Below are 288,358 nucleotides of genomic sequence, written 5' to 3'. Positions count from 1 at the left end.
ACATCCTTTGACATGCGTTATCGCAAATTATCATACATCCGTGACGTCCTTGATTACTGAAAAATACCGTGCAGAATTTAAGAGTTGGTTATGAATATACGTTTTGATAAGTAGTTCCCCACATGAATTTCATTTTGCTTTTAAATGTTGACACTAAATTTACAAAGTACACTCAATGTATCGTATATCTACCATCCAAGAGTTAGTCACCGCCTCCGTGGTGTAGTGGTTAGAGCGTCCGCCCGGAGTGCGGAAGGTCGCGGGTTCGATCCCCGACTGCGTCATACCAAAAGACGTTAAAATATGGTACTTGTTGGTCCCTGCCTGGCGCTCGGCATTAATGGGTACATCAAGGACTGGTCGGCTCGCAGTCAGTATAATGTGTCCGAGTGGGGTATTCATGCTTCACTGCGGCATGGTATCTCAGTGGGCTAGCACTATAAAACCAACTTATGTCTGGGCTAGTACCAGCAGCCGCACATACACATACACACGCATGCACGTCGTCATATGAGCGAAATATTCACAAGCACGACGTTAAACCCAATTCCACCCCAACCACCACCAAGAGTTAGTCGAACGCAGCAGAGATACCAGTCATCGCAGATTGAAATAAAAGATTTGCGTGCCGTGGTACGATAAATATTCAAATGGCAAGGATAGAATATATTTAATGTGCCCTGGCGGCATGACTGAATTATAAAAATAATAATAATACAATGTCTTTCAGTGGCATTTAGAAGTTGTACATTGATGTCCAAGATATTTTTTATGGATTAAACTTCTTTTTAAATTTCTCTCACAACGTTTCGAGACCATTCCAGGTCCCTTCATCAGGTGAACTGTCAGTTAGGACTATGACGTCGTCACTATGACGTCATTACTGAGTTATGACGTCACAATGCAAGTGACATCACAGTACACTAGGGAGAGTACTGTATAAGTGAGTTAGTTACATAATGATGAAATTCATGCTAAATAATAGAGTTGAAAGTTGAATTGTCAATACACAACAACTGCTAATTACACAAAGGTTACTTGATAGCAGGCTTTCCAAAAAGAATAGTAGACTCGTTATTTCTTGTATCTAAAGTTCATCAAAAAGTTCATCAAAAGTTAATCAAGAGGTCCCACGCACTTGGCAGGTATACACCTTGATCATGATTAATTGCTGGTTTATGTCTCCTTATCTCGACAGCTTCCTGTAGTTTTCTCCGACGCCAGTCATTGTTATTTCTCGAAATCACCCTAATATCATTCCACATGATTACATGACTTGGGTTATTTGCCTTGTGCTCCGATATAGCTGACTTATCATTTTGTTTGCATACTGATGACTTGTGTTCAGCAACCCGGGTGTTAATGGGCCTGAGAGTCTCGCCAATATATTGATCGCCACAGCTGCATGGTATTTGGTATACACATCCTCTAGGGTTGGGGCTTCCATTGCAAGATCCTCTACCATTTGCCCGGAGGAGTGTCTTAATTGCTGTACCGCTAGAGAAAGTTATATCAAAGCCCGCTTTGCTCTTGATTAGTCGGGCTATTTGATGGCTGACTGGTCCCACGTAGGGTATTGTGATCCTGATCCTGATCCAAGCTTCAACAACCAGTCCATAAGCACGCTAAAGAAACGATTGCTAAGACTGGCATAAAGACTGTAGTCAATTTGAGCAGTAAGAATCTTACAGAAGCCCAGACCTCGCTCCTTGCCAAAGGATTAAAGTATGTACCTGTGAGTGCTAAGATAAACACTGATGCTTTCATCACAAGCATAGAGAGTGGTCTCCAACAACTTGCACCGAATGGCAACGTTGAAATTTGTAAACACACACACATACACACACCCTTTTCTCTCTCTCTCAAATCGCTATTATTGGTTTGTATTACAAGGGGGTAAGCGCAGTAGTTGATGCAGTGAATCAAATGCACGTGCGGTACGTGATGAGCGTTAACTTAGACAAACCCAACTTGTTCTCGGTGTTTCATGTAATGTGCATACCCCTTTGTAATACAAACCAATAATAGCAATTTAAATCTATGATCGTTTGTTAAACAACTTTTATCCTAAGTTGAATATAAATCTGAGATTTAGATGTTCTATTGACATGGTAAAAATATGAGGATTCGCAATCTTAATTTCACTTTATTCGAGTTACTGTTTTGTTTAAAGTGCAATTCATCGGTACGTTTTCACTGCACAGACTATAGCTTTAGCTTGATATCTTGATTTCATGCAACAGAACTCAAAGACAGCTGCATTATATATGTTTGTTAGGAATCAATATATGGCAAAGAAAATGTGTTTATGATGACATAAATTCGAATTTAACCCCATAATTATTCCAAGTAGAGTGAGTGAGTGAGTATGGTTTTACGCCGCTTTTAGCAATATTCCAGCAATATTGTGCCCATGTGGGGAATCGAACCCGGGTGTTCGGCGTGACGAGCCAACGCTTTAACCATTAGGCTACCCCACCGCCCATCATTCCAAGTAGATATGGTTATGCATTTATAACATATTAACAGTTCATACATGTGTACAATGACTGGTAAAAGTCATGCTTGTGTAAGGTTATAATAAAGTATACATGCACCATCATTAAAAATATCAGGGAAATTTACGACATTTAACAATGCAGATATCTATTGATCTAAAGAGAAAAAAAAGATTAAATTAGTTTATTTTATTTTTTGTGAGAAACAAAATGATTGACATTATTTATTTTGTGTGAGAAACATATATTTACAGCAATGAAATATGAAAAGCTGGGCCTAAAAAATGAATTATGAGCTTTGCTATGACTATTATAGTAATTTGATCATTGTGAAGGGAAACTGCATAGACACTGTAAGTCAGTAAGATATAAACCATTTGATGTTTGAAGCACCTGATAGTGTCATAATGGAGATTGAAATTTAGTATGAATATATTGGTTTTGATTTATATGATAAAAAATGGGAGTTGGAAAGAACCTTGAATATGCAGTTAAACTAGGCTCTTCTGTGTCTAAAGGTATCATTTTCTTCTTAACCGACGTACAAAAGAAATTACGCACCTGATGCTTTAGTAAAATGTTTTCCTAAAAGCAGCGTAATATTTAGAAAAGTGTTTTGATTGTGTGTCACAATAACACCATAGATATCGTACCCAATTGGAACATTGCTAGCAAAATATTTACGTTTTTTAATAGTCTCAAAACACCAGGTGTGTACTTTCATTTGTACATCAGTATACTCGAAGTTTTTTTTAAATGCCACTTCAATAAATATTTTTAATTAAAATGCAGATATTGAAGAAATTTGCAATATATAATCACCATTCATCAATACAACCATTCAATACACCCTTACAGACACCAAAAAAGATTTCAGCGATTTCCACTCTAAAGTATGAGAGCTGATTATTGCATTATGATCTGTAGGTGATGACTGACGTACTTCCCCCGTGACTGTTTGTTTTTCAATTACTTGAACATTGTTTCTCACTTCTCTCAGTTATATAGTTATATACATGTTGTACTTGCTTAATATTTGTGTTGTCAAAAATCCTAATATGTACTCATAGGCGGATCCAGAACCCACTGAATCCCACCTTGGCTCCGCCATTGCATAACATTAACTTCAATGTGGTCTTTAGTCATTTTCAAGGGGGGGTGGATGTGTTCGAACCCCGCCTCTGGATCCGCCACTGCTGTACGGGGCGACAATATTGGATAATTTCATAAAGACCTTTACATTTCGTTTACCGCATTCTGCATGCATATAGCCTTATCAGCCATAATACGAAAGGGATTTGAGTATGTATACAATGAAAACACACTCCAAGTTTCAAAGTGCGATATTTAGACATATTTTGCATGACTTAAATTACCGATTGCAAAGCGTCAACAAAACGACAAAACATAACCTGAAATGAGCAACCAGCTGATTCCACCGCCTCGCTAATTCGAACGGCCATCTCGTGATTCATTATTGCAACATAAGCAACCATGGCCATTCATGACGTAACTGCCGTAGGAATCATGGAACGGATATTTTAGGGCATAACACTTTGATATATCATCGTTTCTGACTTTCAGGGGGAAAGATATACTGTCCATACACCAGGGTGAACGTTACCAGCGAAGGCTATACTGGTTAATTGTCTCTGAGCGTAATGGCAACATTACGTAACGGCATGCGCTGTCAGTTACAGGTTGGACCATCCGGATCAGCGCACCTAGTACATTTACTCAGCAATATTCCACCTTCATGACGGTGGTCTGTAACTAATCGAGTCTGGACCAGACAATCCAGTGATCAACAGCATGAGCATAGATCTACGTAACTGGGATACGATGACATGCGTCAACCAAATCAGCAAGCCTGACCACCCGATCCCGTCAGTCGTCTCTAACGACAAGCATGGGTTGCTGAAGACCAATTCCAACCCGGATTTTCACGAGTAAATGGAAAGCAATTTACTGAGTTGACTCGAAATGAAAACGTATCAAACCATATTTTAATGCATAAAATTACAAACACATAAACTAGCCTGTTATTGTAAACAGCAATATTAAAGGTTTATCATAGGGCTCTGTAAGTAATCGGGTCATTAGAGACCCCAAACGTCAACATGACACAATCAGCTTGAGCCAATCCCCCTTTTGTCTCTCTGGTTGAATCGGTTGTCTTGGTTCTAAATCATCATGGAGGTGGATGTAAAGGCAATGATCCTCCACAGCTAAATGATGAGTTCGCACCTGAGCTGTTTTAAAGACTCGAGATTTGTGGTCCTCTGTATTATTGAACTCTATATCGTGCGCCTGTGAGAACCAACAACTCCTTAACATCTGGCATGACAGCATGTGTTAAACGCTACACGTGGTTGATACTAGAGGTGTGACGATACAGAAATATCACGATACGATACGTATTGCGATATCTTGGAACGATACGATTCGATTCGATATCACGATATGCTATCTTTAGTTATTTTCTTTTTAAAATGTATACTTTGATAGCAAGTAACAGTGTAAATTTTGACATAACCGCCAATTTATGGTGAAAATTAATAATCTTAAGGTCAACGATACATATCACGATAAGAAAAAGAGTATCGATATATATCTCGTCAGATAAAGTATCACGACTATCGGTACTACGATATATCGTCACAGCTCCAGTTGATACCGCGAGTAATGACTCGCGACGTCGGGAGAGTATGCCACGGAAATAACCGAATCACCCAGGCTGACAATCCGACCCATTTATTCTCTTCCAACGAAATGCATAGAATGCTGGGAACCCATTGCATCTGGAATCCCACTGGTTCAAACAGTTGATAAACATAGTGCCAATAATCAGTCCATTCCGATCCATTTCGGGTAGAAAAAATTGGAATAGTCTCCACCAAACATTTTTCGGAGCTTTGATCCTTCCCTGGCTGGGTATTTGTAATACACAACACTGCCCCTGTTAAGAAATCCAGACCACCAGCCATACGTCCCAACAGTTTGAATCAAATGATCACATCTAGCCATAATGGCCATATCTACTATCGCACTTTCCCCAGCCACATGTATGACATCGTTCTCCTTTAAAACATCCTTTATAAACTCAGCGGATGTGGTGGCGAGGACGAACGTCACGTTACTATACTTCAAGCGGAAGTACTTCATTGCACGGTGAATATATTCCACGGGAGCAAGCGCATATCCAAAATCTTTGAAATGTTTCTCCACAAAGTCCCCTCTTCGGTAATGAATGCCCACTAAGGTGGCGCTCGCGTTGGCGGACAAAGACCTTTCCTTACGAATCTTGTTAAGAATACCATCAGCCGATGCTTTTGTAGAATCTGTGAAATCAAACTGACTCCGGATTTGGTCCTCAACGTGAGAGAAGTAGCGCCAGGACTGCAAGTAACGCTCTATCATGACATTTCTGTTTGGGTCGAAATTCATCAATGCTTGGTCGAAGTCACAAGAACTTTTTTCGACCAATTTCAAATAACCACTCAGTGACTGTATCTTCATGCTTTTAGCGTCCAGTTTGAAATGTTTCACCAGCGGATTTCCTTCATCGATGACAACACTCATATTCTTTTTGGAAGCAATTCCGTAAATTGATGCATAAGTAAACATCGCGTTTCCAAGGCGACCAGATTCCATACATATAATGAAATGTTTATTTCGGTTTTCCGATATATTGTTTGGGGGTTTTCTATTTCCAATTTGGGTTGCAGTTTCTGTAAATGTCTGCTGTCTCTGCTCGCTGCCATCTTTGACGTCATATTTTGAACGTTCCACGGCTGCTGGTAGACGGCTAGGCATGTGTAACACGTACACAACAATGGTGGCAATACCAAGCAGAACCATATACTTCAGTCTCCGATCTGAAACAAATGCAGGATTCGGTGAGTGTTTCCGTCATTTCATCATCATTGTCAACAACATAACCTCGAGGGACGCCATGGATAGACGCCATATACTCGTCAAATGAACAGAAAATTGGGTCTTCTGAGTTAGAACTAAAAAATCTGCTAAACATGGCCTAAGGAGGAACTAACGACAATTATCTGTCAACTGAATTCGTTTATTTTTTGTTCTGAAGGCATTGCAGAGGAATGGGCCAGAATTCCATAAGGTCGAATTCAAAGATTTATTCCGTCCATGCCGAGAGGGTGCAGAGCAGTTTGGGGCTCATGGTGGCCACAACAGATATTGATGACAACACCCAACTGAGAACGGACTCCTTCACTCATTGAATCTTTTATAAGCTATACATGTTAACGGACATTTGATCTTTTATACTGTGAACTCTGACTGCAACTGATTAAAAATTACATGTGTTAACGCACTTTAAAGTTAGCAGATCAAATTCGTGAAAATACACCTATGCGTTTCTTTTTGGAGACAGTATATAAATGCCCAGTCAGACAAAGGCAATTCCCTTACCTCCCAGTACTGGCAGAAACGTATAGTACCGGTACACTTATCCGAAAACACATCAAAAATACTTTTCTACAGAAGACTGATATTTACCTCTTTTAAAAACCTGTTTCCAAAAGACATCTTGAAAGGCCATCCTGTAAGCAGCGTTCACTGTAATCACGAATCTTCCTTAGATGTACCTGAGGATCATCATAAATTACATTTTAAAAGTCGGTATCGAAAAGAAAGGTTGCAAAAGATGCCATTGATTTCTATGGAGAAGCACCACCCCCAACTTATGTACAAAATAAGTGACCCCTGCATGTCATATCCAAATCAATCATCCCCCTTCAATGATTTTTAAGCATAATCTTTAAAAGACTGTATGTACAAACTTGCTGATCCCCACCCCCACCCAAGTACACGTGTAGAAAGTTGTTCCCCCAACAAAATGGGCCACCCCTTAAAATCAACATCACCCCCTAGCCATCAATTATGAACTGTTCCAAGGAGCTTTAATCATCACTTGCTTGATAAGGGTGCATTTACATCGTAACGTCGCATCCATTGCAATAAAGAAGTTGTCTATTCATAAAAAATCGTTCCTGTTGGTCATGCCAGCTTCCAAATGCCAGGGGCGGTGGGGTAGCCTAGTGGTTGAAGCGATCGCTCGTCACGTCGAACACCCGGGTTCGATTCCCCACATGGGTACAATGTGTGAAGCCCATTTCTGATGTTCCCCGCCGTGATATTACTGGAATATTGCTAAACAAAACGGCGTAAAACTAACTTCAATCACTCACTCCAAATGCCAATCAAAAATGTAACGCCATTCCAGTCTGTGAGTAATGGTGTCCGGCCCAGACAAACCAGTGGTTGGTGTAACGATGTTACTTCAGCCCGATACCTCGAGGTTTCAAGATCAGAAAGATTATGTTAACGCCAAGGCCAGAGAATAACCAGTCTCACTCTCGATTATCAGAGATAGACATGGGAAGAAAAATACAAAAGAAAACGGTGAAAAGTATATGAATGGCTCACAGAAAAACGTGCTTTAAGCCCGATATACGCAGACACAATGTTTTTCTCACTTGACCTGCACCATGTAACGCTAATGATCACACATCCGATTAACATTAAATCCCTTTAAGACGCTTGGCTAATTCCACGATCGGGGCTGTATAGATTGACCATAAGGCCCCGATCGATGATATGTCAAAACAATCGTCCGCATACTGTCTATGAACAGGGAATATCCCAAGAACACACGAGAACTTAGTATGTCCCCGAGGAGGGATAAAGCATACGGTCGTTGTTTGTTATGTAACCGATACACATCATGGAGGATGTTTCAGTAATCTTCTAGCTGAGGGATTATATAATCTGAACGTGGTCAAGTGATTTTGTTGTTTATGTGTAGTCATGGCAACTACACAACATGTTCCATGACTGACAGTGGAAATGAAGCGATGGTTAAACATTCTTATGTATTTATATAGGATCGATTGGCTGAAAATCATTATTAGTTTCTGTAATAAAACAAGATACTGCATATACCCGGCGAACAAGTTCAAACATGCACAAATATATAACGGGATGAATTCTGACGCAGTCGTCAGTAAAATATAATACAGAATACTATTATTTAACCCAAAGAATTTTATTTACAGTTTTTATGTAAAATATATATAATCAACACTAAGGTTATACGGACCCTCATGAACGTGGTACGCACATGGAATGGGGTAAAATACGGAAGCCATTTAAATTCACACATTTTTACCTATGTTATTGTAAACTAGCAGTCAATGGAAAACGAGGCGGTAATCAGTTCGTGATTGTTGAATGGGGTAAAATAAGCAAGCCAGTTTGTTGCTACAATAAATATGATATTTAGAGAAGCTATATTATGCATTTTCTGTCAACTACACTTCGATTCGATCCGTGAGTAGACACAATAATATATATGACACCACGTCTCGTGTCAAAACACGTGGGACTCTCGCACTTCCCTTCACACGGTTAGCGGTAGATCAAAGCTTCGTGCGGATAGGTGAGTCAACTTTGTGTTGATTTAGCGGGTTTGTTTGTAAAATGTACCGTCCGGAAACGGAAACCGAATATCCGTTATAGACAGTCACTTTTATAACGTAAGAGAATGTTTTTTCTAAAAATTGACCGGAAGGCGAGGTTTCCGGATATCTGGTGTCCGGGTATCCGAGGTCTCACTGTAGTTAATACAATGAACTGACCCTCACCCACACCCTAACAGTAAACCAAGAACAACATGCATATTTTAGACATCTTGTCAGGGTTTGCGAGGCGAGGGCTACAGCCGAAGGCTTTATCTCGAAAAACGTAAATCCTGATGAAAACGTCATCAACTTGTTGTCAACTGCAATATTGGACTACATATATTTTAAGTAATACATACATAATACTACCCCCCCCCACCCCTTAACATCCCCACCTTCGACTGACAGTTATATTTAGTCTCTGAATATATAATTGACAAAAACAAATAAATCATATTAAATTGAAAAAGGCCCCAATTACAAGGGAGATTCCGAACCTTAGGAAATCTAGTCTTGCTTCATTTAGAGCTTTAGCCTAACAGAGAGGGCTGGGCGGATGGGAGAATAATGAGGTTCAGGGGCTGTCAGATTGTCTAATCCCCACCCCCCACAAAGGTATCTTTAGGGCATCCGATATGGAATTAAATTTGGAACCAATGGGTATCTTGCTTTATCGATGTTCTATTTTCACCACTGTTAGCGACAGTGTCCACTACTTGTGAACTAAACCAACATATTCGCATCATAAATCAATTCTCTTCAACCTGCAGACAGTAACTTTACCTTATGTACAACCATATGAAGCTTGACACACAGCCCATGAATAAAACTGTTCCTCAATTAAAAATGAGAGCACCAACTTGACTTACCTTTCACGCCCTCTCTTGTTTTCAACTGATGTCAATTGCAAAATGTCAATCAGTGATATTAAGACCGCAGGTTGACTCCTGTCCGTGTCTGCGCATGTCCGGTTTATAACAATCAGTGGTCGACATGGCGATGTATTGTTATCGATACAAGGGTAAGCTTATTACACAGACAATTGTTCCCAGACGGGCGCGACATGATCCACGCCTGTCAAAAGCCAAATACCACTAATTAGACGATACTGACAGCGCGACAGAGAATCCGATAATTGACGAGACTGGAATCAATTCGAACACTGTATGAGATAGAATGTACGTTACTTGTTACTACCGATGTTTGGCTTTTTGGGTTGCTGATAAATACTCCTCTCTTCATCATCCCTCTGTTACGGATACATGGAAATGGGTCAGTTTCCAAACATTACTTAACATTCCACCCATGTAAGTTACGTGTTTTCCGAACTGAAATTCCATATTGTGAACTTTAGAATGTTTTGGAAAGGCAACTATTTAAACGTGTATATTTTACGACATCTGTGGAAAGTTAAAGAGTGAGTGAGTGAGTATGGTTTTACGCCGCTTTTAGTAATATCACGACGGGGGACACCAGAAATTGGCTTCACACATTGTACCCATGTGGAGAATCGAACCCGGGTCTTCGGCGTGACGAGCGAACGCTTTAACCACTAAGCTACGCCACCGCCCCTGGAATGTTAAAGAGTACTTACAAAACATAAGTGCGCAGAGATAAAAGGGAGCGTGTTTCCATCTATCTCCCATGGAACTTCATGTTCAGATTCACTATTTTGTTCAGGTAATGCGGTGTTTGTGCAAGCTGACACTAGAACGATTTATTTTAATACCAAAACAAGGAGATTGAAAGCGCCTTTTATCATTTTATCATTTAAGATCCTAAAATGGTGCGTAACCTCAGAAGATTTGAAATAGATTCCCAACCAGTCTACCGGGATCAATGCCACAGGCCCTCGTGTCTTTGCGACGATTAAAGATTTTAAAAAAATATATAAAAATTTGAGATGACCCCCGACTCGAAATGCTTTACCGTACAATACAGCATGAATTGTACTGTGAAGCATTTTGAGTCGGGGCCATCTCAAACACAATATTTTTAAATCTTTAATCCTCGCAAAGACACGAGGGCACGTGATTAATGCTGGCGCTACCGTATAAATCTGGGAAATAGTTTAAGCATAAACTAGAATAAGTGTAAATAGAAGAAATCGACACAGAGTGAGTATCATTTATACCCGAATTTCATAATAACAAGTTCTCCAAGCCAGTCAATCTACGGTCCACCAATTAGTCGGTGATGTTTGGGTATCACAGTGATGTTTGGGTATCACACACTTACGGAGATAAAAACGTTTTTGTTAAAATGTTTTTTCAACGACTGAAAGATAATTTTCGGCAAGTTTGCCATAGTGATTTATCTGAGAGCCCCAAAATGTTTACGTATTGTAATTTTAAATTAACGATTTCTTGTGAAACATACTTAACTCATATTACTGTATCCAAATATAGATCTTGTTTATCACGATTTAGGTTAAGTTCCCATAGTTTAGAAACTGAAAGAGGACGTTACTATAACATTCCCCGGGAACAAAGAACATGCAAAATGTGTAACTTAAACGTAATTGAAAATGAATATCACTTCTTACTTATCTGTCCAGCCTACATTGAACTAAGACGTAAATATCTTTTGTCGCAATTCTATGTTTTCCCCAATATACTAAAATTCAATTCGTTGTTATCATCCAAAAATGAAGACATTTCCTTGAATACTGCTAAATATCTGTTTTATGCATTCGAAAAAAGGAAATCAATTTTGTCATATTAAGATTGTATATATTATACATGCTTTCATTGTTAACATTTTATTTCAAGTCTGCACCGATGAGGTGTTTTTGTACTCATAGGCCCGTGGCCTCATAGTATCAGAAATAAAGATTTGAATAGTCGATACGTTGAATGGTGTCCTCTCACTTAGCCAGATTCTGTCAAAACAGCTCTCTCACATAGTCAGAGTGGGATCTGGCTGACCAGGGTTAGTGTTTTGATAACGCATGTCCAGATGAGCCATATAGTCTGTATCAACAAAATGCTCAATTAGTGAGATTCGTGAATTTTGTATTAAAGTGAGACACATTGGTATGGTATTATTTGAATTTCTTTACATTTTTCATATTTCGTGTGTTGAGTCATTCAATATCTGTATCAACAAAATGGTCATGATTAGGAAATGCTGTTTGTAAGGTTAGTTATATATTAAAGTGAGATACATTGATATGGTATTATTACAGAATTACAGAAAATGTAATACCAACATTTAGGCACTCGTGTCGTAAACATAGTATGACATGGGTACTCATATAATATCCTCTATAACTGTTACACTTACAAATTCCACTCACATATGTATTGCTGTATGGACCAATCCTCTAGTGACACTTGGCGGTGGGACAGCCTATAAGTCACAAGTGGACACGAAATTGTGCAGAACTATGGATTGAGAAATAACCAAATTTTACATTGTCGTATTAGACTGGGATGCAACTTGGACACTGCGTTATCTAATCTTTGAAGGACTGTTGTAATATGTATTAGTTTGGGGAGAGACATTAATATAGGGGAAACACTGTTTGTCAATCCCACTGTACACTACTAGTGGTACAAGAATAAATATTGTTTAAACTACACTCGCACTTGCATACATCGTCAATCGTGTTGCAGTGTAGATATAGACTATAGCCCTTGAACAAAGGCTCACGCTTCAGTGGCTAATGCTAATTACCTGGCTCGCATCTCTCATCTAGCCATAGTGCAATGTTGTCCTAAGTTTGAAATGCTATTTACTATGACCAACCAGAGAACATGTTCAAATTCCATAAACTGTAGGTTTTAAAGGCTATATACCATTTCTGGTCAAGGGCATGTGACGAATAATAATAGTTAAAAATCTCTGAAAATTAGAAATATTAACCCAGTACATTCAGAAGTTGTTCACAAGTTTGAAATGCTATTTACTATCACCAATTCAAAGTAATTCATGAAATTCCATAAACTGTAGGACCTTTTTAGGAAGACTCAGGCTAAGTGAGAGTGAACCCATCAAATAACGCACGGTCAACGAGGGCTTGTTTGACTACGTAACAAACCGCAAAGCCATTGACTATGCTGGCGTGTTAAAAGCTGTTGTGCCACAGGGGTGGGTACTTGGTCCTTTCCTTTTTCTTGTGTGGTTCAATGATGAATCTATTCATTTAGCTATTTGGCATCTGTGGAAATAGTATCACATGTAGAAGCTGTCATCAACAACAATATCAAACAGACCCAAAACTGGTCAACTGTTTAGAATTAATGTCTATATTTGCAAAAGAGTGGAAGCGAACTATTTTCGGACAATGGAAACATTTAGAATTTGAAAAAAACGAACGCCAGTGTGAAAATATCAACATGTTTGATTTATACTGTCAACCATTATGCTTTAAGTGTTGTTTTTATCCACAGACATGTATTTGAATAACGAAACTTTGAGGATGTGTCCTGTTTTGGGCGTGTAATTAGCTGGTCATCGTATCCAGCATTCTCTTCCCACTGGAGTTACTTGTCATATCTTCCTACGAACCTCTGTTCAAATACGGCCCTTTCATGGTGCTAGTGTTCAGGATTCGTGATTGGTTGCAATCAGATTTAGTTGTGCAATCAGCCACGTAGTTCAAAAGGGATAATTCGCAAGGCTTAATTTCCGTATGCTTCGGGAAAACTAGAACCTCTTCCCCTGCGTGATGCGCAAACATTTCTTCTAGACAGAACTCAGTCATATAATTAGGAGATATACATACTGTGTGGGGAAAATCAGAGGTTATAACGAAATTACACTAGACGCCAAAAGAAACGTTACCCTCCTACCTTTATGAATTACTGAAAAACTATCAAGATATTTTAGAAGGTTTTAGTTTACAAGAGAGCTTAACAAAACAGCTTTATGCAAATCAGGAAAAAACATATTCTCAAATGCATTCATATTTGGGTGAAATGCATCTTTTTCAGAAGAGTTAAATTCATTGTCCTATATTTGTCCATGCCAAAATAAACCAATAGTAGTGATTTTGATGTCCAAAAGAAAGGTTGAAATAAAATTCTGCTTTGGGACAATGATAAACCATTTAAACTCACCATTTCTCAACTATTAAAAGATGAAACAACCGTTGTAGAGTGTGTAAAATTGTAAAATAATCATTGCTGTGATTTCAGTCTTTTAAAACATTTTCTGCTGATTTGCATTAATGAAATCAAGTAAAACGTGTCTTTGATATTGTGAAAAAATGTTTAGGAACATCTACAATTATCTTTGTTAACATTTTTGCTTCCAATGTAACATTTTTCCATTTCCATTTTACACATGTCAATATCAATCGCCAAAACGCAGCACTATTCAAACAGTATTTACATCCATTTCATATGCAGAATGATTCTATAGGGTATAAAGAGATACACAAGTACGAGAAATATGCCACGATTAACAGCTGAAGGGGGAGAAAGAGCCATTGGGATGGTGCAGATGGGGTCGACATACAATGCTGTTGCCAACGCCCACGGATGTCACCGTATCACGGTCATAAGACTTATTCAGGGCTTCAGACAGACTGGGATCACCGTAGACAGACCAAGAAGTGGACGTCCACGCATCACAACGCCAGCTGAAGATAGGTACCTCCGTCATTAAGGAAGGGGGGTAACGTTCCTTTTGGCGTTTAGTGTATTAGAGCTATTATAATTTCGTTATATACCTCTGATTTTCCAACACAGTAGGTTTATCTCCATTCTACCATGACAATTTTATGAACAATTTCAGTTGGAACTCTTTCTTTGGTTACGAGTCAATACGTGAAGCGGCCTCGCATTCCAATCTCAAGTGGTATCGCCCGAAACGGGGTGATTGGTGGTAAACTGTCAATAACTAACAAACACCAGATTCAGTAATAACAAATAACGTTTTGATTTTTAGTGCAATAATCACCAATCATTAACTGATCAATTGGAAAACATATATCAAATAAGTTTAAAAAGCTTGGTTCACATTTTAAAATTCCACCGTAGACCCTTTCCCCACCCGAATAATGGCAGCAACCTCATGGCCTTGACCTTTTCTCGGAAGTCGTTGTTTACCTGTACATTGCATATTGGAAATTTGGAAATATGCGACATGAGAGCAGTTTGCGCAAGGTTAACATGATTGTACGACTGAGATAGAGTCTTTGATATCTAATTATTTGTACATTGCAAACTGTAAGAGTAGAGGTGCTTTTGCTGTGATGAGAAGTCCATGTTGCACCGAATTTAGATACTGTTGAATTTTGCGCCCTGTCAACTTGATGGTCTAGAAGCCCGACCCCCAAAATGGTGAAAATGTGGTGCAGTTCTGGCGACCAAACGGGATGTGATTTTTTCAAAATCAGGAATGATTTAGCTTTGACTTAAAGCCGGTTGTCATCAGCTACCGTGCGTGACTAGCGTGCAGGGGCCCTTTTAAGGTGCAACATGTCATGTCAGTTATGGCAATATTTTAACCGATAACTGGATGGCTTAATTTAATAACTCTGGTTTGGATTGACCGATTTCACCAAAATAGTAGTTTCGGAATGCTTAGATCATGATTTAAATTGTGGACAATAAAATTACATATATGCTCATCACAAAAATGTTTTGGTAAGGTCAAAGGTCAATTTTAATAGAAAGGGCATTTGATGAGAAAAGATGAGTTGAACTTTACAAATTAAAGGTATTTTTTTCCAAAATTATGTTTTTCTGATTCAGCTATAATATCATTTGAGGATCCCATATACCTTAGGTTGCCATTGTATTCATGAAAAACCATTACAAGGAAACAAAGGTTGGTACTTTGTATTTAGATCAGCAACATATAAGAGAATTTCATCTCAATGCTCAACAAAGTATCAACAATACTAATTATGTCGAAGATACTGTTGAACTATCATCTAAATTAGCGTTTATTGACATTCTGGGAGAAACAACAATTCAGCTATCAGAAGGAGATATGTTTTGATAAGTGTCAGTATTGCACTGACATGCCGTGAAAACCTTAAAGCTGATGGATAATAATATGACATCCTAATGGAAGGTTTACAATTGACATTATGGTGTGCCATTTTTCTGTTTACAATGTGAAATATCACGACTTTGGTTTTCTTGATTTATTTTACACCGGCAATCATTAATACATTGTAAAATATATGACACACTGATCAGAAAGGTGTTAGGGTATCTTACCACCAAATATACACACAGTCATGTCATCATAACGCAAACAACATTGCCTTCATATCAATTCGTATTCATTGTTCTTAATAGTCATAGTGTATTCCCAGTTGACATGTTAGTCAATGTCAACATTGTAAAAAAAAACGGGAACATGTTTCAAGTCCACATCCACATACCGAAGTACACAACAGGTTCAACCTCTTGCAGCAACACCTTCCTGTACATTGGCGTTTACATGCACAGATATGTTGAAGAAGGTCCACGGAAACGATTTAGTCTTAACTTATTTGCAACTTTATCACAGAGGAACAGAGGAATATTTGATGAAGATCTATTACGACAGTAACATACTTCTTTAAATACCAAACATTAAGTGCCTACTTTTATGGACAACTCAAAGACATTCTAGACAATATTCATATAAACATCTTGCTTCTACTATAACGTTCATAAAACAAGTGTAGAAGTGAGCACAGCTTACATACCCCCGCTTCCCACTTTGGGACATGGATATGACTGATATTGATATATATAATTTGACAAGGATCAGTAGCTCACAAGACTTTCCCCTTGACTCTACTAAACTTTATATACATGTTAGATAATTGTTTTGCCATGTACTGATTACAGTAATAATTTATGGAAACATTACTTTTTTGTGTTTTCCGTGGAAACCTGACATACAATTGAACTTGTTGCACACAATAAAGTGGACGTAGATGAAGACTGTTATTTTTTAGCACATGGCATATCTGTGGGTCATGATTAACTTGTGTATTAAGTTTGGTGAACCTAGCATGTATAGTTTCGATGATATGCTGTGGGCAGGTAACCATCAAACACATTTTGCACCAAGTCATGTTTCCATGGAAACAACAACAAAACAAATTCTGAAAAACTTTAAAATAGCAAAAGGCACATCAATGGGTAATGATTAACTTGTGTGTGAAGTTTGGTGAACCTAGCATGTAAACTTTAAGAGATATGCTCCGGACAAAGTTTCGGGACGGACGGACGGACCGAATGAACGCTATATATATGTATGCCTCGGTTTTAGTAATATGTATTGATATACACAAAAGAGAGCATGGTAATGACACCATGAGCATCGATCTTCACAAGTGGGATACGATGGCATGCATCAAACAAGTAAGTGAGAACGACCACCCGATCACATTAGTTCGCTCTTACGATATGGGTTGCTGAAGATCAAATTTGACCCAACATATTTGTGAACCTGTGATAATGGTTAATGAATAAATGCATAGTCAGTCTCATGATATCTATTGCAGATCATTCCAAATGCTATTATTGACAACAGAATGTATGTCACCAATATCGTTTCTAGTATCTGCATAAGTCGCACCTCACAGAGCCAATTGTCAAGTTGCATTTGATTACTATCAGCTATTTCCATACACGCACAGAAGTTGGTATATACGTTGACAGACGCTTTAGAATTATATTTTGTGCGGAAAACCTTGAATCATCTATACATATTGACAGTAGTGAGTGACCTCGTCTAGATGGATACTGAAAGACCACCTGTCGTTCCTTTCCCGATTTCAGTATGTCGCATGACTGCGATGTCCTTCAAACAGAGCGTGAATGAATTGACAATAGTTATCGCATCTCTAACATATTGACAGACCTCACCTAGATGAACATTACCAAGTCAGCTGTTGTCAACTGCATTGTTCAAACAGATATTATGAAGCCACCAGCTGTGATCAGCAGAGTGTGTTTCAAATGAAGGACATCTTCTGCTTGCCCAGATCTTTATACTAGTACTTATTTTCCGAAATACGAACGCAGTCTAAGTAAACTTAGGCTCAGTATTATTCGTTACACTGCTATACTGAGTCTAACAAACCCTAGTAGAAGGTCGCGTCAGCTAACCTTTGAGCGACCTATGACCGTCCAATCAAACGCGAGACGGCCGAACGGATTTAACCAATCAGACAACGACTACTTGCTAGGGTTCGGTGGGACTTACAAAACGGTTTTTGGATTTTCTCTTCCCTGGTCGCTTGCACTGATCTCAACAAACGAAAATCCGCATAAAACACAGATATTTGACCTGCAGTATATACGCTTATGGGTTTCTAATGACATGGTTACTATTTGCTTATACTTTCGCAAGATGACATCCTTGAATACTGACAAAAACGCTATTTTCAGCGACTGTTTACTCATTGCGTGTATCACTCCGAAGCGATCGTGCGGAAAATAGCATTCGGAATCGTTCGAGTTTTTGAGGTAAAGGTTCAAACGGTATGCATGTGCGAATGTTAACTTTCACGATTTGGAAAGCTGTGTTCTGATTGGTCAGTCCAAAAGGTTAGCTGACGGGACCTGCTACAAGGTTTTGTTAGACTCAGTATAGCAGTGTAACGAATAATACTGAGCCTAAGTTTACTTAGACTGCAGTAACAGTAGGGTCTTCGCATTCAAGCTAACCGTAGAGGTATTATTTTGAACATGTTGAATTTTTTTTTATCAAACCACGGCCAAATTATGTGTTTGCTGAAGTTCAAAGTACGGTCATAACTACGGTGACCTACGTTGAACTACGCTTAAATACGTCTTACGTACGTTTAACTAAGGTCAAATGCGGGTCTAGTACGGTCTACGTTCATCACCCACTCTGGTCAACTACGTGCGTGTCTGTCAGATGTGACCGCCGCTTTTTTTTTTGTGTGTGTGTGTTTGGGGGGAGATTGGGGTTCCCCCCCCCACCCAACTTGACTACGCTAGTGGCCTTAATACCACTCGTAGCCGAGTTGACCAAACCGAAACATGAGTCTCATTAACCTATTCAGACAATGGTTACACTGAAATCTAATTCCTTGTTTCATAAGAAAATGGTATTTACAAATGAATTTTAATTGTAAACTTTAATAACATCGTATTTTTATATTCTATGGCGAGGTGTAGGCAACATGACCTTAACTAAGACGTCACAGACTGACCGAGTTTGATGAGGTCGTAAAATGATTCACAACGCATCTGGCTTACTGGTTACACCTGTTATGTGTTTTTTGCGCTTATTCAGTGTACTCCTGTAACGCAAAATGCGATTGCTATAATATCGAGTTCGTACCAGACCGCCAAACTTTTCTAGCGGCAGAGCCTCGTTTTGAGATGTCCACGATTTCCAGTTTCTGTTTGTCAGAGCTCGCTGTACGACAGAGCACGCTGCACGACGTGTTTGCAAGGATTAGATGGAGCGTCGTGTTGCAATATACAAGTGCTTAGATGTATCAAATAATACTGATTAATATTTATATATCCAATTAAATGAATTAGTCTCAAAATTCTCGACTGGTTAGTGTACTAAGTTGCCCAATAGGACGGAACCCACTCAACAGGCAACGAAACTGTTTATGTAATCAATGTTTTGACTTGTTTCACATATCCTTTTGTGCTACTAACTTGTTAATATGTCATCTATGATCTATTTGCAGAAGTGTTTCCGGGTGTTAGCTACATAGCAGGAAATAATGACAGCAAACGGGAAACATTCCAAAGGTTGTGCAATTGTTGTCTTCTGTTAGCTAGAATCTCATAAATTAGATCTTGTTTTTGCTTCGACAAACGGAGACCACTTGTCAATTGATCAGATTCAAACTAATTAGACCTGACTGAATGAATTATTTTTAACACCGCTTTAAACAGTATTCCCGTTGTATCGCTGTGTGTCATCTTCATGTGGGGAAACACACGAGCAATGGTTACCTTAAACATATCGGGTCACACCGGGATTCGAACCTGCTTATCATAGGTTTCCGCATGTCAAAGAACTCTGCTCGGCGAATTGTCACCTGTGGCCTTGACAGGCATATAACAAAATACATGAACAAGATGTATAAGAGTTTATTCATTCGTTGTTTATTTTTACGATATAGTCAACTTTAGTTATAAGATTTAATGAAATCGCTATTCACTAAGATATTTATATGTAATATTATAGCATTGAAATTGAATATGGACACATGACAGGAACTACATACATGTTTCAGTTATGCCTGCGTTTCATCGTCTGTAAAGGCTTTAATACGGGGTTCTACGTGAAATGTGTCAATTTCACATCTACTGTACTGGCTTACTGTACTGGCTTACTGTACATAATGTTCAAACAAACAGTAACTTTCACAGGATAGACATACATTAACTTACAGCCATCATCTACGTATATTATATTGTACATGGGGAAATGTAGATAATGAAGTTAGTTTTCTAATAAAAACTACCCAAAGATACGCAAAATATTAATCATAATACTGAAATTGTTAGCGTCTGGATCGGATTATTGTTTACTCTCATTCAACTGACCTCCACCTCAAAGTAATTTCCAAATATGTGCAACAATGTTGACGTCTGATAGTTTATAAAATTACAAAATGGCGGGTTCGCTGACATCGGTAGGCTGAGGGCCCTTCCCTTGATTCAAGGATCGTTTGTCTATAAAATAATTAAATATGTGATGTAAGTAATCAGAAAGATTCTGACTATGTTCCTATTTTTTTTGTTTTTATCGTTTAGATTGTAAGTAAGAGAAGAAGACAGAAATGCTGAAAATTACCGTTGTTCTGCAGGAATTTGCGTCAGTGATGGCGTCACGCTGCACAGAAACTTTGACAATTTCGTATGTATTCTTGCTTTTTAATTTTTTGCTGCTGTACTCTTTCCATGCATATTCTAAAAGTATTGAACCTATGCATGCTAGGAATGGACGTCTGAAAATTTGAGAAAATGCTACACAGTACAAAATCTGAATTTTTCTTTGCGTTGTTTTACAAGCACAGCGTTCGTTTTCACACCAATATAGATTATGTTTCGTTTGATTTCACCCGGACGCTTGGTATTGGTGACTAAGACCACCTGTTGCTTGATTCTATATTGTATAAGGAATTCAGTGATATATTAGTCGCAGCTGAATATGAAACTTACGTCATGTAAGAGGACGTCTAATAACCGGCCTTCACGAAACGTGATTTTGTAAACACTAACCAATATGGCGGAAAGATTTGAAATTGTGTTTCGAAAACATACCAACAAAATGAACAGATTTGATGAAAAACTGATATCAGTGAACATTAATATGCTATTTTTGAAACTCAGTACTCAGAGTAATTTTCCGATTTTTACATTTCAAAACATACAGCAAATAACGCTGTGAATCGCGATTTCTTAATCACGGTAATGTGTCAAAAATGGCGACATTTACGTTGTAGCCAATTTTGAAAGGTTATTTCAATCACTTTAGTTTTGTCTAAGATATAGTGGATGGTATCTGGTTAGGGTTAGGGCTATTTATGTGAAGTGTATTTATGTGCGTATGTATTTGGAATTTTACTGGGCTTCAAAGTGAGGGTTGCAGAGGAAGGACAGGGGGTCAATATGCATTGGTAAGCAAATCAGCACACACATTTCTACTTACGGTTTTCGCTGCCCCTTGTTTTATTGCCTCTCGCCGTGAATGAATAAATCAAAGACTGGTAGTCGTGTACGTGAGTATACACGTTACTTAAAGTCTTTATAAGTGAAATTGTCTGAGACGCAACGTACGCTCAACCCGACCTCACTCGTGTATGCGATTTATCCACTGAGTGCGGTCGGGCTAAAGGGACGTAACCCCGCGCAGCAAACCCAGGCGGCTCAATGGCTACATGTTTGGTTTCCAGCAGACTCTTGTGCTATAACGGGGTTACGTGCACGTTTGGGTTTGTAAAGTTTATCTTACTGCGTTGCCTCACTATAAACTATGAGTTGGTGGAGATTGTATTACTCGACTACGACTGTTTGTAGTGACAAATGTGTGTTTAAAATAGCTGATAGCACATGACAACCTTTTCAAAAGAAAAAAAACCCGTCCTGGTTATAAAACATTCCTGTTTATATAAAAACACTCTTCCTGGTACACACAATGAAATGAAATCACAGATAACAGTTTGAATGTTTGTTCTTTTGCCATGTTTAATCTTTTGCCATTCCTCATAGTCACTAAACTGTCTATTTTACACTGTAACATACAAATTGATGTAAATATTGTTGAATAATTGTAAAACCTTTCGTTTCACTATAATTTGAATCATATTGACGAAGCAAAAATAAGCTGTTTGTTTACATTAATGGAGTATTCATACATAAACAATACATACAGCTTCCCCTCTTATGTAGTTTTAGCTCTATTATATGGTCTCTGCTTACACCAAAATCAGTTTCTTTACCTCGAAGTAAGTGCGAAAGCTGGATTGGCAGAAACAGTTGCCCAGTGATCGAGAAAGTGGTATAAGGACAGTGAGTGAATGTGTTTAGTTTTACGCCGCACATTCTAGCTATATGGCCTCGGTCTGTAAATAATCGAGTCTGGACCAGACAAGCCAGTGATCAACAGCATCGATCTACGCAATGATAGATTAATCGATCCCGTTAGTCGCCTATTAAGACAAGCATGGGTTACTGAAGATCAATTCTAACCCGGATCTTCATGGGTGGAGACAAGCATGGGTTACTGAAGATCAATTCTAACCCTGATCTTCATGGGTGGTACTGGGACACGTGTGTTAGGGAGGCTAAATAATCTTTCATCGATTCACCTCGGACCTTACACCTGTATCGGTAGATGAAATCGATGTTAACTTTAAGGTTATGTGCTTCAATTAGCGAAGCAAGTAAAACAAGAAGACAAAGTCATCAATATCCCCAGCAATGGCAAAATACTCTCCATGAATATGTCTAATAGTTATGGTTATGTCAAATGTTTTGGTATGTTTATGGCAAAGTGGAAGGAGAGTATTGTAACGCAAAAAAATCTTTTTATACACAAATCCAAAACTACCAAAAGGCACCAGTACACCACCAGATCTATGTAAGAACCAAGTGTGGCGAAGAAATAGTGAACGGTTTTGAAGTTCGGCTCCGGAAAAGCCGAATGTGCACGGACGGACGCACGGACGGAGCGCATTTTAATACCCCCTACAAAACGCATTGCGGGGTATAACAACTGGTGCATGTTGCTTGATAATGAAGAGACGCACCACATATCTACGCAATCCCATATGAGTGAGTGAGTGAGTTTGGTTTTACGCCGCTTTTAGCAATATTCCAGCAATATCACAGCGGGGGACACCTGAAATAGGCTTCACACATTGTACCCATGTGGGGACTCGAACCCGGGTCTTCGACGTGACGAGCAAACGCTTTAACCACTAGGCTACCCCCACCGCCCCAATCCCCATATGAACACATGGTATAGCGGTATTTAGTGGTATGGTATGAACGTGGCCATTCGTGACAAGCCAATAGCCGACAAAAGAACAAAGGCAGGAGCTGTTGGAATATTGCTCGACATGAAAGTTCACTATTGGAAAACAGAAATCATCTCCTTTGTCACACAGCCCCATGGTGAACACAAACACACGAGGGTACAGCCAGGCAACTTGGAAGTGTCCATGCAGTTCATAGACAAGACACATCAAGACAAATGTGATTGCATGACCTCTGCACCTCATGAATTACTGGTTTGGAAGACAAGAAAACAACTGATCACGTATTGGGGTACAATCCATGGCCTCCTTTCACAAAGCACTATGGTGATCGTAAGTCACTAAGGTAACCTTAGTGCAATGTTAAAGAATGGGAGTTAAGGTTAACCTTAGTTAAGGTTGCCTCGTGAAAGGAGCCCCAGGTCCCGATCCACAAAACGTTCGTAGCGCTACGACAGGTCGTAACTTTACGAACGCTTTGTGGATCGGAACCCTGAACGGGTACGGGAGCTGTAGTTGGTTGGTTGGTTTGTTGTTTTTATGCCGCACTCAGCAATATTCACAGCTATATGGCAGCGGTCTGTAAATAATCGAGTCTGGTCCAGACAAGCCAGTGTTCAATAGCATGAGCATCGATCTACGCAAGAAGCTATGTCTAACCTTAGGTTGAAATATCTGACAGGAAAGACCCATTGATGTGCCATCATTACATGTTTCAACCTTTTCTGAATGCATGTAGTCAATGTATTAGTGATCTACAATTTCATATTGTGGATTGCGGAGTTTTTGTGTGATAAGGAGTCTAGGATTTTATCGAAAAACTATGTTGCCACAGTAATGGGCTGGAAAATAAACATTGTTCACACTGTGTAAATAAATTTAAACACATTGTCTGCTGCAAAACATGTTGGAAGATGGGATTTTAAAAATATTTAGACTTGCAGGTCTGTATCTCGGTCTTAAAATATCGTGTAAAAAAATTGTTGTGTGACGATTGGTATTTTTATTTGGTTCACACCCATAACCCCTACATGCCACTACCCCTACACTCCAGTACCCCTACAGCTAGTTAAAACAACACCTAGCATTTACCTGTCTGATATAATAGACTAATCCTAAAGAGGGATTAGTGCATGGAGCATAGATGAGATCAAGGGATGCATAAATGTGATTAGTCTTTTGTGGCAAGGAAATTAGTGGTCTCATGATGAAAACAAACCTCAACCCTGAGTAGAAGAAACATACAATTGGAAAAGTGTTGTGATTGCTAAATGTTGTTAAGAAAAGTTGTTATAGTGCACTTTAATGTTACATATATTACAATGTTGAGAAGTTGAGAGAAATAAAACGTGGAGATGATACAGGAAATTGAGATTGTTCCATACAGTATATAAGTGCTGACATGAAACAAACATGGCATCAACATGGCTGGTCTTCGCAATGTTGAGTTTGTTATGTCACGGAGAGGTAGCCGTCAAGTTCTGTTGGATGGATATCTTCACACTAAGAATGTTGAGCGACAGACCTGTGTACACTGGAAGTGTGTGCAGTCAACATGCAAAGGAAGAGTCACAACTGTTGGCGATGTGGTAAGAAATACGACTGAACACAATCACCCACCAGAGGATAGCCAGAAGGTCCGGTTTGTCAGCAACCTGAGGAAGAGAGCCAGGGAGGAGTCAATACCGATGCGCACCATCTACAACAACGAGCTTACCAACCTGACTGATGACGAGACACGTACCATGCCCTCCTTTCCATCTGTTAGCAGTGCCCTGTACCGCCACCGCCAGAAGACGATTCCTGTCTTACCACAGACGAGATCAGAAGTCGACCTCCAAGATCCCTGGACGCAGACAGCAGATGGTAGACCATTCCTCCTGTTTGCGGACGGCCATGACGACAAGATCTTGGCCTTCGGAACACAAGAGAGTCTTGAAGCCTTGCAGTCAGCTGACAACCTCTACATGGATGGAACTTTCACAGCCTGTCCTGCACTGTGGAATCAAGTATACATCATCCATGCAAGACGTGGCAGCTCAACATATCCCCTCATCTTCGCCCTTCTTCCGGACCGCCAGACAACAACCTACTCCAGACTCTTCCGATTGCTCAAGGATGAAGTTCAGCAGAGACTCAACAGACCGCTTGATCCTGCCTGCATCCAGACCGATTTTGAGCTAGCAGCAATCCACGCCATAGAAACAGAATTTCCCACTGCTGACGTGAAGGGCTGTTTCTTCCATTTCTTCGACTTCAACGACTACATCGTGACTACATCGTCTGAATCGAGAAATTCCACACAGGCACCCGAACATCTACAGATTTGTAGAAGTCATCAGGAGAGTCGAACACACCGAGAGAGTGAGGATTGCTCAGATTGACTTTGGTGCTGCGCCAACAAACAGAAAACGAGTGTACAGAGAGATCGACAACCGTCTGTGCAGACTCAAGGAACAGCTTCAGCGTGGACAGAAATCCCCTCTTCAGTTTCTTGACGCCGTCGGCTACCCGCTCAAGCTTGGATAGACTGTAACACTGACACTTGAACACTTGTGATAATGTAATAATGTGGTCTTTCTCTCATCCTGATATGTTGATATGAAACACTTGTGATAATGTGATCTTTTGTTCATCCTTATATGATGATATGAAAACACTGAATGTAAATAGACTGAAAAACTTGACAATTGATCTCAATGATGTGGTACTTTGTGATAACACATGTATTAAAGTCACTTTTAAAATCTGTCTTGTGTCATGTTGTGCATCTTAAGTGGACCAGTCCACTGTATGGAATAGGTAACAGGCAGGAGATTAGTTATGCAACAGACCATAAACTATGTTGTTATAAGCTGTAGGGGTAGTGGCATGTAGGGGTAATGGGAGGGTACCTTTTATTTCATAGGCAACGGACACTCGTAAGGAAATTGTAACCCAGATGAAAAGGAAAAGCTACTTAAAATGTATAGAACCATACAATGAAATTCAAAAGTTGATTAAGTGTGTGTGTTCGCGAGTGTGTGTTCGTGCGCGCCTGTGTGTGTTGAGGGGCGTGGGGACTGGGAGAGAGGATACGGATTCATTTCACATTTCAACACTAGCATGGTCTAGCATGTCTAGGCCCTGACGCGTTGTACACGCTGGCGTATTTGGGCTTATAAAAGCGTCCAGGTAGTTGAACCATCGACCTCCGTCTCAAGGCAGACGTTCTTCCCACCACAGCAATGGCTACAACAATGAGGATGTACGAGGGAATGGCATGTGTGTTATTAAGAATAAGATGAAATGATGTAGATCAAATATGTATAATTTCCTCTGGGTCAGATAAATATGTTCGTGGCATCCTTAAATTCGGCTTAACCGACTTTGTGATGAGGATCGATTGTAGGTAACACAACTTCTCAAGCACACGCACACGCACACGCCATGAAAAGCCAGTCACTGACATCACTAACAATTGCTCATAATTTACTATATATTGATGGGAATGTATAATGATATATATGTGACATAAAATATCTTGATTAGTTAGTTACATACTTCCCATCAAAAGTTTAGTCTCACTAGTGCAAATATAGCCACTTACTTCTGGCAACTGTTCTAAACTAAATTTTGCAAAATATTCCATGAACTGATGTACTGTAAAACAAATTCGTGATGTTGAAAAGATTATTGTCATGAGTTCAATGAATGGTAAAAATCAGTAAACATTGGCGAACTCTTAACAAAACTGTACACCAAAACGCAGTTGTTCACATGCATGATATTTGCACATGCTTTTCAGCAATTTGATGCATGACCCTCGTGCAATTCATCTGCATAAGGTTTGCAGTTGGTTCCCCCAAGTTAGTGGAAAAATCAATCTTCAATGAGTCTAAACTGTTGATGAGAAGTATATAATAAATGCAATTTAATAAATGAATTTGTGGTATCAATTATTCGAGCTCTTGAAATAAGAATGTATTGATGTAATATGTAAACTTCGAATTTTTGATATCACTGAATGAAATTCTGACAATAATGGCAGTGAACGGTAAATTAAAACGGCTCCCCATACCTACAGTCTGCCACAAATGATATGTCTGCCAGTTAACGAAAAATATTAATGATACCCTCGGTAGGTAGGAAAATGTTTCAAAAGATAATTTCCCCTGAGATATATGTATTACATACAAAACGGAATAATTGTTGTGAAAAGAACTTCACACTAACCTATCTGGAACCGTTTACCAGGAGCTCTGCGTACAGAGTTATCTGATCTTTGTGACCTTGATCGTGTAACGAAATAAATTATTTCGTTGATTGTTTTCTGTACTTCTATCTAGCCAGGAACAAAAGTTGTATCGATGTGACACGAACAGTGCCTCATTATCACAAGAAAGCCGATTATCATCTGTCAGTCTCGATAACGTTTCAATTTATTCCGGCGACGCCGATCGGCGTATCTGCTACCGTGGCCTCGCGATGTGGCAGACGATCTCATTTGTGTTTACATTTGATAAAAGTCAGTTAATATTTTCTGTGGATGTGTTTGGTCGTCCACGTTCTTGCTTGCATAATCCTAGAATGGTCAATATCCATATTTCACTCCTGCTATCATTTAATTTATCGCATCAATACGAAATCAATGCCGTTTTGTAAGGTTAAACTTCCAACGTTGATAATTATGGCAGATTTTAGCTTAAAAAGCTAATATGATCAATAAATTAGAAACAGAAATCGGAATTTAAAAACCACAAATAAAAATGTATCGAGGGAAATCATTTTACTGCTGCATGATTCATAATATTTGCAAACAAAAATTAAACTATATTTTTTAATTATCAATATTAATAATTTTTGTACATATTTATGACATGTAAAAAATGTTACTTTTGTCTTGAGGTTTTGACTGGTCTGCGTTAAAGCATTGTATGAAAGTTTTCTTTTAACTTTATCGAGAAGAAGGTGACTAACCTTCTGAGAAACAAAAATGATAGAGCTTGTCATTAGAACTGTCAGGATAAGCTATGTAAAGCGTTAAAGCGTCGTAATGCTGTGTACTTAGGTTCTTCGTGCTCAGAGATTGTGTTTTATTCACGTCTTTAGGCCGTTGGCCCGTATACATGTTCATTGCAATACATAATTCATACATAATATTTAGAATAGTTACACATTCAGTGATGTTTGCCTTCTTTTAAGGCTATGAAACATATATTTACATACTTTGAGCATTAGTGTATCATTGTCTGTCAGCATGAGGAGCTTAAACTTGAAGATGTTCGGATTATTACAAAAATACAATGGAAAATATAATTTTCTCAGTCATTATAATGTTCACACGCAAGTAGAAAATGATGCTCATTTTCCACGTCTAAATCACAAAGTGGACATATTCTTAAACAATAATCAACATTCGACCATCTGCCTTCATTTACTTTTAACCTTAATAAACCAGATCTTAATCTTGTATACAAATTACGATATTTCTTTACAGTGATGACAGTTAAATATTTTTCTGAAATAAAATACTTTTGTACTCCTTATATAATCTATATCTTGTGCTATTTTGTAAAACACTATTCCAAAATTGATAAAACATATTTATAGCAACATCTTTAAAGCGTCGAAGAAATATCAAGTTATTGCCAACTGATTGGCTAATCCATACAAAACCAAATCCATGGTTAAACAACAACATACGTATTGATGAAGCATAGTTTGAGTATGAATAATTAGCTAGATTACCCAACGTGTCATATGCCTTCTTAGGTATTCTGTTATTGGGCATTTCAATTAACTTCAGCCAATATTTAACAGCCCGACATAAGGCATTGATATATATAATGGATATCGGCCACATTCGCTGTAAGCTATAGCATTTTGCGTTTGTCGACCAACATTTAGAAATCTTTTACATGCAATAATAGGTACATTTTCAATTTTCTCAAATCTATTAAGTCCCCACACTTCAGAGCCGTATAATAAGATAAGTTGAACCTGTGAAACTGGGTTCTGAAACTTCGAAACCATCTCCGAGGCAGGTTTCGCAGTTTCGGTTTCGCGTTCCCTCACAACAAACATGGCGGAAACGAAGTTCAGCTGATCTTGGTGGCAAAATAGAGCAGCAGTTTCTGTAACCAAAACAATGATAAAAATCAACTGAGAACTAGGAAAATATTATTTAAAACACCAGTCTATTGAACATGACTATTTTATGTAACTTGTATAGATATAATTACTTGTAACAGTATAATTACATATACGCAAATATTTACCTCCAAAAGCATCTCATCTCTTTGTTATTTGTTCATTCCCTGATAAAATGACAAAAAATATTACCTTCGGCAATGCTGTCATCCAATTCCTTCCACATATATTGTAGCTGAGCCATTTTTATGTGTCCATTTTGAAACCGGATGGTGAAACCATCCACTCGTTTATAAAACTAGAAACTAGTTTCACTTTGAAACCATGTCTCCGAAACTATACACACGTTTATAACAGGAGAAACCAGTTTCAGAAACCAAAACCAGTTTCGCAATAATCGAACAGGCCCTAAATGTATTAGCAATCTGAATCTTCATCTTAAAAGTTCATACCCTTTATGTGATTTGAACAATTTCGTTTTTGAATAATATACTAGCATTCTATCTATCCTCCTCCCCCAAAAAAAAAAAAAAAATTACCGGGCGATAATGTTTTTCATAATTTGATTTTAAAAAGCTTCAAAACATGCAAAACAAAACATGCAATTTTGATAGCACTATAATGTAAAGGACACCTTTACTAGGAAGATGTCCGATCTTACTAAGACGGCAGGACGGTTATGCTTGAGATTGTGAAATGTGCTGTACATGTGTTGGATAGTCATAAGACTTTTCTACTTCTACAGGCTCCTACGAATTTGGGAAAGTTATGTGAGAAGATCAAGAGACAAAAGGGATACTGCTCATATATGGCGGACATATATGGAGAAATTTCGAAGACAGTTACTGTACAAATACAGTAATAGAAATACCGGTTATCTTATTCTCAATCCTAGAACCGGATGCGATGATCAGCGAGATTGTTGTGAAGGATCACCATAAACGGGACAAGATAAAAGTACGTGTCCTACATCCCCTAGTCTGGCTCCCTGAATCACATTGTTTTCCCTAATGCCTAGCCCTCCCTGCAGTGCTAATTAAAGACCTAAATGAAGCAAGTCTAGATTTCCACAGGTTAGGGCTCACTGGTGCTCCTTTTCAATTTAAATGGGTTTATTTGTTGCTATCAAATTTATTCAGGGACTAAGCGTTTGTCTATACATACCCATGATAGTTCATTGTCATAGACACGGGATATCATTGTTAGAGGTAGTTCAAACACTTCCTTCTTTCTTCCAGATATCTGGGGGTTCTCTCTTATACATATATTCAGATCATTGAGAAAAGCAGCGACGCAAGCTCTCCTCCATCACACATACTAGTATTACTGTATATACACCTCCTGATTAGTGATAGCGAATAAGCAACCCGTTCAGTCATAGCTTTACGGCCGACAGTATCATCTTTAGTAGTAGTGCCATGCCTGGTATCGTATATTTATTACTCGCTTTAACTCTCGTAAGAAAATATGAAACAGCATAGGGTTGTCATGGTAACGATAATTTGAGATACGATTCATTGTCTTATTCTTTAAAATACAATTAGAATTTAACTTAGTTTTCACTTTAGCATGTTTAGTGATAAGAAGTTGTAGTATTGTGATAGAACGTATGTACCTTTGTTAAAAAAAGGGTTTCAGGCCTCCGACATAAAAACCCGTTTTCACGAGAAATCTCTGCCGAATCCGAACAGAACAGAACAGAATTGTTTATTCTCGAAAATCATACAGAATGATATAGAGAACATACAGTCGTTTAAATACAATATCATATGGGTAGGTATTTTGATTTAGAAGTGGCTAAGCACAGTTTTAGCAAAAAGTGAAAGTTTCAATAGGAGTGGGGTATAGTTTGATTTCATAAGTGAGATAAATTTGTCCATATGTGGATTATTACAGAAATAAGAGGGAAGAATCCTCTTACGTTCGACATTAAGCTGTGTACATGATAAAATAGCATGATACTCGTCACAAATAATATTATTTTTACAAATTGTACATGTTCTGTTTTCTAGATTAATATTAAACCATCGTCCCGTTTCAATGGGTAATCTATGATTAGAAGTTCTTAATTTTGTTAACCAGATACGAAATTTTGATGGTAGATCTAGAAGATAAGGTTCTAAAGTAAGTGAGGTTTTATATAGATGATAATATTTTCCTTTAGATGAATTTTGGGCATCAGCATACCATGATTGTTTGAACTGGTCAATTAATGAATTTTTGACATGATGTTTCAACCAGTCGATGCTAGGGAACTTTTGAGATTGCCAAATATAGGAGAGCCCGACGTTTTGAAGAATATTTTGGACTGCTTTTAGTTGGTCGAAATCAGCATTCTGGAGAGATGATCTAAATTTCATAATGTTATAAAGAATGTGGGGAAATTTACTAGTTTCAGTTGTAACTTTACACCAGTAGCTGATGATTTTTACTTTTATATGAACATCAATAGGATATCTGCCTAATTCACCATAAACCATAAAATTTGGGGTAGATTGTTTTACTTTAAGAATATATTTACAAAACTTTAAGTGCGTTCTTTCCAAGATGATTGAATTTTCATAGCCCCACACTTCCGAACTGTAAAGTAGGATTGGCAAGATGCATTGATCAAAAAGTTTTAGTTGACAATCGATTGGTATTTGTAGTTTTCGGATAATTTTAAAGATGGAAAACATGGCTCTTGATGCTTGTTCCGAAAGTCTCTTAATTGCCTTTGTGAATTTACCATTAGCATTAAACAATATTCCCAAATATAGATATTCTCGAACAACCTCAATTTCATCATTAAAAATTAGAAACTTATGTTTATTCCTAACATAGCCTTTTGAAAATATCATAATCTTAGTTTTGTTAATGTTAACTTTAAGTTTCCATAAAACACAGTATTCTGAGAATCTATCCAAAGCTAACTGCAAATCTTCTGCGTTTTCTGCTAGTAGAACAGTATCATCTGCATATAATAAAACCAGTAGCTTAATATACATACCAAGTTGTTCATTAATTAAGCTATTTACAATAGTAAGGCCTTGTACATTGTTTTCACACAGGAAGGATTCAAGATCATTTATGTACAAAGCAAATAAAAACGGTGATAAATTCTCCCCCTGTCTAACACCAGTGTTACATGAGAATAGGGGTGACATGACATTGTTAAGTTTAACACATGATTTGATTTGCTGATACATATTATGAATAACTATAAAACATTTATTACTTACATTAGCTTTGATCAATTTCATCCATAACCCATTTCTCCAAACACTGTCAAAAGCTTTGCTAAAATCAATGAAGGCGCAGTATAATTTCTTGTTAAGATTTTTTGTATATGTCGATGAGTGATTTAAGTACGTAAACGTGATCTATAGTTGAAAAGGATTTACGGAAGCCTGCCTGTGATTTATTTATCAATTCAATGTAGTAATTTTGAAGCCTGTCCGAAATAATTGAGGTGAATAGTTTGCCCAAGCAGCTTACAATGGTAATACCCCTGTAGTTATCAGGATTTGATGGGTCCCCCTTGCCTTTGAAAATTGGTGTTATATAACCTGTTACCCAAGCTTCAGGTACTACACCATTGTTTAAAACACAATTAAAAAGATTTACGTATGCAGGCATCATTACACCAAGCGAAGATTTTATGTATTCGTTGTAAACACAATCAAGCCCACAAGCCTTGTCGTTCTTAAGGGCTTTCACAGCACACGCAATTTCATTCTCAGTAATAGGTTTGTCTAACATTTCACAATCACCAAGCTCGCTCGTGTCAAGAGTTACATCATCAACTACATCCACTTCATTCATGCACTTAAATGATTGAAAAGTTTATCCAACTCAATATTGTTATTTTTACGTTTTGTTGAGAAAGATTTTAGGATACCCCAGAACGACTTGGGGTCTGTTTTTTTGGCCAAACGAAGTTTGTCGGCACACTGCTTTTTGTAAGCCGCGCTAGAGATTTTGAGGGTTTTGTTGTATTTTTTACAAGCCGATATAAAAAGGTCGTGGTTTGCCTTGGAAGGTGTCCTCCCATTACGCAGACAGCCAGTTCGCAGACACCTTAAAACAACAACATTTACGGTTCAGTGAACAGATTATCTACTACCTGTTACCTACACATTATAATGGAATAGTCCAAATAAAAACACAGGAACAAACTGAAGCTATGTTATTTATTTGAAAGATGGATGAAAAGACATAAACATTTCTAGTCTAACGGGAGTTGGCATCACCATATTGAAAACATTAGCTTAGCTATTAGAAATTGCGACACTGTTGTATCATATAAATCAAATAAAGACAAATGTGAACCTAAATATTATTCATATGGAATAGAGAAGTTATATGTTTTGCACACAATATTAAGATATATGACGAGTGCACTTAATTACGATTTATTTAGAATACATATTTAAAAATATGACGCATCATGTCAATGTGGCCATGGATGTGAGAATGTTTTTCATTACTTCCTTGAATGTCCATTGTATACTACTCAAAGACATAAACTGTTACAATCTTTAGAAAGTATTGTTAAAATTAGAACACTGATTGTTATTAATCGTATCTTACATGGCAATGCAGGTGTCTCATTTACTGCAAATCAGAATGTTTTCAAATATGTACATATCTATATCTCTCTAACAAAACGTTTTCTCAATTAACTTCTGTTGTACATATGCTATTATTGGGAGGGGGGCTTTTCTATCAATAAACGCAATCAAACCTCTAAGTGACAAACCTGTTTTTATATTAGATAGTAATTGAAAGTAAAATCAATTTTGAGAAGAGATATCATTTATCATTTAATCACAACAAAGTTCTATTTACCCACAATCAAACTTCTCAGTAACAAGCCTCCTTCAGGCTCACCCTGCTCTACTCACTGGACAGTGGACTGTTCCATTATACCCGTAGGTGTTACCCTCATTAACCTTCTAGTTCAGTGTCTGCCAATTGGGTGTCTGTCAAATGGGTGTCTGTCAAATGGGAGATAACCCCTTGGAAGGCTGTTTTCCAAATGCCCTTTTACTTTTGTGGTATTGTTTTCTTGCCGATTTACATTTATAATCGAACCATGGTTTTGAATTTTTTGTTTGATAAAAAGTGCGTTTACAACTGAAGGTGGATTTAGCGGCAGATGTTAATTTGTCGCAAATAGAGTTGGTAAATTTATCAATAGATTCTTGTAAATCATCCTTCGTCACATTGTTGATTTCATCACACAGGTTTTCAACATATGTAGAGTCTATACAATGTATATATTGAGAACTTTTTTCATTGTCCCATTTGTTAACCTTCACTGTGCGGGTGTTCAGTAAATCGCCGCTTGTGGTTGGATTGGTCGTAGTAGGGGTCACATTTAGCGTCAGATTTAGGGCACAGTGAATTTTTTTATCATACTCTGATACTTCAAAGTTGCCTATAATGGGAAATAATTCAGCTGTCGCCAGACAGTAGTCGACAACACTAGCGTTCTTACAGGTGAGGCTACCTGTCTCCCGGTCTGAACCAACTCGACCGTTAACTATACAGACGCCCGTGTTCTTACAAACTTCTAACAGTTTGTACCCGTGTGCGTTTACTGTACTGTCCAATGAAACTCGCTGTATAGGAATATCCATGGCTCGGAAAGTGTCTATTCTTGAGTGGATTAAATCAACATCCATCGTGTGCTCGGCAATGAAGTCATCAATTTCTATATAGTCCTTTAGTGTTTTAGTACGCGAGTTAAAGTCACCAGTAACACATACAAGTTTACTTTTACTACACCTGTCAATGATATCCGACTCTAATGCAGTAAACATGTCGTTGTTATAGAACTTGCTTCCTTCTGGTGGTATATACACACAGCCTAGAATGAAATCTTCCTCAAGTTTGAGAAATTTGCGTTCAATTGTGCACCATGATACATATTCATTTGTTCAAATGACACATGTTGTTGCATACTGTCTTTCACGGCAATGAGAATACCTCCAGACGCACGTTTAACTCCGGCATTTCCTCTGTTGTTAGAGAATATTTTAAAATTCTCGATTTCAACATCATCAAAGTCACAGAGCCTTGTTTCAGTGAGGCACAGGACATCATATTGGTTTATGTGGTGAACAAAATCAGGGTTTAAGAGTCTAGTGCGTAAACCACATACATTAAGAGACAGGATCCGGAACATACCAGGATTCGAAGTATGCTCTCCGTTGTACGATCATATCATGAGCTTGTGTTTGCGGATCGTTATCAAAAGGTGATGTTACAAGGCGTCCCTATCGTGTCACCAACACACGCATACGCACGAGACTTACAATAATGGCCCCTAAACCAGGGCAGAACTGATACTCCGCGACCTGGAGAGCCTTGTCAGTGAGGGGGGCGGTGGGGTAGCCTAGTGGTTAAAGCGTCCGCTCATCACGCTGATGACCCGGGTTCGATTCTCCACATGGGTATAATGTGTGAAGCCCATTTCTGGTGTCCCCCCGCCGTGATATTGCTGGAATATCGCTAAAGCGGTATAAAACATAACTGACTCACTCACACTGTCATTGAGGGGGTATGTGGAGATGGGTAGAAGACGAAAGACAAAACGGAACGATAATAATTTCACGTCCTTACTGTAATGGTAACGCCCTAAATGAAGCATGTCTAGATTTTCACAGGTTCAAGGTCTGTTATCATTTGCATGAAAACTCACTGCAGTGTTCGGGTTACAGAGTAAACATACCAAACTCCCATGGCTGGCGGGACCAACATCTTCATTAACATTTGATAACTCTTAATTCGTAAGTGGTGAGGCAATAACCTAATGAGGCTAGGCGTCCTGTAATATATGCATTATGCCTTGTATACAGTCTATTATCTGAGCAAGTTTAGCCATACATGTATATAGTTTCAAGCCACTGCTTTGAGAAAAGCTCTTCTTTAGTAGATTTTTTGGTAAATATTAGATTTTCACTGCCTCAATCATAATCTGAATGGGGCCTAATTCATTCGAAAACACACGAAAGACACACACACACACACACACACACACACACACACACACACACACACACATTGCTCTGGGTCGATCTTTGTTGTATGAAAGCAAGCTAGATCATGTTGAAATTGTCAGTATTGCGTTTTGTTGTCAAAACCAGGGTTTTGTTGTCAAAAGCAGGATAGTACATCAGTGAAATAAATGTACATACAGTTTGAAATACATGCTATGACCGGATTTGCGCACGTTTCCCGATATTTCCCAACTTTGAGCGCTTATTTGATTTGAAGCTTCATATTTCATATGTTCATCGCATATTGACGAAGACAAAAGCACCTTTTTCATGTATGCTATGACCGGATTTGCAGACATTCCAAAGCATGAATTCAAAAGTTGTAATTTCCGATTTCTTTATGAATTTATTAGGGTGGGAAATTTGAATATTTCCTTAGATGGGGAAACATTTTTAAATTTTCAAATATTTTCATGCCTTAGAAACTTTTGCATCATTCAGGATATCAAGGGTATGTATTAGAACACTTTATATGCTCTTATTACCCTTAAGATAAATTTGTCGAATTCTGATTGGTTAATAGCCAAAGCATACGCAACCATGAAGGCGGATTTGCCTGGGTGTACGAACCGTACACCCCTTCAAATCTGCCACGTGACACACTATGCGGGTTGTACGAATGACCTTGACCTAAGATGGAATGTGGCTGTCAAACGGCTGATCGCCGTTGGCGTATACAATTATGATTATAAACAGAGTAATAAAATTGTTGCCATAATTTCTTATTTGTTTGTGTCGATAAATGTATCCCAAAAATAAAATGTTTCTTTTTTTCACTTGTTTAACAAAACCTCAAATTCGATCATTTTTATCATAAACTAAGCCATCCCGAGTTATCTCCCTTTATGACCGTTCTGGAAAAATCATGGCGAAACGTTTTGCGTCTCATTCTGCCCAAGGTTGAACGTTGTTGTTTAAAGAAAAGCTAAATTAAAAGATCTTAAATTAAAAGATGTAAGACTTAAAAGTCAGGAACTACATTTACAATCTTACAGTCACACGGTGTATTATGATCAGCAGTGGTGCAGCCAGCTTCTCAGAACTATCTACAGAGTAGGCACATGGCGTCCTTACACTCCCAACGTTTATATTGCGATACTGTTTTAAATGTCACATGGTTATATTACCATACATTAGATCGTTGTTCATATCACGCTTTTCGCTCGTCACGAAGAAGATGCGGGTTCGATTCCCCACGTGGGTACTAAGTGTGAAGCACATTTTTGGTGTCCACCGCCGTGATATTGCTGGAATATTGCTAAAAGCGGCGTAACACCTGACCCACTCATATTACGCTCACGTCGGTGCTATTGATGTGAAGAATATTTTACGCCCGCTTTTGCGAATGAGCGGTCGCACCAGACTCGATATCACAGGGCTGGCTCACTTGCGCGATATTAACAGTACGATGATACTCTAACTTTGACTTAAGAAAGACGAAGGGTTAAGATGGACAAGTTGGCCATGGGCAGTTATTTAGTTGGGTGTTGGTGTTTTGGTTGTTGTTGTTGTTGTTGTTCTAAAAGGCGTTTCAATATTATATGTATACGTGTATCCATAAGCATGTATAACTTGTTGTGGTAAGCAAGCCGAATGTGAAGGTCATCGTTACGTACAGTTTGGCCTCTCTTCCCTGGTTACTTGTTATTTGAAAAATGACCGTCAAAAACATAATAAACATAATAAAAAATGTACGCCTGGCGTTTAGAGACTCACTGAGTTGTCTCCCTTTCACCACACATCCACATATTAATAATTCTACATACACTGAACAGAAAACGCTTGACCGGACAAGTGGCACTGATGTTACTTTATAGGTCTCACGGGATCGGGCCGGGTGGTCAGGCTCGCCGACGTGGCTAAGACATGTCATTGTATCCCGATTGCGTAGATTGATGCTCATGCTGTTGATCACTGGATTGTCTGGTCCTGACTGGATTATTTACACATCGCCGCCATATAGCTGGAATATTGCTGAGTGCAGCGTTAAACATTAAACAAACATTTACAGGTAACAGCAAGAGGGAAGATATACGCAGTTGAAAGTATGTTGCTGTCTTTTGCAGGGTGCGTAGATCGATGCTCATGCTGATGATCACTTGATTGTCTGGTGCAAACTCGATAATTTACAGAACACTGTCATGTAGCTGGAATATTGCTGTGTGCGGCGTAAAACTAAACTCACTCACTCACTTTGTAGAATTCTGAATCCTCGTGAAACAAACATGCTAATATATAACCCCTCGTCATTTTTGCCTGATTATTTCAAGTAATGTGTGCCAATAGCAAAATAATGTTATTGCACATGTTGTCCGGATATTTGCCTTTGCACTGAAAAGCATGTCTTGTATGTCTGGTTCCGTCATAAAATGACGTCACAAGTAGGGCATTCCCCTGGGGAGTTGGGGCAGCATCCAACAAAAGTCGCTTTTACTCTGATTACAAATGTTACCAGGGTGCTGCATCAGTGTGGGTTATGTGATAACTGAGGCGATTTGGTTGCTGCAGGCAAGCTTTAGCGTGATCAGACCGTTAGGTATGTGTGACAAAATATATTACTTATATTGCTCTGGGGGGTAAGGCAGCACAGTTGTATTGTGCGTATCTCTGTGAAGTGGAGTAGTTCAGCGGTGGTGTGTGTGTCAGTGTGTGATAGGGGTGGCTCCAATGGTGTGTACTAAAGTGTAAAGGTTGGGGAACCTCAATGGTAATGTGTACTTAAGTATAAGGTCAGGCTACCATAATGGTAGTATGTACTTCAATGTAAGGTAAAGGCACCTCAGTGGTTGCATGTGTGCATAAGTGTAAGGTCAGGCTACCTTAATGGTGATGTGTGTACTTACGGTAGTGTAAGGTCAGGCTACCTTAATGGTGATGTGTGTACTTAAGTGTAAGGTTGGGGGACCTCAATGGTTATGTGTACTTAAGTGTAAGGTAAGGCTACCATAATGGTGATGTGTGTACTTAAGTGTAAGGTTGGGGGACTTCAATGGTAATGTGTACTTAAGTGTAAGGTAAGGCTACCATAATGGTAGTATGTACTTCAATGTAAGGTTAGGGGACCTCAATGGTTGCATGTGTGCATAAGTGTAAGGTAAGGCTACCGTAATGGTGATGTGTGTACTTAAGTGTAAGGTCAGGCTACCTTAATGGTGATGTGTGTACTTAAGTGTAAGGTTGGGGGACCTCAATGGTTATGTGTACTTAAGTGTAAGGTAAGGCTACCATAATGGTGATGTGTGTACTTAAGTGTAAGGTTGGGGGACTTCAATGGTAATGTGTACTTAAGTGTAAGGTAAGGCTACCATAATGGTAGTATGTACTTCAATGTAAGGTTAGGGGACCTCAATGGTTATGTGTACTTAAGTGTAAGGTCAGGCTACCGTAATGGTGATGTGTGTACTTAAATGTAAGGTTGGGAGACTTCAATGGTTATGTGTACTTAAGTGTAAGGTCAGGCTACCTTAATGGTGATGTGTGTACTTAAGTGTAAGGTTGGGGGACCTCAATGGTTATGTGTATTTAAGTGTAAGGTCAGGCTACCTTAATGGTGATGTGTGTACTTAAGTGTAAGGTTGGGGGACCTCAAAGGTTATGTGTACTTAAGTGTAAGGTCAGGATACCTTAATGGGGATGTGTGTACTTAAGTGTAAGGTTGGGGGACCTCAATGGTAATGTGTACTTAAATGTGTAAGGTAAGGCCACCATAATGGTAGTATGTACTTCAATGTAAGGTTAGGGCATCTCAGTGGTTGCATGTGTGCATAAGTATAAGGTCAGGCTACCTTAATGGTGATGTGTGTACTTAAGTGTAAGGTTGGGGGACCTCAATGGTTATGCGTACTTAAGTGTAAGGTAATGGCAGTGTGTACTTCAGTGTAAGGTTGGGAGCTCCTCCATCGTCGTTTTTTTGTATTAAGTGTAAGGTTTGGGAAGCTCAGTGCTTGTGTGTGTACTTCAGTGTAAAGTTTATGTAGTGTATGTATCTGAGAGTAAGGGCCTGGTAGTTTATTGGTAGTGTGTGTATCTCATTATAAGGTTGGATTGGGCAGGGTAGCTCAGTGGAGAGGGCCAGCTCGGTAAGAGTGCGGGGTAGATCAATAGTCTGGAAGGTAGCTCAAATCAGTTGAATATCAGTACGGGTAGCTTAGTGGTAGGGTGGGTTAATCTTTATTAGTGCAGGGTAGGTGAGTTGTTTCTGAAGTAGCTCAATATCAGTACGGGTAGCTTAGTGGTAGGGTGGGTTAGTCTTTATTAGTATGGGGTGGATGAGTGGTTTGTGAAGTAGCTCAATATCAGTACGGGTAGCTTAGTGGTAGGGTGGGTTAATCTTTATTAGTGCGGGGTAGGTGAGTGGTTTGTGAAGTAGCTCAATATACGGTACGGGTAACTTGGTGGTAGGTCGGGTTAGCTCTTTATGAGTGCGGAGTAGGTGAGTGGTTTGTGAAGTAGCTTAATATCAATGTCGTGATAGGTCGGGTTAGCTCTGTATTAGTGCGGGGTAGGTGAGTGGTTTGTGAAGTAGCTCAATATCAGTACGGGTAACTTAGTGGTAGGTCGGGTTAGCTCTTTATTAGTGCGGGGTAGGTGAGTGGTTTGTGAAGTAGCTCAATATCAGTACGGGTAGCTTAGTGGTAGGGTCAGGTTAATCTCTGTATTAGTGCGGGTAGGTGAGTGGTTTGTGAAGTAGCTCAATATCAGTACGGGTAGCTTAGTGGTAGGTCGGGTTAGCTCTTTATTAGTGCAGGGTAGGTGAGTGGTTTGTGAAGTAGCTCAATATCAGTACGGGTAGCTTAGTGGTAGGTTGGGTGAGCTCTTTATTAGTGCGGGGTAGGTGAGTGGTTTGTGAAGTAGCTCAATATCAGTACGGGTAGCTTAGTGGTAGGTCGGGTTAGCTCTTTATTAGTGCGGGGTAGGTGAGTGGGTTGTGAAGTAGCTCAATATCAGTACGGGTAGCTTAGTGGTAGGTTGGGTTAGCTCTTTATTAGTGCGGAGTAGCTGAGTGGGTTGTGAAGTAGCTCAATATCAGTACGGGTAGCTTAGTGGTAGGTCGGGTTAGCTCTTTATTAGTGCGGGGTAGGTGAGTGGTTTGTGAAGTAGCTCAATATCAGTACGGGTAGCTTAGTGGTAGGTGGGGTTAGCTCTTTATTAGTGCGGGGTAGCTGAGTGGGTTGTGAAGTAGCTCAATATCAGTACGGGTAGCTTAGTGGTAGGTCGGGTTAGCTCTTTATTAGTGCGGAGTAGGTGAGTGGTTTGTGAAGTAGCTCAATATCAGTACGGGTAGCTTAGTGGTAGGTCGGGTTAGCTCTTTATTAGTGCGGGGTAGGTGAGTGGTTTGTGAAGTAGCTCAATATCAGTACGGGTAACTTAGTGGTAGGTCGGGTTAGCTCTTTATTAGTGCGGAGTAGGTGAGTGGTTTGTGAAGTAGCTCAATATCAGTACGGGTAGCTTAGTGGTAGGTCGGGTTAGCTCTTTATTAGTGCGGGGTAGCTGAGTGGTTTGTGAAGTAGCTCAATATCAGTACGGGTAACTTAGTGGTAGGTCGGGTTAGCTGTTTATTAGTGGGGGTAGGTGAGTGGCTTTGTGAAGTAGCTCAATATCAGTACGGGTAACTTAGTGGTAGGTCGGGTTAGCTCTTAATCAGTGCGGGGTAGGTGAGTGGTTTGTGAAGTAGCTCAATATCAGTACGGGTAACTTAGTGGTAGGTCGGGTTAGCTCTTTATCAGTGCGGGGTAGGTGAGTGGTTTGTGAAGTAGCTGAATATCAGAGTGGGTAGCTTAGTGGTAGGTCAGGTTAGCTCTGTATTAGTGCGGGGTAGGTGAGTGGTTTGTGAAGTAGCACAATATCAGTACGGGTACCTTGGTGGTAGGTTGGGTGAGCTCTTTATTAGTGCGGGGGTAGGTGAGTGGTTTGTGAAGTAGCTCAATGTCAATATCAGTGGCAGATCGGTTAGCTGTTTATTAGTGGGGGTAGGTGAGTGGTTTTGTGAAGTAGCTGAATATCATTAGTGGGGTAGGGTGGTAGGTCGGTTAGTGGTGCGGGGGTAGCTGAAGTGTGAAGAGCTGGGTAGCTTAGTGGTAGGTCGGGTTAGCTCTTCATTAGTTCGGGGTAGGTGAGTGGTTTGTGAAGTAGCTGAATATCAGAGCGGGTAGCTTAGTGGTAGGTCGGGTTAGCCTTTTATTAGTGCGGGGTAGGTGAGTTGTTTGTGAAGTAGCTGAATATCAGTAGGGGTAGCTTAGTGGTAGGTCGGGTTAGCTCTCTATCAGTGCGGGGTAGGTGAGTGGTTTGTAAAGTAGCTGAATATCAGAGTGGGTAGCTTAGTGGTAGGTCGGGTTAGCTCTCTATCAGTGCGGGGTAGGTGAGTGGATTGTGAAGTAGCTCAATATCAGTACGGGTAGCTTAGTAGTAGGTCAGGTTAGCTTTTATATTAGTGCGGGGTAGGTGAGTGGTTTGTGAAGTAGCTCAGTATCAGAGCGGGTAGTTTAGTGGTAGGTCGGGTTAGCTCTTTATTAGTGCGGGGTAGCTGAGTGGGTTGTGAAGTAGCTCAATATCAGAGCGGGTAGCTTAGTGGTAGGTCGGGTTAGCTGTTTATTAGTGCGGGGTAGGTGAGTGGCTTGTGAAGTAGCTGAATATCAGTACTGCTAGCTTAGTGGTAGGTCGGCTAGCTCTTTATCAGTGCGGGGTAGGTGAGTGGTTTTGTGAAGTAGCTCAATATCAGAGCGGGTAGCCTAGTGGTAGGTCGGGTTAGCTGTATATTAGTACGGGGTAGCTGAGTAGGGGTAGCTGTTTTCTGACTCTTCCGGTCAGCAAAAAAGGGTTTTGAAATACTGACTGAAAATATATGTCTAATACAATAACAGATCAATCCTTCTAATGCTTGATGGCAACACATAATATATAATCTCTCTCAGTGGCCAGGACTTCAGGGGATATCTTGGGTTTTTTTTACATTTAACGCGGCAATACCTGCACTATTGTCTAAAGTATGTTTATGACGTACTTGGACTCAGACAGAAGACAAAAAGTCGGCCATTCCATAATCAACTCTCGTTATCTATTACGGTGAAAATAAGATGTATTGTACTTTTATCCGTCAGGCATAATTCCTGGCGGGAGACGATCCAAATATACCAGAACAAAGTCCTTGATAGGCTGCCCATTCTATAAATAATGTAAAATAGCATTAAAACGTAGTGTCAGTTTGTATTTAGGAATAACACTATGTTAATATTCAGCAACACCGAAAGAAAAACGTTTGCAATCTGGTGTACCCTTATGCTGCGAGCGAGACATAGAGTGAGTGATTGAGTGAGTGAGTATAGTTTTACACCGCTTTTAGCAATATTCTAGCAATATCACGGCGGGGGACACCATAAATGGGCTTCACACATTGTACCCATGTGAGGAATCGAACCCGGGTCTTCGACGTGACGAGCCAGCGCTTCAACCACAAGGCCACCCAACCGCGCCGCGAGACAGAGAGGTTTGCCTGATATGTGTCACGTCCCGTGAAGATCCGGATTAGAATTGGTCTTCAGCAACCCATGCTTGTCGTAAGAGGCGACTAACGGGATCGGGTGGTCAGGCTCGCTGACTTGGTAGACACATGTCATCACATCCCAGTTGCATAGATCGATGCTCATGCTGTTGTTCACTGGATTGTCTGGCCTCGATTGTTTATAGACCGCTGCCATATAGCTGAAACATTGCTGATTGCGGCGTTAAACAACAAACCAACCAACCTTTAACTTTAGTGTCTACTCTTATTACGAAGTACCTGATAGATATATTTGAGCTAGCGGATACGAGTCCAGGGTCAAAGAAATATCCATGGATACTAGTCTGGTTAATGAAACAAAACAGGTCGCGGGACTAATTAGACTAGTGTAACATCGTCGGCGGTTGCTTTGGTTACTACAATATTAAAAGCAAACATTTTCACGTGTGTCGTCATTCTCAGTAAAAATATCACGAACACTCCAGAAATTGTATGGGTTTATATTTCCACTACAAACATAAAATGTGTGTGTGTGTGTGTGTGCGCGTGTGTGTGTGTGTGTGTGTGTGTGTGTGTGTGTGTGTGTGTGTGTGTGTGTGTGTGTGTGTGTGTGTGTGCGTGATTGTGTGCGTGCCTGCATGCCTGTGCTTGCGTGCGTGCCTGCGGGTTCGTCTGTGTTAGTCAAATATTGCTAAGTTCGGCGTTAAACCTCAAACGTATATAATGTCCTCCTGTTATCAAAGGAGGTCTGCCTACTAACAACAATAGCCTGTGTTTTGGGGTTACCGATGTTGTTACCGATGTTGTGTTGCTTCATTTCAGTCCAAAATGACAGTAATCATTTCGGGTCCTTCCGGCTTTGCTCGGCTTTCATCTCTGACGTCACTGCCGCGTGCAGCTGTATGGTTTCCGCTCCATGTTTGCCGAGGACTTAACCAGGTAATACCAGTAATTGTTTTGTTTGGAAACACAGTGCCCCATTTCGGTTGTGTTGCCTTACATGGTTACGGTTGGTCTTTGATGTGGTGTATTTTCTGGCAAGAAACAAACAGCACATGTCTGGAAACAACATGTCTGAATAGAACGTGTATGGAGTTGTAATCGTACAAATTCGGTGTTCTCACAGTAAACACAAGTTGTTATGCATAATTATCCAAAAGTGTGTTAAGACGAAAATCTCTCGCCCTTTTCACACTGACAGGTCTTTCGATACTTTGTTATATGTTCACTCTGAAAAGCTGGGAAATGGGCTACAGAAATGACATATATGTAATGAAAAGAGACTAGTCATAAAACGTGACAATTAATGGTGTTACATGATTATCAGTAGCTTTCTGAACATCACACTATTTACTTGTTACTGATGGAAACCTAATGTAAGTAAATGTGAGTTCAACTCTCTCGTAATATTCATGTGGTAGGCATACAGGCCATTTACCGTACCTTACCCTTCCCATGCTGATGCTAAAATCACAAAGACTCTGTGACATATCGCAAAGCTTCCGTCGCAAAAAATCACAAAGACTCAACTCTCACCGTGTGACCAAGTTCCCTACCAGTGACTCTCAGCTTTCCGCGAGTCAAGCAAGGTCTTATACTATAGACCGATCCAGTCTCGGCCGATAAGCCCCGCCCACTTCGTTTTTGACGTTAGGGGGGACAACCACTGGCAAATCACAATGGCGTCACCGCCGGCGAAACGTTACGTGATTGCGAACGTTGTTGATGAATTCTGCTTGTGATACTTTGGTATCCGTCGTTTGTGAATGTTATTTAAAGAGGCAAGTTATACGTATGTGATCTTTAATATATTTTAGCTGGCAGATTACAACTGGCGAGTGAAAATGAGTTACATGTCCGCTGAAAAAGCGTCTCGACTAGCTGCTGGAAGCGTAATTTCTTTCGACTCAATTAATCTATCTGGCAATTCACCTCCGTCACAGATATTAGCAGGGAAAGGATAACTGAATTTTGTTGTTTGGGTTTATAATTTTTTTAAAACTCGTGAACACAACCACATGGTCATGTTGCACATCGTTTCGGTATCTATAAATAGATTATCAACACTGCGCGTGGCGCCTTTACTTATCCGTTTGCGTTGTTCAAATTTAGTTCAATAATCTGAAAACATGGGTTTCTATCTTTTAATGAATTAAGAGAATGGTAAATAAAAAGCAGAAAATATTTCCCGTCTACTACTTCATGCACCTTATTTGTCTGTACAATTAATGTTAACAAATCAATCACAGCATAACCTATTTGATCTTATTTGGAAATCTGGAAAAGGTAATTGGGCTTGTAAACAATATGTTTCCATGGACGTATCTGGACATACCCAGAAGCAACTATTCAACAGCTGATCTGCAGCAACTCTCAGTAGAGTTTCTCCATGTACACCATGATAAAATGACACTGAATATAAGGAAATCATTTTTTTAATCATCATTTCCATTTAATTTTTCTATATGTACTTTGTTGTGGAATTCTAATTTACATACAAACTTCCACAATACTGGACTTCATGAACTGCCAGCGTTTATGTACAGGTATGTCACAGCACCAGAACACAAAGAAGATCCAAGATACAGTCTGCACCTGTACACTAGCTGACCCATCTTCCAGAAATAGGAAACATGTGATGCAAAATTTTGGAACAGAGAATCCACAGTTATTCGAACAATTAACTAGCATTGAAATAGAATGTTACACAAATACAAATGTAGATCTATTGTTTTTTCATCAGAGATGTTTAACTGCTAACTACTAGTGTAAATAAGGTGCAAAGAATATATCCTATGTTCAAAGCCTTCTGTCAATACAATTATTGCTTCTTAATTAAACAATGATAATCTTTGTTTTATTAGATCTGAGACCATATCCCTAGAGGACATACCACTGATTTTGATCTATTTCCTTTTCTGAGATACTTACTGGTGTTATAAAAATTATAGTAAAGTTGATTCAAAATTTGGTAAAAGTCATAACAAAGGTTTAGGAAAACAGACATGAAAATGTCCTGAAGCGTTCACCTCCTACAAACCTGTGTGCAATTTAATATGAAGCTCATTTTGCAAATAACCATCAACAAACCTTGAACAATTTGTCCAAATCCACCATCTTAATAAACACTAGCTTTGGCTCAGTCTTCAAATAGTAGTAACCTCCTAAAAAACTTATGATTAATCAGAAGAATTACATCAAATGTGGGTTTAATATATGTTTCAATCTTTATTCCATTACATGAAAAGTCACCTGAGATTTTTGAAAGTTATTCTGTTCCAGGACTAGATAATGCCTGTCCAGGGTTTGACCAAATGTGTAGCCTTTGCTTTTTCAAATATTCTGATGTTGAAATAACTTTAATGAGTTATGATACTAGCAATCACTTTCAGAATTATCTTATTAGTAAATGTAGTATTTAAAAAAACCATCTAAAAGCAGGAGCCAAGAAACTAAGTTAATACCAAGTGATTGTCCTGCCTTGATATGTATGGTGTTTGTTTGCCTAGTTCTGCCTTTAAAATCTAAAAATCTGATATGTCAATCAATTAAATAATTATTTATTATTGATTAGATTATTATTAATTTTATTTCCTTCCACGTTTACTAAAAAGCAAGATTCTGAAAACATGTACCTTGATATCATTTCCAGTGAATTAATCAAAATTACAGTTGTAATATTACTCCTAAAATGTACCATTATATGTGAATAATTTATGTGGTAACAAAACTTCAAATAATGTTCTCATAATTAAGATATACACTTTATTTCACTCTGTCCAATACCCAGAAAGTCACTATTCTTCTCACATAGTTTTCGTATTCGATCAACCTGGAGGATGGTAATTCAGGTCAAAGTCCCATGCAATTCTTTATAAAAATCTGGAAATATTTAAAAGCATGGTTTTATAGGCACTCATATGAACTAATTTTGATACTTGATATTGCATGATAGGCAACTGCTGACACTGACAATATTTCCGTTTGAATAAAAAAATATTACTCATCGAATATTTTGCTCTGTTAACAAGATACTGTAGGCCTTCAGATTGTGCTTATGAAACTTAAAACATCCTAAAATGTGTGACAAATTGAAGAATATCTAAGAGCGAAGGGACAATATCCGCCACATTGTTCTTACATGTAACATGTTTTGCTATTTCGGTTGAACCTAACCGAAATGAAAATTTGTTTACATTGTGTCACGGCTTTCTCGCCTGTCTCTTTTGAGCTTTGTGGCGTACCAACTCAATGCCTAGTAGTGACTAAAAACGTGAAGCAAAACAATTTTGTAGTTACAAGAATTGTCCGTGTTTATAACACTTGCAAAGTCTTAAACTGCTATTTGTTGTCATCAATTGGTAATGATTTTGCACATGTGCAAAGTGTGCAAATTCGTGCAAATTCTCATCAGCAGGCAGACGTAGGTTTCCTGAACGATGGTGCAGACATTTAACTGATCGTCAGGCCTATCGCGTTTCTTGATCCGCCTCCATTTTTGTTGTCTTGACCGTAATGGTTTTGTTAAGGTACACATCAAATCGCAGCAATATGTAATAAATATAGCGAGTGTAAATGGCATAATTTGAAGCACATCGCTTCGGATGCATCGTTTGACCCCGGAAATAAGTCTGACAAATCCACACAACGCGCCCGGCCTGCTGATTGGCCAAAATTGACGCATGCGCCAGTTTTGATTGACAGACTGGATCGGTCTATTGTGACAAAGGTATTAGCATTGTGACGTCCTAACTGTAAATCACTTTGACGTCACACGTACGTCATCTGGCGATGTTATTACATTTCGCAAGGAATGTAAAATTATTAAACTGATATTTTCAACGGGTGAGTAATAATTTCTAATAAATATGCTTATGCTGTAAATTTGGTTTTTACTGAGCGTGTTGGTAATAAACGTCTATATACCTCATGTTACTCTATGTGGGGCGATGGGGTAGCCCAGTGGTTAAAGCGTTGGCTCGTCACGCCGAAGACCCGGGTTCGAATCCCCACATTGGTACAATTTGTGAAGCCCATTTCTGGTGTCCCCCGCCATGATGTTGCTGGAATATTGCTAAAAGCGGCGTAAAACCAAATTCAGTCAGTCAGTGTTACTCTATGTTATATATTTCCCACCGCGGTCCCTTCCATGTATTCCTTATTCCTATTGGCCATCGGCTACTACCTATTCCCGCGAAAAACTAAATAACATAACAAAGGTAAAAAAAAGACAAGGGAAGCCAACAGCTAATTAGCATTTCAATCAAAGATTACCGTAATCATTTCGGGTCCTTCCGGCTTTGCTCGGCTTTCATCTCTGACGTCACTGCCGCGTGCAGCTGTAGTGTTTCCGCTCCAGGTAATACCAGTAATTGTTTTGTTTGGAAACACAGTGCCCCATTTCGGCTGTGTTGCCTTACATTGATACAGTGGTCTTTGATGTGGTGTATCTTTTAGCAAGCAATACATACTTTCAGGTAATATAATCGGTGTACACACATCAAGCGCACTGGTTTTGCGCTCATGCCTCCGTAACTTACTATGTCCTTAATCCGAACGCTGGTTTTCTTATTGATTATTGGTTGGTTTGTTGTTTTACGCCGCACTCAGCAATATTCCAGCTATATGGCGGCGGTCTGTAAATAATCGAGTCTAGACCAGACAATCCAGTAATCAGCATCATGAGCATCGACCAAGTCAGCGAGCCTGACCACCCGATTCCGTTAGTCGCTCTTACGACAGGCATGGGTTACTGAAGACCAATTCCAACCCGGATATTCACGGGTGTATTGACTTGGCTACCAGGTGCCCTTTGCACGAAATCGCACGACTGAACCTCTTCACTACTCGCTCGTTTATTTCCAAGAGAAGCAAACGTGAAGAGTTCTGATTGCTCGATGTTTCGATGACATCGTTAACTGGGCAATATAGAACGTGGATTTTCATTCAAGTGAGTCCGGGAGGCTCACTGCTCGCGTACACCAGTTATACTAATGGGAAAAAGTATCGCAACACCTATGATTTAGAAAACCCATAAAGCCATTCAATGTCATGTCATGACTATGTTTGTTTGTACATGTATGCATATTTTGACCGTTTATACATTAAGTTCATACTTTGCGCATACATGCACGTATATTGATTTCAGATAACCACGTGCTACTGTCAAAGGCGAACTTCACGTGTAATACGTGTACACGTCAAGCAAATACTAAGTTTCAGTGAACTGTTCTAGATAAATCAATGGATTTCTTTGTTAATAAGAAAATACAGGGCCTCTTTAGCTGATAACTGCTCAAAGATAACATGTTATTGGTATGGGGGATGCTGGCATGTCACGTAGGGCAATTGCAAGATATGTTGGTTGTCATCCATCGACTATCAGCCGATTGGCGTGTTAAAAACAGTGTGACTTCCACATCGTTGTTTGTCCAGCAGAACGGCCCGAACTCGCCCCAAATCGGCCGGGTATAGATCCCGAAGGCCTATCAGACGTCCGTTGTTTTCCCCAGACTAGCCAGCGGCCCGATCCACAAAACGTTCGTAGCACTATGCCATTCGTAAGCCTATGATAAAGTACAGAGTTACGATAGGTCGTAACGTTACGAACGCTTAGTGGATCGGCACCCTGGTGTCAAACCCGACGTCACTTGAATTTGACGTCATCTGGAAGGATCCACCAGTCGGACGAAAACCTTTGTCTTGTACCGACAAATTGGAATGTTGTGGAACCTCCTTACACTGTCAGGAGGACATTGATTTTACAATACTTTAACCCCCTTTGAGGCTTCAACCACTAACCATTCCAGTTGATAATTTAATCTACCAATTCTGAAACAACATTGATCTATTTACAAAACATAGCAATCGAATCAGTAATCAAATGAAAAGTAGCATTTAATTACTCGATCCATGATGGAAGAAACTTTGAAATAGTTATCCCTTTTGAAGGAAACATAGACACAATCAAGCAGGACATGCTAAACCACTATAAAACACTGCCCACAGATGCATTGCGAAAGAGCAGCATATATCTGGCTGATCGTAAATAGTATTTACAAGTCATAAGTCTTTATTTAATTCCAGCGTCTTGCAACGAGCCGGAGAGATGTTATTAATCATATTAAGAAAGAAATTATCGTCGCTATTACCCAACTGTGTCACTTGTGGACAGAGTTCCATGCCACGTGATACACCGCCACATGCTGATACGAAACTACCACTCACAATGCTAAATATGTTTGTCAAGGTTATACAACCTTGGTCGCTTTATGCAGAAAATAATACCCGATCAGGGCACGATGTTGTGAAAAAGAAGCCCCGAATATGCACTCAATAACCACGCTTTGAAAATAGTTTTCATTCACTTGACATTTCTTGAAATAGTGTCGACTCCGAGGCTGCTGTTCTCCTTATAAGGAAGTAAGAAGTATGAAGATGTCGCACAAGATAGTAGTAACCTTGAACTTGAACTTGGTGAAAACAGATCGAGATATGGCCTCTCGGAGATACACCCACGTAATCATCGTCCAGTGGGATGTGGTGTAAGGGCACAATTTATGTCATGGCTTCAAGGAGAGAGATACAAAACAAGATATGCATCATCTCGTGAAAAATAGATGGTGCCATTGGTCCTTAAGCAACAGATCCATCAAAATAGCTATCAGTGTGGGAAGGTCAAGGTCAGTCGTGATGGATGAAGACTTGAGTCTTCTTTTGTTTCAACAAGAGCTTGGTATTCACTCTTATGAATGTAAAATCACATATTTTTACCAATTGTGAAGCCAAATCCTGTTTGTTTCACTGGTATTCACATCCTTAATTCGCCAGAATTGTGTAGCACCAAACCATTGACGCTTATATCACCAAATCCAGATAACTTCACCATCTCAGTGTCTGTGAACATTAACTTAAAATTCTGAAGCTGCTGAGCTTGAAATCACAAACCTTTGAAAATAACTCTTCGGAAAGAGATTCAATACGTTCACCCGTGAAGATCCAGGTCATAATTTTGTCTTCAGCAACCCATACTTGTCGTAAGAGGCGACTAAAGGGATCGGGTGGTCAGGCTCGCTGACTTGGTTGAAACATGTCATCCATCCCAATTTCGTTTATTGATGCTCATGATGTTGATCACTGGATGATCTGGTCCAGTCTCGACTATTTACAGACCTCCGTCATGTAGCTGGAATATTGCCGAGCGGGTCGTTAAAAAAGAAACGAACAAATCGATACATTTTAATCATATCATTTGACCGTCATTGACCATTGGTGGACGATATCAGATCATCGATGTACTTGAAGCTAAGTTATACCTCTTGGCCACATTCGCATATTTTGATTTGCCTTTCCAAGAAGGAACTCCGTTTCATATGCTTAAAGGAACAGATGGGCGAGGAGAGGAGCTCAGATGATGATGATGTCATCTTTCCTTAATACTCAATCACCATATTTCAGATGCTATACGACTGCTTCCGTGGTGTAGTGGTTAGAGTGTCCGCCCGGAGAGCGGATGGTCGCGGGTTCGATCCCCGACCGCGTCATACCAAAAGACGTTAAAATATGGTACTTGTTGGTCCCTGCCTGGCGCTCGGCATTAATGGGTACAACAAGGACTGGTCGGCTCGGAGTCAGTATAATGTGTTTGAGTGGGGTATTCATGCTTCACTGCGGCATGGCATCTCAGTGGGCTAGCACTATAAAACCAGCTTAAGTCTGGGCTAGTACAAGCAGCCGCACATACCCATACACACGCATGCACGTCGTCATATGAGCGAAATATGCTCAAACACGACGTTAAACCCAATTACACCTCACCTCACCTCACCTCACCTCACCTCACCTCAGATGCTATACATAGTTGTTGTACCGGTAAACTTAAGATGACGTGTTTTGACGAAATGACCTTAAGGGCTGCATTTTTATTTTGTGTTTCTCATCGCCCGACCGACCGTTCTAATTTTATTGCCGACTCTCCCCCCCCCCCCATTTTTCTCTCACTCCAACACCGAATACCGAATCTAAAACGTACTGCCTCGTCATATAAAATGTTTATCTATCTAAAATGTTTTAATCAGTCGCTGTCACAAGTCCAAAGAACGCGAGTAATTAATATTATAATAAGGATTACAATAAATGAGGATCGAGGACATTATTCGGATCAATTTGTCTTTATTAAGTTTTCTATTAGTTCTTTCCCAGACCCACAGGCCCATGTTCAGAATTTGGTGGCTACGTGAAACACATAACAAATGACTGACTGACTGCCCCAGCAATATCACGGCGGGGACACCAGAAATGGGCTTCACACATTGTGCCCATGTGGGGATTCGAACCCGGGTCTTCGGCGTGATGAGCCAACGCTTTAACCATTAGGCTACCCCACCGCCCCCATAACAAATGATGCCCTAAAGTATGTATATGGCGATATGAGTGCAGTTGTACGCCTATGGCCACCACGTTTTGCAACACTGTCCATACACTGTGTGGGTAATCGCGGTCGTAGTCGGTGATCGTATTCCCACGGGAACGCTGGTATAGCTTTAACATCCTGACACAGTTGGCAAAAAAAGGACAAAATGGTAAAAGATAATGTATCCCCATATTCTTAATTAATTTTTATTTCGACGGTTGACCAAGGACTTTGAAGGAAAACTATTACTAGTGAAATGAAGAATCAATAGTCATTAAGCGTGGAACTCACGTAACGAGGTTGATGACAACAACATTTTATTTATTAGATACCATAGGTCATTGTCTTGATTGTTTAAAATGTGTTTATTAATTTGTAACGCAAATTCAGAAGGAATTGCATGCAATGACAGAATTTGATTCCTGATATAATTGTGTTTGATGCTTCACGTCGAAGCGTTCCACGTCAGTGACGGCGGTCTGTACATGATCGAGTTGTTGACATCGTTAACGTCGACATACGCAACTAAGACACTTCATTCACTAAACCCAGTATATGATTCTGTCCACTAGGTCCCGTTAGTCCCCTTAGACAAGGGTGGGAAGCTGAAGAGCACTTCTAACTCGGATCTTTACGTACTCATTATCTTTATAAAATTTGAACAGATAAATTGTTGAGAGTTTAACACAGACTGTGTTTAAACTCCTTAATTGGGTTAATGTTTTTTAATTATAACTGAGGTAATCACCTGTGTACAGTAGATTGGTTGGTTGGTAATGTATTTCCATTATAACTGAGTATTCCCTAAATAGAGTTAATGTTTTGAATTATAACTGCGGTAATCACCTGTGTACAGTGGATTGGTTGTGTATTCCCTAAATAGAGTTAATATTCTGAGATAATCACTGTTACAGTGGATTGGTTGTGTGTATTATAACTAGAGGTGTGTACAGTGTACAGTGGATTGGTTGTGTGTATTCCCTAAATAGAGTTAATGTTTTTGAATTATAACTGCGGTAATCACCTGTGTACAGTGGATTGGTTGTGTGTATTCCCTAAATAGAGTTAATGTTTTTGAATTATAACTGCGGTAATCACCTGTGTACAGTGGATTGGTTGTGTGTATTCCCTAAATAGAGTTAATGTTTTTCAATTATAACTGAGGTAATCACCTGTGTACAGTGGATTGGTTGTGTGTATTCCCTAAATAGAGTTAATGTTTTTAATTATAACTGAGGTAATCACCTAATGTTTTCATTATAACTGAGATAATCACCTGTGTACAGTGGATTGGTTGTGTGTATTCCTAAATAGAGTTAATGTATTTCCATTATAACTGAGTGTGTACAGTGGATTGGTTGTGTGTATTCCCTAAATAGAGTTAATGTTTTCAATTATAACTGAGGTAATCACCTGTGTACAGTGGATTGGTTGTGTGTATTCCCTAAATAGAGTTAATGTTTTTTAATTATAACTGAGGTAATCACCTGCGTACAGTGGATTGGTTGTGTGTATTCCCTAAATAGAGTTAATGTTTTGTATTCCCTAATTATAACTGCGGTAATCACCTGTGTACAGTGGATTGGTTGTGTGTATTCCCTAAATAGAGTTAATGTTTTTCAGTTATAACTGAGGTAATCACCTGTGTACAGTGGATTGGTTGTGTGTATTCCCTAAATAGAGTTAATGTTTTTCTTAATTATAACTGAGGTAATCACCTGTGTACAGTGGATTGGTACAGTGGATTGGTTGTGTGTATTCCCTAAATAGAGTTAATGTTTTTGAATTATAACTGAGGTAATCACCTGTGTACAGTGGATTGGTTGTGTGTATTCCCTAAATAGAGTTAATGTTTTTGAATTATAACTGAGGTAATCACCTGTGTACAGTGGATTGGATTGTGTGTATTCCTAAATAGAGTTAATGTTTTGAATTATAACTGTAATCACCTGTGTACAGTGGATTGGTTGTGTGTATTCCCTAAATAGAGTTAATGTTTTATAACCAGTTAAATAGAGTTAATGTTTTGGATTGGTTGTATTCCCTAAATAGAGTTAATGTTTTTGAATTATAACTGCGGTAATCTGAGGTAATCACCTGTGTACAGTGGATTGGTTGTGTGTATTCCCTAAATAGAGTTAATGTTTTTCAGTTATAACTGCGGTAATCACCTGTGTACAGTGGATTGGTTGTGTGTATTCCCTAAATAGAGTTAATGTTTTTGAATTATAACTGAGGTAATCACCTGCGTACAGTGGATTGGTTGTGTGTATTCCCTAAATAGAGTTAATGTTTTTTAATTATAACTGAGGTAATCACCTGTGTACAGTGGATTGGTTGTGTGTATTCCCTTAATAGAGTTAATGTTTTTCAGTTATAACTGAGGTAATCACCTGTGTACAGTGGATTGGTTGTGTGTATTCCCTAAATAGAGTTAATGTTTTTCAATTATATCTGAGGTAATCACCTGTGTACAGTGGATTGGTTGTGTGTATTCCCTAAATAGAGTTAATGTTTTTTAATTATAGCTGAGGTAATCACCTGCATACAGTGGATTGGTTGTGTGTATTCCCTAAAAAAAGTTAATGTTTTATAATTGTAACTGAGGTAATCACCTGTATACAGTTGATTGGTTGTGTGTATTCCCTTTAATAGAGTTAATGTTTTTCAGTTATAACTGAGGTAATCACCTGTGTACAGTGGATTGGTTGTGTGTATTCCCTAAATAGAGTTAATGTTTTTGAATTATAACTGCGGTAATCACCTGTGTACAGTGGATTGGTTGTGTGTATTCCCTAAATAGAGTTAATGTTTTTGTAATTATAACTGAGGTAATCACCTGTGTACAGTGGATTGGTTGTGTGTATTCCCTAAATAGAGTTAATGTTTTTCAATTATAACTGAGGTAATCACCTGTGTACAGTGGATTGGTTGTGTGTATTCCCTAAATAGAGTTAATGTTTTTCAATTATATCTGAGGTAATCACCTGTGTACAGTGGATTGGTTGTGTGTATTCCCTTTAATAGAGTTAATGTATTTCAATTATAACTGAGGTAATCACCTGTGTACAGTGGATTGGTTGTGTGTATTCCCTTTAATAGAGTTAATGTATTATAACTGAGGTAATCACCTGTGTGCAGTGGATTTGGTTGTGTGTATTCCCTAAATAGAGTTAATGTTTTCAATTATAACTGAGGTAATCACCTGTGTACAGTGGATTGGTTGTGTGTATTCCCTAAATAGAGTTAATGTTTTTCAATTATAGCTGAGGTAATCACCTGTGTACAGTGGATTGGTTGTGTGTATTCCCTCAATAGAGTTAATGTTTTTCAGTTATATCTGAGGTAATCACCTGTGTACAGTGGATTGGTTGTGTGTATTCCCTAAATAGAGTTAATGTTTTTTAATTATAACTGAGGTAATCACCTGTGTACAGTGGATTGGTTTTGTGTATTCAATAAATAGAGTTAATGTTTTTCAATTATAACCGAGGTAATCACCTGTGTACAGTGGATTGGTTGTGTGTATTCCCTAAATAGAGTTAATGTTTTTCAATTATAACTGAGATAATCACCTGTGTACAGTGGATTGGTTGTGTGCATTCCCTAAAAAAAGTTAATGTTTTTTAATCATATCTGAGGTAATCACATGTGTACAGTGGATTGATTGTGTATTTTCACTGGAGTGGATTGCCGTATGTATTCACAGAGTGGATTGGTTGCGTGTATTTACACAGTGGATTGGTTGTGTGTATTCACAGGAATCATTTGAAAGGGATCACAATCATATGCTACAAAGAAACAGGAATGAATTGATAGGGATCACACTCATATGCTACAAAGAAACATGATTCATTTAAAAGGGATCATAGTCATATGCTACAAAGAAATAGGAATTATTTGATAGGGATCACAATCATATGCTACAAAGAAACAGGAATTATTTGATAGGGATCACAATCATATGCTACAAAGAAACAGGAATCATTTGAAATGGATCACAATCATATCCTACAAAGAAACAGGAATTATTTGATAGGGATCACAATCATATGCTACAACGAAACTGGAATCATTTGAAAGGGAATACAGTCATAAGCTACGAGAAATAGGAATCATTTGAAAGGGAATACAGTCATAAGCTACAAAGAAACAGGAATCATTTGAAATGGATCACAATCATATGCTACAAAGAAACAGGAATCATTTGAAAGGGATCACAATCATATGCTACAAAGAAATAGGAATCATTTGAAAGGGATCACAATCATATCCTACAAAGAAACAGGAATCATTTGAATCACAATCATTGAAAAGGGATCATTTGAAAGGGATCACAATCATATGCTACAAAGAAACAGGAATCATTTGATAAGGGATCACAATCATATGCTACAAAGAAACAGGAATCATTGAAACAGGAATCATTGAAAAGAAACAGGAATCATTTGAAATCACAATCATATGCTACAAAGAAACAGGAATCATTTGAAAGGGATCACAATCATATGCTACAAAGAAAGGAATCATTTGAGGAATCATTTGAAAGGGATCACAATCATATGCTACAAAGAAACAGGAATCATTTGAAAGGGATCACAATCATATGCTACAAAGAAACAGGAATCATTTGAAAGGGATCACAATCATATGCTACAAAGAAACAGGAATCATTTGAAAGGGATCACAATCATATGCTACAAAGAAACAGGAATCATTTGAAAGGGATCACGATCATATGCTGGAAAGAAACATATGCTTTGAAAGGATCAAAAGAAATGCAGGAAACAGGAATCATTTGAAAGGGATCACAATCATATGCTACAAAGAAACAGGAATCATTTGAAAGGGATCACAATCATATGCTACAAAGAAACAGGAATCATTTGAAAGGGATCACAATCATATGCTACAAAGAAACAGGAATCATTTGAAAGGGATCACAATCATATGCTACAAAGAAACAGGAATCATTTGAAAGGGAAACAGAGGAACATTTAAACAGTTCCTAGTATGTTTTCACGTTGTAGATATCTAACAACAACATGTCTGGCATGTGTTCCCCTATGACTGATATTGCCTTTGCGTTAATAATGAGTAGGTGAGTATGGTATTAGAAATATTCCAGCACTATCACGGTGGCTTAACATATGGTACCCATGAAGGGAATCGTTCCTGGATCTTCGGGGTGACGAGTATCATTTTTCATTGACTATTTTAAATATGTTAGTGCTAGCGAAGTGAGGCATCATGCCAAACTGTAAGACAGATCCCTAAGTGTTGGGGTCATACACACTGTAACTGTAGTCCTTCTATCGTCCCAAAGGCTTGTACTCTTCCCAGGGAGCTGCGAATTAAAGTCACGTTCATTCTGATCCTGTGACCAAGGTCAAAATACAATCTATCATGGCCTGAGCGCCAGACGATGTAACGGCTACGAAACCAAAACGTGTGTCTTTATCGTTGATGGATCCTATGTCAACCTTGTTCTTGAACTATCAATACTGCATTTGCGATATAAAATTTAAAGAATTGAATTATGTGTCCTACAGGCAGAAGGATTCATGGTCTACTTGACATCAATTGAAATCTGTGTTCCCTTTCAGACAAACAACATAATGAGTATCTCTGCTTTGTGAATGTCTGGAGTATTTCAAATAACGTGTATGTGACAAGGGAAGCAGTAAAATGGCCTTGCCTTCAATTGGACGTGTAAGGAGGAAGTCGTGTCGTCAAGGAAGCCCTTGAATTCAGCATTGACAGCTTTGCAGTAAAACGTGTATGTAGCCAGAAGTTAATGTACTTCGCAGGTGTCAATGAAGACCATTAAGAGATGCTTCCGATCCTTGTTGAAAGCAGTGTGAAAATGTGTCAACGGTTGAATCTCTAGCTTGTGTAACAGGTACATTGTGTCAAGTGTTGAAACATCACCTTGTGTTACACCGTGTCAGGTAATGACTGATACGTTTGTGTTACGTTTTCTCAATACAGCCTGTTTGACATTGTGTCAAGTGATGAATCACATCCTGTTTGATATTGTGTCAGGTGATGAATCCCAGCCTGTTTGACATTGTGCCAGGTGATGAATCCCAGCCTGTTTGACATTGTGTCAGTTTGATGAATCACAGCTTGTTTGACATTGTGTTAAGTGATGAATTCAAGCCTGTTTGGCATTGTGCCAGGTGATGAATCACATCCTGTCTGACATTGTGTCAGTTTGATGAATCACATCCTGTCTGACATTGTGTCAGGTGATGAATCCCAGCCTGTCTGACATTGTGTCAAGTGATGAATCACAGCTTGTTTGACATTGTGTTAAGTGATGAATCCCAGCCTGTTTGGCATTGTGCCAGGTGATGAATCACATCCTGTCTGACATTGTGTCAGGTGATGAATCCCAGCCTGTCTGACATTGTGTCAGGTGATGAATCAGCCTGTTTGACATTGTGTCAAGTGATGAATCACAGCTGTTTGACATTGTGTTAAGTGATGAATCCCAGCCTGTTTGACATTGTGTCAGGTGATGAATCACATCCTGTTTGACATTGTGTCAGGTGATGAATCCCAGCCTGTTTGACATTGTGTCAGGTGATGAATCCCAGCCTGTTTGACATTGTGTCAGGTGATGAATCACAGCTTGTTTGACATTGTGTTAAGTGATGAATCCCAGCCTGTTTGACATTGTGCCAGGTGATGAATCACATCCTGTCTGACATTGTGTCAGGTGATGAATCCCAGCCTGTCTGACATTGTGTCAGGTGATGAATCCCAGCCTGTCTGACATTGTGTCAAGTGATGAATCAGGTGATGAATCCCATCCCAGCCTGTTTGACATTGTGCCAGGTGATGAATCACAGCCTGTTTGACATTGTGTCAGGTGATGAATCACATCCTGTCTGACATTGTGTCAGGTGATGAATCACATCCTGTCTGACATTGTGTCAGGTGATGAATCCCAGCCTGTTTGACATTGTGTCAAGTGATGAATCCCAGCCTGTTTGGCATGTTTGACATTGTGTCAGGTGATGAATCCCAGCCTGTTTGACATTGTGTCAGGTGATGAATCCCAGCCTGTTTGACATTGTGTCCAGGTGATGAATCCCAGCCTGTTTGACATTGTGCCAGGTGATGAATCACATCCTGTTTGATATTGTGTCAGGTGATGAATCCCAGCCTGTTTGACATTGTGTCAGGTGATGAATCCCAGCCTGTTTGACATTGTGTCAAGTGATGAATCACATCCTGTTTGGCATTGTGCCAGGTGATGAATCCCATCCTGTCTGACATTGTGTCAAGGTGATGAATCCCAGCCTGTCTGACATTGTGTCAAGTGATGAATCCCAGCCTGTCTGACATTGTGTCAAGTGATGAATCCCAGCCTGTCTGACATTGTGTCAAGTGATGAATCCCAGCCGATGTTATATTCAATCACTCATAATCGTTGTTATTATCGCCAGGGTTATATAACACCAAGGAACAACATCCTCAACATGACTGATGTTAAACCATGACAGATTTTAACAACTTATCCCCCAACCTTATCTGACAAACAGAACAGTCTGCCTTTAAATAAGAATGGTCGAGTCGCCTCAACCTTGTCCGATATTCATCGAATTACAGGTGATGACTGATTGCTTCTGAGCCACAGCCGGGAGACCTGTTTCATGTATGATCTCCAATCGATCACCCTCAATATACCTGGGAAATTGATTGTGGCACGAATACTTCACGGGGACGGTTTGTCGAGGCATCTCAAGTAACGATAGAGATGAAGCAACCCCTAATGGAAGATAACGCCTGGAGGGTTTTATTACGAAAGAGACAGAATCTGTACGTAGACAGGAACACAATTATCATGCCATTTTTGCACTGTAGAAGTAAATTAAATTGACAAATTATATTCAGCACAGTATTTACGACATTCAGTCAAGATGCTTCAGCCTTATGTCAAGATGGTCTATGGTACATGTACAGCCTTGCAAGGGGGTGTTAACACGCGATGCACAATGTAGAGATTCTGGGCTTTCATAAATGTTCATTTCAAATTATTGTCTGAAACAGAAGGAGAAGGTAATTTCCTTCTTCGGTCTAGCCATTTTGTCATTAGTATCAAGCTGCATTATGGGTTAAAGTAATGTGTAAGCACTTTATGACTGGTTATGATTATGAAGCAACACATATTATTTGAAGAACCGTTTAGGAGCATGAAGCTTGATGGGATCATGCAAGAAATGGGCTGTTTTCAAATGTCGGAACCACTAATTGATTGCAACAGTCGAATACTACTGTGTTGCAGGCGAAGGAACAGTTTGAATACCTTGAGGTATCTGAGACTCGACAGAACCGAAGAGAGTGACTAAAGAAGGAAAATTAGGGACCAAACTTTTACTTTAGCCATGTAAATACATCACCGTCCTTCGACTGGAACTATAGCCTTTTTGTTTTGTTGGAGGTCGAAGTCTTGTGGAAAGCTGACAATCTTACAAGTATACTCATTTTTTTGATAAACAAAACACCTCTGACAGACAAATGAAGTAGCTTATTTTCGAATGGCAAATTATGAGAATAATAACCACCGAAATAGTTATCTGATGACACCAGTTTAACTGTAACGTTGTCAATCCTTCTTTGATTGGCATTTTAGAAGTTGTCAAGTACATTTTTGAATAAACTGTATGGATACCAACTTCTTTTATTTCGTCAGTGCGACGCTTCGATACAGATTCTTGTACCGTTGTCAAGCAGAACGCCTGTTATCCATAACGTTTGTTCAGTATTGTCAACCCTATAGGGGAATATTACAATCCAGGAAAGCCCGGAGTAACGACGATCTCAAACGATTACCCCTTTGGTGAAACCTACAAGAACGGTTGGTGCAGATAAACCGTGAAATAATGGATTCGAACCCACAATTTAAGGTTCCTGGCGCACTAAAGGGGGACAACTCGACAATCGGTGTGCTTGGGAGTTAAATGACCGGCTTTGGTCATGTATCCCTCGGTGCCGAGGATGGCATAAAATGGACACAACATTTATTGGAAAACATCACGGTATATAGGATGCTGATCTTGCCAATTCAATTCAAGATTCTTGATGAAAAGCCATTTGACATGTGAAAAACACGTGTAAATACTCTTTTAACATTTCAAATTGATCATCATCGAATTTATAAACAGTATTGGTAGGAATTTATGACACAACGTCAAAGCATTGTCATACTTATTGTCATTCAAATTCATTCATTATTTTATTGTCACGTGTTTTATCTTCAGAATATATGGAAAAGCTGAAATATTATAGTATTACGTGTAGATAGTTAATACTGGAGATGATTCTCCGGTAACCACGCATTTGGCCACGTGCTCGTGTACAACGTGGTCTTATAATTATCTCGTGCACGTCATTTGCTGGCGTTGTCGCCCGTACATGATGAAGTCACATGTGACACCTCCTGCTCCCAAAATAACACGCATATATTGATATCATTCAAAATCTTTATTATTATAAGTTTATATTTTTAAACTACACACAGTAATTGATAATATCTACTTCCGAATGTTTTAATCGAGAAAAGATTGCACATTAAAAAGAATGCTTGTGTATCGGGTATTGCTACTCACGCACACAGAAGACATACGAATAGATTATCATAAAAAACATGGAGAAAGTAGTACCTCTTGACGTAAATACAATAGCGTATCATGACAGTATATAATTGAATCGTACGCTCACGCAACGTGACCGAAATATTTAACTCTTCTTGCACTCGATGCATCATGTTGTCAAAATACTGTTTGACCATTGACAGATGTGTAAATATAACCACGGAGAAACCTACGTCATCTGCGACACCTATAGCTGCTGTAAACAGAACATGGTGTGCGGTTCACGGGGTATGTTGTTATTAATAGTTCTTCTGCTGTTCTAGGTCCACTTTGTTGTTAATTGTAGTGGAATGGTCAATCAAAGACACAAACAGAGAGAGAGAGAGAAAGAGAGAGAGAGAGAGAGAGTTAAAAAAGAGGGGTGTGGGTGAGTGAGTTTAGTTTTACGCCGCTTTTGGCAATATTCCAGCAATATCACGGCAGGGGGTTTACCAGAAATGGGGTACACACATTGTGTACTTCGGCGTGACGAGTGAACGCTTTAACCACTAGGCTATAGCTACCCACCGCCCCGAAAAAAGGGGAAGGTGTTATGTACATAATATGAACTGTTTGAGAGGCGTTCTAGAAGCTTTATGGATGATCAACCTCAATTGTACTATAGCGACGTTTGGGTACAGATACTTATACCGTTTTCAAGCAACTCAAGCACAGACAAACAGGCCATCACAGCTCACCCATAAAGACTTGTCATTCATAGATCATAATATGGTTGTTAAATCTCATACTTCTCCAGGACACATACGTCTCCATTGAATAATCATCCGTATTGGTTTCATTTAAACTTGGTTGGAGTGCACGCTAGTCCATTGACCTTGGTAATAACGTTAACGCTTTGAGTATACACCTTTTTGTATATGGAAGTTATATACTTATAGTTGTATACTAAGTACACCACACATAGGTGTACACTTTCTTTTGGTCTGCAGTTTCTGGGCCACCCAAACTGCTGACTGACTGAGTTTAGTTTTACGCCGCTTTTAGCAATATTCCAGCAATATCACGGCGGGGGACACCAGAACCGGGCTTTACTCATTGTGCCCATGTGGGGAATCGAACCGGGGTCTTCGGCGTGACGAGCCAACGTTTAATCACTAGGCTACCCCACCGCCCCCACCAAAACTAATGATCGAACAATGACATCCTACATTTGTGTATGAACCTCCTGCACTGACGTCCCAGAACATCCGCCTCCTACTAGGTACAGTTATCAGCAACGTCCAGCACAGCTGAAGACACTCTGATGGTTTCCGTCACTTAATCAAACAACCTCTATCTGTGTTCACGTACGATTATACAACCCTGGGGGATCGCGATGAACCCCGTGGAGCAAGGTGTAACCCAATCTAGCTCTATTTGACCAAAGTTGGCACCCTTCAGCTGATTTACGTCAGTATCGACTGACCAAAGCTCAGCCTGGTTTCCTGGGTCTGTTGCGCCTGCGCTACGCTCAGTGTCGGAGCGTAGCGCAGGCGCAACAGACCCAGGGAACCAGGCTGACCAAAGCTCAAGCATGCCACCATACACCCTTTGATACTGTACTCTGGTTAGAATCCGAGACAGTTGGGTATGCTAGTGGTTAAAGCGCCCCTCGTCAAAGACCCATGTTCGATTTCCTAGATGGGTACAATGTGTGAAGTCTATTGCTGGTGTCCCCCGCCGTGATATTGCTGGGATATTGCTAAAAGCGGCGTAAAACTAAACTCCCTCACTGGTTAGGATCCTATTCGTCACCGTTCAAGCTAATTAGTTTATTCAATCACAATAAAAGCATTATATTAAATGTGATTAACTAGTCATCATCAAAACCTTCATAATCTTTATTACGTATGAAGGCCACATACCCATATACAAAGTAACATTACCAATATACATATTCCATATAGGTAATATGAAGGCGTGAATGATAACAGAAACAAACTGTATAGTATATATCTGTACGTGACTGTTTTTGTACCAGATCCAAGGTTACGTTCCATTCGTTGTACTTCGTGGACTGCCTTAATAGATATATGCTTAATGAACTAAGAAATGCAGAAATGAAATCAGCTGATCCAGTTTAAACAAATGTTTTTAATCAAACGCAAGATGTTTTCAATCTATTTTGACCATGCAGTCGTGAGCTATGTTAGTTGTCCACCACGGGGCATTAAATAGTACGGATATAATACAGTCGTGAGGTATTTTAGTTGTCAGTCACGCTGCATTAAATAGTACGAATTTAATATAGTCGTTAGTTATTTTAGTTCTCCACCACGCTGCATTAAGCCTTAATTAAGAGAGTCGTGAGTGATGTTAGTTGTCATCATTATAGACAGTAACTCTTGCTCTGGAAAAAGTGAGTGAGTTGTCTTTATCGCCGCTTGGAAAGTATATCTGTTATATCATGGCGAGTGAGTGAGTGAGTTGTCTTTATCGCCGCTTGGAAAATATATCTGTTATATCATGGCGAGTGAGTGAGTGAGTTGTCTTTATCGCCGCTTGGAAAGTATATCTGTTATATCATGGCGAGTGAGTGAGTGAGTTGTCCTTATCGCCGCTTGGAAAGTATATCTGTTATATCATGGCGAGTGAGTGAGTGAGATGTCTTTATCGCCGCTTGGAAAGTACATCTGTTATATCATGGCGAGTGAGTGAGTGAGTTGAGTTTTACGCGGTTTTTAGCAATATTCAAGCAATATCACATCGGGGGACACCAGAAATGGGCTTCACAAATTGTACCCATCTGGGGAATCGAACCCGGATCTTCGGCGTGACGAGCGAACACTTTAACCACTAGGCTACCCCGAGGCCAATGTGATGCAAGCCGTAGTTTGGGTGAAATCTAGGTGTAACAGTATGGTTCTGAGAAATGGAGGTTCAGAATCAGACCGATTCTTGATTCGAACACACAATAAGCGGAACCATGCCTGGCCCTACCCATTGAGGGCGTTTAGTTTTTACGCCGCACTCCAATATTCCAGCTATATGTCAGCTCTACCCAGCTGGACGTGATTGTCCTCTACGTAAGAACTGCAGGTGTTTATCATCTCCTAAAATAAATATAACGACAAAATACATGTTTTCATACACAAATAACTTTATTTCTTTCATCGATCAGCGTACACTTCTGAGTGATGTGAAGCACTGACTTCACACTGGCATTTCCAGAACACGTATCCGTGAAGACAGCACATTGTTTATACTCACGTAGCGTATTGGTATGTGAATCACAACATTGATTACGTCAAGGAAGGTGACAGACGTAACGGTGACACTTCACGTAACATCTACCTGATGGCAAAGAGACACTACGCTGCATGGTCAGTTGTCCATTGGTAATATATGTCTGAATGCATAACGGGGACAGTTCCATTTACTGTAGGATTGGTAAACGTCAATGACTGAGTGAGGTTTTACGCCGCTTTTAGAATTATTCCTGCCACATCACGGCAGGGGTCACCAGAAATGAGCTTCACACATTTTACACGGAGGAATCGAAACCGGATCTTCGGTGTTACGAGCTAACGCTTTAACCATTAGGCTACCCCGCCGTCCCTAATTGAATTTGGGTTTTATAGTGATAGTTTAAAAGTGTCATTTAGAAGTAGTATTTTGAGTCATGACAAGTTAAGCAGGATTTCAACTTCCTTCTCCTTTCAGTATCTGTTCCTTTCAGTTATGGTATAAAAATTGCTTGTAAATTACTTTTACCAATCAAGGTGAATGAGCTTACTTGATACTGGTACCAGCACCTGTGCCAAAACCTCACTATAAGAAAATATAGAAGTTGAAATTCAGACAATCCTGTCGTGTCAGTGCAGTGGAGTTTGAACATTATGAACCCGACCTTGGATTAGGAAGTCATTTGAGAGAAGTCCCCCTTTAACGTTATGTATACGTATCACACAATACCTTCAGCCAGCGCAGCTGGTATTAGGGCTGATAAACTTCAAAAACTTAACAGTTATACGAAAATACAACAGGACATATCAACAACCACCCACGGAAAGCTGTATCACAAAGACAGGTTGCCGTATCGTACCAAAATAACATGACATTGTTGTGAAACACTTTGTTAACCAGTGAACATTTGTGCTGAAGTTGTGAAAACGTGTGTCTAAATTCACGTGTGCTCTAAGTAGTTGTTGGTCTGTTTTATCACCGCACTCAGCAATATTCCAGCTACATGGCGGCGGTTTGTAAATAATCGAGTCTGGACCAGACAAACCACTGATCAACACCATGAGCATCGATCTGTCCAATTGGGATATGATGACATGTGTCAACCAAGTCAGCGAGCCTGACCATTCGATTCCGTTAGCCTCCTCTTACGACATGCATGGGCTGCTGAAGATCAATTCGAACCCGGATCTTCACGGGTTGTGCTCTAAGTAAAGCTCGAGTGTGGCGTTATGGTAGTGGTCGTTTTTGGCGGTTAATTTATTTTGTGTGTGTTAAATTGATAAAATACTCGTGTAACCTTTCGTCAACTTAATATTAACATAAACGGGGCAGTAAAATAAATGGATAACCTTCATAAATCTCTTGGAAAATAAGAACCATTCAGTGTTTGAGGAATTGGTGTTGTAAACTAGTTGCAAGGAGTGAAACTTATTCATGAAATTGTACAGTTCTGTTTCTCTCATAGGGTGCAATAGATTATGAAAAAGTAACCAAAGATATCCACCGTTTGAAACGACAATCAATTCTTAAGCGTAGAAAAGGTTTGACCAAGGTGGTTTCAGAGAGTGAGTGAGTGAGTGAGTTGAGTTTTACTCCGCGCTCAGCAATATTCCAGCTATAGGGCAGCGGTCTGTAAATAATCGAGTCTGGACCAGACAATCCAGTGATCAACAGCATGAGCATAGATCTACGCAACTGGGAACCGATGACATATGTCAACCAAGTCAGCGAGCCTGACCACCCGATCCCGTTAGTCGCCTCGTACGACAAGCATGGGTTACTGAAGGTACATTCTAACCCGGAACTTCACGTGTAGGTTTCAGAGAGGGCAGCGATAGCATACACAGCAGCAGCACAAAATGTAGCTGTGTATAGAATATAGAAGATACACCAGTTCAGATTGGTACAAACACACAGTTAGTCGTATCAGGCTTCGGATACATGATACAAAGTGTATCACATCCTCCAATATTAATACATCGAACACTGAGCATGCGCAGTTCATTTCACACCGCAATATGGCCCGAGTTATAAAAATACTTTCAATTATCAAGGGAGTCTTGGTCATTGACAAACATATGTAAAAAAATACCAGAATACAAACAACAAAACTGATATTGAATACATGTACACATTCTTGATAGTATCGACATATTTAAAAATTGTTGAATTGACGTAAACGAGGTCACAAACGTAAGTCAGTTCACAATCACGAGAACGTACGGGAGCTTTGAAATCTGATATACCAAACTGCCGGGAAAAATAAATTCTACATTTGAATAGTAGAATTAACAGTAAAATAACAAACGTCATTAGATCGTTCCAAGGATGAGTACAGATACCGAGACACAGTCTTCAGGTCCAAATCACGACTCTGCACTATCGAATTCCCATTGTTTGTTTTTGTCACTATCGAACGTATTTTGCCCGGCAGGTTTTTTACAATTTTGTACAATGTTGCTTATCAAATGTGAAAAACTGACAAAATCGGTTTGCAGGGTTTGGAGACACGTATACCGTTTCCTGGTACAAAATACAGTATAAAAACAACATATTTACACACATGAGGGTATCATATGTACATTGTGTGGACCTCATGGAGGATAATGTCGCTATTTCCTCTGATTCTATGTGTTGGAATTTATAGAAATGGGAGTATAAATCTCTACAATATCGAAGTGTGAGTTCCATATGTGATATAAACATTCTTATTCAGAGAATGTATGTTTGTTCCCTAGTATTGTTAAATATATGACAAAGCTAACCATTCTATTTAATGTCCCTTTCAGATTAACTGTTTGGGTAAATAATAAAGCGATACCCATAATTACGTTTTTCACCTTTTCTGGTACATTGGGCTCTGCATTGGCTTGCTTTTGAGGTTGCTTTGAATATTATTTCGATGAAACCATGACATGTCTGTTTCGCAAAGGAAGGAAAGTTCGAAATGTCTTCCTTATACAACACGGCCACCTGTGACGCCAAACAGGATGAAGATGCGTTGTCAAAATGACTGTTTTAAACGATTTCAGTTTTATAATAAACTTAAAAGCTATCTTTGCGAATAGTTGAAGGGTTGCTTTCGAGGCACTGAATAATATTCACTCACTTCCTCACTCTACAGCTAATACTGGATACTGTCACACCTAAGCTGGACAACTCTGCACAACCCTATGGAATAATTGTGCCAGTGGTTCTACGCTATTTGATCACGATACCTAGTGTTGCAATGACTTTAGATATGATTAAGTTAAATTTCGAAAATGAGTAAACAGGAATGAAATATCTTCGAAAATCACAAGCACAGTTCATTTTTTTGTTTTAAGTTTAAATCTTGGGAGGAATGTGCGTTAACTAAAATAGACTTCACCGACTTTACGACTATTCATTCATGTTGACGCTAGAGGTGTAGCTATACGGCCTGCCGCATGTGCAGAGATAAACATGAGATACACAGTGATAAAGTTACATGGATATCACACTGTATGTACAGTCACGTTTGATTAATTCTCACTGTGATGTTCATGTAGATAACGCTTTGTTGGGATGTTGTCACCTTGTCATCGCCTTGTCACCATTTTATGTTGTCATGGCAACCATAATACATATGCCACACACAAATCACAATGTAGTTCAATGTTTCAGAAACATCTGTTATGAACAGTCACCCTGAGGTGTCATATGAGTCAACGTTCTGGTTGACATATTGTTTGGTTAGTACGTCACATACGTTCACTCTGACGAACTACGTACGTCAAGGGCTTCTTCTTCTTTCACGTACGGAATTGGTTACATGACACTATGCTAAGTTTGTCAGCATCCCTCTATGGGGTGTACAGGTTTGTCGACCTTTGAGAAGGTCGTCATGACGTCATGGCCAATCAGAACGTCTCTTATGGAACAGCAATGGAAGCCGGCGACACTTGATCACAATCTTGACGCGTGCGCAATGAATGCCACTGCGCAACCGGACATCTCTGTGACTGAAGCATCCGGTTCCAGTGTGTGAATTCGTGAGGTCCAGAGCCATATTTGCCGATGACCACTCGACCAACGAACTCGTCCCTGCTCTTGGAGTTGTGGTCCCACGCAGAGACGACCAGGCTTGTGTTGTCCAGTTGCTGAGGGGTCAGGTTAAAACTGACCGACTCGTTGAAGACTGGGTCCAACGTGTTCTTCTTGCACGACGTCTTCTTGGTTTTGATTGGCTTCTCGAAGTGAACTAATGTAATCTTTACGAAGGGATCTGAAACAAACAGAAAACACAGTAATATATAAGGACACAAAAAGTATACTTAGATACATAAAATGTTCATGTTTAGAGAACATTTAAAATTACGAGGAAAGTAACATATGCTATATTTGGGATTGCACTTTCTTAGTAAAGTACAGATTCTAGTAGTTTTGTTGGGTTGAGTCCCATCCGGGATTCGAACCCACGCCCTCAGAGTCGGGCACCTAATCGCCAGCACTCAAAATCAGCCGCCTAGCCCGCTCAGCCACCGCTGCTTCCACGAAGAAAGTATACACAGAAAGTAGAAATGTTTAATGGTGGATAAAATGGAACAAACAAGGAATTGTTATTCAAAGTATTTGATACAGGTATGACACGTATTATCACTGTATCATTCAGTATCTGACAAAGAGTGACGACCAGGTGGCGTTCTAGCGTGCATGGGAGTCCCAATTGTCACATCACTCAACAACGAACAGAGTGAAGCGGGTATTTTCCCGTGTATACTTTCTTTTGTCCGTCAGTATATATGTGATGCAGGAGCTCAAACTTCTCTTGGGGTGTATTCCGTCTATATTGTGTTTCCATATGTTACTACTGCAGTGGATGTTAATATGGTTATGTTATAACATACAACAGCCATCGTTATGCATTGGTATAACCATTTGTTCTCTGAACTCCAGAAAACGATATCAATATCTGTGCCCACTAAATATCATAGCGGTTCATCAAGCAGTACCTTTACAACTGAATCCACTTCCAGCAGGTATTTCTTTACGATAATTTCGTATTTGAAAATCATATTCCGGGAAAAACTAAACGGTCGATGTGGGAAAGGTTTAACAAAGAAACCTTATTGTCTTTATACTGAAGGTCTTTAAACATAGGCGCAAAACATGGGAAAAGCCACAGTGAGTGGCTGAGTTTAGTTTTACGCCGCACTCAGCAATATTCCAGCTATATGGCGTCGGTTTGTAAATAATCGAGTCTGGACCAAACAATCCAGTAATCAACAACATGAGCATCGATCTGCGCAATTGGGAGCCGATGACATGTGTCAACCACGTCAGCAAGCCTGACCAGCCAATCCCGTTAGTCGCCTCTTACGACAAGCATGGGTTACTGAAGGTACATTCTAACTCGGACCTTCACGGGTGGGAAAAGCCACAGAAAAATAATTAGAATAGTGAGTGAGTATGCTTTTACGCCGCTTTTAGCAATATTCTAGCAATATCACGGCGGGGGATACCAGGAATGGGCTTCACATTCACGTTTTGCGCCTTCGAACTGGGTCTTCGGCACGACGAGCGAACGCTTTTTAATTCCAGAAATACCGTTAGAGCAACAGCGGAATCCGCAAAACAATTTCCTTACAAAAGAAAACCCACCGGAAGACCTAGAACAGGATTTCAGTGGAAAACAGTTGGGGTGGCCTTTAGTAAAAAAACCATCGGGGTAACCTTTTAAAATATGAAATCGATTTTCTCGTTAACTAAACCATTGGTTACCGTGTAACGAGGTCACGAGAAATCTCTTGTAGAAATTTTAAGGATTCTAATGTGTGCTTGCCAAATACAGTTTCCTTTCAAGAGCTATATTTGCCGTCTAGACTGTCTGATTTTATTATCTTCCTGAGATGTGAGATGACCATACCTTGAAGTGAGCGCGTGATATAATGTTGTTTTACGCCACAGCCAACAGTACCTCCGGCCTATCGGCGCCATTTTATACCCAGGGAACATATACGTATACCCAGAGAACACATCGTAAATACCCGACCTTACTGAAGGGCCACGGGCAAGGGATGCACGGGACTAAAATTGATACGGAGGAAGAGTTTTTTTATGGATGCCAACTTTATTATTATGATGATTTTTCACCTGATGAAGGAGTAAGGATACACTCCGAAACGTACCCGATGAAGGAGTAAGGATACACTCTGAAACGTTGCGTTCCTCTTCCAATGAAGGAGTAAGGATACACTCCGAAACGTTGTGTTCATCACCTGATGAAGGAGTAAGGATACACTCCGTAACGTTGCGTTCCTCTTCTGATGAAGGAGTAAGGATACACTCCGAAACGTTGTGTTAATCACCTGATGAAGGAGTAAGGATACACTCCGAAACGTTGTGTTCATCACCTGATGAAGGAGTAAGGATACACGTTGTGTTCATCACCTGAAAGTTGTGTTCGAAACGCCTGATGAAGGAGTAAGGATACACTCCGAAACGTTGTGTTCATCACCTGATGAAGGAGTAAGGATACACTCCGAAACGTTGTGTTCCTCGCCTGATGAAGGAGTAAGGATACACTCCGAAACGTTGTGTTCATCACCTGATGAAGGAGTAAGGATACACTCCGAAACGTTGTGTTCCTCGCCTGATGAAGGAGTAAGGATACACTCCGAAACGTTGTGTTCATCACCTGATGAAGGAGTAAGGATACACTCCGAAACGTTGTGTTCCTCGCCTGATGAAGGAGTAAGGATACACTCCGAAACGTTGTGTTCATCACCTGATGAAGGAGTAAAGATACACTCGAAACGTTGTGTTCCTCGCCTGATGAAGGAGTAAGGATACACTCCGAAACGTTGTGTTCATCACCTGATGAAGGAGTAAGGATACACTCCGAAACGTTGTGTTCCTCACCTGATGAAGGAGTAAGGATACACTCCGAAACGTTGTGTTCATCACCTGTTGAAGGAGTAAGGATACTCTCCGAAACGTTGCGTTCCTCTTCTGATGAAAGTTTAAGGATACACTCCGAAACGTTCCGTTCCTCTTCTGATGAAGGAGTAAGGATACAATCCGAAACGTTGTGTTCCTCAACTGATGAAGGAGTAGGGATACACTCCGAAACGTTGCGTTCCTCTTCTGATGAAGGAGTAAGGATACAATCCGAAACGTTGTGTTCCTCAACTGATGAAGGAGTAAGGATACACTCCGAAACGTTGCGTTCCTCTTCTGATGAAGGAGTAAGGATGCACTCCAAAACGTTGTGTTCATCACCTGATGAAGGAGTAAGGATACACTCCGAAACGCTGTGTTCATCACCTGTTGAAGGAGTAAGGATACACTCCGAAACGTTGCGTTCCTCTTCTGATGAAGGAGTAAGGATGCACTCCAAAACGTTGTGTTCATCACCTGATGAAGGAGTAAGGATACACTCCGAAACGCTGTGTTCATCACCTGTTGAAGGAGTAAGGATACACTCCGAAACGTTGTGTTCATCACCTGATGAAGGAGTAAGGATACACTCCGAAACGTTGCGTTCCTCTTCTGATGAAGGAGTAAGGATACACTCCGAAACGTTGCGTTCCTCTTCTGATGAAGGAGTAAGGATACACTCCGAAACGTTGTGTTCCTCTTCTGATGAAGGAGTAAGGATACAATCCGAAACGTTGTGTTCCTCAACTGATGAAGGAGTAAGGATACACTCCGAAACGTTGCGTTCCTCTTCTGATGAAGGAGTAAGGATACAATCCGAAACGTTGTGTTCCTCAACTGATGAAGGAGTAGGGATACACTCCGAAACGTTGCGTTCCTCTTCTGATGAAGGAGTAAGGATACAATCCGAAATGTTGTGTTCCTCACCTGATGAAGGAGTAAGGATACACTCCGAAACGTTGTTTTCCTCACCTGATGAAGGAGTAAGGATACACTCCGAAACGTTGCGTTCCTCAACTGATGAAGGAGCAAGGATACACTCTGAAACGTTGTGTTCCTCGCCCTGATGAAGGAGTAAGGATACACTCCAAAACGTTGTGTTCATCACCTGATGAAGGAGTAAGGATACACTCTGAAACGTTAGGTTCCTCTTCTGATGAAGGAGTAAGGATACACTCCAAAACGTTGTGTTCATCACCTGATGAAGGAGTAAGGATACACTCCGAAACGTTGTGTTCATCACCTGATGAAGGAGTAAGGATACACTCCGAAACGTTGCGTTCCTCTTCTGATGAAGGAGTAAGGATGCACTCCAAAACGTTGTGTTCATCACCTGATGAAGGAGTAAGGATACACTCCGAAACGTTGTGTTCATCACCTGTTGAAGGAGTAAGGATACACTCCGAAACGTTGTGTTCATCACCTGATGAAGGAGTAAGGATACACTCCGAAACGTTGCGTTCCTCTTCTGATGAAGGAGTAAGGATACACTCCGAAACGTTGCGTTCCTCTTCTGATGAAGGAGTAAGGATACACTCCGAAACGTTGTGTTCCTCTTCTGATGAAGGAGTAAGGATACAATCCGAAACGTTGTGTTCCTCAACTGATGAAGGAGTAGGGATACACTCCGAAACGTTGCGTTCCTCTTCTGATGAAGGAGTAAGGATACAATCCGAAACGTTGTGTTCCTCAACTGATGAAGGAGTAAGGATACACTCCGAAACGTTGCGTTCCTCTTCTGATGAAGGAGTAAGGATACAATCCGAAACGTTGTGTTCCTCACCTGATGAAGGAGTAAGGATACACCCCGAAACGTTGTTTTCCTCACCTGATGAAGGAGTAAGGATACACTCCGAAACGTTAGGTTCCTCAACTGATGAAGGAGCAAGGATACACTCTGAAACGTTGTGTTCCTCGCCTGATGAAGGAGTAAGGATACACTCCAAAACGTTGTGTTCATCACCTGATGAAGGAGTAAGGATACACTCTGAAACGTTAGGTTCCTCTTCTGATGAAGGAGTAAGGATGCACTCCAAAACGTTGTGTTCATCACCTGATGAAGGAGTAAGGATACGCTCTGAAACGTTAGGTTCCTCTTCTGATGAAGGAGTAAGGATACACTCCGAAACGTTGTGTTCATCACCTGATGAAGGAGTAAGGATACACTCCGAAACGCTGTGTTCATCACCTGATGAAGGAGTAAGGATACACTCCGAAACGTTGTGTTCCTCGCCTGATGAAGGAGTAAGGATACACTCCGAAACGTTGTGTTCATCACCTGATGAAGGAGTAAGGATACACTCCGAAACGTTGCGTTCCTCTTCTGATGAAGGAGTAAGGATACACTCCGAAACGTTGCGTTCCTCTTCTGATGAAGGAGTAAGGATACACTCCGAAACGTTGTGTTCCTCTTCTGATGAAGGAGTAGGGATACACTCCGAAACGTTGTGTTCCTCTTCTGATGAAGGAGTAAGGATACACTCCGAAACGTTGTGTTCCTCAACTGATGAAGGAGTAGGGATACACTCCGAAACGTTGTGTTCCTCAACTGATGAAGGAGTAAGGATACACTCCGAAACGTTGCGTTCCTCTTCTGATGAAGGAGTAAGGATACACTCCGAAACGTTGTGTTCCTCAACTGATGAAGGAGTAGGATACACTCCGAAACGTTGTGTTCCTCACCTGATGAAGGAGCAAGGATACACTTCGAAACGTTGTGTTCCTCGAAACAAAGAAGTTGACATCCATAGAAAAACTTTCTTCCTTATGTGTATCACTTCTAAATGCCATTCAAAGAACTCATACGGAATTACAATCTTTGATACATTATCATTTCTATCGACAATATTCACAGTATCTAAAGTAATTTTACACTTGAAAATTCGATTAAACCGAAAATTCAAGCATTGAAACAAACCGCAACAAACTTATGATCCCAAATACAACTGTGATATCCGCATCAAGCATAATTTTTATTACAGCGCCATGAGCATGCACAAGTACGTGGATACAAGTGCATTATAAATGTCCATTATTATATTTATTATCATCAGTTGCTAACGTGACATCTGTTTCTAGCTGGTTTATTTCATGTTAAGTCATATCCGCGAAGATCCGGGATAGTTGTACCGACGATCACTACCATAACGCCACACCCAAGCTATACTTCGAGCACAACCGTGAAGATCCGGGTTAGAATTGCTCTTCAGTAACCCATGCTTGTCGTAAGAGGCGACTGACGGGATCGGGAGGTCAGGCTCGCTGACTTGGTTGACACATGTCATCGTATACCAATTGCGTAGATCGATGCTATTGCTGTTGATCACTGGATATTCTGGTCCAGACTCGATTATTTACAGACAGCCGCCATATAGCTGGGATATTGCTGAGTGCGGTGTAAATCTTAACTCACTCACTCACTTACTCATATTAAGTCACCATAACAAAATGACATGGGTACATGTATTCCTTTTCCCCTGCATTTAACATTCATGGATTCTCCAGCCTTTGCCAATGTTTTGAAATAATTTTCGTAAAGTGTTACTTTCCCCCCCGGGATAATGACGGGAGCAATCAGAAGTACAGGTCACGTGATCTATAAACGACAGGTCCTCCAATTAAGTAAAGCTTGTCGAAAGACATGTCAAGATTGTTCGCAAGTCTCAATTAAGTGGGAAAATAAATAATCGAATTAGGTTGCCGACAAACACGGCTCGCGTTGTAACTCACGTGTCGTGTCGCATGATTCTGACGATAAATTTAGCGCTAACCCTTACAGGTGTAGTATATAAGATAGAAAAATAGACAGATATGAGAAGACAACTCCGAGAATAAATGTAACGCTGGACTTGCTACCAACCTTTACCTTAACTTAGGTTTGGTGAATATTTAATATCGTCGACCAGCGATATTTCGCAATGACTGGAGTAGTTCGTCGAATGCGAGTGCATATGTATTTTGACAATATTTAATAAAGTGGTCCTAATGTCGCATATCAAGTCGTCAGGGCAACGAATTAACTTCATCAATATTATATATTTTACATGCCACGTGTTGAATGTGACGAATTAACACATGCCATGAGTTCAACGTGACAAGTTATCTGTCTTAATTAAAGTCATATTTCACATGCCATGTGTTCAACGTGACAAGTTGTTTGTATTAATTAATATCATATTTCACATGCCACGTGTTCAACGTGACAAGTTATCTGTCTAAATTATTGTCATATTTGACATGCCACGTGTCCAACGTTACAAGTTATCTGTTTATATTAATGTAATACTTCACATGCCACGCGTTCGATTACAAATTACAAATTGACTTACATAATTAAATTAAGTCATTATGTTGAACACGTTTGTTGACATGAGATTAAAATTTCTTCACAATGTTGATGTTTTGAGCCTTGGGCAAAGCACTGTTAATTTTAATCACTGAGCCAAGACTGGGGGGTTCACGTTTCCTGACAACTCGTCTTGAAGCTGGATCCATCCGCCGTGGACACTGACGTCAAACAATCTCGCCTTTCTAAACCTATGGAAGGCCGGCAGGGAAAAGACAAAGAAGGACTGGCCTGGCTTAGTCTTAGTAGTCGCCTGTCATTTGCGATGACTCATCACCAGAACACAAAAACATGCTCACAGACAAAACATGAAAAGACCAATTACTTTGCCGTACAAAGGAGATCCGCATAATTCGATTGGGACAAATGTCGATGACGTCATTGATGTCACGACTCACGTCACTGACAAATATCGCTCCCCGCGGTGCTCCAATCCCACCGGCAGCAAACTGAGAGAACGTTAAATTTCCTTAAGTCAGAAAATACCAGATTTTGTCCCTAGGTAGAAAATCTTACACTTATCAATCTTTCAAGTTGTCATTGTTCTGGAATCGTTCCAAGAGATTCTGTCTACGCTTTCATCTAAATCCGACCGTGTTAACTATCCTGTGAGCTTAAGTTGTTAAGGATCGCGTAAAAGTATCATTAACCTCAAGAAAATGTCAAAAGTACAAATATAGCCCCAAAGTCCCTTTTCACTTTCTAGCGACAAAGGGGACAAGCCTTTCGCCGCATGTTTGCCTGAGATAGATAGGGGATGCACATGGACCGCTTGGAGCGAAACGAAGAAAATGATCCGAAAATATCTCCCGTGTTGTGTTTGGATCTAAATCGGTCATCAAGGAGACAAATTAGTGCAACAACGTCCCTACATCCTATGGCAAAGACTAAAACTAATCCTGATTATAAATGCATCGAAAAAATATTCTTTCAACATTCTTACCACACCAAGAATATATTAATCTAAAGGTCACAAATACAATCTTGGAACATATATTTCAAACAACCGCTTTTAAATCCCAAATCATGCGCCGAAAAAAATCAGAAGCGCCTGACCAAAGAACATTGTCATGACAATTATTTGCAGACTTTTTATGTTCTGGACAAGAAAAGAGTTCATCGATTTTGTGTCAGTGAGTCCGAGTGTTTGACAGTTGCTGCAGGTCAACTTAAAATATCTGAATGACATGCTGGACATCCAGCTATCCCTCAGCTCTTCGGGGTTCTTTGTTGTCAATGGCAACTGTTTAATGTCCAGTATACCTTCCTCATTCCTTCATTGTCTGTCTGAGACTCCGCGATAAAAGATATACAATGTATCTTTGGCGTTGTTTTGTTCTCGACCCGTGAAGGTCCGGGTTAGAATGAACCTTCAGTAACCCATGCTTATCGTAAGAGGCGACTAACGGGATCGGATGGTCAGCCTCGCTGACTTAGTTGACACTTGTCATCGTATCCCAATTGTACAGATCGATGCTCATGATGTTGATCACTAGATTGTCTCCTTCAGAGTCGATTATTTACAGACCGCCGCCATATTGCTGGAATATTGCTGTGTGCGGCGTAAAATTAAAATCACTCACTCACTGTTTTGTTCTCAATGACATCCAGATTCGCGCAGTACAGTGACAATGCGTGTCCTTCCCATACAGTTAATGATACACACAGGTCTCCTTACTATAAAACTAAGGTTCAAAAAGGTTATGAACTAAATGTTACATTACGTTGATTGTTTGTATACTCAACAATCAAATCATGCATGTATGACACTTAGGCTGGGAAGATGGTTGGCACGACCTTCAAAACATATTACCTCCTTTTGCTCTGTTAGTGGAGAAGCTTAGAAAATATAAATTTATAGACTCAGAGAATTATTTTAGTAGTTCCAGTTACATTACACTTTGAAAACAAATGGTTAAATATAAAAACGCAACGGGATCTACAATAACGGTTTTGGCACTGATGGGCGTTTGTATCATCAGATAATCAAGACTGGTTAATGTCTTGCATTGACGTCACTTATCAATCTGAACCAGATTGATGTATCTACTGGAGGACTGAAGTCTTCGAGTTTCATCATAAACACAGTAGAAATGTTTGGGCCCTGGCATTAGCCTGCCGCACCCGAAACCCTACCCCCTCCTTCCTTCCCTCCATATATATAAGGGGCGGTGGGGTAGCCTAGTGGTTAAAGCGTTGGCTCGTCACGCCATAGACCCGGGTTCCAATCCCACATGGGTACAATGTGTGAAGCCCATTTCTGGTGTCCCCCGCCGTGATGTTGCTGGAATATTGCTAAAAGCGGCGTAAAACCAAACTCAGTCAGTCAGTCAGTCAGTCAGTCCATATATATAAGACATGGTGGTACGATGTGTCCAATATTCCCGCTAATGCTGAATGAAGGGCTTCGGGGCTTTGGTCGTCACTTCATTATTAAATCAAGTATTTCATACAGCACCACTGACGTCTACAGCAAATTCGACGAACTTCTCCAGTCCAACAAAACGTTACCTTAGTCAAGACGAGACAGTTTCCCAGTATAGGAATCCCCAAAGGTAATAGCAATAGTGACATAGATGGTATACTGATTCTATAGATCTTGCAGAAGTCTCTGTTGGTTTCGGTATTTCTCGATTTATCATCTTTTTTGGAATGGATAGTAAAATGGCAACTTGTATGTATTTTTCAAATAGGTGTTTGCATAATACATTGTATTATGGTGTAATTCATGTAGTTCATGCATAACAATACACTAATAGACGGAACCAAGTCGTACGACGAGACGCGTACAAGAAGAACCACCTGAACCTAACGCCATAACGACATAGAAGCAATGAAATTGACTGGTTGCCACCTGGTTTTACGCCGCTTTTAGCAATATTCCAGCAATATCACGGCGGGGACACCAGAAATGGGGTACACACATTGTACCCTTGTGGGGAACCGAACCCGGGTCTTCGGCGTGACGAGCGAACGCTTTAACCACTAGGCTGACCCACCGCCCCTTGCACCAAAGTGAAGGTCGCAATTGTTTCCCCTCACTAAATAACAATTGGGCCTTTCATAGTTAGCAAATCAGTGGTTGATATGGTACCTTATACCAGACAATGTTTCCGCTGACAAATAGGCCCGTGATGGCAGAACCAAGTGGATAAAATGGCCTCGAGAGATAAACAAGCCCTCATTCGGAATGACACGAGTAGTCACGAATGAAATTAATACGATGTTTATAAAATGTGCTGTTAACAAAACTCTTTCGAAACATTTATGGGGTTTTTTCCGAAAAGTGTCGGTACATGGTGGAAATTTTCATGTTTTGACTCACCTGAGCCGCCAACGAGGTCGGTTTGCAGAAGTTGTTTGGCCTTCATGACGTCGATGTTCAGTCGACCGGCGCTCGGCAAGTAATTGAGAGAAAGGAGGATCTCTCCAAGGTCCTGTCGCTCCTGAAAATATACACCGACAGATCTATTATACTCAAAGCCATACTACACATTTTAAATTGAAATAATGAGAAATAATAAAACTGCAGTCATATGTGTACATTGATATCGAAAAACGCAGACATATGTGGACATTGATATAGTAAAACGCAGTCATATGTGGACATTGATATAGTAAAACGCAGTCATATGTGCACATTGACATCGAAAAACGCAGACATATGTGTACATTGACATAGTAAAACGCGGACATATGTGTACATTGACATAGTAAAACGCAGTCATATGTGGACATTGATATAGTAAAACGCAGTAATATGTGGACATTGATATAGTAAAACGGAGTCATATGTGCACATTGATATAGTAAAACGGAGTCATATGTGCACATTGATATAGTAAGACGCAGTCATATCTGTACATTGATATCGAAAAACGCAGACATATGTGTACATTGACATAGTAAAACGCAGACATATGTGGACATTGACATAGTAAAACGGAGTCATATGTGCACATTGATATAGTAAGACGCAGTCATATCTGTACATTGATATCGAAAAACGCAGACATATGTGTACATTGACATAGTTAAACGCAGACATATGTGTACATTGAAATAGTAAAACGAAGTCATATGTGGACATTGATATAGTAATACGCAGTAATATGTGCACATTGATATAGTAAAACGGAGTCATATGTGCACATTGATATAGTAAAACGCAGTCATATGTGTACATTGATATAGTAAAACGCAGTAATATGTGCACATTGATATAGTAAGACGCAGTCATATCTGTACATTGATATAGTAAAACGCAGTCATATCTGTACATTGATATAGTAAAACGCAGTAATATGTGCACATTGATATAGTAAAACGCAGTCATATGTGTACATTGATATAGTAAAACGCAGTAATATGTGCACATTGATATAGTAAAACGCAGTCATATCTGTACATTGATATAGTAAAACGCACTCATAAGTGCATGTTTAGAAATATGCAGTCGTGTGTGGTCTTGACTTTTATCCACGTTTGAACACCCTTGCCATTATTTCATGGCAAGTCTTAGAACCTACACATAACAGCGATTTCAGAAACATAAAAATGTACTAACTATCAAATATTATCTCTAATTGACGTCAGCGCTTAGAATAAATATCTAATGTATGTGAAAGTAATCGTTTGATTCTTTTTACCTGAATATGAGGTTTTGACATTTAAGACGGCACCTGATATAGTCATCTTGATAGGATTTCATCATGCCAGAGAACACTGAGATCCACCATGTTTGCTTGTCTTGCTGTGTGTTTTTGAGATGTAGAGGATATCATTTCTGATACGACCGGAGAACGAGAATAGCATCACGCTTGTGTGGTTGTATATTTTTATTTGGCACATCAAACATTTAACAATGAAACCACTTGGCTGGATTTAGAAATACTGAAATGTCACAATTCCTCAGAAATCAATAGTATCTCAATGGTAGATAAACATAACTTCTGTAAACGAGAATGAAATGCCACTGAATTTTTCTTCCCCTTTGATACTATAGTCGAACATAAAGTGTAATTGAAGTTATTTCCAGTGCTATGTTGGGTGAGAAATGTCATGGTCCTTTAATTATATTTCTTTCATGTAAACTGTTTAGACGTGTATGGACTGGTTTGGTTAAAGCTATCTTTAACTATGAAATAACAAGTAGTTTATATCGGGCGCAAGAGGCAAAATAGTAGTGAAATGGATCACTGAAATGTGTGATGATACCCGGTGTTCCCGGAAATTGTAATTGAAATACATTAAGAGCAAAAACGGAACAAAACCCTTTCACATCTGTAGGAAAGTCTAATGTCAAATTCTAACGGTATTATGAGCATTGTGTTTATGAATTATTATCAAATAGCGATGATACCAGGTGTTCACGAAAAGGTAAGAAAGGGAGTCATTCTGCTTGTTCTCCAAAGATGATACTGATTTGAACTTAATTTGTCAGCATCAATTTGAAAATCGCTTTTAAAGCACTGACAATTCTTTTGTATTTTCGACTGGCACCGAATAGCAGTAATTTTTCGATGTAGATGTCTGATTTTCGATGTCTGGGAATTACCTCAGTGTCGTGGTTTAATCATATTTAACCATGCAAAATGCTCACTACTTCACATGTTCTACTTGGTTGTAGCTATAATCTCCTAACCCGAGATCAATCCGGGTTAGAATTGGCCAACAGCAACGTATGCTTGTAAGGGGCGACTAACGGGATCGGGAGGTCCAACTCGCTGACGTAGTTGACAAACGTCACACTACCTGAATTGCACAGATCCATGCTCATGATGTCGATCACTGGATTGTCTGGCCCAGACTCGATTATTTACAGACCGCCCCCACATAGCTGGACTATCGCTGAGTGCGGTGTTAAACAACAACCGACCAAATAAATTCAATCCCCTATCATCTAAATCGACGCGTGCACTGTATCGGAAGCCTCAAGCAAATATGGCCGAAAGGCGTCTGGTATAATGCCAATAAAAATGTTTTTGCAGAATCTAACAGTAACTGCACAGTCTATATAAGAAAATCTGGTCTGCCGCTTTAAGAAAATCGTTTAATGGACTGAATGCCAACGCTGTGTCACAATGTAGCTGTCATTACTCTCTACCACCTGCGCACTTACTTACGCAGAACCAGTCTTTCTTCAGATCCCGGCATTAAATAGCTGGAAAGTGTTTTTAAAGATAAGCATGCCACATGCGAGGCCTTGTAACAGAATCACAACGCCAACGCATCAACAGAAGATTTCCACGCAGCAAAATCTCATTCATAAGTGACTACCGACGGTGGGGAAAGGAGACAATTGCCTCCACCAACTCCTGTAGACTTGAACAGACTCTTTACTGTAGACAAGGCTTGTAGAAACGTTCAAGGGCCTGATGTAAAGCTGTACTGTTCCATCACGGAAACAGTTTACACAATCTCTTGGGACTGTCTACCGGAACACGTGGACTCATTAGCTTAATGAAGCGTGGATGGTGAGTATGGGTGTCAGCTAAGTTTGCATACGGTCATAAAAAATACATTCCGGTCCATTGACCGTAGTGTTCTGGGAACAGCGTTGATGTTCCATATGTTAGATACCCCAGTCGTCATGTACCCCATGTTGTGCTGAAAGTTTGTTAAATGACCATTGAAATTCGGGTAAAAATGAAGTGTGCACCCCTCCTTTTCTCAATAGTGTGCACCCCCACTTTCTCAAAAAGCTTTATCCGCCCCTGCAAGAGGATTACTAAGAATGAATGAAAGAGTAACTTTTTATGCAAGTATTATGTACGTAATATGACCATTCCTACTTAACATAAGAATTCCGATTTTGATTTTCCAAGCAATACATTTCACCCATCCAAATAAAGCTCGACGCTTAACAAAAACAGAAAATATCGTGTAAATATACGCGCTACAGCTGAACCTTTTGTATAACGAACGAACCCTTCCATACGAATAGTGTATGTGTCTGGATAGTGGTAGAACGAGAGACAGATTATTCGGGCCGTCAATGCTTCAATAATAACGTTTCTCTGAATGGAAGAGCGGTGTTATTTTCAAACAGACATTTGTTTCAGAATTCCCAACACGTCCAGTGAAAACCTGAGTTAATTATTCTTTTCCAATCCTTTCTGGGTTATCTTGTTTCACAAAAAAAAAACTCCAACCCTTGGGTCGGCCTTTCAGAAAGTTCCAGGTGTTTGACTTACCGTGTTTCCCGGAGACAAGGGCTTCCACATATGACCTCCCTTGATGAGGTTGACATTGGACAACGGCAGTAGGACTCGTCCGATGATGCAGTGCCGGGAGTACTTGTCAAAGTCTTTCACAATGACCTCTAATGTCCTCATATGAACTTCCTTGTAGGAGATCTCATACATGAAATATTCATTCCACATCGGACACTGGCTCTTCCGCTGAACTGTTGTCTGCTGTGAGTTCTTTTGGTCAGGAAGAAGAGATATTTTGCAATAAGGATTTGAATGCGCCATGTCTTGTTTGTTCTCGTCGAGACTGAATGGCGGAGGAAGATCTTTCGCTTCAATAATTTTGACTACCAGAACCTTGGAGGATACTTCATACTGAAGCCCGAAATGTAACTGACCAAGCTGATACTGGGCAAGTTTCTGCTCATCGGTCAAACACGGTTCATCTACGGGTTCGTTATCGTACAAATCTCGTTGGAGGTTCTCAATGCTGATCTCACTCTCGCTTGGCAGACGTCGTTTCGGCTTGGGCTGGACACTCTCCCTGTTGGCGGCCCAGAATTCAATAGGTTTCATGTCAATGACTGGGGTACACTTGTAATGTTTGTAGTCCCCGCTGACGAAGCTTGAAGAGGACACGGAGTCTGTTCGGGAGTTGTCGGAGTCGTGTCGTTCCCTGTAGCTTCTGACGCTGTCGGTGTTGCTCCCCGTGGAGTCAAGGCGGGAGAGGGACTCCCGGAACGTATGCTGGATGTCTGGTTTGAGTTGGGGCTTGGTTTTGTTGGCCTGGAAACAGTCACAGCAGTCTTGTTTGCAGCATATCACCTCCAGTACCTTCTCCAGCACCTTCTGAGACTGAAACAAGGATGGGTGGGTTACAGTGAGAAGGTTAAAGCATCACCACAAACACTATTCTAAGACCTTCTGAGACTGAAACAAAAATGGATGGGTTACAATGTGAAGTTTAAAGCATCACCACAAACACTATTCTAAGACCTTCTGAGACTGAAAAAAGAATGGATGGGTTACAGTGAGAAGGTTAAAGCATCACCACAAACACTATTCTAAGACCTTTTGAGACTGAAACAAGAATGGATGGGTTACAGTGAGAAGGTTAAAGCATCACCACAAACACTATTCTAAGACCTTTTGAGACTGAAACAAGGATGGGTGGGTTACAGTGAGAAGGTTAAAGCATCACCACAAACACTGTTCTAAGACCTTTTGAGACTGAAACAAGGATGGGTGGGTTACAGTGAGAAGGTTAAAGCATCACCACAAACACTATTCTAAGACCTTTTGAGACTGAAACAAGGATGGGTGGGTTACAGTGTGATGGTTAGTCCATCACCACAAACACTATTCTAAGACCTTTTGAGATTGAAACAAGGAAGGATTAGTTACAGTGTGATGGTTAGTCCATCACCACAAACACTATTCTTAGACCTTCTGAGACTGAAACAACAATGGATGGGTTACAATGTGAAGTTTAAAGCATCACCACAAACACTATTACAAGACCTTCTGATGATGAGGTTAAGAGAACGACCACAAACAATATTTGAAGACCGGAAACCGAATGAGAGTCAAAGAGCTCAGAGATCCGTAGGAAAGGTGAATGAGTTTCAGAAAGAGCTCATATTCAGCATTCTCGAAGGCTTCATCTAACGGACAAAGTTGCAAACATCCTCGATATTTGAATGCCTCGCATTTCGTTAGTTTAACCTACACTAACCCATGGATTCTTTCAGTGGTTTCCACAATATCAAATCACCTGCCCTTTGTTTTCAGCAACATTTTACTGACCAATCAAACGTTGAGATATGGAAAAAGGAAATGGGCATATCAGAGGGATTCTTTGGTAGCAAGGGACTTGCAAGCACAAGATTTCGTAGACACGGAGATATCCTTTCCATAAAAATACTTTTAAGGGCTTTCTTTTGTGTGTTAGTCAGTTTTCAATGTTGAATTTCTCTATTTCTCTAAACTCCATCGTCCATTTTGTTAATCTCACCGAACTTTGAGGCTGGATCGAATTCAAATTAGCTTAAGAAATAAACGATGGGTAATTTGAGAATCGGAAACACGGGAAAGGATCCAAGGATAGCGCAATTTTACTGAAACTCGATTCCTGGAGATACAAAAGATAAGTTACAGATGGTATATAGTACATTTATCACTGTCAGTAAATATTGACGGTACATTCGATAACAGTAGACAATTATATGTCGTTCAGATGGTCATTATATAAGTTTGCCATCGGTTTGTCATTTGTAGCAGAAGGACAGTTAGGTTATAGATCTATAGATCTGATTACATTGAGCCATACAATGTCGGCAGTTGAGAGGCCATGCAGATTTCCAAGACACAGTAAACATATTTCCTAAAAACTTTCATTGTAATAGTTTAAGGGACAAATATATCGCCATAATTCAGTTTGGTATTTTTAGAAAATCGACTCCTCCAAGTACTGAGGAGACCGTGCTGAGAATAATCATCTGGTTATTAAGTTGTACAAAGCTTGTGAAATCAACAACATCATTATTTCAACACGCACTGCCGTAGCTTGGGGATTTATGCCGAGTTCAGCAAATTTGACGCTCATCTTCATTTTCTTTTCCAATTAGCAGATATCCAGATCCTCGAGTCTCCCGCCACGAGTTCAAGGCAGCGTCAGGATAATAGCTTCCTGATAGTATTCATTAACCCTGCGCGCTGTCAGTGACTGCGGGAAAACGCGTATCGAGTGGTATCGACTTTTTGACCACACGCTGGGCGAGTTTGTTCGCCCCTTTAGATGTAGATTTGTATGTGGTGGTAGGACAATGCCAGGTTATCGTGCACCTTGGTGGCCTATATGTTAAATGTAGGTTTGTTTTTAGTCTGGTGTTGGTCAATGTACATGTTGTGACTAGTAAACAGCCTTTGGAAATGTCAGAGAGGGTCGAAAAAAGGAGGCTTGCATACTGCTTACAACAGACAAGGAATTCTTTTCAATTTGTTTTCGAGTTTTGAAATATATAGTTGTGCCCTTTCTTAACCTTGGGTGGAGTTGGAATGGGTAAGGGGCAAAGTTGTGATGGGAAGGGTGAAGTTTGGATGGGTGAGGTTGTGCCGTGATGGGAAGGGCGCTGTGGGATGGACAAGGGGTGAAACTGGGATGAGAAGGATGAAATTAAGACGAGATGGGTGAAGTTGAGACGAGAAGGGTGAAGTTTGGAAGAGAAGGGTGAAGTTGGGAAGGGAAGGGTGAAGTTGAGACGAGAAGGGTGAAGTTGAGACGAGAAGGATTAAGTTGAGACGAGAAGGGTGAAGTTGGGAAGGGAAGGGTAAAGTTAGGATGGAAGATTGAAGTCAGGGTGAGACGATTGGTGTGGGATGGAAAAGGGGTGAAGTTGGGATTGGTGAGAGTGATGGGAAGGATGGGAAGGATGCTGTGGCGATGGGAAGGGTGAGCTTGTGACGGGAAGGGTGAGGATGGGATGGGAAGGTTGGTGCTGGGATGGGAAAGGGTAGGTTGGGATCATGGGAAGGGTACAGTTGGGATCATAAGAAGGGTGAATTTGGGATGGGTAGAGTGGCGATGGATGGAAAGGGTAAAGTTCGGTAGTAGTAGTACTGGGTATGACACGTTGCATAAAGTACAGTTAATTGCGCTGTTTCAATAATGACTTCTCAGTTTGCCCTATGGTTGTCATTAGCATCTACTGCATTTATCACAGCAACGTCAAAACACATTGTGAGGACAACGACCACTCTTCCACGTACAGGTCAGTTTCAGAGCAGTCCTAACCAACGCAAGCAAAACAAGACAAGGTTACATTCAGCTATGACAGTTGTCACCCTTGTCACAAGGTCACACGAGAACAAATAATGGCCACCTTTTCACAAAACTGTGTCTGTTTGTTGCCTCATTCCGCACATAACAACATTCAAGCAATACGCCGGTAAGCAGTAATTTATCGAGTCAACACCGGACAAAACAAAGATTCATATTACCGTATTTCCTCAAGTCAACACCGGGTATCGTTTACACGACAAGTAGTTCTTATGCACAGAATTCTCACTATCATCATCTTTGTAGTTAAATATTGGGGGCAAATATTATCTGAAAGAAATATACACCTTGGCGTTTAGTCGAGAAAATGCGGTATAATCAGCTCTCCACGTCGTCAGAGTAAGATGATATGCAATCGACCAAATGACCACCTTAGCCATTTTATTACCCGCAGTCCAACCAGGATTGCCCATGGGGTCTTGTTTCACAATAACTACTGGGACTACTGACGTCAACCCATGCTTCTGTACGATTAAGCGTCTAATGTCTCTAAGCATTCCCATCGTTTGCAATGACTGTACATCTACCTACTTATTAAATGCATTAAGTGTTAGGTTTTATGTTCGTTAAATCAGATACCAAACCCGTTAAGTACGGATTCCTGCCATGCGATGTGCCCAAGCAGCGATTCCAGTACAAAGTCACTTTAACCTCCAAGAGCGAATATCTCTGGCATACTCCTGAGACGAAGGTGCCAAAATATGCCTGGCAACAGCTTCGTTTCCTTAGAATTTTATTTCTCTTTTATTGTGCGGCGTTGTCCGGAACTGAATCCCTTATCCGAAGAGGCCTCTTCGCCGTTGTATGAAATTGTCGGACTCTTACAACGCAATGAACACCGTTTCACGCCACTGTGTCCACAAAGTAGGGTGTTTATCATGAAATCGATAATATCTAACCACTACGTGGACCTCCTTTAAGTTTATAGTCCTCACTAAAGTCTGCTTTTTTGCAGAAGCAGCTGGTGTTTATACTTCTTGCATGCGGTGCCCACTGCCGGGGGGTCGAAAATGGTTAATAAACCCACGGTGAGTATTGGATATTACTTCTGACATTGTGTACCGTTATCGCTCGTGAGTCGGGCTCGTCATTACCACAGCATTGGCAAGTACGTAATTTCCGCTTAGTCTAAAAATGAGTGAGTTGGGTTTTACGCCGCGTTTAGCAATATTCCAGCAATATCACGGCTGGGGACACCAGAAATGGGCTTCACACATTGTACCCATGTGGGGAATCGAACCCGGACGGGCGAACGCTTCAACCACTGGGCTACCCTACCGCCCTAGGCTAAATGAAAATTACAGACGCAAGTACATACGTGGTGATTACTTGCGTTTTGTGGCAATGTTTTCAAGATATTATTTTCAGATATAAAATGTCGTTGAAAATGTTTGTCATCATTCATCGGAACGTTTTATGCTTCATGAAGGTATTACTGCAGTAAGATGTGAAGTGAGTGAGTGAATGAATGTTTTACTCCATATTCCGCATCTTTCCGCCAATATCAAACCCTAAAATGGCATGACGAGCGAATGTTTTACCCACTAGTCTACCCGATCGCCCGAAATAAGATTAATTCGGTTTGCCAACCAGTCTTTTCTTTATCGTCGGTTGTAAGAAGGGGCGGTGGCCTGGGTTCGATTCCCTCTTGGGTACAACAAAACCTATTTCTGATGTTCCTGAATAATACCACTGACGTGTAGATTATCAGTTTTGAAATGGCAACATGGACTACAAAAGTGATAAGATATTTGGTTTAAAATCCAAACATGAAATATATAGTCTCTGATGAAAACAATATAATTCTAAAAGTAATGAATTACCAATAATTTGTTGGTCTGGGTCCCATTTCACAAAGCTATCGTAGCGCTACGACTGTTCTAAGTCAATGTTACAGTATAGGAGGCACGACAGCCGCAGCGCTAAGATAGCTCTGTGAAACGGGGCCCTGGCTTTGAACCCTTACACAGATCGCAAACATAAGAAGGATGCAGCCAGGGCATCGTTACATCACACACGTTTTCCTCATCCCTGGAGTGACATGTCATTCCTATATTGTCTCTGAGCGCAAACCGATTAAGGCGCAACAGGTCGGAGCTGCGGAGATGGGCAAGTCAGCGCCGATCGATACCGGCCATATCAGGCCCGGCGTATGGCATGCCCAGGCAGCTGATGCTGTCGACAGCAGAACACGATTGACAAGCCAATACAGGCAGATAATCACATCAGGATTTGGAGACAAGCAAACCATATGTGTTAATTTCCTAAAAAGAATCCTACCGACTGTGACTTAACGTCAACACCTGACTCAGGCCCATGTGTCATACGTCCGTGATGTACTTTTATATGATGGCATTTAATAATGGAGTAATTGTGTTGACTGTATGCGACACCCAACCGTCGCCTATGACGCAGTCCCTTCACTGGAGAGAGAGGGGGGTGGGGTGGGGTGTGAAAGAGTGAGCAGAACAGAGCAGAGAGAGAGAGAGAGAGAGAGAGAGAGAGAGAGAGAGAGAGAGAGAGAGAGAGAGAGAGGAGAGAGAGAGAGAGAGAGAGAGAGAGAGAGAGAGAGAAAGAGAGAGAGAGAGAGAGCGGACATCTTGCACCAACCTACCTCATGGGGTTCGAGTTAGAATATAAGAGTACTAAAGATAATGTTTTGGTGAATGATGTGAAAATAGTGAGAATGGTTTCAGGTCTCCCGGAGAACTGTTTTGTCAATAACATGGACAGGGACATAGCCATGACTTCCACACACTATTCATTGGGGAATAGAACCCGGGACTTTGGCATGACGGGCACACCACTAGGCTACTCTCCATCACCTCCTTCGAGAGAACAAGGTATAGCGATATAGATATAGTCGAAATCCTAAAATGCCGGATCCTGTTGTAGCATGGAAATCCTTCTGGCTATAAAACTGGTTTTGTTGGTTTTGTTGTTCACAAAACACATTTACAAACCCACACTACAACCGCGCTGTTTCTCGACAAAATCTCCACAAACCGACGCTAATCCAAAATCGCCTTCAGCATGGAAGACGTTAATTTCCGTCTGGGTGGAAATCAATTATTTCTCAGAACGTAGGTGGGGTCTAGGCATACAGGCTATTACTTTATAATGAATCCGTGAATTAAATATCATTGACGGGAATGAAAATCGCAATTGATTCCCCCAAACGGCGCATGGCACAAATCCTTCTCGCGCTTGCTACAAAACGTGACTCTTCGGTCTTAACCGCCCACTTCGGTGAATTACCCGTCCCTATTACTGAGAAAGCATCTCAGCTCACAATTAGGTGGCGAGTCGAAACGTGGACTAACGTCGCGACCAACATAACTGCACTTATACAACGACCTCCATTCACGTGTGTGCGTGCGTGCGAGCGTGCGCGTGTGTGTAGGGGTGTGAGTGAGGGGTTAGTTTGCTTGGACTACTTCGGACTAATGTGGATGTTAAGGGCTAATGGGGAGGTGGGGTAGCCTAGTGGTTACTGCGTATGCTCGTCGCGTTGAAGACCCGGGTTCGATTCCCGGGTGAAGCCGATTTCTGGTGTTCCCCCGCCGCGATATTGCTGGAATATTGCTAAAAGCGGCGTAAAACTAAACTCCCTCACTCACTTTTAGTGCTAGGATCAGGAACAGTAAGAACAATCTCGCAATTTAACAAGGAGATCAATTCATGGACACTCCATTCAGGCACAATATAGTTTAGAAATACAGTTCCATCTACCCCCACGTATAGTGTAATAAAGTACAGTTTGGCCGGAACTATTGTGGTTAAAGTACGAGGTGGTTAGAATTGATCTTCAGTAACCCATGCTTGTCGTAAGCGCTACTAACGGGATCGGGTGGTCAGGCTCACTGACTTGGTTGACACATGTCATCGTATCCCAATTGCGTAGATCGATGCTCATGCTGTTGATCACTGGATTGTTTACAAACATTTACAAACCACCGCCATATAGCTGGAATATTGCTTAGCTAAATAACAAAGCAACCAACCCGGCTTGCGAGTACTTTAACGTTGTGATAGTTCGGGGCAAAACTGTACTTTATTACACTGTTCATTGGGGTAGAGCGAACTGTATTTGTTAATTCTAGGAACCTAAGGAGATAGTTTTACTGCAGGACACTGTACTAGGCAATGACAACTGACATGTTTTGTGACGTCGGTTACCATGGGACATTTGATTACGAGGGGGGCAGACTAGAATGGCGCCGTGACGTCAGTACAGTGTGACGTAATGCAATAAGTTACGTTTTCGCTTGATAAAGTACTGAGGGCGTCTTTGATCTTTTAGCGAAGCATCTTAGAATGACTCCTAACCAGTCCTGGTGTAATCGGTTAAGACTGGTCATGCAGGCAGGGTGACATCAAGTGCCACGTTTTAACATCTTTAGGAATGATGAGGTCAGAGGCCGCATTCCAATAAGGATTTCCTCACTTAGCAATTTACAGGTAGCGGTGCTCTCCGTATTCTATGGTTGTTCAACGTCGTACTCAGCGATATTCCAACTGTTTGGCGGCGGTCTGCACCGAAAAAATGGGTCTTGAACAATCAACTGATTGACATTAGGAGCATCTATCTACGCAATGGGGCGGTGGGGTAGCCTAGTAGTTAAAGCGTTGGCTCGTCACGCCGAAGACCCGGGTTCGAATCCCCACATGGGTACAATGTGTGAAGACCATTTCTGGTGTCCCCCCGCCGTGATGTTGCTGGAATATTGCTAAAAGCGGCGTAAAACCAAACTCACTCAGTCAGTCACTCTACCTACGCAATTGGGATATGATGACGTGCCAACCAAATAGCGAATCGGACAACCCGATCCTGTTAGTTACCGCTTACGACAAGTATGGGTTATTGAAGATCGAATCTAAAATTGATCTTCACGGGTCGATGAGCTTATTAGGAGTTCATACCATATACGACTGAAGATATATCAATACGAACAAAATAACGACTTCTGGTTCAGATGGCGGCGTCGATTTTGCTTTTCTTGAACTTTCAGGAAACCCAGTGAAATATATTCATTGCAATTATTTTATTCATGCTTGAATCAATGGAAGAAACGTATCACTTTCACCAATGACGCTGCCGGTGTAAAGGATAATTAATTCCGGCTGTAAATGTTTCCGGGTTGGAAAAATCTATACTTAATGTACGATTCCCATGCCCAGGTGTAGAACAGAACATCCAGATTACATTTCAGGGAAGGAATCAGTAACCTAGGTGTATTAGGTGTATCAGTTAGTGTATCCAAACATTGTCCAGCTAGGGTAACCTGGGTATTACCTCAGCCAACAGGGGCGGTGGGGTAGCCTAGTGGTTAAAGCGTTCGCTCGTCACGCCGAAGGCCCGGGTTCGATTCCCTACGTGGGTACAATTTGTGAAGCCCATTTCTGGTGTTCCCCGCCTTGATATTGCTGGAATATTGCTAAAAACGGCGTAAAACCATACTCAGTCAGTCAGTACCTCAGCCAACACACATCACCCTGGGTTTAAAATCGAACTCAACCATTGGAGTCTTGGATATCGCTACGTTCAGTATGAAACCCACATTCTCAAACACAGGTGCAAATTCCTTGCAAGCGTGAAGTACTCATCCACTTTGATAATACTTTGTAATGCAAGCAAAACCGATCAGATGAAGTTTATTCGTAAAGCGCAATTTATAAATGAAATCAATTTATAAAACATTTTATTCTGTCCATAAATTGTTAAGAAATGAAAAAAACCGTGGTGCCTCAAAAGAAGTATTGTCCCTTGGAGGGTTTAATTAAAACTAGAAGTTCTCTTTGGAAAAAATAACTGACTCTCCTCACTGGATGGTTGGGAAAGAGTGAGTACTCAGCAATATCCCAGGTATATGGCAGCGGTCTGTAAATAATCGAGTCTGGACCAGAAAATCCAGTGATCAACAGCATGAGCATAGATCTGCGCAAGTGGGAACCGATGACGTGTGTCAACCAAGCCAGCGAGCCTGACAACCCGATCCCGTTAGTCGCCTCTTACGACAAGCATGGGTTGCTGAAGGTACATTCTAACCCGGACCTTCACGGGTTGGGTTGGGAAAGAATTCTGCCCCAAAACCTGCCTCCATTTTCTGGCTGTCCAAGCCTGACCCTATTCATATATATATACACTATTTTCTGTAGACTCGGGTATTATGAATTCTTTAATTACATTTTAAGGGCAGGTTTTACAACGGATTGTTTAACTGTGTTAACTGAAAACACACCTGGACATAAAATGGTCGGTTAAGATTTTTGCAGATTTGCATGTTTGACACTGCCTTGCACTATATAAGCTACTAGTAGCCGAGTGATGTCAATTGCTGTTTGATCACGCAAAAGACCCGTGTTCGATTCCCACGTGTGAAGCCCAAATCTGGAGGTCCCCACCGCCCCATGTCAGACTGGCGTTATTGGGAAGTGCAGTTACCGAGACATCGACCTATATCTGCCGTCCTTGGCCAGCAACATTCAGAATGTCATGAATGACGTCAATTACAGCATCTCGGTTGTCATCAAAGAGCGAGTCTTGGATTGAGGGGGGCCATGTTTCAGAATGTCCTGTTTAAAATTATTCAAAAGTACGAGACAGATTTTGATGTTTTAAAACTGTTACCTTCTACAAATCATAAAGTCATGAAAAACAGTACAAATCATTGCATAAACTGACTTGGAGGCGTCGGAATATATTTTCATCTTTGTTTTATTACATTACATTGTGGATCTCTTATTCTGATCAGGGATGTCCTGTAGTGATGAGGGGCGTCCTGTAGTGAAAACATACCAGCGCCTTGAGCATGCACTAGTGCGTGGATATGTGCGCTATATAAATATCCAATAATAATAATAATAATAATAGTGTCCAAATGAGACCTAGCCTAGGAATCAGATTAAAAAGACATACGGTAAATCTCGTCAACAAATTTTTCCAGCTGTTAAATGTTTTTGAAACTCTTTGCGAAGATATATATAATATTTATCGTTCAAGAAAATACAATGGGGATACATGAACGTTGAAATGTTTAAGATAAATAATCTAAACATCAATTCAGATTAACAATATGTTTCTATCGGGAATAAAAAGCACCTGTCAAAGAGCAAATTGCAAATGTCAGAGGATGTATGGTCTAGATTTCAAACACACTGGTAAAGGTCGGGACGATTTCATTGTCTGTCCAGCACATACACTCAGCCGGTCCGGATGATGCCCTCGATACATTATCTCGCATAGCAACTGACGTGTGCGCATCCGTGCTTCCATGGCAACGCTAACGTCATGCGAACATAACGGGGAAAAAACATTTCAACACAGTGTGACATTTAACAGCGTATATCTACCGAATCTACCTGTCGCGAACTTCAATAACAGCAATTTGCGTCAACAAACACTCCGTTCTGTCAGATCGTGAAATAATTTGATAGCCCAAATCAAATCCATGGTGGGTTAATGAAACAAATGTGTTCTGTAAACACCGAATCTCGTGAGTATATGTCTGCACGTGTTTGTTATCGAAATCTAATCACAGTCAAATAAACATGGCCATAATTTCCGCTGAGCTGAACTACATTAAGGTTCAGCTGAACTATAGTCAGTTTGGCTCAAAGGCGGACCGAGGAATTGCAATCTAACTCGAAAACTAATAAACATATAATACTCAATGAAACGCTGATCATAATCAAAATATCAGACCAACTCTGTGATTTGCTTGCAGAATTTGTGTTCTAAAATTAAAAAAGTTGTGTAAGAAACTATCATTAAAATTTTGACACAGTTCACCATTTGTTACGAGGGAGGAGTGCAGAGAAAGGGACAGCCAGGTGTTAGAGAAACACTTGCACAAGTGCCGACAAAGTTATTGATTCATTAACCTGTGCTGTGCCGTCTCCATCCTTTCTCGCACACCTGGCTGTCCCTTTCTCTGCACTCGTCCCTCGTAACAAATAGTGAATTGTGTCGATATTTTAATGATAGTTTGTTAAACAACTTTTATATTTTTAGGACATAAATTCTGCAAAAACATCTCAGAGTTCGTCTGAGGTTTTGATTATGATCAGTGTTTCATTGAGTATTTTATGTTTATTAGTTTTAGAGTTAGATTGCAATTCATCGGTCCGCTTTTGAGCCAAACGGACTATACATTAAGGTTCAGCTCCGCAGAAACTATGAAATTGATCAACGTTATGTATAACAACATCTTTATGACGAGGGTGCGACGTTTCCATACAGATTCTTGTACCGTTGTCATGCAGGAATCCTGTTGTCCAGAAAGTTTGTTCAATATTGGGGCGGTGGGGTAGCCTGCTTGACAAACAAGTTGTTATCCATAAAAATTGTCAATTTTGTACTTCCCAGCTTCTAAAATGCCACTCAAAGAAGTTAGCAGAAACTAAGGCCATGCATATCTGAATGTGATTAGATTTCGATAATGACACATGCGCAGACACATGTACTCACGACATTGGTACAATTTTTAACAATTTCTTTGCTTCACCTTGCTTTACTCTGCTTTACCTTGCTTGACACTGCTTTACCCTGCTTAACACTGCATTGCCCTGCTTACATCATACGAAAGGTCAACATGGACAATCAGTTCATAACTAACAGTGGTCTGTGTATGTGAGCAAACTTGACCTCGTCGCTAGATGCCTGAAATATGTCGACAAGGACGCAAAACTTTAACTCACTCACTCACTGTTGTCCAGCTATTACTTGCATACGGGTAAATCCCGTTATTCTCGACACCGTCGTATTCTGGGATACGTTCGGATTAACTATTTTCAAGATTCAGGAATCGTTAGAATGGCGAAACAAACTGGTATGTTGGGATTCTCCCCAGTGCCATCAGGAGATTCCTATTTTTTAAAATCTGGATATCATGGTTCCACTTAACATAAATGTTCCGTACACTTCACTGTGACGTATAAACATATGTATCTTGCCTGTCAAACTGTATTTCATACTCAAAGATGCAAGAATAGGATAAAAAAATAAGACAATAGTGATAATTACCCGTGCAGCTTGAAATGAATATGATCATGTAACAGCTAAAGTTAATGGAGAAAAAAAACCTCGGTCAGACAAAAAGATAAAGCGCACTGAATCCTGGATGTCATAGTAAACATATTAATCACCCCTTCTTTAAGACTAAGCAAAAATGTAGGTCAACAGAGACTACTTTTTTACTTACCTTAGCAAACATGGTATACGTATGGTGTTGAAGACGTCAACAGGAGATGTTTACTGTTGTCCTTTATCGATTAGTATTCACCGTAGGTCATCGTGATTGTATGGAACCCCGCTGGTGCAATAATGTTATCTTGCCACACGGTCATAACAACATCGGCTTGACTCACCCTCTGAAAGAAAAGGGATATTTATGAGAGTAAGTTAATCACTCGCAATTACAGCTGCATCACATGTGAGATATTGGCAAAAGGATGGAGCTGTTCATCGAGTAAACCTTGACAACATGTGCTCAATCAGGGCCAGTCTTACATCCTTACCAGCCCTTACAACGAGTATTTTTCAATTAATCCTTGTCCAGAGCTTCAATAATAATTCATAATACGCTGTCATACAAAATCCTTTGGGAGGGATTACGCTGAATATAATTTTCCCGTCTGGGACTTGGTATAGTATACTCGATCAGGAATATCATTTAGTTTGGCTAATGAAATTGGTGCAGTGGAGTAAAATAGGTCTTTTAGGTTCAGTTTTCATTAGGCAAAAGGGTAATTATCGTGTTTTTACATGCTAGAAGCCATGGTCAAAGTGACTTTAGACAACTTTATGACATCCCGGTAAGTCAGAAATGTACGTTTCGGTAATTTATCAATTTGGTGTAAGGAAGCTGATGGTTTGCAGATCATCAGTCTGTCAAAGACTGACGCAACACCTAATTATATTTAATCGCAGACAACATCAAATTTTATTCAACCACATTTTAAACATCATTATTTATGTATATACAAACGTAAGGTAAGGTTTTCACCTGACATTATTTACCTGAACATATCCAAAAATTTACAGCAGGTGAACTACAGTGCCGAAGGTCACGTGTTGACAACATTTCTCCATATCTTTAAAGTACATTTAATTCCCATGACGTGATATGTTGCATTTTATTCATTAAACTGAAATCCACATTGAATGGGCGGTCTATTGCATGGTCTGTAAAGGGGACCACGCAGTCTCGAGCAACAGGTAGTGAAATCTACAATAGAAGACGTGTGTCTATTTCATGAAATAAATGCCAGCCTGCTTGGTTGACATTTCCCGGGTCTGTTTCCAAGACAGCACAATTATATCTGCCCGTGGCTCATAATTGGTATTGATTATTGTCACGTCCGAGCTAGCGATCGATTCGGGGAAAATTATCGGAAAGTCATCACCATGGCAACTGAGGTGTCGTCTATCACAAGGCGAAAAATATTTCAGAAAAGATTATGACTTACTGGCGCGCGTTGTCCTTTGCAGCGTTACTCAAGTAGAGTGTATCGTATATCATATGACACTACGGTGAAACTGTCGTACACATGCACGTGCTGTAGTGTGTGTTTCTCTCTCTCTCTCTCTCTCTCTCTCTCTCTCTCTCTCTCTCTCTCTCTCTCTCTCTCTCTCTCTCTCTCTCTCTCTCTCTCTCTCTCTCTCTCTCTCTCTCTCTCTCTCTCTCTCTCTCTCTCTCTGGACTTGGCAGATACGGAAACGAGATCATGATAGAGTGTGTGGTGTATTTCACCTGCTACAACATGTGAAATATACATGACATGTGTCATCTATCATGTCTTCAATATGTCAGGAATGAAATGCATTCCAACGGAAGGTTTGCAAAAGGCCTTGATGTACAGTTTTGGACGTGCGTGGGCGATTTTTACATTCCATGAAATATGTATGTAAGAACTTTCCAAAACCGATAAACATGTTCGGATCGAATTACAAACTAAGCGAGAATCGTAGACCGCTGTCGGTGATGAATGGCAAATCATATCAACATTAAGTAACGCGATCACTCCGACTGACATTTGAAATCTCAGTCAATATCGTGACAGTATGTCTCATTGGTTCGACGTCAACCTAGAACATTACGCCCGGCCTAAATAACATGTTCGTTAAAGTGCAATAAAACCAAATGTTTACAAAACATATATAAGACTCTTAGTTTCACAAGTTTTCACCAAAAGAGCAAGTTCCCAGCAAATCTGGATTTACAAATGCAATTGTTTTCCATTTATATCCGTACTAAAACACTTTGTAAGCATAAATTGATTTTTGTAACTATTTGTCGAAATGGCGAAAGAAATCAAATTATATTGTTGGGGGTATTTAGGCTAAATGTGACAATCTCGCTTTCTGCTTAGTTAGAGTTAAAGTTTATGTTGAGGGTTGTATCTGAAGTACACAATCTTTCAAAAGTTGTATCCGTGCTTGAGTTCCGTCTCAGTACGCGTACAAATATGAAAATGGGGGCCGCATTTGGGAGGGAGGGATGGGCAGTTTTGCAGGTTTGCATTTACCTGTCTGGGTGTGACCGCATAAACATTAAGAATCCATTTTTGCATATTATTTGCCCTTCAGTAGGGCCCGGGTTGTGTGTTTCGGAAAGGTGTTTTAGTTCCTAATTAGTATGTAATCACCACAAGTAGACGAATCATGTAGACAATGTGTAGTACAGGTAACATTCTAGTACCAGTGAGTGAGTGAGTGAGTGAGTGAGGTTTTACGCCGCTTTTAGCAGTATTCCAGCAATAGCATGGCGGGAAACACCAGAAATGGGCTTCACACATTGTTTCCAATTGTTGACTCGAACCAGCGTGACGAGTGGACGCTTTAACCATTATACAAATAGTGAAAAAACGATTTTACCTTTCAGTTCGGTTCAGTATAAATATAACGGAAAACATTGCATTGCATTTTTGGTGGAAAGTTGCCAATATAACAGCCTGTTGCATGTATGTGTGTTTTGTAAACATTTGATTTTTTGCACTTTAACGAACACCGCCCAAAGTGCCAGTAATGACGTTTCTACAACTCCTTAACAGTAAATATGTGTTCGTGCCGATTGGGAACTCTGGTGTCATGGTCGGTCGTCAATCCGGCCTCATATACACGTGCAGTCACTGCTAGTTTGATATGTCTGCCTGCAACAATATGTTAAGCATGGAGAACTTCTATTCCCTTGATATCAAGAAATTCGACCCTTAATTTATTAAGATGCACTGAGACATCTTACGCTTCGGTGGGCTGTGGGGTAGCCTAGTAGTTAAAGCGTTGGCTCGTCACGCCGAAGGCCCGGGTTCGATTCCCCACATGGGTACAATGTGTGAAGTCCATTTCTGGCGTCCCCCGCCGTGATATTGCTGGAATATTGCTTAAAAACGGCGTAAAACCATACTCAGTCAGTCTTACGCTTCGGTCAGTAAGAAACTTAAACGTTCCTGCCAGTGATAAGTCTAGAATGTGATCATTCGTTTCAGACATTAGATAGTCTGCTGAAACGTTCCAGACAAGGTATACTTTTAGAGAAAATGTGCGTGCGCGCGTGTGCGTTTCTTTAGCAGCATGGGTATAGCGTGTTTTATGCAATCAATCGTAAAACAGATAAGTATACAGCCTGTATAAGCTATGCAGAATAAATTGCTGATCTGACGAATTTTTTTGTATTATAGATAAACAACAGCGCCCTTGACATTTCCAATCATGTACATATCTACTGTTTAAACAACGCAACTGACATGCGCAGTGACCGGTATCGGAACCAGCTGTTCCACCGACCCACGCGCGGAACGACCTAGACTGCCATTGAGTCAATAAAGTTATTTTTCTAAAATATCTATCGATAAAAATGTTAACAATAATATCCAAAAGGAGCCCAGAAGTTGGGGGGTTTTTTTGTTTGCAAAGCTGAAGAAATCGAGGCTTGGTAAATCATTCTAGACTTGAGTTCGCCTCCTTCTTTAATTAAGTCTCTAGTTAGTTAAGGTAAGGTAATTATTACGCTGCTTTAAGCAATATTCCAGCAATATCACGGCAGGGGGCACCAGACATAGGCTTCACACATTGTACCCATGTGGGGAATCGAACCCGGGCGTTCGGCGTGACGAGCGAGCGCTTTAACCACTAGGCTACATCATCACAGTCCCTATACACTCCAGCGTCTGGGAGACAGACTAGCGATAACGCAACTAAGTTGTTCTTGTGTCAGTAACGGGATCAATCGCACCTTTTATTCTCAAATAGAGTGATATGTATTGATATAGCGAACACCTGTCGACATAAACTCCGGGAGGCTCCGGGATGCAGGCCCACAGCGAGAACGGTGCAATGTATTCATACAACAGATAAAGGACATGTAGAAATATATTTTGAGCTGTGGATTTCATTAGGATACAAATTACATGTAGGATAGGTTGACTTTTAGTTTATTACACAATTCAATCGCGCTTTGATTTTCCTTCATGCATGTTAAATAATAATAATAATAATAATAACAATGATAATTCATTTATATAGCGCCTAGTATCCATCTGACTAGTTGCTGACTGGACGCTGAATCAGAATATGATTATTTTTACCCTGGGTAACCCAGCTGCCTGTAATGCGCTAGAAGGTTAATGGCACATGATTTATCTCACCGGGTACCCATTTTCTGCATGGTGAACAGATGCAATCTTGAATAAACTCACTTGCCTAGAAGAATGGTTTGAGGCCAATAATGTATGAAAACATATATACATCACTCTGATAGAGTGTGAACACCACCACATGGAGATGGTAGCAATGTGGCAATTTATAAATTTATACCTGAACAAATAGTAATTATGAATTCTAAACATTTACCACTAAAACAATGTCTTTATTATGTCCCTCTACAAAATACAGGAATTGTAATTGACAACCCTCCCGTACGCCCCTCATCATGTATTCTGACGCACAGATTCTCAATCAATTTATTACTGTAAAGCTGGGACCTCCCTTGAGAAAATGTGTCAATTTTCATGAACGATTGCGCTTCAGTCATCATAAACTACGCGAGAGAACCTCAAATCCCCCCACCCCCAAACACCTCATACCTCTCCCCTAACATATACACTTACCACATACATATACGTCTCAACCACACACACACACCACACACAGACACATCCCGTACACACACACACGCACACACAGACACATCGCGTACACATACACCACGCACAGACACATCGCGTACACACACACCACACACAGACACATCGCGTACACATACACCACACACAGACATACCCCGTACACATACACCACACACAGACACATCGCGTACACATACACCACACACAGACACATCGCGTACACATACACCACACACAGACACATCGCGTACACACACACCACACACAGACACATCGCGTACACATACACCACACACAGACATACCCCGTACACATACACCACACACAGACACATCCCGTACACACACAACATACACAGACACATCGCGTACACATACACCACACAGACACATCGCGTACACACACACCACACACAGACACATCGCGTACATACACACCACACACAGGCACATCCCGTACACATACACACACACACATCGCATACAACACACACACACACACACACACATCATGAACACACACACGCGTTCGCACACATACACACCATACACACACAACCACACCACACATCACAGTCAAACCAAACACACAGTACCGACATAACACAAACACACAACCACACAACACACCCCACAAGCACATAAACACAACCGCCACACACACACACACACACACACACACACACGCCCCCACATGCATAAGCACAACGACACTACACACCATAAACACATACAAATGCACGCACACGCACACGCATATGCATTCTACAACAACCTCGTCTTTGCAGGAGGTCGTTACGTTCTTTAGTTAAGCGGCTTCAGTTGTAGTATTGCAAACAATCAAGCACCAAGCGTAACCAAGCCTCGTGGTACTCAGTCTCATCTCCAGACATCAACCAATCTCAGCCTCCCCCTAATCTCAGTCTCGTCCTCATTAATCACATGGAGAGTGATGAAACATCTCTGCCGCTGATAGCAACCCAGAAGTCAGAGTCTGGTCGTGCCTACATGCCATTTTCAAGCAATACAGAAACATCCCCTCAGTCCTTCACCATGCTCGATCCGTTCTTCTCGATTAATGGAATTTTAACATTGTGTCTCCTTTACAACTGCCGTGAATTGACGAAACACTTGTTGAAACATGCACTGAGACATCATCTAACATCTTCATCCACTCGTTTTGCCCTGCTGCTAGACTTGCACAAGTCTCTAAGGTAATGATTAATAGTTTAAATGAAAATTTCTAAAGAAATATAAATAACAGATTGGCGTCCTTGTACTGTCCCCTTATCTAGACTCGCCTCTTTAAAGGATAGAATTACTATACATCCCTGGTCTTAGCATTCAGTACAGCCTTGGAGCAAGGCTACACTGCTTCCACTGAAATGATTAATTTGTAAGATTTAAAAACATTAACACAATGAAAACAAAGGTGCCGCTGTATAAATAATGGGTACGCCATTACAGTAGGAAAAAGAGCTTTCAAACAAAATGTAACTCGTGAATATAAAACGTATTTTCGATTATAGTTTATAACATATAGATTATAGTTTGTAGCGTATAGATTATAGTTTATAGAATATATATTATAGCTTTTTAGCATAATAGTTTATAGCATATAGATAATAGTCATATGGGTAAACCGTGCAAAGCAAATTTCTGTCATTTCTGGACTAAACTAGAACTACGACATTACAACAGGACAGGAAGTCATGTATTGACCATTTCGATTATATGGCACGCGGCTCTTTCTGCTGCTGTGTCGACAGTATATTTTAGGTGCTGATATATATATGTATATAATATATAATGTATATGGCTGTCAGCGTTAGTGCTGATAAGTCGAACAATCACAAGTCACGTGGCTGTTGGTGCTTGTTCAAGACAGCAAGACATGGAGCTGTTGGTTCTGCAAGTTGAATATACACATTGCACGTGACTCTTGATTCTGGGAAAAATACACGAGGCACGTGATTGTTGGTGCTAATGATCGAAAATGATCAAGTGCTGTATCGAACATGAGACCTTTGCCCCTGATATGTCCATAAACACGAGGTCGTGATTGATGGTGCTTGTATATGGAACATAATCAATGAGCATGGCAGATGATAGGGGAGAAATTCGAAATATGAGATTTAAACACAATGTCATGATTATCTTTTGGATATGGTTGTTCATTGACATTATCCCTTTTAGTTGTATGTATATTGGTATGGTAGCACCGAAGACATGCTTCTGAACTTAGTTCCTGCTTGTAATGTTTCGGTACAGGTGATAGTACCGTTAGCTTTCGGTACAGGTGGTAGTACTGACCGTATTCGGTACAGGTGGTAGTACTGACCGTATTCGGTACAGGTGGTAGTACTGACCGTATTCGGTACTGGTGGTAGTACTGACAGTATTCGGTACAGGTGACAGTACTGACAGTATTCGGTACAGGTGGTAGTACTGACAGTATTCGGTACAGGTGATAGTACTGACAGTATTCGGTACAGGTGGTAGTACTGACAGTATTCGGTACAGGTGATAGTAGCGATAGTATTCGGTACAGGTGATAGTAGCGATTACAATCGTTACAGGTGATAGTAACGATTACAATCGGTACAAGTGATAGTAACGATTATAATCGGTACAGGTGATAGTACGGACAGTATTCGGTACAGGTGATAGTACGGACAGTATTCGGTACAGGTGATAGTAATGATAGTATTCGGTACAGGTGATACTAGCCATTACAATCGGTACAGGTGATAGTACGGACAGTATTCGGTACAGGTGATAGTAACGATAGTATTCGGTACAGGTGATAGTAACGATAGTATTCGGTACAGGTGATAGTAACGATTACAATCGGTACAGGTGATAGTACGGACAGTATTCGGTACAGGTGATAGTAGCGATTACAATCGGTACAGGTGATAGTACGGACAGTATTCGGTACAGGTGATAGTAGCGATTACAATCGGTACAAGGTGATAGTACGGACAGTATTCGGTACAGGTGATAGTAACGATTACAATCGGTAAAGGTGATAGTACGGACAGTATTCGGTACAGGTGATAGTAGCGATTACAATCGGTACAGGTGATAGTAACGATAGTATTCGGTACAGGTGATAGTAGCGATTACAATCGGTACAGGTGATAGTACGGACAGTATTCGGTACAGGTGATAGTAAGGATTACAATCGGTACAAGTGATAGTACGGACAGTATTCGGTACAGGTGATAGTACGGACAGTATTCGGTACAGGTGATAGTAACGATAGTATTCGGTACAGGTGATAGTACGGACAGAATTCGGTACAGTTGATAGTAAAGATAGTATTCGGTACAGGTGATAGTAACGATAGTATTCGGTACAGGTGATAGTAGCGATTACAATCGGTACAGGTGATAGTAACGATTACAATCGGTACAAGTGATAGTACGGACAGTATTCGGTACAAGTGATAGTACGGACACTATTCGGTACAGGTGATAGTAACGATAGTATTCGGTACAGGTGATAGTAGCAATTACAATCGGTACAGGTGATAGTACGGACAGTATTCGGTACAGGTGATAGTACGGACAGTTTCGGTACAGGTGATAGTAACGATAGTATTCGGTACAGGTGATAGTAGCGATAGTATTCGGTACAGGTGATAGTAGCGATTACAATCGGTACAGGTGATAGTACGGACAGTATTCGGTACAGGTGATAGTAGCGATTACAATCGGTACAGGTGATAGTAACGATAGTATTCGGTACAGGTGATAGTAGCAATAGTATTCGGTACAGGTGATACTAGCGATTACAATCGGTACAGGTGATAGTACGGACAGTATTCGGTACAGGTGATAGTAGCGATTACAATCGGTAAAGCTGATAGTACGGACAGTATTCGGTACAGGTGATAGTAACGATTACAATCGGTACAGGTGATAGTACCGATAGTATTCGGTACAGGTGATAGTAACGATTACAATCGGTACAGGTGATAGTAACGATAGTATTCGGTACAGGTGATAGTAACGATAGTATTCGGTACAGGTGATAGTAACGATTACAATCGGTACAGGTGATAGTACGGACAGTATTCGGTACAGGTGATAGTACGGACAGTATTCGGTACAGGTGATAGTAACGATAGTATTCGGTACAGGTGATAGTAGCAATAGTATTCGGTACAGGTGATACTAGCGATTACAATCGGTACAGGTGATAGTACGGACAGTATTCGGTACAGGTGATAGTAGCGATTACAATCGGTACAGGTGATAGTAACGATTACATTCGGTACAGGTGATAGTAGCGATAGTATTCGGTACAGGTGATACTAGCGATTACAATCGGTACAGGTGATAGTACGGACAGTATTCGGTACAGGTGATAGTAGCGATTACAATCGGTAAAGCTGATAGTACGGACAGTATTCGGTACAGGTGATAGTAACGATTACAATCGGTACAGGTGATAGTACGGACAGTATTCGGTACAGGTGATAGTAACGATTACAATCGGTACAGGTGATAGTAACGATAGTATTCGGTATAGGTTATAGTAACGATAGTATTCGGTACAGGTGATAGTAGCGATTACAATCGGTACAAGTGATAGTAACGATTACAATCGGTACAAGTGATAGTACGGACAGTATTCTGTACAAGTGATAGTACGGACAGTATTCGGTACAGGTGATAGTAACGATAGTATTCGGTACAGGTGATAGTAACGATAGTATTCGGTACAGGTGATGGAGAATCACGATGGAGAATCCGTTCAGTGCATTCAGCGAATCACGCAACGTACAGACAGTGCACAAAATATTTTGACATGACGTAAATATCAACACTGCATTGACCTACGGCGTCCTTTGCTGCATCGCACTGTAAACAATACATGCTGACTAAATAAATTTCTAAACATATTTTCTTGACATACTCAGCACTTTCTTACACAACATGCTCGTGTCGAACAAAAATTCAGCAGGCTTTACGTGTTTGACCGTGCCATCTGGAGCCCCGTACGATAAAGGTTAATTAGCCCCGTCCATTTCAATGTCAATTTCAGAACACGGTGTGACAGCTGTTGGCAACAACCTTATCTGGCTGCAGGTGAAACGACGAAGATGCACCAGTAACAGAGTGAACGCACTGAAGATGCACGTACAGATATGAAACATATTTCAAACAGCTTTTAATAAAGAGCTACATACATTATACACGATGGTGCCAGATGCGAGTAAATACCGTTGCATATTGCACGTCAATTGTATGTCAATATCTCCTTCCCTGTCGCATGCTGCATGGTGCCAATAACATTATATAAACACGATGCCTCCTACCTGGATGGTTTGGTCCTCTTTGTTGACAAGTGACAACACACGAATCGACTGATCAGCAACAGGATGTCCTCTCGAATGACTGACCCACGGGGAGACTCGATTGAAATAGAGATCGGTTGCCGGGCAACACAATCCCAAATCGATTCTGATTGGTTCTTGCCTTAAGCATTCATTTCCTTTGATAGTCAAATGCTGTTTTCTTAGATCGACAGAATACCGTTGACTAGACCGAAGGTGACTACAGCTATGAATCAATAATATATGGCCGTATCTGTCCACTGTTGTCCTCTCTATATGGTGTGCTGTATAACGAGGGGTTCGCTTATTACGTGATATTGACAACCTTCGAGCAATGTGACATGTAATTGGTGGCTTGATCAATTGTAGGGCACAGCTTGAAAACGTATCATACATACCCGTATCGATCAGTGAATAAGCTGAAAAATAGTAATTACATTCTATGAAAAAATGCAGATGAACAAGATTTCTAGAAAAGCCAGGGTTTGGGATTACATTGTTTGTCAAGAACTGACCTTTTTCATTTGACACATATGTAAACATGTTATCTTTTACGAAACAGGTCGTCTCTCTCCTTTGACATTTCATGGTTGCAAAACAGCTTTCATCGTAAAAACGGTTTAGTTGAAACAGAATATGTAATTTTCAAAAAATTAAAAAACACCGCTGTTTAAGAGACGTAAGCCGTAGGGTAACGTGTCACTGTAGATAAATATCACACATATAGTGTGTCAGTATGGGGCTACCGGCGTGTGTGATGTCTTGTTGTCTGACCGACTTTATCTTTGCAACAAAACGGAGTTGACAGTTTTCACTACATGTATTTTGTTGACAAAGTTAGGTTTTAGTCTACATTGTTTCAGTATTCATAATGAGTGAGTGGTGAGTGAGTGAGTGAGTGAGTGAGTGAGTGAGTGAGTGAGTGAGTGAGTTAGTTTTACGCCGCACTCAGCAATTTTCCAGCTATATGGCGGCGGTCTGTAAATAATAATGGACCTCTGACCACTGTCTGTAATGCTGTGTCTATTTAAAGGCTAGGTTCACATATTGCAGGAGAGTGTGTTTGTTTGGGTTGTTTTGTTTGTTAATACCTTACTCAGCAATATTCCAGCTATATGGCGGCGGTCTGTAGATAAGTTAGTCTGGACCAGACAATCCAGTGATCAACAGCATGAACATCGATCTACGCAATTAGGATACGCTGACAGGTGTTAAACAAGTTAGCGAGTCTGACCACCCAATCCCTATAGTCGCATCTTTCAAAAAGCATGGGTTGCTGAAGATCAACTCTTACCCGGATATTCACGGGTATATTGCAGAGGAGGCAGGTCAGCCAGATAGGCCGGTTAGTGTTCAATAAATCTGTTATTACCTCCGCAGTCCGGCTATATCACAGGGACGATAGATCATTGGACCAGGGAAACCAGTGGTTGAAAGCATGAGCAACAATCCACAGACCGACAACACAGACTCTGGTCATCGAGCCTGACCACCCGATCCCCTTTAGCCTCTCTTGGACAACATGGGACACTGACGAATTATTTCATCTCGGAATCCCTGTTGTTTTACTACCCGTGAAGGTCCAGGTTAGAATTGATCTTCAGCAACCCATGCTTGTCGTAAGAGGCGACTAACGGGATCGGGTGGTCAGACTCGCTGGCTTGGTTGACACATGTCATCGGTTCCCAATTGCGCAGGTCGATGCTCATGCTGTTGATCAATGGATTGTTTGGTCCAGACTCGATTATTTACAGACCGCCGCCATATAGCTGGAATATTGCTGAGTGCGGCGTAAAACTAAACTCAGCCACTCACTGTGGCTTTTCCCATGTTTTGCGCCTATGTTTAAAGACCTTCAGTATAAAAGACAATAAAAGGTTTCTTTGTTAAACCTTTCCCACATCGACCGTTTAGTTTTTCCCGGAATATGATTTTCAAATACGAAATTATCGTAAAGAAATACCTGCTGGAATTGGATTCAGTTGTCACATGTCATCGGTTCCCAATTGCGCAGGTCGATGCTCATGCTGTTGATCAATGGATTGTTTGGTCCAGACTCGATTATTTACAGACCGCCGTCATATAGCTGGAATATTGCTGAGTGCGGCATTAAACATCAAACAAAACAAACTCATCGCAATGCCGGGAACAGTTCTAAGTCAGAATGGAGTGGCCGATGATTATCAGACTATAGAACAGGGTGCCTTTGTACAAAACAACCTTAGCGCTACGACAGTTGTAAGTCTATGTTAAGGTATGGGAGTTACGATCACCTTAGCGCTACGACAGTCGTAAGTCTATGTTAAGGTATGGAAGTTACGATCACCATAGCGCTACGACAGTCGTAAGTCTATGTTAAGGTATGGGAGTTACGATCACCTTAGCGCTACGACAGTCGTAAGTCGATGTTAAGGTATGGAAGTTACGATCACCTTAGCGCTACGACAGTCGTAAGTCTATGTTAAGGTATGGAAGTTACGATCACCTTAGCGCTACGACAGTCGTAAGTCTATGTTAAGGTATGGAAGTTACGATCACCTTAGCGCTACGACAGTCGTAAGTCTATGTTAAGGTATGGAAGTTATGATCACCTTAGCCCTAAGATGGCTTTGTACAACGGCACCCTGGTCAACAAACCCCACATGCTGACGATCGTACTTTAACCACAATAGTTCAGGCAAAACTGTAATTTATTACACTATACGTGGGGGTAGATGGAGCTGTATTTCTAAAGTATATTGTGCCTGAATGGAGTGTCCATGAATTGATCTCCTTGTTGAATTGCGACATTGTTCTTACTTTTCCTCGGCCTAGCGCTAAAAGTGAGTGAGTGGGTGAGTTTAGTTTTACGCCGCTTTTAGCAATATTCCAGCAATATCACGACGGGGACATCAGAAATGGGCTTCACACATTGTACCCATGTGGGGAATCGAACCCGGGTCTTCGGCGTGACGAGCGAACGCTTTAACCACTAGACTACCCCACCGCCCCAGACATCTTGGGAGAACTGGCGGTAGGTCGGTTATGCTGTGGGGTAGCACCAGTATTACTGAGCGAACCACAGCCTGGTTCCCTGGGTCTGTTGCGCCTGCGCTGCGCTCCGACACTGTGTCGGAGCGTAGCGCAGGTGCAACAGACTCAGGGAACCAGGCTGAGCGAACCACACCCAATATTGTGCCAGGACGGGTCACTGGACAGCCCTATAGGGCAACATTTCACAACCTTTGCTGTCCCGTTTGCAAGGTGTGTGGGTCGACGTTTGTCTTTGTGAAAAGCAATGACGATGCTCACCCTCGAAGAACCGTCAATGATCACCTGTAGCAGCACAGCATCCAAGAATGCCATTGCCATCAACGAGTCCAGATCTGTCACCCACTGAACACGTCTGTGACATGAAAGACACGTGTGTGTGTGTGTGTCCAAGACGGAGTGAGCGAGGTTGTGTGCAATATTTAAGCAATATTCCATCAATATCACGGCGGGAGACACCAGAAATGGGCTTCACACATTGTACCCATGTGGGGAGTCGAACCCGGCTCTTCGGCTATCACGATTGGGACACTCACGCGCCGTATGCCCAGTGAAAGAACGTGTGACGTGTGACCTAACGTGTGACCTAACACGCACTATAGGTCCAGTTCCCAGTTCGTTCATTATGAACTTTTGAAAAGGTATTTAAGAGTATCCCCTACTATTAAAAGCATATATATTGGATCCCAGTTTCACCTAACGCGGGGACTGTGGGTAGTCAAGTGGATAAAGAGTTCATTTGTTACGTAGAAGACCCGAGCCCGATTCCCCACATGGGTACATGCGATGCCCTTTGCTGGTGTCCCTCGTTGTGACATTGCTCGGATATAGCTAAAAGCGGCGTTAAAATATATTCACCCATTCACTAAAGTAACTCGGAGGCATATCGTTGTTGATGACGTCATCCAATGATTCCACTGGCCTTATATTCGGTTAGTTATACATCACTGTGATATACACTGTGGGACAGGAAGGAAGGGTTATACTGAAAATTACCTGTGAATACATAGCACAAACAGTTGCCAACAGTCCAAATCCCGTTACTGATACCTGTTCAGCGCACAGGCACTCGTGTCTTTGCGAGGATTAAAGATTTAAAAAATATTGTTTTTGAGATGAATGTATGAGATGACATGATGTATTGTACTGGGAAGAATTTCTAGTCGGGGGTCATCTCAATATTTTTAATATATTGTTTTAAAATCTTTAATCCTCGCAAAGACACGAGGGCCTGTGGTTCAGCGCTACTTGAAGAGGGGAGATAAATGCATCAATATCGACATACCCAGCACTGAAACCATCCTTGTAATGGCTCTCACAGTTAACACCTTGTATGATATACGCAATAGTAGCCAATGCTACCTGTTTGTATTTGTGGGCGTTGTAATCAGATGCCATGTTGTTTAATCAAAATCTCTTATGTCAGCAGAAGGACCAGTACTGTAGTACTGCACTCTGTGAGATGAGCGAGATATTGTGTCGTCTTTTCGAGTTGGTCGTTTTTCAATAGGTAGGTCAACGTGACTACAGTTTCCATGCTATATCTTGTTTTTAACTGATGCCAGCATATTCCTGTGTTAAACCAATAGAAGCCTATGCTGATCGAGCCCTGTCGAGCCCATTCTCAAACCAATTCAAGCATACCATTTGTGAAACCAATAAAAGCAGAGCCTGTGCCGATCAATACAAAAATGTCATGCATAAAAAACATTCAAGCATGTCCTGCTTCAAACCAATACAAGAATATAATATGTTAAATCAATACAAGCATGTACTGCGTCAAACCAATACAAGCACGTACTGTATCAAATCAATACAAGCATGTTTTCTATCAAATCAATTCAAGCATGTCCTGTATCCCATCAATACAAGCATGTCTTCAGTCAAATCAATACAAGCACATTATGTCCTGTGTCAAATCAAGCATATTCTATGGCAACACAATACCTTGTCTCAAACCAGTATAGTTGCAATCTGTTTCGAACCAATGAAACTATATACGTCAGATCAAAACATATTTATACAACCTTAAACAAATATATGACTTTTGTGTATGTTGTGTCACACCAATAAAGTATTTGCTTTGTTAGATCATATACAATACAAACATATGCCGTCAAACAAATGATAAGGCAAAACAAAACAAGTCTATACAGTACATAAAACAAAGGAATGAGCGAGTTTTTTGTCTTGTTTAATTGTTTCAATTCTTAGCAGACAAATTATGTAACGACTTTCATATATTACGTGTGAGTGTACATGCAGATTAATGTAAAATGAAGGCAAGGGTACAGAAAAAATAGTTTTTAACCCTGCTTCTTCAAATTCATCCAAAGAAAAATATGCTTCGCATTTACTCGCGTCGACAAATCAGTACAAAATACCTTCACTTAATTTATGGAACATGCGTGAATAATTAATCTGTTTCACAGTCCCTGAACCACATTATTTTCCCTACTGCCTAGCCCTCCCTGCAATGCTAAAGATCTAAATGAAGCAAGTCTAGATTTCCTCACATTCAGAATCTCCCATCTCCTTTTCAATTTACATGGGTATATTTGTTACTGTAAAAATATAAACTGACAACCAAAAGAAAGTACACAGGTGTAATTGTTGTTGCAATCCCAAATATGCGTTCTAACTAATAACTTTTTTGAAAAACATTGATTGTATAGAACGCAACCATCATGTTTCATTTGCCAAAATGCAACCAAAAACATTTGTACGTGTTTTGCACGATTTTTTGCAAAATTGTGATTATTGTCCCATGCACCAGCACTTTTCTGACAGAGAGTATAAAACCTGTTTGTCGTGAAGACTGAACAATCACTTGACAGAAATCTCACGAGGAAATGCCAAGATTGACGTCGGCGCAACGAGAACGGACCAAAGGAATGACACAAATGGGTGCTTTCAACAGCGATATTGCAAGGACATTGGGTTGCACAAGACAAACCATAATTCGGTTGTTTAACCCTTTCAGTACGATAGGCCAGACATGTGATCGACCCAGAAGTGGACGTTCCAGAGTCTCAACACCCCAAGAGGATCGCTTTCTGCGGGTTATTCACCTACGCAACTGGATGTTGACGGTGACGTCATCAGCAGCCACATCATTGAGTCATCGAGTAAGCCGATTCACAGTGACAAGACGACTTCGTCCTGCTGGCATGTATGGGTCTACCGACCGCTGCGTGGAATGGCCTTGACCTTCCAGCATCGTAGGAACCGTCTGCAGTGGCCATCACTACATCGTTGTTTATTGTTAGAATGTCATTTTGCTGATAAAACACGTGTATTGCAGTGTGCTTCAACATACATTTTCCATTTCATCAAAAGGTTTTGTTATTTTTATCTTATTGGAAGAAACACAACCTGTGTACTTTCTTTTGCACATCAGTTTATATTCAGAGACTAAGTGTTATTCAAACGAATACTCTCTTCTGTCAGTGTTAACTGTCCTTAAATGAACTACAGAGGTTAGACGTGCCCTTTAAGGCCAGCTGGACAGATCGAGTCATTTTAATCATCTTTAGCATTGTTGTCGTTTAATTTTCATTCTGTACGGCAGATGCTATCTAGAGTACAGAGAACGCATCTGTACTTTGACCCGCGGCATCCTTGTGTGGCGCTGTCACATATGTGTGTTCCGTGTACTTCTTGTGACTGTCGATCCTACAGATCAATAGTTATGTACCGTGATGCTTAGAGTCCAGCCACAGCTCCGAGGCACCCCCAACAGGGAATTATACACAACGCCTGTTACGGAAACCTTGTGTGGAGCTTGCTGCTGCGACTTACGCTATCTATGTACTGTAAATCGAGTTATAGTGAAGGTATTACGAATATATGGGAACTTTTAAGGTGCAGAACTATAGGAGTCAGTGCGCGAGTTTACTTTAACAGAAATAAGTAAACTCTTGGGAAAAGAAATTATGCACTTGAAAATTGGAATTGATCACAATTTTTGACAAAATGTTATCCAAATGTTACAGGGCTAAACATTAAGATCCAAAACGCAACTGTGATGCGTTTCAAATACATCACAAAAGAGCACTTACCATTTGTGTGTGTGTGTGTGTGTGTGCGTGCGTGTGTGTGCCCGTGTGTAAGTGTGTTTCCTTTTTAGCCACCAACAAACATGTATACATATATATATTTTCCCCGGTAGTTTATGATGCTAAAGATAACAAGTTAAAATGTTAGATTCAAATCCACGACTGAAAGTAGCCTATTAAAGCATATTCCTTGGTTTTGTAGGAGATTACGTCCCTTGTTCGTTATTTATAAATATGAACCCAGTTTGGCGTGAGATTTATCAGTTCTGTCGTGTGAGCGTGACATGAGTCATAAATAGGGCTGTAATGATGCATTGAACTATCGATGGATTGCAATTGTTGAGTCTCCGATAGCAATTAATCGATGGTAGAAACGAAAAACTATCGATGCATCTATAGTATGTGTGACTATCGATAGTTTAGTAACTGTCTTCCGTTGATAAATGCGCAGCGCAAAATACAGGAAGTACCAGATTCGTTCACTTTGATTTAGAGTTATTCGCCCCTGTTACCTCTTAAACAAACATGACTGTTTACTTGATCTGGGTTTCGAGTTTCTTGCCAGTTATCAAAAGAGACTGAAACTACCTCAACTTGTTTTTATTTCATATAAACTATACACTCATTTGGGAACTCACTTCAAACGAGACAATTCAAGGGAAAACACCTATTGCAATAGTATTGAAATAGTTGGTCGCAACAGACTATCGCTATCTCAATAATATGTTGCAATAGGCTATTCTATCGCAATAGTTGTTTCCCCCTCAATTGTCACCCCTAGTAATATAAGCGTGGGTCTCAAACCAGGAGTTGTCAGGAATATACTTGTGGAACGTCATGTTAAGTTCTTAACGTACACGCAACACTCCATTGTAACGTTGTAAACGGTGTTCAGACAAACGTTCAGCTTGTGTGTGTTGGAATGTGTGCTGTTGACATCACATACAAATGTATACATTGTGTCATAATAGGCCTCACTGCCTCAGTGTGAAGCGTATACCGAGCTACCGTACAGTTTCCGATCACCTAGTGTAAGAGGTCAATGAACCAATATATTTTTCTTCCTGAGGTTCCATGTTGAACTTATAATGATCCACCGTACAGCCTTCGTAAGACCTCGTGTGGATGCTTGTTGTCAGAAGCGACTAACGGGATCGGGTGGTCATTCTCGATGACTTGATGGACAATTGTCATCATATCCCAGCAGCGTAGTTCGATGTTATGGCGTTAATCACTGGATTGTCTGATTCACATTATTTACGAACTGAGGTCATATAGCTGGAATATTGCTGAGTGCGGCGTTAAACAAAACACAAACAAAACAAAACAAAACAATGCAAAACAGACAAGCACAGACATCACTGATGGAGTGATGGGTGTGACTAAAAAAGCGAAAGTAATTATCTAGCTTGATTCATCAACGTATCATAACATTCAGAATTAATGAAATTGACAAAATATGTTACTGACAGGTTATCATGACCCCTAAGGGTGAGGAGTGGGGGTATAGTACATTGCGTGACATACAAGTAAATGATAAATTTCATTTTCCACAGTCATTTCGAGAGCACAAAGTGCAAAGTCCACATACTTCATCCATTCCAAATATGCACACTAGTTCAATCGTCAGGTTGATAAAACCGTATACATCGTATTTAAGAGTTTACAGCATGCAAAATTATTCTCAATTTGTTTTTTTTATTAATATCAATTTGTCTTGCGGGTAGTAGTATCGATGACACGGCGCATCATTGACGATAAACTTTACCCATAACCAAATCCGGTTGAAACTCGTATGTTAAGATATTTTATGGATTAAACTTTCTTTTTTTGTAATTTAATTTCGTAACATATCTCGACGTATGTGAAGCAAAAGAAATTTCGAGAACACTAGAAGATTGATTTTCTTCAGGACTCTTTCAACTTCATCAGTCTCTGTGAACTGGCAGTTAGGACTATGACGTCCTAGTCCTAACTGCCAGTTCACCTGATGAAGGGACCTGAATGGTCTCGAAACGTTGTGAGAGAAATTAAAAAAGAAGTTTAATCCATAAAAATATCTTGGACATCAATGTACAACTTCTAAATGCCACTGAAAGACATGATAAAAGGGTTGTTCCACAATCCTGCACACTTTACCCATAACCAAATCCGTTGTTAAAAAAGAAACTGTTTGACGTATGTTAATCAGAAAGTAGGATTTGCACTGATAAACCTACAGAGCATTAAACGGGATTCTTCGACAGCTCGTCGTTTGTAAAGTTTAATTTCGTAACATATCTCGACGTATGTGAAGCAAAAGAAATCTCTCAAGGTCTCTTAGAACACTAGAAGATAGATGATTTTCTTCAAATATTTTTATTGGACTCTTTCAACTTGTTCAATTCGGTGAAATCGCACATTTCCGTCTCTGTGTGTCCAGACAGGTAATGCCATGTTATCATGCTATATGTATAAATGATCTATCAGGGAAACAGCCATAGATCATACTGACCTACAGAATCGTTTATCCGATTCCTCAAAACATATTGTAGACGTTGTCAACGAATATGGTAATTTTTTGTCGCTTTGTAATGTAGGGCGAAGCTGATTTATTAAATAGGAAGTGCGACCGAAATAGATAATTGTATCGGGCATCGTGTCTTGTGTAATCTCTTTGTTTAATATATTGTCACCATGCTATTCGTTGACATGCCAGAGACAAAATGGCATGGCTTTGTAGAGGATTAAAGAGAGATTCGTTGCGTAATTTTGAGAATCACGGCATTCACTACTGGCTGGTACATTAAATGTAAACTTCTTTTAACATTGAAAGTTCCCGGGTTTTATGCTATCGTTATATACATTTTATGCAGTTTACAAGTATTGGTGGTTTTAAAACACATACATTGCTACATGATTCGTTGTCAACAGAGAATAGGTGGGTGAACAAAGCTGAATTGCATATGACATATAGGTGGTGCCGAGGAACAATGAGGGGGAAAACGGGCGTGTATCAAAGGGCTACTGAAGCAATATTCAGTCTGTCACACAGTCCCTGAACCACATTATTTCACCTCCTTTTCAATTTAAATGGGTTAATTTGTTGCTATCAAAGTTATAGATATGTTACAGGGCATGTGTGAAACCAGGGATTTCACGAAATCCCTAAAATAATCAGTGATTTCGTGAAACTCCCAGAATTTCATGTATTCCCTAAAATTTCAAGGGAAGTCATAAAATTACTAAAATATTGGCTCAGGGATTGAAATATTGAAACCCCTGTAAGCCTTTATTGAAATAGAGAACACCAAATTTATAATGCGAGTACAGAGTTTATACCGATGAGTGAGTAAAATCTTAAGTCACTTTGGCAATATTTCAACCATATCGATATCGTGATTAAATCAATTTATAGATTTATAATAATTAAAGGTAAATTATAAAAACCTGTCAACGAAGGACAGTAAAACAACTAGACTATCACACAGATATATATTTAAAACTAGTAATTAAATCGAAAACAGTTTAACTATAGGGGACGATACAATATGAAAGCAGGCCATAGATCGCCAACAACCGAAGGTAGATCACCATATTAGGTAAAATACTTAAGTCTGTCATACAGACCCTGAAACAAATATATCCAAGAAAGAACACGCAAGTCTAGAAAATGTGGCAAGTCTAGCTTTCCACAGCTTCAGGTATACATACTAGGGACCATGGGGACGTACAGTGCCTTTGCTACCTGCCTTTGGACACCAGTTGGGTTTAAACCTTCCCTTCAGCCGCTGGCGATTGTAGGTACCCATTTTATTTTCATGTATTTACAAAATGATTAACGTAGTCGTTAATCAGCATAGTTCTTTTTATTCTATCTCAGTTTATCAGACAAACCGGTTTTGGGTCCAATCCAAACTGCTGAACTTTTGGCACAATTGACCTTAAACCCTGAGCAAATAGCGAATTCTTTAAGAGGCTTCATGACTTCTGATAGACTTTGTTCTGATCCGTCGAGCGAGATATTTGTATCATCTGCATATTGGAAAATAGAATATTCTACTCCTTTCACATTAATCCCGGTTATATTTTTGTTACGTTTAATAGAAATAGCAAGCAATTCTGCACATATTATGAATAGGTAAGGCCATAAAGGGTCTCCCTGTCGACAACCCATATCCAGACTGAAAAAATTGTCCCGAGTTTATCATAACACTACGACTATTTGGAATAAAAAGTCGGACCCATTTTCTAACGGAGGGGCCAGTGATTCACAGTATGAGAGAGAGAGAGAGAGAGAGAGAGAGAGAGAGAGAGAGAGATTAGTCTAAGGCAATGTTACGAGAGAGAGAGAGAGAGAGAGAGAGAGAGAGAGAGAGAGAGAGAGAGAGAGCAGTAGTCTAAGGCAAGGTTACATATCCCTGAGCACGCACATTGAGAAGCGAGGGGTATGGTGAAGAATTGTGGGGATGGTCATGTATCCCTTGATTATGGCACATAGGCACGACCTATAATGAGGACGAGACTGAGATTGGGAAGGGAGGCTAAGATTGGTTGATGTCTGGAGATGAGGCTGAGAATTACGAGGCTTGGTTACTGAAGCCGCTTAACTGAAGAACGCAACGACCTTATACAAATGAGTGCCTTTTACAGAACAGTCAACACTCTACCAGGTGAAGATCATCATGACGGATCAATGTCATATCGTTTAGTTGTTACACTTGGCGTTCAATGTACGGATCAATGTCATAATTCGTCGCCTGAGAACCAAAGTGTTCTATCTCACCAAAACTTCGTTTCGAGATTTCGAGGTTTTTAGATTTAACCTATAAATAAGAAAAAAGTGTTTGGAGATAAAAACAATATCTAAAATCAAACGCTTTTTTGTTCAGTTCCAAAGTGTTCTATATCCATAAAATACTGAAATAGCTCCGAAAATGTACGTATATATCTTAATATTTTGAAATTCCTTATTTGAAAAAACACAGAAAGAAGACATATGATTAGGAAAATACCTATATTTTCAAAACAACACTTTGAGTAATGCTATTTTTCTGATTTCCATGCATGAGTGCATAGGCTTGAAACCGACATGTAATTTTGCTCTTTCAAACCAAAAGTATGCTGGTCATTGATATTTTATGGTGATTTCCTTTAAACATATCGGAATATATAAGAACTCGGTGAACAAGGAACATTTGGCAAACGTCAAACAATTATGAACAAGAACTAGTACAGGAAAGTTAAAATATTGATATTGAGAATCAAACTTAGATTGTGATGTATAATTCAGACTGGACCTTGCTGATTATCATCTTATCGATTAATTGGATGTAGCCATGTGTTTCTTATAAGAGCATATCCCTAATAAAGTCTATGAATCAACATCAAACAATCTCTTAAAAGTTTCAAAACCTGGAACAGGTATAAAGTACTTTGCCGTAGAGAACAAGAACAATGAACCCACTAAACACATCAGACACAAATTGATGTCATGGATCACTGTTGTATTGTTTAAGTAAAGACAATCAGTTTTGTGGAATCAAAAACAAACAATCTCTTAATCAACTTCAAAACTTGGAACAGGTTTAAAAGCCTTTATCAATGAGTTACAAGATGAACAAGATAAACATATCAGACACACATTGATGTCCCTAAACCATGAACATCAAACATGTTTTTGAATGAGTTTATCTTATGAGATCAAGCCACTCATAAAACGTCTATCTGTTGGGGTCAAGAAATACAACATAGATCTGAGGTCTGCAGCTTTCTCCTTGAACAGTTCATGTTTTGTGGAACAGGGTTTGACTGTCGGCCAATTTTCAACACAAGTTCCTCTAGGTGGAGACGACATCCTCCTCATATCCTGTTCTCAGGGACGCACTGAGACACGATTGAGTTCAGCATTCACCCCAAAAGATGTAAGATATCTCACCCCAAAAAGATCATTGGTGTCATAGATCATGTGTTTGACCTTAGAGAAAGGGATGTCCTTACAGATTAGAGTTCTTGCTGCATCCAGATATCTTTTGAAATGGTGCTTTTGTATCTGTATTATGACAACTGGATTCCGCATTGCACGTTTAAAGCTCATGATTACTCCAAGAGGACAGAAAACATCAGTATTACTGAGTTGTTTTTCAAGGTGACTGTGAATGTTATCAACTTCTTTAATGCTTGAGTGGCCTGGTTCGCAAAACTTTTGCTGGACTGACAGAACACATGTTTTTTTAATAAGATCTTTGAGAGCAAATGTCATCCCAGAATTACGGTTTTGTGACACACATGAATCAGACCACAGTGTCAGGTGTTCAGGAGAATGGTCTGCTATGATCCTGTCAAGAATAGCACAAAGAGCACTTGCTATCTTGTTGTCATTGATGTAGAAATAGTATTCATATGAATACGATCTTCTACTCTCCTCCATTTCAGTTCTTCTTTTTTTGTCTTACACCTTTCCACAGTTTTATTATAGAAATGACTTGTTTGGTCATCGGAAAAAGACCAAAAAGTATCAAAAATGTCTGCCTTCTCTCCTGTGCTAATTTTCTGGGCACATTTGAATTTGCATTTTCCGTTACAGTCTTTTGTTGTTTTTTGTTTGCGTTTCGGAATTTGTAATCCACGAGTGGAGACGTATTCTTCGCTTGACTGTCTGAGGATTTTCCTTATTTTTCTCCCATGATGCTGGTTGTTTCTTACGTTTTCGGGATCTTGAGGGCTCAATCAACTCTTCGTGATCTGCAGAATTTGATTCATGTATGTGTGAAGTTGCAACTTCAACAATTTGAGAAACGTGAATTTCTGTTGTTTGGATTAATGGATTACATGCATTCGTAGTCTTATCAGAAGACACTGCATTGCCATCATTGCCCATATTAATCACCGGTTGTACCTCATAAACATCATCATTATCATCGGAATCATGATCTTCAGTTTCTGTTACCAACGCTAGAACTTGATCCAGTTCAAGAATTTCAGACATGACTCAGTTTTTTATTCTGTATTGGCAATCAACAAATTCCTGTTCAATATAGTAATTAAAGTCCGCTTCACTGAAGAAATCGTCAAGACTCTGGCTAAATAATGTCAGGGAACTGAAATGAGCAATGCTGAACAATTCAATGCAGTTATCCAAATTGAATTTGACTCCAAATGCTTCTAAACTGAAACAACTCTTTGTCTTTTGAAATATTTCTGTTAAGGCCTTCGGACTGACATGAGTGAAGCTCAGATTCAGATGTTCCAGTGTTTCACATGCTTTGATGATGATAAAATCTTCACTACATAGATATTTGCAGTGTTCAACATTTAACAGTTCAAGAGTTGGGCAAACTCACAAGAAATCCAAGAGTAGAAACGTTCTTCTCTCTTATGTTTAACCATCGTGGTTTGTCAGCTTGAAGAATTGTGGTTTTGAAAATATAATCAGTGGAGGACACTAGGCCTTCAACTTCCGTAAAAGGTATCTGTAAATACCAAAAGTAATGGGACCGAGAGAGGAGACCATGCAGCTGTTTAAATGTCAATTTCAGGCAATAGAATTCTGTGTCTTGCCAAATCTTTGGTGAATTCAGGATAAGTTGATGCAGATATTGGCACGCTCTGCACACATTCAATAGTACTGTAGTTCTTTCAGAGGTACATAGCTTAGAATGTCAATGATGATTTCCTCAGGTAGCCTTGTTAACATTTCACTGCATCAGGAACACTGAAAAGATGAAAAATATGTGATGTTCTATGTCCAACAAACATAGTTGGAAAACAAGACATACTCTTAGAACCAGAGTATTCTATCTCCATGTCAAACTACAAATAGTGCCTTTACTCCAAAAATATCAATTGTTACATTCCAAATTAATAGATTGGAATGTCAAGGGTTAATTATCAGTTATTGCACACTTTTATCCATTCATTCGAGAAAACAAGAGTTACAATGAAAAGGTGAAGATAAATACTCACCATTTCAATGTGACATCCGACGAAAGTTCAGGTCCAGATTGTCCTATCTCCAAGTCATGTGACCAAATCGACCGTTTTCATTAGTTAGGGACATAGAACAGTATGGAACTGAAAACCTTTTCAATTTGTGGAGATAGAACTGATGATAGTTGTCTGAAAAACACTTTCTAAGCTATATACAGCTACAAAATTGTATTTGGAGATAGAATACACTATGAGAAGTAACCAGGAAACCATAACTCATTTTTGTCAAAAAGTGGAGATAGAACACTCTGGTTCTCAGGTGAGAATATCATTTAGTTGTTACACTTGGCGTTCAATATACGGCTCACTCTCACTTAGCCAGAGTCTTCCTAAGAAGGTCTTGCTAAGACAACATTGCACTATGGCTAGATGAGAGATACGATCCAGGTAATTAGCATTAGCCACTGAAGCGTGAGCCTTTGTTCAAGGGCTATAGTCTATATCTACAATGCGACACGATTGAAGATGTATGCAAGTGTAGTTTAAACAATATTTATTCTTGTACCACTAGTAATGTACAGTGGGATTGACAAACAGTGTTTCCCCTATATTAATGTCTCTCCCCAAACTAATACATATTACAACAGTCATTCAAGGATTAGGTAATGCAGTGTCCAAGTTGCTGCATCCCAGTCTAATACGACAATGTAAAATTTGGTTATTTCTCAATCCATAGTTCTGCACAATTTCGTGTCCACTAGGCTATCCCACCGCCAAGTGTCACTAGAGGATTGGTCCATACAGCAATAAATATGTGAGTGGAATTTGTAAATGTAACAGTTAAAATGTTATCAATGTCATTCTGTTAATGGCATCAGTGATGCATAACGCCTGTGTGACGACCTGCGTGTCTGGAAACCCTTTAAATAATGTTTTCGTTTACTAAAAGTAACTATGGATGCTATTCTCGTGACGTATGCGTTTCAATTATATCAATGAATTTTGTTTTTAATTCTAACCATACGTAGGCGTTTTATATGGTAAATACACGTCGAGTTCGTCATGTTTGTTTGTTTAGTTGAGGCCGCCATTTTGAAGTCATTGACTGGATCAGAGTAGCGTCAGCGCAGCAGGCCCAGACAACCAGGCTGAGTATTTACCGTTAGAGTAGGATCGACCTACCCATTCCATTCACTTCCCTATCTCATCAAACCGCGTCTCTTCCTCACACTGAGCAAGGGAGACAAAAACATCTGCCCGAGCAACCTTGACCAAGACCACATCTGCTGCACGTCCACGCCGATCTCAACCGTATTTTCATCCCTATTCTCATCTCCAATCTCAGTCAACAAGGGAGCGGGCGGGCGAAACCAAACATGATCACAAATATAAAAAATAAACAGCTTTTCCACAAATTGTGGTTTATGATTTAGATCACTTTGCAGTAGTGTTCAAATTATTTTTTTCGAGTCGCTTTGCTTGGGAAACATGACATTGTTTTTAATAAATCTAGATAATGAGAGTTTGAGATGACCTGGGATTCTATGAGTGTACGAGTACACTTAAAGTGTCACATCATGACAGAAAGGTCCACAGCGACGGGGGGAAATGAGAGAGGGAAGCTGTATATTTGTTCATGTCGGGGGAAAAATGGGGGCGGATGGGAGATGGGAGAGAGAGAAAACATATGGACAACCAAATCTCGAGTATCATCTCCACCACGCTCTCGCCCAAACCGACCAGCCGTTATCAGAATCATGCTATCCAACCTTGCCAAGACTTACGTACCCAACGGTAATCTCCTACGACTTATTATGTAGTTTTACCCGTGAAGATCCGGGTTAGAATTGATCTTCATTTACAATGCTTGTCGTAAGAGGCGACTAACGGGATCGGGTGGTCAGGCTTGCTGACTTGGTCACATGTCATCGTATACCAATTGTGTAAATCGATGCTCATGCTGTCGATCACTGGAATATCTGGTCTAGAATCGATTATTTACAGACCGCAGTCATATAGCTGGAATATTGTTGAGTGCGGCGTTAAACAACAAACAAACAAACAAATGTTTCCGAATGCCTTAGTATCATCCCCATGCTAATGGCCGCAACCCTCTCACACACCCACTCCCCCACACACCTACACACACACACACAACACAGTCCCCAAAGGAGCGATTTGTAAGATTCATTGTGACTATGGAGACTTTTATGAAACCTCCCGCCCAGAAGATACCTGTATCAAGGCATAAAAGACTCCAAAAGCCAAAGCAGAAACCCCTCGCAGACCACCAGGAAAATACTCCCTAACCATCCACTTCAGTTTAACAAAGTCCACATCCTCACGTCCAACCATCAGGACTTCACTAAAACAAAACCCTCAGAAGCTACAGAAATCCCCCGTCATAAAACAGAGATAAACAGAGATCAAGGGTATTACATGCCGTCTGCCTTTGAAGATCTAATCAAGCAACAGACTTTTTAAATTAGTATCCAATCAGCTTGCCACAACGTTCACAATCTTTTAATCCTCATCCTAACAGTACATATGGCTTCATTTCCAATGTGCGTCATCACCAGTGTGTCATTTCTTGTTCTAACTATGCTCCGTCTGGCTCCATCCAGGTATTAGTATGAGATACATGTATCCATTACCTTCTTGTTGCAGATGCTATCTGCGATCCGTCAGGATCGGCATTATAATTGGTCTTCAGCTTGTCGTAAGACGTGATCGGGTGGTCAGGCTCGCTAATTTGGATGACACATGTCATCGTATCCGAATTGCGTAGATGGATGCTCATGATGTCAGTCACTGGATTGTCTGGTCCAGACTCGATTATTTACAGACCGCCGTCATATAGCTGGAATATTGCCGAGCGCGGCGTTAAAACAACAAACATTTAAAATCTGCTAATCACAACATATCATGCATATATACTATCCCAAAACAGAAACGCATAGGCGATTTGTATTTTTACAAAATCTATTAATTACCTATTGTGTTCAAACAATCGTCAAAATATGTAACAAAAGTGTTGATAACATGATTTCACACAATTGCACAAGTAAAAAATCGACTTTACCTTAAAAAAGTTGATTTTGATGAGATTTCTTACAAGGATTAAAAGGCATCGCCACAACGCAACAGAAATCACATTCCAGTTGCAATTGTGCAGCAAAGAGCATGCAATGTCTGGCTATAAAAATCCAGATTACTTTCGGAAATTTGCATTCGTTTTGAAGGAGTTGCAAGGTCAAATCACTGCGCCACGTCTTGACGCTGCGACACGGAACATCGCCATTGAAAGAATGCACGCTGGAGATTACCAATTTTCTGTTGCCAGGCGTCTGAATCTTAGTCTGAGCACGATATTACGGCTTGCGGCTCGTTACAACCAAACAGGTATAACAAATGACCGTCCCCGTACAGGCAGACCTCGAGTCACCACTGCAGCCCAAGATCGGTACATCCGGGTACTACATTTGCGTGATCGTCTCCGTCTCAACGTCTCCGTTATCTAAAATTATCCACTTGGTTGTACAGACATTTCCTTCTTCTAAACTGATGTAAAAATTCATGTACTAAAGTCTATTTGTGGACGAGTTATACATGTTTGAAAATACAACATTTTCGCAACAGATTTCTGGCCTATGCGTTTCTTTTTTTTGGGATAGTATATATACATTGCATCACTTGCTTCTGGTCACTCCAGCTTAATAAGAGTGTATGAATCCAAACGTCACTATATGCTGGCAACCAGCAGGTATTTCAAGGTTCTACGTATTTCTCATTTCTTCAGCAACATCCAGGACAAAATAAAAAACATCAGCATCTTTAATGTGTTGGTTAAAACGGATGAAGAATCTCCTCTCGTCTGAAACTGAAATCTTACAGAAGTAGCTCATTTGCTAAATTCCTGGAAATGACCACGTTAGGTATATGGTTATTTTAGTTTTATTTCTGTAGAAGAGTCTTGGCAAATAAACAATCAATCAAAATCAATCAATCAAACAATGGATGGATGGAGATAGATAGATAGATAGATAGATAGATAGATAGATAGATAGATAGATAGATAGATAGATAGATAGATAGATAGATAGATAGATAGATAGATAGATAGATAGATAGATAGATAGATAGATAATCACAGTTCTGCTCATCTGATTTAGATACTAATACACCTCAAATCATCTTATTGGGTCAAACGTATGCATGGGGACACTACTGCCTCCGGTAGGTGACCTCAAACATACGCTAATATTAAAATCTCTTTCTCTTACAATGCTTACAGCGTGATTTGTTTGGGTTTATCTAATGTTCCGCCCCCATAGCACAGATGCATTGGTCTTCAGAGCCACGGTCAAGGTCACTGTGGGCGTCATGTGATCTCGGTGAAGCACGTGAAACTAATTCACGAGACAAAGCCAAGATGTCGGTAAGTTGAGAACATACATCTTTAACTATATGACGTCGTGTAACGCGCTAACAGAAAAAATCAGTGATCCATTATGTTATTTTTTAAAAGAAAGAAAAATGAGATTGTTGCTGTATATGTTCGCGATTACGTGTACGTGAGCACAAAACATCTGTTTGTTTCCCATTCGCTTAGTTGGATGCTCATCGTGGTAACTGGCTGGAAGGTAACCTCCCAAAACCCCACAGCTTATAACAACAAAGCCCATGGTCCAGTGCACTGCTAATCATCTCCTGTCTGTTACCTATTTCATACAATGGACCTGCCCAAACACTTAGGCTGGAATATTGTTGTTGAGTGCGGCTTTAGACAACAAACAAACACTATGGTCCACTCGGCTTGTTTGGCTATGACGATGCACAAACAACATACAAACAAACAAACAAACAAACAAACAATCAAACACAACCTGCAGCCTCATATAAGAGATGGACCTCCGAAAAAATAATAGGAACGTTGCTGACTGCGGAGTAGAACATCTCACTCACCATAGCCGCGATCCCACATCCCAGGACGGTAGGGTAGCACTGTGGGTAAGGCGTTCGCTCGTCACGCCGAAGACCAGGGTTTGATTCCCCACATGGGTACAATGTGTGAAGTCCATTTCTGGTGTTCCCCGCCGTGATATTACTGGAATATTGCTAACTTGGAACATGATTGAGTGAGTGAGTTTAGTTTTACGCCGTTTTTAGCACTATTCCAGCAATATCACGGCGGGGACACCAGAAATGGGTTTCAAACATTGTACCCATATGGAGAATCGAACCCGGGTTAACAAACGATCGAACGCTTTAACCACTAGGCTACCCCACCGCCCCCTTAACAGATGAAGGTTTGACCCTCGTGTTTAAACATCTCTCATTGATCATAGTAGTGTTAAGAAGCCTGAATGAACAAATAATCGCCTACGCGGTTCTTGTGCAAGGTATCATGTCTCCCTCATGGAATCCGACTCTCACGCCCAGTCAACGTCATATTGGGCAAAACAATGACACGAAAACAACAGTCATAAATGAAAACAGTAATTATAAAAATAAACACGGAACGGTTACTGTTGTTTAATGCTCTCTTTTTCATGAAAATAACATATGAAATACACTTTGATTAATTCCAAAGGTCCACGGCTAAATGCAGACGTGAAAACAGATAACACACAATAATTATAGTCAAAGGCGTTGGCCAAACGTCAGTGTCCCCAGGTCCATTCTAATTACCCGTTAGCACCGTGAACGCTGGATGAACCGTCAAAGACGTGTTACACATTTTGCCGTCCTCACTCTTAATCCGCAATGCATTAAGAAAAAGACAGAAGCGTTGTTCGTCCAGGCATTAAACCGACCTCTTTCCATCCCTGTCATCTGAGTCGTCAAAGGAAAACCAAAGCTTTTCTTTCTTTCTTCTTAATATATCGTTATCGGGTATTTTCCAGAGTTTAGTACAGGAAAGTGCCAGAAACCACACTTCATAAATGTCGCTCTATGCAATAAACAAGAAGTTGTCATCCATTAAGATGTATTCTTCATTTTTGACTGACCTAGCTTCTAGAATGCTGACATGGGCACAATGTGTGAAGCCCATTTCTGTTGTACCCCGCCGTGATATTGCTGGAATATTGCTAAAGCGGCGTAAAACTTAACTCACTCACTCTAGAATGCCTATCAAACAACCACACTTCATGTATGACATTTAAACCCTTATTTCCGTTTCAAAAGCAATAAATATGCCTGTTTTGTTTGTTTCATAGTAAACGCGTCGCTCAGCAATATACTAAGCACTTAGCGTTATCTGTAAATAATTGAGTCAGGACCAGACAAGCCAGTGATTGATACTGTGAAAATCAACGCACGATGCGCAGCAACTGGCCAAGTCCCCGAGTCTGATTACCAGTGGTCATCTCCTACGACTTATTCTGTAGTTCTGGTCTTACGACCTTGATCCCGTTCCACTAAACAGGGGCGGTGGGGTAGCCTCGTGGTTATTGCGTACGCTCGTCACGCTGAAGACCCGGGTTCGATTCCCCACATGGGTACAATGTGTGAAGCCCATTTGTGGCGTCCCCCGCCGTGATATTGCTGGAATATTGCTAAAAGCGGCGTAAAATTGAACTGACTCACTCCACAAAACAATCACTGCGCTACGACTGTCGCAGGGCAATATTAAGTATGGGAGTTACGATCACCTCAGCGCTAAGATGGCTTTTTGTAACAGAGGATTGGTACCCTGACTGTCGTAAGTATGTGTTAAAGTATAGGAGTGACAATAGTCTTAGTTCTACGGGGGCAGTGGGGTAGCCTAGTGGTTAAAGCGTTCGCTCGTCGCGCCGAGGGCCCGGGTTCGATTCCCCACATGGGTACAACTTGTGAAGCCCATTTCTGGTGTCCCCCGCCGTGATATTGCTGGAATATTGCTAAAAACGGCGTAAAACCATACTCAGCCAGTCAGCTTAGTTCTACGATCGCTTTGTGTAAGAGGAACCTGGGAATATATTCTAATCTGAAAAACTAAAGTCATGCATTTCTCAGATATGTTTACCACTTTGTTTAAACCAAAAGTTTGCATGAACATGGTAATGGTGAGAACAAAGCAAGATACATGATCACTGCGAACTTAGGTTCGTTGTCATCTGAAACGCCTAAGGGGCGCTACTCTACAAACGGAATTGCGGTACCTCAGACGACTGGGCCACTCAACTGGACAACGGGTATAAGACGGTTGTCAAAGAGAGCTGAGTACATACTCGGCAGACGCTGAAAACCCATGCTACATTTAAAGTGACAAGATCTAAACATAACGGAACGCAACGCAACGCAACGCAACGCAACGCAACTCGTATTTACGCACAGTCTGCATTTATACCTCCTTAAACGAAAAAACTAGTTATATCAAAATATAGTTATATTAACGTAATACAGCTTCGTTGATCATTAACAATAAAACTACTGACATAATTCAGCACAATATCGCGGTACAAGCCCCGCCCAATTTATCACCAGTCAATCAGCATTCTGCTAATGAGCGTGGCTTCCATGCACTACACGCTACTTGGTTTAATTAAGTCTAAGACAATTGCTTGGTTAACTTGGAATTATGCAGGGGCGGAAACAGCTTTTTGAGAAAAGGGGTTGGGGGCACACTCTTGAGAAGGTGGGGTGTGGGTGGGTGGGGTGGGGTGTGTGTTGCACACTTCATTTTCACCCGACTTTCAGGGCCCCGTTCTTCAAAGCGATCGTAGCGCTACAACAGTCGTAAGTCTATGTTAAAGTATGGGAGTTACGATCAACTTTGCACTACGATCGCTTTGAGGAACGGGGCCCAGGACAAAAGGAGGGTGCACACCCCTGCAATCCTAATATCTTCTGCATGGAGAGCAATATAGAACGTTATCACTTAGACTGGTTCATAACATTCTTTGCGTTGCGCTACCTTTGAAGGGGTAAAAGAGACTGCTTCTCTCTATGTATTTCCGTGAATCTAAGTTCAGTCGATAGATTGCGACAGATACATTTCAGTTTAAATTTCCCATTCGTTATAAGATGTATTTGCATTTGTAAAATGATGACAGACTGGTTCATGATATTCTTTGCGTTGAGACACCTTTAAATTGTATTTAGAAGGATTCTCTGTATATATTTCTACTAGTCTATTTTCAGTCGGGAGATAAATGTTTTATATAGTCTTTAGTTAAGATTCCCATTATACGATATCTTTCCACCAGGGACGGTATTAAATTCAATATGCGCTGATCAGAAAACAGACAAAAGAATGCAATAAATATTCTTTACTGTATGACAATACATTCTCTATAGGCTTAGGCTCAAACCTACATGCGTCCACTTAAAACAATAAAGAAGATTACAAAACTACAATTATGCACTATGCAGTAAACGAGATGAACCCAATATTGTTTGGTTTCATAGTGAAATGTATGAACGTATGTATTTGATGATAGATATAACTGGCTATGTAATGCTTTTCGTTCGAAGCACCGTATTTCCTTAAGATTATCAGTATACATTTAGACTCGTTCCAGATCGTCGTTGCGCTACATTTGCTTCGCAGAACGAGGACCCGGTCTCGGTTCACAGACTGACGACCATCGGATTACTTTGTAAAACGGAAATTAGATCCTCAATCCAGAAGGGACTGATGCTTAGTTCTGTGAACTGCGTGTGTTGTTTATTTAATGCCTCAATCAGCAATAGTCAAGCTATATTACGTCGGTTCGTAAATATTCGATTTTGGACCAGGAAAACCAGACATCATGAGCTTCGAACTAGACAGTTGGCATACGATGATTTGCATCAGTCAAGTCATGCTTGTCGTAGGAGGTGTCTAACGGGATCGAGTGGTCAGGCTCGTTGACTTACTAATAGTTGACACTTGTCATCGTATCCCCAGTGCGTATATCGACGCATGGTTTTGATCACAGGATATTCTGGTCCAGACTCGATTATTTACAGACCGCCGTCATACAGCTCGAATATTATCGAGTGCGGCGTTAAACAACAACAACAACAAAAAAAACCAAAGCAAAACTTATTTTACGATAAGCAAATTTTGCTGTATACAAATTTAGCGTACGTAGGGAAGAACCCGTTACAGGTAGCTTAATTAGAGGCCTGGATCTATATTACAAAGATTTCTCTCAAGATCGCACCCATTACAAATTGCTAAAAAGAACAAAAATGAACACCTGGCTAACTATTCTCGAAACGTTCGTAGCCTTACGAACTTCTTAAGCCCATTCTTAACACATTGGCTACGATCAAAGTTACGAACTCTTAGGGCTACGAACGTTTCGACAATAAGCTCCCAGATTCTTTCATAATAATACAGGTAATTTGTCATGTCATTACATGACAATGTGTTAGTGAGTGAGTACGGTGTTTAGCAACATTCCCGCAACAGATCGACGGGGCACACCAGAAATGGTTTCACACATTTGTATCGATGTGGGAATCGAACCAAGGATTTTAGTGTGACAAGCGAACTCTTAAACCACAGTGCTACCTCGTCGCCCCAATGGCATGGAAGATTAACTATAGCAATAAGAAAGAACCGGATGGACCTTAACCACTTTGAAAGGTGTAAATGCTGATATTATTTTGTGTAGGAAATACGGTAATCAAGCTCAACTCGTTCCGACAAGGGATCCTTATAGAAGAATACTTGAAAATTGCAATAACTGGGTGAAAGATAAAGTCATCAGAAACATGTACCCCAAACATTTTGCGTTAGTTTTCTCCTTTAACGGCTGTTGACATCAAGTATAGTCAAGTATAGTATGGATATAATACCGTTATATTTTCTACCATGTACATTTTACCAAATTTGAGTTTCATACCATATTTCGTGATTTACTTAGAGTAATATGCAACTGTCAATAAAACACTTAGAAAAATTCATCGACTAGTTCGTCCGACCTCTGTAAAGCGCCCTCTACCCACGCTTGGCCGTCGTGGAATGAGAACACAGACCCCACTGTGTACACGTGATCCTTCGTGGAAGGGCGCGTCATCGTCTTTCTGACGTCATCCCAGTGGTATCCAGGCAACCACATATTGTAGCCTCCACCAAACGGGTAGTCATCCCATACTGACAGTGCGCCTGATATTGGGTCAGGAATTTGCCGGGTCTCAATTCCAAAGATATCCGCTAGGTGGCGCTTAATGTTAGCAACCATCCTGGTTGTGACGGTATAGGGTGTCTTAAGTGCCCCGCGGATTGGCTTGCCGAGTTTTGATAGTTGTTTCCAGTACGAAATATCAATATCTTTATATGACACAAGAAGCACGGCTCTTCCAGTATCTGCTGATACTCCCCCTTTCAATACGAATGCAAGCGGCAAATCCGTATGAATTTTGGAGAAAGACACGTTGAGCTTTTCCCACCAAGGACTGCGGAAGCCAAGGTATATTTTTGCAACTGGTGTATCAGTGACGGATGAAATATAGCGTCGGAAAAGACGATGTTTCTTGAAACCGTGCCAGTTAATTCCTGCAAGCCCCATTCTTGGAAGAGCCAGGATCACTTTCTTTGCGCATGTCTTCACAAAGGACTTTCTTCCCTATAAATGAGAAACATGGCGCGGATGATGTATGAGAGTGAACACCTCATGCTTACTGTAATAGATATATTAGAGATAATTTCAGCCTGTAATTAGTTTTACATGTTCCCTACAAGATGACAATTTCTTGACTCTTTGAAACTAAAAAATTAGAAGTAGGTTAATATCTTTGTTACGGTAACCAGCCTGGCAACAGCTAGACTGTGTATAATTTTACACCGCTGTTAGCAATATTCCAGCAATATTCCAGCAATATCGCGGTGGGGGACACTAGAAGGAACCACCAAGGTGAAGTGATAGAATGTGAATCGTACATCCGAGTTTCGACTTACGTATTTGTCCCTCGTGTAGCCATCTTTTTTCGTTACCGTTTCCTTGAACGTCAGTTGATAGTTCCTCGATGGTAATGACTGTATCTTAGTCAAACGGCGATTAAGATGTAACCGGTTGCTGAAGACAAGATTATTATGAGTTAAAAGGTGAACTTGAAACGTGAATGAATACTGAACGAAGACTTGACATTCCTAGAACCGCTTTCATCCGACCTTCACCATTGACAGCAACGTCATTGACATTTACACCGCTACGACACGTCTCTGTTTGAGGATCTGCTTCAACCCCAATATGAGTTGGCCTCTATACGTGAGTTGGTGAGTTTAGTTTTACGCCGCAGTCAGCAATATTCCAGCAATATGGTGGCGGTCTGTAAATAATCGAGTCTGGACCAGACGCTCCAGTGGTAAACAGCATGAGCATCGATCTACGCAATTGGTATACGATGACATGTGTCAACCAAGTCAGCGAGCCTGATGCCGTTAGTCGCCTCTTACCACAAGCATGGGTTACTGGAGACCAATTCTAACCCGGATCTTCACGGGTGCATGCTATCGGAGTTAATCTCTTGGTCAGCAGTATTCCCGTGCTCGTCTTCACATAACTAGTGAGTGAGTGAGTTTAGTTTTACGCCGCACTCAGCAATATTCCAGCTATATGGCGGCGGTCTGGAAATAATCGAGTCTGGACCAGACAATCCAGTGATCAACAACATGAGCATCGATCCCGTTAGTCGCCTCTTACGACAAGCATGGATTACTGAAGATCAATATTCCAACCCGGACCTGCATGGGTTTCACATAACTACCTGTCCACCAACGAAAACTATCATGTGACACACGTACCTCTGACCTTCCAGGGCTGCTTTCAACAACGACTTAGGGAGATGGTCCATCCCATGTTTGAGGGTTTTGTATGGCGAGTTGCTGGACCATCCTTCAGGTCCAGACAAGGGGATGTACACGGCGGCGCTAGTTGAGCCAAAGAAGCTGTGATAGCCTTCGGTGTCCCGAATGTAATTGTAAGCCTCTTCACTCGCAACGCTACGAAACATGGTCTCGTAACTGTAAAGACATATTATTATTTGTAAACCGAGCGTGTTGAATTCTTTAAGATACTATGTTGACTTTATATTTTATAACTACCAGATATATATTTCTTTTCATTAAATCCATAAGCCTAAATTGTTTTCTGATAACCGACATGCAACAACGTAATCAACAATGTGGAGGACATTTTCTTTTTTCGTCAACAGTCATCCTCCATATCTCCATCTACAGTGCTTGTATATAGTAAACCTACACCAACATGTGATCCATTCCCGTGGATATCGCTATCTCGAATTAGCTGCCCTCAAGTCAAAACATTGATTACACAACAGTTTCGTTTCCTGCTGACTGGGGTCTGTCCTATTGCTTACCTTAGTACATTAACCAGTCCAGAATTTTGAGACCAATTCATTCAACTGGATACATATATATTATTCAGTATTATTTGATACATCTAAGCACTTGTATATTACAACACTACGCTCCTTCTAATCCTTGCAAACACGTCGTGCAGCGTGCTCTGTCGTACAGCGTGCTCGGACAAACGGAAATCGTGGAAATCTCAAAACGAGGCTCTGCCGCTAGAAAAGTTTGGCGGTCTGGTACGGACTTGATATTTTATCAATCACATTGTGCGTTACAAACATACACTGAATAAGCGCAAAGAACACATGACAGGTGTAACCAGTGAGCCAGATGAATTGTGAATCATTTTACGACCTCATCAAACAGGGGTAGTCTGTGACGTCTTAGTTAAGGTCATGCTGCCTAAACCTCGCCATAAAATATAGAAATACGATGTTATTAAAGTTTAAAATTAAAATTAACTTGTAAATACCATTTTCTTATGAAACAAGGAATTGGAATTCAGTGTAACCATAGCTGTTTGTGGTGTCTCTTTTCACTTTTACACGAGAAACTTCGGATCGGCTGAAAAGTAGGTCACTGTCTGAATAGGTTAATGAGATTCATGTTTCGGTTTGGAATTCTGTGTGCAGATTTGACGGTCAACAGAACAAGGTCTACGTACCAGTCAAAATGTGAGCTACAAACCTAAATGTTCGCAATAACCATATCAACAACATGGCGGCTACGCCAACTGATTTTTGCGAGTTTGCGAGAAAGTCAGTTTTGAAAAACTCACTGACACTCGAAATATAGATCTCAATAATCGTTTTGATGGAAATGATGATTTTTGTTTCCAGGTACTACGAGTAACCTCCCTTGCCTTTCCAATTTCCTTTATGTCCCTTTGATTCGTCGATAAAATGTTTATAGAACTCTAAGCAAGGTAATATGCGAAAGTAAGGATTTCTGGTCCCGGGGTTAGTGTTGGTTTACCGAAATACGAGTCCTGAAGATATGAAAGATACTCAACAGTATTTAACGTAACTATTCTTAAGAATTTAAGGGACAATGTCCATAATTATATAGTACTCGGTGTTACGCCAATTACCATGAACGTACTCGGTGTAACGTCAAATATTATATACGACTCGGTGTAACGTCAGTTATCATGTACGTACTCGGTGGTACGTCAAATACCATGTACGTACTCGGTGGTACGTCAATATGTACCATGTGTACGTACTCACGGTGGTCTTACGTCAATTATCATGTACGTACTCGGTGTTACGTCAATCATCATGTACATGTACGTCAATCGGTGTTACGTCAATTATCATGTACGTACTCGGTGTTACGTCAATTATCATGTACGCGTACTCGGTGTTACGTGAATTATCATACGCGTACTCGGTGTAGCGTGAATTATCATGTACGTACTCGGTGTTACATCATTTCTCAAACGCACTCGGCGTCGGGTCAGTCATCTTACACCTCCTCGCTGTTACGTGAATAACCATATACCGATTCAGCATTATGTCCATTGTACGTACGTACTCAAAGATTCGGTGTTACGTCCATCATTACATACTTACTCGGCGTCGCGTATCATACACTGCCCTCGTTTATGCACATCAGTACTCACTCGGTCACGGCTTAATCAAGCCTTATGACGTGTAATACATAAGCCGACTTAAGGTGACTGAAGGGATGGTTAAGTGACATCTTGCCCGGGTGATGTGGACCGTCCGCTAATGGTTTGTTTGATCCAGGCCTGATGTATCTGGACTGTTTCCTACTGCGGCGCTAAACAACATCCACTCACCTCTGATCATGCAGCAGTAGACCGTCACGTGTAGACAGTTGCAGCAGACCCTTCCCTATCCGGAACTCACGGGGACCCCGGTCTGTGTAGTTGGTGTTCTCAGAAAACACCTTCCTGAATAGCAGAGAAACATTTGTATTCATATTGACATATTGCACTGACGATACAATTTCCTCTCAAAATAATACGCATACATTTGAAACTATAAATCTGAACCCACTATTCATGCCACTTGCTGTTTGTTCGGAACGTTATTTCTGGCAGTCTCTAGTATTATAGGGCCCTTAAGTAGGTCACGGCACTTCGCGAGACCTTAGTACTTCCGGTGACAAACAACGTTTCATACCTTTTCGAATGGTCTCATGGTTGTCATTTGACAGTGAGGAACCGATAATCCTTGCAGGAATAACAAATTTCCGATCTAGCCATCCCCAAATTAGCCAACTATTACGACTGTCAACAGCTGTGACAGCCAAGCATGGTTGTACACTTGGTCCGGTCTAGTAAAGTCATATTTGGCGGTCGCGCAATTTGGAACCAGAACTGGTTCTTGAATATACGCTTGTCATCGGAAATATGGTACCGGAAGTAAGCTGGGCACCCTCTCGCATATCGCTAGTTGCCGCCCGCAAATTAAGGGAGCCGGGAACCAGCTTAGTAGGCTACCGGAAGTAGCGCCATCGTCACAGACTTACAGATTTCGATTTGCGTAGCGATGAATAGGTTGTAAACGTGCTGTCATCGAAGCCGAGTTGGCAAAAGATGCAGCCAGTTTGATATCTAAATATGCACTGTCATAGACCTAACTGTCGCAGTTGTGGAAGAATATATATGGAACAATGTACCATTAAAGGCGCCGAAAAGTTATTCGCCGTGCAGAGAAAAGTGCGCCACATTGATTAGCCTGTGGCATGGTTCAGGAATCCAGGCCCTATACCAGTTCTGATAAAGATATATGATATTTTTTATGCATTTTCTGCTATTCACCATACCCATAACAGAATGAAATCCCAAATTGTATGCACTTATGTTGTATATTCAATGGGGAAAACTCAAGTAATCATGGTTCAGAATCCAAAGTAAAAGTATTGTTTACGCCGCTTTTCAGAAATATTCCAGCAATATCACGGCGTTATGTTGACACTCAGAAATGTAATTTGAAAGTAAGTTTGTTTACGCCGTGGGGCAATCGAACTAGAAATGTGCCCTGGCCTTCAGCGTGACGAACGAACTCTTTAACCATTAGGCTACCCTACAGCTCCTTATCGGAAAGTCTTAGTAGGAGTGGAACATTGTAACCGCTACTCTTAATCCACTCCAGATCGCACACTTTTGACAATGTTCCAGATGATTGTTAAACCACATGCGTACAGTAGTGGCCATTATCAGAACTGTTAAATACCAGGCAGACCAATACGTACCAAACAGCTCGTTTGTAGGATTGACGAGTACTACCCTGATATTGCGCCACTATCATTCAAAGACCTCGTGTTGTTCATTCGATGCCAGATTGACGTAAACATTACCAAGAGAATTCAAATGAGTCATTTGCCAATGGCACAGACGGATTGGGAGAAAATCGATTTGCTGCCGACACTTAATGACGTATTTCCCGTTTAAGAGGAAGTTAATGACCGATACGATAAGCAGAAGTTAACCATGTTTCGAAGAATGTTTTGAGAGGATAAATAGAAGATGTACGGTAATAGTCAATGATGCGAGGGTAAATTACCGTTGGCCCGCCGAAGCTTGGTTGGTTTGTTGTTCAACGCCGCACTCAGCAATATTCCAGCTATGTGGCAGCGGTCTGTAAATAATCGAGTCTGGACCAGACAATCCAGTGATCGACAGCATGAGCATTAATCTACATGCGATGACACGTGTCAGCCAAGTCAGCAAGCCTGACCACTCGATCCCGTTAGTTACTGAAGACCAATTCTAACCCGGATCTTCACGGGTTGAGTATGTAAGCAATGCAGCTGCATTTGACTAGTTTTCATTCGTACAATACGCCGATACAGTATCAATCCAGTGCACTGATTTGCATGTATATGTGTATTGAAAGATGTTGTTCATGTTACTGAAACGGATCTTTATCTTGCCCTAGAATCCATGTCATGGTAACGTAATGACGTCAAAAATAATTTTGAGTAATAATTTTAAAGTGCGGTTAAAACAAAATCTTTCACATGGCCACACCTACAGAATCTAATAATACGTAATAACTAAATATATCAACGCACCATCGTAGAGCTGCGGGACTCTTCCCTCTCTCTTCGTCCTTCAGGTTGTAGGGCAACTTGCTTGTCGTAAAATCTGCCTCTCTGAGTTGTCTCCCCCTTATGTAATACAGCGTTTCTTTGCTGGCGTTCTTGGGCTGAAAGTCTACCATGTCCAAACCGAGAGCCTTGATTACCTTGTACAACCGAGGGTGCCAGTCGGGGACGAACCTCATGCCGCCGAGTTCGATGTTCACGTCGGGGATGTGGGGCAACTTGGCGGTGTGTAGTCGTCCTCCAATTCTGTCGGAGTATTCGTACACGTCCACGGTGAGGTTTCGATTACGTAGACGCCAGGCCGTGTATGCACCCGAGACGCCAGCGCCGATTATTGCGATGTCCGTGCAGTTATCTAATGAAGTTATAAATGTCAGTTCATGCACTGGAAGAATCGGTTGGCTGACAGGTGAAGTGTGATAATATACCATGTATTCGTTCAAAGTATAGGTTTGGTTTGTTGTTTTACGCTGCACTCAGCAATATTCCAGCTATATGGCGGAGGTCTGTAAATAATCGAGTCTGAACCAGACAATCCAGTGATCAACAGCATGAGTATCAATCTACGCAATTGGGATACAATGACGTGTCAACCAAGTCAGCGATCCTGACCACCCGATCCCGTTAGTCGCCTCTTACGAGAAGAATGGGTTACTGAAGAGCAATTCTAACCCGGATCTTCACGGGTAGGTAGAGAAAGGAGTGAGTGAGTTCAAAATATAGCGTTACTGAGAAAGTGTGTTTCTCGCGCTAATGGGGTTCAGGTGTAGAACAGACTCGCAACATCTCACGTAGTTCCCACAAAAATGGGGATACGGTGCTTACAATGCCTGACGATGTTTAGTGTGTCATCGTTAGCCAAAGGCGTGGAATGTTTCCGGTCTCACAAGAGTAAGTGAGTGAGGGCAGCTTTTAGCAATATTCCCGCTATATCAAGGCCGGGACACCAGAAATATGCTTCACACACAATACCCATGTAGGGAATCGAACCCAAATCTTCGACGTGACGAGCGAACGCTTTAACTATCCACGCCCCGTATTCCAAAAGCAGCGTACATTTTTGCTCATGCTATTGACCACCTGCTCATCTGACATTATTTTCAGGTCGCTCGTATACATTTTGAACAATACTAAATGGGCCGAAATATGATATTAAATCACAGTGAGTTTAGTTTACGCTGCACTTAGCAATGTTCCAGCTATATGGCGGCGGTCTGTAAATAATCGAGTCTGGACCAGACAATCCAGTGATCAACAACAAGAGCATCGATCTACGCAATTCGGATATGATGTCATTTGTCAACCAAGTCAGTGAGCCTGACCGCCCGATCTCGTTACTCGCCTCTAACAAGCATAGGTTGCTGAAGAATCATTCATATATTCGGGCTAGTTTGTTTGAACGGAAAATACCCGCGGCATAAAACTGTCCCATTTGAGTTCATATCAGTTATTGGTACACAGTCGTACACAGTATCGACCTCGACTAGCTAGTGTATAGGATCGGGACATCTTTTTAAATTTCATTTTATTTATGCATAATTCATCTAAAAAATAAATGACAATATGATTACTTTTAATAAATGAAGTATCAGCTTACCATTTTCTACCTCTGTGTCCGGGGTTCGCCTGAATTTATCCAGACACAGATATTTACAACAGCCCTCGACCTGTGCCACGTGTTTGCAGTTTTTAGGTGGTGGGGAACACGGGAGTTGTCTACACATGGCGGGGAAACCTTTTTCGCATTTGCATGCCTTGCACGGCTCATCTTTATGAGGTATGTATTCCTCCGCGTTATGGAATAGCACTCCTTTGTAATCTGAACATTTCAAGATGGCCGCCGTTGTTATTGTTACAAGGGCGCTTGCAAAGATCACAATGAAAGCGACACCGGTCATGTTGTACCTGAAAAAAATATACAAAGTCCTTGCACACAAATCACAATCTAGTATTACTTTAAAAATTGCTTTTTCTCAAAATCCAATTTGCGTATTAACAACGTCCGTTGTTTCTCACGATGAAAACAGATTAGGTTATATTTATCACTGTTACAAAACAAAATCAATATAATTATTATTATTATTCTCAAGGATATTATAGCCTTACTGTGTGGTTTCAGCGTGGCCTACATTCTACAATGGACGATGACTTGAAAGTATGCCGAGAATAATCTATATTCAATGGAGTTCAAAGGATAAAGCTTAAACTTGTTCGACCAGGCTATTGTTTCAATAAAAACGGTTAATTCAAAGCACGTGTGTGCGGGTCATGTGCCTTACATTGTGAGGGGTCAAACACATTGTTTCTAATGTTGACTGTTCATTTCTTAACATTCGGCCGTAAAATACATTGAAATAAGACACAACATAATCGTTAAGAAGCTCTTACAAGGCAGCTGTCCATCAGAATGCTGGAAATTGAGATTATAAATGATCTGAGGCAGTGTTAAACGCTTACTCACCTGTTAAGTCTGTGTGAAAGTGAGGGTTACCTCCTGACTGAACGTCCCGTCATGTGTTTAACAACTGAAAAACACCAAGGGACTGTCTCAAAATATTTGACATCAATTTTCAGCGGATGAAATCATCCGTTGGGCCAGGGATACTCTACAACAGGGATAGGTCACTCGCTTGCTTTCTTTACCATTTGTACTAATTAGCGTGTGCCTCGTCATGCTCCAACGCACACAGTGACTTGGTTCGTTCCCAGCGCAACTTCGGCTGCGTTTAATAGTTCTTCAGCCAGTGTATTGTATCAGTCGGAATTTTACAATGAATGAATGAATTAATTAATTAAGAGCAAGAATTTTGTGTGAATGAATGAAAGAAATAAAGAAAAAGAACAAAAGAAAGAAATACATATGTGAATGGATGAAAGAATAAATGATACACGACGGCCATCCCTCCCCAAACATCTTAAAGAACGCAAAACTATCGGTAGAACACATGTGTTAACATCAGCTGTCCTTTTTTTAAAAATCTACTTTGAGACATTTTTGTACATTAGTAACCAATTCAGATATCTTATTGCATGTGTGGAATGGCATGGGCATTGACAGAATGTAACTGACACTGTCACAGACCCCTCAAAACCAAAAAGGTAAGTTTAGAACTATCACAAAGCGTTGTAAAGACCTTTCCAGTTTTGTCAAATACTAAGATCAACAAGAAAGAAAGAAGTTTTAGAACTATAACACTCAAGCATCACAAGCATCAATGGCGTATCAGAACAGATCGGCGATATGTCATATTTTTCACACACCTCAAATACACCCTAACAAAAAGATTTAAATTATAAAACTATCACTATTACTTGCAAACACCTTTCACCTGATGGTATATTCCCCTCATAAAAATTAAAGGTGTATGTGAAAGATGTTTTAGAACAATAACTAGAAACACTCAAACAACGCCCTGTAGTATTTCAATGGCAGATCGGCGATATGTCATATTTTTCACACACCTCAAATACACTCTAACAAATTTTTTTTAGTTATAAAACTATCACTTTTACTTGCAAACACCTTTCAACTAAAGGTTTATTTCCCTTCTAAAAATTAAACAAATATGTGAAAGAAGTTTTTAGCGAAAGAATTTAGTCTATCTTCGCTGTGTACTGAGAATTGAAGCCAGTGAGCTACAACATGCCGACTTGAAACTTTACTACAAATCTACTGTACTAACACTGACACTAATAACAATGATTTGACTTAAAATCAAGTGACAAAATAGGTAACTTATCTTCTACACGTAGGTTTTCAGTTGTCACAACACTCAGCGTATGTAATCAGCTGTTGAAAATAAACCGGGCCCAATATTAAAAACTAAGCTGCCGCCATATTGGCTACACTGGTCACGTGACGAGCCGAGGCATACGCTAAGGGGCTTTCTGAGGAGTGACCACTCCCCATTATATAGTCTCCCTGGTTGGGCATACTTCCCATGCCGCGTAGTCAACCTGTATAGCTTCATTATTTATAAACCCCACTGGTTGACACATGTCAGCGTATCCCAATTGCGTAGATCGATGCACATGATGCTGATCACCGGATTGTCTCGTCCAGACTCCATTATTTACGGACCACCATTATATAGCCGGAATATTGTCTATATTATTCATTCTGAGCCCCTGTTACAAATAAGACCATGGTTCCGAAGTTACGACATTCGTAAGCCTATGATAATCTATAGAGTTACGACAGGTCGTAACTTTACGAATGCTTTGTGGACGGGACCCAGACTCCTAGGGTAGTGATTGGCCCAATTTAAATGAGAAGAGATATAGAGACAACTTCATAAAACACAAGTACGGTTATTAAATGAGTTGTTATGCATATCAATTCTGTTAGTAAGGTTGATATTAGAGGTGTGATAGTATAGATTCAGATATCTTTTTAATATACATGTATAGTATTCCCAGAAAGTATTGAGAAAGTTGTTTCGGCATATATCTAATACATGTTTATAAACTATAGAAGTTTTACTTAAATGAATATGTTGAGATATGATTCTCTCACAGTCTAAGTGTCTTTCAGTACTTTGTGAGACCTCCTGGCCCTGCAATACACGACTGAATGCACTTTGGTACACCACCGATCAAAGTTTGTAGGAAATCGTGTGACAGCGTATCCCAATATTCGACCACTTCTTTCTTCATATCCTCAATATTTCTAAGTCTAACGAATTTCAGTATCGTGCATGATGTTGTAGCTGATTTAATAGAATCTTTCTAAACAATAAATACATCCCGACTGTTAGAAAGTGTTGAGATGCCCCCTGAAAGTTTCCGATTTCAAATTGTTTTCATCATATCACAGCAGTAACAGTTTCTCGTAAGGTCAGGAAAGGTTAGGGGCCCCATTCGCTTATTATGCAAGTCTCCATTATTCAGAAACTTGAAAAACCGGATAGTAGCTTTAGCAACGGCAACATGCAGGTCCAATTATTTACACATTATTCAAGTATTTACCACAAAGCAAACAAGATACAGTCGGGTCGTTGTTACTGGGTTCATTATCATAATAGGGTACTCAATGAGCGCCACCAAGTGTAAACGAAATGACGCGATATACCCTCAACCCCGTGCAGTGAGCTTAATGGAATGTTAGGATTTACATCAGTTTTACAAGTTGTTGTTTTTAAGAGTTACTTTGAAGTTGGATTTTATTACAACAGTTTTTCGTCGTCAGAGAGATGTGTGAGTAACAATGTAAGCAAGAGTGAAATAGTGAGTGTGCGCATGCGTGCGTGAATGGTTTGCAATCATCCAACAACATTACGTCTGTCAACGAGAAACAGCTTCACCCACTGTATACATGTGGGGACTGAACTCGGGTCTTCGGTATTACGAGGGCCATCGCCAAGTGGTAATATTAGTGAGTTTAGTTTTACGCTCAGCAATATTCCATCTATAGGGCAGCGGTCTGTAAATAATCGAGTCTGGACCAGACAATCCAGTGATCAACAGCATGAGCATCGTACTGCGCAATTGGGAACTGATGACATGCGTCAACCAAGTCAGCGAGCCTGACCACCCGATCCCGTTAGTCGCCTCTTACGACAAGCATGGGTTACTGAAAATCAATTCTAACCCGGATCTTCACCGGTTGGCAATATTAGCTCATAGTGTTATAATACAACTGATTTTGCCTGAGCTGCATTCAGAACAACGATTACTATTAATTCAAAGACCTTGTGTTCAGCAACCGTTTTCAGAGATCTTGAATTGAAAATCCTCTCTCTAAATTTGTTTGATAAATTATAGTGTCATCCGAGCTCACAGTTGCAGCAACAGGATTGACGTCGTTTGTGCGGCACCCTTCAGCTACTGATGGCGAGGCAATACGACCTCAGGAAAGAAAAAGTAGAAACCTTGTTTTGTCAAAGGCAAACGAACTATAAACAGCACATATTCATCTTGCTGACGTCGAAGACACTTTTTCTCCAAGAGTGCTGCACCACCTAATATTAAATATAATCACGAAACTAGGGCCAGGTTTCACAAAGCTGTCTTAGTTGGTTGGTTTGTTGTTTAACGCCGCACTCAGCAATATTCCAGCTATATTGCGGCGGTCTGTAAATGATCATGTCTAGACCAGACAACCCAGTGATCGACAGCATGAGCATCGATCCACGCAAATGGGATACGATGACATGTGTTTACCAAGGCAGCGAGCCTGACCACCCGATCCCGTTAATGGCCCCTTACAAACATGGGTTGCTGACGACCAATACTAACCCGGATGTTCCCGAGTACAAATAGCCTAAAAGTATCCAGGGCTGTCTTAGCGTTACGACGGCCCATGTCCTAATATAGAAGTGTGACAGGCATCCCCGAGAGGAATGAAGCGGGTGATGCAAGGTTGTATCAGCTGTCCGTTGAACCGCTGCGACTTTCCAAGTCAACATACCTATCTACCGAGTCATGGAGGTGAAGTTGCATCGACGACATAGATAGTTTCACACACCAGCAGACCATGGCGTGGTACATTTCAATGAAGAATATTGTTACATACAGTTTCAAATCATGTGGATTTTCGCCGTTTTGTGTGTCCAACTAGGTACTATCCTAGATGTTAAGGTATTGTATCAGCCATCCTACTAGTATTATGTTGATGCAGACTTACGTCAACTGCCAATGCCATTGGCGCAGTTTATATCAAATCTTTATACCAACTATCCTTATATCAACTATCCCTATATCAACTATTTTACTATCCTTATATCAACTATCTCTATATCTACTATCCTTATATCTGCTATATTTATATCTACTATCCTTATATCAACTATCCCTATATCAACTATCCTGATAACACCTATCTTTATATCAACTATCCTTATGTCAGCTATCCTTATATCTACTATCCTTATATCAACTATCCTTATATCAGCTACCCTTATATATACTATCCTTATATCAACTATCCTTATATCAGCTACCCTTATATATACTATCCTTATATCAACTATCCTTATATCAGCTACCCTTATATCTACTATCCTTATATCAACTATCCTTACATCAGCTATTTCAAATCCAAATCAAAACAGACACTGATGCAGCTTTATGTCCATTGTCCGCGACTTTGATGCAAATTTATGTAAACGATCCTAGATACTGACGCATGTTTGCATCAACTATCCTGAATATAAACTATCCAAATACTGTCGCAGTTTTATTTAGACTAGTCTAAATTATAAGAAGTATCCTGGACACTGACGCAGTTTTATATCAGCTACCCTAGATACTTTAGATTTATATCAACTTTCCCAAATACGGATGAAGATTACTATCAACTATCCTAGATACTGATGCACTTTTACATGAGCTACCCCGTATAAGCGTGTAGGTTTTATACCAATTACTCCAGACACTGTCGCTGTTTTCTATCACTTATACGGGGCGGTGGGGTAGCAAATGATCTAAGCGTCCGCTCGTCACGCTGAAGACCCGGGTTCGATTCCCCACATGGATACAATGTCTGAAGCCTATTTCTAGTGTCCCCTCTGTAATATTGCTAAAGCGGCGTAAAACCATACTCACTCATTCACTATCAATTATACTAAACGCTGACGCTGCTTATATCAACCGCCCTCAACACTAACATGCATTTGTTGCATCAGTTATTCTAAATCCCGAGCAGCCTATTTTGAAAATTATGATTAAAAGTTTATTCATGCTCCGTTTATAACTTTGTATCAAGGTCCAACAGCTCTGTCGCAAGCCAATGTTACAGTATAGGAGGTACGACAGTTGTCGTGCTACGATAGCTTTGTGAAACGGGGCCCTGGTGTTTAGAGTTGATATCAGCCAGCCCAATCTCATTTAAATCAGATCTAAGTGCTCGCTGTGTAAAAGTAGCGAGCGCTGTGATCCGATCTAAATGAGATTGCATCAAGCCACGGCACGGTTGCAGCACCATATAAAATATCGGGGACGCTGGAGAGGAATTCTACTACCCGATAGGGAGTGAATGCTTTAAACATTAGACGTGCGTAGCATGTGCGGTCCGACAGCTGGTTGTGTTTGAGCTAACCGCAATTTCAGCTGATAATATGTTATACTCAAGGTGAAAACACGGGAGGCCGAGGTTCCTCAAGTGGCCCTGCAGAGTTGCGTCCCTTTGGCACACAAGAACCACGTGATCGTGGGTTCGAATCCCGGCTTCCCGTTCGGCAAGTACCACACTCCTGTTCACCAAAGAAGTAAACGTCTTAGACACCTGCTCCTACTGAGGCGCGGTGGGGTAGCCTAGTGGTTAAAGCGTCCGCTCGTCACGCCGAAGACCCGGGTTCGATTCCCCACATGAGCACATTGTGTGAAGCCCATTTCTGGTGGCCCGCCGTGATATTGCAGGAATATTGCTAAAAGCGGCGTAATACTAAACTCACTCACTCACTCCTCCCACGTAAAGCTGGCACGTCGTGATGTAACTGGAATGGTAATCAAAGCGGCGTTAAACATAGTTCACTCACTCACTTATACGCAGGGTAGGCTGCTCCATAGTTAGGATCAGCAGTCAATCACTGTCTCATGCAACTGGACCGCCTCCGTGGTGTAGTGGTTAGAGCGTCTGCCCGGAGAGCGAAAGGTCGCGGGTTCGATCCCCGACCGCGTCATACCAAAAGACGTTAAAATATGGTACTTGTTTGGTCCCTGCCTGGCGCTCGGCATTAATGGGTACAACAAGGACTGGTCGGCTCGGAGTCAGTATAATGTGTCTGAGTGGGGTATTCATGCTTCACTGCGGCATGGTATTTCAGTGAGCTAGCACTATAAAACCAGCATAAGTCTGGGCTAGTACAAGCAGCCGGACATACACATACACATACACACGCATGCACGTCGTCATATGAGCGAAATATTCTCAAGCACGACGTTAAACCCAATTTCACCTCACCTCACCTCATGCAACTGTTGAGAATTCGCAGTTCAAGTTCAATACAATCAGTCTCTTTAACTACCCCAAAACGTTCAAGGACACGGCTCAAAGTCTGACCGTTGTCGTCTGCTCATTATGAAAATGCTATGTTTCGAGACACTGTAAAGTGTGGGCAAGTTGACGTCACCGTCTCCTTCAACAAAAGATGATGACAGTGATTTCTCACATTGGATTTGGCTGAATGTCGTCAAAAACGACCCGATTTTCAACCGGCAAACCGTTCAGCAAACTGTTATCGCTGGTGTTTTCAAAAAGCTGATTGGAATCTGCCCCACATAACGAGCCATCTCTATCATATGTAACTACTTGGATGAACACAACTTTCATCCATGAGTGGAAGATATGACCACTACATGAGGGAAGGGTGATCCTTCCTTAGCCACAGTTAAGAGGCAGAATATAATTTGGCAGGGAAAGCCTTGAACACGACCTCCATCCCGGTAAGCCTGTGCATGACGCCAAGAACACCAGAAAGATCCACAGAAAGCAGGATAATTATGTGATGACCGACCGGTGAACGATCATGAGCGTCAGATTATTAAGTTTAGGACGCATTATTCAGGTGAGTACATTTCATTATCACAGATATTTGGGCACAGACTAACATCTTGTTCTTTCCCAAAGACTTTGACGACAAAAACGCATTATAACAGTTCTCGTTATAATTTACATCTGTCTGAAGCTGATCTAGAAAGGTTATTGCAGCGATTTGTGACTATGGATGAAACCTTGGCTTGCCACGTCTTCCCTATCCAAAGAATCGTGAAAACTGTAGGTGCATGTACAGACAGAAGACTGTCCCGTGGTGGATGTTTTGGGTGTCAGGATGACCCATTGGACAAAAACGATGTCGTGGCAGCTATGAAGGATGTTTTGGGACAGCCAAGAGAAAAACTTATACAAAGCTGGAACAAAAATCCCTCTGAAATCGTTGGCAAAAGTGTAATAATGTGAAAAGGGTTTATGTTAGAAAACCGTCAGTTTGGGAAAGGTTATAGCAATTGGTAGCAGTTCAGACAGAACTGAGAAGCAAATGATGATTCGAAAGCATATATTTTGCGAGACAATTTAAAAAAACCCGATATTTTCAGAAAACGTTTTGATTTATTAAATTTATCAAAGTCTGAAAGTGCGAACAAAATGGATTCGACAGTATATAGCGACATCATCGGCGTTTTTCTATTCAGATTTAAACGGGACTATCATTTTCGAACTCAAAGAGCAATATCAGCTGCTTTAGTACTGATCTTTAGAATTTATTCTAAAATTTGCCTTATCTGGGAACTGTTGAATTTGACTTTTGCAGTGAGCATCAATAGTGCTTTGTGGCTAGTTGGTTTAAGTGTGGGGTATAAGTGTTATGCAGATGGATGGAGACTGTTCTTTGTTTAGTTATCTCCCTCTAACATATTGCCTGGATGTGTACTGGTGTTGAGGGCAAGGCTAACTTGCTATGTTCTTGGAAACATGCAGTTAGGTATGTACTAATTCCAAAGCCTTTAAATTATCCTTTCCAAATAGCTTCTTACTGTAGAAAATACTTCTAATGTACATCTCGAAAACGTTTCGCAACACCAGAATCAATCGTAACAATATGTAATATTGTCGCCTAGACTGACGCATGCACGCAATATATGCTACAAACAAAAGTATGGGAACACCCTAAAATTTAATAGTCATATAAACTGAAACGTGGTGAGGTCATTTATACTCTAAGGTAAATGCAACTTTTTGTGTGCTTAATGGGCACTTTAAACGACATGTTGGAACATGCAGTGAAGCAACTGATTCAATAAATTATGAACGTCCCCTAAACACGATAGTCACCTGTTCGGGTAACTTCATTTCTTGTCCCAGGATGAGATATGCATCACACGTGCCTGAAACACATTTGCTGTCTCGGTATCACCATATTATTCAAGTGTACGTTTTACCCCCATTTTATGCCATTATTTGTAACAGTCATTAAATCATTTAGGTGGCATTATTCGTCTCATGTTCTGTTGTAAAAACTCTTGCACGATAAAATATGCATCAATTGGCAGCACTGCGTCACCATGAACCGCTGGGAAATGGCTCAACTGAAAACAAGGTGATTCGACGCGCTTTCCCAAGTGTATATACAAACTTAAAGGATGACTAGTTACTAAAACAGCATCTTGTGAGTAATCATTTACACAACTCCAATTTGAAGGGAGGAAATGTATGGATGTCAACCCATGTAATATGAGGAACACCAGATTCGATGTGTCTTCTCTCCTTATCAGACGAATGAAAGCTTGGAAGCAGAGGCTTTTCTGTATACATATACATATCTACATGTACAACACAATACAGGCAAAAATAAAGGAGGACTCTTAACAGAGAACCCAGTAGTTAATTGCTGCCTGGTAATGGCAATGGACAACTGGAAGCCAGAAGCTTTGGTTTAAGGAAATATAGATCTTGTTTGATCATCGATTTTCATGTCTGTATTGTTACCAGCTGTTGCTGTAAACGTATTTCCAAAACAGAATGGAGTGCAGATACGTCGTCCCATTTGCTGCTATTAGGCTTTGTCGAGAGTAGACTGTGGATGTCAAATGTCATTAATGCCTTGAGACGCCATCTAGGTCACATCAAAGTAAAGCATTACGACTTGATACTCGACAGTCAACATCTCAACTAGCGGCTGTACAAGTTGGATGTTCGGAAATGCAATGACACACTCATCGCCAAGGACTGTCTTGGAAATTTCACCTGAAAATATAATCAATTGACAAGCATTTACCTACCAATAATATCTTGGATAAGTGTGAAATATATATTATGTATCACAGAGTTGATTAAAACCCATTAGGATTTGACATTTAAAAACGTTCAAGCAGTTTGACCTTTGGGATCTTCCGGTAGAAATACCCACCAGTGCTAACAAATGTGTGGTGTTGGCACAACAGAGACTTGTGTCCGAATGAAATAATTACAAACAGAATATTATGTTTTGGATCGGGTTTTTTTATCTCGGAGGCATTCAGCTCACATATATACTGATGCATCTGAAGATATAGCCAGTGAGTATAGTTTTACGCCGCTGCTGATCCTAACTATGGAGCAGCCTACCCTGTGTATAAGTGAGTGAGTGAACTATGTTTAACGCCGCTTTGATCACCATTCCAGTTACATCACGACGTGCCAGCTTTACGTGGGAGGAGTGAGTGAGTGAGTGAGTTTAGTCTTACGCCGCTTTTAGCAATATTCCACCAATATTACGGCGGGGGACACCAGAAATGGGCTTCACACATTGTACCCATATAGGGAATCGGAATCGGCTTAGCGAGGCCAGACAACTAATCACATACCATTTCCACTTAATGCAGTCTTAAAAATAGCAGAAGAAAAATCTCTTTATTGATCATTCCGGAACAAGTTCAACATACAACGCCTGGGCAAAATGGCAGATGGACAGCTATAGGTATGCTTCTTTCCTTGCAGCGTGACGTTGCTCGTCGATTCAAAGTCCTGGGAAACATTATTGGGTAACTTATAACCACGTTTTCAGCTAAACACTGAAGTTATAGTCCATCCCTGTACTTATCCCACACCAGGAACGGCATCACATAAAGACAGATAGATTCGAACCACACATCTATGACAGGTGCCAGCCAGCAAATTAACAGCCTGTACCATAGTTGGCAACAGAGGTGTTCGGCGACGTCAACGCGTCTACGGCATCCGTGCAAGACGCCCCGCCCCACAGCCAATTTTGACGGAAGAACATCGACGTCGACGTCTCCAGTGGAGCATACACCACTTGGGAAGGATGTGAGTGGAGGAGAGTTTCCATCACTAATGATTCAGGTTTCCTACCCAGGCATGCATGAACCCTTAATTTGTCACCCTTGAACACATCTGGAATGAAAAGGAGCGTCGTTTAGACGTTATTCGAAACCTCCACCAACTCCTTCCTCGGGTATGGAAAGATCTTTCTGGGAATTTTATCGACGTTTGATGGCCAAGGTGCCAGGCCTACTTCAGTGTACAAGGTTCACACACACACTGCTGGGTCCTGGGCCTAGATTTTCGAAGCTCTCTTAGCGCTAAGATAGTCGTAAGTTAATGTGTGGCATTTACGACTACCTTAGCGCTAAGAGAGCTTCGAACTTCTAGCCCTGGGGTCCGTTCCACAAAGCGATCGTAGTGCGTCGTAAGTACATGTTACAGTATGGGCGTTACGATAGTCCTAGCTCTACGATCGCTTTGTGGAACGGGCCCCTGATCCCGTGAACGTGCTTGTGAATCCCCTCTTGTCTTGTGACTCATATGGTGACTGTGTGAGTGAGGGAATGGGTGACTATGGTAATACGTCGCTTTCAGAAATATTCCAGCAATATCAGAGGGCAACAGAAATAGGTTTCACACATTGTACCCATGCGGGGAATCGAACTGGGTCTTCTGCGTGACGAGCGGACGCTTAAACCATTAGGCTACCACATCGCTCCTGGTGACTTTGTAAAACATTACTTGTTTCACTATCTTCCACTTACAATGAGGGACTGTGTGCATAATGTAACATTTAATTGAACGTTAGTTTTGACTTTTATTTCCACTGGGATAGGAATTTGATTTGGTATGAAAAACGGACAATGACTTCACAACAAATAAAAATTTATTCGAATAAGTACAAACATTGATTTTAAATACATACAATATTCCTGTGACTATTAACCACTCTGATCTCAATCAATAAACTTTCTGTAGACGGCACTGCATATTTCAGAAACTAAACCGTAAAAACTATATTAAAAACTTTTTTGAATTAGAAATACTGTAATACCAGTTTACTGTGATCTGGATAAATTCATAAAAACTGAAGCAGCAAGAGCTTGTAAGTTAGGAAGTTTAGAGCAGAAATGAAATGTTTCTGAAGCAAAGGATGTTGAGTATTGAAACTAAAGCAATAAATGTCAAAATATTTATCAGAAACTCAACATTAAAATTCAGGAAAATTACAACTGCAAAAATTAATATCCATAAAAACATTGATCATTTTCAATTTGAGAAAAAATGTAACTGTAACCTTGATTGTGTGACCCTTTTAATGAATTCTTATGAATGTATAAATGTTCATTTACTTATCTGAATTATTAAGTCAGTCTTAAAAAAAATAATACACAAGCTTAGACATAAATTAATTGCACGTACATTAAAATATATTTACTTTAAGTGGAGACAGATATATGAGTATCTCTTAGGCCATTGCACATAATATACTAACAACATTAGAAACGCACCACACTAAAATGCACTGACGATGCTCAGATATCATGGGTACATTTCAGTCTGACGGGGATATTTCGTATTATATGGGTGGTGCGTTTCTAATGTTGTTCAGTATATGTACTAATCCGTAATAATCTGAATACATATTACACTGTAATTATAATGCTTTGATCTTAAAACATGTAAAAAATAACATATTTTAACGATTTTCATCAAGTTCACAGTGACATGTCTCTACCTCTTTGATTATATGTGTGTGTGCTACATCAAAGGAGGTATGAGTGACCAGACAGCTTGTCAAAATTGACAGATTACAAGTTAAGAAAGATTTAGATCACCATTCCATACAATGTCTTAACATAAGGAAACTAGGCATAAACATCAGTCTACAAATAGGATAAATAAATAAGCAACAGATCACACAGTGCACTAACATGGTGCACCTGCCGCCCGTGACGACTCTGGTGCACTTGGGTCAAAACTTGCATCTTCAGACATGTTGAGCAACTGACAATCAATGGTACCAATATTAATTCCACAATTTTTTTTGTGAGTTTCTCATCTCCCGACTGCCCCACATTACTGTCAGTAAAGTTATTTTGTAAATGTTATTATCTGCATAATTCAATGAATGAATATAGACTGGGCCTGGAAAAAACATTTCCCGTTACATGTAAAAACTGTGCAGTTATTTATGGAAGGGGCATTTAAAGAAGGGAAATATCTCTGCCTAATAATCTATTTCACCCTCCACACTTTTTGTCTCATAAGGAGATATTGTCTGACTGACTGACTGACTGAGTTTAGTTTTACACCGCTTTTAGCAATATTCCAGCAACATCACGGCGGGGGACACCAGAAATGGGCTTCACACAATGTACCCATGTGGGGATTCGGGAGATATTGTGATCCATATTTTGGTACACATTGCAAACAACAGCCCACTCATGTTTGTATTTTAAAGGTTTGGAATACAGACAATTTGACCGACAGCTGGGTTCCTGACATTTTCTGTTGACTAGCCTCTACCTGCAGTAGTAAATGAGAAACTCACAACATAATTTGAAGGGCTTACAAATAGTGACAGAGGCATCGACATGAAATATGTAAATGTCTAGTTCCAACGAGCTAATAATAATTTCATATTACAAACAACAGATAAAGATCAAACATTCTATTGCAATACTATCAAGGAAGGTTTGAACTTGATCAAATTTGGCATTGATTGAAAATATTCAAAAATGAAAAATAAATTTTATCATAATTTTATAGTTTTTAAGTATCTTTTCATTTTGACACATAGAGAAGTTCAAATATTGGAATGGGATGTAAGTTTGATCTGAGCTTTTGAATGTGACATGGGAACAACAATTTTCTGAAGTCCATCACAAGGGAGGTAATTCAAGGTTTCATGAACACTTTCTTGGAGTGAAGAAACATTTTCAATCCTGTGTAAACAATAACAGATAACTCCATGTATACACAAAATTACATCCCTCATATACAAATTTACTCTGAAACATTTACAAAGGCAAGAGTCTGACCTGTGCATAATTTTGTTTAGCATAGAGTGAAGTGAAACAATACATGAATAATGATTTTACATAAACTTCACAGTGAATGCAGGACTCACATACAACTAAATATCTTAATATGTTTATGATAAAGAACATATAAATACTTTTACACAGATGAGACAGAAATCAAGGCAGCTATACAAAAAGGTATCCAGGCAACAAACCCCTACAGCAGGTGTGTAGAATCCAATGAAACATCTAAAAATCTCATGGACAAAAATACAAACTAGAGTATAAAATGGTCTCCTGTACTTCAATTGCCACGACACTACAGTACCCATGACTAGCAGGCTTTATATTTAGGACAATTTTGTAACAATCCAGACTGAATTTTTTTGTTGGGAACAGATCTTTCCATACATATATTAAAAGAATCCCTAAATCTTTTATTAACAGAATCTTACAAAGCCAATAAAATGGGTTGTGGTGGTTCTGATAGGTATTACATGTAAGGTGTACCACAATCCCACACTTGTGCCTCGGAGTTTACCCAGAAGCCATCCGGAGCAGCACCCAGGATAGCCAAGAGAGAAACTATTATCATTACAAATAGAGTGAGTGAGTGAGTACGGTTTTACGCCACTTTTAGCAATATTCCAGTAATATCACGGCGGGGGACACCAGAAATGGGCTTCTCACATTGTACCCATGTGAGGAATCTCCATAAAGAGTGAACACTTTAACCACTAGGCTACCCCACCGCCCCCCATTACAAGTAGATATATCACAATGTAGGTTGGTTGGTTGGTTGGTTGGTTGGTTGTTTAATACATATCACAATGTACAATAGAAAGGTAAATATATATCATATTGTATAGTTGTGGCAGAGAGTGCTTATTGATGTAGGGGCATTCGTTGTGTTGCTAAGCTTTATCTTCGAACACATGTACTCTATTCAAATGTGTAATATGAGTACCATGTCATCAGTTTCGACCTATAAACTGCTGACCATGATTTAACAAAATAAGAATTGATAGATCATAAAATATATTGATTGCAATACATTTGTCGTCTTATAAAAGTCTTAAACATTTGCAAAAATGCTTTGCATATTTTTTATGGTCATAATGATCTACAGAAATGAGAGAACTGTGCAAAATGAAACTACTGTTTCACATTTCAGTAGAGTATAGGCATGTAAGAATCTTTAGCCTGACTGGAGATTTGCCAGCCACAGACAAATTGGCAGCTATTTGGACACTGGCAGTAAACCTTACAACAACCTAACTGATCTAGGTAGAAGGGTCTCTTGCAGATTCCCTGATAAACAAGTTTTGTCACAACATCACCCACATGAATTTAACATCAGGTAAACTGAAATCAGTTGTTGTATAACTATAACTACATAACTCTGCTTTAATACATAATCATCATCTCTCAAGTATCACAGAAACAACACAAATATACTCACAGAGACAAATAAGGGAACACAATATGGCTTTATCTAGCTTTTAGAAATATCTCAGTAAGAATGGGCTTTAATTCAATCCATCTTGGGGATCTTCAGCATGGCAAGTAGATGATTTAACCACTAAGTAACCCATCACCCTATTTGGTGGACATTTTATAGTTAAGTACAGATGCTATATTTTAACTAAATTGTACACAATGTCAAATTAGTATCTGAGCTATTGCTTTAACAGATTACGCTAGAGAAAAGCCTTTATATTTCCATAATTTTATCAACATTGATAGAATTATTCTTCTAAAACATCACCAAAGTTGAAAAAGATCTTTCGGACATCCTGGATAACAATCAGTCAACGCTGTTGACAATGAATATAGCTTAACCCCTGACAATGTCTGTTAAAGTTCAATTATATGTTTTTTTCTGGAATAAATTACACAAAAATAACACTTAAAATTTCACTCAAGAAGTAATCCATGGACTTTTTTCCTTTTCATATTGAGTGAGTGAGCGAGTCTTCACCCCACCGCCCCATTTTCTTTTCATATATTACCCAAATGTCAAGACTTCACTGAGATAAGTACTCAAATTTATTATACACATATTTTATTTTACACCTTCCATACACCTGTAAATGACAAAAAGATACCCCAGGGACTGCCTAGTATGGCACCTCAATCAAGCCATAAACAGTTCCCTTACTTTCTCCTTTCAGTATATATTACCTGTCTCTTCAACAGATTACTATGTAAAAATTGACACCATTTTGAAACATTTTTTGGTATTCAACAATAGAAAATATCAATTTGTTAAAGCTAAAATACTATTGGTATATACATACAAACACTACAAGACATAAACATGGAGACTTGTACTGAGCACAAGAAAAGTGTAACTGCATGTAAACTTTCTTTGACATCATCATTTAAATGTAATTGTCAAAAATACATCTGTCTATAAACACTAGCTATGAAGACCCAATAGGGGAATACTACCTGAAATAGAGAGTCAGGTGTAAAATACTATGTCAGTGTATAAAAAAGCACTAGTCAAACCATTCTGAGCATTTCAACATGGTGAGCTATATACTAGCACTGCTAACATCATTACATACTGAGAGAAACAAATAAAGGAACACAGGAAAATTCAAGCGTTCCTTTCATATTTTCCAGTTTTCATCACCAGCTTTGAATAGCGCTGTTGGAGAAAATCTGAGAATAAATAAAGGAACACTGCCATGAAGTGGTGTTCCCTTATTTGTTTCCCTCAGTATATATCTGCTCATCGTCAGTACTTAGTGGCTTCATATCCGCTACTTTCTTCCGTCATCCGTGAATACATACCGCTGTGTGTTGCTATTTTTAACCAATGAGCACTCGTTTTGCATTGTACGAATGGCAATGTTTCTCGCCTGATGTCATGAGCAGCATGTCATGTGAAATCTGATTGACACATTGATTCATTGTCAGGTAATCGTCATATTAGTCTGTCATACAGACCCTGAAAAAAATACATCCAAGAAAGCCCATGCAAGTCTGGAATATGTGGTAAATCTAGATTAGGTTAGACCATTTTATTTCTTGTTGTACAGATTTTTGTCCTCAGAAAACCTAAAGGCAGGAGGGAAAATAATAAAAATAAAATCACCAGTCAAAGTAATATTCCTTTTAAACACTAAAAGTATTTTACTACTGGCAATTTATGAAATGTATATGGGGCAAGAAACAATCTGATAAAAAATGTCTTGTACGTTTACATTTTTGGCCAATAAAAACATTAGGATGTAACTTTTGAGCGGGAAAATTAATATTTATTTTTATTGTTATTCTTGACAAAATACGACCGCGGATCTGTAAAACAAGAAATAAAGTTGGTCTGGCCTTATACTTCACCATATTTTACTGAAAATAGACTGGCCTTCACACTCCATGTCATATCTGCTCAATGTATTCACAGGGACGGAGGAACGTAGTGTATAGTGTATGTCCCGTGGACAACTGACATTGAGTAATGCTAGGCATCATAGAAATGTGGTATTTTCAAACATTTGTCTGCAAAACTGCCACTGTCATGTAATTCAAATTTATATGAGGGAGCAGCGAAGATTTGACACATATTTCTTCATTCATGGCACTTTAATAATCATTTTGTAGTTCTACCCTGAACCTTGGATAGAACACAATTAAAGATGAACTTCTACATATGATAACATTATGAAATAAATATGACCAAGTCAAGCTTATTTCCATATTTGAATAAAAAATATAATCTTAAACCTAGAACATGAAAGTCCACTTTGTTGGATTTCTTGAAAAGAAATGAGAGAAGCCATTTATCCTTTGAACAAAAAATGTTCTCTTTAAAAATATGAAAAAGTACCCTCACTGTTTCATGGGCTTAACATAATGGAAGGTAATTTGTCTTGTAGCAAAAAATACCTGCCCCTGATAAACTTGTAAATGTTGCAATAAAAATATCACAGATGTATGTTACAGAACAAAAGATAAAGCTTGGAGCTAGAGAGCCAAAAGAAAACACGATTGTCATTTAAACATGGTGAATAATTGTAGTATAAGTACTGTGAGTATAGAACAAGCTAAAAAAGAATAAATATTGACTATGTCCAAACAGTTCATCGGACAACAAATTATCATGGTCTTTCCTCTTGTAATATATCTCAATACTATTTGTGTTTGCAAGACAAACAGGTTGTCAATATATCATGCGACTTGATGTCTATTCCCAAAACATCAGCATAACTCTCTGAATTTTATGATAGTGCACACAATTTTTTAATCATGAATTTCAAATTTGTATAACAGCCAGGCCAATGTTTTTAACCCAACGAAATAAATAATAAGAATACATTTAACGAGACACCTTTTGCCATTATGGTAAAGAATGTGCTCGAGCGCCTTCCACATTAAAGGTTACTAAGTTTTTTCAGACTCAATTTCTAGCAGGGGGTTATGGGATCAACCCACGAGACAACAGCTTGGTAAGTAGAAGTAGTTTTAGGGGAAATGTGACTATGATGCACGTCACTGATGAGTTTGAGACACACCATTATGGAACTGCTGTTTGCAAGTAACTTTTTTATGTTTGTGAATTCCTTTGATTTTCAGTGTCGAGGTCCAACAGCAATAAACCATACAAAGGCAAGCTGAGGCATATTTTCTTTTACTTTGAGCTTTACTGACCAATCTTTAAACAGCAACTTTATAAAAACTTTCGTATTGCAGCTTTATTAGTCGCATTAAACAATCATGACAGTAGGTGTCCAGTAAACTGTATGAGTGCCATTAAATGCTGTATTTAATTGAATTATAATATTTGATTTATTTTTTTCTTAAGCTTTTCGAAAATTTGGCATTGATTCTATTTTGCCTCACTGGCATATCGACCACGAAAATTTGATAATATATATATATATGAAATATATCATTGATAAAACCCAAGTATTCAACATTGGTTCATATATCAACATTGTTAATATATCAACATTGATGTATATATCAACATTGGTCTATTTATCAACATTGGTCTATATATCAATGTTGGTGTATATATCAACAATGGTGTACATATCAACATTGGTGTATATGGTGTATATATCAACATTGGTGTATATATCAACATCGGTTTATATATCAATGTTGGTGTATATATCAACATTGGTGTATATATCAACATCGGTTTATATATCAATGTTGGTGTATATATCAACATCGGTTTATATATCAATGTTGGTGTACATATCAACATTGGTGTATATATCAATGTTGGTGTACATATCAACATTGGTGTATATATCAACATCGGTTTATATATCAATGTTGGTGTATATATCAACATTGGTGTATATATCAACATCGGTTTATATATCAATGTTGGTGTATATATCAACATTGGTGTATATATCAACATCGGTTTATATATCAATGTTGGTGTATATATCAATGTTGGTGTATATATCAACATCGGTTTATATATCAATGTTGGTGTACATATCAACATTGGTGTATATATCAATGTTGGTGTACATATCAACATTGGTGTATATATCAACATCGGTTTATATATCAATGTTGGTGTATATTTCCAACCCAGTAACATCTCACGTCATGCTGGGGCTGATTACAGAATCCATGGAAGCTGAGGCAGGGGTGCATACACCATCAGAGTTCATCATGTGTCACTGTATTCTGACCACCAACACTGATGGCACCGGCACCCAGAAGGTAAGTGCATACAGCATAGAAATGGAACAGAGCACCTACAAACACAAAACAGTGCCAGATGGCATGGGCGAAAGGAATGACGCCATCGCTTTTAAAAAACACGACTCCACACATGTACATACTCCCACCGATGAGCACCTCGTAGATGCCAGAGCACTCTTCCTGTGGAGAGATAAGAAAAGATGATGCATATATGGGTCCAGACGCAGCTGCAAAGATATTAAGTTGACAGCTAGACAACTTGCCATCCTGATGAAATTATTATGATGAGATCGTTTGCTGAGATACAACACTTCTTAGCATGAAGACCTGAGGACAGATACAGGCAAGGTCAGGCAAACTGTCAAATCAGCCAATCAGAATTGAAGTATCTAAATTCTCGATACAAGAATGCACAATATTTAGAAATGAATATGTGATTTCTGTATCTTGAAAAGCAAAAAAATCGACGTGCTCTGAAGGCAAAAAAATAAAGCACTGCCAATGTATTATTGTGGATTATTTATACATAGTCATTTCTGAGTGCCACAGCATCTCCACCCAAAAGGGTGTACTCCTGATGGCATATCTGGGTTCAGTGGGTGTTTTCTTTTGTCAAGATGGGTGTTTTCTTTGAAATTAAGATCAAAAGCACCCACATAAATTTTGTCAATAATACCACTCGATGAAGATCAACATATTTGAATCAAGAGTGGTGACGGACTGACTGAGATTGTTTTTTTGCTGCTTTTAGCAATATTCCAGCAACATCACGCCGGGGGACACCAGAAATAGGCTTCACACATTGTACCCATGTGGGGATTCAAACCCGGGTCCTCAGCGTGACAAACCAACGCTTTAACCACTAGGCTACCCCACCGCCACATCAAGGTGGTGAAGAAATGTTCAACCAAAGCAGGGGCGGATCCAGGATTTTGGAGAATGGGGAAGCACATCAATCATGAAGTCCAAAGGTTAGGGGGGGAATGCTCCTGAAGGAAAGTTTTTTCAAGGAAGAGGGGGGTGCTCACTTTCCTCCCCTCTTCTGGATCCGCCCTGCATGGTAGAAGCGTTTGTCTGCTTGTTTCAAGAATCCACACATCCTTACTTTAGGCTGAGATGTCAATGTTTACTAATGGTTCCCTTCTGCTAAAGTGTCCTTAGATCTTCACACAGAAATATATCATATCAATATACAAGACTTGATTTAAGAGGGATTGGATCAACAAGCTGTGCACAGTTGGCTAACCATATTTTCTGTCAAACGCGCAATGGGTATTTCCTTCGCAGAATATATTTTCACAGGTTGCACTTTAATAAGAAAGGTAAAAGATTACTTTCGTCAGTCACAGAATATGTTACTTGACACACAAAATGAAATATTTATGTGTGGAGTATTCGACCGAACCAAGGGAGATAACTATTCACTTCAGTTTCCAACAGGACATTTTCAATAGGAATAGGGGAATTATCACCCATCAAATATCTGGTTTGGATGTCTGAAGACACTGCATGCATAAAAAAATCTACCTTGGCAAGTAAAATCTAAAGATGCTCTTTACAGTACAACTATTCACACTTTACTGTAGGTCATGCTCTTAACAGTACAACTATTCACACTTTACTGCAGGTTAAGCTCTTTACAGTACAACTATTCACACTTTACTGTAGGTCATGCTCTTAACAGTTCTATTCACTTTTACTGTAGGTCATGCTCTTTACAGTACAACTATTCACACTTTACTGTAGGTCATGCTCTTTACAGTACAACTATTCACACTTTACTGTAGGTCATGCTCTTTACAGTACAACTATTCACACTTTACTGTAGGTCATGCTCTTTACAGTACAACTATTCACACTTTACTGTAGGTCATGCTCTTAACAGTACAACTATTCACACTTTACTGTAGGTCATGCTCTTTACAGTACAACTATTTACACTTTACTGCAGGTTAAGCCAAGTCTTGGTATTCAATTAATCACACTTAGCATCCAAATTAATTATTTTTATCCCACTACCACTATGCTGAATAATAAGAATTATGATACAATGAAAAGTTGTTTATTTACCATGAGAAATACTGCAGATGCTGGAAGGATCCCGATACCCATGTAGAACACAATCTCCAGCCATTTGTACCTGGAACAGAGACAACATAGTCACACCTACATCCAGCATGTCATCCAGGCTTAGAGATCACAAGTCACACCTACATCCAGCATGTCATCCAGGCTCAGAGATCACAAGTCACACCTACATCCAGCATGTCATCCAGGCTCAGAGATCACAAGTCACACCTACATCCAGCATGTCATCCAGGCTCAGAGATCACAAGTCACACCTACATCCAGCATGTCATCCAGGCTCAGAGATCACAAGTCACACCTACATCCAGCATGTCATCCAGGCTCAGAGATCACAAGTCACACCTACATCCAGCATGTCATCCAGGCTTAGAGATCTCATGTCACACCTACATCCAGCATATCATCCAAGCTCCGAGATCACATGTCACACCTACATCCAGCATATTATCCAATAAAATAAGCTACCTCAGAGACTGTAAATCACATCCAATCCTGAAAGGGCTTTTTCATACTCATACTGCATGGTAGATATACTGGTAGGTGATGTGGTATACTCACTGTTCATGATAGATATACTGGTAGGTGATACGACTCACTACTCACTGTTCATGGTAGATATACTGGTAGGTGATGATGACACGACAGTATACTCACTACTCACTGTTCATGGTAGATATACTGGTAGGTGATATGACTCACTACTCACTGTTCATGGTAGATATACTGGTAGGTGATACTGACTCACTACTCACTGTTCATGGTAGATATACTGGTAGGTGATACGGTTCACTACTCACTGTTCATGGTAGATATACTGGTAGGTGATACGACTCACTACTCACTGTTCATGGTAGATATACTGGTAGGTGATGTGACTCACTACTCACTGTTCATGGTAGATATACTGGTAGGTGATGCGACTCACTACTCACTGTTCATGGTAGATATACTGGTAGGTGATCATGGTAGATATACTGGTAAGTGATACAACTCACTACTCACTGTTCATGGTAGATATACTGGTAGGTGATACAACTCACTACTCACTGTTCATGGTAGATATACTGGTAGGTGATGTGGTATACTCACTGTTCATGGTAGATATACTGGTAGGTGATACGACTCACTACTCACTGTTCATGGTAGATATACTGGTAGGTGATGTGGTATACTCACTGTTCATGGTAGACATACTGGTAGGTGATACGACTCACTACTCACTGTTCATGGTAGATATACTGGTAGGTGATGTGGTATACTCACTGTTCATGGTAGATATACTGGTAGGTGATGCCGAAGGCTGCCAGGGACCAGATGAGCAGGATGAGATGATGACCCCACCAGCCCAGGTCTTTCAGGGCCAGCCTACACAGGGCACAGGTCAGAGTGAATACAGAGTCAGTCTCACATGGACCAAACAGATGTAGGTAAGAAGGCTAGTGGTGAAAACAATCCATTTAGTTATTTACTGTGTATAGCTATTGTGATCAGCCAGTCTTAATTACACAACATCTCACAACAAACCAATGAGTCTCTGTCAGATATAAATGTTAATCACTCTGACTGGCAGCAAATGCAGTAGGTGATTAACACATGAATTTGATAGAAAGTATGGGTTAAATTTTGTTTACAGAAATGTCATGTCAAATTTTGAATAGTATGTGATGATTTTTAATGAGACAGAAATCTGTGTGACATTTTGTCATGGAAGTTTGTAATTGGGGGGACAACCATCTCCAGTAGAAGAAATATGGGTGTCGAATGCAATATTTACAAATTGGTTTACTCTTTAATGCAATTTTACATGACACAACTCCACCTTTGCAAAGAAGAACTCCAAACCCCTAAGTGCATGTGTGGAATCAAACCCAGGTCTGGTATGTGACACTACCCACTGACCCAGCTGGATTCAGAACTCACCATGGGGTGTAGGAAGCAGCGATGAAGACATAGATGACTGCACGATCACCAATATGGAAGAAGTTCTTGAATGAGCTGAAAGAAAAACAGATTGAGATATTCATCTGAGTGAGATAAGAATATTTCAGACTTGCGGGTGTTTTTTTATTTTATTATTATTATTATTATATGATATTTGTATAGCGTCAATATCCAGCTCAGCTGCTCAAAGCCGCTTTGTTTTTCCTTTGATCATTAGATGTCAATCTCAACGGCACATCCTATTATACATCTAAACTCCCTGGGGATCATACAACTCTTGCAGCCACTAGGCATACCAAGGTAATGTGGCTTTCTCATCCTTACGAGGTACCCATTCACAGCTGGGTGGACTGGGACACATAGTCACAGTACTTTGTCCAAGTTTACTGCACATTGCTGTACCCGCAACTAGGTGTTTGCACGTATTCATGTGGCCACCATCTGGTCATTTACCAATGGATTCATAGGTTCTTTTAAGTGCACAGGGTTGTGTACTGTACACTAGGGGTTGTGACAACACTGAAAGAGTCTGCACGTAAAGTTGACTCCAAGGTTTTACACCCGGTCACAGGTGGGCTTAATCCCAGCACCTTAAGCTTGCTGGATCACTAGGCTGGCGCGTTAGATCGCTCGCCCACTGCTCCCCCCAATTTCAGTTTTCAAAATCTCATCTTGAGTGTGAGGCAGAGGTTTCAATAGACACATTATGATTGTGATTGCTGTGAATAATGCGGACCGAAGTTATAATTATCGGTAACTGCCAGTTGTCTTATGGTATAAGTTGGCCACGATTAGGACCCCATCGCGGGGGATCAGCTTATGTACAAAACATACCAGTTTGATACTGATTTTAAGGGTCAAGTTAGGGGGTCGGCTTATCTATGAGATCGGCTTATCTACGGTAATATACGGTACTTCAAACATCACCAGAAAAGCATGAAAAGTGAAAAGTTATTTTTGTCGAGACTGAAAGAAGTACACAAAGCTGCCAGGTGAACAAGGGAAGTTCTTTAGTCCGTGCAAGTTGAAAGTTAGCTTAACATTCCTTTCAAAATTATTCAACTCACAGAGCCACACATATGACATGTGTGTATGTGGCTGCTGGCACTAGTCCAGACTTAACCCAGACTTACAGTGATAGCCAACTGGGATACGATACTACAGTATTAACATGGATACCTCACTCACGTCATACTGACTCTGAGCTGACCAGTCCTGGGCTTTCCCTTTAATTCAAAGAGCCAGACAGGCAACCATCAATAAGGGAATGCAATCAAGCCTATACATTCAAAAAGACCTGCCTCAGTAAGAATCACTTGAGACTCCCCTTATAGCATCCTCACCTGCTGAACTTGCTGGCACAGAAGGAGACGGTGTGGAAGGTGGTGGACACACTGAACAGTGTTGCCAGGGCGCCACCGTACACAACGGCGATGATCATCTGCACCTGTGTTACCGACAGGTACACCATCCACAGTAGGCCCAGGACGCTAGGCAAGATCCATAACTGTGAGAAGCAAAGCTCAATATAACTACAAACCTCTTTCCAAGTAGAGCTGTGTATCGTGACCTAATTGGTGAGACGATATATCCTGATACCAGTTTAATGAGACGAGATGATATATCATGAAAGTATTGGCAAGGTAACTGCGAGACAATTATCATCAAATTACAATTGTGGCAATACGATATGTATCCCGATACTTTACAAAAGAACAGATATGGTAGATAAAATGACTGAAACTTTATTTGTTATTCAGCAGAACTTGTGTTACATTCACACACATTTAAAAAGCTGTTCAGCATTTCAGTTTCAGCATTTAATGCTTAAGAAAGTACAGTCAAACATATTCAGTGTACCTTGATCTAATACACTGTATATATAAATTTGAAAGTGATGTTTCCCTTGGGAAGCTGTGTTTCTACACCAATGCTTTCACAAACAACTCAATGTGATTCATATCAGAATTCAGAATCACTGAAAAAAACCTGTTAAGTCTGCTTTCTAAATTTTATCTTCGCTTTGTTCTCTTCTAAACAAAGCTAAGACATCGTTCATAGTTGTTAATAAATGGTTTTACTTGTCAAACAACCAAAACATATCTGCATATTTCAATTACTTGAAGACAAGTATTCTACAGTTCACAGGGTTTGTAAAAATGTTCACACTCTTTGACTTATACACCAACTCCTTTGTTCAAGTAACAAAGATAACAGACACAAACAAATTCCTTTAAAATTGAATTTGTTTTTAAAATTCAGAAGAATTTCAAAGAGACTCCTTTCCTATTCCTAATGCAATACTCCTTACAACTTTAAAGATCACATATACTCTAGGGGGTACAAATACATACATCACTACTTGGCATCGCTATAAATGAAACCCCGTCATTAAGACTACTCATTTTGTTTTTTAATTAACTTAAATCGACCTTTTTGACAACAGTGCACAATTCTCACCCGCATACGAAATTTCAACCAATCAGAGTGGCGCGTCTCTGTGACGTCATATGAGGAATAGATATGAGGGCTGATGCAGAATTCATCTACATTTCAGGGGGTAAATTATCTTGTTTACAGGTTTGTATAAACCTGAAATCGTGACAATTGTTGTGAAAAATGAAAGCTATATGTTCTCACAATCTGCTGTCATTTAATTTTGTCTCCTGCTTTACCTAGTTTCCGAGTTACAACTTGTTTTCATAGACGATTCTGTCAAAATCGCTTGCTGTCGCTAGGCCTTATTTGTTCGAGCTAGACGCTAGTGATAGCGAAAACGATGATCAGCCTCGCTCATCACGGTTATGGTTAATTTCTTCAACCTAAACAGTGCGACATTAGGAAGGGTGGATGCCCATCAGATGCAGTTATTTGAAAATATCCCTGGTAGTTCTTGTCTGATTGTAATAAAGTATCAAAGCAGTGTGGGCTTTTTCAGGTTTTCTAATGCCTGGATGGTATAATGACTGATCCAAATTGATCCCATTTCTGTGTTTTTTTACCTCGATATTTAATCATGCCATGTAAAAATATGACGTCTTTTACGTATGATATTAAAAATTTACATTTGATTTATTTGAATCTGTAAACAAAACAACCTTACTTTGCCATTTGCTAGAAGAATCTGAAAATTTACTTAGGTAAATAGGTACATACAGTTTTAGCACACAGCAAATGCTTATATGTATTTCTTATGCAACAATGAAGTTCTGTTCGTATTCTCAAAACAGTGTCGGACCATAAGTTTTCACATGCAATTAAAATTGCATGCAACACAGCAATTAATACTCCCTTGTTGTAACCCGTGTTAGGTGGTATAAACCTACACATGTTATTTGTCATCATTCACTTGATGGTCAGTTAATGAATTTATAACAGGCATAATTAGTGGTAACACCACTTAGATTCCAAGGTTCCCATTTGGCATTTCTTGTCTCTGGAGTAAATACTCCACATTATAAACATCGATCAAAGGATTAACCGATAACATGCTGATTGATTAATTACATTTATCTTACACAGCGGATTTGTCAAAAGGTAGTGTTTATGTACGTAGATTTAATAATCTATACTGAATACACTCTGTCGTGTCTGTGTCTGCGTAAAAACGTCCTTCTTTCAAAGGATTAACCGCCAGTACATTGATTGATTGCTCATTATTGGCAGACTAAATTACCTTTTTTTAAAGAATGGTGAACATTATGCAATTAGTTGCCAGGTGTGCTACCTTGGGTGACCAATGAGACTATACACCAATGTGAAATACCTGAAACGATCTATCACTTTTTCGTGGAACATCTGCAGATGAATGGCATATCACTTGTTTTTGTGGATATTAATGGATACATTCCTCGAACAAGGTAATAGCCTGACATTGTTCCTATAACTTTAATCTGTATTAAATTTAATATTTGCATTTTGTTTTTATTCATTTGCCGTAGGATTCATAAGAATCATTGTTTTCACCGTGAAGTGTAATGAGACAGACAACATACACTAGGGTGTGTGTGCGAATTATGATTCACATTGGCAAACTATAACATGTCCTTGTCTATAAACTATAACAGTCCTGTTATAAATTCACTATAAGTATCAGCAGATCATCTGCTTTCTATTTAGTTTCAAAATGCTTACAAGTATGATAATAAACTAGATGTAATTAGGATTATAAGACCAAATATAAAGATGTACATTGACTAGTATCTACATACTGGTGAGTGGACATTAACCACGTGAATGTAGCAAGAAATTTACCGCGCAGTATTGTCACTTCGACCCCCACCTCGCTTCCGTGGAAGAAATCGTTATGTTATAAGTAGTGTCATGCAAAATCCTTTTGGTCATGATTCAAATGCATATTTAACTATGAGTAGAAAGTAGTTTTGATTTTCTAACTTGATGAAAACAAACCATAATCTCATTAATTCTAACAGACTTTAGCCCGTGACTTTACGAATTTCCAAAATGTAATTTCTCTCGTGGAAGCGAGGTGGGTGTCAATATAATACTACTTACAGTATTATTGTTACTTCGATCACAACCTCGCTTCCAAGGAAGAAATCGTTATGTTACAAGCTGTGTCATGGAAAATCTTCATGGTCATCAATCATATACATATTTTACTACAACTAGTAAGTAGTTTTGATTCTTTAACTTCCGTGAAGCGATCTGAACACAAGTAAGATATCGTTTCAGGCTTCCACAACGCTCGCTTCGCACTCACATACATAACAACGATTCGGTATGTCTTCATTGATGTCTAGAAATCATCAAAATGACGAGCTTGCTACACACTTTATATACAACTGAAAATCCTTCCTCCTATGACGTCACTGCAGTGCTCTGGCGACAGAGTTACGTAACCTGTTTCGTTGGCGGGTGAGAGTGAAGCAGGCGACTTTTTGGCAACTATTAATCGCTTGGTATCAATTAACCACAAGTTTTTTAAGAATGAATTTGGTGTTCCGCATAAGACTAACCACAAATCTTTCATATGTAATAGTTAAAAGAGTACAAAAAACAAAGTTTATTTGTTCTTTTAAGTCTAGTATTTAAGTTGTATCGGGATATATCGTCTCTTGTGGTGATACATCGATTTATTACCCACGTGGTCAACGTATGGGTAGTTGCATACTAATCTCGTACATCACACGAGTGTCGTATCACGCTGACCTATGTCGTAACGACTTGACCTGAGATTCTAACGATTTGATTGGATAACCGATGACCTCTCAGTTAGGTCACGTTGTGACGGAACTACTTGTTCATTCATAACAAACATGTGAATTCATTCATTCTACAACTTAGATACATTGTGGGAATGTAAACATTGCGAACATTGCTGTGTTGCTATTTAATTGTGAGTCGAACTGAGACATTATATCCGTCAAAAAACATAAAAGCAATGTTTCCACCAGTGATGTTAGCCAAGTGAAGCAGTTGCAAACCAAGAAACGGGGTGCTACAGAGTAGTTTACTGTAGGAGGCTGTACTAGAGGCGATGACAACTGACATGCATCGTGACGTCGGTTACCAAGGGGACAGACAAGAATGGCGTAGTGACGTCAATACAGTGTGACGTCATGCAAAAGTGTACGTCAGAACAAAATTATTCCGCAACCTCTTTATGAAACCGGTTTTGGTTTGAAACCACAACAATACCAAAACTACGCTATTTTGTCAATTTAATGCATGTAAGACGTGGGTAGTAAATAAAATACCACACTCGGTCTCATTACATACGAATTATACGAAACTCGTGACCTTCCTATGGTGTCAGATACCATAGGAAGGGCACTCGTTTCATATAAGTCGTATGTAATGAGACCTCGTGTAGTATTCTCTATGTATCATGGACCCTCGTGATAAAAAAATATCATGATATATTGCCTAAATGTGTTTTGTATCGATGCACTCGTATTGCATAGTTGACGATGTAAACATCGATACTATCGATGAATCGTTACACCACTATTTTCAAGTCAGAAAGAAAATACAAAAATGTCACATGATACATATCCTTGCAGTTGTCACATGGTAGATTTACTTGTGCTATATTTAAATTCTTCTAAGAGTGAGTGAGTGAGGTTTTACACCATTTTTTGCAATATTTCAGCAATGTCACGGCAGTGGGACAACACAAATGGGCTTCTCACATTGTACACATGTGGGGAATCGAGCCCCAGGTCTTTCAGCGTGACAAGCAAACGCTTTAACTACTAGGCTACCCTACCATCCCTCTTCTAAGAAGCAAGTTCTAGCAAGACGTCACTGCATTCAGAAACTTATATAACATATAACATCCAGGACAATATAACACAATGTCCTCTACTTCCATTGGTACTTTGTTTTCCAGATGGAGAAATCAAGTATAATTCTCCAAATGCATTGAACACATATACAAAAACTTGAATGACTGGACACTAAATAGTTCATTAGAAAGTTGACTTGATTCAACCTCCTGCTGAGAGGGGGGTTTGTTAGACCATCATTCATACAACTTGAAACAAGAGCAGGGCTCGATTTAGTGCTTTGATACTTGCACTGGTGCAACCCAATATTACAAAATGCAACCTAGTTATTAGTCTGACTTGCACCAGGTGCAAGTCAAGTATCGAGAATTATATCAACAATAAATCTAACATTATAAGCATAAATATGTCAGCTCATATTTCTTCTAAACTTTGAATAGCTATGGCATCAAAACATTGTTATTTATAGACACTTGTTGGCTATGACAGCTCAAGTAAACAAGAACCAGCTGTTTGTCTGTGCTGCTATGGTTTCATGGTTACATCACGGAAATATGTTTATGTGCACCGAAACCTCTTGACGTTTTAGCACACTGCGTTGCAACTGGAATTTGGCTGGTGCAACTAAGTTTCTATCTTAGGTTGCACCTGGTGCAAGTAGGTTAACATCTCTTAAATCGAGCCCTGAAGAGTAAAAGATATGTTCTTACCTGATTGGAATTCATTATATCTACATTTTGATTCAAGAATCACACTTGCCCCTCGAAAAGGAACAAAAACACTGCATCTGACAGAAAAATTATTAATCCTAGATTGGGCAGGTGTCCAGGCTGGATCAATCCAATGGATAAAAACAGTACCCACTGAGGTCATATATGGATTAAGATACAAATATACTACAAACAAAAAGTATGGGAACACCCTAAAATTTGATAGTCATTTAGTGTTTATATGTCAACATGACAATGCCTGAAGAATTAACAAACGGAAATGTTGAGAAACTCCTGGGAGAACTGTTATTATTATCGAAACAAACGTCTATGACACTGAAAATCAGTGTCTAACTGAGACTTAGTTGAGACAATTTACATGTTTATGTTTGACAAGGTTTACTTAACACAGTGATACTTCACAGTGGGTAAAATGGGTGAAGCCCATTTAAAGTGCCTAAATATCACTGGAACATTGCTAAAAGCAGTGTTAAACCAAACTTACTCACTGACTCACATACCCTCACAGAAACATAAGAAAAATTATAAATATGAAACCATTCATGAAACCATTTAAGTCCTCCTGTACAAGCAGCACTTACCCCATGAGAGATAACGTTGGCAATGTGTTCTACATCTGTGGGGACGTAGGCCTGTCCTGGCTTGGCACGACTGTTCATCAACCTACAACCAAGATCCATCAAAATACACTGACTATTCCAAATATCCAACCAATGAGTGAGTGAGTGAGTTTAGTTTTACACCACACTCAGCAATATTCCAGCTATATGGCAGCGGTCTGTAAATAATCGAGTCTGGACCAGACAATCCAGTCATCAACAGCATGAGCATCAATCTGCGCAATTGGGAACCAATGACATGTGTCAACCAAGTCAGCAAGCCTGACCAACCAATCCTGTTAGTTGCCTCTTACGACAAGCATGGGTTACTGAAGATCAATATTCTAACCCGGATCTTCACGGGTATCCAACCAATGACACCTCTGAGGACCTGGTCATCTGGTCATTAACATAAGGAGAGTTGACTATAGGTACAGATAAGCTGCGTATCTGCGTAAATTATGCAAATATTTATGTGAAAACTCAATTCTCATTAAGTCATTTGCGTACAAGTACACTTGAAGTTTTGTAAATACTCAATAAGTTTGACTTTACGTACGTACACACAAAGATGTCAAATCTTAGCTTGCGTACTGGTGCGTAGACAATATAACTGAGGTAAATTGAGAGGTTCTATTTCAACACATGAACTTGGCAACTTGCAGTCTTTCTTATCGTTTCTCATATTACAGATCCAATATAAATACCATTTATACTTTGTTATATTTTAAAAATGAATGCAAATTAGCAAAATACCCAACTGAGTTTGAGTGAGGTGGGTACAATTTATTTGGTTACTCAAAGGAAAATTAGGATACCAAATTGAGATGAACACAAGCTAGTACATAACTCAATGACCCCAAAAGTTATCTGTAGCTCTGGTTTACCATACACATTTATCTCTGAGGTACATAAAATACATAAATATGCATTCATTTTCATATCACTTCAAATGGTTGTCAGTATTTTTCAAGAACATGCTATCCAAAGTCTGTCAAATTGTATCATATTAAAATTGTATCATTGAGGTGTTCTATTTTAGTCCGACAAATTATGACAAACTTGATATGGAGATGGCTTAAATTTTTTGCATTAGTCATTTGTTTTTGTCAGCAAGTTTCAATCATTCATTTAATAAAAACATTTTGCATACTAATTAGAAATGACATGCAAAAGTACCTTCTTTTCTCATCTAGATCATGATTTAAATGTTGAAATGACCATGATTACAGACCTCAATTTTGGTTCAGGAGATTTTTTTCAAACAAATCCACAACAAAATTACCTCTTATAGTCAGTATGTGAGGAGATTTGTCAGTAGGTGTGGCATCTTGCTGATGTTGATGTCACAGCTACTGCTGTTGCTGCTGCACCTCATTTCTCCTGCTGCTGTCACATGTTCACACTCTGAAAGAGAAAATACACTAACCTAAACTGAACTTCAAAAACAACACATGATCATATGTATTGGAGATTTTACCTTTGAAACATATCATACTTTTATGTCAAAAGCTTTCAAGTTAGAAAAGTATATCCTATTGTTTCTCATTGCAACTATCAACCTAAAAATAATATTTTTGGCCATGTCTGATAACATTATTAAATAATTCTTTTTATCAAACATATAAAATGTACAGTGAATTCCTTATTACAAAGATGATGAATTTTTATCATTTTGAAATCTTAAGTAATACGTGAAATCTTTTTAGCTATATTCATTAAACAAGGCTGGACATTAATGCTTAAGATAATGATAACTCAAACATAGTAAAAATGTTTTTATGTTACCATGGTAACATTTGAAAGGGTAATATGAATCTCACTTGTGGTTATTTAGTTCAAAAAGAATGTACATGTACCAAAATTATACAATCACTACAGTCAAACTTATAGACCATACAACCATGTGTCGTGTGTGCTTTAAATACTCAGTCCAACAAGGAAACTGGTAAAAATATCTTTGAACTTCAAGCAACTGACAGATGTGTAGCATGCTTAGTGATCACACTGTAGCAACACACAGAGTTGTGACTGTCACATTGTTGTTACTGATGATAAAGGCATTTCTGCAAGAACAATGCCAAATAGAGAGGTACGCCTATCATGTTAGTTGTTTCTTTACATTCATGATTTTGAGGCCAATGAGATTTGTGCGGTAAAGGACAACAGGGCGAACTTGTGAAATTTTAGTATATTTCGTACTGTACAAGCCACACATGGCCATTGCATTATGGTCTAGAATTGTGTGATGTACGAGAATAGACATGATTTTATTCTTTAGATATCTCAGTGTTGGCTGTTGGCTTAGCCCTCTTATCACCCATACACACATTACATGTAAGATTTTCACTTTTCTTCGTGTTTCTATTTATATTTTCTATGTTAAACGGCAGTTTTGCTAATACTCTGGAAGCTCTGAAGTTAAAAAAAGCTGTCAAGAACTCCTATATATGGAAATGGAATTTTGGTTCTGTAATAGCCACTTGTTATTGTAATACCAGACACAACTCTAACTGTATAGTCAAGAAGTTGATAAACATTACAGAGTCTTAACGTTTTGGTCCTTGAATATTTTATCGCTGAAAACTGTTAAGGTAAGAGTTCCTTACGTACCCCCCACCTATTTTTTTGTAAAAATGCAAAGATGTATACAAGTAATGAAAAGTACCTTATAAAATAGGCGGAGGAGTACGTAAGAGCTCTTTCCACTGTTAATCACCACTTTTTTCATTTTGGGCAGGTTATTAACAGTTAAATTGGTAAGAGTTCCTCCCGTTCCCCCATCCCAAATGATATTTATAAATAAACTAAAATTATTAACAAAACTTAACACAACAATTAGATCTACTAGAGAACTCACAAAATGACTAAAAGTCCAAATTTAAGTTAGGGTTAGGTTTAGGGTTAGGTTTAGAGTTAGGTTTAGGTTTGGGGTAACGGAAGGAACTGTTTCCGTTAAATTAAACCGACTTTCAGATAAGCAAAGGTGATAACTTTTCTAATGCCTTAAATCAGAGACCATATACCGATACGATACCCTTATGCCATAAGTTATGGTAGACCTCTGGTTAATATAATGACGATCGAAAACTGATACTTTGCTTGTATGTGTCAGATTAAGACATTACCATTAACATCGTTTTGCGCTGAGTTCCCTTCCCTTGCTGTTTCAGTTAGCAACGACCCGCCCTCAGATCATTATCACCGTTGCATGTCACTGCACTCTCGTCAGCTGCAGTTTGTATCCAGCTGTCAAGGTCCAGCCGTCAATGTTCTACTTCCGGGTTGGGTCTGGAAGCTTCCGGTATGCAGATTAGACTGGTTTGCCTGCCCAAGAGCGCTTGCGCTTCTCACCACGGCCGCTATGAGCAAAAATGTCAGGCTACCAGTTTCGTAAGGCACTTTCACTCGCGCTTCTAAGTTACAATTACATTTATTCGTCACTACTGTCCGTAACCGAGTTGTTTCGGAATAACAATTGCTCACGAATGGTTTTGGAAGACAGGAAAAATTCCCAGACGAGCTCTTGGCGTATGTCAACGCGATGGACCTAAGAAAATCAGTATCCCTGAACCTCTGGCGATCCTTAAATCGGTTAATCAGTTGTTTCACTCACAACAATCATGAAAAGTACGGTCACTATTTTGACACGTCATTCAACTATAGTGAATACACGGGAATAGATGCGCCGGTGAAAGTTTATATGATACTTTGGAAAGTTCTTTTGAAATTAAATAGCAGTAATCAAAAGTCTCGAATTATTTGGAGAATACCATTTACAATATCCGTTAATATTTATCTATAGCTTTTAAAAGCTTTTTTATAGCTTCAGTGTGAACCATACCCTTTTGTAGTGAGTGAGTATGGTTTTATGCCGCCTTTCCTTGTCCCTTCGTCAAGTATGATAGCCGTATCAAATACGTATTGTTGAGTGCGGCGTCAAACAACGAACAAACAAACATCAAATACGTCACCGTCGAATAACCATTCATTGTTTGTTTCATTTTAACCTCCACCCAACATGGTATATACGGTACTTTCTTTTGTCCGTCAGTGTATATGAAATGCATTATTAATACGTTCAGAGAAGTGCGTAATTTAATGTTCAGTGATCGGAATACACGAACTTGTTTTGAATAAATCAATTATGTTTTGAATACATGAGTAGCGTACGATTTTAAGATATGGAACAAATGGATATGTCACCCCTCACGCTAATGATATCGTGGAAGAACAGAGTTACACAATATACACGTGTGACACGCGCCCTCACCCTCATTAAAACACTTCAAGTCACAAAACTGATTGGTCATGCGCACTCCTCGGCTTAAGTAGCAGCCTTCAATGCTTCCATTAAGTGTCTTTGCTTGTGAATGTATAACATGCAGTTAACTCTGAGGCACATGGTGTGAACTGACGTCATGCATAATTCATACCTAACATATCCATTTTAACTTTAGTGAAAGGTCAGTCAGTGTGGGCTACACACTTGACGTTACATCACATGCATGGCTTTCAAAACGTCACGCATTGTGAATTTGTGACCCAAACGCATGTGTATCAGACTGATTCCTAAAACAGAGTACTTAAGAAATTGTCCCTCTAGTGAGTGAGTTTTAGCAATATTCCAGCAATATTACTGCGGAGGACGCCAGGAACGGGCTTCACACATTGTGCCCATGTAAAGAATCAAACCCGGGTCTCCTTTTGACGGGGGCAGTGGGGTAGAATAGTGGTTAAAGCGTTCGCTCGTCACGGGTTCGATTCCCCATACACCCGTATGTGTGAAGCCCATTTCTGGTGTCCCCCGCCGTGATATTGCTGGAATATTGCTAAAGGCGGCGTAAAACTAAATTCACTCACTCACTCCGCGTGACAAATGAACGCTGCTACACCACTACCCCTCGTTCCCGCTATTACGCTATTAAGAGCGTACACTACTTCCACGATCTCATGGGTTCAAGTCCTAGATAAAACGGGATTATGTTTAGCAGCACTATACTAGTGCTTTCAAAGCAGTAAGCATGCGCGGATCCAGAGGGGGGGTGCGCACCCCCCACCCTCCCCCAAGAGAGTGTTCCAAATGTACTTCATGTTTTATGCCCAGGGTTCCGAGGATTGGGGTGCACCCCCACCCCCACCCCAAACGAAAATCCTGTATCCGCCCCTGAGTAAGTATCTATCCGATACCTGCATCTTCCATATCAACCTGACACGCCGTGATATAACGGAAATACTGTTCAAAGCAGCATTAAACCTCTCACTGTGCACTTATAAAGCATATTTTATACATGTAATTATTACAAGCGGCCGTGTCAAGTATTTCAAATACACCACTCTGGTCAGGCGTGTGACACAGGTTTTACACTTTTCCAACTTTCGTTTCGAGTGAGGTGCCGACAAACCAAGAAGAAACGGGTTTCGAACCCACGGTCATAAATAAGTAACTTATTTCTCCACAGCAACTTGCAGCGCCATAGACGTATGTACCACCTACGTCCGCGTGATGACAAATTATTTTTACACGAACTATCACAAAGAAAGAAGTATCACTTTATACACATAGGGTTCAATAAAATACATTTATTATGAAACTGAATTATGCATCTTTCAATAAATATTCATTGAATATGTCTCCATGCAGGTCCTCGACTCCAAGGTCGTGATTCACCGTATGTATGTACGACATGTGCGTGTATGTATTGACGATCTTGGCCTTGATCTGCACCGCATTGAAAAAAGCCAGATCTGATTAGACATATTATATTAGAAGCCAACCTCTTCAATACGAGGTAGGACAATGCCAAGGTCGCCAATGGCGAACTTGATGTGTTCACCACTTTACACCCCTTTCATTTAAAATAGTGATAAGACACCCGTCAGTCACAATATGTGCGTTGGTGACTCATTTTGCGTTACAAGCCAAATGAATCGGCATGCTTATAACTGACGTCTACGTGTTGCTGCTGACAGGAATAGCGCAAAAAGAATTTTTCAGACTTTTTAATGTTCAGTGAAACACAACATAATTTCTTTCTTTGAGTAGTTACCTAAAACAGGGCAGCACTAAGCAACCATATTCGTTGATGCATCTGCGGGATTGATACCAAACTGCCACGTTACAAGTTGGGATGATTCCTTTATTAAGGGTATGCAGACCGGTTTGGGAAGCACAACATCTGTCCCGAACGTCCAGCGATGCGCCCAACTGTGCTTCCACCTCACCGTCAGGTACATCATTCGTGGTGTAAGACAGCATCCAAGGACCGGCAGACTAGATAAAAATCAACTCTGACCTAACAGATAAACAAAGTGTTAATGGAACTTGCATCAAACTCTCGTGCTTCCAAATGGCCACAGTCTACCGTCCTATTGAATATCATATGTTGTCGGAGGAGATGTCCAGAATTTCAACCTTTCTTTTTTCCAAAGATGAGGTAATGCTTTAAACTGAACACTTTCACACAATCTTGCAGAGTGACATACAGCAAGTCCCCGTCCAGCCAGAGACCACGAGGGTCATCCAGTGCGTCATCTATGAGAAGGTCTCGGACATACTGACCCTTCTCTGTCAGCTGAACTACTTTGTGCGAGCCACCATCAACAAGTAAAATATCTCCATTAGAAGACGTCTTCACTCCCTGTGGCCATTGCAGGATCCTCGTCCCCGTCGGGGTGTATTCGAATATCATCTCTCCTTCATCCGTCACAGACACAAGGGACCTTACTTTCCCTTGACTGACGACCAGGTTCCTGTCGCTGGTGACGTGGATACAATCTGGGGAATATATCCTACCGGTGTGGATTGATCTGAGAACATTACCGGACATGTCTATAATGTCAACAGAGTACTGTCCCCCGACAGTGCCCACAACAAGTTGAGATGGAGTGAGACAGGCGAGGGCGTAATATTGCTTACATGTCATAATACACGACTCCACTTCCAGGTTAGGGTTGAAGTGTATGAACACTATTCCATTACTCTGAGGAACACTCACTGCAATTCGACGGTCGCTTATTTTCGCAATCTGCCACGGTCTGTTTTGGAACCTTAGGTGTTGCTGAAATTGCTTGTGTTTCGATATAAAAACTGCAGTGGCGCTTTTGTTGTTGAGGTCCATGACTACCGTTACCTTCATGTTATCAACTGTCAAAACAGTGACGTCTTTCAAATCCGGACTCTCTTTAGACTTCCACCTGTAGTCGATAATGTGATGCAGAGCAGACGACTTCCGGTCGTGTACATCGTTGACCTTTGCCTCCAGCTGAAGTTCTTCAAGGCTCCGTGCTGAGTTTAACAAGCCATGTTCATAGACGACCCTTGCAGGAGTTGGCCCATTGTCCAGGCCGACAATAATCCGTCTGGAAATCGTGTCTGCAGTAAATATGTAAGGCTTAGTTACAAATGATACATATAATCAACTTACTTTTTCATGTGTAAGGTAGTTGGGTAGTTCGGCAAGTGTATATATGTAACATGAAAACGTAGGATGAGAGAGTTACACATTGCGAAAATGATATGTGTAATTTTAGTAATGTCGGTGGTTCATACCTGAACGTTAAAGGGTATATTGGTGGCTTATATCAGAAAAGTAATATAGGCCATAGGCCCAGGTTACACTTTGAGAATTACAGAGTGAGAAAATATGTTATAATGAAGACTGTCTCAGTAACATAGCTTGATATATATATGTTTTTTTATTTTGCTGATAAATGTTTTAAGATGCTTGCATTTGATGATTGCAGAAGCGTATTAAATTTTTGGATTGATGGATATTCATAAAAGTGTAAAGGGATATACAGTCGCCGCAATGCTTGATATTTATTACAAATAAGTAAGAAGTGATATTCATTTTCTATATATGGCAATTTACAGATATTACATATTCTGTCATTTCTAGCCTCACCAATATACCTGCCAGTTTCTATTCGTAGTTTATGAGACCCCGATCTAAACTGAGCAAGAGCACGTCTATGTTTAAAATAGCTAACTATGAAGATATAAGATTCAACACCGAACATAGGTTTAAACAACGAGTATCCAAATGTACTTAATGTTACCCTTCCTGGCGCTTGGCATGACGGGTTGACTCACAGGCAATATACTGCGTGAAGTATTTATTATAAAATGCAGCATGGATCTAAGGCAGGCACACACACGCACGCACGCACGCACGCACGCACGCACGCACGCACGATATTATATGAGTAAACTCATGTTAAACTCGACGTCCAACTTTATTTCACCTCACCCCAATAACCATAACGTGAAAGTCCAGTTTTGTGTAATGCAGCTTCAACCATTTTGTATATAGAGTCAGGTCGAACCGCAGGTATGCATGCAAGGTCATGGAATAACCTTGCGTAGGGAAAAAGTAGGGTGCCTGGTATTAACTTGTCATAAGAGTTGAATATAGCGGTCTATCTGATCCAAATTCTACATTACAATTATCCGTGATAAAGCTTTAAAATATCATTAATGTTAAGCACACGTCACTGACTCACCTAATGTTGCTGGACCAAAATCGTCCAGTAGACCTTGTATGACAAAACTAGGCTTCAGCTGCCGGACCCAGTCACTGACACGCCTGCTGGGAACGCCCACCTCTGACTGGTGCCTACAGGTTGGACATCGGACGTGGAGAGTCTCTGGTTGGGTGTGAATGTATTGAAGCAGACAAGACCTACAGAACGTGTGCTGGCACTGAAGTGTGGCCGGGTCGGTGAACACCCCCATGCAGATTGAACACGTAAGGTGTCTCTCTAACAGTTTGTCAGCCATCTGAAGGTTAAATAGGAACATGTCATATATGACCTTGTGAGTGAGTGAGTTTAGCTTTACGCCGCTTTTAGCAATATTCCACGGAGGGTGAAACCTGAAATGGGCTTCACACACATTGTACCCATCTGGGGAATCGAACCCGCGTGTTCGGCGTGACGAGTGAAGGCTTTAACCACTAGGCTACCCCATCGCCCCATTAATCTCAGAGGACCAGTCGTTCAACTCAAGTGTACTTGAGTATGTGTTATGCATGATCCAAAAACATTTAAATATTTTTTTTAAATTCAATCCATGAGCTAGGTGGCGCTAAATAGCTTCACACAAAGGAACATTATTGATACGGAGGTTGAAAAAAGATTATAAGTCACAATGTCAAATTGAACATATATGAAACGGCGAAATCAGCAGACTGAATTGAAGTACTATGGTTGCATGAATTTCCTTAATTTCGGGCGGTTATATAAAAAGAGTTACGTATTCGTTTTAGAAGAGGCCTTCAGCAACATATGCTGGTCGTATGGGAACTAACGGAAGTATTGGTTGGAGGCGCAAACGCCTCTAACCTTGTTATCAGGATGTGGGTACATGTTATACCGTGATGATCATTAATATTAAACTTTCGTCAGTTGTAAACGATACAGCGTGACCATGTCACGTGCTTGTTCTCAATTGTTCAGTCATGTAGTCAGCTTATTTGTTGTGCACAAGTTGGCACTATTTCAAAACAAGATTAGCCTACTCTGTGTACCATTGTTATGCTTCAACCAAATACCACCCGTGAAGATCCGGGTTGGATTTTATAGTCAGTAACCCATGCTTGTCTCTACCCGTGAATATCCGGGTTAGAATTTATCTCCAGTAACCCGTGCTTGTCTCCGCCCGTGAAGATTCGGGTTAGACTTGATCTTCAGTAACCCATGCTTGTAAGAGGCGACTAACGGGATCGGGTGGTCAGACTCGCTGACTTGGTTGACACATGTCATCGTATCCCAATTGCGACGTTCATGCTGTTGATCACTGGATTGTCTGGTCAAGACTCGATTATTTACAGACCACCGCCATATAGCTGGAATATTGCTGAGTGTGGTGTAAAACTAAACTCACTCACCAAGGTTGCGAATAGCATGCTTTCAACATTTCTAGTCATAGTATACATTCTCAAGCTGATATTTCTTAGAAGCGTTAAATTCATTAATAAATATTTTAACTTTTTCCAAAGATTGTTACATTGCTCGCATTATTATCCCCCCGGCATATCATGCGTGCGTGCGTGCGTGCGTGCGTGTGTGTGTGAGAGAGAGAGAGAAAGAGATAGAGCGATCGGTGTGTCCCTCTGTCCGTCTGTGTGTAATAGAATTGTTTCCGGAGCAGAACACCAAAACCATCCGTTATATCTTTTTGAAACTTTCCATGTGCATTACCGAAGCACTGAAGTGGGGCCTTTTGATATTTTCAGATTACAGATTGTTGCTTTGTTTTCGTTTCCATGGAAACGTGTTGGATTTCGACTCAGTACAGTGAATTTCTTTGAAGGGGTAGGGATTCACATGACTTTTGCAAATAAGCAGGGGGAATATGTCATCTTTTGATGACTCGTTACCATCCGCCATAAAATAGTAGCAATACATAGGACCATGTTTCCTGCTTCCGTCACAAGTACTTCATTTCCAGTTATGCTTAGACATGACAAGACCTTTGATATGAAATGTCCTATACTGGAGATGAGAGGACCGTATTTGCGATGCGAGTACAGATCTCTATTAGAAGCAAGTCTCTAATACACAGAGGTATGGTCATCGTGATGCTCTTGAAACCAGCTTCATCCCTCAAATCATCTCGCGCCCTTCTCAATAAATGTCTTAATTTACTCAGGTTCCTCCAACGTTGTTTTTTAAAGGCTTTTTTTTTGTTTACAGACAACCGTCATAAAGCTGGAACTCTGCTTACTAAGACTTAACATGACATTTCGGAAAGAAAATATTCCACCTACCTTATAATATCAAATTGATCCACTCCGCATTATCCTATGAACAACCGCTTTCTGAATCTTATCGCGTCAGCTTCAGCTTCGATTAGTAATACAGGAAAATATGGACAATAGGTTCAATAGCTTGACCAGCGCGTGTTTAATTTTACACGTGACCATGTGACTTGGGTCAAGGGTCAAAGAGGAGGTTTCCGGCTGCTTGGTTCATTCATTGTCAGTTGTGTCCTGGACCGATACAATAAGTGGATGCTCGAAAGATCAAACTCACCATATGCTTGAATGTGTAATGTCAAGGAAACTGCTCGGCTTTCACAGTCCTTTTCATGTCACCAAGATATAAGCCACGTTCATCTGTCTAGATGTGCAGTATCTTTACAAACCTTGTCATGCTGAGAAGAACCTACAAGAACTTTCCACGGAATATCTTTGTCACATATGTATTCTATAAAGACAATATCTGTCACAGGGGTATTCCAGAGAAAGTCCCCAGTTAGAGATCAGTTTTACTGTTGAACATAACCTACATCAGTAACAGAGGTATTCCAGAGAAAGTCCCCAGATACAGATCTATTTTACTGTTAAACATAAGCTACATCAGTAACAGGGGTATTCCAGAGAAAGTCCCCAGATACAGATCTATTTTACTGTTGAACATAAGCTACATCAGTAACAGATGTATTCCAGAGAAAGTCCCTATGTTACAGATCTATTTTACTGTTAAACATAAGCTACATCAGTAACAGGGGTATTCCAGAGAAAGTCCCCAGATACAGATCTATTTTACTGTTAAACATAAGCTACATCAGTAACAGATGTATTCCAGAGAAAGTCCCCAGATACAGATCTATTTTACTGTTGAACATATGCATCAGTAACAGATGTATTCCAGAGAAAGTCCCTATGTTACAGATCTATTTTACTGTTGAACATAACCTACATCAGTAACAGAGGTATTCCAGAGAAAGTCCCTATGTTACAGATCTATTTTACTGTTAAACATAACCTACATCAGTAACAGGGGTATTCCAGAGAAAGTCCCGAGTTAGAGATCAGTTTTACTGTTGAACATAACCTACATCAGTAACAGATGTATTCCAGAGAAAGTCCCGAGTTAGATATCTATTTTACTGTTGAACATAACCTACATCAGTAACAGGGGTATTCCAGAGAAAGTCCCGAGTTAGAGATCAGTTTTACTGTTGAACATAAGCTACATCAGTAACAGGAGTATTCCAGAGAAAGTCCCGAGTTAGAGATCTATTTTACTGTTGAACATAAGCTACATCAGTAACAGGGGTATTCCAGAGAAAGTCCCGAGTTAGAGATCAGTTTTACTGTTGAACATAACCTACATCAGTAACAGAGGTATTCCAGAGAAAGTCCCCAGATACAGATCTATTTTACTGTTGAACATAAGCTACATCAGTAACAGGGGTATTCCAGAGAAAGTCCCGAGTTAGAGATCAGTTTTACTGTTGAACATAACCTACATCAGTAACAGAGGTATTCCAGAGAAAGTCCCCAGATACAGATCTATTTTACTGTTAAACATAAGCTACATCAGTAACAGGGGTATTCCAGAGAAAGTCCCGAGTTAGAGATCAGTTTTACTGTTGAACATAACCTACATCAGTAACAGGGGTATTCCAGAGAAAGTCCCGAGTTAGAGATCTATTTTACTGTTGAACATAAGCTACATCAGTAACAGGGGTATTCCAGAGAAAGTCCCGAGTTAGAGATCTATTTTACTGTTGAACATAACCTACATCAGTAACAGGGGTATTCCAGAGAAAGTCCCGAGTTAGAGATCAGTTTTACTGTTGAACATAACCTACATCAGTAACAGATGTATTCCAGAGAAAGTCCCGAGTTAGAGATCAGTTTTACTGTTGAACATAACCTACATCAGTAACAGAGGTATTCCAGAGAAAGTCCCTATGTTACAGATCTATTTTACTGTTGAACATAAGCTACATCAGTAACAGGGGGTATTCCAGAGAAAGTCCTGAGTTAGAGATCTATTTTACTGTTGAACATAAGCTACATCAGTAACAGGGGTATTCCAGAGAAAGTCCCGAGTTAGAGATCTATTTTACTGTTGAACATAAGCTACATCAGTAACAGGGGTATTCCAGAGAAAGTCACGAGTTAGAGATCAGTTTTACTGTTGAACATAACCTACATCAGTAACAGGGGTATTCCAGAGAAAGTCCCGAGTTAGAGATCAGTTTTACTGTTGAACATAACCTACATCAGTAACAGAGGTATTCCAGAGAAAGTCCCCAGATACAGAGCTATTTTACTGTTGAACATAAGCTACATCAGTAACAGGGGTATTCCAGAGAAAGTCCCGAGTTAGAGATCTATTTTACTGTTGAACATAACCTACATCAGTAACAGGGGTATTCCAGAGAAAGTCCCGAGTTAGAGATCAGTTTTACTGTTGAACATAACCTACATCAGTAACAGATGTATTCCAGAGAAAGTCCTGAGTTAGAGATCAGTTTTACTGTTGAACATAACCTACATCAGTAACAGAGGTATTCCAGAGAAAGTCCCTATGTTACAGATCTATTTTACTGTTGAACATAAGCTACATCAGTAACAGGGGTATTCCAGAGAAAGTCCCGAGTTAGAGATCTATTTTACTGTTGAACATAAGCTACATCAGTAACAGGGGTATTCCAGAGAAAGTCCCGAGTTAGAGATCTATTTTACTGTTGAACATAACCTACATCAGTAACAGGGGTATTCCAGAGAAAGTCCCGAGTTAGAGATCAGTTTTACTGTTGAACATAACCTACATCAGTAACAGATGTATTCCAGAGAAAGTCCCGAGTTAGAGATCAGTTTTACTGTTGAACATAACCTACATCAGTAACAGAGGTATTCCAGAGAAAGTCCCTATGTTACAGATCTATTTTACTGTTGAACATAAGCTACATCAGTAACAGGGGTATTCCAGAGAAAGTCCCGAGTTAGAGATCTATTTTACTGTTGAACATAAGCTACATCAGTAACAGGGGTATTCCAGAGAAAGTCCCGAGTTAGAGATCTATTTTACTGTTGAACATAAGCTACATCAGTAACAGGGGTATTCCAGAGAAAGTCACGAGTTAGAGATCAGTTTTACTGTTGAACATAACCTACATCAGTAACAGGGGTATTCCAGAGAAAGTCCCGAGTTAGAGATCAGTTTTACTGTTGAACATAACCTACATCAGTAACAGAGGTATTCCAGAGAAAGTCCCCAGATACAGATCTATTTTACTGTTGAACATAAGCTACATCAGTAACAGGGGTATTCCAGAGAAAGTCCCGAGTTAGAGATCAGTTTTACTGTTGAACATAACCTACATCAGTAACAGAGGTATTCCAGAGAAAGTCCCCAGATACAGATCTATTTTACTGTTAAACATAAGCTACATCAGTAACAGGGTATTCCAGAGAAAGTCCCGAGTTAGAGATCAGTTTTACTGTTGAACATAACCTACATCAGTAACAGGGGTATTCCAGAGAAAGTCCCGAGTTAGAGATCTATTTTACTGTTGAACATAAGCTACATCAGTAACAGGGTATTCCAGAGAAAGTCCTGAGTTAGAGATCTATTTTACTGTTGAACATAACCTACATCAGTAACAGGGGTATTCCAGAGAAAGTCCCGAGTTAGAGATCAGTTTTACTGTTGAACATAACCTACATCAGTAACAGATGTATTCCAGAGAAAGTCCCGAGTTAGAGATCAGTTTTACTGTTGAACATAACCTACATCAGTAACAGAGGTATTCCAGAGAAAGTCCCTATGTTACAGATCTATTTTACTGTTGAACATAAGCTACATCAGTAACAGGGTATTCCAGAGAAAGTCCCGAGTTAGAGATCTATTTTACTGTTGAACATAAGCTACATCAGTAACAGGGTATTCCAGAGAAAGTCCTGAGTTAGAGATCTATTTTACTGTTGAACATAAGCTACATCAGTAACAGGGGTATTCCAGAGAAAGTCACGAGTTAGAGATCAGTTTTACTGTTGAACATAACCTACATCAGTAACAGGGGTATTCCAGAGAAAGTCCTGAGTTAGAGATCAGTTTTACTGTTGAACATAACCTACATCAGTAACAGAGGTATTCCAGAGAAAGTCCCCAGATACAGAGCTATTTTACTGTTGAACATAAGCTACATCAGTAACAGGGGTATTCCAGAGAAAGTCCCGAGTTAGAGATCTATTTTACTGTTGAACATAACCTACATCAGTAACAGGGGTATTCCAGAGAAAGTCCCGAGTTAGAGATCAGTTTTACTGTTGAACATAACCTACATCAGTAACAGATGTATTCCAGAGAAAGTCCCGAGTTAGAGATCAGTTTTACTGTTGAACATAACCTACATCAGTAACAGAGGTATTCCAGAGAAAGTCCCTATGTTACAGATCTATTTTACTGTTGAACATAAGCTACATCAGTAACAGGGTATTCCAGAAAGTCCCGAGTTAGAGATCTATTTTACTGTTGAACATAAGCTACATCAGTAACAGGGGTATTCCAGAGAAAGTCCCGAGTTAGAGATCTATTTTACTGTTGAACATAAGCTACATCAGTAACAGGGAGTATTCCAGAGAAAGTCACAGAGTTAGAGATCAGTTTTACTGTTGAACATAACCTACATCAGTAACAGGGGTATTCCAGAGAAAGTCCCGAGTTAGAGATCAGTTTTACTGTTGAACATAACCTACATCAGTAACAGATGTATTCCAGAGAAAGTCCCCAGATACAGATCTATTTTACTGTTAAACATAAGCTACATCAGTAACAGGGGTATTCCAGAGAAAGTCCCGAGTTAGAGATCAGTTTTACTGTTGAACATAACCTACATCAGTAACAGAGGTATTCCAGAGAAAGTCCCCAGATACAGATCTATTTTACTGTTGAACATAAGCTACATCAGTAACAGGGGTATTCCAGAGAAAGTCCCGAGTTAGAGATCTATTTTACTGTTGAACATAACCTACATCAGTAACAGGGGTATTCCAGAGAAAGTCCCGAGTTAGAGATCTATTTTACTGTTGAACATAAGCTACATCAGTAACAGGGGTATTCCAGAGAAAGTCCCGAGTTAGAGATCTATTTTACTGTTGAACATAACCTACATCAGTAACAGGGGTATTCCAGAGAAAGTCCCGAGTTAGAGATCAGTTTTACTGTTGAACATAACCTACATCAGTAACAGAGGTATTCCAGAGAAAGTCCCCAGATACAGATCTATTTTACTGTTGAACATAAGCTACATCAGTAACAGGGTATTCCAGAGAAAGTCCCGAGTTAGAGATCAGTTTTACTGTTGAACATAACCTACATCAGTAACAGAGGTATTCCAGAGAAAGTCCCCAGATACAGATCTTTTTACTGTTAAACATAAGCTACATCAGTAACAGGGGTATTCCAGAGAAAGTCCCGAGTTAGAGATCTATTTTACTGTTGAACATAAGCTACATCAGTAACAGGGGTATTCCAGAGAAAGTCCCGAGTTAGAGATCAGTTTTACTGTTGAACATAACCTACATCAGTAACAGAGGTATTCCAGAGAAAGTCCCCAGATACAGATCTATTTTACTGTTAAACATAAGCTACATCAGTAACAGGGGTATTCCAGAGAAAGTCCCGAGTTAGAGATCTATTTTACTGTTGAACATAACCTACATCAGTAACAGATGTATTCCAGAGAAAATCCCGAGTTAGAGATCTATTTTACTGTTAAACATAACCTACATCAGTAACAGGAGTATTCCAGAGAAAGTCCCCAGTTAGAGATCTATTTTACTGTTGAACATAACCTACATCAGTAACAGATGTATTCCAGAGAAAGTCCCGAGTTAGAGATCTATTTTACTGTTGAACATAACCTACATCAGTAACAGGAGTATTCCAGAGAACGTCCCTATGTTACAGATCTATTTTACTGTTAAACATAACCTACATCAGTAACAGGGGTATTCCAGAGAAAGTCCCAGATACAGATCTATTTTACTGTTAAACATAACCTACATCAGTAACAGGGGTATTCCAGAGAAAGTCCCGAGTTAGAGATCAGTTTTACTGTTGAACATAACCTACATCAGTAACAGGGGTATTCCAGAGAAAGTCCCTATGTTACAGATCTATTTTACTGTTAAACATAACCTACATCAGTAACAGGGGTATTCCAGAGAAAGTCCCGAGTTAGAGATCTATTTTACTGTTGAACATAACCTACATCAGTAACAGGGGTATTCCAGAGAAAGTCCCTATGTTACAGATCTATTTTACTGTTAAACATAACCTACATCAGTAACAGTGGTATTCCAGAAAAAAGTCTTAAGTTAGAGATCTATTTGCTGTTAAACATAACCTACATCTGTGACAGGTGTTTTCTAAAAGAAAGTACCTTGTAACACATCTTTTTTGTTGTTGAACGAAATCTACATAACAAACATTTCAATAAAAAGGATTAACTTAACGTCCCTCAACAAATATTTGCGTAATGGATTTACACATGGCTCCGATGTTTTCTATCACATTGTAAAATCTTGCATTGTAAAGCAGTGACCGAGCCGGTACAACAGTGGGTTGTCTGTTATCGGACTCGTATATAAACAGTCCAAACAACATATCAAAAGTTTGTAAAATATGTTAACCTTCTTTAAACATTGTACCTTCTAAAGTACCGTTCCCCCTTCAACCAATGTTTGGAAACAGACCATAACCTCATTCATTTGACAAAGTTTCAAATCTTGCCTCCGATTTTAGAAAATTGAAGTTTGAAACACCTTGTGCAAACTTTATCTTCAAAGATAAAAAATAATTAGAGGTTACATATGCTATGTTTGGAAATAGACCATAACCTCATTCATTTGACAAAGTTTGAAATCTTGCGTCCGATTTTAGAAATTGAAGTTTGAAACACCTTGTGCAAACTTTATCTTCAAAGATAAAAAATAATAATTAGAGGTTACATATGCTATGTTTGGAAATACACCTTAACATATGTTACATTAGACCACGTATAAACTGCGGCGCCTAAGACGACTGGGACATCCGTGTTTCAAATTCACTGTACTCAATAGTAATATATATCCCCTTTAATATATATCCTCCTTTAATACAGGGGCATGTGACGCAAACATAGCAGCTACAAGATATATGGTCCCAACCGGTGCCAAACCTATATAGCGCCTATAGTACTGACACTGGAGGGAACCAAATGCCGTTTGCTATGTTTTGCCTCACAAGTCATTGGTGAAAAGTACAAGCAACCACGCGAATACAAATGCATTCACGTCGCTGTGTTGTCTATCGAGTGGTCTCCGAAAACATATAATTATGATGACACCGACACCCACACCCACACACGCATGCACACATACATAGCGCCAATATCCGTAAACAGCTCAAAGGCGCTTTGGCTCTAAGATGGTATTGATATCACATAGAGTTCTGATGTTTCAGTCTTTAGATTTCGTTTAAAAACAGTTAAATCTGGTTGTGTTCTGAGGTAAGATGGAAGATTGTTCTAGAGATGAGGGCCGGCCGTCTCGAGTGAGCTGTCACCATATGTTTTTGTCCTAGTCACAGGATTTGTCAAAAGGCACGGATCATTTGAAGGGAACATGCAGTATAACGGGTATAACGGGGTTCAGGGATTACCAGACAGACTAGTCGCTATATATAAGTCCAAACTGAATCCATTCCGCCTTACCTTCCAGTGCACTCCTCCTCGGATGACCGTCCAGTACGAATGAGTATAGGGTATCACAGAACTTATTGCGCCTGTAATATGAGTAATAGGGACACAGTTGCACGCTGAGAACTGAAACCGGAGCTTACAGCACGGGATTTGGAGACACAAAACAAATATATGTGTAAGCATCGTATATTTGTAACTTTATCAACTCGTGTTGATATAATTGATATCAGTAGACACTTGGGTAAGATTACCTATTTCCACTAATTCTTGCAATATGCACGTATAATTAGACGTATCCATGTGAAACGATGAAAGAAACAGACCTATTTTCTCATAAATATTTTACACTCTACATACATCATAGAACCGAATATAACCATACAGAAAAATATATTTGCTGATACTTTTGTTTTCAATTTATGCAAAATGTAATCATGTGAATCGAAATAAAATTAGGTTTGTTTTTTTTATTAGTCAACCCCCGAAACAAGTATGGTACAGTGCAATCAAGAGCTGTGTCTCGATCGAGGCTTGGACACCACCCCTTAACATTGGGCTGATGCATATATGTAAACTCCCATCGCTATATGGCTGAAATAACGTTCCATTTAAATCGAAACATTGAAAGTCTTTGCCCTGACTTTACTGAAATACACAAACGATCTTCAGTACAAATTACATCTCATTTCTTCGATTATCATATCTTAGATTGGTTGTTTGTGTTAAATCATCTATCATCAAAAATACAAACACAATATGGGTACTTCTCGTGATAAGCATTGTGTTAACTGGAAAACGAAACCTTCCGGCAGGAAGTCATAGAAGCGGGAATAAAACCCATAATCATATGTTTCTGGAGTATCCATGCAACTCAGCACAGCCAATGTTGCGTCGCCATAGACTACATATGCCACTCCATGCGTGCAATAGTTTTATGCACGTCGTAATATATATATTACCACAAAACGTTAATGAAACAAGCAAACTTGTAACTTTTGATGTAAAAAAATTGTATTCAAATATCCCACATAGCCTAGGAATTAAAGCGTTGGATTATTGGTTAAACCGTTGTGAAGAACACATACCTGAGCGAATTTCAAAATCATTTATTTTGGAAAGCGTTGAATTCATCTGAAAAAACAATATTTTCTTTTTTGACGATAAGTACTATAAACAGATTAAAGGAACAGCCATGGGAACCAAAATGGCGCCGACTTATGCGACGCTTGTCTTAGGATATCTGGAGGAAAAGTTCAAGCATAAAATCAGTCAAATTCTTGGAGAGGATGTTGCCCATTATTTCATGGAAAATTGGAAAAGATTTCTAGACGACTGCTTCATAATTTGGCCATTTTCTGAGGAGAAACTAAATACATTTTACGAACTATTAAATAGCATGGACGAAAATCTTGTTTTCACTATGGAGGCAGATGAAACTAAAACAGCTTTCTTAGACACAATGGTCATCAAATCGGGGCGGAAATTGGACACAGATATCTTCTACAAACCTACAGATACGAAACAATATTTAAACTTCAAATCTTGTCATCCGAGCCACACCAAAAGAAGTCTTCCATATAACCTGGCACGAAGAATATGTACAGTTTTACTATTACGGGAATATCCAAAATCTCTTGTTGAAGACGGAATATATAAAGCTTTACAGGTTAATAGAGACGATCTTTTGACAGGAACGATGAAACAAACCAATGAGGAAAAAGTAATTGCTTTTGTATCTACTTATAATCCGTTGAACCCAAATGTGTTCCAGAACATAAAAACAAATATGTGCATCTTAGAACAAGATGAAAAACTGAAATCAATGCTGAAATCTGGAAAAATAATAAATAGCAAAAGACAAAATCAGAATCTTAAAAAGATACTAACAAAAGCCAAATTTATTTTAAAGAAACAGCATTTATCAAATCCTACTGTGTCTAGATGCAACAGAGGTAACTGTGGAACGTGTCGACATATTGTTGAAGGACTCTCTGTAACTTTCACGAGTCACGGAGAATTCTATGTAAAACAGAATTTTGACTGCTCTTGCAAAAACATAATATATGTCATAACATGCACAGGCTGTAATGAACAGTATATTAGTCAAACAGAAAATTTAAGAGCCCGAGTTCGTGTCCACAAACAACAAATAAAGTGTCCTGAAACCCGATGTATCCCACTGAGTGAACATCTAGATGTCAAAAGATGCAAAAGGAAAGGATGTTAAATTTACAATATTTCCTTTTATCAAGTTCAAAATTCGGACAAAGTAAAACGAATTTTAAAAGAACACTACTTCATAGACAAGTACAAACCAATGTTTTAAACCATTGCAATATGTGACCTTGTCGCTCTAGAATGTTGTCCCTATTATGACGTCACAATATATATGTAATGACGTCATACTGTAACCGCTACAATCTCCCTGAAGAGTAAAGAACGAAACATGTTGGAGAAAACGGCATTCTGTTTTTATTTATCTATGCAATTATGTCTATATATATATATATATATTTATATATATATATATATATATAGACAAAGACCTTTAGGCGACATTTGTGCGACTTTAGGCGACAGCTGTCGCCCTAAGGATATATTTCTGTCGCCTAAATATCTGCATGTCACAACTATGTTCATTTTCCTTAATAACTATCCCAAACTAGATGGTTGGATAGAGGGTCGTCTCAGGACCTTCGGGTGTGCTTCTTTGTATTTTTATAAAATTTCAGTGCTGTTATTGAAAAACAAAAATATCGTGTATATAACGTCTGCGACCTTTCGGCGACACGGGGTTTTCTATAAAATTCTCTAACACGTGGATATATGTTCAGAAATAAACAATGGAGAAATTATTGTCTAAATATATACTCTTAGGTTTTGTACAGTTTTTCAAATATACACATCGTTAAGTGTTCAGCATAACATCACTGTTTCGCTCGCAGTACCTTTCGGCGATTTGCCTTCACGCTCCTGTGCGTCAAAAACGTGAAAGTTCAAAAGCGGCAACGTCGAAATGAACACTTAGCTAATAATTCAATAATGTCTGTAGATATTGTGGGAGCTGACAGACAAGACTAATGTGCCACCAAGAACACGTTTAAATACTTAAAACATTCGATACTTCAATCAAAATAACGATGTAATAATCTGTAAATAAATTGAATTCATGTTTCACACGAAGGCCCGTTCACGTTTTGTGTCAAATCGGATCCCCTTTGCTACAGTTTTCGCGCACTACACGAGGTGACTTGGCAGCACAAAGCATTGGGAAATGCATGGTATGTATCGTAATCGGAGTATTTTGTTGAAAAAAGCAGCATGTACAATTGTTTCAAAGGCGATGCCTGTCCCATGACACAATCTATTTCAAGATTTCTCAACTGGAAGAAACTGTTTGCTAGTAACTTGATCGCGATTGTGACGTTTCGTATCATGTTGTTTCTTGATCCTCACCTAGGGCTAGACTATCGCTTAGTCTCTGAATATAATTTTTTTTATATCAACAAACAAACGCATTATAAATTGAAAAGGAGCCCCGGGGAAACCAGAACTTGAGAAAATCTAGACTTACTTCATTTAGAGCCTTAGCATTGCAGAAAGGGCAAGGCAGTAGGGAAAATAATATTGTGGTTCAGGGGACTGTGACACAGACTACAGGGTACAGTAGTTGGCTATAAGTGAGTCATCACTAGTGAAATTTCCATAGACTTACATGTTAATTAACTGTTGCAAGAATAATTTTCATAAATTGAGTAGAAGTTTGCAAACATCTTGGAAATCATCTTCAGCTACGTGTACATAATTTTCTTTCATCTTTCCATTGATTAGTTATCGAATGACACCTGATTAAGCACCATACATACAACTTAGTTTTTATCTATCCCGTAGACATGTTAAACCTGATTGGTATGTCTAATATATGTTGTTTAAGAATGTGCAGTTTTCTTAATAATCCTCGGAAAATTGAAAGGAAATTATGTGTACAAAGCTGAGATGATTTCCCAGCTGGTAGATGAGTGCTGAAAGCAAATCCACCGAAACTAAATGTATGAAAATTATTCTTGCAAGAGTTAATTAACATGAAAGTCTATGTGAATTTCACTATTTATGACTCACTTATGGCCAACTACTGTAGATCCACAACCGAAAGAGCTAATCACAGCTGTATGATTTTATGTTCACTCAGTGGGTGAAATTGACCTTTTACTTTTAGGCTTAGAGTTCGGTGCGGCAAAAACAACCCAAAACATCTCTCATTCTGACGCCTGATATTCAGGGTATCAGACTGACTTGCACTGATATATTGTTTTCTTATTTTAAATAGATATCTACCAACTAATAGATAAATAAACCCCCCAAAACAGTCAATAACCATTACTAATTTCAGGAACTAACCAAATCTGTAAGACTTGAATTCAGTAAAATTACTTATAGGCCAAATGTAGAGATAGCATAACACATTACAATCGGTTTTATCACCCACACTGCATATTCTGACCATGGGGTAATACTCATTGACATGGGTTTGCTCAAATAATGAGCTGATAGTGCAGTGTTGAGGAAGACTTGTAGTTATAGTTTCATAATGGCACTCTCCATTGTTTCTCTTTCCTGTTTCCTCTGATAGCTGAACTACACATTTTTATATAAGCTACACATTTCCTAAATTGTTCATGCAAAGGAAATACGCATTTGCTCTCTTGACCATAATATGTTTCAGTTACATTATTTATATCAAGAGTTTCTAACTTTCAAATATAGCTTTTTGTACTCCTGCTTTGAACTCTGCCCCTTTGGGTGTTTATGTGCAGTGTATCTCCTCCACTGGTCTATCAGAGTGAAAATATCAGTGTAAAGTGATGAAATGTATATGTTGCACCATTTTCATGCTAATAATAATAATTATCTCCGTATGAGTACAAAGATTGTAGCCTACCACCTTATTACCTACAAGTAAAGGCTGTCTGGGTCAAACCTTGTTTGTTTTTAGTAACCTGATACATTTTGTTGCTGATTATGACAAGAATTTCTAATTACCAGAAAACACATTTACTGATGCTGAGAGATCCTAAAAGATAAAAACTTTTCTTGCATTTGGCCCAGGACTATAACCTTGTCTGTCCACATGCCACTGACACTCAGCCAGCATAATTATGACCAATACATCCTCCCACTCACAGGTGACTCAACTGACTACCATAAATGTTGGTTACGTTGTATTTTTCTGCATTTGGTCAAAACTTGATATAGTTTCAAATGCTGGAGATTTTCCACTTCACTGATGCACTTGAATCTGTTAATTCAATATTGTGCATGAACACAGTCAGAATTCCCTTTTTGAGCTTTCATAATTCCATTGCAGCTACTCTTATCTTTGTATGTTTAATGCAGGGACATTTCCTCATTTCAAAGTCTAAATCCTGTACATTGTGTAACATAGGAAAGGGGGTAAATACCAGTGGACAGGATAAGATTAACTGAAAAAATCAAGGATGGATCTCACTAAACACATTGAGACATGTTATAACTTATTGGTTGGTCAATAGACCAACTGTTTCTATGCAGGGATATGTTATTAGTCTTTTATGGTTTTTTAAGTTCACTTAGCAGTCAAATTGCATAAACGGGTAATTTTGTTCAAAGCGGGGGTTTCTTAAACAAACTATTTCTCTTTTTAAAAATGGAGGTGAAGTTTAACATTTCTTTCAGTACAAACAGTAACAATTAAAGCCTCTTCCTGTTGTAAGTTACCTTTACAAAGCCATAATAACAGTTTCAGAAATGACTCTTTGATGCATCTATTCAGGTAGTGTGCTATTCATCATTGGTCCATCATCGGCTAATAGTTTGCATTGTCGACTAATACCAACATCTCTGAGCAGCACTGGGCAGACAGTATTGATATAAATCATAGAATCGATGATTATTATTATGAATAGTAAATTAAAAATAAACCTGAAAGAAATTAACATTTTGTATTACTGGTGAGTTTTTACCTTTATGCATGGATGACTAACAAAATCCTGAACATGACTTAGAAGCAACCCATGAATAAAGACATAACTTTGTATATTGTGTGAGTAAATTGAAACTATGATATTATGGGTATTCTTTAATTCCAATCAAATTGACTTGATGGCACAAGTTATTTCCTTTGGTCACCCTTCATCTCAAGATCAAAGTTGACATAGACTGTAAAAAGTCAGGAAAGGTCTAGCCTGTCTCATAGTTCCTGAACTGCATTATTTTTACTTCCGTCTATGCCTTTCTGCAATGATAAAGACCTAATTTAAGCAAGTCTAGATTTACTTAGTTTCAGGAATCTCCCATCTCACAGGAGCTCCTTTTCAGTTTAAAAGGATTGTTTGATTCTATCAAAATTATATATATTCAGAGACTAATTGCTAGTCTTGGTTGGTCCTGTTAGACATGGAAATCCTATCCAATCCAGTTTATGCCCGGTAAGTTAATTTTATTTTACAATGGTTTCTGAATATGAAACATTGTAAATTCATAATTTATGTATGTTGTTAGGGTGATAACTAAATCATGTAGAATTTTATATACTTTATCAGTTCAGAAGAAAAAATATTATTTCTTAAGCTCAGTTTTGAATTTAAGTTCATAATCATTTTGAGAATAATATTGTTAACATTTTAATGTTACATAATACAGACAACTATGAACGGGACCAAGACACGTTGAGCAAGAAATGTGACCTTCAAATTGCAGAATCCGAGGGGGAGTCTCAGGCATTCCAATGGGAGGAAGGGGTAGGTTATGTGATCCAGAGATCAATACCTTCATGTTAGTAGGTTTAAATTGTGAATACCAATTTTACAGCTTTGTTAAAAAAAATTCTACCTTAACTAGGGATGTCGCGATACATAAGATTCATGAATCGATACGAATCACGATACTCATGACATGTTTCGATATGTATCATGATACCTATTTTCACTGCATTATTGTGTAAAATTAGTTACATTTTGAACATTAAATATTTTATAAGAGTCCTTGAAAAGATCAACATTTTCTATTCTCAGAGATTAAAAAGTTCTAATTTCCCATCTTTGTGTATGAAAAATTATCATTTATAACTCTCATAACATTAAAAACATGATACAATTGCAAAATGTGAACGATACATATTAAAACATGTTTAAATCAATACTTTCAAAACAAATAATGATAGACTTTTGACTGTATCAATGAATGTATCGTCTTAGAAAAAGTATCGATGTATTGTGGCATTCCTAACCTAAACATTGTTCTGGCCTACCTTTAGAAATCAGCCCCACAAACTTGCAATACCTCATTAATCTTTGCAATTTGTTTAATCCTTCTCAATATTAGTACAGTTATCTTGAATGGTAGTGTGCCGATCAGTACCGAGTGCAGCAATACATGTTTTAGGTATTATCTCAATACAGGATCTTTTACTATTTATAAAAGTATCAAGAAATTCAAAATGGCCAATAAGAGATTAATTGTTAGACATGCAATAGCCTTATATACAGATAGTCTGTCTTTGATGACATATATGAAAAATTTAAAGAAAAACTGTATATACTCTCATAACAAGCAGTTCCAGACAAGTATTGTGGTTCTGATCATGGAAAACTTTACAGAAAATGTAGAAATTTTGAAAATTGGCAGAATTTGCTCTTTTCAAATATCAATAGGGTAATTTTCAACATTTTTAAGCTTTTCTATTGACTTTTGCACTTGATTGATGTCCAAACATTTGCAATTCAAAAATTTATCCCTGCAATAATCATGTCTTTTATAAAAGAGATATCATTTTCACTTTTAGGTTACTATGTATTCATATCTTACCACAGTTTCATAGAGAGCTGATGCGTGTGGTGTTTAGTAGTGCACACAATTCAGAAAAGATTGGCATTTTCAATACAGAGTATACAAATTAACATATCCCCCTACATTTTGTTGTTTGTCTGTTGTCAACAATTCAATCTTCCATCGGATAATCAGGTGTATTCAAGTTCTGACACCATTATGTTCATATCACTTGGGCGGTTAGGGGTGGGGATGGGTGGGTTCTCAATTAAATTTGTTTTACATAATTGTATCAGATGTTTAAATGGGTTGTTATCAAATGATTCATGTAATTGTTGATACATTTGCATTAATGTTTTGGTGTCCTTCATACACAGGAAATTCAGCAAATGAGAACTGAAGACACCTCTATTCCATGTCAGCAGATACATTTTCTTTGTTTATCTTTTCAGGATTCAGATGTAGTATCTGTGAGAAAGTACTGAAATGTAAAGGTGGATATACTGTTCATCAGCATATGACTTGAAGTCAAAAGGTACCTCCAGTTTTTAGTAGTGTCTTTCTAGATATCAAGATAAGCGAACACCAATAACATATCATATCATTATACAAGGTCAAGAATGTGTTTATCTCGACCGCTTTATGATATCCCTGGCAGGTCATTAGTAAATCAATTAAGCTAAATTCCATTGTATGCAACTAGGATGTGTTGTCTAAAGGTCTGTGTTGATGATGAATAGGATGTATCTTGTTGACCATCGGGCAACTTCTATATATATATATATATATGTATTAATATTCAGCAGAATGTTGGGTAACACATCATATCTGTTATAATCACAGCCCATTGGGAAACACATCCCGTCTATTATTTTTACATACCTTTGGGCAACACATCCAATCTGTTATTTTTACAGACCATTGGGCAACACATATATATTCACATCAGACCTTATCAGAAGACCTTTGGGCAACACATCATATCTGTTATCAGCAGAGCTTTGGGCAACACATCATATATTTTCAATAGACCTGTGGGCAACACATCATATAATCAGTAGACCTAAGGGCAACACATCTTATATATCAACAGTAGACCTGTGTGCAACACATCATATATATCACCAGTAGACTTTTGGTCAACACATCTTATATATCACCAGTAGACTTGTAGGCAACACATCTTATATATCACCAGTAGACATTAGGGCAACACATCCTATATATCACCAGTAGACCTTAGGGCAACACATCATATATATCACCAGTAGACCTTAGGGCAACCCATCATATATATTACCAGTAGACCTAAGGGCAGCACATCATACAATCAGTAGACCTTAGGGCAACACATCTTATATATCACCAGTAGACCTTAGGGCAACACATCTTATATATCACCAGTAGGCCTTAGGGCAACACATCTTATATATCACCAGTAAACATTAGGGCAACCTATCTTATATATTACCAGTAGACCAAAGGGCAACACATCATACAATCAGTAGACCTTAGGGCAACACATCTTATATATCACCAGTAGACCTTAGGGCAACACATCTTATATATTACCAGTAGGCCTTAGGGCAACCCATCTTATATATTACCAGTAGACCAAAGGGCAACACATCATACAATCAGTAGACCTTAGGGCAACACATCATATATATCACCAGTAGACCTTAGGGCAACACATCATATATATTACCAGTAGACCTTAGGGCAACACATCCTATATATCACCAGTAGACCTTAGAGCAACACATCTTATATATCACCAGTAGACCTTAAGACAACACATCTTATGTGTCACCAGTAGACCTTAGGGCAATGCATCTTATATATCACCCATAGACCTGAGGGCAACACATCATACATATTACCAGTAGATCGTAGGGCAACACATCTTATATATCACCAGTAGACCTTAGGGTAATGCATCTTATATATCACCAGGAGACCTTAGGGCAACGCATCTTATATATCACCAGTAGACCTTAGGGCAACACATCTTATATATCACCAGTAGACCTTAGGGCAACACATCTTATATATCACCAGTAGACCTTAGGGCAACACATCTTATATATCACCAGTAGACCTTAGGGCAACACATCATATATATCACCAGTAGATCTTAGGGCAACACATCGTATATATCACCAGTAGACCATAGGGCAACACATCTTATTTATCACCAGTAGACCTTAGGGCAACACATCTTTTATATTACCAGTAGACCTAAGGGCAACACATCATACAATCAGTAGACCTTAGGGCAACACATGATATATATCACTTGTAGACCTTAGGGCAACACGTCTTATATATCACCAGTAGACCTTAGGGCAACACGTCTTATATATCACCAGTAGACCTTAGGGCAACACATCGTATATATCACCAGTAGACCTTAGGGCAACACATCTTATGTATCACCAGTAGACCTTAGGGCAACACATCTTATATATCACCAGTAGACCTTAGGGCAACCCATCATATATATTACCAGTAGACCGTAGGGCAACACATCTTTTATATCACCAGTAGACCTTACGGCAACACATCTTATATATTACCAGTAGACCTTAGGACAACACATCTTATATATCACCAGTAGACCTTAGGGCAACACATCTTATATATCACCAGTAGACCTTAGGGCAACACATCTTATATATCACCAGTAGACCTTAGGGCAACACATTATACAGTCAGTAGACCTGTGGTCAACACATCTTATGTATCACCAGTAGACCTTAGGGCAACAGATCTTACATATCACCAGTAGACCTTAGGGCAACACATCTTATATATCACCAGTAGACCTTAGAGCAACACATCTTATATATCACCAGTAAACATTAGGGCAACCTATCTTATATATTACCAGTAGACCAAAGGGCAACACATCATACAATCAGTAGACCTTAGGGCAACACATCTTATATATCACCAGTAGACCTTAGGGCAACACATCTTATATATTACCAGTAGGCCTTAGGGCAACCCATCTTATATATTACCAGTAGACCAAAGGGCAACACATCATACAATCAGTAGACCTTAGGGCAACACATCATATATATCACCAGTAGACCTTAGGGCAACACATCATATATATTACCAGTAGACCTTAGGGCAACACATCCTATATATCACCAGTAGACCTTAGAGCAACACATCTTATATATCACCAGTAGACCTTAAGACAACACATCTTATGTGTCACCAGTAGACCTTAGGGCAATGCATCTTATATATCACCCATAGACCTGAGGGCAACACATCATACATATTACCAGTAGATCGTAGGGCAAAACATCTTATATATCACCAGTAGACCTTAGGGTAATGCATCTTATATATCACCAGGAGACCTTAGGGCAACGCATCTTATATATCACCAGTATTAGGGCAACACATCTTATATATCACCAGTAGACCTTAGGGCAACACATCTTATATATCACCAGTAGACCTTAGGGCAACACATCTTATATATCACCAGTAGACCTTAGGGCAACACATCATATATATCACCAGTAGACCTTAGGGCAACACATCGTATATATCATCCATAGACCTGAGGGCAACACATCTTATTTATCACCAGTAGACCTTAGGGCAACACATCTTTTATATTACCAGTAGACCTAAGGGCAACACATCATACAATCAGTAGACCTTAGGGCAACACATGATATATATCACTTGTAGACCTTAGGGCAACACGTCTTATATATCACCAGTAGACCTTAGGGCAACACGTCTTATATATCACCAGTAGACCTTAGGGCAACACATCTTATATATCACCAGTAGACCTTAGGGCAACACATCTTATATATCACCAGTAGACCTTAGGGCAACACATCATATATATCACCAGTAGACCTTAGGGCAACACATCATTATATATCACCAGTAGACCATAGGGCAACACATCTTATTTATCACCAGTAGACCTTAGGGCAACACATCTTTATATATTACCAGTAGACCTAAGGGCAACACATCACATCATACAATCAGTAGACCTTAGGGCAACACATGATATATATCACTTGTAGACCTTAGGGCAACACGTCTTATATATCACCAGTAGACCTTAGGGCAACACGCCTTATATATCACCAGTAGACCTTAGGGCAACACATCCTTATATATCACCAGTAGACCTTAGGGCAACACATCTTATGTATCACCAGTAGACCTTAGGGCAACTTACATCTTATGTATCACCAGTAGACCTTAGGGCAACCCATCATATATATTACCAGTAGACCAGAGGGCAACACATCTTTTATATCACCAGTAGACCTTTACGGCAACACATCTTATATATTACCAGTAGACCTTGGGACAACACATCTTATATATCACCAGTAGACCTTGTGGTCAACACATCTTACATATCACCAGTAGACCTTAGGGCAACACATCTTATATATCACCAGTAGACCTTAGGGCAACACATCTTATATATCACCAGTAGACCTTAGGGCAACACACATATACAGTCAGTAGACCTGTGGTCAACACATCTTATGTATCACCAGTAGACCTTAGGGCAACAGATCTTACATATCACCAGTAGACCTTAGGGCAACACATCTTATATATCACCAGTGGACCTTAGGGCAACACATCTTATATATCACCAGTAAACCTTAGGGAACACATCTTATATATCACCAGTAGACCTTAGGTCAAGCCATCCTACAATCAGTAGACCTGTGGTCAACACATCTTATGTATCACCAGTAGACTTAACACTGCTTAAGGGCAACGCATCTTATATATCACCAGTAGACCTTAGGGCAATGCATCTTATATATCACCCATAGACCTGAGGGCAACACATCTTATATATCACCAGTAGACCTTAAGGCAACACATCTTATATATCACCAGTAAACATTAGGGCAACCTATCTTATATATTACCAGTAGACCAAAGGGCAACACATCATACAATCAGTAGACCTTAGGGCAACACATCTTATATATCACCAGTAGACCTTAGGGCAACACATCTTATATATTACCAGTAGGCCTTAGGGCAACCCATCTTATATATTACCAGTAGACCAAAGGGCAACACATCATACAATCAGTAGACCTTAGGGCAACACATCATATATATCACCAGTAGACCTTAGGGCAACACATCATATATATATACCAGTAGACCTTAGGGCAACACATCCTATATATCACCAGTAGACCTTAGGGCAACACATCTTATATATCACCAGTAGACCTTAGGGCAACACATCTTATGTGTCACCAGTAGACCTTAGGGCAACACATCTTATATATCACCATAGACCTTAGGGCAACACATCATACATATATTACCAGTAGAGACCTTTGGGCAACACATCTTATATATCACCAGTAGACCTTAGGGCAATGCATCTTATATATCACCAGTAGACCTTAGGGCAACGCATCTTATATATCACCAGTAGACCTTAGGGCAACACATCTTATATATCACCAGTAGACCTTAGGGCAACACATCTTATATATCACCAGTAGACCTTAGGGCAACACATCTTATATATCACCAGTAGACCTTAGGGCAACACATCATATATATCACCAGTAGATCTTAGGGCAACACATCGTATATATCACCAGTAGACCATAGGGCAACACATCTTATTTATCACCAGTAGACCTTAGGGCAACACATCTTTTATATTACCAGTAGACCTAAGGGCAACACATCATACAATCAGTAGACCTTAGGGCAACACATGATATATATCACTTGTAGACCTTAGGGCAACACGTCTTATATATCACCAGTAGACCTTAGGGCAACACGTCTTATATATCACCAGTAGACCTTAGGGCAACACATCGTATATATCACCAGTAGACCTTAGGGCAACACATCTTATGTATCACCAGTAGACCTTAGGGCAACACATCTTATATATCACCAGTAGACCTTAGGGCAACCCATCATATATATTACCAGTAGACCGTAGGGCAACACATCTTTTATATCACCAGTAGACCTTACGGCAACACATCTTATATATTACCAGTAGACCTTAGGACAACACATCTTATATATCACCAGTAGACCTTAGGGCAACACATCTTATATATCACCAGTAGACCTTAGGGCAACACATCTTATATATCACCAGTAGACCTTAGGGCAACACATCTTATATATATCACCAGTAGACCTGTGGTCAATACATCTTATGATCACCAGTCTTATGTACCTTAGTAGACCTTAGGGCAACAGATCTTACATATCACCAGTAGACCTTAGGGCAACACATCATCTTATATATCACCAGTAGACCTTAGAGCAACACATCTTATATATCACCAGTAAACATTAGGGCAACACATCTTATATATTACCAGTAGACCAAAGGGCAACACATCATACAATCAGTAGACCTTAGGGCAACACATCATATATATCACCAGTAGACCTTAGGGCAACACATCTTATATATCACCAGTAGGCCTTAGGGCAACCCATCTTATATATCACCAGTAGACCTTGAGGGCAACACATCATATAATCAGTAGACCTTAGGGCAACACATCATATATATCACCAGTAGACCTTAGGGCAACACATCATATATATTACCAGTAGACCTTAGGGCAACACATCCTATATATCACCAGTAGACCTTAGAGCAACACATCTTATATATCACCAGTAGACCTTAAGACAACACATCTTATGTGTCACCAGTAGACCTTAGGGCAATGCATCTTATATATCACCCATAGACCTGAGGGCAACACATCATACATATTACCAGTAGATCGTAGGGCAAAACATCTTATATATCACCAGTAGACCTTAGGGTAATGCATCTTATATATCACCAGGAGACCTTAGGGCAACGATCTTATATATCACCAGTAGACCTTAGGGCAACACATCTTATATATCACCAGTAGACCTTAGGGCAACACATCTTATATATCACCAGTAGACCTTAGGGCAACACATCTTATATATCACCAGTAGACCTTAGGGCAACACATCATATATATCACCAGTAGACCTTAGGGCAACACATCGTTATATATCATCCATAGACCTGAGGGCAACACATCTTATTTATCACCAGTAGACCTTAGGGCAACACATCTTTTATATTACCAGTAGACCTAAGGGCAACACATCATACAATCAGTAGACCTTAGGGCAACACATGATATATATCACTTGTAGACCTTAGGGCAACACGTCTTATATATCACCAGTAGACCTTAGGGCAACACGTCTTATATATCACCAGTAGACCTTAGGGCAACACATCTTATATATCACCAGTAGACCTTAGGGCAACACATCTTATATATCACCAGTAGACCTTAGGGCAACACATCATATATATCACCAGTAGACCTTAGGGCAACACATCGTATATATCACCAGTAGACCATAGGGCAACACATCTTATTTATCACCAGTAGACCTTAGGGCAACACATCTTATATATTACCAGTAGACCTAAGGGCAACACATCATACAATCAGTAGACCTTAGGGCAACACATCGATATATATCACTTGTAGACCTTAGGGCAACACGTCTTATATATCACCAGTAGACCTTAGGGCAACACATCTTATATATCACCAGTAGACCTTAGGGCAACACATCGTATATATCACCAGTAGACCTTAGGGCAACACATCTTATGTATCACCAGTAGACCTTAGGGCAACACATCTTATGTATCACCAGTAGACCTTAGGGCAACCCATCATATATATTACCAGTAGACCGTAGGGCAACACATCTTTTATATCACCAGTAGACCTTACGGCAACACATCTTATATATTACCAGTAGACCTTAGGACAACACATCTTATATATCACCAGTAGACCTGTGGTCAACACATCTTACATATCACCAGTAGACCTTAGGGCAACACATCTTATATATCACCAGTAGACCTTAGGGCAACACATCTTATATCACCAGTAGACCTTAGGGCAACACATTATACAGTCAGTAGACCTGTGGTCAACACATCTTATGTATCACCAGTAGACCTTAGGGCAACAGATCTTACATATCACCAGTAGACCTTAGGGCAACACATCTTATATATCACCAGTAGACCTTAGAGCAACACATCTTATATATCACCAGTAAACCTTAGGGGAACACATCTTATATATCACCAGTAGACCTTAGGTCAAGCCATCCTACAATCAGTAGACCTGTGGTCAACACATCTTATGTATCACCAGTAGACTTAACACTGCTTAAGGGCAACGCATCTTATATATCACCAGTAGACCTTAGGGCAATGCATCTTATATATCACCCATAGACCTGAGGGCAACACATCTTATATATCACCAGTAGACCTTAAGGCAACACATCTTATATATTACCAGTAGACCTTAGGACAACTCATCTTATATATCACCAGTATACCTGTGGTCAACACATCTTACATATCACCAGTAGACCTTACGGCAACACATCTTATATATCACCAGTAGACCTTAAGACAACACATCTTATGTGTCACCAGTAGACCTTAGGGCAATGCATCTTATATATCACCCATAGACCTGAGGGCAACACATCATACATATTACCAGTAGATCGTAGGGCAAAACATCTTATATATCACCAGTAGACCTTAGGGTAATGCATCTTATATATCACCAGGAGACCTTAGGGCAACGCATCTTATATATCACCAGTAGACCTTAGGGCAACACATCTTATATATCACCAGTAGACCTTAGGGCAACACATCTTATATATCACCAGTAGACCTTAGGGCAACACATCATCATATATATCACCAGTAGACCTTAGGGCAACACATCATATATATCACCAGTAGACCTTAGGGCAACACATCATTATATATCACCAGTAGACCTTAGGGCAACACATCTTATATATCACCAGTAGACCTTAGGGGCACATCATATTACATCATAAGGGCAATCACATCAGAGACCTTAGGGCAACACATGATATATATCACTTGTAGACCTTAGGGCAACACGTCTTATATATCACCAGTAGACCTTAGGGCAACACGTCTTATATATCACCAGTAGACCTTAGGGCAACACATCGTATATATCACCAGTAGACCTTAGGGCAACACATCTTATGTATCACCAGTAGACCTTAGGGCAACACATCTTATGTATCACCAGTAGACCTTAGGGCAACCCATCATATATATTACCAGTAGACCGTAGGGCAACACATCTTTTATATCACCAGTAGACCTGTGGGCAACAGATCTTATATATCACCAGTAGACCTTAGGGCAACACATCTTATATATCACCAGTAGACCTTAGGGCAACACATCTTATATATCACCAGTAGACCTTAGGGCAACACATCATATATATCACCAGTAGACCTTAGGGCAACACATCGTATATATCACCAGTAGACCATAGGGCAACACATCTTATTTATCACCAGTAGACCTTAGGGCAACACATCTTTTATATTACCAGTAGACCTAAGGGCAACACATCATACAATCAGTAGACCTTAGGGCAACACATGATATATATCACTTGTAGACCTTAGGGCAACACGTCTTATATATCACCAGTAGACCTTAGGGCAACACGTCTTATATATCACCAGTAGACCTTAGGGCAACACATCGTATATATCACCAGTAGACCTTAGGGCAACACATCTTATGTATCACCAGTAGACCTTAGGGCAACACATCTTATATATCACCAGTAGACCTTAGGGCAACCCATCATATATATTACCAGTAGACCGTTAGGGCAACACATCTTTTATATCACCAGTAGACCTTACGGCAACACATCTTATATATTACCAGTAGACCTTAGGACAACACATCTTATATATCACCAGTAGACCTGTGGTCAACACATCTTACATATCACCAGTAGACCTTAGGGCAACACATCTTATATATCACCAGTAGACCTTAGGGCAACACATCTTATATATCACCAGTAGACCTTAGGGCAACACATTATACAGTCAGTAGACCTGTGGTCAACACATCTTATGTATCACCAGTAGACCTTAGGGCAACAGATCTTACATATCACCAGTAGACCTTAGGGCAACACATCTTATATATCACCAGTAGACCTTAGAGCAACACATCTTATATATCACCAGTAGACCTTAGGGGAACACATCTTATATATCACCATTAGACCTTAGGTCAAGCCATCCTACAATCAGTAGACCTTAGGTCAACACATCTTATGTATCACCAGTAGACTTAACACTGCTTAAGGGCAACGCATCTTATATATCACCAGTAGACCTTAGGGCAATGCATCTTATATATCACCCATAGACCTGAGGGCAACACATCTTATATATCACCAGTAGACCTTACGGCAACACATCTTATATATTACCAGTAGACCTTAGGACAACTCATCTTATATATCACCAGTATACCTGTGGTCAACACATCTTACATATCACCAGTAGACCTTAGGGCAACACATCTTATATATCACCAGTAGACCTTAGGGCAACACATCTTATATATCACCAGTAGACCTTAGGGCAACACATTATACAGTCAGTAGACCTGTGGTCAACACATCTTATGTATCACCAGTAGACCTTAGGGCAACAGATCTTATATATCACCAGTAGACCTTAGGGCAACACATCTTATATATCACCAGTAGACCTTAGAGCAACACATCTTATATATCACCAGTAGACCTTAGGGGAACACATCTTATATATCACCAGTAGACCTTAGGTCAAGCCATCCTACAATCAGTAGACCTGTGGTCAACACATCTTATGTATCACCAGTAGACCTAACACTGCTTAAGGGCAACGCATCTTATATATCACGAGTAGACCTTAGGGCAATGCATCTTATATATCATCCATAGACCTGAGGGCAACACATCTTATATATCACCAGTAGACCTGTGGTCAACACATCAGATATATTACCAGTAGACCTTAGGGCAACACATCTTATATACCACCAGTAGACCTGTGGTCAACACATCATTTATATTACCAGTAGGCCTTAGGGCAAAGGGGCGTTGGGGTAGCCTAGTGGTTAAAGCGTTGGCTCGTCACGTCGAAGGCCCGGGTTCGATTCCCCACATGGGCACAATGTGTTAAGCCCATTTCTGGTGTCCCCCGCCGTGATATTGCTGGAATATTGCTAAAAGCGGCGTAAAACTAAACTCAGTCAGTCAGCCTTAGGGCAACACATCATACAATCAGTAGACCTGTTGGCAACACATCATATGTATTATCAGTACACCATTTGGTTACACATTAGGGGTGTCACGATACACCAATCTCACGATACGATACGTATCACGATATTAAGGTCACGATATGATACGTATCGCGATGCATAATTTTCGCGCCTTTTCATAGCATTACCTAACCGGCAACGTACGCGCTCGCTGATTGGTCCATCAAAATAGTCTAGCCAATCACAAAAGCTGTTAGTTTCCAACCTATTTTTTAAGTAAAGCTAGCTACATCTATTTATCGGAGCGATCTCGTATAATTTTACTATCAAGACTTTGAAGGAGATGGATATAGCATAAAAATTTGAATCGATAAAGTTTTAAAATAGGAATCGATACACGCAAGCATGTATCGCGTATCGTATCGTCAGTAAAAATGTATCGATGCATCGATACATTCGCGTATCGCGACACCCCTATTACACATCATATATAGTGTATTTACCAAACTCTCTGTAGTTCACTTGACTACAGTCGAATGTAATGAAACTGTGTATCCCTAAAGAGGCTGTTTCACTAATCAGTTTGTAATCTAGTTATATCATATGGATAAGTTGGGTTTGGTTGTCACACTGTGCACTCAGCTGTAGTACTGTGCACTGAGCTGTAGTATTAAATCATACGTACTAAAGGGTTAAGATTTCTTCCTTGCAGTCTGTATTGACTGATGTCAGTTATGATTCAACACTTCAAATGATATGTGTCACCTAGATACATAAAAATTACAAAAAATGACAAATCATGTTTGTATTCTACAGTGTCAGTACATACTGTATGTTTTCAAGATTTGTGGGTTTCATTGAGTAGTCAATGCCAAAATTGTTTACATTTCAAACCTCAAGCTAAACTCATGTGCTCTAAATGTAATTTCTGTTTATCAAATAAACAACAAAACTCTCAAATCTGAAAACATACCATGTCTTTTTTCTAACTCGATAACTAACCCTTAGCCTTTAGCACTGCTAGAACTTGGCTGACATACTGCTGACATATGTAATCAACTGGTTCCAATTGCATAATGCATGACATGTAGGAGATTTGGAGAAAAATCTCTGAGCCAATTGTATGCAGAATTTTATGAAGTTTGGTTTAGAAGTTAAGCGAATCAGATACATTCCTTTTTTTTTTACATATTTTCAGTTCGGACCTTTGTTATACAAAAACCTAATGCTGCCATTTTTGTCAATCAAAATGTTGTTTTAATTAAAATGTCTTTTTTGTTCAATTACTTTCTTGTTGCTTTGATTATTTTATCATTGCCGTAATAATTTCTCTGAGTATATACCAAAACATGTGTATGTTGCTGCATATTAATATCGTCAATGTTTTGGTTCATCATTATTTCACTTGTTTGATAAACACTAAGCAATAAAGTTAACCAGTATCTATCTGGACATCCTCCCACCTTTCCCTTTCACTGTGGTATTCAGTCTGTATCTGCTTAATGAAGCCTTACTACTACTAGGGTTGATGGGCGGAGGGTTGCCTAGTGGTTTAAGCATTCGCTTGTCATAGCTAAAAACTAAACTCACTCACTACTAGTGCTGACCCTCATTTCACTCATAGACAGTGGCAGTCACTCCCATTCAATTTTCAGCCATGTTACCAGATTAAAGTTTCCTGAATACTCAAGGCTTCATCTTTATAGAACTATTTCTATTCTACGTTATAGCAAGCTTAATTTAATGACTATAGATTGTTATATTGTATATTGCATTGATTAGAAACTAACATATACTACTCACACTTTGCTAAGGATCACAAAAATTCCAGACTATACTTACACATAGATTCATAATTTGAAATTGTATACATTTAAAACTGGATAAATAATAATATAGTAACCCTTCTTTAGGAAAACAGCTACTTTTGTCAAACCTTATGCACTTGATACATGAGTAACCATAAAAATGGTTTTAATGGCACCAATCAACCATTTTGCAAATCATGGAACGAGTCATTTACAAACAAACAACACCTGTCAATAGCAGGTATGGGATCGACAAGATGAAATGACATACTGAAACCTAGGATCCATGCTTACAATAAGCTTAGATATTTAAACCAAATTTTATCAGACATTATAGTTTTCTGTTGAATCAATGATTTAATTGATAGCAAAGCGTGAATAGTATATTTAGGCCACAAGTTCTCATAATGATAACAAATTAGCTAAATCTTAAAATGGCAAATGTTTACTTGTCCTAATAAAACCTTAAGTTGGGGAGTTGGGTAAAGACTATAGGACTAAAAGCTGAGTGATGATACTCACTGTACCTTGATGTTTTAACATACTTTTGAAAACTTTGTTATATTTCAGAAACGGAGACCATTCAGTCATTTCTACAGATTTCCAAGCACGAATGCTCTTATGTTCAGCTGAGAACAAAAATGATGAACAAGCAGAAAATACAGCAGCAAAGGACAAGGAAGAGATGGCACACATTTTAAGAATAAAATTAACTTAATAAATATTCAGATCATTTCTAAGGGATGTTACATTTGGGAATTCACTTTCCCAGTATAGTACAGATACTAGTTGTGTGATTTGAACCCACCCTCTAAGAGTGAAACACCTTATCACAGAACAACATTGTCAGCAATTTAACCTGACAAATGTTAGTCAAGGTCTCGATCAGAGAAGTGTAAATGCCACAATTACAATTTTTTGCAAAGTTATGCAAATAAGAATGTCAAAACTATTTGGTTTAATAAATAGTAATTATTAAACTTACAATTTTTTCTTGTTCCTATCATTGGTTCGCACTGGGGTGGAATATGGCTCCATTTTCCATGGTGGAGTCTCCGAAGCTGATTTGGAAAAATAGGGCGTGGGGTGGTAGCACTTGCGGATCTAGTGCGGTGATGGGCTGTGTTTAGATGGTATTCAGACCAGACATCAGGCAAATATCAGTGTAAGAGCCCAAGTTTATTCAGGAGTCGTCCAGTATGCCTCAGTGTATGATAAGAAAACGGGAATAGTCCCGATTGGCTCAAAATGGGCTTTGGTTAGGTGGTATTTAGACCAGACATTTGGCAAATATACGTGTCGGAACCCCAGTTTATTCAGGAGTCGTCTGGTATGCCTCAATGTACGACAAGAGAACGAGAATAGTCCCGACTGGCTCACAATGGGCTCACTTTAGATGGTAGTCAGACCAGACATCAGGCAAATATCAGTTCCGGAGCCCTAGTTTATTCAGGAGCCGTCTGGTATGCCTAAGTGTATGATAGGAGAACCGGAATACTCCCGACTGGCTCAAAATGGGCTGTATTTAGATGGTATTCAGACCAGACATCAGGCAAATATCAGTGTCAGAGCCCTAGTTTATTCAGGAGTCGTCTGGTATGCCTCAGTGAATGATAAGAATACTGGAATAGTCCTGAATGGCTCAAAATGGGCTCTGTTTAAATGGTATTCAGACCAGACATCAGGCAAATATCAGTGTCGGAGCCCTAGTTTATTCAGGAGTCGTCCAGTATGCCTCAGTGTATGATAAGAGAACGAGAATAGTCCCGACTGGCTCAAAATGGGCTGTGTTTAAATGGTATTCAGACCAGACATTTGGCAAATATCAGTGTCGGAGCCCCAGTTTATTCAGTAGTCGTCTGGTATGCCTCAGTGTATGATAAGAATACGGGAATAGTCCCGACTAGCTCAAAATAGGCTGTGTTTAAATGGTATTCAGACCAGACATTTGGCAAATATCAGTGTCGGAGCCCCCATGCAGTTTATTCAGGAGTCGTCTGGTATGCCTCAGTGTATGATAAGAATACGGGAATAGTCCCGACTAGCTCAAAATGGGCTGTGTTTAAATGGTTTTCAGACCAGACATTTGGCAAATATCAGTGTCGGAGCCCCCGTTTATAAAGGAGTCGTCTGGTATGCCTCAGTGTATGATAAGAATACGGGAATAGTCCCGACTAGCTCAAAATGGGCTGTGTTTAAATGGTTTTCAGACCAGACATTTGGAAACTCACAGTGTCGGAGCCCCCAGTTTATTCAGGAGTCGTCTGGTTTGCCTCAGTGTATGATAAGAGAACGAGAATAGTCTCGACTGGCTCAAAATGGGCTGTGGTTAGATGGTATGCAACCTTTGCTCATTTCTTCATTGTGATCAGTCATTAGAATTAGTTTCAACAAATCCATATTTGATGACGAAAGTTAATGATGTTGTTACTTTATCTCGTTAAAAAGACGTTTTTCATATCTGGACTTTGCAATCCAGTTTATTAATTTTACTCAAAAGGTAAAAAAAGAATGTTTATATCAACTGCAGTTATATCCTGCAGCTGTGTCTCCCCGATGTTTTAACTTCGGTCCGCATTAGTCGCAACAATCACTATCATTTTACATCTACTCACGCCTCAAATTGAAGTGTATTTGGCAGGAAATGGATACGTACATTGTATACATATTTGTTTTCGCTAAAAGTAATATTTCTTGCAGTTGGACTATTACATGTCAACGAAGTGTTTTCACGGTGGAATAAGCGAGATCGCGCGAAACCTCATCGGTGACAGGTCAAATTGTTCCTTGCATAAATCCTATCCAGCAAAACACCATAGTGCGTGCTCTCGCATAACCTCAGTTATGATTATAGATATTTTACATTTATAGAGCAAAGCCTGCAATTAAAACGAAACAATATATTTCTTATGGAAACACAAAAATAATTTCAGATACTAGATTATTTTCGATCACTCCATTAGAATTCATCGGGAGGTAATATAGGATAAATTTTAACTAAATCACCGGTAGATCACGGGGAAAAGTGTACACAGCTGATTGCCATTTCCGACGGTGTATACGAGGCAAATGCACACGCTAATCCTAATCCCTACACATAATACAATGCCTAGCAAAACCAAATTAGAACTAAAAAGATAAATAAAATTTTCTAATAATTTTTAATTGAAAATTTGACGTCTTTACTGACAAAATCGTCTTCGTTCACGGGAATCGATACGATGTCGTTTTCTTACCACCCCCACCCCACCCCACCCCTCTATTTCCTATAGAGGTTTTCAGTGATTGAGTATGGGCATATTTGATATTTAGTTGTTGGTTAATCTTAACATATCCTTAAAACTTAATCCTTATCAAACCTCGAATGGTAAACAACGGACACTAATTAATATGAAGCAAGGGCACATCGGCGCTTGAGTGGGAAACAGTAATTGCAAGTTATGCCAAATGATAAATGTCTGTTACAGCATAATATTTTTAGAAATATTACAAGTAATCATAATCTCAGTATTAATTCTAACTAGCCTGATTTGTTTGACTGCATCATATTTGAGAAAATTAAGCACAAAACTATGAATTGATTGTACGTGCGATGTTAAAGATCGGAAACAAGAAAGTCAGTTTCATGCACACAGATATGAACTATAATTTCCTCGGCGCGCAAGACATAAACAACTAAAGGGCGACATATATATCAAATAAGCAGCCATGGAAATGTATACACGTATATAGTATTAAACAGCAACCATTGGGCGACATATATATATGTATATTACATAAGCGACCATTGGGCGACATATATATACGACCTTTGGGCGACAGTCGCCTAAAGGTCGCATATAAACATGTACGCCGTACACTTTACCTTTGGGCGACACGGTATGGGCGACATCAAAAATATATTCTCTATTTGTATATATGTACAAGGTTTTATCCCCTTTTAATGTTTAATTATCAAATTAAAGTGTATATAACCGAAGAAATATAAAAAATCAATGTACGTTTGTAATATATGGCAATGTCGCCCAAAGGTCGCAGCTTATTGTACTGTCGCCCAAAGGTCGGATTTGCCCTATATATATATATATATATATATATATATATATATATATATATATATATATATATCTATCTATCTATCTATCTATCTATATATCTATATCTATATCTATATCTATATCTATATATAGATATAGATATAGATATAGAGATAGAGATAGAGATAGATAGATAGATAGATAGATAGATAGATAGATAGATAGATAGATATATATATATATATATATATATATATATATATATATATATATATTACGGTAAACTGGTTTGTTCATTTCATCTTTCATCAGAGACATGATGTATCACTGCTTTGTCAACATTGTCGCCATCCAAAGTTATACCTAAGACTTTTGTGTTTATAACCTACATAAGGTCAATCTCTGGTGGAATAGTACACATGGACATTCTTAATAAAAACATGTTTCAAAAAAACAATTAAAAAAATAAAATAAAGAAAAGAGACATTCTTAAAAAATAATGAATTTCCATTCTCGAACTTGTGAAAATGTTGCTGGCTTGTTGTTTTTGTTTTCATGTTTTCCCATTATGTTCTTGTTTATTGGGGGTAGCTTAGTGGTTAAAGCGTTTACTCGTCACGCCGAAGACCCGGGTTCGATTCCCCACATGGGTACAAAGCGTGAAGCCCATGTGCTTTACACACTGTACCCATGAGGTTAGACTAAGGCTTAGTCTCTGAATATATATATAATTTTGATAGTAACAAACAAGCCCATTTATATTGAAAAGGAGCCCTAGGGAGACCAGAGATTCCTGAACCTGAGGAAGTCTAGACTTGCTTTGTTTAGGGCTTTAGCACTGCAGAGATGGCTTGGCAGTGGGGAAATTAATGTGGTTCAGGGACTGTGAGACAGACTACCATGAGGTGTACGAGGTGACGAGCGAACGCTTTAACCACCAGGCTGACCCACCTCCCCTCTCTATTTGGAAAGAAGCATATTTTCTGTGAATGTTTCTAGGTTGTAGTGGCTGCATATGCGTTGTGAATGACTGATACTTCTCAAACAAAGGCAGCATAGCGGTAGTTTGATTCATTCCGTCTATACATTGATAAACGATAAACCCAATTTCACCTCACCTCACCTTGAGTCAGAAATACATTGTTGCATAGTTTCGGTGATATTGGTTTTAGGTTGAGAACAATAAGTTACTTGTTCCTGGGTACAGGGACTTTTTTACGCTCATCGCGAATAACAAATATTGGACAAATGCCTGCAACGTTGACGCCCGTGAAGATCCGGGTTAGAATTGATCTTTCATCAACCCATGCTTGTGGCAAGAGGTGACTAAAGGGATCGATTGGACTGGCTTGCTGACTTGTTTGGCACGTCATTGTATCCCAGTTGTGTAGATCGATGCTCATGATGTTGATCACCGGATTGTCTGCTCCAGACTCGAGTATTTACAGACCGCTGCCATATTGCCGAGAGCGGTGTTAAGCAACACGCCACATGATATAAATGAATGTGCGAAAGTTGGCAAACAATTCTTCAGACAATTCCTGAGTCTGTGCCAGACTGACTGACTGACCGAGTTTGGTTTTACGCCGCTTTTAGCAATATTCCAGCAACATCACGGCGGGGGACACCAGAAATGGGCTTAACACATTGTGCCTATGTGGGGATTCGAACCCGGGTCTTCGGCGTGACGAGCCAACGCTTTAACCATTAGGCTACCCCACCGCCCCGTCTGTGCCAGAAATACCAGTGGCTGATATAGTGAGCAAGGACCGACCTTGTCAGGGACAATAGTAAAAAGCGCTTGATGATTGGCAACCACTCACGTTTCAGGAGTTTTGCCAGACGTTTTTTCTAAATCCCCACAGGGCGACTGCCTATGTTGTTATCGCATGTTGATAACATGTATTGGTCTTGCAGTGATTATAGTTCGTGTGTAATACTTTCCTCTACAACAGCAATGCTTTAAGTTGTGACATTTAAGTATGTTCGTTTTTGATTGGGTGTTACTAAAAAAAAGAAGTGAAAATTTTTCAATAACCACTTCTGAGATCCGGTTCACTGCGCGTAGTGTCAAAACACTAGGCAAGGGTAATCAGTGCATATTTAAAACGTGTTTTATTCATGGTGCATGTCATGGTAGAATGGAGATAATCCTAGTGTGTTCACATTTTTGAAGTGATAAAAGTTGGTTGAACGCTGCTAAATGTAATTTAAAACCGAACGCGTTAGTTAGTCGTTGACACTGGTTATTATCACTCGCAACTAAGTGGGAGAGGGATATTGGTTCGAGCTCCGTCCGTCCGAGATGATGGAGACAGATTTAGGGAAGCAAATTTCATATGCGTTTTCAGGGCGTGAATGCCTTCATGGACTTCGAAAACGGAAAATCGTGTTACAATTTGTTACACAGTTATGGCCTTTGTCGTGCGTTTCTGGACTTAGTGCACGGTATCCCCAATGGGAACAGATTTTCTCAGAAACTGTTCTGGATAGGGAAACCAAAGGTGGTATGTATCTTCAGGACACAAATGCCTTGGAGTTCGAAAACGGAAACCGCGTCACGATTCTTTACAGAGTTATGGCCCTTGTCATGCGTTTCTTGACATAATGCACGTTACACCCAATGGGAATAGATTTTCTCAGCAACTGTTATAGATAGAGAAATCAAAGGTGGTATGGGTTTTCAGGACATGAATGTTGTGGTGGAGGTCAACTCGGGATCCAAATAGGAACTGAACACTGGCGAGGATATTGATTACCATATCTTCTTGTTTAAATACGTTCACCCATTACGAACATGCAGCACTGCTGAACATAACTTTCATTATACAATGACATTGCAGCTTCACAAGGGAATCCCAAAGCAAAGCAATGTATGGATGTTTACCACAAAATCTTTCGTGAACTTGGTATAGAGTCACCAAAGGGTCATAATCACGTTGAATCTCACATTTCAAACCAAAAATCAATGAGGGAAATACTAAGACCCTACAGGCTAATTTAGAAGGCACATTAACATTTCTCTCCAAAACAGCAGTGTTCTATGCAAACCTTAAGATTACAATTATGTCAAATAACAGTATTACATTTCCTGTATCATGTAGGCTTATCTGGATGCCACATTCCCTTTACCATTGCAACATATTCTCTTATCTGAATGTCAAGATGTCACATTTCCTCCAACCACCTACTACAACCCATAACCTCATCATTCTCAGCTCCTCACATTCCCTTAACCACCCAACCAGCCACTGCAACCTATAGGCTGATCCAAATGTGACAGCACATCTTGTCAAAAAACAACAATCCAACAAGGATTTTTTTACATTTATTTTCAGGGAGGTACAATCTATTTCTTGGCAGCTTCCTGTGCTTTGAGAACTCGGACAACAATCTTCTGTTCTTCAATGAGGAAAGCTCTTACTATTCTGTAAAATAAAGTTCACTTTGAAGTTGGAGCCATGGAAAGACATTACTTTCTATTTCATGTCTACACAAACATTTTGATTTTCTTGTAAAATATATTAAATAGCCACTAAGTATAAATCTAATTACTAAGGCATGAGATAAACACAAAATGTCAACCAATGCATTTGACTTGTATCTGACATGTTTGAAGCTAACTTGAGCAACAAAAAAAACCCCAGAGCTTTTCTGATTTAGAATTACACATGTATTCAGTGTTTGCCCTTAATCTTGAAAAGTTGCTGGCCCCAAGGACCCAGAACCATATAATGTTGTGGGTCCTGATCAGAATGTGTAGGCCCTATATTTTAGCTACAATATAAGTAATGCCCAGCAAACAAGGCCATAAGGACCTGCAGAAAACAGAAGCTGTGGGTACAAGTGGTTTTCAGTCGGATTCGGGCCTAAGGACCGATGTTAATTTCGAACGCTGCATGTATTTTGCACTTTCAAAGTTTTTCAGTACAGCTTCACAAAACTTATCACTAATATAAACATTAAACAGGTTGACAGATACGAAAGCATGCATTTTATTTTACTGCCACCAATGTTGTCATTTCCAAATTTTGAAGATTGAGGCTCATGATATTAATCACTGGATTGTCTGGTCTAGACTTTATCACTGACAGAATGTAGTTCATCAAACAGCCGAAATACTGCAATGTGGTAAGTTCACAGAAACTGAAATAACTAAATTCATAAATAGATAATGAGTATTTATTACCTCTCCCTGACACATCTGTGGCACCTAGATCCTCCATATGTCCTTGTAACGGTCTTCAGTCTTTTGGACATGGCCGACAGTTGGAGGGGGCGGGCAGCAGTCACCTAAAACATTATCACAATCAGTAAACAGACTACTGAAACAAACTAATCTGACAAAGGTTGACAAACTCTGCAAACTTGTACCGACAAATGAATAGAGAGAGCACTGTGGCATCTTGAAATAATGCTACATTATAGTAACTTAATTAGACATTCATGAAATTAATGTGTATGTGATGATTCTATCCACAAATGGTAAACACCATACATTTGATTCAGCCAACATTCCTTATCATGTGATAAGTGACTTCAGATTAAGAAGGCTTTATGAGGCCTCTCTAACAGTAACAAATACTTACACCCTGAAGCTTCTGCTTGCAATCACCACATTTAGCACGGGTGCCAAGTTTCTTCTGGTACAAATATACAAGCTTACCACCTGAAAATAGATGAAATATGCTGCTGTTAGTATACCCGTTTTGTGAACATCCTGAAATAATGTGTTAAAGTCTTTCCTGATTACCCAACCAAAGCTCATTAAGATCCCAACCCCTAAATATGCTTACTTTCTACTGTCTGTCAGTGATAAAAGAACATGTTTTCATTATAATTAAATCACATCCCAACCAGTGACTATATGGATTTCAACAGTTTAAACAATGCATCTAATGTTTAACTTATTTAATGAAACTATTTTGATCAGTAAACAAAATAGCATATTAAAGACTTTAATGATTCATAATTACCTGGAGTCTTAGAGCTGTTCATTCACGGTATGTGGCAGGAAATGAAAAGAAACCAAACAACTGTTAGACCACAGAAATGGATGCCAGGAACACAGTAATAAATTATAGTAAGACAAAATGAACCAATTTATATATATTAGACTTGAAAAGATCTTATATGATCATAACACTTGAATCATACATGTAACCTGTATAAGTGTTATATTTAGCAGTCAAAAAATATTCCAGAAATGTTATCCTTTGAATGATTTATCATCTTAAAACAAGACAAGCTACAGATTCTGAGCGCTATTGAAATACAATTTAATTTATAGTCCGTTTGGATCAAAAGCGGACCGATGAATTGCAATCTAACTCGAAAACTAATAAACATATAATACTCAATGAAACGCTGATCATAATCAAAACATCAGACCAACTCAGTGATTCTTTTGCAGAATTTATGTCCTAAAATTAAAAAAGTTGTTTAACAAACTATCATTAAAATTATGACACAGTTCCCTATTTGTTACGAGGGAGGAGTGCAGAGAAAGGGACAGCCAGGTTTTATTGAGTATTTTTTGTTTATTACTTTTCTAGTTAGATTGCAATTCATCGGTCCGCTTTTGAGCCAAACGGACTATAGTCATCTTGTCCAGTCTTTAAAAATATAAATATGTTAGACTGCATGTCAACCTGAGACAAGCTGAATATTGATCATGGTTATATTACGTATAGACTGATCAAAAGCTAATGCTAGATATTCCACCAGTCCTCAGAATACGGTCTTAAAGTTTTGATAAAGCCTTCAAGAGAGCAACCTCAGTGGTCACTGATTTGGCAACTGACAAAGCCTCTTTTTTTTTGTACTTTCACATACCTCAAGGTTAGAAACAGCATAATCTCAAAGTGCAAGATGGGGTTATTCTATTGTTAAACACACTGATCAAGTAAAACTATATATATTTTGTCTCATGTATCAAGGTACAGGCCCACATGTAATGTGTATCATATTATGTCGAAGGTGTGACATGCAGACTTGGTGTTTTGTTTCACTCTTCATCATTGTAACTACGGACTACAGTCCGTTTGAGACAAAATGATACCGATGAATTGCAATCTAACACAAAAACAAATAGACATAAAGAATCAAACCAACGTGGAGTGCAATAAAAACAACAGACCAACTCTAGAAAACAATTGCATAATTTGTGTCACAAAAATAAAAAAAGTTGTTTAAGAAACTGTCATCATTCAGAGGCCCAGATAAGCTGCGTATCCGGGTAAAATACGCATAGAAAATTTCCAATTACGCATTGAAAAATAATTGTTGCGTACCAATTACGCATTTAAACTGTTAGATACGCAAAGAGTTTAAAACAAATGCGTACGGAATATACTTATAAAAATCGCTTTCGTAATGAAAAAGACATCGATTGCTATCAATTTGTACTGTTAGTATAGGACAAGTGTTGTACTGTCAGTATAGGATGACTGATTTTTTATGACATCATTTCCCTTATATTTAAGTTGGTTTTGAGTAGGTATCACATAAGGCAAAACATACCTGCTTAGTACACTTACTCAATGACCCAATACTTAGGGGGGGAAAATGACTGAAATATGCACATATTTGAAAGCAGTGGGTAACGGAAAATGAAATACTCACTCAACATTCATAATACCCACTCCAAAAAAATACAGTGGGTACAGTACCCACATTAGCTAAATCTTATCTGGAGCACTGATCATTTATTTGTGCGTTTTCCCAGTTTGTTACAAGGGCGCATTGGCAACTAAAGGAACAGCGAAAAAAGCGACATGCACGTGCGTTAACGGGTTCTCAACAAATTTTTGAGCTGGCGAGATGACACGTACCCCAGCTGCACAGGCAGGGCGCTGTATGTACTTAGTAATTGCATACATGGGTCACCCCGTCATTTTCATCCTTGAAGAAATCATAGACTTTGTAAATTATAGACTTTCATTTTCTCTCACTTTGTCAATTAGCAGTAATCACATGTCTCCGACGTCACAAATGACGCTGTTCCTTTAGTTGCCAATGCGCCCTTTTAACAAACTTGGAAAACACACAAATAAATGATGCCAGTTTCTTAAACAACTTTTTTATTTTTATGACACAAATTATGCAATTGTTTTCTAGAGTTGGTCTGTTGTTTTTATTGCACTTCGCGTTGGTTTGATTTATTTTATGTCTATTTGTTTTTGTGTTTGATTGCAATTCATCGGTATCATTTTGTCTCAAACGGACTGTAGATACTCCAACTGCACATGGATATTTTTGTAGATATGCTGCCCTCGAGTGCATGTACAACATGTAGTATGATGTAATAAAAATACACAGCTATCATGAGCATCAAAACTATGAAGTGACAAAGAGAAACTCACACTTTTCTGCGGTTGGAGTTTGTGTTGTAATGAAAGACGGCGGCGTCTGAATGTTAATCTCTAAGCCATCTGTCAAAAAAAGATATATAGATAATCCAGATAACCCAACATAGATAACAGACAAAATCATGATCAACGAAAATTTGATCACGTCTCTATGGTCTTGAATCACTACAATGGGTACATGTATCTGTATAAGGTCAAACAGAGAAGGAATTCTTTTCTTTTCATACTTGATAACAGATTATATTGCATACATATTAGAACTAAAGGGGTCGTTGTTGGCACAGGTACTACAGTTTTGTACCCCAGGTATGTTTAGAACTGTCTTCTGATTTTGGCTTTGGTACACTGTAGTACCCGTGTCGACACCTTCAGCTGTATTAGTAGATTTTGTCCTGTTTTTAGATAAATCTTCTCATAATAACTTGATGATATGGTAAATCAACTGCACTAATGCAGCTTCCCAAAATGAAACATATCGAAAGTAACTTCATATTTCACACGCCTGTCAGCGTATGAGACCATTCATCTTTAACTACTGATATTTACTTCGATTGATGCAGTACTAAAAAAACCCAACTTAATTATGCCCAACGAATATACCCGTTTTGAACATATAGTTGCCACCATGTACACAATCGTTTCATAACTAAATTGTCAGCATAGCACAGCTCGACTTGAGTGTAAATGTTTACATCGCCATGTACATGTTTTCATGTGGAAACTTGATATTGTCGATGCTTCAGGAGTCAATATCTGACTACAAACTACATATTTCATTACAATAACAACTTTCTTCGTGTGTCTGACTAGGGAAATATACATAAGATGCATAAACTCGGTTTAATGTGATGAATTGATAGAGATGGAGATAGATTTTAAGTTGCATGTCGATTAGACATCTACCTTGGTTTTTGTGGAACCGGAAAGAGAGAGACAGACAGGAAGTAGAATTAATTTATACTACCATGCACAACAAATGTCCATACAATATAGCAAATAATATTGATGTAGTGTTATTGATGATAATTGCATGTAGTAATGTGACTACTTAAGCAAAGAAACTGATTTTGTTACATTGGTATCTAAAATGTATTGTATTCTATTATCATTAGGAAATTATTACTTATCGCCAAGAACATGTATATTTAGTTGTGTGGGAAGAAGCACATTACTGCCTCATTGACAAACATGGCCACCAGCTTGTTGGAGTCTTACGAACAACAATATTCTACGGTGACAGCCGACATTACATTCCATGTCGGTCAGATAGCCTGTCACCATGGAGGTATTTTTCTAAATGGGGTTTTGCGACACAAATATGTATTCACTGTTCTGCAAACAAAGCCTGTTACTCCGATCTGAGCAAATGACGTTTGATTTTGATTTCCTTTTTGAGGCCGGTTTTCCCGTGGATATTTACTGTCAGAACTGGATGCTAATCTGTGATGTGAAGAGATATAATTTATTCGTAGTTACCTCGGAAATATAAAAATTAAGAATCTTACATTGAAACTGTCATCTGAAAAATAAAAATTTGTAAACAAATATCGCATATATTAAAAGTAATAACTTCCAAGTAAAACTGTAACATATCTGTACACTACCTAAGGTCGAGTATTTTCTATTTTGGCTGTCATTTAACGTGTTAAAACATACTTATTTACACAGTTTAGGTAGCTTGATTATACTTTAAAGTGTGTTTATCCCTAAAATGTCTGTTGTTCAATAATCTGGTAATGGTAGTTCAACATCCATTCCTTTACACCTTTCATAGATCAAAACAAAATAATGAAGTGAAACAATTTTCTCAAGAGAAACATTTGCCTTTCATTTTGATTGTCCTCATCTTTTATGCACTGTACTATATTTCCCTTTGTAGCGGAAAAACAGTCACATGTCGACAAGCAGAAAGCTCTTTGATGAAGCTTCGGAACTGGTAAGATTCCATGAGCATTGTCTTGCAAATTATTGATCAGTGGCAACATGTTTTATACAGGTATTGTGTGGAAATATAAAAGACTGTGACAACTAATTGTTAAGGACACCCCTCCACTCTTGTTTGTCTGACTAAATGGCTGATTGTTGTTAATGGAAAAAATATATGCTTGCTTTAATTACATTTGCAGTTGGAACAAATGGAATTGGAAGTGAAGGAGCAAGATCCTCGAGAGAGACAGAAATACTCCACACGTGTCAAGAGCTATAAGACGGAACTGTTAAAGCTGCAAAAAGATATGGTATAAACAAGATCACTGGGGAAAATGTTTTGGATGTTTTTGAGTAGTAACTAACGAGGTTCCTTTCCTCAGACTTACACAAGCATACATAGCAACAAAAGCATGATGGGTGCAATGATTTTGATATAAACACCAATTCACCTTTCATCAAAGCAGATCCATGAAGATTCGGGTTAGAAATGATCTTCAGTAATCCATGCTTGTTGTAAGACTAAGAGGCGACTAACAGGATCAGGTGGTCATGCTTGCTACTTGGTTGACGCATGACATCGTATCTCAATTGCATAGATCGATGCTCATGCTGTTGATCACTGGATTGTCTGGTCCAGATTGGATTATTTACAGACTGCTGCCATATAGCTGATATATTTCTGAGTGCAGCGTAAACTAAACTCACTCACTTACATCAAAGCAATGATGTGGCAGCTGAGTAGCGACTCACCATTTACTTACCATGCTGAAGACTAAGCTTCAATCTGCCATTCTGGTACAGTGTGTGAAGTTTTTTCCTGATGTACCCTTCTTTTACATTTATGGCCATAACCAGTTCCCCTATGCTTAATATGATAATGTAAGTTATAAGACTCACACATACCAGATTGTGATAGGAATACAGTTTTATGGAATTCCAGGTGGTCACTAAAAATTATCCCATCAATGATTTGCCAACGAATATATATTCTATATGACTGTAAAGTAATGTAATTGTTATGTTTAAACAGGATAACGGTTCTGTGATTATGATATATAGATCTATTGATCTATAAAAAAGAATGTTAACTGGCAATTGTTCTTGAGAATAAAGCAAATTTATCATTTTGTTCCAGAAAAAGGCTAAACTTGGCATTGATGCCAATCGAGATGAGTTGCTAGGTGACGACACCCATGACTCAGAGGACCAGGTAATTAACTCAGAGTGGTGTGTAGTCTGCTTTCCCACAGTCATCTGTACAGCCCCCCTTTAAAGCCTGGACAGCAGACAACAATTAGACAGTTTATCCATGGGTTGGGCATACCAGAAACCAATTGTGTAGATCGATACTCATGCTGTTGATCACTGAATTGCCTGGTTCAGACTCGATCATATACAGACCGATGCCATATAGCTGGAATATTGCTGAGTGTGATGTAAAACTCACTCACATACCAGAAACGTATTGAATTGGGTTCAAATCCTGGTTCACCTTGATGGTTGGGTTTGTCAGCACCATTCTTGATTCACCAAAGTGGTAAATGGCTGTGACCTTTCATCACTTCAGGGTTTCCTCCCTCATGAAGGTAACATTCTGTGATATTACCAGAGTATTGTCCAAAGCAATATTAAACTCAACTCACTCTCTGTTTAAATTGTCAAATATTCTTTTCAAGACTCCTTGCATATCATCATGATCATTCATCACGATATGGCTGAGATAATGCTGATGTGACGTTAAATATTAACTCACTCACTCATCATGATCATGAGTCAGATCAACATGAGTACCAATGGCAATCAAATACACATGTTTGGTGTTGATCAGCTTAACAATAGGCAAAAACATCTTTGTTTGAATGAATACTGTATATCTACAATACAAAGTGGTAATATTAAAGGCAAACTGGATTAACTATTCATTAACTCATTAACTATTCATTTTCTAATTTCTATAACAAACACAAGGAACATATTTGTGTGATGAGCAGTGTACACCCAAATTTGCACATAGGCTATGAGAACATTAATGCCTTATCTTATCATGCCTATTGTGTATTTCCAGAGAGCAAGACTGTTGGACAACACAGAGAGACTGGATAGGACATCGAGGAGATTGGACCACGGATACAGAGCAGCTGTGGAAACAGGTCAGTCATGTGTTCATCTTCTTGGTCCTGAAACCCTACTTCACTCACCCACTCTGACACTGGCAACTTATCCATGAGGATCCGTGGTACTCACCCACTCTGACACTGGCAACTTACCCATGAGGATCCAGTACTCACCCACTCTGACACTGGCAACTTATCCATGAGGATCCAGTACTCACCCACTCTGACACTGGCAACTTACCCATGAGGATCCAGTACTCACCCACTCTGACACTGGCAACTTACCCATGAGGATCCAGTACTCACCCACTCTGACACTGGCAACTTACCCATGAGGATCCAGTACTCACCCACTCTGACACTGGCAACTTACCCATGAGGATCCAGTACTCACCCACTCTGACACTGGCAACTTACCCATGAGGATCCAGTACTCACCCACTCTGACACTGGCAACTTACCCATGAGGATCCAGTACTCACCCACTCTGACACTGGCAACTTACCCATGAGGATCCAGTACTCACTCATTCTGACACTGGCAACTTACCCATGAGGATCCAGTACTCACCCACTCTGACACTGGCAACTTACCCATGAGGATCCAGGTTAAATTTGGTCTTGGGTACTGTGATTTCCCGTATTTAAGCCGACTCGAAATACGCCTATGGGCTTAAAAACGGGATATTTTCCCGCAATAATGATGTTGTGAAATTGACCTACTTGTTGTGTGACAAATTGCACAAGATCACTTGCGAAGTACTAAACAGTTAACACTGGGAATGTCCAAACTTGTTATCTTCAACATGGACGAAACACCGTGCTACGTGGACATGATTGGGACCAACACCCTCGACTTCTCCGGTAACAAGAATGTTGATGCTATCCATACAGGAGATGAGAAAAATAGATTTATGGTCGTATTGTGTATCTGTATGGATGGACGTGTCCTGAAAGCAATGGTCATCTTAAAAGGACTTGCGAATATCCCAAAGTGCACTGTTCCGAGTAACATCTGTTTGTTCGTGGCTCGATGAGCGAACAGTTGATACTAAATTGGATTGACAGTGTCTTCAAGTCCAGGGTCAAATTCTTTGCAACCACTCCATCTCTGTTTTGATGGACAGTCATAAAAGCCACAACATAAAATCAGTCATCAAAGCTTTGAAGTCACTAAATGTTGTGACCAAAATCATCCCGCCACCATATTTGCAACCACTCAACGTGTCTGGTGGAGTCAACGGGCCATTTAAAGCTAAGCTCAGAACTGTGGCAAGACTGGCTTGTCAATGGAGAGCGGGAATATACTCCAATGGGAAACAGAAAGAGGCCTTCCTATGAGAAAACCCTTCAAATGATATCAACTGCGGTTTTCATCAATCCAGGAAGCAACCGTAAAAAGGTCATTTGAATTGTGCGGAATTGCAGAGCAAGGTTGCAAGGTCCCAGTATAAGTTCTCAATGGAAGATTACGCAATTTACTTGGCTTTCTGTCTGGTCTGGAGGAAACTGAAGCCAACTGAGGAGATGATGACACCGACGATGCAGCCGATAAGGATCCGTTTGACAAGGAACTTGAACTTGAGTGTGAAACCGGTTCAACTCAGCGAAGCGCACTTAAATGGACATTTTTAATAACTGAAAGTGTCAGAAGTTTATAACTTTGCGTTCTTGAATAATTGTTTATGGTTCAGGTGTTCTGTATTATTCACTAATTCAGTTCATATGAAAATTCATTCTGTTTTACTGTGTCTTAGAATCATTTTCCTCAGTTACGAGCATTTCCCGAATTCAAGCCCTGGGCTTAATTATGGTTTATTTATTTGTTAATGAGAGGGGTCATTTTCCTAAAACAAACCTTAGCAACTATTAAGCCCAGGGATTGTTAGGGAATTGGTTGAAATCTCAATGATTGCTTCATTACCAGCGAACAATCATCGATAAAAATTGGTTAATCAATTTTCAGATTTTCGTTATTGCATAACCCATGCTTTGTTGTAAGAACATACTAATGGAATTGGGTGGTCAGCCTGGCTGACTTGGTTGACACAAAGACAAAACATTAACAACTGTTTTGTCATATTTGAAGCCAGAACTAAATGGGTCTGGTCAGAGATGGAACACTATACCAACATAGGGAAAATTGTGGGTACATGCAGACAGATGTCATGATAACACATACATTGATGTGTCACAAATTGAGGGATTTATTAGTCATGTTATTGAGGCTCCCAAATTCATCCAACTTTTATCACGTCTCCCTTAATGAATGTCATCAAGGATGCCTGTTGTCATCAGAATGGACAAGTATGCCATCGACTGCATCTCAGTAGCATGCCAACTCTCTCAGTAGTAACACTGCCAGAATGACTGCATCTCAGTAGTAATACTGCCAGAATGACTGCATCTCAGTAGTAATGAGAATGACTGCATCTCAGTAGTAACACTCAGTAGCATCTCAGTAGTAACTGCACTGCCAGAATGACTGCATCTCAGTAGTAATACTGCCAGTAGTAACACTGCCAGAATGACTGCATCTCAGTAGTAACACTGCCAGAATGACTGCATCTCAGTAGTAACACTGCCAGAATGACACTGCCAGAATGACTGCATCTCAGTAGTAACACTGCCAGAATGACTGCATCTCAGTAGTAACACTGCCAGAATGACTGCATCTCAGTAGTAACACTGCCAGAATGACTGCATCTCAGTAGTAAATGACTCAAAGCCCTGAGTAGCATCAGTAGCTCTCTCTTTCCATAACATGTATAAGGGCAAAGTGACCTTTAACATGAACACATGGCAGAAACATGACATCATCAGATATCTTTGATAAGCATCAACATTGTTCAAATTGAAATTCATGTGAGCAGATGAATGAAAGACATATGATTTAATGAGAAAGTGTCATAATTTCTGTTTCAGAGCAAATTGGGACACAAATAATGGAGGACTTGCATAGCCAGAGGCAGACAATACAAAAATCACGAAATAGGGTATGAATTGATAGTTGACTCATTATTTTGATAGCAGTAATTCTGTGTTAGTGTTTTTTGTAAATAGTTCAAATGACAGATGAATAAAGTGAAATGGACGTTTCCTTTTATGTATATGATTTTACTTTGTCTGATTCAACTATTGGCCATTTTAACAAACCATAAGCCTAATTGGAAATACTTTCAAAACACCCATGACAAGGAAGTTATGAAGTAATTGTGAAGAAATAGTGGAAAATAATTTTGTGTGTTGTCTCGCAGCTTGAGGAGATGAACACAACACTGGGGAAAAGTTCCCGTGTACTGTCTGGAATGATGCGAAGGTAAGTTTATTTGTAACTGTACACCACACCATCGTATGTCATAGGTATCCCAGCATGCACAAGGGGAGGTAATTTGTGTCTTCTATTATCTCCCCTTAATACTTTCATTAAGAAGAAAACCAACAACTACAAGTGTTGTTCTACACATATAATAGTGTAGGAGAATATACATCCATTTTTATCAACACTATTATGGTGCCTCGACTAAAAGTTTGTCTTTGAATATTTTATTCAATTTTGCTAATCCAAATTTATCTAAAGCTGTGAAAATATTATACATGGGAGCACTTTGTTTCTGTTTTTAGGTTGATAATTACACAGTAATTAACAGTTTTGCTCTTGCATAAACATCATCACCTATCATCTAAGAACTAACAAGTTCTATTTTCAAAGTCTGATTAGATTGAGCTTCTTTGAGGAAAAATGTAAGGACCAACATCTCCAGATATCAGGCTTCAGATGTATAGAAACCTGCTGATATAGGAAATAGTAGACTATAGAAATGGCCATTTTTAACAATTCCAACAATGTACCAGACATACAGCTATCAAATGTTTCGAAACAAGCGAAAATATGTTTTGATTTTTGTCATGTACTTTTACACAAGGAACAGAACAAATATTTTAAAAACATCTGTTATTTTTACAGGATCATACAGAATCGGGTTCTGCTGATAGGCATCGGACTGTTGTTGGTTATTGTGATAAGTGTTGCTATATATTTCACTGTCTGGGAGACACTCATGATGCTGTCGCTACTCTCATCCTTCTACATTCCTTCAGGCAAGCTGATTAACAAGTGCACAGTTTCCCACTGGTTACATGAACGGTGGGACAGCCTACTTTCTTCAAGTTTCATTCAATATCTGTCTATTTATCTGTATGTCTATCGTCAGCGTAAGTCTTTTGCATTCTTCTGAACTTCTTTGTGATCTGTACAGTCCAACAATATTTATTACTTTCGAAGATGTATCAATTCTGTTAATGATGCTGTGAATTAATGAGGTTTGAAGTACATAATTGTTTGTAAGAGAGAAGATTTCAGGTTATTTGCATGCTCAGCACTTTTCATTTAAGTGCAAACAGATTTCTGGAAGAAAATTGCAGCATTTTCTGGTCTGAAGTTCTATTCAGAAAATTTGATTTCGTAGGGAACTGACATGGTATAATGGTTAGATCAATCCCCAGGTAAAAACTGAATTTTAAAGACAACTTGCTAAAGATTCCACTGACTTTACTTGTGAGTCAGCAAATGCTAATTTCATTCCTACCCATCCTGTAATGGGTAGAAATTACATTTCCTGATGCTCCATTCAATTTTCCTTTTAACGAGAGAACTTACGTTCAACTATCTATGAGGGCTTATTTTTAAACCTATTTTCAGTTTTGTGCTAACATGCCCAATAATTAAGGTGAGCTATTTTACCTTGTGGCTATTTATCAGATGAAGCAGTCATCTGTTTGAACACTGACCATCCTTACTATACAGGGCTCGATTTAGTGCTTTACTTGTGCAATCCAATATTACATAGTGCAACCTAGTTATTAGTCTAACTTGCACCAGGTGCAAGTCAGTTTTTGAGTGGGTAAGCTTCTAAATATAACATCTAAATAATTCAATAGCATATTTCTTTCATTACATATTGCCATAAAAGCAGTGCAGCTGGAATTGGGCTGGTGCAACTAGGTTTTTATCTTAGGTTGCACCTGGTGCAAGTAGGTTAACATCTCTTAAATCGAGCCCTGCTATAAGTATAAGCTGGTTGCCAGTGTGTCAGTCAGTAACATGGTATCTTCGGAAATGTGCAATAGGGGTTCCAGAAGGAAATCAAAGGAGGGATATTTAATGTACACCTTTAACAGACAAAGCAACAATGTAGTTGACAGTACTGATCTATACACTGAAACCCTATTAATCCAGATAGTAGTTTCCAGATTAACAAGTTGAACTACTGTCAGTTTTATTGTATATACATGTAAATGTTTGAAACATCTATCAACCAGATTGTAAGATTTCTGAAATAAAAGGGTCCAGACAAGCAAGAATTTGTAGATAGATCCTTGTTACGTGCCATTAACAGAATGCTTCATATCCTAGATTTACCAAGTTATGTTTCGAGGTACGGCATCTTACTCACTGATTGGTTTCACCAAAGCAGTAACTATCTACAACCTGCATCATTTCCTCCCAGGTTCTCAAGCCATGCTATAACCATGATAACTAAAATACTGTAATAAACAGTGTTAAACACTTACCAACTCATCTCATACCATTTCTCTTAAACATAGTCTGTTGAGATTCACATGTTCTGTGATAATAACAGTTTCCTCATAGTTAAAGACACTTTTATTCAGACACTGGCTAATTTTGTCACCTTTACAAAATTCGCTTTCTTTTAGCTACTGTATAAACTTGATTGTGTGACACTGAGTGCATGGTAAATCATTGGAGTGATGTAGGTCACAAGAAACTATATGGCAGTGTATACAGGGCTGAATAATATATTCAAACAATGCTGTCGTTGTGTGGGAACCCTCTATAAATGTTATGAAGATATATCACATGGGAACTTCACTGGAGGGAATATGTACAATATTTGCACATGTTGAGGTAAGCTTGAAAGCTGACAATATGCACATGCACAAAAGGTAGAAGTGTTTTACTGTACAAGAGCTTGTCAACACTGCACTGTGTGTTTGTTGTAAGGTTTGATCTTAAACCAGCGAAAGAAATCTCATAAAAAATTCTTAACTAAATGATTGTTTTAAATACTAAAGTGATTCTTTGCTTTGGGGTGTTTTAATGTTGGGTGATTTATTGATCCCACACCCAAATTTCATGAATATGGAATTAAATGTAGAAAGGTTATATGACAAACAAAAGCTTTTTGGAAGTTTATTCTGATTTTCATTTTGATCACCAAACTTTATGGATAACACTTACAAAATGATTATTGTATAGCAAATGGTTTATAGCCCTGTCATATTCAGTATATCTCTCAGAGGCCGCTGCCATTATTCATGGGAATATTTGTGTGTTAGTATTATTGTATATATCTCAACTAAAACAGAGCCGTGTGTTTTGTGTTCTGTCAAGAATTGTGTGATGTTTTAAGTGTAGGACTGTGAAAAATGTTGTCATCGTGCCCCTAAAACGATAGATTAGGAAGACATACCAGATTATGTTCTTGTTTAGGTTGTAATTTCCAGGCTAATGGTACCCTCACTTAACCCCAAAGAAAGTATCAAAAAAAAAAAGAAAGAATTGAATTGAAAATATGAATTTTGTTTCTATATTTGTTTAAAAAAATTATACATGTGTTGAGTCTAATTGTAGAGATAAAGTCTGATAACAGGGCATTTGCCATGACACTGGCTGATTGTTTTACAAAATGCCCTAATGATATTTTGTTCACATTTTTGTAACCACGTGTAAAGATATCCTATAAAACAATTATAAAGTCAATTAAATGTCCTAAGGATATCTGTCTTTCAGAAAATCACTGCTGATGAACGATCTTTTATATTATCTCTTGCCCATAAGCATACTGACCAAGAAATTCACATGGCACGAAAATTTGTTGGTATGACCATATAGATAAGATTGACTGTGTGTAGGATTTTGTCGTGTCCAAGCAACAAGCTTTAATGGTAGTTTCTGGTCCCAGACGTGTGTCCAGTGTGGTGTTATAGTGACTGTATAGAGACAGTGGTTTATTTATTGGTGGCTGGTAGTCATCCTGGTAGCGACATTGTTTGTAGTTGAACTGTGAGGTGTTTTGTCATGAACTATGTGTCTTCTAGATCATAGAACTGGATTGTATTGCTCTGTTCCGAGTAATGTTCTGAATATTTTGTAGTGATTCTAATTAAGTCATCTTGACATGTTTTCAGATGAAAATATATAAATATTCTACTGTTGGTTCAGAAGAAAACCTAAAATAGCTGAGAGCAGCCATAAGTGGTGTAATGATTCATCAATGTGTTAGTGAAATGCAGATTTACACCTCAATATAAGAAACGTGCCTATAAATGTATTTACCAATGTAATGAGTTCATGTCATATTCCTCATTACAGAAGGTTATATCCATAGATTTTCCCATTTATGTAAGTTTTTAATTATGTATAGATTTTTAGAACTTTCACCAGCAAATCAGCCTTAGATCTACTTAGGCTTGCATTACCATACAGACAGTTAACAAACAACATGCTAACTCTGGTTGGATAAATATGAGAACTAATCCTTCAGCAAGACAGATAAACAGATACTGATAGAAATGACCTCTTTTTCATCAGGCCACATGGAACTTGAAAAATGGTGCAAATATAGTGATAACTCATAATATCACAGCATGTTGATCTTGAGACCTATTCCAGAAACACAATACCAAAGATGTTCTAGATAAACCTGTAGCACTTCAACACGCCCAAGGTGAAGTAAGTTATGAGTAAGTGAGTGAGTTTAGTTTTACGCTGCACTCAGCAATATTCCAGCTATGTGGCGGCAGTCTGTAAATAATCGAGTCTGGACCAGACAATCCAGTGATCAACAGCATGAGCATCTATCTGCGCAATTGGGAACCAATGACATGTGTCAACCAAGTCAGCAAGCCTGAGCATCCGATCCCGTTAGTCGCCTCTTATGACAAGCATAGTCGCCTTTTGTGACAAGCATGGGATGCTGAAGACCTATTCTACCCCAGATCTTCACGGGTCTGAAGTAAGTTATGAATAACAAAGTGTTTATGTAGAAAGTCTATGGAGACCTGGTCTATTTCTTGTGAATGATAGAAGTGAAACCCTGTTAACATTAAACTCTGATGATGTTATTTTTTAAGAGGCAGTCACTGTATTGACATAAGAGGCGGTGTGGTAGCCTTGTGGTTAAAGTGTTCCCTCATCACACCGAAATCCGGGTTTGATTTCCCACATGGGTACAGTGTGTGAAACCCATTTCCTGTGTTCCCCGTTGTGATATTGCTGGAATATTGCTAAAAGGGGGTAAAACCATATTCACTCACTAACTTATTGCTCTAGCAGAACCTTGGCACATTGGTCCAATGTCAGCACTCTGCTGATGTTGGACTTCCACTATCAAGATATATGTCAAATATGGTAAATACAATTATCATCAAATATATGTTTTCGGACATCCTACATTTTCAAACAACAAAAACTCTGGCTATAACGAGGCTGGTTGTCAAGAATTAAATCTGATAAATATGCAACATGTTTTATAATTGTTCATGTGATAATCCAGAAAACAAAGCATATTCTTAAGTGTCTGAAAACTAACACGAGGAAAACCTTTGTGACCATAACTGTCAATTTGCACGCTTACATTATCTTGATAAATTACTTTATCTTCTCAGACCCATCATTGATATGATGATGCCTTTTCCAAATGCATTTTTTGTGGAAGTTATTTAAATGGAATTATTATAAATGACATCATTGTTTTAAATTAGACATCCACCGCTTGTGATGTTGTCGATGAAATTGTATATAGTCCTTGTAAAGTTGTACATACAGTACACCCAAGATCTGACACGTGAATTTGAATGGTTCAGATTTATTGTGATAGCTGCATTTTTGTCAGGTCCACACATTGAATTACACATAGTGGTCAACAACCATGTGTAATTACTGGAAGCCATAATCAAAATTATTTTCAGGATGTTCTACCTGGACGATGAGGATCAGTTCCTTGTTAGGTTTTGACTTGTGTTACTGTTTGAAATGTAATCTGTTTAGATTAGTAGTGCTTTTCAGATCTCTATGTTACACAAGTCAGTGTTTAGATGAAGGTATGAGGTTGTTTTTCTCCGTCTCATTCTTATGTTATCTAGAAAAATCTACGAATCATGTACATGTCACTAACCATGCTTTGTCTTGACAGTATCATGTTTTAATATTAAAATATTCCAGGAAAGGTCAAACAACTTATATCATATCAAAGCTTTGTTACTAGAATCCATGACATTCAGCATGTTGAATATTCAGTTATTACACAAATATGACCAAGAAGTTGTTTAACAAAGCAGTCTTAACAGATTTGCTTTTAAAAGCCACATTCAGCAATGTTCCAGCTATATGATGTTGCCAGTAAATAATCAAGACAGGATCAGGCTGACCAGTGTCTGATATCATGAGCATCATCTCATTCCATGAGGTATGATGATTCACATTTAGCTAAGTTTCCTGATCCATTCTGTCAGCCTTTGCAACCAGAAACAGCACTTTGGGACATATCATCACTTTGAATCCTTAATGTAATTCGACTCTCATAAGAGTATTGAGATTTTAAGGTCATTGTGCTAAAATTGCTTTGTGAGACGAGACCCTTTGATCTAAATCCACGGTGCTATATCTGTTTTAAAGTTTGGTAAAATTATTAACGTTAAGACATTCTCTTAGCTGTAATAATTCTTTTGGGGAGTTTATCCCATTTATAAATTTGTCAACTGTTTCATTCTACGCCTCGTTGTGATATGGAGGTCATTACAATGTCTGTTGTGCTAAAAGCACCATCTTTTCATATCTACACTTGAAATATTCAACACTGTGCCATGTTTGTATATGTGTAAATGGAATGAATATATTGGTTGTACATTTGTTTGAAATGTATACATGCATGTGAATAAATTTATTTTGAAATGAGAAATTTCTTTCATATCTTTGCTTGAACTGGAATGTCTCAGCTGTTGCAATATTTATGTCTTAGACCTGCAGCACTAAGGGCTTTCCTCACACATTAAGCCGACATATTAGAAAACTGACCCACAAAGATCTGTGTTAGAATTGGTCTTCAGCAACCCATCCTTGTCGTAAAAGGCGACTAATCGGATCTGGTGATCAGGCTTGCTGACATTGTTGACACATATCATCGATCCTATTTGTGTAGATCGATGCTCATGCTGTTCATCACTGGATTGTCTCATCTAGACTCGATTATTTACAGACAGCTGCCATATAGCTGGAATATTGCTGAGTGTGGCATTAAACAACAAACCAACCAGCCAACAGGAGAAAACTGCTTTTCAAAGCAGCATTAAACCCAATTCACTCACTCACCCATCCTGAAGTCAGTGCTTCACATCTCTGCATCACAAGTCAAAGCAAGGCAAGTGTTTTTTTGTTTATTTGTTTATATTTGACAATAACATTCTGTACATTTTTCACATACAAGGGGCATATTTACAAGGAGTGTATAGATGTGGTTGTTGATATCCACCATCACTGAGGCTCCTCCACAAATGGCTGTCTGACCTTGGGCTTGTTTGGGTTGTTCTCCAACAACCAGTCAGCAAGCCAGATCTGGAAATGAAGGAACACTATTTCATAGTTTTAATACAGCAGTTACAAAATGCATTAACTGCTGTTCAGATGTTGTGTTAATTTCACCAGCTATACTTTGTATTGAAGGAACCAGCTACACAAAGCCATGGACGTTCACTCACTGTTTATTGTTACACAAAGAACAAATGGTTCTAGAATCACGTATCGAAGTAGTTTTTCACTGCTTTAAACAATTACATCAAATTCTGTTACAAAATCATGACAGGAGGACATCCCTATAAAGGTCACTCCAGCCATCACATACCTTCAGAGACCAATGAAATAACTCACGACATTAGCTAACAATCTACAATGTCTAATAGATGGCCATAATTGTATGGCAGAGCTTCCATTTGTTATGGGAAAACCAGTATCAAAATGTTTGTTATTGAAGCCAGAGATGACGATTTTGAGGAATCAGTCGTGCAGCCTGTAGCTGTTGTTTCAGAATACCTCATTTAATCACTTTAAGGTTGCATGATTAGAAAACATATTCTAATTGTCACTTTCCCCGATGTGGTGAGCAGTGTTCTAATTGGTCAGATCAAAGGGCATTCTAAGTGACCCATAATAGGATGTCTTCAGATATTTGTTTAATGGTAACAAGAACTAAGGTCAAATTTAAAGATATGATTCCATTCCTCCAAAAAGAGTTCTTGAAATTGCTAAAAAGATTATTTTAATGTGAGACCCTGAGTGGTCAACACAACACTAGATGAAGTTTTTTAATGGGTGTAAATTGTAATTTAATTGTAAACCTTAAAGTGTACACTTTAATATTTCAACGATTTGCCTTGCAGGTGATTAGAAACAGTCAAACATGCAGTAGATGTTTTCATACACTGTACTTTGTATACTTATGTATAGGTAAACATCTGTTGAGAAATAATGGGTAATGTTAAATGACTTATACCTTGCATGTTACCAGAGGTAGTCAAACATACACAAGTTCTAATTCATATACAATACGAAACAACATTATGTACCGATGCCTACTTATGTATTATGTAGTTATGCCCACTTATCTATATGCAATATCTGCAAAGAAAGAATGGTCAATGTAACACTGACTAAAGCCCTATGCCAAGCCTGAAAATACTACCTATTTATGTATGTCTTGTATATGTGAATATCTATTCATAATTGTAATGTCATGTAAACATGTACTGGGAAATAAAAACGTGAAAATAACAATTTAAAAAAAAGTTTTGTAATGGGTGAATTTTTACCAAGTCTTCAACAATACACTTCAACCTGCAACAACTTACCACAGGGTCCTTGGGCTTTTGCTTGCAGAGATTTGTCAACCCCTTGAGGAGGGTTGGGTTCACAGCCTTAGACAAATAGTCTTTGGCTGCTTGGCCAATGGCAACTGGTTCCACCACACCTGGAACACAACATGGTTATATGTTAACAACAGAAACAGGATGTTCCAGACCTATGTTCTCCAGGCACCATAGGCCAACCTTGTAACTGATTGCAGTTGGAAAGCATTTGAAGTCTATAGTCAGGTTCTACTTCAGGCACTAGTCTGAAGTTTGAGGCAAGTAATATTTATTTTGGTGCAGTGAGCTATCTGAGGAATCCATGAGCAGGTAAGTCTAAATTGTTATGTAAATGACACTGCTGCTTGGTCAAGTAGACACTGGGGTAGCCTAATGGTTAAAGCGTTGGCTCGTCACGCCGAAGACCCGGGTTCGAATCCCCACATGGGTACAATGTGTGAAGCCCATTTTTGGTGTCCCCCGCCGTGATGTTGCTGGAATATTGCTAAAAGCGGCGTAAAACCAAACTCAGTCAGTCAGTCAAGTAGACACTGATGTGTTTGTCACAGACTGGCATAATTTAGATTGTAATGAAAGGTTGTAATTCTTCATTTAGATACTTTTGTTTTTATCATAATCTTTGGTTGCTGAATTTTGAACATGTTGTATAAAAACCTGTTTTACTTTTAGAATGAATTCCTTGTCCATAGTTTCGTACACTATTTCTTTCAATGTTCTTGATGAGAAAAAATATACATACTGTCGGGAAAGAAAAATCGGATTTCTCTCTGTGCACTGGAGAAACTGTCACTTCCGTGAAGTGCGTTCCTCTGATCATCTGTGCCATAGATCGCCCTCAAACTGAAACAGATATATATACATGGTTAGAACAGATGTTCGAAAGGACAAGTGATCACAGTTATTGACAATGATGAAACTTTGTGAGTCAGGACTTTGGCTCTAAGCCACTGTCAAGGGTAGTTTCACTACTATACATTGAGGTGTGTCGGTTTCATAATTTGGGAAACAACAAAATCATAATCAGTGCAAATCTGAAATCAGGACCAATAATCACTTTTTTCAAGAACACAACACTTGGTCATGTATTGGAGGTTGGTGGGGGTTGTCTTGAAATTGGCCTCAGGGCTGTACTATACTTTAATGGCCCCCACACCCCACTTCTCACTATATCATGTAGTATGTAACATATTTTCATGTTCCCTACCACAATACCTGCAAAATGTCTTTCACTGCCCTGCCAAATTTCATTACCCACCCCTAGTACAGGTGATAAATTTTGGAGTCCCCTCCCCACTGTTTTTTTTTCATCATGACCTTCCTCCCTCCTTTAATCTCACCTTCTCTCACACTTCCCCACTATAAATTACCAATCCCTTAATGAAATCTTCAGACATGAAAATAACAGACAAAGAAGCAGAAAACTACTGATCTCCCACTAACCTAATTGAGGTGAGGTGAGGTGAAATTGGGTTTAACATCGTGCTTGAGAATATTTCGCTCATATGATGACGTGCATGCGTGTATATTTTAACGTTTTTTGGTATGACGCGGTCGGGATCCAACCCGCGACCTTCCGCTCTCCGGGCGGATGCTCTAACCACTACACCACGGAGGCGGTCTAACCTAATTGAACACTTTAAATGCACCTAAACAGCAAAAGATATAATGAAGACAACATATATGATAATTCCCTCTGTGGTGTTAAACAACAATCAACAATCAATGAATGACATGTCTATTGCTCAAGGATAATTATTGTATTATTGGTACATACCAATCTGGATGTGTCTGTCTGGCTTTCAGTGTGTTAGTTGGGCCAACAAGTTCCCTCCAGTAGGAGATGGCTCGGTCTCTCGCCAGGACCAGTGCAATGATCGGGCCACTGCTCATGTATGCCACGAGACTTGGGAAGAACAGTTTCCCATAGTGTTCTGCATAGAAGTCACTGGCTTGTTCTGGAGTGAGGTGGACTCTTCTTTTCTGAAGAAAATACACAGTACACAATATATATTAATGTGTAATGAATAAAAGGTCACAACTGATAAACAATTGTACATTTATATATGCCCACACAACACACCCATTCTATGTCCAAGATATTTTATGGATTAAATTTCTTTTTTATTTCCCTCACAACGTTTCGGGACAATTACTGATCCCTTCCTCAGGTGAACTCTGAACATTAAAGAAGTTTAATCCATAAAATATCTTGGACATCTATATACAACCTCTAAATGCCGCTAAAAGACATCAAACCCATTCTATACAACTGAAATCAAATTCCCTGTAAGCTAATGACAACTGAGTATGTTGCTGCTGTTTTGAATGGGGGCGTAGTTGCTGAGCAAATTTTAGGCCGAAGAGATGATGGTGCAGCATACACAATAATGGCACCAAAACAGGTTATGACATTACATTTGAACAATAACACACATTGTTTCAGAGAAATAGATACAGCATGTTTTAGACACTAAACAATGAATTTCTGCACTCAGACTATCTGTGTGTTGATTTTATTGGCAATGAAAACTACATAACTAGAGATTAAAAATGAAGGCAATTCTTCATGAATATTTGTTCTAAACATTGTACTGTGCTGATGCACAGTACTGTTGTCATGAAGAAGTGAAGTATTTCGGGGTAATTAAGTGACAAAAACTCATTGAATTCTTTATACAACACTCTATAGTCATAGCAACTTAAGTAAACGTTTAGCAACCAATCACGTAAGAAAACTACACCATTTATAAAAAGACTTGACAACGACTCATAATACCGGTAAAGATAAGCCTAAGAATTAGAAAAAGAAAACGTTACCTGAAGAATGGCAAATCCTGATCGGAGAATAATATCCTCTATTTCTTCTGCTTTATGTGTTGAATCTGGCTTGATAATTGCCAAGGTTCTCTCTACATATATATGTGGAGCTTCCATCTTAATCGGTTCGTCGTTTTCTCCAGTCATTTTCTCAGATCACGTCCACAGCCTTTTTCTTCTCAACTTTGCCAAACCACGCTGTTGCTTAGCGACACTATTATGATCTCTTCCGGTATAACGAGATTTCATGAGAGTCACGTGACATTTCAAAACATGGCGGCAGCTCGTCGCGTCCGTAGTCACCAGAATATAGACATCACCTTCGTTCAATTTTCATGTTGAAAAATATTTTTCGACCGAGTACCGTTGCATGGTAAATTTGTATTATTTGTTTGTACCGTTTGATACAGTATAATAATTGGCTAGTTAGAGAACATATCTAAGTTTGTTATGTTGATCTATACAGGCTACTTGTTGAAACCAGCATCAGTTCTGACATGTTGTCAGATGTCAAGATGGACCATTCACATCTTATGTTCAGGACCATAACTCCTTATGATTACCATCTGTATATTAAATGTGATGAGCACTTGAATAACTTAATGTACTATCTATAAATACTGCAATATTGAATTGATAAATAAAACGACACTTAATAAAACTGAAATAGGCAAGTAGCAAGCGAAACATCTATCCATATGAATTTATGTCAGTATGATAGACATGTCTGTCCTATTTTTTACCCTTTTATTTAATGATTAACACTTAAAAGTAGTTTAACAGCTGGTTAGTTTAAAGTGTCCTGGTTTGTCAACTTGTTATTACTGCATATCTATAAAATGCATGATTCTATGATGCTTTGCTGAAAGATCTGATGAAGATACGAAATACACACCACAACCACATTCTGTTTTCAATATCAGAAGGCCCTTATTCTTGTCCTTCATGCCTGTGACTGTGAGCCATTTCTCTGACTTTGATGCATTTTCAGGTGACAGTTGAAAGATGGACTTTGATCTGGATGATCTCCTTGCTGAAGGTAAGAATTCAGATTTTCAAATATCATTTTCTTACAAAACTGTGCATGGCTTTTTGTCATAACTATTATGTTGATTACTGTGCCTTTTGTTAAGAAGTGAAGATTTAAAGGGAGCATGTAGTCAAAACTGATTTCTGCTAATTACCATCATGACCATGATTAGAAATACCACTGACACCTCTCCTTCCATTTTGTAAACCAAAAGTCACCATGTTCTTTAACTTGATTGGTTGTAAAACATGATCGAATGGTATAAGATTCCTGGAAATTGCAAGACTATTCACTGCGTATTGACATGTACAATATCGCACACAATTGTATTGTTGCGTCGTCAGCAGTGGTGACGTCATTCAAATCATATTGTGACGTAAAGTCACAATGATGTCACAAATGAGCAGTTCCAGATGCTACCAGGGGAACCAGCTGAAACGGCCAGCTGATGACACTTCACTGCTGTAACCGTACTCAATGTCAATGAGTGCAGACAGTAAAACCTATGGTTTACTATTGTGTTTACAATGTCGATAAACATCCAGATATTATTGAATATTTGAAGCACAGGAATTCATTTGGAACCGACGACGTTAGCCTGGATGTTTCAAATGAAATTTCCCCGTACTTCAAATACTCAATAACACCCGGAAATTGGCCAACACATGATGTTTATCTCCTAAATCAATCTTGGATTAATATGTATATGTATACCACATTTTGTGCATTTGTCATATTTCTTTATTTTGTTTGTTATTATGTGATGTAGTTCGATTACATGTGGTGAGTTTTTCTTTCATTGTCTGTTCAGGGCCTCCTGTGCAGAAGAAGAAACCAGTTCAGAAGGTATGGAACAAGCTTAGAAGTGCTTACAGTTGCAAACATATTACAGTATCTTAACTAGAGTCAGTTTCGGTGCCTGGTATCACTCAGTCTTCATCCAAAAGCATGTGATTGCATTATTTCCACATGTATTTGAGGTATTATGTAAGAAATGCCACATTAGTTGTTGTATGTTATATCTCAATTCTCACATCATTAACAAAGCATAACAATTTCTTGATTTGCAAGAATGTTTTCCTTGCAAGATATCAGTGTCTTGGTTTGAAATAAGCTCTTCCTAAAATGTGTGACCACTTTCATGGGCTTAGCTATTATGTGAGATGTGCATATGGCTATGTCAGCAATCAGATGAGGAATTTTTCAATTTTCTCTACTTTGCAGGTATTAGCATACAAAGTCATAATATGAAATAATCCATCTGCTTGCATGTCAGATAATTGGCAAAATAATGGGTCAGAACAAATCTGAATGTATACAGATGCATAAACATGCTTAAGAGTAAGGATGACTTTGAACCATCTCCTTTTTATGAAGATTTGACACCTTTTTATGTTAATGATATGCCCAAAGTAACTGCCTTTTTACCCATCCAGAACCTTCATCAGGTATGATTGCCTCATTTGAATGGTTGACTGCACTGTCAGATACTATGAATTGTAGGTAATCCCATATTCATAGTGGTCCATGAACACAATGATGGCAATGAAGGCTAATAACATTTGGGATCTCATTTCAGGCTCCTTTAAAGAGAGGTGGGAAAAGGTGAGAAAGATGCTTATTATCATGGCTGTAGTATTGAATGTATATAATTAACTTGTATAGTTCTGAATAAAAATACCATTTCTTGTTGTCCTAACTTATGATTAGTGATGCAAGTTTTTTAACTTATGATTAGTGATGCAAGTTTTTTAACAGTCTCTTGAATTGTTAACAGTATATAAAATCTCACTTTGATATGCACACTTACATCATTTATATCATGGATGGAGAAAATTGTATGTAAACATAAAAAGTTACATAATAGTATTAGCTACAAAGGTTTCACTGCTTTGGACAGTATTCAGGTTATATCACAGCAAGTCAGTCTGATTTGGGAGGAAAGAGGAAAGTCTGAAGTGGTGCAGGTCACACTGATTGTTTCTTGTTCAATGCCACACTCAGCAATATTGCAGATATATGACAGTAGTCTGTAAATAATCTGGACCAGACAATCAAGTGATCAACAGCATGAGCATTGATCTACCCAATTGGCATACGATGACGTGTAAACCAAGGCAGCAAGCCTGACCACCCTTAGTCGCCTCTTACGACAAGCATGGGTTGCTGAAGACCAATTCTAACCCAGATCTTCATGGGTGCAAGGAATAGGACATCATAACACATTGTATCAATGTGATCAGCAAAACGTGTCATTGTTGATCTACGCAATTGGAATACAATGACATGTGTCAACCAAGTCAGTGAGCCTGACTACCCGATCCTGTTTGTCGCCTCTTGCAGCAAGTGTGGGTTGCTGAAGACCAATTCTAACCAGATCTTCACAGGTCGGTGCAGGTCACCACTATGGTGAAATTCATAAGCATGAATGCCTTTGAAGTGTAATCACTTGACCATGGTGATTGCTTGCAGTGCTCTGGATGACGATTTCTACAGTAATCTGGCATCTCAGGCAGGAGAGGATGCAGATTCTGAAGTGTCTGATGTTGATGCTAAGCAGATGGCCAGAGACTTGGGGGTAAGTTGGAAGGCAGGGAAGAAATGAAAATTGTCAGTCATCTCATAAGAATCAGATCTTTTACTCCAGTACCTCTCTGCATGAAGATCAAGGGACAACTCTGTAGGAGGTCATGCCAGGTAAAACTTTCAATAAGATTCAGTCAGCTAAATATGACTACTAGTGTTGCATTCAGACCAGCATATCTGATTACTGTATCTTGAAAACAATCTTAAACAGCTATTTCTGAATGTAGATAAATACATCCATGTCATTATTTAGTTGATATTTTGTACAACTCTTGTTTGTGAGCACCTTGTCACATACTGGTACTTTCAGAAAGCAGTGCCATGAAAGAAATAATTGTTCTGTGTCAGTTTTTGTATGTAAAAATATGAAAATTCCAAATTGAGATAGTCCGAAATGAAGGCAAATTGTTTTAGAAAGCTGACATTTTTGATTGGATCAAGAATGCATGCATCCTTCATTAAAGTCAGAAGGTCAAAGTTCTCGGAAGGTTCACCTGAAGCGACCTACCATTCTTTTGATGGTGTCTTCATATCTTCATGCCTGGTGGTATTTTATCAGAGTAGGTCTGATGTTAATGAGATTGAGTGGACCCTGCTCAAAACTGAATGTGTGTGATATACTCATTAAACTAACTTCTCAGAAATATGTGTGGTTTACCAGTCGCCTGACCAGCCTTTGTCTGCAAGTTTACGTGCCATCCACCAGAAAGTAAGCAATTGTGAGAATATTAATATCAAGCTGATGTATTTTCAGGGCTTGGATGACATGGATGCTGATCTGTTCGGAGAGCAGCTGCCAAAAAAAAAAGGAAGCATCAAAAGTGGAAGTGGACGATCTGGTAAACAGACGACACCCCGTAGAACTCGCACACCACGCTCCAACAGCAACACCCCTCGGTCAGGGGGTAACAAACCAGGGTCCCCGCAGAGAGTTGCCTCCCCTACTAGTGATACCCCGACAAGTCCTCGGGGTGGCAAGATGAAAAAGAATACTTCTAAACCCAGCTCTCCTCCTCCACAGATGTCCATGCCCAAACCTGGCACAGCCCCTGGGAAGATGACCGGTGTGTGTTGACTGCAGTTTGCCTAAGTTTGTTTACTGGTCACAACAGCTTTAAACCAGTCTGATTTTCAAACAATAATTGCTTGATAAAATCTTGGCATTGGTTCCTGAGATGGTAGAAAAGGACAGTGACTATCTTGTTTACATATTCATGGGCATCACTATTTTAATTACAATGCATTTTGCTACCGTGAGAGTCATAGTTCATTCCACTTTTAAACTTTGTCTTTTTGTGTACAACTTTCTGTGTTTTTTGTGGGCAGCAAGCAAAGAAAGAAGAGACCTGTGTTTTCTTGGATATCCTAGAAATCCATGCATGCTTGATGTACAATTGCATCAGTAGTTGTTTGGGTATCTTTTTAGCCTGCATCAATTAGTCCAACGACTGAATCATATCATTGTGTGTTTAGAATCCATGGGTATGATTCATTAATGTATTCGTTAGCAAAGATCATTGATATAAGATCTATTATCTATTAGACCTGTCTGTCAGAAGTAATGTTTTGTAATGGTTGTGATAATGTCTGTCTTTCCTATTTGTCAGAATTGTATAAAGAAAGTGAAAACTTAAAGCCTGGACAAGCCCGACCTGAAGATGACCGTCCCCGTACAGTGCCTAAAGCTAAACCAAAGATAGATTTTGGAGGTGAGTGTGATCGTCAAACTCACTTGTTTTTGATTGCGATAAAAGTTATCCTTCTAAGACAATACTGTATCTATCAATATTTGTTGTCCCCACAGCAGTTGTCTTGTCAGTAGGATCCGTGTGCTTGTGATCTGTTGATCTGCTTCTGGAAACCCCATAGCAATACTCCAGAGTTTCGCGACATCTCGCTGTCGCAAGTTTATGGTTCCTTACTTGATTAATTAAGTCACATACATATTGTAGACATATGTTGGTCAACCCCATGTTACATATTAATGTATTGGTTTTGCAGAGTTTGATGAGGATGACCCACTAGCTGGCCTGGATCTGTCAGATGAGGAATCCTTAGCCCTGCGGAAGCCAGCTGTCAAAACTACTCTGAAGCAACAGAAGTCCATTGAAGACCCCCCAGCTTCACCCCCTGTAGTGGAGCCGCGTAAGTTGGCATAATGAGAAAATATCCTTTCCTTTTTTATGAGGATGCAGGACATCCCATTACAGGTCATTACAGAGCAACCTTTTATTCACTTTGTAAGGCATTGCTTCTCACGGGCAGTTGAAAGTCGCCTACATATTAAATGTTTATCCATTGAAGCAAGAGTGAGTGAGTATGGTTTTACGCCACTCTTAGCAATATTCAGAAATGGGCTTCACATATTGTACCCATGTGGGAAATCGAACCGGGTCTTGATTGTGATGAGCCAACGCTTTAACCACTAGGTTACCCCACCACCAATTGAAGCAAGAGATTATACAACCCTTTTGTCATTCAGAATACTGCGGTAACGGGCGTGTGTTGACTTTCTTCAGGTAACATTAATAGAAAACACATTTGCAACTTTATTGCTGGAATATGTCTGATCTGGTAGGCATCAAACATTAATGTAAGATGTTGTTCTGACATGATCCATCAAGATATAAGATGTCCCTATATCTTTGTTTATGTTGATCTTTGTTTATTGATAAGATGTGTGAACAAGCAAGCAATGCGTAAAGTTGACTGAATCACTGTTCTTACTTAATGATCTCTTGCATCACACTTCTCATTTACAATATGGACTTGGTTTACTTTGTGTGTAGAGCTACATTGTATCTGATTTTGTACATGCTGGCTTTCTCTGTGATCTGTGTCACTTTAGGAATGATATATTTGGAAATATTGCTCAGCATGTACAAAACAGTATTTCACTCACTCACAATCTGTGTAACAGTCTGATGTTGCGATAGCCATAACTACAATCAGTCTATGCACATGTCCAAGTCATTCATTCTCTTTCATATATTCCTCCTTGGGGTATTTATCAGGATTTAAATGTCCATTTAAAATTCCTATGACAGTTGTAACAATATTTGAATAAACTATTTACAAAACAAAAAACTACGTTTTTGTCTCGTGAGACCACCCCTGCAGGGCCCCACGGACCCCTACAGCCAAGAGCAGGTCACTCTAGACTATAACATCGTACCTCACTTTCCATGCTGTTATTTGATCAACCAGACGTGTCTCCCTTCTCAAGAGAGTTGAGTTTGAATTCCCTTCACGATGAGTGGTTCGGAAACAGCTACTGTATGTATGGTTCTCTTTCTTCCCTGCATGGGCGATTAAGAGATTGTTTCTGAATATTTTCGTTTATCTTTTGTTGTCCCTTGCCTCAACGCGGAACGGGGGACTATGTATTCAGTGGCGTCCGTCATTATTTTCAAGGTCACTTTGACCTCTTTTCAAACTGTTGTTAACGTGATATCTCATGCACTGAAGTATCCAATATCTTCAAATTTGGTGACAGCCTACATTAGGGGATTACGCGAGACACCAGTTTATATGGGTGACCTTGACCTTATTTTCAAGGTCACCATGACACTTTGAACACTTTTCAAACTCTTCTTAGCGCAACATCTCATGGACTGTTGTACCCAATGTCTTCAAATTTAGTGACAGCATACATTGGGAGATTATGCAGACACCAGTCGACCTTGACCTTATTTTCAAGGTCACCACGACACTTTGACCACTTTTCAAACTCTTGTTAACACGATATCTCATGAACTGTTTTACCCAATGTCTTCATATTTGGTGACAGCCTACATTGGGGGATTACACAGACACCAATTTATTTGGGTGACCTTGACCTTATTTTAAAGGTCACCACGACACTTTTGAACACTTTTCAAACTCTTCTTAACGCGACATCTCATGGACTGTTGTACCCAATGTCTTCAAATTTAGTGACAGCATGCATTGGGGGATTACGCAGACACCAGTTGATTTGGGTGACCTTGACCTTATCTTCAAGATCACCACAACACTTTGACCGCAGTTTAAAGGTGATATCTCATAAAATATTGCATCCAATGTTTTCAAGTATGTTGACAGCCCACATTGGGTGATTATGCAGACACCAGTCATATCAGGCATCTTGTATGTGACCCAAAAATAAAAAGTAGTAAATATAGATACAGTCAAATTCCATTCTTTCGATGTATTCGCATAGGTATGTCTATGGGGACATTGCCATATCAGTTTATCTAATGATTTCCATATCACTAATAGGGATTAGCAAACACTTGTTGTAACTTTGTGCCCGTCCCAGTGTCGACTTGCCATGTGCTTCTCAAGATGGAGGATGGGTGCCTCACGCTATGCTCATATTTTCATTGTCTTCCATTAGGGTTTTCAATGTTTGTCGGGCTTGCCATGTGTGGTTATAGTGTATTTATGTAATAATAATGGTGTATATGTTATATGTTTGATCTATTACACATTCGTTTAGCAGGTTAGGGTGTTTGTCCGCTGCTAGCATTTTATATATATGCGCTATTAGTCATTATTTTATAGTCATGTTGCGGTGGGTGCAGCCTGTTATTATCTGCTGTTATTCATCTAAATGCTTACATTATCTTTCACATATATGTGTCAGTTATATTAGCATTAGTTGTTTATCTCCCATGCATGTTTTGTGTATTGTATATTCGGGATACACTGTAGGACCTGGCTTTTCACTTTTTGCGGTTTAAAACCTGTGCTACGTGTCATTTGTCCATTCCCATCAAAGATACACATGATGCGTGTTTACAATGTTTGATGGAGGGTAACCATGAAGAACAAGGTTGCCCGGTTTGTGCCTGTTTCACGCCTAAAACAATTAAGTCTTGGCGGGCAGATACGCTGTTTTACAGCAATCTGATCAGGGCAGGGGGTGATATCTGAGCTCAGGGTCCCCCGTCCAAGCGTTCACATAAAAAGAAGGTGCCTTCTGGGGCCTCCTCGGACTCGGAGTCAGCTTCTAAAAAAGCCAAGGTAGTCAAGGAGTCCTCTCCTGCCCCAGTCTCTGCCTCCCCTGCACCTCCCGTTGCTCAAGCACCTGTGGTAACATTTGAAGCATTATCAAGTTTGTTTCAGGAACAGATATCGTCCGTGAAATCATTGATTGACACGTCACTGTCTGGGTTCTGTAAGGAGCTCAGCACGCCTGTCATCTGGGACGGATCGGGCACATCTGGGATGGTTGGATGTGGCCCGAGCGGGGATTGCTCCTTCCCCTGGGCAACTTGATCCGAGCTTGGGCTCAGGTGATAGTTTGTCTAGGGCACCTTGTGTCGACCTAGTTTCGGGCTCAGGTTTGTTGCAGGCGATTCAGTTACACCTGACGCTGACCGGCTCAGGGCCTCCATGGCGCTCCCGTGTGCAGTCTGGGCAGCCTGGGAATACTGTAGGGGCAGGTTCTTCCCGGGCACCTCGGTGCCCCGGTCTGGGTTCCACTAGGGGGCAGGGCGACTGGAACCTCATGGCTCCACTTGACCTTTTGAGCCCTCGTGTTCGGCATCAGTGGCGCCCTCGGTGACCTCTCCCGGTTATGAGAGTCCGTTAGCCAAGGAGTGTGCAGATTTTGACATGGAGGAGGATGAGGGGAGAGAAGTCCGAAGTCGGGGTCATGTACTCCTTCGGGTCGTCCCTGCGGCAAGTCCGGGGAGCGTATCGCGGACGTGCTGCCCCAGGTGGCTGTACTTGTACAGCGCCCAATCCCGCTGAGTTTAGGCTCCCAGGGGGCTTTCGCGCCCAGCCGGGTCGCCGGAGGTGAGGCTCTGCATTCTGCCATCACTGGTGAGTGAGGTAGTCAATCCTCTGCTGACTGGTTCCCATTCACGATTCGATTTACCGGACGTTGGCAAGCAATACCAGTTGGGGGAGGAGGCACTATTCGAGCCACCAGTGGTGGACGAGTGTGTGTTTGCCTCTGTTACCCTCCGGGGTCGTCCACTTCCTCCCTGGCCTCGGCCAGGCAAGGCATGCGGCTTCCAGGCCAATGCCCCAACGTTTAAGTCTACATACCGTTCCTTTGAGGAGGTTTACTGGTGTGCAGCACAACCTTTCTGCTTTGCAGGAGCAGTTAGTGGATCAGAGCACTAGTGGTGACAACTCGTGGGCGCCTGTGCTGGCACACCAAATCACTGACATACACTCTCATCTAGCTTGGGACAGCATTAGGTGCTGTGCCAGCCAGATGATGGGTGCAGTCATGGGCATGCGCATGCTTTGGCTCTCTGTGGCATTCTATTGGCCGGCCACACACTGCTTTCTCTGCTATTCACAATGGGGTCTTCTCTGTTTCCTGGGGTATTGCAAGTAGTACAGGAGGCCGCGGAGGCGGTGTCAACCTTCAAGGATTCTAAACCCTTGTTGGAACACCCTTCCACTTCTTGCCATCGGCCTTCCACTCTTGCGGCCGCTTATCCTTCCGCCCCGGTGAAGGAGCCTGCAAAGTGGACTGTCCCTTTCCAGAGCAAGTGGAGCAAGAGAGCACGAAGCAAGGGCAGGCCTGCTCAATGGCAGCAGCCTTTTCGGGGCAAGGGGAAGCCAGCCCGGCTTCCCCCACACAAGCAAGCAGGAGACTTGCTGACTGTGGGGGTGCATTGCCTTCTGCCAAATGTCCCTGTAGGCGGCCGGCTGTCACTATTCCTTCAGGAGTGGGAAGCAGCCACTTCAAATCCCTGGGTCCTGTCCACACTCAGGGATGGCCATTTGCCACAGTGGAGGCGAGATCCACCGTCCTTCTCTGGGGTTCAGCCAGTGCCAGCCTCCAGAGAGAAGGCGGACGTTCTCCGTGCCGAGGTGCAGTCTTTAGTGGACAAGGCAGCCATCGAGGTGGTTCCGGAAGGTCAGCAAGGAGAGGGGTTTTATTCCACTTACTTCCTAGTGACCAAGAAGGACGGAGGGTTCAGACCCATTCTGAATCTTAGAGGGTTGAACAAGTTAATAGAGGTGCTGTCTTTTCAGGATGGAGACACTCTGTTCAGTGATCTCATCAGTCGAGACAGGATTAGCTCACGACTCGGGCCTATGGTCGGAGCAGGAAGTCAGCCTGCACATCAATGTGCGAGAGTTGAGAGCAGTCCGCCGGGTGTTCGAGAGCTTTCTGGAGTTTGCTCGTAGCCGTGTGGTTCATCTAGAAATGGACAACCAGACAGGTATGGCTAACATCCTAAAGCAAGGTGGCACGGTGTCCCCGTCACTCCTTCAGGAGGCGTGGCAGTTTCTAATGTCGTGCGATCAGTTCAACATTTGGGTTTTGCCTGTTTATCTCCCGGGGTATACAACGTTTGTGCAGATGCTCTCTCACGGTTTATACTAGCCCCACACGAGCGGATGCTCGATTTGGGGATATTTGGGATTATCTCCCAGTTGTTCGGGTCGTTCCAGGTGGATCTGCTTGCCTCTGGGGTGACGAACCAGATACCAGTGTTTCGTTCTCGGATTCCGGATCCGAGAGTGATAGCCAACGCCGCCTTTTAGCTCGACTGGATGGACAGGGTACTGTGGGCGTTCCCACCAATACCACTGATTTCCAAGGTCCTGTCGCAGCTAGCCGCTCAACCAGCTTGCCTACTTGTGGTCCTTGCTCCCCTTTGGTCGGCTCAAAGCTGGTTTCACGGAGGGATTCCACAAACATTCAGTATGAGGATAGATAGGCCTGTTATGCGCACTGGTGTTTCAGCAGGGGGATTCTCGATCCCTTTCCTGCAGATTTAGTCTCTGTATTAGAATTCCTCCAGTCTCGTTTGGCAGCCGGTCTAGCAGATTCAACTGTTCGAGGATATTCAACAGCTATTTCGGCTTTCCATATTCCTGTTGACGGTGCACTCTTGGGGCAGCACCCTCTGGTTCAGCGCTTTTTAGCAGGCGTGGACAGAATCCGTCCGACTGTCCGGCAGACTAGTCCCCCGTGGGACTTGTCAATCGTTCTTGATTGGCTGTCCGATCCTCTGTTTCACAATCTGTCGGCTCTTTCCCTCCAGCTGTTGACATGGATGGCAGCTTTTCTTGTGGCGGTAACTTTGGGCAGGCGGGTAGGCAATATTCATGCAATGTCAGCTGACCCCGCGCTAACTGTTTTTCACAAAGACAGAGTTAGCGTTCGGTTGCCTGGTACTTACCGTCTTAAAAGTGATAGCACTTTCATGTAATGGTGCCTATTGAGCTCCCAGCTTTCACGCAGCCTTCCCCACCCGGTACCTCTCTACGGCGTGCTAACGTCTTAGATGTCCGTAAGGCTTATATCAAACAAACAATGGGTACCCGTAAGGATAACCAGTTGTTTTTGTTATGGCGGGGGCAAGGCTGGTCTTCCGGCGAACAAGCAGACCATTTCTAGGTGGCTTGTCTCTGCCATTTTTATGGGTTATACTCACAAAGGTCGTATTTGAAAGCTCATTCGGTTACGGCAGTTGTCACATCAAAGGCATACGCTGCAGCCCTGCCCATTGAGGAGATCTGCTTCACGGCTATTTGGAGCCGACCGAGTACGTTCATCCGTCACTATCAGCTTGACAGACACTCTAGCGAGCGTGCTCGGTTCGGTCAGTCAGTTCTCTCCATTTGGCAGGGTTCCACCTCTCTAGCCGATTGAGCTTTCGAGGTTTTATGACGAGAACCAATTATCTGCCGTTTTAACTGGTGTCGGGTATTTAAAACTATTCTACCTTTCCCCTTGGTGTTATGGGGGTGGTTTTTATCCCATGTACTTTGCATTCCTCCGTACTGCACTAGACCAATTGCCTTGGAAACCTTTGCTTGTTTAGGCAAATTTCTTCTTGGGTTTATTGCTAGATTCCCTTATCTTCGCTCGATGCCCCGGAGGCGATTGGCTTAAAGCTAGTGGACACCCTGGCTCATGCCCCCACCAGGCTTTGGTGGACACGTGACCAGGTAAGTGAGATTTTTTCGCTATTTTTAGTTTGGGAATTCCTATTGTCATCAGGTTTGTTCTACGAGACAGAATGCCACACCCTGACTCAGTCTTTAGGAGTCTGTCTTATGCTTATAAGTACCCCAAGGAGGAATATATGAAAAAGAATCGAATAAACCTGTAGAGGTTGCAGATTCTTTTAAAATATTCCTCCTTGGGGTACGGCCGCCCACCTCCCCACATTCTGTCTGATTACGTTCAGCATGGAAAGTGAGGTACGAGGTTATAGTCTAGAGTTCCCTTCTCTTGGCTGTAGGGGTCCGTTGGGCCCTGAAGGGGTGGTCTCACAAGACAAAAACATAGCTTTTTGTTATGTAAATATTTTATTCAAATATTGTTACAACTGTCGTCGGGATTTTAAATGGACATTTAAATGCTTATAAGTACCCCAAGGAGGAATATTATGAAAAAGAATCTGCAACCTCTACAGGTTTGTTCAAATTTTAGCATGTGTATTTACAAATGACTCCACTTTCATGTGTTCGTTTTGGAGTGACTCAACTTCCTTTTGGTAATTCTTGCTTCAGAATCTCCTAGAAGAAGGAATTTATATGATCGCCCACCAACTAGAAGTGGAAGTGGCAAGGAAGATGAGGAGGAGCCTCCGCAGCCGGAGCCAGTAGCAGCTAAACCTAAGCCAGGTCAGCTGGGGAATTGGGAAGCTGGAAATTTGGCATCTGAAAACTGATAAATTGGGGGCGTGGTGGGCGAGCTGTCTAAGGCGACGGGATCTAGCCCACCTGTGACCGGGTATAAAACCCTTGGAGTCAACTTTGTGTGCAGACTCTTTCAGTGTTGTCACAACCCCTAGTGTACAGTACACAACCCTGTGCACTTAAAAGAACCCATGAATCCGTTGGTAAATGACCAGATAGTGGCCACATGAATACATGCAAACTCCTAGTTGCGGATACAGCAACATGCAGTAAACTTGGACAAAGTACTGTGACTTTGTGTCCCAGTCTACTCAGCTGTGAATGGGTACCTCCTAAGAATGGGAAAGCCACATTTACTTGGTGCATCTAGTGATTGCTAGAGTAGCATGATCCCCAGGGAGTTGAGATTGATAAAATGGTGTGCCGTTTTGTTATTGTCTTTGGAAGTGGAACCAAATATCTTTTTGCACAGGTCGCGGGTTCGATCCCCGACTGCGTCATACCAAAAGACGTTAAAATATGGTACTTGTTGCTCCCTGCCTGGCGCTCGGCATTCATGGGTACAACAAGGACTGGTCTGCTCGGAGTCAGTATAATGTGTGTGAGTGGGGTATTCATGCTTCACTGCGGCATGGTATCTCAGTGGGCTAGCACTATAAAACCAGCTTCAGTCTGGGCTAGTACAAGCAGCTGCACGTACACATACACGCGCATCAGGTCGTCATATGAGCGAAATATTCTCCAGCGCGACGTTAAACCCAATTTCACCTCACCTCACCTCTCCTCATTTGGAACTTACCTGTGAAGATCTGGTTTAGAATTGGTCTTCAGCAACCCATGCTTGTCATATAAGGCGACTAATGGAATCAGGTTGCCAGGTTCGCCGACTTGGTTGACACATATCAATTGCGTAGATCAATGCTCCTGCTGTTGATCACTGGATTGTCTGGTCCAGATTTGATTATCTACAGACGCCGCCATACAGCTGGAATATTGCTGAGTGCTGACCTTAAACAACAAACCACTCATTTGGAACTTGGTTGTCTTAACCTCCTGTCTCAGACTGTGCTGCACAATATTTGTTTATTAAACAATTTAAAACATATTTATACCTCTTCTTGTCTCAGCTGTAAAGAAGAAAGATGAAGTCATCTTCAGCGATGAAGATGACTTCCTGCTTGGAATGGAAGAAAAGCCTAAGAGTGCAGAAAAACCCAAGAGCAGGCTTGATGACCTTGAGAACAGTCAAGGGTCAGCCAAGTCATTCATGGATGGGTTACTTGGGAAAGGTTCAGCAATTACACAATTAGAGACCAAAGAAAAGAAAACATTTGTGTTGGACACTAAATACTCCAAGCCTGAAGGTAAGGGATATACATGTACATAGGATAACCTTATTAGTGATGGTTTAATCGTAGATCTATTAACTGGCATAATTACATGTGTCTGAAGACTATCTACAATCTAAGTTCTCTTAATGTTTGTGTCTAGCTGACAAACAGGAAGAAGATGACTTTTTGTTTGGGAGTTACCAGCCGTCAGGTGGCCTCAGGGTCAAGGCCAGGGTCAAGGAGGTCAGTCAGGTGAGTAGTGATGGTGTAGAGGTAGCCTGTAATTCTCAGCCTGGCATAATCAACTCATGCTGAAAACAAGGACCATTCATAACCCATATAGTGAACAGTGTCACTGTTACAAATACAGTAATCTGATTTGAGTGTATTCCGAAATCAAATATATCAAGACGAGTTGATTCTGTTTCAAATAATCGGTGAGGATATTTTTACTTTCATCAACAAATCTTGGGTATTTGATCTTTGAAGACTCCAGAGTGTCATTGGAAATGGAAAATATATGTAATGAGGTTATGCAGTTCTGTTCTTGGTATGAAAAGTTTAATCATTTCAATAAAGGTTAGATTATAACAGATCTTCAGAGCTTTATGTACAACTAAATTAGTAAATAAACATATGGTGGCAATTATTTGCAGGCCATGTATTGTACCTGTTATGTCTCAATATGTAACGTTTCACTCTTGTACCTAATATTTATGAAATGAGATTGTTATTCAATAAGATTGACTCAAAATTCATTTTGATTGACTCCAGATTTCAAGATGACGATCTGTTTGGTGAAGATAAACCAGCGTCTAGAGGACGAAGTCAATCACCAGGGGACACTGCTAAGAAAGCGCCTGAAGGAATGGACTGGTTGGACTTTGACACAGATGATAAACCTGCTTCAACAGCAAAAACAGCAGATAAACCACCAGATCCCAAACCCACCGAAACAAAGTCAAAATCTAGTCCATCTGATTGGTTAGGGTTGAAAGATTCTGAATCCAGTGATGAGGACTTTTTCAGACCCAAAAGGACTCCTCCACCATCTAGCCAATCAGCACGCAGGACACAACCAGCTAAGGCAGAGCCTAAGAAAGACAGTGCAGATGACTGGTTAGGACTAGCTGACAAGAAATCTGAACCAGAGAAGAAAGATGTCAGTGACAAGCCAGTGTTTTCTAGTATGAATGGTGCTGCCAAACAGAATGATGACTATTTAGGTCTGGGCAAGGAGGTGGACCTGGATGATATCCTCACGTAAGTAGTCATTTTTGATATTCAAGTAGATCTACCTGTCACTCCTTTAAGGCCAAGAATTTCCAATACCCACCACCCCATGAGTGTGACGAGGGCTGACTAAAATGGGAATTGGGTGGTCACAGTGTGTGGTCATGTGTCATTAGAAGGCATAGATCATTAGGCGACCCAGGGGATGGCACTAGATGGCATAGATCATTTCTATCCTTTGCTGATTCATGGTTAGAATAGGCTGACCAAGGGCATTGGGTGGTCAGTGTCTGATCAGGTGTCATTATACCAGATGGCATAGATCATTTCTATCCTTTACCGATTCATGGTTAGAATAGGTGACCAAGGGGATTGGGTGGTCACAGTGTCTGATCAGGTGTCATTATACCAGATGGCATAGATCATTTCTACCCTTTACCGATTCATGGTTAGAATAGGCGACCAAGGGGATTGGGTGGTCACAGTGTCTGATCAGGTGTCATTATACCAGATGGCATAGATCATTTCTACCCTTTACCGATTCATGGTTAGAATAGGTGACCAAGGGGATTGGGTGGTCACAGTGTCTGATCAGGTGTCATTATACTAGATGGCATAGATCATTTCTACCCTTTACTGATTCATGGTTAGAATAGGCAACCAAGGGGATTGGGTGGTCACAGTGTCTGATCAGGTGTCATTATACCAGATGGCATAGATCATTTTTACCCTTTACCGATTCATGGTTAGAATAGGCGACCAAGGGGATTGGGTGGTCACAGTGTCTGATCAGGTGTCATTATACCAGATGGCATAGATCATTTCTACCCTGTAGCAATTCATGGTTAGAATAGGCGACCAAGGGGATTGGGTGGTCAGTGTCTGATCAGGTGTCATTATACCAGATGGCATAGATCATTTCTACCCTTTACTGATTCATGGTTAGAATAGGCGACCAAGGGGATTGAGTGGTCACAGTGTCTGATCAGGTGTCATTATACCAGATGGCATAGATCATTTCTACCCTGTAGCAATTCATGGTTAGAATAGGTGACCAAGGGGATTGGGTGGTCAGTGTCTGATCAGGTGTCATTATACCAGATGGCATAGATCATTTTTACCCTTTACCGATTCATGGTTAGAATAGGCGACCAAGGGGATTGGGTGGCCACAGTGTCTGATCAGGTGTCATTATACCAGATGGCATAGATCATTTCTATCCTTTGCTGATTCATGGTTAGAATAGGTGACCAAGGGGATTGGGTGGTCAGTGTCTGATCAGGTGTCATTATACCAGATGGCATAGATCATTTCTACCCTTTACTGATTCATGGTTAGAATAGGCAACCAAGGGGATTGGGTGGTCACAGTGTCTGATCAGGTGTCATTATACCAGATAGCATAGATCATTTCTACCCTGTAGCAATTCATGGTTAGGTTAGAATAGGCAACCAAGGGGATTGGCTGGTCACAGTGTCTGATCAGGTGTCATTATACCAGATGGCATAGATCATTTCTACCCTTTACTGATTCATGGTTAGAATAGGCGACCAAGGGGATTGGGTGGTCACAGTGTCTGATCAGGTGTCATTATACCAGATGGCATAGATCATTTCTACCCTGTAGCGATTCGTGGGTAAAATAGGCGACCAAGGGGATTGGGTGGTCACAGTGTCTGATCATGTGACACCTGGCGAGCTATTCTCGAAACGTTCATAGCCCAACAAACTTCTTAAGCCCATTCTTAACTACATTGGCTACGATCAAAGTTCGGACCCAGATGACATTCCTACCCTGTAGCAACTCATGGTTAAAATAGGAGACATAGTAGATTGGGTGGTCAGGCTCGGTGAGTTGGTTGATAGCTCGTCCTCATACCCTATAATGCTCATTGTTCATGATATCGATCACTGGATTGTCCAGGATCAAATATTTCGATATTGGTGACTGTGACATGAAGCATCATCTGTTTTGTTTACTGACTCTATTTCCTGAACTATTTCACTGATAGTGTCTGGGAACAAATCTCATGTAATTCTAAAGACATTTACTCACACATACTATTATTTGCTCTTGAATTGTACCCAGTCATCAAAAATGCAGAATTGCCTTTCTTTGATGAATGATGCACTTGATTCCTAAATTTGCACTGTTTATGTCTCTAGGCTTGTCAATGATCTCTGTACCAGTTCTTATGGCTTTTTGCCAAATTAGTCAATATGCAAGACATTTCTTTGGCTTTTGTCTCACATCAGACTGGGTTGTTGGGTTATACCCGAAAAGGGCATTAAGCAAAATTTCCTTCTTATTATAACCCTGTCAACTGCCACTCTGATGAGCATCTTTCTTCACAGATCAAGGCCAGACTCACCGGCCTTCAGGGGCCAGACTCCTCCAGCCTTCAACAAACAAGATGAACGAAACAAGGATCTTTTCACTCCTCCACCTACACGAGGCTCAGGGTAAGACTGACTGCCATTTAAATGTTTCAGGACTTGTCTTAAGGGAACTGTACAAATGATCATGCCATACTATGTCATAGGTGAAGCTGTTGGCAAAAATTCTAAAGGCACTGCATGGATCTGACTTGGGTACATAAAGTTACTGTGACATGCAAAACAGTGTCATTAAGAATGATGTCAAGAATCCTTGTCAACTCAGGATCAGATATTAAAAGTTACACACTTAAATCTTCCTCAGATTCAACTTCTCTCAAGCCACAGCAGTACTAAACAAGGACATTAAGCAGTGTTCACGAATGGTGTTTCAAAGTAACAAGACATTGGGTCCTGTAAGTTTCAGATGTCTGTCTGACCCATTGAAAATTCACAGGACCCATAGAATAAAATTAAATAAACATTTCAGATTTAACATTTCTCATAATTGGCATTGAAATTATTAACAAACATAAGATTTATAAACAGCAAACAAGTGTCACATATAACAACTTCAGTCAAAGTCATTGTGAAATATACAGTCAGACACTGGGGCCGGCGGGATGTAGACTTCTGTCTGACCGTTGGCGAATCTGCTGGATTTGTCAGAGGGTCAGACGCTATTCGTGAACACTGCATTAAGACCCACTTACATTTAAGTTAGGGCTGTAACGATGCATTGAACTATCGATGGATTGCAATTGTTGAGTGTCTGATAGCAACTGATCGATGGAAGAAATGAAAAACTGTCAATGCATCGATAGTATGTGTGACTCTCGATAGTTAAGTATTTGACTTCCGTTGATAAATGCTCAACGCAAAATACAGGAAGTTCCAGATTCATTCACTTTGATTTAGAGTTATCCGCCCCTGTTACCTCTTAAAAAACATAGCGGCAAAAACTGTTTACTTGATCTGGGTTTGAAGTTTCTTGTCAGTTATTAAAAGAGACTGAAACTACTTCAACTTGTTAATATTTCATATAAACTATATATTCATTGGGGAAATGACTTCAAATGAGACAGTTCATGGGAAAAAAAACTATTGCAATAGTTGGTCGCAATAGACTATCGCTATTGCAAAAGTTGTTTCCCCCTCAATAGCCACCCCTAATTGAAGCCATAGTGCTGATATTATAAGATCAGAATTCATGGTTAGGTTTCACACTTTAGATCAATTGATCCCTCGTTTGTTTTTTGTTTATCAAAAACTGTTGTGTTTTTATTCCAATGTATTCATCTTCAGTTCATCAGCTAAGGAGGACCCTCACAACAGGCAGACACGACAGATGGCTGATACAAGACCGGAAGATGGATTCATGAAAGGCAGAAGTGAGTGTAATCTTTTAGATACGAAAATAAAAAGAATGATTGAATTCCCTTCTATCTGACCCAATGAATGAGGCATAAACCCAGGAAACGTGTCAATTTGTGCCCAAAGTCTCTAGTCTGTACAAACTTGACCCCTAACCATGCTTTTAGTAGATTTTGGGTCATTATGTGGCCTAGGACTAGTTGAACTGATTATATTTAACAGGGTTTTAGTAACTTTTACTAGACAGGGCTTCAGAAAAGTGGCAGACGTGTAATTTAGGTTTAGTTGACAGTTAGATTCTGTTATGAATTAAGTCTCCATTATGCCTTGGGTGTAAAAAAATATTGAAAAATACAGCATCAAACCACATGTTGTTTCTGATCAGATGGTAATATACAAAACTGGTATGACACGCAATTTATTTAAAATTTGGGTGATAAATAAGATACCTTATTTGTTCTTGATACCAGTTTTACGAAATTTGTGAACTTTCTATTGTATTTGATTCTGATTCTCAGTCAGAGAAAAGCAATCTTAGCTATAAGACAATCATCCCATACTTTAACACTGACTTACAACGTTTCTATGACTAATATCTATTTGTGGTACGAGGCTCTTACCTTGTAAGTAAGTATGTAACACAGCCAAAAGAACATAGCTCTGTATGTCATTGATAGAGTTGAAATGTTCATCCTAATTACAGTGAAGCCTCGTTAATCCGGACGGTTGCGTTTCTCAGCAAATTCGTCCGGATTGCGAATCGTCCGGACTACTGAATCAAGACCCAAGTTCAAGCAAGAGTTGCTTCCCTTACTATTACAAAAACGACACGACTCTGGATAAAACAAATAAGCATTTAATGTAAAGCTTATAAAACCAGTGTCAATCAAAGTGTAAATGTACAGCATCTTCAGTCAGGAGCTTTTAATGTCTAATTAAAACAACAACCTTTAATTGACATTTCTCAAAAGTTAACAAGAGTTCATCTTGTCAACTCCATGACACCGAGTGTTTATTGTTTGAGGCCAGTTAAGTAAACATCGCCGGGAGGTGTTGTTATGGTTCGTGAACACGACTTACAGCGTCCGGACTGTGAAGCAATTTACTGTTTATTTTACTGATTGGTTACAGCTACTTACCGTCGGTTCCGGAAACCAAATTTCCGGATTATCGAGGCAAATTAAATAGGCATAGATTGGTAACAAGCTAAAATCGTCCGGGAGCGAGACATCCAGATTATCGGGGTCCAGACTAACGGGGCTTCACTGTATATGCACAGAAGGAGCAGCAGGATTTTCTCGACATGGAACGATGGACATGGATGATGAGGTGGACACAGGTCAGACACCAGGGCCTCCCCGTCAGTCCAAGATCATGTCCCAGGTGTACCAGCAGCAGCCCCTCAAGAGAGACGTCACTCAGTACACTGGGCCCTCTCACGACACGACCACATCAGAACGTACACCAGAAGTCATTAGAAAGGTGAATATATTGACTGTCTTTGTTTTGTCCAGTTTCCTAACTTTGAATTACTATTTTACTTTAGAATCAAAGTGATATTATGTAAGGTTAATTGTTACTAAGAATAAATATTCATACTGATAGTATATTTAAATTAAATGGCTTAAATTGGCCAGTCCAGCAACTTTGGATTCCAGGAGTCTGGAACTATGTGTGGATAATTGATGCAACTGCTTCATTGAACTTTTAATGTGTGAAAACTATTTCAAGTATTTGTTTGGCAGAGTTCATTAGTGAACACAGGTCCAGGTTACAGTCAGTCCCTACAGGACTTCCTGGAGGAGCCGGTTCCCAAGCCCAGTCCACGACACCAACCCCAGCCTCATCTCCCGGACTTCCAGCAACAGCAACATCTGCTACAACAGCAGGCTCAACTACAGCGGATGATGCAAGACCTTCAGTCACAATACCACACTTCCCCACAGGTAGTTTGAATGATTCATCTTAGTCTTAGTGATAATTGAACCTTAGCATGTTTATCCCCCGCCACGCGTTTAGCGAGAAGCGGGGAATATAGTATTAGGCTCTGTCCGTCCTTACGTACGCACGACCATACAAATTGGAATATCTTAAGAACAGTTAACTAGATTCTTTTCATATTTGGTATATATGTTCATCACAGTTAGGTCCCAGTCAGGTTTGGTGACCTTGACATTCATTTCAAGGTCACAAGGGGACTTTAACGTTTTACCCTTGTCAGCGAGATATCTCAAGAACAGTTCACTGGATTTTCTTCATATTCAACACCAAGCTTCATCTTGGGAAGGACCCGTAAAGGTCCAGGTTAGAATATTGATCTTCAGTAAAGCTTGTCGTAAGAGGCGACTAATGGGATCGGGTGGTCAGGCTCGCTGACTTGGTTGACACGTCATCGGTTCCCAATTGCGCAGATCGATGCTCATGTTGTTGATCATTGGATTGTCTGGTCCAGACTCGATTATTTACAGACCACCACCATATGGCTGGAATATTGCTGAGTGTGGCATAAAACTAAACTCACTCACTCATCTAAGGAAGACGCAGGGCCCTGTCGATTTTGATGACCTTCACATAACTGTCAAGGTCACTGAGACACTTTGAAGATTTCAGCATGTAAACCTGCATGTTAAGCTTGTCAGTGAGATATCTCAAGAACCAATCACTGAAATTTCTCCATATTTGACACCAAGTTTCATCTTGGGAAGACGCAGGGCCCAGTCGATTTTGGTGACCTTCACATATTTTTCAAGATCACAGCCACACTTTGAAAACCTGCATGTTAACCTACATGTTCACCTTGTCAGCGAGACATCTCACAAACAATTCACTGTATTTTCTTCCTATTTGACATAAAGCATCATCTTGGGAAGGTGCAGGTTGACTGGTCATGCTTTTGTTGACATTTTACTTCATCTTAAACTACAGCCTTCACTTTCTTTACTTTTTACATTTGATTTGATAATTCGCCTTAGTGACAATGCTTGTTACACTACTATCATCTATTAGACTACAAATTGGAAATGAACCAAATGTGTGCTGTCCTACGATTTTCATGATTCATGTGACTGTCTGCAACAGCAGCAACAAGTATAGTTTTGATTGGTCTTGTATACTAAACTAACATAGCCCATTCAATATTTCTAAAATCTATCAAAACAATGTCAAGAGATTAGTCGACTCAAAACGTTTCTGCACTTGAGTAATGCATTAATCTCTCATGTGGACCATGTTTCAGACTACACCTAGTATTCCCGTGCTGGGGTCAACACCCTTCCCATCAACTCCACAGTCCTACAACAGCATCAGTGGTCGTCTGGATGATCTTCCTGGATCTCTAGAAGAGGCTCAATCAAGGGTAAGCCTTATATACTATAGTGTAGATTGGCACTGGTGTCATTCTTTAGACATGTCTCCAAAATGTCTAATCACAATGATATTGAAAAGATGTAGTAGAAATCATAAAGCAATATTATAGACAAACATTATTTGAAACTCATTTGGAGTTCATCATCAGATGATAAATGTTCACTGTTAAATATTTCAAAGGGGATCTGATATCTTTGAATGATAATGTATGTCTGTATTGGATTGTGTTCTTATGTTAGATAAATTATGAAATTATGTGGTTTTCTTGTCAGATTCGAAAACTTGAGATAGAGAAACATTATGCAGAGTCATTGCTGGACAGTACACGGAGGAGATACGATGAGGAGATCGCAGCTATAGAAGCATCATATAAGTAAGCAATATCTCTGCTATTAGCACAAAGACGTGGCATTTGCTGTTTGTGAAATGTTTCAGGGAATTTAGTGTGTTTAGTTTCAGACATCATATATATAACTTATTTTGCTTTCATGTATAAAGATTGGTTTGAATGCTGGAAATATTTACTGAGGTATAGATTCAAAGAAACCTGATATAGTACTAGTGTTGATTCTCTGGGAGCACAGGTGGTCCAGTCTTCTAGCGTGGTGCAATTTGCTGTGCCGAATCGCATCCCTTGCAGAAACCTAAGTTTAAGGGTTCAAATCCCAGTTTCTAGGTTTGTCCGCACCATACCCACGGTGGTAAACACCTGAGACATGCATCCATTCAAACTTTCCTCGCACATTTAACTGACACACAGTTATCTAACTGGAATACTGTTCAAAGAGGAGTTAAACCCAACTCACTATGATTCTGTATTTCCTTTTTCAGAAACAGACTGCAGATTTTGGAAGATTCTAATCGCAAGAAAGAGACGAGGTAATTTCATTGTTCAGCACAGTTGCATGAATTCACATAAGTGCCTCATAAGATTCTCCAGAAAGGGACACTGATACCAATGCTTACAGAAACACTTTTTAAATATTATGTTGTCACTCTGGTTTGGATGTGTGTTGTATGTTTGTATGTGAATGTAGGTTGCGGAATGAGAACGAGCAGCTGATGGCCGACCACCTGGAGCGTGTGAGGAAGATGGAGCAGGAGAAGGCAGACATTGCAAACCAGAACTACAAGAACCTGGAGGAGGCGGAGCGTGCCCGAGCCCACGACATGGAGAAGCTGAAGGAACAACACAGGTACTGAGATAGGCTGAAAGAGCTGTACAGTTATTGGGGTAGAAATTTAGAATTTAGATGTGTACAGAAAATGACAATATCAAATTGTGTAACTGTTACACTTTTCAGATCATCAGTTGCTGAAATAAAGAGAGAACAAGAAGAGATGATAGAGAGGCTGAAGAAGTCCAAAAACCTGGAGATTGAAGCAGTGGCCAGTGCACATGATACTTCCAGGTATGTCATATAATCCAGAGGACAGGTACATGATGCAGATACAGTGATGTCTGATCCTACAGCTTGAAGCTCAAAGGCCCAAACATAGAAGACTAGCAACAGTAATACATATTAGATATACAGTATGTCATATAATCTAGAGGACAGGTACATGATGCAGATACAGTGATGTCTGATCCTACAGCTTGAAGCTCAAAGGCCCAAACATAGAAGACTAGCAACAGTAATACATATTAGATATACAGTATGTCATATAATCTAGAGGACAGGTACATGATGCAGATACAGTGATGTCTGATCCTACAGCTTGAAGCTCAAAGGCCCAAACATAGAAGACTAGCAACAGTAATACATATTAGATATACAGTATGTCATATAATCTAGAGGACAGGTACATGATGCAGATACAGTGATGTCTGATCCTACAGCTAGAAGCTCAAAGGCCCAAACATAGAAGACGAACAACAGTAATACATATTAGATATACAGTATGTCATATAATCTAGAGGACAGGTACATGATGAGATACAGTGATGTCTGATCCTACAGCTATAAAGGCAAACATAGAAGACGAGCAACAGTAATATATTAAATCAATTCCATAGAAACAGGTACATGATGAGATACAGTATTTGAATGTCAAACATATATATTAGATAGTTTGGTCCTGTGAATGTGATGCAAACAACCCTGGATCAACCAGCCTCAAGACATTTAAAAAGGTGCCATTGACTTGGGTATTGCATTACAAGGTAGGAATATGTTGTGAATGAAATACTACCTGGTTGTGTTGTTGGTCCCGTCACCTTGACTTTGTGTCAGTCTCCAGGAGCCTGACTGCAGTGGTTGAACAGATCCAGAACAATGCCAAGGACCTTGGGGAGCTGCAGTTCAAGGTGGACAGCTGGCACCGTCAGGGGCTGGATGACAGGGAGATCTCACTCAAGTCCAAGGACGAACAACTCAGGAGTAAGTCTGTTTGGATGTAATTGCCAGTATTCTTCAGTAACCTGGTATCTTTCCATGTTTCCTGAAACAGTAATGGCCAGTAATGGCTCATGTTTGCTGAGGTTATTTTAAACATTGAACTATGCTGCAGATGAATCTATCCTATCATTTTCAACAGATCCTTTCTGAGATTATTTCAAACAATGACATATATGCTCCTTAAATGAAGGATTTTCCCATCTATTTTGGTGTATTTCTGCATATTGAAATCAACCATGTCAACAGATTTAAACTGAAGACAACTTCCTAGGCCATGGATTCATGCATTTGACTGTTCATCAATCCAAATACAGTTTTTGTGAACTTATTGGGGAGGTGTATTCTTTCTCATAGTAGAACAGCAGACCTGTATTGAGACGTGTTTGATAATAGTTTTGCAGGAGCGTCTCACTCGCCAGGAGGCAGACAATGAGAATGAGAGGAAGAGATTGGAAGATCTCATCGCCAGGATGGAGTCACAGCTCCGCGATCAGACTAGGATGCTGGATGAGGTAAGTGATTGGCTCTGCCACTTGTATATAGGATCTGAGACTGTCACTCAAGGTTCACTCTTATTGGAAGAAGTCAGTTTAAATCTTAGACAGTTGCCATGTATTGATCATGTTTACAGAACTAATATATAGTGAACATGCAAGACACAGATACTCACATCTGTGGGCATACGGTAGATTTTACCGTGGCATGTTCAGTTTGAGCCCGGATTGGTGCCAGGTTAGAAATGGTCTTCAGCAACTCATGCTTGTCATAAGAGGTGGCTAAGAAGATTTAGTTGTCAGACCCACTGGCATGGTTGGTGTATGTCATCGTCTCACAGTTGTGTAGATCGATGCTCATGACGTCAGTCACCTGATTGTATGCTCCAGTCTTGGTTGTTACAAGCTGCAGTCATCATACACGGAATGTAACTGAGTGTGACATTAAACAACCAAGTTTGTAATGAAGAAGTGTGACTTTGTTATAAATATCACTGTCCATGAGTGTCCATGGGCTATGTTAGTAACAGGCAATGCAGGAACAAATCACAAGAATAAATAAGGATGAGAAATGAAGTATCCCATGATTACAAATTTATCCTTTGCAGTTTGATTATGCTGTACCTAGAGTTCCTTACCACTCTTAGTAGTGTAAGTTTGAATAACTTAATCACTGTGCTCTTGACCCTTGCCTCCTATAGGAACGGTGGAAGGTCAAACAGGACCATGGTCGTCTGGATGCTCAGCAGAAGTCCCTGGAGGAGGAGCGAAGGGTGTGGGTGGAGCAGCAGGCCCGGGAGAGGGACATGATAGAGAGAACCAGGGTGAGGCAGATGTTCTGTTGTAGAAAGGGGATGGTGGAGCAGGCTGTGTCAGGGTGAGGCAGATATCCTATCGGGTAGAGAGATAGGGTGAGGCAGATCTTGTGTCAAGTTGAGGGCCAGGGTGAGGCTGACCTTGTGTCAGGTAGAGGGATAGGGTGAGGCAGATATTGTGCCAAGTAGAGGGCCAGGGTGAGGCTGACCTTGTGTCAGGAAGAGAGCCAGGGTGAGGCTGACCTTGTGTCAGGTAGAGGGCCAGGGTGAGGCTAGCCTTTCGTCAGGTAGAGAACCAGGGTGAGGCAGACGTTCTGTTGTGGAAGGGGATGGTGAAACAGACTCAGGGTGAGGCAGATATCCTGTCAGGTAGAGGGCCACGGTGAGACAGACCATGTGTCAGGTAGAGGGCCAGGGTGAGGCTGATCTTGCGTAAGGTAGAGGGCCAGGGTGAGGCAGATCTTGTGTCAAGTAGAAAACCAGGGTGAGGCAGACATTTGTTGTAGAAGGGGATGGTGAATCAGATTGTGTCAGGATGAGGCAGATATCCTGTCAGGTAGAGGGCCAGGGTGAGGCTGACCTTGTGTCAGGTAGAGAGGGCCAGGGTAAAGCAGACCTTGTATCAGGTAGAGAGCCAGGGTGACGCTGACCTTGTGTCAGGTAGAAAACCAGGGTGAGGCAGATCTTGTGTCAGGTAGAGAGAGCCAGGGTGAGGCAGATCTTTGTGTCAAGTAGAAAATCAGGGTGGATGAGGCAGACATCCTGTCAGGTAGAAGGGCCAGATGAGGAGCTGCCTTGTATCAGGTAGAGGGCCAGGGTGAGGCAGACCTAGTGTCATGTAGAGGGCCAGGGTGAGGCTGACCTTGTGTCAGGTAGAGAGGGCCAGGGTGAGGCTGCCTTGTGTCAGGTAGAGGGCCAGGGTGAGGCAGACCTAGTGTCATGTAGAGGGCCAGGGTGAGGCTGACCTTGTGTCAGGTAGAGAGGGCCAGGGTGAGGCTGCCTTGTGTCAGGTAGAGGGCCAGGGTGAGGCAGACCTAGTGTCATGTAGAGGGCCAGGGTGAGGCTGACCTTGTGTCAGGTAGAGAGGGCCAGGGTGAGGCTGCCTTGTGTCAGGTAGAGGGCCAGGGTGAGGCAGACCTTGTGTCAGGTAGAGGGCCAGGGTGAGGCTGACCTTGTGTCAGGTAGAGAGCATCAGGGTGAGGCTGCCTTGTGTCAGGTAGAGAGGATCAGGGTGAGGCTGCCTTGTGTCAGGTAGAGAGGGCCAGGGTGAGGCAGACCTTGTCTCAGTCAGGGTGAGGCAGACTTTCTGTTGGAAGATGCCGTTTACTATGATAATCAGTAGATATTTTGTATGAAGACACAACATGGTTTGGGCAGTTTGTGTTGTATAATCTAGCAATCAATGAACACACTGAAGGTGACTGCTCAATGTGTTGTGTCAGGTCACTTTATATAAAATCCCTGTGTGAATATAGACAAATCTATGATGTAGAAAACATATTTCCTAATTCCATGACAGTCTGCCTTCCTGGAGGAACAGAGGTCATCTATGAACCAAATCAATGAGGAGAGGCGGGCTCTGGCTGAGGAGAGGACCAAGTTTAACATTGATCAGAAGATGATGAGAGAGAGGATGAACAGTGACTCCATCAAAGCTGCTCAGGTCAGAGAAATACCATGCTAATATTTCTCATTTCCCACCATAAATCTGTGTATTCATGTTGCTGTTGTTATCCATGGGATTTTCATTATCAAGAACAGGATAGCAAGTGTTTAGCATTTTTATGTTACATCACCTGTTATGTTTTCTAGGCTGAGGCTGAGTATGACGTCTTGGTGAAGTCCATAGCAGAGGAGCGGTCCAAGTCATCTCAGAGATTACAGGAACTGCACAGAGAAGAAGACAGAATGGATGCAGAACGAACACGGCTGGAGAGAGAGAAGGCTAAGATTGATGCAGAGAAGGACAGACTGTCTGACCTGGCCATACAGGTGAAACAGAAGTCTGCAGAAGTCGACTCCATGAGCGAGGTAAGACTGGTTGGATGGTTTCATTCTGAAAATTTTAGCAATAATAATAAGTCATCTTCTACAGCGCACAGTCTCCAAACACCAAGTGATTGCTCGTGGCGCTTAATCAGAATCTGATTATTATTACCGTGGATAACCAAAGCTGCTAGAAGGTTACAGTCACATGACTTTATCCAACCGGGTACCCATTTTCTGCTGGGTGAACAGAGGCAATTTTGAACAAACTCACTTGCCAATGGTGAGACCACATGTATCACATGTGCTTCGTTGTGGGGCAGGACTGAAGTCCTAGAAACACTCAGTAGTCAAGCTGCCAAACACGGTCACCCATCCAAGGACTGTCTGAGCTCGACGTTGCTTAACTTCAACTGATTCGTGACCTGAGCTCTGTGCACAGGACCACACGCCACCACTTAATCTTAAGGCGGATGAGAATGTTGTTCCATACTTAAAGCTTTATGTGATAGCTTGTGTTTTAACAGAATTCTTTTCATAACTAATAGAATTTGAAACTAAAGACCTGCCCATGCTTTCAGCTGGCATCACGCTCTCATCGAGATGGCGAGAAGTCGCTGTTGGAGGCGAGACAGATAGAGTCCCAACACAACCAGCGTCTGGAGGAGATACATAAACAGCACCAGAACATTAGGAACATGGAGGAACACATCTCTGAGGTAGTGCACGAAGCCAGACACTGCAAGAGGCTAGGAGTTGTACCCAGTTACCCATGCTTGTACAGATAGCTGATGAGGATAGCTGGGTGTGACAGTGCATAACCTGGCTGTATAGTCAAGTGGCATTTAGCAGCCGCAGCATCAGACAAGACACGGTCGATATTTGGATTAATATTATCTTTGGTCATCTTTATTGTGCTGCTTCATCACTTGTGACCCCCTTGAGTAAAAGTAGAACGTTTTTTCAGTGGAACTAATATCTGCCCCACCTGCTCCCTCATCAAGTTTTTTAACAGTCATGGTCAGAGAATTTATTGGGTTTGTATTTATGATTGGATATGTTGTAGGAGAATCAATGGTATCAAATATATACATTTTCAGGAGAAATTGCGACTAGCTAAGGAGAAGAAAGATGTGGAAAACCTGAAGAACTCCTCCCTGTGTACGAACTGTCGGACCCCACTGAGACCTGGGGACTCCAACATTGTTCCAGCACACAGTACGTGGAAACTCTCATCTCAAATATACTGAAACCCTGGTAATCTGGAATCATTCAGACTGAAGTTGTTGAGACTGACATACTAACAAATTATGATTTTAAAGTATTGTCTCTTTGCATACATTCTCTGCAGTACCTGTACAGAAGGTGTGTGTTCTGGATTAACAGGGTCTGCACTATCAAGGTTTCACTATACATCCTTAGCTTAAAAGAATTACTTCAGCTGGTGACAGTCTAAATATCCCACTGAAATCTTTAAAAAATGACAGTTGTAGCCAAACTGGGCTGATGTTTTGGGCAAAGACTGATTTCCTCTCCTATGGGATCATAATTTTTATGGGTCATAATGTCTGCCCTGATTGGTTGCATAACTAACGTTTCCTTTAGCTACAAGATATATTATGTTGCTGTCCTCACTCTTCTGTGTGTGTTGTTTCAGTGCCCATGACGACGGCAGGACCGATGTCGCCTGTCAATGGTATGCGAACTCCAATGCATGCTGGGAACATGATATATCATGGTAATTCTAGTATGAATTTGTCCTTCAACGCCATTGAGTCCATAACATCATCGATAGCAGCAGACCGATCAGTGCGACTGTGGAAGATTGAAGCCTTGAAGGTGAGTTAGTGAGGGGTTTTTTATTGACACAATGACACACTGTGACACAACTATGTAGTGCCTGTTTTTACTAAGCCTCATATTGTAATGGTGGTGCTAACTGTATTTGCCCAAAGTTGACCTCCAAAACTGCCATGATTGGTTTTCTCAACTACACACTTTTGACATTTTGCTTGAGATTTCTTGGATGTTATATCTTCAGTGCACCCTTGCAGAATATTCCCTCACTTGATCACATTGATTTCATCACTTGCATCAACTTAAGTGACCTATTTAAGGTGAAGGTCCCTAGAGGTCACATGAAACATGGCTCTAATGTCAAGATGTTTTGTATTAATTTTGTGCAAAATCAAAGCAGTTTCCGATCAGTTATGATTTCTTGTTGTGTCAGATGCCAAGATTTCTTTGAAGGTCATTCACTAATGAATGACTCCTGAAATAGTTTCCTTCATTCAGAAAGTACTTTCAGTATGGTTGTATGTTGTATATTTGTAACACTGTTCAACAAGTAATAATCTTTATGTCCTTATGAAGGTCACTGTAACAAGAAACTTTATTGTGAAAACATTGAAAAGTTGGTTTTAATTAATTACCAATGACATAAATCATCATTTTTACTTATCCTGACTCATGACCTTTTTGCTTATCTCCCTTTCCCTTGCCAATGGTAGTGGAACACTTGAATCCCTTGAAGTTCCCGAAGCGGACGTAAAAATACACTCACCCAGGAGTTGCCTCCCTTTTGCCCTTTTCCCGCGCAAACAGTCAGGTGACCTGCCTTACTTGTCACTCTCCCTTTTTGCCCAAGCTGATGGTTGGACGAGCACTGGAGTCCCATATACGGCATTATGTCCTTTTTTATTTAGGTCCTATTCTTCAAAATTACGCTGTATATGGATTGGCTATAACTACAATGTAGTATTTGTGAAAATTGATGATACAAGAAAAACAGTAGAAAAAAGGGATACCTGTTCTACTTGAAATCACTTTAGCTGATCTGATGTCCTTGTTATAATACTCTAAAATCAACTTCCTCTTCTCTAAATCATCCATACTGAGGATCACTGAAAATGTCGTCTGCTAGCAAGTAAACAAAGGGGGCTAACTCTTCACAAACTAATGAAAAAAGGATTAATGGAGTTGTCTCTCTTGAATGAAACCAAGCACTTGATAGCTGGTCAAGGTTGTCTATACTAGAAATCCAATTAAACATATTCCTAAAATTCTCAATAATTTCTGGTCATACTATACAAAAACCTTTTTAGTTTTGAATTTAAATTCAGGAAAGTTCAAATCTTGGGCGTGTATTTTGGAAAGGTTATATAGATCAAGACAGGAGTTATGTTTGGGATGATTATGTATTGTTGGGTTGGTGCTGTTTGGGGGATTATTTTCTGGATTTAATTGTAACTGGAATAACTTCTCATTTATATTGTATATGATTTTCATTCCAGGACAAGGAGTACTTAGAAGAGGAAAGTATTTTCTTAGAGACACTGAAACATTCTCCATATCATGGCTCACAGAAGATCTGACCTCAGGTTGATCATTCAGCGAATTACTGATGAAGTAACAATGAGGGAATGATGTCTGCAGTCAGCGACTATCAGATTAGCATGAAGTGCTTGCATTTTTCATCATAATCCATCCTATAGTGTGAATCAAGTGTTGTCAGTTCATTGGAGATGAATGTATGGAACATGGCACACAGCAGTAGTTGGTGGGCCCAGAGAGACATCAGCAGATAGTGTAGACAGAAAATAGATTTGACAACAGACCCTAGATCTGAAGATTGATCTGCAGATTGATAGTAGCCATGATTATGACATAACACATTAACATACTGTATTATCATGTCATGGAGATTATGATAGTTACATAGCTAAAGTAGATGACACCTGAACTTGGAGGTCAAAATAGGAGGTCAGAATGGGAGGTCATAAGAGACCCTAGCTGGTATGCATACACTGGATTGATTGTACTACTCAACCTATGTGCTGTGAAGCCCTTGTACTGTAGCCATGTATCCGTCCTGTATCATGTATCATCATGTGGTATCCATGTATGTGGTATGTATCATGTATCACCTGTATAGTTATCATGTATCCATATCTGTCCTGTAGTAGTTATGTATCGCCTGTATGTATCATGTATCCGTCCTGTAGTAGTTATGTATCGCCTGTATGTATCATGTATCTGTCCTGTAGTAGTTATGTATCGCCTGTATGTATCATGTATCCATCCTGTACTAGTTATGTATCGCCTGTATGTATCACTGTATCCGTCCTGTAGCTGTCCTCTATGTTTAGTAACTAAAGACATAGATAGCAACAGTGATGATCATGTGCAAGAGGCAACTGGACATATCTATTAAAGGTCACATGCAACGAAAAACACAACTTTGCAGATTCTGATACCTTCGCGGTATGGACTTACCAAAACAAATCGCCAAAATGCAAATTCAACTTATAAAGTTGAAAAATAACGCCGATGAAAAAAAACGCAAATCGGAGTTCAAACGCTTTCACTAATTTTCCCCAGACTTTTCTGGGGAATACGGGTTTCAACACCTGGGCTGCGCCATAGCACGCGGCGCAGTGAAATAGGTTCGCGCAACTTGGAAGCTGGGCTGTCTGGTGAATACCGGTGAAGGCTTTGGTGTGAGCTATTTTCATAATGTTTTGTTGATATCTCACAGGCGAAGCTTTTGTATGTTATGACAGTAAATAAACTGTTTATATAATTTCATTTGTCTATTTCACCACACGCTCTTCTTACCGAGTCACTTTCTCAGTTCGATACTTAAAAGCAATGTCATTATTTAGAGTTGACACAATTTCTAACTGTGATATAGATATGTCGCTGTCACAGACAAAACTCAATGTCTTGTTTTATTGACACCTGTGTGTCTGCCTGCCTGTCTGCTAATGACAATATTCAATACACAACTGCGATCACTGACCACATGCAATTTGAACTTAACACCAATCAGGCTATACACCATAAACAAAACGCATTGATTTATGGCCCGAAGTTCGGTCTCTGTCACATTATGTAATTACACAGACATGGCAGGTGTGATACTTGAACACATGACATGTTATGATGTCTGTTGATTGCAAAATGTTATACACAAAAAATGAGCATGTATTTACAAAACCCAACTTTCTCTATATATACACACACAATGAGCCGCGAAGGCGGCATTCTGCTAATGAACCAGCCGTTACACTTGAGTGCACACCCACCCGCCTGACTGGGTTCGTATCCCGGCTGCTTCGCTTCGAGGGAGGTAAACCCAAGTACAAAATATTGCACTTTTGATTTGCGATTATACTTTATAATTTTGTTTATTTGTTTTTTCATAATCAGCAATGCATATTATATGTCATGAAGAAGTGATAATTGTGTTTTAATTATGTTTGATTTTTGGTTGCATGTGACCTTTAATGTAAGTTTCCCTTCTAAGTAAATACGAATAATGTCAGACTGGAGGTTTCAACAGATGTCACATAAATTTGCACTGATATGATGAAGATAGTGTACATTTCATGTAGTTGAAAGACTTGATATCCATGATATTTGTTGGTTTATTAGCACAACAGTTTGCAGATATAATTAAATGTCGAGTTACTTCAAATTACATATAGATCATTCATGTCAGTACAGTTTCACACTGAAGCACAACGAAGTACGCTGTAACAAACAGTGACCAGTTCTACCTTTCTCTGTTCGTGATCCTCCTTTCGTTGTCTTTCGTTGTCTTGGACCTGTGATCCCATGTGTTTCCATGCTAATCATGGCATGAAGCAGTACGTTCATGAAATATGTTGCTATTTATATTTAAAGAAATCAAGTTCACTACTAATCATCCGAAACTCAGTGTTTCCCATGATTCAACCATTGTCTGTCAGTCTGCGTTACCATATCTCTAATCTGTACACATATTTGATGAAATAATGTATGAAAATCAGGTAACCGCACATTTTGTTGCTGACATCTACTTATCATTATCTATACAAGATGTCATCTTATTCCAAGATCATTTGTATCAAACTGTTGTGTAAGATTCATCCATGAACTGTTTCTGTCATATTTCAGTTTCGGTGTTTGACTACAGACCATAGTAGTAGACACAGAAAATATTGTTTGCTGCCTGTCAAACCCATTGTGTTCCTTTCAGTGATATGTGACACAATTAAGACAATGTTGATGCAGCTCGTTAGATCTCATCTGCAGACACAATTCACTATGCAGAGTTATGTCCCTTGGGTACTAGACTTGTCAGCACCATCGCCATCTTTGCGTTTCACCAAGATGGTAAATATCTTGAGGGGTGCATAGATTCAAACACTCAAGCAGAAATCCTCAACCCTTAATTTACAAACACTGCTGTCTGACAGGTGACCAAACCATAGATAATGTCTGATGGTTAATTAGATTTGTGTGTTCAAATATTAATAACTACTATTCTAGTACATGGACAGACATGGCCACCTGTCATTTTGTCAGATACTATAGTCTGTTTGCAGTGAAAATGTACCGATGAATTTCACTTTCAACAAAAAAGTAAATCACATGAAGTGAAATTAAGATTGCGAATCCTCATGATTTTACCTTGCCAATTGAGCTTTTAAATCTCAGAATTTTATTCAACTTATGATAAAAGTTGTTTAACAAACGATCATAGTTTCATATCACTATACAAGGGGGTATGCACATTAAATGAAACCCCGAGAACAAGAAGGGTTGGTTTCTACAGTAGTCTAAGTTATCGCTCATCACGTACCACACATGCATTTGTTTCGCTGTTCCAACTACTGTATTTACCTTGTAATACAAACCAATAATAGCAATTTGAAACTATGATCGTTTCGTGTGATGAGCGATAACTTAGACTACTGTAGAAACCAACCCTTCTTGTTCTCGGGGTTTCATTTAATGTGCATACCCCCTTGTATAGCGATATGAAACTATGATCGTTTGTTAAACAACTTTTATCATAAGTTGAATAAAATTCTGAGATTTAAAAGTTCAATTGGCAAGGTAAAATCATGAGGATTCACAATCTTAATTTCACTTTATGTGATTTACTTTTTTGTTTAAAGTGAAATTCATCGGTACGTTTTCACTGCAAACAGACTATAGTGACAACTTAGAGGGACAAATTGTTTTCATCCAAAATTCAGTCTCTTGAGCTGTGAATGAGTTTGATGTGACCAATCGTGTCTGACACTGCTCCTATCAGTATTATCCGCTTATGGACTACTTTCTTAAAAAGTGGCCAAAAGCCAATATTGTGATCACATTATGCTATAAAATCAACAATGGGTTGTACATGTTGCAAGGGGTATTAATATTATCGTGACAGATGTTTGATCTGAATGTAAGGTGATGATCAAAGTGTTTTTATACATTGAGATGTATATTGCTCAACATGTTTTATTTGCCTTCCTAACTGTCTGTGATATTTTATTACCTTTACATGGAAGGAGTGTGTGTTGTGCCTTGGTGTTATCATGAGAACATGATTCCATATCATTCATTAAATAATTGTTTTACATTGTTGTAATATGTACTGTGTCATATTAATTCAAGTATTTATATCAACTTATACATGATTTTAGCATTGTTAGTATCAGCTTTGTCAATCCTAACCTATGAGGCTGACTGTATTGGGTTTTTGTGTAAAAAAATAACCCTGATGTTCTGAATGTCATGGTAAAGAGGCATATGGGAATCAGTTCATCAGTCACTCAGTGGTACTGTGATATAACCAAAGTCTTGATGATAAATAATAAATAATCTTCAGCATCAGTGAACAGGTTTTTTATAGTGAGTGAGTGAGTGAGTTTGGTTTTATGCCGCTTTTAGCACTATTCCAGTAATATCATGGTGGGGACACCAGAAATGGGCTTCACACATTGTACCCACGTGGGGACTCGAACCCGGGTCTTCAGCGTGACGAGCGAACACCTTAACCACTACGCTACCCCACCGCCCCTGTTTTAGTGTATTTATGCAAAGTTATGACTTAAACTGGAAATGCTCAGTGGTTGTATTAATTCTCTTGATTGCATCTTGGTGAGCTGATGCAGATTTCTGCTTGTGATTAGTTAAATAATTGGAATAAGCAGTTCTTTGAAGCTGTGTTATATCACAACGTTCCCTCACATCATTGCCATTGAAACAAATTTGTCAAATTTCCATGACTCATATTACAGATCAGCTTCCCTTCACAGATGTAGCAATGGAATTTAGAAGATATTCTATGTAATTTCTTAAAGTTATAAGTAAATGTGAAAATCCTGATTAAGGACACAAACAAATGAGTGAGTATGGTTTTACGTCACTAATAGCAATATTCCAGCAATATCATGGCGGGGGACACCAGAAATGGGCTTCACATCTTGTACCCATATGGAGAATCAGAACACATAACTATGGTCTTCAAGGGTACAATGTGTGAAGCCCATTTCTGCTTGCCATTATGTTGTAACCACTAGGTCTCAGTTGAAGTTAAGCAACGTCGAGCTCGACACATGGGTGACCGTGTTTGGCAACAAGACTTACAGAACATGCATAATGCTATGGTGGTTTGCCCCCACAAAAATGGGTACAATGTGTGAATAACCCATTTCTGGTGTCTCCTGCCGTGATATTGCTGGAATATTACTAGAAGATGACTTATTATGATATTACTGGAAACCATACCATCACTCATAGCTATGGTGGATATGTCATGACAAATTAACTTCTTTTTGGTATGTAAACTCCACAACACACATGCAATACAGGGAAGATGCATTTTGCCGGTATGAAAAGTTGTATTTTTGTTCAAAAGGAAATATCTGCATTAATTGGTCCAAAGGTTTGAAAATGCCCACCAAATGTTAATGAACACTCACGATGTGATTTTGTGCATGACTTGTCCTATGAATTATTATTGAGACAGGAAACAGCATACAAGGAAGGAGTCTTTTTTCCTGTACTGAAACATACATCAGCATGTCCTGTTGTAGTATCCATGGTAACACAGTAACATCACTATCTGGATAAAGCTATTGATTTCAATCAGGAAGTTTGTGTCCAACCAGTTTCCTGGTAGAAACCAATGGTTAATTTTTACCAAGCTGCAGGAGATAAATAATTTTCCTTGGGAATAACATGTGGTTAGTGTAGTCTTCCTCAGTGTACTGTTCCTCACAATCGCGATATCCTGTGAATTGTATGAAAGAGTTTCTTCTTGTCATCTGAACAGTGATGTTCCATAGAGCTTGCTTGGCAGGTGTCAAGTTGATTAAATGACACTGGTAGCACAGACACTTTCAGAAGTCGATGTGTTGAGGATGTCTTGTTCAGTATATTCAGAAGCGTTCGCTCGTCACGCTGAAGACCCAGGTTCGAATGCCCACATGTGTGAAGCCTATTTCTGGTGTCCCCTGCCGTGATATTGTTGGAATATTGCTAAAAGCGGCATAAAACCATACTTATTCACTCAGTATATTCTTAGCTTTTGCTAAGATAGGTATTTTAGAATCTGTGTGATTTATAAACTTCAAAATCTGTTCAAAAAAGAGTTCACTATGCATTCAAGTGTGTTATGGCATGGTTACAATGTACCAAGTCCCTGTGGGAAGTCCGGGTTAGAATAGCCCCCAGCAATACATGCTGCAGGACTTAGTGGATCAGGTGTGGGTTGTTGGGTGACATCCTGATGGTGTGGCTCATTAAACACCAGATAGATATCTAGCCATGAAATGTCTCAATTTAATCCTCAGTTCGAGAGTCAATCGAAGTTTTGGCTCTGAACCTTACTTTGGGTCAGATGCACTTCAAGATAGTCTTTCACTAGTACATCCCAAATTAAGGGACCGTTCATAAGTTATGGCTGGGCTGGGTTGGTGTGTGTGTGAGTGTGTGTGTGTGTGTGTGTGATGATGATTTTAAGGGTGGGGTCACCCATTTTGTTCTGGGCAGCTAGTGGGGGTTATCAATTTTGTACACACGTACTAGGGGGGATCAACAATTTTGTACATAAAAATATGTGTAAATTATGCTTAGAAATTATGGGAAGGGAAGGGGGAGGCATTGATTTTGTACATGGGATGCAGGGGTCACTTATTTTGTAAATAAAAATATTATTATTTTTATATTTATTTATTTCATTCATTTTGTGCATGCTTCTCCATAAAAATCATCATCATCCCCCTAGCCATAAAATCATCCTCATCGGTCCCTAAGCCTTGAAAAATCATTTTCCCTAAGTTTCTCTGGTATATACTTACATGAGTGTGTCCTGCCAGTAGGGACTTCCTATACATCCACATTACGTCTGATTATATGAATTCACTGATTACAGAACATTAATGATATGTATTTACTTTATTTGTAAAATTGACAGATTAATCAAGCTTCTGTGCACTCATCAAACCACGTGTTTAGACAAACCAGGTCAGTTCAGTGTTGGTTTCATACGCTGGAGGTCAAAAAGTAAGTCACACCAGCTGTACTTCTTTGACAGAAATGAAAAATAATCCGACATTTCACATCTATTGTAAAGAGCAGATTTTGAATTGTAATTTTATTTGTTTAAAATCTAGAAAGCCATCTTTAGTCAAGTTAAACAGTACACTCAATATCTTTAAACATCAGGAGTTCCGATGTGTGGGTAATCCTCACATTCTATTCCACACATATAGCAATGTACATGCACATATCTATTATCTTGTACCAGTCTGGACTTCTATGCTGGATCTGTAGTGCTTACATTAATCATACCGAGATATCATGGCATAGTTTATCATGTATTTCCTCTTCAGACATGCTCTGACTTGATGCTGACCAGTTTTGTCACCTAAATGCCAAGCGGCATCTTTTACATTGTTGAACCATGAAGATCCGGGTTAGAATTGATCTTCAGTAACCCATGCTTGTCGTAGTAGGCAACTAACAGGATCAGGTGGTCAGGCTCGCTGACTTGGTTGACACATGTCATCATATACCAATTACATAGATTGATGCAATCACTGGATTGTCTGGTCCAGACTCGATTGTTTACAGACTGCTGCCATATTGCTGGAATATTGCTGAGTGCGGTGTAAAACTAAACTCACTCACATTCTGTTGATACGACGAGGCCAGGGGATCAAACAACTGACCGCTGTCCAGACAATTGTTTTCTCAACATGACACAGCTGAGGTGGTAAAAGGGGTTGGAGTTTAAAACGTGAATATTATTATATTATTAATCCGACTAATAGGTTACTTTTGCTTCTTAGTATACATACATGTATATTGGATGTGGTACATGTGTGATCCTCCGTCCAATGCAGTATACTTGTCACTAAGTTGTCAGAAATGTTGTGATTCACATCCTGATGTGTCCTTTGGTAACATGATGTATTTGCTAGTGGTAGTCTTTATGCAGTGATGTATGCCAAGGAGGACAGTTGTTATATGTAAAAGCATATCATCTTTATAAAATGTCAAACCGTCTGTGACCTTACTGGTGCATATCTACTGGGTAATAAACATGTTTTACATGAAACAATTGTTGGTAACGTTTCTTGAGTGTGTGGGTGAGTATGGTTTTATGCCAATTTTAGCAATATTTCAGCAATATCACGGCGGGAGACACCAGAAATGGGCTTCACACATTGTGCCCATGTGGGGAATTGAACCCGGTCTTCGCACGGCATGAGCTTAACACTTTTGCCAAACTGCTTGTCAGTGAAGTTCTCATGGTCTGTTATAACTTCTACGTTTCTGTAAAAATTCCCTGTTGAAGGTAATAAAATTACTCACCTGTTGCTTGAATTAGTCTACACAGTGGCCAGGTGTATGTCTGGACGTGAACGTGACTGACTAGCATTCTGGGGTCACCTAACTGACCCATTCAAGTGACTTGGTCCCACATTTCCTCTGTCAAAGAACAACAAACCCTGTAACTGTACCAGGTCTGTGTAGTGAGTGAGTATGGTTTTACCGCTTTTAGCAATATTTCAGCAATATCATGGTGGAGGACACCAGAAATGGGCTTCAACCCGGGTCTTCAGCGTGACGAAGCAAACGCTTTAACCACTAGGCTACCCCACCGCCCCAGGTCTGTAAAATTCATTGCTTGTTCAGGGCTTGTTTCACAAACACATTATATCATGGAGTTTGTAGTATCGTTTCACAGCAGGTATGAACATAAAACAACACTCAAATATCAAGTAGATTCTTTATTAAACCAAATCACACAAAATCAACATGACTGAACACAATGAAGCCATTACCATATATTTACTACAGCTAATTATAGTCTAAATAAGGCCAGACCAATTTTATTTCTTGTTTTACAGATCTGCCGGTCGTATTTTTTCAAGAATTAGAAAAAAAACATTTTCCCCACTTAAAAAATAAAATCCTAATGTTTTTATTGGCCAAAATGTAAACTTAAAAGAAAATCTTTTTAAGGTTGTTTTTTGCCCCATACACACTTCATACTTTAAAATACTTTGAGAAGTTAGAAGGAATATTACTTGGACTGGTGATTTTATTTTTATTTTCTTTCCCTCCTGCCTTTAGGTTTTCTGAGGAAAAAAAATCCGTAAAACAAGAAATAAAATTGGTCTGGCCTAAATTAAGAATAAAGTTTTGTAAATAAATCTGTGTACAAAGTGAAAAAATAATTTCATTATACATACCACATGAGCAGGATGAAATACAATGGAAATGGCAGAAGTCATAGTTTAGATGAATGAACGTTAAAACTTTTCACATTGAAGAACCACTAATGTCTAGTATGTGGTCAGTGTATATTATAGTCTTGGTCTTGTATCATGAATGTATATAATATATTATATGAAGAGGATTTCAATGTCATAGTTTGGATAATAGGTTACAGGCAAAGCTTCACAGCTTTTTTAATAGTTGTATTATATTGACAATCTAAACCCAGCTTTAACAAAACTAAAAATATAAATCCAAAGAGATTTGAATAAATGTTCATTTACAATTTTTAATCTGTATATTTGTTAATTTGATTTCAGGAATTTACTTCACAGAACATTTAAAACGCTTTTGTCTGCCTCCTTCTCTTATACTAAAAATATCTTTGAAAGAAATATATCTGCATTTTTCTATACCATGAAGAGATCTGACAGTTTAAAAATATCTTATCCATTTGACTATTTGTATAAATCCGAGCCAATCACATTCTCAAAATGGACCAGTCAGACATGGCTGGACAATTGTTCTATAGTTATACTTTCTGGCATTTGAATAAGTCAGGTGTTAAGATAGCATTTGTATATATATATCATCTATGTACTGATCAAGGTTTGTGAACTTTGACTTTTTAGTATGATTTTAGCAATATTCCAGCTAAATCATGGCAGGGGACGCCAGAAATGGCCTTCACAAATTTGACCCATGTGGGGAATCAAGACTTGGGCTCGACGAGCGAACACTTTAACCACTAAGCTACGCCACTGTCCCCTTCTAAACTCTGTACAAGACCTGCCTATCTTGCACGACAAGTGGTGTTCATTTCACTGTGAACATTTGAAGAACATCTGCTATTTCAGTTTCAGATGATATTGGAGGAAAGAGTATAAATGGGTTCCTTTTAATAATGTTAATAATGAGCGAAGGTGACATGGTGGAACTCTGTTCAGAAAATATATTTGAAAAATATTTTGGATTGTGAAGACACAATCAGGCTTGACGTAAATGAATTTGTGAAGCCATATGTTTTTATTCCTGTTTGCTAGTAGTATTGATTAGTTCAGGATAACTAACATACTATTCTGCCTGATTATGACAATTATATAAAATCAATGAAAGCGAAATCGGTCACATATGTCACACCAGTATAGAATCATGACATGTTTGTGTCACTGTATCCCCATTATGTTACACCTGGGATTCAGTGCATGAAGATTACCGAGCTATATCTGTGGTTGTTGGTTTGTTGTTTTACGCCACACTCTGCAAAATGGCGGCGGTAAGAAGTAAAGTTCTTGAATCACTCAGATTGTGGCAAACACTGTGGGCTGTTTACCAATCCTTCTCAACATATGCCTGGGCTACTCCATAATGACCAGGGCCCTGTTCCACAAAGCAATCTTAGTGCTACCATGATCATAAGTCTGTGTTGAGGTATGGGAGCTTTGGTCACCTTACCACTAACATCACTTTGTGGAACTGGGCCCAGGCCTTCACTGTTTGCCAGGTATTCTCCTCTACCAGCCCTTTTGACTATACCAGGCCTTCTCTACCCGGCCTTCTGACATTACCAGACCTTCTCTACCAGGCCTTCTGACTTTACCAGGCCTCCTGACTTTGCGAGTCATTCTCTAACAAGCCATCTGACTTTACCAGGCCATCTCTACCAGGCCTTCTGACTTTACCAGGCCTCCTGACTTTGCCAGGCATTCTCTAACAAGCTGTCTGACTTTACCAGGCCATCTCTACCAGGCCTTCTGACTTTACCAGACCTTATCTACCAGGCCTTCTGACTTTACCAGGCCGTCTGACTACCAGACCTTCTCTGTCAGGCGGTCTGACTTTACCAGGCCGTCTGACTTCAACAGGTATACTCTAACAGGCCTTCTGACTATACCAGACCTTCTCTACAAGGCCTTCCCTGCGAGACCTTTTCTCTGTCAGGCCACACCTTCTTACCCTAGGGTAAACATGAAACTTCAAACTCATATTAAATGGTAGTTTATAAAACAACACTGTTTTTTCTCTATTGAATTTTGTGTGACCAATTCAGCAACCTTGTGATTGAAAGTATAAGAGGTGAGAAAACTCCTCTTCAACACCTGCAATCAGCTACTAGTGTTCTTCCATATCACTTTATATACACGGATGCCAATACTAAACATAACAACTCAAGTAATACAACAGAATATCAACCAACTAAACAAAAACATCAACACTGACCAAAACTGTTTCTGAAGACTGACCTTACAAGCTGTAACAAATAAGTTATACATCACACACAAACATCAGTCTCAGGCACAAGCAACTAGGAACAATCATTGAGCAAAACAAGTCGGTGAGATCTCCAATCATAACAGTGCAGTAGACTGTCTTTGAAAATAAGGCTGGCATGCCATATACTTTTCAAGCAAATGTCATCCAATGGAGAAGGCAAATTGAACAATATTTCAATATTTGTTCATTATAGTGAGTTTAATTATACCCTGCACTCAGCAATATTCCAGCTATATGGCAGCAGTCTAACTAATTGAGTCTGGACCAGACAATCCAGTGATCAACAGCTTGAGTGAGTGAGTGATTTTAGTTTTATGCTGCACTCAGCAATATTCCAGCTATATGGCAGCAGTCTGTAGATAATCGAGTCTGGACCAGACATTCAAGTGACCAAACAGCATGAGCATCAATCTACAAAATTGGGATACTATGACATGTGTCCACCAAGTCAGCGAGTCTGACCACCCGATCCTGTTGTTCATTATAATATGAGGTTACCCATACACACTTGCACCATCTTATCATAGTCACATGTGAGTGCTATAAAAAGGATGACCATTTGATATTCTGGGGCTGCCTAGGAATTTTATGAGATGAAATATTCTTCAGCTGCAGATACAAAACCTGATGTTTTACGCATGATAACTAAGAACCTAAACGTTTGTTCACAAAGACGCCTTAAAACAATGGGATATTTGTGACAGAATTATTTTTTTGGGGTAACAGTGTGAAGCATTATTATTTCTTTTAAGAATATTCTGGGACATTTTTCTCTCTCATACAATTCCAGACCCTCAGCTCCTGAATATCAAGAGATTGTTCCCTAATATATTTCAACCAGATTGTAGTACCTGAGCATAACCATATAATTTGTATACCATGCATAATGTATGATTTATGACCATGACTTTACTTTTCTCCTAAATGTCTTAAATATAAGCAGTTTCACATCCATTCCTCTACCACAGAGTGTATGCCATTTTTCACCTCTCTCATAGGCTAAGTGAGTGAGTGAGTGAGTACGGTTTTACGACTCTGGGCATGAAGACTATATCTAATGATATTAAAACAAGTACATTTATCTTGTCTTTTCAATAATTTATGATGTGCTCAGTCCTGAGATTTTGTGACAAATATATCATGGATTAACAGAATTAAGAATAGTTAAATAACATACATCATATACACTATAAGTGTTTTGACAATGGGATGCTCATGCCGTGGACGAAGACGTCTTGATCATTAACTAATCCTTGGTGTACTGGCATAGGCTGTACCGATACTCTCACATGAACACTACTACTGGAGTGAGTGAGTGATTTGAGTTTTACGGCGCTCTTTGCAATATTCCAGCAATATCATGACGGGGGACACCAGAAATGGGCTTCACATATTGTACCCATGTGGGGAAACGAACCCAGGTGTTCGGCGTGATGAGTGAACGCTTAGACTACCCAGCTATCCCACCGCCCACTACTACATGAAGTTATTGAACTCTACATTTTCTCAAATAAAGTATAGTTATTTTGTAATGACTATGACTGTTTAACTATAGTCATATGAACAAATGCGGAGTCCTTGAACTTCTTAGTTGTAGTATATTTGTAGGTCTATAAACTGACATGAATAAAATGTTCCTGACATTATTTTTGACAACATGAGCAACTGGCTTCCCAAATCATCACAGGATCAAAACTTTGGCAAAACCTAACACAGATATTCGTGTGTCCTAATCATTAGGCAAGACCAATTTACTTCCTTTATAGAAAAAAATGCATTTTGCAAAAATAACGAAACAAAATAATGGTTGGAACTATACCATGAAAAAGAACTTTTGGTTAATATTTTTTAAACTTCTTACTTACTGGTTTTCTATTCAGATGATCACCCTAAGTGAGACAGTTGGTTGAATGCAACTTTAAACAGAATGTTCCATATGTGAGGAAAACCTAATTTTTACCACTTTGGTGAATAATCAGAGCAAATCTGGAATCTGCGCAATGAACCGCTGGACCTTAGACAACTGGGCCAACCTTGTCGACTTACTCATATTGTCTCTGCTTAGGGACCGTTCATATATGGCTAGGGGGGGGGGTGGTGGGGGAAGATGATGATTTTCATGGAGAAGAATGTACAATGTGAATGACCTCCTAAAATTGTATGTCATGTACAAAATCACTGAACACCCCCTACCCCTCCCATAATTTTAAAGCATAATTTTAATATATTTTTATGTACAATATTACTGAAACACATACATGCATGCATGCACGCACGCACTCACGCACACGCACACACACACACACACACATGCGCACAGAGTGAGAACACAATGGGTGACCCCCACTTAAAATCATCATCACTTCCCCAGCCATGGGCTAGAGGGCCAGTGGCTATTTTGGTCACTGGATACCCATGCAATATGAATATTTACATCAAATCTTGAAATTTCTCGACTAAATATTTCAGAGCAGGTACAAAGCAAACAGCTAGCTGCAGACATATTTTCCAGCGGCAATTTTCCATATTGAACTTGAAACTCTAATTTCTGCACACATTGTAGGTGGGGATCATTGAAAGAGTAGCAAGTATATATTCTTGCAAGTTTATTAATGTGCATCGATACATAAGGAAACAATCTGAGTAATGCATCATCATATCCAAATGACGCAGCGATGCAGTGCTTCACCTCCTGGTCACAGTTCAGTTCTTGGTCCACCATGATAGAGATTATTGCACATAGAAGATAAAAATGTACAAAAATAGACAAACATATCGGTTCACTTTGAGTGTTACACTGGATATGAACATGTACCTATATATATATCGATGGCATTTCAAATGTCGGAAATGGGACTTTAAAGTGTTTGTAATATTTTTTATAGTCAGGAATA

General features: G+C 39.7%; 9 protein-coding genes and 2 long non-coding RNA genes across 14 annotated transcripts; 3 read left to right on the top strand and 8 right to left on the bottom strand.

Annotated features, from left to right (window-relative positions):
* Positions 1–4,989: 4,989 nt before the first annotated feature.
* Positions 4,990–21,741, bottom strand: LOC124282283 (galactoside alpha-(1,2)-fucosyltransferase 1-like). Of its 2 annotated transcripts, XM_046718237.1 has the most exons (3): positions 21,602–21,741; positions 7,026–7,114; positions 4,990–6,376 (listed from the first exon to the last, which is right to left on the bottom strand). In XM_046718237.1, exons 2-3 carry the CDS (start codon positions 7,066–7,068, stop codon positions 5,346–5,348), a joined length of 1,074 nt encoding a protein of 357 aa, XP_046574193.1. In that variant the 5' UTR covers positions 7,069–7,114; positions 21,602–21,741; the 3' UTR covers positions 4,990–5,345. The 2 variants fall into 2 exon arrangements, with proteins under 2 accessions (XP_046574193.1, XP_046574192.1); XM_046718236.1 differs by lacking the exon at positions 21,602–21,741 and having other exon boundaries at positions 7,026–7,142.
* Positions 21,742–68,072: 46,331 nt separating this feature from the next.
* On the bottom strand, positions 68,073–108,307 carry LOC124282281 (synaptotagmin-17-like). The gene is made up of 5 exons (XM_046718233.1): positions 108,079–108,307; positions 97,827–97,995; positions 84,789–85,640; positions 80,918–81,038; positions 68,073–70,593 (listed from the first exon to the last, which is right to left on the bottom strand). The coding sequence occupies exons 2-5, from the start codon at positions 97,836–97,838 to the stop codon at positions 70,241–70,243; spliced, it is 1,338 nt and encodes a 445-aa protein (XP_046574189.1). The 5' UTR covers positions 97,839–97,995; positions 108,079–108,307; the 3' UTR covers positions 68,073–70,240.
* Positions 108,308–132,796: 24,489 nt separating this feature from the next.
* Positions 132,797–141,974, bottom strand: LOC124282280 (L-amino-acid oxidase-like). Its single transcript, XM_046718232.1, has 7 exons — positions 141,926–141,974; positions 141,062–141,369; positions 139,432–139,819; positions 137,189–137,302; positions 134,815–135,033; positions 133,969–134,086; positions 132,797–133,636 (listed from the first exon to the last, which is right to left on the bottom strand). Exons 2-7 carry the CDS (start codon positions 141,360–141,362, stop codon positions 132,962–132,964), a joined length of 1,815 nt encoding a protein of 604 aa, XP_046574188.1. The 5' UTR covers positions 141,363–141,369; positions 141,926–141,974; the 3' UTR covers positions 132,797–132,961.
* A 16,480-nt stretch (positions 141,975–158,454) lies between these two features.
* On the bottom strand, positions 158,455–173,799 carry LOC124282254 (monocyte to macrophage differentiation factor 2-like; the record flags this gene model as incomplete). The annotated part of the gene is made up of 7 exons (XM_046718204.1): positions 158,455–161,055; positions 162,946–163,015; positions 164,227–164,328; positions 164,884–164,958; positions 166,248–166,411; positions 172,468–172,549; positions 173,771–173,799. Coding segments are annotated over 7 exons (747 nt in total), but the record flags the coding sequence as incomplete, so codon positions are not given.
* A 4,414-nt stretch (positions 173,800–178,213) lies between these two features.
* Positions 178,214–191,045, bottom strand: LOC124282289. The gene is made up of 3 exons (XM_046718242.1): positions 190,988–191,045; positions 180,991–181,267; positions 178,214–179,860 (listed from the first exon to the last, which is right to left on the bottom strand). The coding sequence occupies exons 2-3, from the start codon at positions 181,265–181,267 to the stop codon at positions 178,896–178,898; spliced, it is 1,242 nt and encodes a 413-aa protein (XP_046574198.1). The 5' UTR covers positions 190,988–191,045; the 3' UTR covers positions 178,214–178,895.
* A 2,824-nt stretch (positions 191,046–193,869) lies between these two features.
* LOC124282279 lies at positions 193,870–212,812 on the top strand. Of its 3 annotated transcripts, none has more exons than XR_006900116.1 (4): positions 193,870–194,256; positions 197,711–197,751; positions 199,231–199,313; positions 212,399–212,812. It is a non-coding gene; the product is annotated as an uncharacterized LOC124282279 (long non-coding RNA). The 3 variants fall into 3 exon arrangements; XR_006900115.1 differs by having other exon boundaries at positions 197,654–197,751; XR_006900117.1 differs by lacking the exon at positions 197,711–197,751.
* Positions 212,813–219,180: 6,368 nt separating this feature from the next.
* Positions 219,181–223,298, bottom strand: LOC124282278 (60S ribosomal protein L34-like). The gene is given in 6 exon segments (XM_046718230.1): positions 219,181–219,293; positions 220,055–220,158; positions 220,455–220,534; positions 220,842–220,855; positions 223,230–223,267; positions 223,269–223,298. Coding segments are annotated over 6 exon segments (345 nt in total). The 3' UTR covers positions 219,181–219,214.
* Positions 223,299–224,414: 1,116 nt separating this feature from the next.
* Positions 224,415–233,857, top strand: LOC124282277 (vesicle transport through interaction with t-SNAREs homolog 1A-like). The gene is given in 9 exon segments (XM_046718229.1): positions 224,415–224,520; positions 225,115–225,139; positions 225,141–225,171; positions 225,362–225,472; positions 226,300–226,374; positions 227,230–227,314; positions 230,203–230,273; positions 230,535–230,596; positions 231,245–233,857. Coding segments are annotated over 9 exon segments (828 nt in total). The 5' UTR covers positions 224,415–224,423; the 3' UTR covers positions 231,516–233,857.
* A 3,864-nt stretch (positions 233,858–237,721) lies between these two features.
* On the bottom strand, positions 237,722–242,246 carry LOC124282276 (nucleoside diphosphate kinase homolog 5-like). Its single transcript, XM_046718228.1, has 5 exons — positions 242,038–242,246; positions 240,995–241,200; positions 239,960–240,060; positions 239,203–239,321; positions 237,722–237,913 (listed from the first exon to the last, which is right to left on the bottom strand). The coding sequence occupies exons 1-5, from the start codon at positions 242,182–242,184 to the stop codon at positions 237,833–237,835; spliced, it is 654 nt and encodes a 217-aa protein (XP_046574184.1). The 5' UTR covers positions 242,185–242,246; the 3' UTR covers positions 237,722–237,832.
* A 64-nt stretch (positions 242,247–242,310) lies between these two features.
* Positions 242,311–274,842, top strand: LOC124282274 (fas-binding factor 1-like). Its single transcript, XM_046718227.1, is given in 31 exon segments — positions 242,311–242,410; positions 243,029–243,076; positions 243,879–243,913; positions 244,647–244,672; positions 245,540–245,645; positions 246,408–246,717; positions 247,261–247,362; positions 247,655–247,798; positions 255,134–255,247; positions 256,390–256,626; positions 256,754–256,805; positions 256,807–256,845; positions 257,368–257,856; positions 260,181–260,288; positions 261,507–261,592; positions 262,855–263,057; positions 263,321–263,521; positions 264,811–264,930; positions 265,214–265,314; positions 265,773–265,820; positions 265,979–266,137; positions 266,246–266,353; positions 267,183–267,322; positions 267,734–267,852; positions 268,536–268,658; positions 270,169–270,312; positions 270,462–270,680; positions 271,217–271,354; positions 271,736–271,853; positions 272,293–272,474; positions 273,929–274,842. Coding segments are annotated over 30 exon segments (4,086 nt in total). The 5' UTR covers positions 242,311–242,410; positions 243,029–243,042; the 3' UTR covers positions 274,010–274,842.
* Positions 274,843–283,483: 8,641 nt separating this feature from the next.
* On the bottom strand, positions 283,484–285,700 carry LOC124282273. Its single transcript, XR_006900114.1, has 2 exons — positions 285,008–285,700; positions 283,484–284,959 (listed from the first exon to the last, which is right to left on the bottom strand). It is a non-coding gene; the product is annotated as an uncharacterized LOC124282273 (long non-coding RNA).
* Between the last annotated feature and the right edge of the window lie 2,658 nt (positions 285,701–288,358).

The sequence above is a fragment of the Haliotis rubra genome, unplaced genomic scaffold (assembly GCF_003918875.1).
Source record: "Haliotis rubra isolate DU_JTF1 unplaced genomic scaffold, ASM391887v1 Scf297, whole genome shotgun sequence".
In the NCBI taxonomy this organism is placed as follows: domain Eukaryota; kingdom Metazoa; phylum Mollusca; class Gastropoda; order Lepetellida; family Haliotidae; genus Haliotis; species Haliotis rubra.
The sequence above is the reverse complement of the archived record's forward strand: the minus strand, read 5'-3'. Positions and strand labels throughout refer to the sequence as shown.

Coding starts and splice junctions, on each gene's coding strand:
- LOC124282281 (XM_046718233.1), bottom strand. Junction 81,039..84,788: donor CCTTGTCTCCGGGAAACACG/GTAAGTCAAACA, acceptor GTATATTTTCAG/GAGCGACAGGACCTTGGAGA. Junction 70,594..80,917: donor CGACCTCGTTGGCGGCTCAG/GTGAGTCAAAAC, acceptor TGTTTGTTTCAG/ATCCCTTCGTAAAGATTACA.
- LOC124282289 (XM_046718242.1), bottom strand. CDS start 181,267: ATGGCTGACAAACTGTTAGAGAGACACCTTACGTGTTCAATCTGCATG. Junction 179,861..180,990: donor TTTTGGTCCAGCAACATTAG/GTGAGTCAGTGA, acceptor TATTTACTGCAG/ACACGATTTCCAGACGGATT.
- LOC124282280 (XM_046718232.1), bottom strand. CDS start 141,362: ATGACCGGTGTCGCTTTCATTGTGATCTTTGCAAGCGCCCTTGTAACA. Junction 137,303..139,431: donor AGTCCCGCAGCTCTACGATG/GTGCGTTGATAT, acceptor TCTGCTATTCAG/GAAGGTGTTTTCTGAGAACA. Junction 133,637..133,968: donor GCTACACGAGGGACAAATAC/GTAAGTCGAAAC, acceptor TCTCATTTATAG/GGAAGAAAGTCCTTTGTGAA.
- LOC124282276 (XM_046718228.1), bottom strand. CDS start 242,184: ATGACTGGAGAAAACGACGAACCGATTAAGATGGAAGCTCCACATATA. Junction 241,201..242,037: donor CAGGATTTGCCATTCTTCAG/GTAACGTTTTCT, acceptor TATTTTCTTCAG/AAAAGAAGAGTCCACCTCAC. Junction 237,914..239,202: donor AAAAGCCCAAGGACCCTGTG/GTAAGTTGTTGC, acceptor CTTCATTTCCAG/ATCTGGCTTGCTGACTGGTT.
- LOC124282283 (XM_046718237.1), bottom strand. CDS start 7,068: ATGGCCTTTCAAGATGTCTTTTGGAAACAGGTTTTTAAAAGAG. Junction 6,377..7,025: donor GAAACAGGTTTTTAAAAGAG/GTAAATATCAGT, acceptor CATTTGTTTCAG/ATCGGAGACTGAAGTATATG.